Source organism: Dama dama, chromosome 14 (assembly GCF_033118175.1).
Source record: "Dama dama isolate Ldn47 chromosome 14, ASM3311817v1, whole genome shotgun sequence".
NCBI lineage: Eukaryota > Metazoa > Chordata > Mammalia > Artiodactyla > Cervidae > Dama > Dama dama.
Genome location: NC_083694.1, coordinates 11,155,908 through 11,444,265, shown reverse-complemented (window position 1 = coordinate 11,444,265; position 288,358 = coordinate 11,155,908). Strand labels below are relative to the sequence as shown.

The following is a 288,358-nucleotide window of genomic DNA, read 5'->3' as shown; positions in this document are numbered from 1 at the left end:
AGACCCTGATGCTGGGAAAGACTGAAGGCAAGAGGAGAAGAGGATGACAGAGGATGAGATGGTTGGATGGTATCAGTGACTCAGTGGACATAAGTTTGAGCAAGCTCCGGAAAACAGTGAAAGACAGGGAAGCCTGGTATGCTGCAGTTTATGGGGACATGACTTAGCGGCCGAACAACAACAACAACAGTAAATAATAGTTCACTAAGGACATTAACTAATAATAGCAGGAAGCTCTGATCTCTTACGTGAGTTCTGTATCTCTCCCTGGGGAAGTCACACTGTCCTCTTCCAGGTGCTGGAAGCACCAGCACCTTCAGAGGGAACAAGCCGTGGGCCCACATCGCAGGGTCACTTTCCAGTCAGTAGCCTTCACAATGAGCTAGCAGCTAACTCTTTAACACAGAGCACAGTTTGCAAAGAGCTGTCCTCAAACCAGCAAGATCAGCATCACCTGCAAACTTTTTAAACCACACATTCTCGGACTCCAACCCAAACTGAATCAGAAACTGTGTTTAGAAAAACAGCGAGGTCCTGCTATACAGCACAGGGAACTATATCCAATATCTCGTGATAACCTATAATGGAAACTAATCCAAAAGAGAATATGTATCTTCTAAATCACCTGGCTGTGTAACAGAAACAACCGTTAACACTGTAAAGCAAATAGACTTCAATTAAAAACGAATGAAACTCTACATTTGAGGTCTGGTATTCTCCATTTGTTAAAACCCTACAGTTGATTCTGATCATCTTAACATTTGAGAACCACTGAAAACAACTTCATTGTCAATTTTTCATTGTCCAACTTGTGCCACTTTCTTTCCAGCTTCTCGCTCCCACCATAACCCCACTGGTCCAGTATTTTCATTTCAGTGTTTTTGCTAGTACTATTAATTCTTTTCTTTCCCACTCTTCTTCAAGTTGCAATCAAAACCATATTTCTTGCCCACTAGATCTGCTTCTGGATATAAATGTCTAGAGTCACACTGTTCAATATGGCAGCCACCAAACACATATCACTATTGGAATGAAATTAATTAAAATTAAAAATTCAGGCATATTAACCACATTTCAAATGTTCAATAGTCACATGTACCAAATGGCTACCACCAGACCACACAGATTTATCTATTATTGTAAAAAAAAATTATACTGACCAGGAATGAATCAGAACATCACAGATTCATGTTTGTATGTGCATACTTAAGTAAAAAAGGTGCACTAACACCTATTGCTTTTATATGTAAATGTGGAGTCCTTTCAGAATATATTCAGTTGTAGGACAATATTCACCCTCTCCCTTCAGAAGATGATGGTTTTCAATTTTGAAAATATGGCAGGCAAGATATTCTAAAAGTCAGAAGACAACGCTGTTTTTGAAAACACATAAATCCTGGCAAAATATAACAAATATTCTTTGCAGTGAACAGCTGAACTTGCAAAAAGGAGTTAAGGGTGGGAATTTCCAAAGTGCCAACAGATTTCCCGATCTTAGAAACCTAGAGCCTTGGTTTTAAGGGCAGTTCAGTAACACGAGACAAAAGTTTTGATGGGAAGTAGAAATTGAGGTCATTGCATAAATTTTCAACAATGGAACTTTTAACCTTTTCAGTTATTACTCCATAGGATTTAAAGATTCTCTGAACAATAGATTACTGAACTACTGATCACATATTGCATATTTGAATATTTATTATTTTTTAAGAAAAATTCATTAAAAGTCAATTAGCATCTGTGTTTGGGACTTTTAATTTTATAACAGCGATAAAGTATGCCACATGGAATTTTTGGTCTTTCTGTTTTTAATTTCTTTACTTTTTGTCTCACAATATTCCAAATAACTCATCAAATAGCAAGCCTGCAGGCTGGAATTTGGGAATTTCTATCATTCAGTTATATCCTCAGGAGTCATCAGGAAACAAAGAGCTAGACTCTGTGAAGCTGCACATACTGAAAGTCTCATGAGAACTTCCCTGGTGGCTGAGACAGCAAAGAATCTGCCTGCAAATGAATTCTTTTTAACAGCTGAGTAATATTCCATGGTGTATATGTACCACAGCTTCCTTATCCATTTGTCTGCTGATGGGCATCTAGGTTGCTTCCATGTCCTGGCTATTGTAAACAGTGCTGCGATGAACATTGGGGTACACGTGTCTCTTTCAGATCTGGTTTCCTCGGTGTGTATGCCCAGAAGTGGTATTGCTGGGTCATATGGATGAAACTGGAGCCCACTATACAGAGTGAAGTAAGCCAGAAAGATAAAGAACATTACAGCATACTAACACATATATATGGAATTTAGAAAGATGGTAACGGTAACCCTATATGCAAAACAGAAAAAGAGACACAGATGTACAGAACAGACTTTTGGGCTCTATGGGAGAAGGCGAGGGTGGGATGTTTCGAGAGAATAGCATGTATATTATCTATGGTGAAACAGATCACCAGCCCAGGTGGGATGCATGAGACAAGTGCTCGGGCCTGGTGCACTGGGAAGACCCAGAGGAATCGGGTGGAGAGGGAGGTGGGAGGGGGGATCGGGATGGGGAATACGTGTAACTCCATGGCTGATTCATGTCAGTGTATGACAAAACCCACTGCAATGTTGTGAAGTAATTAGCCTCCAACTAATAAAAATAAATGAAAAATAAATAAATAAATAAAAATACTAAACAAAACAAAACAAAAAGAATCTGCCTGCAGTGCGAGAGACCCGAGTTCTATCCCTGGGTCAGGAAGATCCCTTGAAGAAGAGAATGGCTACACACTCCATTATTCTTGCCTGGAGAATTCCATGGACAGAGGAGCCTAGCGGGTTACCATTCATGGGGTTACAAACAGCAGGACGCGACTGAGCAGCTAACACACACACACACACACACACACACACACGTGTGCAAGGAAAACTAGGTCAGTTCTTCATGTAAAACTATATTCTGAGAGTATTTCATCACGAATAAAATACTATACATTTTTAGCACTCTATAGTCTACAAATTACCATCATGTTTTCATCCACATTACATAACTGTAGAATGTACTGCTCTTCTGGTATATTGTCATTTTTTTACTTGTAAGGAAGCTGGCATATGACATTCTAAATGTCATATGAAAGACACATTGTATTGTGTTCTCTGCAAAATATGATTCAACATTTTTATTACATGCATGTACTGCCAAGTTTACAGATTTAGTGAGTTAATTTTTTTTAATCCAAGCAGAACAACATACCACTTAACTAGAGAGACACACAGTCAAAATTTGGGATGGTCCAAACACAATTAACCACTATCCCTTGCTTGTCTGTATATTTCATCAGTTCTAAAACTACGGTCATGTAGTTCCTATCAGGAAATAGCAATCAACGCAGAATTTACAGCATATAAATGTCTCCGGTGAAATTAAATCTTCCAAGAGAGGAGGGAAAAAAGCCCTGGCCCAGTCTTCTATTAGTAATCTTAATATAAACAGACTCGTGAGCTAATTTAACCTTGAAATAATGAGACAGAGACCCTGAGGGGCTGAGAAAGTTTAATGGCATCTGGGAGAGAGAACACAGGACACAGAACAGGGGCGATCTCCCCAGGCCTGTCCAGGACCAAGTCTGACTAACTGCCTGGTTTAAAAGATGGCAGGGCAAGGTTGCAAGACACAAAAGTAAGCAACGTCTGCCAGTTTTGCAGTTTTGTCAAGGACTAATGCTGTTCTCATATCTGGGCATCATCAACTCAAGGGAGACGTGAGTTTGAGCCAACTCCAGAAGACAGTGAAGAAAAGGAAAGCCTGGCATGCTGCAGTCCATGGGGATCACCAAGAGCTGGACATGGCTGAGCAACTGAACAGCAACATATCTGGACAACTAAATCTGCTGAGACAGTATTCTAAGTTAATACAGAGACTTTTATTTATAAGTGCATTTTTAGACCTAAATCTAAGTCTAAAAATGCACTTATCCTTCTTTTGTGTCCTCAAGAAAGACACACTGCTACTTCTCTTTTTAACATTTAATTCTTCTTAATCTGTACTGGATTCAGTCTTATCTTGAAGGATTATCATTATGTTCTTCTGTAAACTACATATTTTTGCCAGCCACAAAAGTTTGAAACATCAGACTCATCTGTGCCTCTTTTTATTGCCCATAAATAATATGCTAAATCCTGTACATTATATTTTTGTATCTATTTTAATTGCCTTATTTCCTAGCTCACCATATTGATTTGATCCCCTCAAAGGCCCCTGTGACGGGCATCTTTACTTGCCTTCCACATCTACCTCATCTCTCATTATCTGATTGCAGAGCTGTCACATTTTCTTTATGAAACACAGTTTTGCTCGTGTCATATCCCCATTCAAAAAACGTGACCAATTTTCTATTGTGCCCCTCAAAAAAATAACTTGCACAACTTCAGGTTTGCATTTGAGGAGCTTTCCAATTGGAGAGCCGTCCTTGCCCACTATGGCTCCTACTGTTTTCCCTTTCACCATGCTCAGGCTTGTTGTTGCTGATCCCTGGAGGCTCAGCAAGAAAGAATCCACTTGCCATTGCAAGAGATGAAGGTTTTGATCCCTGGGTCGGGAAGATCCCCTGGAGGAGAAAACATCAACCCGATCTAGTGTTCTTGCCTGGATAATCCCATGGATGGAGGAGCCTGGCGGGCTACAGTCCATGGGGCCGCGAGAGTACGACACAAGTTAGTGACTAAACCACCACGGCGTGCTCAAGCCAAGCAGAATAATTTTTCTAATTTTTAAAAATTTCATACATCTGCTCATAGGATTCAGTACTCCTGGAAAGTTTCTTGTGGCCTTCTTCTCCTAGTTAATCAGTCCCCATATTTTCAGATCCATCTTTTGTGTTTTCAGATCCATCTATTTATCCTGAGGACCCTGTGGCATTGATACATTCACAAAGCATGCTACAATGACTTGTACCTCTTTTTCCCCAGAAAAAATCAGCTTTGGTGTCCATCATCTAATAATTGTTATTCAGATTGATTTTCCTCTCACACTCCCAAAGTATTTATGTCTACCATCTAAAGAGATTTGCTGTATCTTCCTGAAGTTTGGGTTTTTTTGTTTGTTTGTTTTTTGAGATGTCAATTTGTATGGCAAAGTCATGATACTTCCCTGGTACCATGAAATCCTTCCTCTGAACTCCAAGTTTATACAATATGACACTTTCAGTTTTATATTGTAGCCATTTATACATTTTTATTCCCCATGCATTAGAAAATTCTTTAAGAAAGTATTTTTACTGATTTAACTTTTAAATCCTCCATAATGGCCCCAATGAAATGATGTACTACATAGAAATCAAATAGTGCTTGGTTAAATTTCTAAAATAATCACCTATTACATAACAAATAAATTATCAAAATGATATCCTTGCAAAGCTACATGACAAAAAAATATATGTTTTCTTTCATTCATCTATTTGTTAACTCCTTATGTGGGCTTCCCTGGTGGCTCAGATGGTAAATAACCTGCATAGAGTACAGGAGCCCTGGGTTCAAGCCCTGGGGAGGGAAGATCCCCTGGAGAAGGGAATGGCTACCCACTCCAGTATTCTTGTCTGGAGAATCCCATGAACAGAGGAGCCTGGCAGGCTACAGTCCATGGGATCACAAAGATTCAGACACAACTTAACAACTAACACACATACACACACATGTTTTCAGGGTGGAGCTTTAAACAATACAGATGCTGGCCCCAAGAAGGCCACAGTCCAGAAGGAAAGACGGAAAATAAGTTCAATAAGTTGCAATTTATATTATGATACTGAAAGAAATGAAATGAAATTCTGTCAGAAAGCAAAGCATTTATCCCCTGAGACTGCTCGCAAATATAAAAGTATCTAATCTAAGATACATTTTAAATCAGAAAAAATATAAAATAACTTTTTTCTAAGTAGAATTATTCATCATAATATTCTAATTCAATATTTAGGCAGAGACACTGTTCTTTCTCATCTTTGTCACCCTCTGTGAGATTAACATATTAACCCATTACTCACCTTTTGAAAATGTATTTATGCAAAAATATGATGTCATTTTTCATGTGTTTGCATTTTGTTTATTGATTATATTTTCATTGCATTTACATTAATTAGATTCAATACCCTTTGGGAACTGCTGCAAGTAACGTCAAGAAGTTTTGGTATGTAGATTTTCTTAGAATGTCTAAGTGGCTTGATTTATCATTTTATTTGTTGAATTTTTTTTTCTTTCCAAAAAGAAACTTCAGGCATCCTGCAACATGTATTTCAGTGTGCACCCTCAGTTTCTTAACTCGTTTAGGGGGAGACTAAAAACTAAAGATGACTTTAGAGAGATATCAAGAATGTTACCTGGGCACTTCATAAGTCATCCAGAGCAACTTCCAAAACACCCCAATTTTATACAATGCAATACTCAGTTGATAGGGAAAGCTACCCTAACAAAGACAAACCAAAACTCAATAACTCAACCAACTGAGATATTCACTTATCTCCCACCTAACAAACTGGAGATGGGCAGCCAGTCTAGAATCCTGTCCTATAACATTATCCAGAGATCCTAGTATTTATTATCTTGTTCCATGACCTTATCACACCAACAATCCAGCCAGGAAGAAGGAAAGGGAGAAACTGAAGGACAAGCAACGACCTCATCAAATTATGAGGTAGCATTCAAACTCATTACCTCCAGCTATATGCCCTGACAATTACAAGTCAGGTGGTTGCATCTAGCTGCAAAGAGAGTTGGGAAAAGGACTTAGCAAAAAGTCAGATATTCCATTAATGAAAGGAAGGAAGGGATGGTGGTTTCTGTGAGGCAACACAATGTGCAGACTTTGCCACACAAACTGACATTTCAAAACAAACAAACAAACAAAAAAACCCAAACTGCAGGAAGATAAAGCAAAGCTCTTTAGATGGTAGACCTAAATACTTTGGGAATTTGAGAGGAAAAACAATCTGAATAATAATTATATGATGATGAACGCCAAAGCTACTGATTTTTACTGAGGAAAAAGTACAAGTCACTGTAGCATGCTTTGTGAATGTATCAATGCAGTAGGTCCCTCTGGATAAAAAGATTTATAATACCATGAGTAAAGTAGAAAATCAATTTAATTTTACCCTTAAAAGAAAACATCTTAAACAGAATAATGGAAGTACCAGAAATAGTGATACTCCTTAAAATCTTGAAAGAGAGATAAATAGAGAAGATAAAATCAGTACTTCACAAGAGGGAGAGAAAACTGATAGTACATATTATTCCAAAACTGAAAAAAATAGATTCTATAGTAATTTTTACATAGCAATGGGTGATATGCTTGTAATAGATTATGTTAAAAAAAATTAAGAAATGTGGGAGAATTATAGTTAGCATTTTGTGACTGTCATGAGTGACTTCCACAAAAAGCAGACTAACTTTCAAAATTATTCCCTTTATGTCAGAGACAAACATTGGGTTTAATGAACCAACCATCTGACTTAATTTTTTTAAGATATTGCTAAAGATTATGAATATGTAAACCACAGTCCCCTTGGATTATCACTGGTATTATTAATACCGTTGCAGTCAGTGTTCTGCAGACAAAGTGGGTGTAAGCTGAAGAAACTAGCTGAAAGTCAAATCTGGTTTGTCTTTCATTTTTTTCCTTCATCTAATTGACTCAACTTACTGTTCTATTAGAAATATGTTACCGCAGGACTTCCTTGGTGGTCCAGTGGTTAAGGAGCCACCTGCAGATGCAGCGGACGCAGGTTCGATCCCTGGTCAGGGGAGATTCCACATGCCAGGGAGCAACTAAGTCCATGTGCCACAACTACTGAGCCTGAGATCTAGAGCCCAAGGGCCACAACAATAGAAGTCACTGCAGGGAGAAGCCAGAGCACCACAAAGAAAATAGCCCCTGACTGCCACAACTAGGAAGCCTTCGTGCAGCAACAAAGACTCAGAGCAGCCATAAATAAATCCAGAAATTGGTTAATTTAAGAAAGAAACACATTACTGCTGTATTAAACAATGACGTTTAGGCAGCCAAATTAATATTATCTAGAAATTTCTAAAAACCCATCCTTAAACAGAATGGAGAAAGTGTATGTAAATACAAACAGTACACATTTCAATTCAAAAGTTCTCCAGTGAAGTTCAAGGACAAACATTTTGAATATCTAAGTTGTCTTCCAGTCACTCAGTCATGTCCAACTCTTTGTGACTCAATGGACTGCAGCACGCCAGGCTTCTCAGTCCTTCACCATCTCCCAGAGTTTGCTCAAGTTCATGTTCATTGAGTCAATGGTGCCATACAATTATCTCATCCTCTGTCATGCCTTCTCCTCCTGCCTTCAATCTTTCCCAGCATCAGAGTCTTTTCCAGTGAGTTAGCTCTTCCCATTAGGTGGCCAAAGTACTGCAGCTTCAGCTTCAGCATTAGTCCTTCCAATGAATATTCAGGGCTTATTTTCTTTAGGATTGACTGGTTTGATCTCCTTGCAGTCCAAGGGATTCTCAAGAGTCTTTTGCAACACCACAGTTTGAAAGCATCAGTTCTTCGGGGCTTAGCCTTCTTTATGGTCCAACTCTCACTTTCATATACGACTACTGGAAAAACCATAGCTTTGACTATATGGACCTCTGTCAGCAAAATGATGTCTCTACTCTTTAATACACTATTGTTAACACTGGCTTCCTCAATGGTTCAGCTGGTAAAGAGTCTGCCTGCCAATGTAGGAGATACAATAGAGGCAGGTTGGATCCCTGGGTTGGGAAGATTCCCTGGAGAAGGAATCCACAACCCACTTCAGTATTCTTGCCTGAAAAATCCCTTGGACAGAGGAGCCTGGTGGGTCGAAAATAGTCTAAGCATGCAGCACACATGTTTGACTTCCTTAAGATAAAATATATGATCAATACCCTTTTAAAATAATGATGATTTACTTGGCTTACCATCCACTGGTCTTCTTCTGATTCCCCCAGGAGTTAAAGGCTTCCTCTGAGATGTTCTTACACACACTGGCCTTTTCAAACAGTGGCATGCCTTTCCAGACATTGTGAGTGATCACAACAAAAATCCATAAGCATAGAAGAATTTTCTTTCAACAAAGCTGAGGATCTTGTATCACTGTCCTTATCCCCAGTGATCCTATATTATTATCTTTGACCTCTTAATTATCCTTTTTTAATAAACTAGCCATAATTTGTTTAAAAATAAGGCTGGATAAGGCAGGGAACTAGTCATTTTCAGCACTTAGTGTTAAGGGTTGGCATACTTTACAGATCGTTTTAAATTTCACTACATCTCGCCAAGGTGGATATATTAGTGTTCCTCCTTAACAGTTGAAAAAACCAAAGCTTAGCCTGCCTGAGTTTACACAGAAATTAATTGGTAGAGCTTCAGTTCTTGATACAAATTCATGCAAGTAAAAGAAAAGCAGGAGAGACAACTATATAAATTCAAGTTTTATTTTAACATCTTCTTTATTTCTTGCTGGATTTCTTCAATTCTGCCTCTTTCAACTGTGAGCCCTTCATGAGCAGACCAGAATATTTTTGTGAGTTTTTTTATTGTTTTTCTGTTTTGTTTCCCAGCAGCAACCATTGTCATTCAATAGAACATAAAGATACTTGTTAAGTTAATTTAAATTTCTGATCCTGAAGGTGTTGGTATGTGCAGCATTACTCTGGAACCATAAAGGACTATCCAAATCTTTAATTCCCAACTGTTCCAATGGGTAAATCAAGGTCTGGAAATGATTATTCTCTTCACTGTTGCTCAGCTACAACTGGCAGAACCAGGATTTGAACTTATGTCTTCTAAATCCAGTGACATTCCCACCACATTAAGTTTTCCTATAGAGAGTGGCTTCCATAGAAGCAGTACCATTAAACTGCATGTGGTTTTATAGTTTCTGCCTTCACTGGCTTTAAGAATGTCTTCTTCTATATGGTCTCTGGATCGCCTTTTGCAAGAGACAAGCTCACCAAGTCAAATCTGAGAGAGCTCCAGAAAGAACATATTTTCTGTGACAGGGTCTTGACCATTAAATTACCTTCACTTTTCTTCTGACAAAATTCAAGTTTATTTAGTTTCAGAATGTTGCCCAAGGACTATGGCTAAATATAAGAAAAAGATTTATACTCACAGTTCTTTTTCCTTTATTGTGTAAGAAACCTCAAGAGAAACATCACATAAAGCCAGAAAACAAGAAAAAGAAAATTTAAAGTAAAGTATCAGTTTTGCTAATAATCCTCCCGATTTCTATTTCTTATATATGTGTGTATATAGTATTGTTACTATTGTTCAGTCACCAAGTCGTGTCTGACTCTTTGTGACCCCATAAACTGCAGCACTCCAGACTTCTCTGTCCTTCAATATCTCCCTGAGTTTGCTCAAACTCATGTCCATTGAGTCAGTGATGCCATCCAACCATCTCATCCTCTATCACCCCCCTGTCCTCCTGCCTTCAATATTTCCCAGCATCAGGGTCTTTCCAATGAATCAGCTCTTTGCATCAGGTGGGCAAAGTAGTGGAGCTTCAGCTTCAACCTCAGTCCTTCCAATTAATATTCAGGGTTGATTTCCTTTAGGATTGATTGATTTGATCTCCTTGCTATCCCAAGGGACTCTCAAGAGTTTTCTCCAGTACCACAGTTCAAAAGCATCAATACATATAGTTTATGTAGAAGTATAAATACAAGTCCCTGGAGAAAGAAATGGCAACCCACTCCAGTATTCTTGCCTGGAGAACTGCATGGACAGAAGAGCCTGGTGGGCTGCAGTCCATGGGGTCACAAAAAGTCAGACATAACTGAGTGACTAACACACACAGACACATAAATACATGTATATATTTATATAGAGACTATATATATATAACTTTATGTATGAACATACATAACCCCCTTTCTTACATTATGTCTTTAAATGAAATCATGACCAAAACGTATCACTCTATAATAGCTTGCTCAGCTGTGGAATGAAGAAAACTAAGGAAATGAATGTATGCCAAGTCTGCGATCCCACACCCAGCTGAACTTCAGGAACCAAGAGCCTGAAGCTCACTTCCTTAAGTCCTCAGACCCACAGGTGAAAAATGATTTACATTCAATTTTGAGAACCAAAGAGTGCAGAAGAGATGTGATTTTTGGCTAAACCTAGATTATGTAACTATTTTCTTCCTATTATTTTTTCTAGCTTTATTGAAATACAATTGACCTGCACTGTATAAGTTTAAGATGTATAGCATAACGTTTTGGTTTGCCACATCAAGAAAGGATTATCATGATAAGTTAAGTGAACATCCATCATCTCATATAGATATAAAACTAAAGAAATTTTTAAAAAGTCTTCCTGTGATGAGAACACCTAAGATATGGTCTTTTAACAACATTCAGTGTACATTACATTCTTAATATTTTTTTTTTAATCTTTTAACTGGAAGTTTGTACATTTTGACCATTTTCATCCAATTCCCCTTCTCTTCACCCTCTACCTTTGGTAACCATAAATCTGATCTCTTATCCTATGAATCTGTTTATTTCTGAAGTATAAATGGCCTATAATACTGTTAGTTCCTCGAATACAACATACTGATTTGATATTTGTATACATTTCAAAATGGTCACCATGATTAGTTTAGTTACCAACCAGCATCATACAAATATGTTATAGCATCACTGACTATATTCCCCACACTGTACATTTCACACCTACAACTCATTTATTGTGCAGACAAAAGTTTGCACCTCTTCATCTCCATCATCTACTTCTGTCCTCTCCTCAGCCCCCTCCTCTCTGGCAACCACCTGTCAGGTCTCTGCATCTATGACCCGGCTTCTGTTTTGTTATGTTTGCTCATTTGCTTTGTTTGCTAGATTCCTCACATAAGTGAAATCATACAGTATCTACCTTTCTCTGCCTCTTTTATTGCACTCATTTCCTCCCATCATTTTAAATGCAGAACTTAAGAAAATGATATATTAGAGAAAAGAACCTGACAGATGAGTTGAACCTAAGTGGTGTGTGTTCTACTGCGTAAATGTCAGGCTAGAACAAAATGAGCATGGAAAAAAGGGACCATAAGAACCTCACTCTTTCTCATCGGGAAGGTTCTAGCTTTCATTATTATTTTGTGCACCTATTACACAAAATATAAGTGATCTGTAAGTACCTGTGGAATTAAGTAATAGTTCTTTATGAAATACCATTGAAAAGAGAGAGGGAGTGAAATCTTCCTAAGGTTGCAAAGAGTCAGACACGACTGAGCAACTAACACTATACAACTCCTACACTCCCCTGGAGAAGGAAACCCACTCCAGTATTCTTGCTGCGAAATCCCATGGACAGAGAAGCCTAGTGGGCTACAGTCCACGGAGTTGCCAAGAGTCTGACACAATTGAGTGACTAAGCAACAACTACTACACTGCTATTAAATAAATAGGCAACATAATTCGTGACTTGAATTTTTCTGGTTTATCTGTATACTGTACAAAATAGCTGAAAATCACAGGCATTATGGTGCTTGATGATACTGACATTTTAAACAAAAGAAAAAACATGTAAGGCATTATTTCCTCAACATTAAGAGATAGCAACAACAACAGAAAACTTTGCTTCTTTTGATGTTCTTTATCATATCAGGTAAAAACAAAATAAGATATTCTGTATTTCATTATGTTTCCTTCTGATGGCATCTTCAAGCAATTTTGGAACTAAATTTTGTGCTTTAAATTACTTTACTTGGAGCAGGAGTTCCATTAGATTATTTCACTTCTTCCTCTTCATTCCCTGAGTCTTGTCCTTTTGCCTACAATTACAGTAAGGATGTGACTGAGTGAATGAGGAAAGCCATCTGCATACCTTGAGAAGAGTCTCAAAAAGTCCTTTTTCAAGAAAAAAGTGATTTTTTATGCAATGATAGGTATTATCATTGCATTATTGTAGGTATTATTCTGTTACCAATTATGAAGTGTAATCAGCTCAATTTTCAAGTATTGTGTTGGTGCAGAGCACACAACCTGAAGAATAAAGGAGTCACAATTATTGTACAAAGATGCTCATTCCCACATAAAAGCACCCTGATCAAGAAAGATTACCATCTCTAAGTTTCCATCATGACCCCTTTTAGTCATTACCCATGCTAAAAGCATTGTTGTTTCTGCCTCTATAGATAAGTTTCGACTGCTTGTGAATGAACTTTTACAAATGGAATTAAATCGCACTTTTTTCTTAACTAGTTTCTTTGGCTTACCGTTTGTGAGCTACACCCATGTTGTTGCATGTAGTGATAGTTCACTGTTTTCTACTGCCGTAGAGTATTCCTTGAGTGCACCGTCCACAATTAATTTATCTCTTCTATTCTAGGTTGACATGTGGGTGGCTTCTAGTGCGGCGTTTTTACAAACATTCCCACGCATATCTTTTACTAATATGTGTGTGCCACTACCTTGGAACTACCAAGTAATAGGTTTTGTGGAAGTTCAACTTTAAAAGAGAACTTCTAAACAGCTTTCCAAAATGATTTTTAACAATTTACAGCCCCATCAGAGCCGTGTGAGGGACCCTGTTGCTGCACAGGCTTGCCTATCATTGGTATCATCATTTCTTTTTTAAACTTTTAGACATTGTGGTGGGTGTTTAATAATTTGAACTCTTATTTCTCTGATGACTCAAATTGGTAGGCATCTTTTCTTTAGTATATTAACCATTAGGACAACCTCTATTATGAAATGTGCTTGCTTAACCATTTTGCCTGGTTTTTTTTTTTTCTTTTTTTTTCAGTTGGGCTGAATGTCTTTTTCTTGATTTATTTATAAGAGTTCCTTATATGTTCTGCATGCACATCTTGTGCCAGATTATATACTTCCCATATTGTCTTCCACTCTGTGGCTTGTATTTTCTCTGACTCAAGGGTTTATTTAAAACTAACTTATATATAGGAAGAAGAGAGCAAAAATCTTCTCTACATGGTATCAGAAAACCACAGGTAAGAAAATCATGTTAAGACCCTGATATAACATAGGAGCTCAATAAGTGTGTGCTGAAATAATTAATAAATGATAGCATACATTGCCATTCTGCTCAATAAAATCCTTATCAAAATATCAGCTCAATATTTTATTCAATATAGTAATGGCAGCTTTCTAGGAGAACAATATCATGAGTAAGAAAATTTTGGAAATATCTCAAAGGTTTGTACATTTCCCACGGACCACAGAAGAGAAGCATGAATTACTATTCTTAAAAATTATGAGTAACTGTAATATTTCTTTGAAATTCTTCATCCAAGAAAAGCTACCATATATTGTTTTACTTTAACTTTACATCTAACTCAAAAAGATATATGAAAGAAAGAAACATGGAGAGGATAAAACATTCAGTAATAGAAAAACTAAGTGGATAAACAATTGTATCTCATTGGAAAACTTGAGAATTGGACTATTTCATGTCAAGTGAATATTCACAATCATGTTTACCAGAAATGATGACTCCTCAACTACCATACAACATTTATAATAAAAAAAAAAATAAAGCTTTATTTGGAAACTACCTTAGACAATGTTCCTGGTTTGGTTTTTAAATGTTTCCTGAAATCTCAATAAAAATCTCTGAGCATGAATGTGAATAAAACACTGATACTATGTATATGAACAGCTGCTCTTGTACTTTGAAAATTGCTTGGTTGGAGGAATATACATAAATCTATACAAACAAAGCAAGCATTTAAAAAAGTCATTTTAATTTTGTGAATACTTGCTATAGCTCTTAAATATTTCAAAAGTTGCAATCAATTAGGGAATCTATTAACATTTCCTATTGTCAACTCTATCACATCATAAATACATATTACTTCTCAAGGTGAAATAATAAAAAGACCCATTTACAGAATGATGCATTCCTTTGAAGTCAAGCCTTTGAACAGTGGCATAAAACAAGTGCATCTGCAATCATTTCACTAATATGGTCAACCACTGACATCTATTGGCAAAAATAAGCAGACGATTTTTTTGGTTAACTGGCAAAAAGTGAAAGAAAGTGAAAGTCGCTCAGTCGTGTCCGACTCTTTGTGATCCTATGGACTTTACAGAGTACACAGAATTCTCCAGGCCAGAATACTGAAGTGGATAGCCTTTCCCTTCTCCAGGGGATCTCCCCAACCCAGGGATCGAACTAGATCCTGCATTGCAGGTGGATTCTTTACCAGCTGAGCCACAACTTATGAACCAGATAGAATTTTTTGATGGCTCTAGTTTAAATATTAACAGGTCATTTAGAAATTAATGTTTAGCTTTGCTTTTGGTTAAATTATGTAAAAGCATGACTATTTAAAATATATGGCCCCAAATACTGACGCTGTACAGAAGTGACTGAATTTTTTTTTCCCTCATAATATTACAAAATTAGAACACCAATTTTGTTGTCATAAAAAGATTAAATATGTGTGGATTGAGAACAAATTTCAAGTTTGGAAAACTTTATTTTCTATTATGCTGAAAGTTTAGTTAAGTTCATCAAATACATGGTATTCTTAACTGTTAAGAAAAAGTGTTTTCTTAAATTGTCAAGCAAGTCAGATCATAGTTTCATTTTTCTGCGCATTTCTGTGAGATTTTCCTTGTCTTTATCCCATCCTTCTCTCTAAGCTCCTTCTCCTGCTACATACCACTTCCTTGACTCTTACCCAGCTACCCCTCCCAGTATTTTATAATTCCAAGACAATGGTATTTCATAAAGATGCCATGACATTAGCAAGCATCAGAGACTAACATCATTCACCTCTATACACAACAAAAACAATCTCAACATCTTTACATACTATAAACTGTTTTAGCTTCTGGGATTCAAAAGTAAACAATATAGACACAAAACCATGTTAACCTAGAGTTTTCCATTCAAGTAGTGAGGGAGAGAAAAGCGGGTTACCATTCCCTCCTCCAGGGGACTTTCCTGACCACGGGATTTAACTACATCTCCTGCACTAGCACTCTTTTCCAATGAGCCACCTGGGAAGGCCTCGCTTGACATTTGAGAAATCAGGTGAGGTCATCATAAGTGACAAGAGATGCTGGGAAGGGATGCCCAGGAAGCAGGAGATGAAGCTGGGAAGAAGGAGGCTTGGAAAAGTACAAGAGCAGCAACTAGACTCATGTCACTGGGCTGTGGGGTGGGAGGCTGGAACCAAAGGTTGTATAATAGGAGCTGATATAAGAGAGGTGACCGGTGACCAATTTAGAGGGAAATTTCCACTCACTCTGGCGGGGGGGATTGTACCCCTGAGCAGGATGGGAAGTCATGGGAAGGGCTGGATGGAGAAGCAACATGATTTGACTTATTTGCAGATACTTTAGCGAGTATTTTATTTAAAAAACAGAAATAAACAGTGAAAACTGATGTAAATCCATCTTACAAAATTTTCTCCCACGTGGGCTTCTTACAGAGTGCTTAGTGAGAAATGACAAATTTCAGAAAAAAATGTATATGATTTTGTGCTATAGAGAATTCCAAATCAGAAAGAGTATGTGAAATACAAAAAGGCAAGTTTCTCTTTTTTCAGTAAAAAAATATTTCCTTTAAGAAAATAGTTAAAGCTGTTTCTATGAAACACCATCAGTAAAAAGTGGGGATTAATTTTATGTTTAATTTAGCATTTCTAAAATAAAGCTTACTGTTTTAATCACACACATCTAATTTTTCAGTAAAATCTCACCGCATATCCAAGTATTCCACGAATTTGATCACGCCTCACTACCTCCACTGTTGCCAACTTTGTTCAGGCCACCGTTACTTCTCACCTGAAATGGTTCAGTAGATTTTTACTGCCCTGTATACCCCACCTCCAGCTTTCGATTACATATCATATTAAAACATATTAATAGCTCTGATTTTATCCCTCGTATGTCTTCCCACCTTATCAGGGAATCAGTTCAGTTCAGTTGCTCAGTCAAGTCTGACTCTTTCGACCCCCTAACCACAGCAGGCCATGCCTCCCTGTCCATCGCCAACTCCAGGGGTCCACCCAAACCCATGTCCATTGAGTCAGTGATGCCATCCAACCATCTCATCCTCTGTCATCCCCTTCTCCTCCTGCCCTCAATCTTTCCCAGCACCAGGGTCTTTTCAAATGAGTCAGCTCTTCACATGAGGTGGCCAAAATACTGGAGTTTCAGCTTCAACATCAGTCCTTCCAGTGAACATCCAGGACTGATTTCCTTTAGGATGGACTGGTTGGATCTCCTTGCAGTCCAAGGGATTCTCAAGAGTCTTCTCCAACACCACAGTTCAAAAGCATCAATTCTTCTGCGCTCAGCTTTCTTTATAGTCCAACTCTCACATCCATACATGACCACTGGAAAAACCATAGCCTTGACTAGATGGACCTTTGTTGACAAAGTAATGTCTCTGCTTTTTAATATGCAGTCTAGGTTGCTCATAACTTTCCTTCCAAGGAGTAAGAGTCTTTTAATTTCATGGCTGCAATCACCATCTGCAGTGATTTTGGAGCCCCAAAAAATAAAGTCAGCCACTGTTTCTACTGTTTCCCCATCTAGTTGCCATGAAGTGATCGGACCAGAAAAGGTCAGTTTTCATTCCAATGACAAAGAAAGGCAATGCCAAAGAATGCTCAAACTACCGCACAATTGTACTCATCTCACACGCTAGTAGTGATGCTTAAAATTCTCCAAGCCAGGCTTCAGCAATACCTGAACCGTGAACTTCCAGATGTTCATGCTGGGCTTAGAAAAGCCAGAGGAACCAGAGATCAAATTGCCAACATCCGCTGGATCATCGAAAAAGCAAGAGAGTTCCAGAAAAACACCTATTTCTGCTTTATTGACTACGCCAAAGCCTTTGACTGTGTGGATCACAATAAACTGTGGAAAATTCTTCAAGAGATGGGACTACCAGACCACTTGACCTGCCTCTTGAGAAACCTGTATGCAGGTCAGGAAGCAACAGTTAGAACTGGACATGGAACAACAGACTGGTTCCAAATAGGAAAAGGAGTACGTCAAGGCTGTATATTGTCACCCCGCTTATTTAACTTACATGCAGAGTACATCATGAGAAACGCTGGGCTGGAAGAAGCACAAGCTAGAATCAAGATTGCCAGGAGAAATGTCAATAAGCTCAGATATGCAGATGACACCACCCTTATGGCAGAAAGTGAAGAGGAACTAAAGAGCCTCTTGATGAAAGTGAAAGAGGAGAGTGAAAAAGTTGGCTTAAAACTCAACATTCAGAAAACTAAGATTATGGCATCCAGTCTCATCACTTTATGGCAAATAAATGGGGAAACAGTGGAAACAGTGGCTGACTTTATTTTTCTGGGCTCCAAAATCACTGCAGATGATGATTGCAGCCATGAAATTAAAAGACGCTTACTCCTTGGAAGGAAAGTTATGAGCAACCTAGACTGCATATTAAAAAGCAGAGACATTACTTTGTCAACAAAGGTCCATCTAGTCAAGGCTATGGTTTTTCCAGTGGTCATGTATGGATGTGAGAGTTGGACTATAAAGAAAGCTGAGCGCAGAAGAATTGATGCTTTTGAACTGTGGTGTTGGAGAAGACTCTTGAGAATCCCTTGGACTGCAAGGAGATCCAACCAGTCCATCCTAAAGGAAATCAGTCCTGGATGTTCACTGGAAGGACTGATGTTGAAGCTGAAACTCCAGTATTTTGGCCACCTCATGTGAAGAGCTGACTCATTTGAAAAGACCCTGGTGCTGGGAAAGATTGAGGGCAGGAGGAGAAGGGGATGACAGAGGATGAGATGGTTGGATGGCGTCACCAACTCAATGGATGTGGGTTTGGGTGGACTCCTGGAGTTGGTGATGGACAGCAAGGTCTGGCATGCTGCGGTTGATGGGGTCACAAAGAGTCAGACACGACTGAGTGACTGAACTGAACTGATGGGACAGATGCCATGATCTTAGTTTTCTGAATGTTGAGCTTTAAGCCATCTTTTTCACTCTCCTCTTTCACTTTCATCAAGAGGCTCTTTAGTTCTTCACTTTCTGCCATAAGGGTGGTGTCATCTGCATGTCTGAGATTATTGATATTTCTCCCAGAAATCTTGATTCCAGCTTGTGCTTCTTCCAACCCAGCCTTTCTCATGATGCACTCTGCATATAAGTTAAATAAGCAGGGTGACAATATACAGCCTTGACATACTCCTTTTCCTATTTGGAACCAGCCTGTTGTTCCATGTCCAGTTCTAACTGTTGCTCCCTGACCTGCATACAGATTTCTCAAGAGGCAGGTCGGGTGGTCTGGTATTCCCATCTCTTGAAGAATTTTCCACAGTTTATTTATACCAGGGATGGTAGGGGGGAAAAAAGAAGAGAAAAAGGATCCTAGGTTGCCAGACTGAGAAGAGGCTGCAGGGGTGAAAGAGGCAAGGGGAAGCAGTGGTCATCCAGGGAGGGACAGTTGTAACTTGATCAGTTGGGTGGTGATGGAGCTGACCTAGTAAAAATTGGGGTTAGGGGATGGATACATCTTTAAAGTAGAATCAAAATGATCTGGTACCTAAATGGACGAAGGGTGTGAAAGAAAAAAATACAAGGGGGCTTTCCTGGTGGTTCAGTGGTCAAGAATTTGCTTGCCAATGTAGAAGACACAAGTTTAATCCTTGGGCCAGGAAGATCCCACGTGCCACAGAGCAACTAAGCCCATGTTCCACAACTATTGACCCTGTGCTCTAGAGGCTCCTCACCCTGAAACCTGGGTGCCCTAGAGTCCATGCTCTGCAATAAGAGAAGCCACCACAATGAGAAGCCCTCACACTGCAACCAGAGTAGCCCCTGATCACTGCAACTAGAGAAAAGCCTGAACAGCAATGAAGATGCAGCACAGCCAAAATAAATAAAAGTTTTAAAAAAAAGAATATAAGGAAAAGCCTATAAACAAAGTCAAAATTACTTCTTCTCCACAACACCTGGGAAAAAAAAAAGAAAACTCTGATCAGATAGCTAGAGATTATTCTTTCCTTATTTGCACTTAAATATGTGATAGATTGGTATAATAAAGAATCTGATAACACACAGAAATCAAGGACAGTGAATTACTTCTCTCATAAGATTTATATTAGGTGCAAATGAAAAATCTATTATATCTCTCCAAGTATTTATCAGACATACAACAAAACACAAGATTTCAATGTATAATAACACTATAGTATTGAACTGTTCCCTGGAAGCATTTTACTATATGTTTTCCAAATGCCCCTCTCTCAAGTCCTAAGATATTTACTATCAGAACCCCAGTTCCATTTAACTATAACATTCCCATTAATAATACATTTCAGGAGAAAGCAAATATGGTTGCCTAATTAATCAAAGCAGCAATATCATATCCAGATTCAGATCATGAAGGGAGATGTTTCATGACAACACAATTCAATTCAACAGACTGCAATTTGGACACTTGATTTGTTTCAAAGGCATTCTGTTGGCCAAGCTACCTCATAGCCACCCCTGCACCAATTATAATATCCGGACATGCAATCAGCCACTCCACAGGAGATCCTCTGGGTGGTACAACTCTAATTTCCTTGTATTTCCTCCAACTCATTTTGTATATCTAAAAGTGCACATAAATCCTCTTGCAAGCTTTTACTCTTTCTACCCACTACATGCAGACCTTCTTTTAGGGAAGTTCTATAAAAATTTCATTCTTCAAACCATTTCCCTGAAGTTTTTTGCAAAATAATTTTTACTGAAATGTGTACTTCTTTACTGTTTCTCTTGTACTCTTTCTTTTACAACATTGCTTCCTTTAACATTTATCCCAAATTCACTCTATTTTGATCACTGTATTCATTTTAACTTCATGCACTTAAATTATTCAGTTCTAAACTATCATGGAGATAAAATCCTGTAAAAATACAATCTATTATTGCACAGATATAACTCAAAATGGAGATAGTTCTGTTTAAAACTGTGCTTTGTGTGTGTATGAGTGTGTGTGTGTTCTTCTAAGGAGATTTAAAATGTTCTTCTTCTCTTGAATCTGACCTTCCATTTTCAAAATCTTTTGCTTCTCACTGGATTGTGAATGTGCCCTTTCCCTGTGTCTGAAAATCTTTCAACCTTCACCATTCATTCTAAGAATCAGTAATATGTTATGTTTTTATAGAATCTTTCTTCCAGGGAACAGAGAGTGTTTCATATATATTACCACATTCATCCTTGAAATTTCTCTCACAACACCCATAGCCCTAGCTAAACTATGCCTTGGTTGAAAGCTCAATCTGTATCTTTAGTTCTTCCTTCCTTGACTGCCTTTTGTATAAACTCTGTAAATCACATTTTCAGAATCCTGCATCTGTACAAAATAAGCATAATTCTATCACTCAATGACTTTTCTTTCTACTGTTGTTCTTGGAATTCACCATCTTTATTTCAGAATCTTATCACAATCTACCTGGTCAGCCTTAGGTTATTAAAGTTTAGCTACCTCTCTCTGGAATTTCTCCCACATGAGAGTGAAATAATTTGACTTGATAAAGTTGTACCACTTTTTTCTCAACCATGTCACTTATCTTTGCTCTATATTATAGTCACGTCCCTTTTAAATTTATCTTCCTTTTCTCCTCATGCTTAAAAATCACATTATCAGTTTTATTTGATGTAGCTGAACATGGAAGTAGCCTAAATATATGTTACCCTACATGATCTCATCACAATTATCTTATATTGAATTTTTAAAGCAGTTATTTTGTTTTGAATACTCAGAATTCATCACTTATCTACAAAATTGTAGTTCATCGACCCCCTGGAGAAGGGCATGGCAAGCCACTCCAGTATTCTTGCCTGGAGAATCCCATAGACAGAGGAGCCTGGAGGACTATAGTCCACAGAGTTGCAAAGAGTCTGACATGACTGAAGCGACTTAGCATGTGTGTACGGGTTCAAACTGGTTCAGAAAATCAGTCTGAAATCTGACCATTTACTTAAACAAGATTACAAGTACTCAAATGTGAACGTTTTCTCAGAGTTATTAATAAAATAAGCCATCAGCTATTGTTGTTATTCAGTTGCTAAGTCATGTCTGACGCTTTGTGACCCCATGGATGCAGCATGTCAGGTTCCCCTGTCCTTCATTATCTCCTAGAATTTGCTCAAAATCATGTCCATTGAGTCAGTGATGCTATCTAACCATCTCATTCCCTGCTGACCCTTTCTCCTTTGGCCTTCAATCTTTCCCAGCATCAGGGTCTTTTCCAGTGAGTCAGTTCTTCACGTCAAATGGCCAAAGTACTGGAGCTTCAGCTTCAGCATCAGTCCTTCCAATGAACATTCAGGGTTGATTTCCTTTAGGATTGACTGGCTTGATCTCCCTGCAGTCCAAGGGGTGCTCAAGAGTCTTCTCCAGCACCAAAATTTCAAAACATCAACTCTTCAGCACTCAGTCTTCTTTATGGTCCAACTCTTACATCCACACAAGACTACTGGAAATACCACAGCTTTGACTATATGGACTTTTGCTAGCAAACTGGTATCTCTGCTTTCTAATACATTGTCAGTCAAACAAAAAAACTAACTACCTTCAACGTGCATTTTTAAATAAAACCATTAGCCAGAACTTAATAGGAAAGAGATACTGTACAGAGGATATGTTCCCTATTTTTACACCCTGAGCTGCCCAGTCTCTTGTTCTGTTCTTCTTAATGAAACGGCCTACTTCTATTAGTAGAAACTATCCTGTTACAGACGGCCTACTTCATTATACCACATTATACTGACTTTTCCCTTTAATTTTTGAGTTCAGAGGACTTACTCAGTATTTCTACGTGAACTGATTTCTTCTCAGGAAGCTCATGTCTCTTCAGTCACTTTATATAGCACTCAGGAACAAAAAGCCACATTAAGTGCTAAATAAAAACAAAAATAATCCAATTTTAAGGATTGTTTGGGTAAAGCTAATGATTATGCTAAATATTTACCTTTACAGATTTATCACATTTCAAATACTGTACTCATAAGGTATATTTAACAGAGTAAAGTAAAATACCAAGTGAATTACCAAATAAAGGAACATATTCCCCTACCTAATGTAATACTAAGATGATATTACTAAATTTGAGGGTATGTGTGAGAGAGAACAAGTCCATTATTTGAGCTAAAACCCCAAAAGGATAAGAGTAAAAATGTGACAAACTAATTTATTTAGCTTTTTATATAATGTCAGTGTTACAGCATGGAAGATAAACCATATTCCATAAACTAATCTTTAGTGCCTTCAAATCCTTGAAGAGCATGAGCATTAAAAATGATGCAACAGCTCCATCACTGCAACAGCTGATGTTTCATTGATTACAAGATAGATGCAAAAATCTGGGCAGATGCGGTGGCTAGTTCTTCCTCTCTCAACACTTCATGTATGTCTCCCATTTAGGGCTCATTCCTTTAAAAAACCACTATGTGTGACCATTTCCCTTCAAGTCTTAACTCAATACAGATGGTGTTTATGCATTAAAAGATATTTTCCAATTAGTTGAAATCATAAAAATAGTTATGTAGCTTTTAAGTATTTTAAATGTCCTTCAGATAAGCTTTGAATTATAAAAACTAAAGGCTCTAAGCCATTAAAATAAAAGACAATTTTCCTATGAAAATGTTTATACCATATGAAAGCCATGCAAATGCTGCTTTTGGAAAAATATTTTAAATGTTTATTTTTTTTTCTCAAATGAAGCCCTTTCCTCGGAGCACAGTTGCAAAGCTGAGATTTACATATTTTTGACTGAAAAAATAATTTACATATCACAAGGTAAGTGACTTCACAATGTGAAGATTTTAGGACGCTGACACTACAGGTGCCAGGCTATTGAAAAAAGAGACTCAGATAGTTGAGACTTTTGTAGAACTTGATTTATTATATGCTTAGTAGAAATATCACCCAAATCCTTCAAAGTAAAACTAAAATCTAAATACCTTGAGTATGGAATGGATTCAGTGGTGTTTATATATTAAACTTGACCTCAAAAATAATGCAGTTAGATGAAGACTGCGTAGAAAAAAAAAAATCTATGATAGGGAACATGTCAATATAGAAAAGCTTCCACTTGGAAAAAAATTCCTCTAAAAGCAGCACAGGTTCTCCCATCGATAGTGTCAATAAAGAAAGAATCAAGACAGCAAGAAGACGACGGTTTTCCCTGCACTGCACTTGTGAGTATAGAGACTTAATGTTTGTTATATCAATGAATGTGCTATAAAGATTAAAATGATGACATCTGAAGATACAAATGCCAAATGTTAGATTCTATTCATCAAACTTAGCAAGTTTAGAATCATAAAATGGAAAACTTTTACTAGCTATTCATTTGGTAACATTTACACAAAATAATATATTGTCACAGACTGTCAGAGAACTGACACTCTGCCAAATAGTCTTTGATTCAAGTTTGTAAAAGAGCAAGATGAACTAAGGAGCTGAGCCTCCACTGGGAGGGGAAAAAAGAGACAAAACACAGGCTCACAGAACCCACAGAATTTTGGAACTAGAGGAAAAGTAAAAACAAAAAACATTTCTCATCCTGTTTTTCTATCTTTCTGGCAAAACAACTAGAGCAAGTGATAATAAGACCTTAGTCAAGGGCACAGTTAGTAGGTGGCTAATTACCATCTTATCAAGCAATATAGTATACAAATGCAGAAAATGTGATGGTATATGTAGCAAGCAAAAGCAAATTAAATATAAAATTACCCTTCCTATATCTGCATTTATATAGAATTAAACACTTAGGCAGAACTTAAAAGGATAGAAGTACTACTTTTACAATGTTTAAAGCTTAAGAGATATATTTAAATCAGTATCTTTACTGTTCTTCAAGGTTTTCTTTTCAAAATCATTTTGAAGACTGAATCCTCATACCATTCTAAATAAAAGTATAAGTCCTTTGAAATATTGCATTCTTTAAAAATAGTTTATATACTCAATTTGCAATTTTGTCAGATTCTGGTATTTAGTATGTACATTCCAAATTCAAGTGGTGTTACCATATTTATACATTTACTATTACATGTACCATACTAGTATGTATGTCCATATAGTTATGTATTAGTGATTTGGAGCATGTGATAAAATTTATAACATCAAATGCTGACAGCTCTTCCCTTTTTTAATAATATGTGTATCATAAAATATTAATACACATCAATGTCGTCACCATATATCTGTATTTTAAAGAAATCAAGCCCTTGCTATTTCTAGACACTGTCAAAATAGTGCATTATCTAAAAATCACAGTCATTAAACTTAGAAATGTCAAGTATGCTTTTGGGTTTGTTAAGGGGACACTACAGTTTTCCATTTGATTTGAAAATAATTCAAGCAGCCACAGCATCCTTGAAGTAACACTATTAATTACTTCTGCTAATTACCTCTGAGCCGAGTGAACACTTTGTGGAAAAGAAGCAAAGTGGTCTCCTATGTGGTTCGAGTCAAGGGACATCACTGAATCTCACCCCACCAGCCTGCCTCTGACTTCGCCCCTCCCTGGGGCTGGACTCTAACCTTCCTACAGTGGCAAAGTCTGCCAGAACTCTGTGCTGAGCTCAACTCCTCTGCTCTGGTCCTTCTGCCACACTGTTCTTCCAGGACTGGTCTTCCAGTAGAAATAAGGGGAGAGAGATTTCTAACAGAAGAGAAATCCTGTGCCAAACTTGATTTACTTCTTAATTTTAGCTATGTTAGTTCTGTCTTTACTGATGGGATTTATCATTTGGGTGATACTCTTATTACCTAAACTGATATTGATGCATCACCACACTCATCACCACTCAAGCTTAGGAGAAAAACTATCTCTGAAAAAAAAAGTTTTGTTCAATAATTTTCAGAAATTTTCAAAATGTTCCTTCCAACAACTAACACAAGCCCTTCATAAGTCCTTGTTGTAATCACCATAAAGACCTGCAGGTCACTTTTACTTGGAGGAAAATGTAACAGAAACAATGTTCTAACATCATCTGGGTGTCCATTTGGACACCAATAAACAGAGGAGGGTGAGGTTCAAACCACCTTAAGCATGCAACCGTCTTTGTAATATGAGATCCCATTTCCAACTCTTTAATCAAGTTAGTATTAAAGTGATTGTTTTCCAGGAAAATTCATTTCCCATTCATTTTAAAACACATTTTCTATTCTTGTTGCCTCCTATAGGTTATTTAAAAATAAGAAAATGACAAGTATGTAGACTTTGGTATTTGGAAAGAATTTCACACAAACCTTGGCTAAGGTTGCCTACAATTTGCCAAAATAAGATCAACACTTGGGTCACCAAGCAAACTAGCTTCACTCTTTTTATTTATTTTCTGTAAAAAACAGATGCATTCAAATAAGACCTTGTGGTTCAGTAAGAAAAACAGGAGCTTTGGGGGTCAACCAATATTGACTGAATTCTGACTCTACTGATAACCAATGGTGAAAATTCAGGCTGCTTTTTGGATTTGAGGGAGAAAGTTCATTTTAGCTACTTCACAGGGCAGCTAAGTAGATAAAGTTGATTACTCAACATGAAATTTCTGCTATAATGCCTGACACACAGGGGGCATTTAATAACTGGCAGTTCCCTTTCTACTTCAGTTTTGGCTAGTCATAAAAAATGATATCTTCAGCTCTTCATTACATACTGTGTGCCTCATTATAAATGCTAAAAGAGTTCAGATTCATGGGTGGATCAGTGAATTATTCTGCTTAAGCTAAGTCCAAAGGTCAAACTGAGGCTCATGGAGTCCTTCTAGATATGGCCTTTTGGAATAAATTACACAAGAGTGCTACTCAATCAGAGCAGTGCCCGGGAAGAGCTAAAAGTGCTGCTAGAAACTGCGTGCAGAGTGCCTGCGTTCTAATCCCAGCCATGTAATGCTGGGGGGATGACTCAATTCCCCATGCCTCAGTTTCCTCATCTAGAAAAAAATGGTGATGAAGGTCAGAGGAGGATTTCAGTGGCGCTCAACCCACGGTTGCTGGGAAGTGAAGCATTTGAGTACAGGGCAGATGCGGGGGCAACAGAATGGAGTCTATTACAGCAAAGGACACATAGCAACACGGCTGAATCTTTTTTTAAAAAAAAAGCATAATGCTGCCGAGAGACATTAAGAAATAAAGTGAAATGCACAGCACAGCACCATTTAGCTTTTTAAATTAAAGGACAGGGCAATTCCCTAGCAGTCAACTGGTTAGCACTCTACACTTTCACTGTCTAAGGCATGGATGCAATCCCTGGTCAGGGAACTAAGATCCCACAAGCTGCATGGTGCAGCCAAAAAACCAAAAACAAAAGGACACGCATTCACACAGCAAAACACATTTTGCAAGCATGTATGCACATGAGATGTTTCACAGGACAATGACTGCATGAGAGGTTGAAAATTAAAGAATGGTGACTCTCTGTGGCCCCATGGACTGTAGCCCACAGGCTCCTCTGCCCATGGAATTTTCCAGGCAAGAACACTGGAAAGGGTTGGCATTTCCTACTCCAGGGGATCTTCCCAACCCAGGGATCAAACCTGAGTCTCTTCCAACTCCAGCACTGGCAGGTGAATTCTTTCCCATTAGCATCACTTGGGAAAGTCCCTCAGATAGTAGAAACTTAGTAAATGCTAATTGTGTAGCTCAGAGCATTAAAAAAAGAAACATAAAGGAAAGAGTGTGTGTGAGGAGGTGTTGTAATCATCTCGTCAAGCTTTTCTTGTAAGAAAAACACTGGTCATCTAAAACAGGGCTACAAACAATGGACTTTAAAAATGTCATCAGAATGTGATATTTATGATTTACCGTGTGTGTGCATGTGTGTGTGTGTGTGTGTGTGTGTGTGTGTGTGTGTTAATCGCTTAGTCATGTCCAACTCTTTGCGACCCCTTTGACTGTAGCCCACCAACTCCCTTCTCCAGGGGATTTTCCCAACACAGGGATTGAACCCAGGTCTCCTGCATTGCAGGAAGATTCTTTACCATCTGAGCCATCAGGGAAGCCCTTGTATGATTTACTATATTGTGAATTTAATTTCCTACTGCTACATTAGCAGTTTTAGAAAAAATTTAGAATAGGAAAGAGCATAAGAGAAAACAAAGCTAATTTAGAATAAGCTAAAAATATTGAAAAATTCTTTTTCAGCTTGGTTGGTCCTAAATAAATTATGGATATGCTTTTAAATCTGGCTCACACACACACAAAAAAAGAAACATAAAGGCTAATTACAATGCTTAAGGATTTACAAAGATTTTAATCTCCATGTCTTCTGTAAAGTCCACAATTAGCATATTTTCAAAGAACAGACTCTACAACAGGTAATATTATCATCACTGTTCTTATCTAATTAAATTATCTATCTTAAAAGTCTTATATAATGAATAAAAATTCTAACATTTAAATTCTAAGCTAAGGTTTTACATCTTTAAAATAATTATACTAAAGTTCATTAATAAAATCAAGTCAATATTCATAGCATTTTATTTCCATTAAATTTAGATTTCTATTAAACCCATTTTTATACTAAGCACTTATTTAGAAGAAGAAAGAACAATACACTTTGATTTTGCAAAAGAAATCAACTCTTAAAATGGTTCATCAACTAGTGAAACCACTAGTGTAATTACTTTTCCCATTCTCAAGAATATAAAATGATCTAATTTATAATTAGTGTTGTTATGACAAGTGCCTAATAAACTTTTAGTGATTTGACATTACAGCTGAATTTTCATTGGAAATAGTGGAAAGTTTTATGACTTGAGACTTTTCTAATCTAGAGGCATATTGATAAAATCCAACTCCAATAAAATAACATCCTGATCCTTGCTTTTTTCTAATTATAACTGTAGGTCCTAAACATTAAAAATATAAATAAATAAGAAAGTTATTGACACCTTATCAAAAGGAGTAAATCTTTATTGATTTTATTTTTATGCTTTGTCACTGCTTATTAATTATTTACAATTCATATATAATACACACATGATAAACTGAAATATGTACTATAAAGCTGCACAATTAGTAAATCAAAACAGTTTCACATTAATATAGTAATAAGATATAGTATAGTATAGTATATATATAAATATAGTTTAGAACTCTGATCTGAGAATAATGTGCTTTTTTAATGTTTTTCATTTTCAGTACTTGAACAAATCCTTCACTTTGAATAGCACATTATACTATCTTAAAACGGAAAATCTAACTCCATAGACTAGAACAAGCAGAACACAAACCTACACCCACAAACTCCTTCCCCACCCATGCAGCTTATAGCAGGTAAATCTTCTGTAAAGCCTCATTTGTACAAAAAAGGACTTCAATGCAGGATTTTTCTTATCATGTCCTTGGAACTACACAATATGTTCCCAGGAAATGAGAAGTGGAACAGTGAATCCAATATCCTGCCCCTTGCAGGGGCCACAGCTGACGCTTCCAGGGAGGCTGATAAACACGCAGACATGCCCCTCAGCTTCCAAGGTAGATGAGTCAGCCAGGAAGTTCTATCTGTTCCCTTGAGAACCTGAGAAGATTTGTTTGAATATAGAAATATGACATTCAAATACCTCAGGTCAGTCAAAACTTTTGTAGCAGCTGAAGAAAAGCCCATCATGACAGATGGTAAGTAGTTACTCAGAATATATTTTCTCATCTTCAAACTGGTATCTCCTTTAGACGCCACACAAAGGATCTCTTTAAGAAATCTATAGATCTGCAGTTCTAGCTAATGGTACATATGCTTTTAATTTTTTCTTTAAATATTTTCTCTTTCTGTGTTTGGACTCATAACGATTGGATCATTATCTATCAACAAATATTATTCTAAAACAAATTAGGAATGGAAATGCTTGTTTACAATGATTCATTTTGTTCTTTTATTCACCCCCCTCCACTTTGCGTCCCTAAATCAGGTGTCCCCTGGTTTCCCAGGGTCTCCCCCAATGCCATACATACCCATCTCACTAGGGCCCCACACAAGAGCAGACCTTTCAGACACCCCAAAGTGCTCCCTCCAAATTTTTCAGACTACTGTCCTCCTCTATAGGCTTATTCGTCTAATAAAAAATTTCTTCCTTTGTTTTAAAAAACTGCAATTAATTGTCTCTATCAAAATCAATCCTGTCTAAAGGCACTGTGCATTCTGGAATGGGTCCTGAAACAGAAGAAGGAAATCAGTGGGAACTTAGATGAAATCTGATTAAGTCTTCGAGTTTACTTCACAGTAATGTGCCCACGCTGGTTTCCCAGTTTTGATGAACCTACATTCAGTTCAGTCGCTCAGTCATGTCTGACTCTTTGCAACCCCATGGACTGCAACATGCCAGGCCTCCCTGTCCATCATCAACTCCCGGAATTTACTCAAACTCATGCCCATCGAGTCGGTGATGCCATCCAACCATCTCATCCTCTGTCATCCCCTTGTCCCCCCACCTTCAATCTTCCCCAGCATCAGGGGCTTTTCAAATAAGTCAGTTCTTTGCATCAGGTGGCCAAAGTATTGGAGTTTCAGCTTCAGCATCAGTCCTTCCAAGGAACACCCAGGACTGATCTCCTTCAGGATGGACTGGTTGGACCTCCTTGCAGTCCAAGGGACTCTAAAGTGTCTTCCCCAACACCACAGTTCAAAAGCATCATTTCTTCGGCACTCAGCTTTCTTTATGGCCCAACTCTCACATCCATACAAGACTACTGAAAAAACCAAAACATTTGATTAGATGGACTAGACATTACTAGACAAAGTAATGTCTCTGCTTTTTAATATGCAGTCTAGGTTGCTCATAGCTTTTCTTCCAAGAATAATGTGCCTTTTAATTTCATGGCTGCAATCCCAGATGCAGTGATTTTGGAGCCCCCAAAAATAAAATCTGTCACTGTTTCCCTTATTTCTCCATCTATTTGCCATGAAGTGATGGGACTAGATTCCATGACCTTAGTTTTCTGAATGTTGAGTTTTAAGCCAACTTTTTCACTCTCCTCTTTCACTTTCATCAAGAGGCTCTTTAGTTCCTCTTCACTTTCTGCCATAAGGGTGGTGTCATCTGCATATCTGAGGTTACTGATATTTCTCCCAGCAATTTTGATTCCAGCTTGTGCTTCCTCCAGCCCAGCGTTTCTCATGATGTACTCTGCATATAAGTTAAATAAACAGGGTGACAATATACAGCCTTGATGTACTCCTTTCCCGATTTGGAACCAGTCTGTTGTTCCATGTCCAGTTCTAACTGTTGTTTCTTGACCTGCAAACAGATTTCTCAGGAGGCGGGTCAGGTGGTCTGGTCTTAGAGATTCCCATCTCTAAGAATTTTCCATATTAAGGGAGGAGGGTGGAATAGATGAGGCATCTATACGAACTCCGTATTAGCTTTGCCACTTCTCCGTAAAAATAAAACTAGTGCAAAATAAGTGGTGTATTTAGAAAACCAAGATTGGGTTTTAAAATGAGATTTCAATGTATGAACCCAAAGAAAGAGGAAGATGGAAATTCCAGTTAGTATGATGCTTCTGCAAAGGGAGAAGTTTGAGGTGAAGAAATCTCAGTCACTCCTCCTTTTACCTCATAGAGGCAGCTGCCCCTCTGTGTTCACATAAAGGTTGTCTGTGAAGGAAACTGTGTTCATTTGCATGACATCTGGTCAGACACCAACATGATCACAAGTTTACTCTTCAGGAAGATGAATCATGCTGCATCATGGAGTGTGGCCTTTAGGAAGGCAAAGGAGCACTCCAGGTGAATATGTAGGTACATCACCCAAGAGCTACACTAGATTAGTGAAAGCAAAGAGAACGTGAAATGGCAACTGAAGGGGCAGTAAGAAACGACACAGGACGTGGGGTGGTGTGAGAGAGGAGACTCCTGGATGGCTTCTGCTCAGGTCACAGCGTAAATGACAGAAACACTGACTGAAAGAGAAATTACAAAAGAAAGAGCCATTTATATAAATGGGCAAGATGATAAACATGAACCTGCTGGCAGGTTTGGGGACGTTTTCAGTAGAGATAAAAAGATAAGAAGCTCAGAAGAAGGATTCTGAGCTGCAAAGGAAGATTTGAAAATCAGCCTTAAAGTGGCATGGACGAATTTACTGAATATTATTCAAATAGTTATTGAGATGATGCAAACAGAATGCATATTTAAGACAGAAAAAGTCAGGTACTAAGCTTTAGAATGCACAGCCCAGTGATCGTATTTATTAGATTTATGATATAGAATTTATATCTAAAAAGTAGCTTGTATGGAAAAACTGATTGACAAAACCCATTTCACCTCAAGTCAGTGTTTGTAGCCTATTTCATTATTTGTCCCTGAGAAATACCACAAGTGACAAAGAAAAGCAAATACATAGCTAAAGATAGACAGAAATGATATATACACAATAATTATTATTTCCACAGACACATGTATATGTCTCTAGAGTCATAATATCAAAAAATCAGCATTAGAGAGTTCTTTTTAATATTAAAAGATCAATATGTCTTGCGACCAACTATATTCAATTATATTTAGGCAAAAGCCCTAGGAGGATGACAAACTCCACAAGAATAATTTTATAATTATTCCACTTAAAATAATTTTCTCCCTAGGAGAATTTTCACTTCAGTTTGATACTGGTCTCCATTTGGTATAATTTTCCCCTTGCTTAGGATTTTTTTCTGAAAGACATCTATTTCACAAAAGGATAAGGCATTAGTAGTTTCACTTAACAGTGATTTCATGTTGCACTGGTTGTGAAATTGAACTAAAAGTCAATAACATGATATACTGTTCTCTTTGGAATAGTATTTCACCTGGATATGAATTTCACATTGGAAAAATGGAAATAATGATTATGCTGCACTTGGAAATCTGAACATAAAAAAAACAAAAGTATTCACAGAGGGATATATATTTACAAAATTTTAACTTTTAAGACTCTCCACTCATGGAAAAATATACTGGCTTCATCTACATTTATTAAAAACTACTTATCTCTTTTAACTTTCCTGTTGAAAAATAATGATATCAAATCTCGTGAAAGGCAAGCCTACAAAATCTAACCCATGCCAACAAAAGTCTTAGACTCAGGCTATAATCCAGAAGCTATATTGAAATAATTGGAAACTGATGTTTCTAAGAATAGACTGGAAAAGTAAGATTTCTTAAGCTATGAAAAATCATTTCCCAAGAGAATAGGCAGACAAGTAACAAGTCACAAACTGGGAGAAAACATTTGCAAAATACAATTCTGATAAAAGGACTGTTATTCAAAATATACAAAAAAACTCTCAAAAAATCAATAATTAAACAACAATCTAATAAAATAGCAAAAGATTTCAACAAATATCTTACCAAAGAAGATATACAGATGGCAAATAAGCATATGAAATGATGTTCCACATCACATGTTATCAGAGACATGCAAATTAAAACAAGAAACCACTACACACCTCTCCTAATATCTGGCAAAAATCCAGAACGCTGACAACAAATACTGGCAAGGATGGGGAGCAGCAGGAACACCAATTCATTGTCAGTGGAAATGCAAACCGGTGCAGCATTTTGAAAGCATTTGGTGGTTTCTTGTAAAACTGAACATACCCTTACCATAAAATGCAGCACTTAAGCTCCTTGGCATTTATCCAAGGAAGTTAAAATCCTACTCCCACAAAACCGTGCACATGATGTTTATATCAACTTTCTTCATAATCGCCAAAACCTAGAAGCGACTATGATGTCCTTCGGTAGATGCATGAATACATTCAAACAATGAAATATGATTAGGACTAAAATGAAATGAGCTATCGAACCACAAGAAGACATGGAGGACACTTTTACTTCTGCTTCACTGACCTGCTGCATAAAGTCTTTGACTGTATGGATCACAACAAACAGTGGAAAATTCTTCAAGAGATGGGAATACCAGACCACCTTACCTGCCTCCTGAGAAACCTGTATGCAGGTCAGAAGCAACAGTTAGAACCGGACTTGGAACAACGAACTGGTTCCAAATTGGGAAAGAATTATGTCAAAGCTGTATATTGTCACCCTGCTTATTTAACTTATAAGCAGAGTACATCATTTAAAATGCCTGACTGAATGAAGCACAAGCTGGAATCAAAAATTTAGGGAGAAATATCAATAACCTCAGATATGCAGATGACACCATCCTTTTGGCAGAAAGTGAAGAGGAGCTAAAAAGCCTCTTGATGAGGGTGAAAGAGGAGAGTGAAAAAGGTGGCTTAAAACTCAACATTCAGAAAACTAAGATCTTGGCATCAGGTCCCATCACTTCATGGCATATAGTTGGGGAACAATGGAAACAGTGAAAGACTTTATTTTCTTGGGCTCCAAAAACACTGTGGAGGGTGATTGCAGTCATGAAATTAAAACACACATGTTCCTTGGAAGAAAAGTTATGACCAACCTAGACAGCATATTAAAAAGCAGAAATATTACTTTACCAAAAAAGGTTCATCTAGTCAAAGCTATGATTTTCCAATAGTGATGTATGGATGTGAGAGTTGGACCATAAAGAAAGTTGAGAGCCAAAGAAATGATGCTTTTGAACTGTGGTGTTGGGGAAGACTCTTGAGAGTCCCTTGGACTGCAAACAGATCCAACCAGTCAATTCTGGGAGGACTGATGCTGAAGCTGAAACTCCAATACTTTGGCCACCTGATGCTAAGACCTGACTCATTGGAAAAGGCCCTGATACTAGGAAAGATAGAAGGCAGGAGGAGAAGGGGGTGACAGAAGAAGAGATGGTTGGATAGCATCACCGACTTGATGGACATGGGTATGAGAAAGCTCTGGGAGTTGGTGATGGACAAGAAATGGTGGTGTGCTGCAGTCTATGGAGTCCCAAAGAGTTGGACACGACTGAGTGACTGAAATGAACTGAAATAAAAGATGACATTCTGCAAAAGACTAAACTATGGAGATAGTGAAAAGATCAGTGGCTACCACCATTTGGGTGGGTGAGCGATGAATAGGCAGAGCACAGAAAAAAACTTAAGGCACTGAAAATACTGTATGATACCATAGTAATGGATAGATGTCATTATACACTTATCCAAACCCATAGAATACGCAGTACTAGTAATGAACCCTCAGGTAAACTCTGCACTTTGGATGCTTATGCCTCACTGATGCAGATTTTTCCATTTTCATTCTGGTGGGGGATGTTGATAACTGGAGATGCTATGCATGTGTAGGGCACAGGGTATGTGGGAAATCCCTGTAACCTCCTCTCAGTTTTGCTGTGAACCTAAAACTCCTCTTTAAAAAAAAAAAATCTTAAGGACTTCTCTGGTGGCTCAGTGGTAGAAAATCTGCCTGCCAATGCAGGAGACATGGGTTCAATCCCTGGGCCAGGAAGATCCCACATGCTGTGGAGCAAACACGCCACAACCATTCAGCCTGTGCCTTAGAGCCCATGCATCACAACTACTGGGCCCATGTGTCATATCCACGGAAGCCTACACGCCCAGAGCCTGTGCTTCACAACAAACAAGGCCACCACTGCAGAGTAGCCTCTACCCGCCACAACCAGAAAAAGCCGGTTCAGGAATGGAAACCCAATACAGCCTAAATAAATAAAACTATAAAAAATAAAATAAAATCTTTAAAAAAATATGATAATAGGAATGAAATTTGCCCCTTCTGTATTTAAGTTGCACTCTGCATATGAATAAAGGTGTTCTACCTTGTATATCTTACTATTTTAGTTTTATATTGCCTTGTAATAACAAGAATTTTGCTTTGATTAACTAAAGACAGACCACTGTTGGCCCATGCCTCCACCAGAGTCTCCCAAACATTCACAGGCAAGTCTGACTCATTCTCTCATATGGAGACACTGCTCCTTTTTCCTGGGTCCTGGTGCTCAAAAGGTTTTGTTTGTACCCTGCAAGAATCTCTGTTTCCCCAGTCCTGTGGAAGTTCTGAAATCAAATCCCCGTGACCTTCAAAGTCAGATTCCCTGGGGATTCTCAGTCCCTCTGCCAGAGCCCCAGGTTGGAAAGTCTGTTGTGGGGCTTAGAACTTTTGCAACAGTGAGAGAACTTCCAAAAACTAAGATCATGGCATCTGATCCCATCACTTCATGGAAAAAAGATGGGGAAAAATGGAAAGAGTGGCAGGTTTATTTTCTTGGGCTCCAAAATCACTGTTGACAGTGACTGCAGCCATGAAATTAAAAGATGCTTGCACCTTGGAAGAAAAGCTATGACAAACCTAAACAGCGCATTAAAAAGCAGAGACATGACTTTGCCAGCAAAGGTCCATCTAGTCAAAGCTATGGTTCTTCCAGTAGTCATATATGGATATGAGAGTTGGACCATAAAGAATGCTGAGCACCAAAGAATTGATGCTTTAGAACTGTGGTGTTGGAGAAGACTCTTGAGAGTTCCTTAAACTGCAAGGAGATCAAACCAGTCCATCCTAAAGGAACTCAACCCTAAATGTTCACTAGAAGGATTGATGTTAAAACTGAGGCTCCAATACTTTGGCCACCTGCTGTGAAGAGCTGACTTATTTGAAAAGACCCTGATGTTGGGAAAGGTTGAAGGCATGAGGAGAAGGGGATGACAGAAGATGAGATGGTTGGATGGCATCATTGATTCAATGGACACGAACTTGAGCAAACTCTGGGAGACAGTGAAGGACAGAGAATCCTGTTGTGCTGCAGTCCATGGGGTTGCAAAGAGTTGGACATGACTGAATGAGTGAACCAGACAAACAACTAAGGACAGATGTTATAGGGAGAATATGGATCTTTTTAGGTTTTCTTATGAAAAAGTAATATTCTATATGAAAGATGATAACATAATTATTATATTATAGAAATAAAACATGACTAGTCTATGGTGAATAATTAACACTAAAATGTATATCGGACTTCCCTGGTGGCTCAGTCAGTAAAGAATCTACCTGTAATACAGGAGACTATCTAAAATGCAGGAGACCCAGGTTCAAATCCTAGGTCAGGAAGATTCCTTGTTAGAGGAAATGGCAACCCACTCCAGTATTCTCGCCTCGGAAATCTCACAGACAGAGGAGCCTGGAGGGCTACAGTTCATGGGATCACAAAGAGTCAGACACGCTTTCTGACTAAACCATCACCAAATGGTATATATCCCATTACAACTCTGTAGTACAAAGAATAAAGAACGTTTTGTACAGGGACAGACAAACCTAGATAGACTCTGTGAGACCGGATTAGAAAAATGCTAGGAATTACTTTAAAATGATATTCCTTTTTATCTTGCATCACTTAATAAAACAAACGTTATTTTAAAATACACAGCAAAGAGCTAAACAGTGGTGTTATCATCAGGTTTACTGACCTGGAGGGAGAAAGGAAGAGGCTAAATTAGATTCCTCTAAAATTTTTGGACAAACTTGGGTTCCAATTTTAACATTCCAGGTAGTCAGATTTATGAACTAAGTGAATCATTTTCACACCTTAAAAATACAGCTTTTATCTCAAATGTTAACTTTGAGATAACTATTAGAAGTAATTTCATAAGTAAAAATATATATGTATGTGATTATTTTTGTTGTACTGGCCAATCAAACAAAATTAACCAAGAAGGTTGTCTTCACTTGTATGAGTAAAATCCAAGTAACTGGCAATGTGACCATATCCCATATGAAAAATAAAATATCCTCAATTTTAAAAAATTAATAATACACAAATATTCATGTCTGTTGAAATTAATACTGTGAAACACATACACAATAATGCAGATCAATTGAAATTAACACTAATTTCACATTATACAGTATATACATATTATATTATTTCTTATTATGAACTCCATTCATAAACCTGGAGGTAAAAGAATTGGAAACAAATTTAAACACAGATGCTTATCAATTACCTGAGAAAAGTTGGTTTTATTATTTGTAAGGGCTTAGTAAGTTCCATTAATAATTTGTCTCCATATATTTTTTCTGAATCAAACATATTTACAAGTTGCATGTAAGAGTTTTAACAAAAGAAGCCATTACATGTGCTATGGCATTTCATTGCTTTTTTAAATCAGAATGGCAAAGATTTTGTTAGAAATAATAAAATATAATAATAAATTTTGGGGAAATGCTCTTTGTGTAAATGCAAATTGGTAAAAAGTTTCTAATGGGAAGTTTGACATTAAGTATCAAAATATAAATTGTGCATAGAATTTGATGTAGAAATCTCATTTCTAGGAATTTACACTGATACAACGACATATGTGTAAGACATGTAAGACATATGTGTAAGACATATGTGTAAGACATATGTGTAAGACATGTCCACATGAGAAGGTTCATCACAGCATTATCTTAAATAGTGAAAAAGGAGAAAAAACCCAAACTTTAACAGAGGATTGATTAAATAAATCATGAAATAATTTGCAGACACTGGGTACTATGCTCAAGAAATCTATTGATATGGAAATATTAAAGTTTGATATTAATAGGATCTCAGATTTCACATTATAAATGATTAAATTTATTTTTAAAGCATTATGCAGTTTTATATAATTTCAAATAGATCAATTATTGCAATAATTCCATAAGCCATTTTTGTCTCCTTTTAAACAAAAAGATTCAGAGGAGTTCATCCCAATCAGAATTACACAAGTAACAGTTATATGATACAATAAATCACAAATTTAATATTAACAAATTTTCCATTTGTTACTGGCTTCATATCTTTAGGTCGAATTGGAAATAAATGATAGCACCTCACTAAATTCAGTGAAAAAAGTAATGGGCAAGTAAAATATACAGGACTGATCCCATTAGTGTGAGCACAAAATCCAATTACCAAGCCTCTTTTTCCCTTTGGATATATGTCAGCTTCATGAAGAAAATAAGCTATATATTACTCCATTGTTAATTTTGCCTCTCAAGGCCATTACCCTGAAATTAACCAGGCCTCCTGTTTATCAAAGCAACATTTTGACTGTTTCTGACTCTGAGGTGTCTATTTCTGAAAAGAGTGGAAAGTGAAAATGTCTTTTAATTTATCTGCTGGCTATTGTTAAGGGGAAAAAAGGTATCCATGCAAACTGCAGCTTTTACATAAGAAAAATTAAACTATGTTGCCACCTGTTACTCTGCTATGAAGAAAACATTTCTGAGGAATTAAAATTTTTAGGCAATTCATAGACTCTATAAAGCAGAGGGATGTTTATCAAATGAGGTGTATCATGCAATTAATGTAAAACTGTAGCCAAATCTTTGTGCTATAATTTTGTTTGCCTGAGGCCATAATACAAATGAGAAAAGGTGGTCAGTAGAGACAGGAAACAGTCCAAACATTGACTCTTGCCCCAAACTCCAAAAATCTACGTATTCAGGATAGACGTTCTTTGCCTTTTCACATTATGAGCAGGGATAGATATGGGAGCTTATTTATTTAAACAACACTATTCTATTTAATGATGAATTCCATCTTGCAGATATATCCATGGCAAGTTAAAGCCATGTTGCTATGGAAGTCTCCCTAGCTGATGAGAGAGGAATGAAAATGCTCAAGTTGTTTATTCTATTGAATTATACTTTTACATTTAATGCTATTAATATTACACGGTAAACAATTTTATTGTTATGTATCAAGTAGTATGCTAAGTTCTGAGAAGAAATTAAAAGATGAATAAAAAACAAACTTCACAGGTTAAAAAAAGAAAGATCTAGAAGGAGAGACATTAAAAGTTCCCAATTTAGAAGTGATTAGACATTTTGCAGAGGCTATGAAAGTTCATAGGAACACGATAGCTTCCAGTTCTGTGGATCAGAAAGGAGAAAGTGTACAAGCCAAACTTTGACTTATGGTCAAAATTTAGAATTTAAAACTTTAAAGATGGTGCAGTTTAAGCAATTCCAGAGGGGGTTCAAAGTATGAACAAAGGTACACAATGAGTAAATTAAATGGGAAAAAGACAGTTTTCCTAGGGTACAATCTACTTGAAACAACACACTCTGGAAGAAAATCTAGCAAATCAGACTGAAACCAGATTGTGGAAGATGCTGAAAGTCATCCAAAGAAGTTTACATAAAATTTAGAAAGAAACAGAGACATATAAGGTCCCAGGACAGAAACTAATGAGATTATATCTGTTTTCAGTAAGACTCTTCTAAGATATACGGGATGAGTTGGAAGAAAAAAGAATCTGGAGACAGCACAGTCAGTAAAGACAAATGTGTTAGTTTAGTTGGATACTTGGGTAATGCTGGCTGATTTGTGCCATTCTTGTTGTTCAGTCACTCAGCCATGTCCGACTCTTTGCAACCCCATGGGCTGCAGCACACCAGGCTTCCCTGTCCTTCACCATCTCCTGCAGCTTGCTCAAACTCATGTCCAGCAGTGACTCCGTCCAACCATCTCATCCTCTGTCCTCCCCTTCTCTTCCTGCCTTGTTTTTCCCAGCATCAGGGTCTTTTCCAATGAGTTGGCTCCTCGCATCAGGTGGCCAAAGTACTGGAGTTTCAGCTTCAGCATCAGTTCTTCCAATGAATATTCAGGAAATATTGATTTCCTATAGGATTAACTGGTTTGATCTCCTTGCAGTTCGAGGGACTCTCAAGAGCCTTCTCCAACACCACAGTTCAAAAGTGTCAGTTCCTCAGGGTTCAGCCTTCTTTATGGTCCAACTCTCACATCCATATATGACTACTGGAAAATGTATAACTTTGACTAGATGGACCTTTGTCAGCAGAGTAATGTCTCTGCTTTTTAATATGCTATCTAGGTTGGTCATAGATTTTCCTCCAAGGAGCAAATGTTTCTCAATTTCATGGCTTCAGTCACCGTTTCCAGTGATTTTGGAGCCCAGGAAAATAAAGTCTTTCATGGTTTCCAGTTTCCCATCTATAGGCCAAGAAGTGATGGGACCAGATGCCATGATCTTAGTTTTCTGAATATTGAGTTTTAAGCCAGCCTTTTCACTCTCCTCTTTAACTTTCATCAAGAGGCTCTTTAGTTCTTCTTCACTTTCTGCCATAAGGGTGGTATCATCTGCATATCTGAGGTTATCGATATTTCTCCCAGCAATCTTGATTCCAGCCTATGATTCATCCAGCCCGGCATTTCACATGATGTACTTTGTATATAAATTAAATTAACAGTGTGACAATATACAGCCTTGATGTACTCATTTCCCAATTTTAAACCAGTTTGTTGTTCCATGTCTGGTTTTAACTGTTGCTTCTTGACCTACATACACGTTTCTCAGGAGGCAGGAAGGTGGTCTGGTATTCCAATCTCTTTAAGAATTTTCCACAGTTTGCTGTGATATATATACATGACTTGTGAGCTATATACATATGTGAGGGATATCTAAATGAGACCTGATAATACATTATCTTCATGCATGTATGCATGCTAAGTCAGTTCAATTGTGTCTGACTCTTTGAACCCAATGGATTGTAAGCCTGCCAGGCTTCTCTGTCCATGGGATACTCCAGGCAAGAATACTGGAGCAGGTTGCCATTCCCTTCTCCACAGAATCTTCCCAACCCAGGGATTGAAACTGCATCTCTTGAGTCTCCTGCATAGGCAAGTGGGTTCTTTACCACTAGTGCCACCTGAGTAACATAGTGCCCATGTTAATTTACATTTATATCATTAATAATACCAACTATAACATTTACATATGACAGACTGAGGGTATAGTAATGGTCACAAGCAAAAACTGAAGCATCAATGATAGAAGATGGAATGTGAGAAATTCATTTTTTGACACAATGGATTTGATGATTTTGAGGGATAATCAGCAAGGAGGTATGCAACAATTGGCAATATGGCAATGAGACTGATTTTGGTAATTAATTAGGTGGCTATAACATAGCAGATTGTATTGATTTATATATATATATATGAATATATGTATATATATGTACACACACACACATATATATAGGCTTCCCAGGTGGCCTAGTGGTAAAGAATTCACCTGCCAATGAGGGAGATACAGGTTTAATCCCAGGGTCAGGAAGCTCCCTTGGAGAAGGACATGTAAACCCACTCCAGTATTCTTGCCTGGGAATCCCCATGGACAGAGAAGCATGGTGGGCTACAGTCCATGGGGTCACAAAGAGTCAGACATGACTGAGCATGCAGGCATGGAAATATATATATATATATATGGTGGTGGTTTACTCCCTAAATCGTGTCCAAATCTTGTAACCCAATGGACTGTAGCTCATGCCCATCAGGCTCCTCTGTCATGGGATTTCCCAGGCAAGAATACTGGAGTGGGTTGCCATTTCCTTCTCCAGGGGATCTTCCCAGCCCAGGGATCAAACCTGGGTCTCCTGAATTGCGGGCAGATTCTTTTTTTTTTTTTTTCCATTTACTAATTACTTTACAATATTGTAGTGGTTTTTGTCATACATTGACATGAGTCAGCCATGGATTTACATGTGTTCCCCATCCTGATCCCCTCTCCCACCTCCCTCTCCACCCAATCCTTCTGGGTCTTTACTGACTGAGCTACGAAGGAAGTCCAGGAGATTGTACTGATTCCTATATCCATATACAGTAATATCAAATACAGGTAGCTATAACTGGATGTACAGAGTTTAGCCACGCCACCAAGGCCACTTAAAGCAGAGAATATGGAACCCTGGGTAAATAGGAATTCTGCATTCTTGTTTAATCTGACTGCATGTAGCAGTGCAAACTCTTCACCATTTACTTTCTCCCTTGCTCCTGGATCAAAGAGCTATAGGTAATCTGATAAAAATTGTATTATTTTAAAATAAATATAGATGTGTTTAAACTGATTTTTTCAGCTTTACAGAGTTATAATAAACAAATGACAACTTTATACAGTTAAAACATATAACTTTGTGTTTTGATATAGGTAGACAATGTGAAATAATCATTTCCTTCACATCCTCATCAACACTTGTTATCTTTTGGGTTTTATAATAGCTATCCTAAGAGATGTGAGGTGATAGCTCACTGTGGTTTTGATTTTCATTTCCCTGTTGATTAGCGATGTTGAGCACCCATTTGTTTACCTGTTGACCATTTATATGTCTTCCTTTAAGAAATGTCAACTCATGCCCTTTGCTCATGTTTTAGATCAGGTTAGTTTATCTGTTATTGAGTGGTATGAGTTTTATTTAGTTATTTATTTTGACCATGTCACATGATACGTGGGGCCTTAGTTCTTGGACCAGGGATCAAACTTAAGATCCCTTCAATGGCAGCTCAGAGTCTTGACCACTGAACTGCCAGGGATATCTCTGTATGAGTTTGTAATATATTTTGTATATTAACCTCATTAACCCCTATTAGATATATGAATTGTAAATATTTTCTCCTATCCTGTAGGTTGCCTTTAATTATGTTAATTGTTTTCTCTGCTGTCCAGAAGCTTTTCCTTTTCATGCAATTCCATTTGTCTATTTTTTCTTTTATTGCCTGTGCTTTTGGTGTCATATCCCAGAAAACACTGCCAATACCAATGTCAAGAAGCTTTTCTTTTGTTTCCCTGTTAGTTTTATAATTTTAGGATGTGTGTAAGTCTTTAATCCATTGAGTTGATACTTGTACATCTGGTGTAGATAATGGTCCAATTTTTTTTGTATGCTAATATATACTGTTCAGATAATCAGACATACCTAAATACCTAATAAGTGGCATAGTGAGAATAATGGTTAAAAATTAAGCAACAGATACTTAATACCTGAACCATTAAACTGATAGGTTAATCGTTGCTTAGTTGCTAAATTTTGTCTGACTTTTTTGCGACCCCATAGACTGTAGCCCTCCAGGGTCCTCCATCCATGGAATTTCCCAGGCAAGAATACTGGAGGGGGTTGCCATTTTCTTCTCCAGGGGATCTTCCCAACCCAGGTTTGGAACTTGTATAGCCTGTATTGGCAGGCGGATTCTTTACCACTGAGCCACCATGGAAGTCCCAGGATAATCATTAAATTCCATGAAATCATTACACTCATAGGCTAGAAAATTATAATGCTATAGGAAAGAATGAAAATTATGAAATAATAATGAAATAATGAAAAATAATTTTCACTATGATATAATGAAAAATATTTACTAGGGACTTTAAAAATGGATATAAAATTATTTCTACTTTTTGTTAAAAAAGTAACATTGAAAATATATTTATTGCTTCTCGTTCAAGAGAAGGAATACCATTGTGAAATTATATTAAAAGAATAAATACTGTATATATCCAAAATAAAAAAGATACTTGGCGAAGAGTCTTGAGTAAAAAAGATATTTTTAATTTGAAAAAGTTAAATGCTGTAAAAAAGAAAAAAAGATCGTGCATCAGGGCAGATGAAGCAGAATCTTAGACTAAATGTTCACAATGGCTGAAAAAGACCAAAAATATAAATATAAATCTCAAGATGTTCACAATCTACTTGGTAAATTGGAGATTCAGAAAAAGAAAACAAACCTTAAGAGAAGAAATTATTGGAAAATAATGAAAGAAGAACTTTCAGATCTAAAGAGCATAAAGCTCTATGTCATAATGCTCAATCATGTGTCCAGTTTATTAGGTGAATGAAATAGAACCACACTAAGTAATAGTATTAAACTATTTCATGAATCCAGCAACAAAAAAATATAAAGATTGAGAATCATATGGTATCAGTCATCAGCAATGTTGGATGGGGGAGGATTGGGCAGCTATACTATCAAAATTACAAGGGAAAATGGTTTTAAACCTAAATTCTATGCCACTCAAAATATCAGTAGTATATCCATAGGCCAAAAAAAAAAAAGAAATCCCCATACAAAAGAAACTCAACATCTAAATTTCCACCTTATATAAACATGAAATCTAAATGGAGCATAGAATTAAACATAAAACATACAACTCTAAATTCTTTAGAATAGGAGAAAATGTTTAAAACCTAGGACTTGGGGGGAATGTCTCAGAAACAGCCACAAAAGCATGTCCATAAAAGAAAAAAAATTAATAAATTGGACTCCTAAAATCAAAAACCTTGCTCTGTGAAAGATCCTGGTAAGAGGATGACATACTATTAGGAAAGAATATCTGGAAGCTACATATCTGATATATATGTATATTTATCAAAACTCTGATATATAATTAGTTATCAAAATTCAATAGTTTTAAAAAATAAATAGAGGTCCAATTAGGAAATGGGCAAAACATATGAAGAGGTACTTTACTGAGAAGGATATACAGATTGTAGATAAGCATGTGAAAATGTGCACAATATTATTAGCTATTAGAGAATTAAAATTAAGACCAAGAATTAGTTATCATTACATGCCTATTAGAAGAGATAAAATTAAAAATAGTGACAAAACTAAAGCAGACAAGGAAAATTAAAGCTATCTTAAAATACTTTGGTTATTTTTAAACATAAATTTATGTATATACATATATGTAAATGAATACATACATACATATATATATATATATATATACATGTATATACATAGCTATCTGAAAACATTTTGGCTATTCTTTTTTACACGCATATATATTTAGATGTACACATATGTATGGGCTTCCCAGGTGGCGCTAGTGGTAAAGAACCCGCCTACCAATGCAGAAGATGTTAGAGATGCATGTTTGATCCCTGGGTTGGGAAGATCCCCTGGAGGAGGAAACAGCATCCCACTCCAGTATTCTTGCCTGGAAAATCCCATGGACAGAGGAAACTGGCGGACTACAGTCCGTAAGGTCACAAAGATTTGGACATGCCTGAAGCAACTTAGCACGTATACATATATACACACATGTATACACACATGCACTTATCCTATGACCCAGCAATTGCAATCCTCAGCATTTATTCCAAATAAATGAAAACTCTGTTGTTGTTTAGTGGCTAAGTGGGTTGCCATTTCCTCCTCTAGAGGACTTACGTCTGCACGAATGTTCATACCAGTTTTATTTATCATAGACCAACAACTCTGAACAATTAATATGTTCCTCAGTAGGTGAATGGTTAAGCAAACAGTGCTACATCCATACTATGGAACGCTATTCATCAATAAAATGGAACAACTTGGGTTACAAAACAACTTGGGTGGATCTCAAGGACATTTTCTAAGTAAAAACAATCAGTCTACAAAGGCCACATGATATTCGATTTCATACATGTATGATAACGTAACAAGATCAAAAGACAAGAAAGAGAGATGGAAACAGACTATTAATTCCCAGGGGTTAGAGATGAGGCAGAGGGATGACTGTAAACGAGAAGATTGGGGAGGTCAATGAGGTTCTGTATCTCTATTGCAATGGTGGATGCATGCATCCAGATGTGGCAAATGACAGAAATAAACACACATGCACAAATGTCAGCCTGCTGGTTCTGACATGGTGCTGTAATTCTGGATGACACAAGCACTGGGGAAGACTGAGTGGGGGGTATACATATGGTTCCCCTCTGTCCATCTTTATAATTTCCTGAGAATCTATAATTATGTCAAAATAAAAAGCTTATAAAAAAGTAAAATAAAACATATTGTGTGGCTTAAAATATAACTCAGAATTATACCATTAGTCTCATTGAAAGAGTGAACTACTTTAACATATGGCTCCCTAAACACATGCTGGTTATAAAAAGATGGACTTCCTATATACATCTTTGAGTCTGCATGCCCTTTGCTAATCTAGGCTCCGTGTTAAAACAGAACTTCTCATCAGAAGTGCGGGGGAAAACAGATTAAAACTGAGAGAGATGTGAGCATCAATCTAAGATCCAGTGTGTATTAATTTAAGAAGCTTACCACTTGTGTGTGTGTGTTGTGTGTTAATCACTCGGTTGGGTCTTACTCTGTAACTCCAAGGACTACAGCCCGGCAGGCTCCTCTGTCCATGGGATTCTCCAGGCAATACTGGAGTTCCCTTCCCTTCTCCAGGGGGTCTTCCTGACCCAGAGATCGAATCTGGGTCTCCCACACTGCAGGCAGATTCTTTACCATCTGAGACACCAGGGAAGCCCCACTACTTGCGCAGTCATACGTAAGAACCTTACTGTATTTTCTAAGGTTCAGCTTATAAATTTTAAAGTACAGATAATAAATAGTGAATACTTAGTTTTGTGGTCCAGAAAAAAAACCATGATTTATGAAGTGATCTCTACCAACTTCCTTCCATTTTAAGAACAGAATTATTGGTCTATGCTGGGAAGAACTTACATTCTTTCACATAACAATGAGTATAACCTACTTTTATGATTGCATCATGAAAGGTCAGCTAACGTTGGCTTTTCTCTAGTTGAGAAACTTTATAAAATAGAGAGAACAAGTGATGTCTAATGTATGAGCTGATGTCTAATTTATGCTAGGATATATGTTGGAAACTTAGGATGGCCACCGCCAAAAAATACCAGAAAAATGCTGAAAAGGGCAGAGATGGTGGAATAAAGAATGATCTACAAAATTAGGAGGAGACATGAGGAGATAATACATAGTGCTTATGAGTGTGCGTGTGTCGTTTAAAAAAGTCCATGCAACAAAGGCGTTAAGTATGTTAAATCGTATTGCTAAAACTGCAAAAGTAAACATGCCCTGAATCTACCCCTTTCACTTTCTTTCCCTTGTCCCACCAAATTTAGGCTGACACTAGTGTAGTGCTTCTTTTAAAGTAAATCATAATCCATACACCACTTATGTTACTGCAAAACTTGAAAGCCTACCCAATGAGTTTGCATAAGTTCTATTTTCATGTTTTATTTCATATACTCTTCCAATTAAATATTTATTACCATATCTAGATCTACAAATAAGAGTATTCAGATACGATCCTGAATAAATACATTCATTATATTATTCCCCAGACATATCTTCCATAAAATAATAACTTCATAGGTCGTTAGAAAAATGCTTGATACCTTTGTTCCTTTAAAGCTACTACAAATACCTTTACAGCAAAGGCTTAATGTAATTTGAGATTTTAAATTATATGCAAGGAAAGAACATAGGTTCTGGGATCTGGGAAGCCCATATTTAAATCCTTACAAAATCACTTAAACCAAATAACTTCTGGAAAGAAAAAACTGACTTTTTTAGCTTGTTTTCTCACACATGGAAAGAGAACCTTAGAGCCTGTATAAGAATGAACTGGAACACACTGTATAAAGCTATATACACATCTGGCATACAGTAGAGGCTTACTAATGGGAATCACTATCATTAATTGTTAATTATCATTATCAATAATTGTATCATTAATTCATTTACCCTCCTCATTGTTACTTGTGGGTTCTTTAATACTTCCAATGTCTCCTAGATTTATATATGGTTTCCTACCATATCTGTCTCACTTTATTCTTTTTACAAATATTCAGAGGGCATTCTTAGAGGGCAAGGTACTATGCCATGTGCTGTGAGATGAACAAAACTTTATCTCGGCCTCAGAAAAGAAAAGAAAATTGAGAGACAGAGTGTGACAAATAGAACACAAATCCTAAGAGCGTTGCAGCATTACCCTGAAGGTGAACGACAGAACGGTCCTCCGGAGAACACCAAAGGCTTCTAAGTAAAGGCAACTTGAAGAAAAATTATCGATTTACAACTGACTGTGCAGGGTCTTCATTGCTGTGGGAGGGCTTTCTCTACTTTGGGGAGCAGGGGTTGCTCTCTAGTTGTGGCGAGCAGGATTCAGCAGTTGTGGCCCACGGGCTTAGCTGCTCTGTGGCGTGTGCTCTCCTCCTGGACCAGGGATCAAACCTGTGTCCCCTGCAGTAGCAGCTGGATTCTTAACCACTGGACCAGCCAGGAACTCCCCATAAAGGCAACTTTTAGGCTATGCTTTTAGAGATATTTCAAAAGACAAAAAAAGAAAAGAAAAGAAAGAAAGAAAGAAAATGGATAGAATAGTAAAAAGTCCAAGAATGGAATGGTTAGATTGCAGAGGCACCCTCAGGAAATGCAGGCACTCCGTTTGTCTAAAGGTAAAAAAAAAATCTGAGTCTTAGAGAAATGATTTACATGCTGCCATGCTAAGGACTGTGGGCTTACTGGACAAGCAATGGGAAACTAAAGCTCAGGAAAGCACACTCATTCTAACAGTATAGGCTAACAACTCATATAATATCCTTCTGTGTAAAGTGCACTGTCTAAAAATCAATTGATTGAAAATTAATGTGCATGTGACATTTCTGAATTTCCTGTAGCCAGTCTATAAGTCAAGCCTAAGCACCAATGATCAGAAGATTAAAAGGCTCAAGTAGTCAAAGTGATAAATTCAATGGGAGACGTTGCTACTGTCTGATTCCCAGCAGTGCACATATTTGATGACTTCCTGCCTACTTCATAATATTGCAAAGAGAGTTCCTCCAGCAGTAATCTGCAAATTAAGGGAAACCCATTCAGCCTGTCAAAAATTAAATGGTTTAAAATCTTGACGTATCTAGTCAGATATTTTACTAATACTTGCTACAAAGAGTGAAAAGCTGTTCATTGCCTTTTCCCCTTCTCCATTCTAGGAAAAGATATTTCACATTTAAAAGGTGAAATATATATGGATATATACACATACACAGACAGATATACATATATATATATATATACATATATATATATATATATATATATATATATATAAAATACACGACAGCAAATTATTTGCTAAGGGGAAATACATGGCTAAGAAGAAAAGAAGTAATCTTGCTATGTGTTGAGGAAAAAGTTGATTGCCTTGGTGAGATTTTTATTTGCCTTTTTCCTTTTTGATTCTGGGTAACTTATAAGAGGGTGTGTCAAGTTATCACTAGTAGGAATTTGAATCTAGATGTAACAGCAGAATTAAATAAACTTTAATTTGTATCATGGCTTAAGTATCTGATTTAGTAATACCTTGTAAAAGGAATGGAATCACTGGTCTTTAAAATAGTACAGGGCACTGTACACTATGTTTGCAATGTATTTGGATGTAACAGAGTTTTGATTCAGGCATATATAGCCTGAATTTGTGTTTTATTCTTTCTTTTTAGGAATCAGTGCCCTCAAATACAAGGAGCACGTAAGCATCTTCTTTCTTTTGTGTGTTTTAAGATTACACTGTAATCTTAATAAGAAGACTCATTCTTCTCATTATATCAAAATTGCACTACTCAGACTGTGCTAGTCCCCACTAACGTATCTTCAATATTCTGTTGGTCCACATAAAGTGAACAGAATATTTTTAGGCAAAGTTGTACATAGATTCCAGTTGAAATATTGTTTTAAAAACCATAGAACTTACTGGTATTGCTGTCTCCCATGACTGCTATCCTGCCCCACATGCTTTTGTACAGGACTGAATACTGAACTCTATCAGATGGTGAGGAAAGGGAAGGCTAGCTCAGGAAAAAGTCAGATACATACATACAAGATGGCAACACAGAAATTTGAAACATGAGGGGGGAAAAGTCAATTCAATGGTCATTTTCCTCTATGTTAAAATGTTCAGCTAAAGTAAAGAAAAACCACAAGGAGTCAATTAATAACAGATATTATAAAGACTATGAGATTATACTGGTGTCAGTCTTTTCCAAAGGAAAAAGAGAAGCTGATCTTCTGATTTGGCTGATACATTTAGCTTTACTCATTTCTATTACATAAACAAGTTTAATTTTAATTAATTAAGGTATATGAATGCATTAAAATTTTAAGTATTTTTTAACTTTTAAAACATAAAAGGGCATTTTGCTTGCTTCCGAAGCTTGGTAAACTTTGAAAATTTCACTTTATCAAGGCAAATCAGTGTCCTGGTATGCTACAACAACAAAAAAGTACATTTAAGACATACAGTCGTGAGATGTGACTAGCAAGTAATGTGGCTGATTTGTCAACCAGCATACTAAACTAAACATTCAAACGAGCGTTACATTTCTAAGCAGCCACTATGGGAGATCAGACACATTTCAATGGCGCTGCCACTGCTCAACACATTTCCAACTTTTCCTTCAGAAGGCTCTCAGAAATAATTTATGAACCACACAATGCTCAGGCTCACTGCTTTATAAATTACACTTTCATGCAGCAGCAACTTGAGGCAAAGCAGAAATGAAATATGCAATTTTTTCTTTGTTTACAAAAAGAAACAAATGTTAAATTATTAAGCCCCCCAATAAACTGCTTTTATAAGCTTATTATTTAAATCTAAAAAGACAATTGCAAAAATAATAAACATAATCATCGTCATTCTTCTTTTCCCCTTCGAATCTGCCTGGGGACAGAATATGAACCCATAATCAGCGCAGCTGTGTTGTAAGCTGCCTCACTCTCCTAACTTCAAGCTTGATGGCCCTGTTTGTTCTTCCAGTGACCACCCTGGCAAATTCCAGTATTTTATTTCCCCTCATTCTTCACAACCTCTTAGTCATCTGACATTCTTGATCATCCTTTCTCCCATCCAAAATGCTATGAACACCATTCTTAAAAGGAAATTCCACACCACCAACCACATCCTTAAGTCTTTCTCTGACTTATTGTGCCATGTCTTCTTCCCCAGTTCATGTAAGTGTTGCTGTTCATACAGAGTTACAAAAGCATTTAAATATTTCTTGAATAAATAGTCAAAACCTTTGTTCTTGGCTCTGCTTTCTGTGCTGTTTCCCTTGTTAAACTAAATATTACACATTTAACTATCACTGCTACTCAAATATTAGGTGCGACTACTCAGCCTCAGTCCATTCATACCACTTTCTGGTTATGCAACCTTGAACAAGTTCTCAGACCTTCTGAGTCTCACTTTCCTCATGTGTAAAATGAGGATAAAGGAACTGTCTATCTCATAGAGTAATGACCAAGGAAATCATCCTTAGGAATTTTTTGTTATATTTTAAGTGTTCAATTATTTCAACTATTATGATCCTCCCCACACCAATACTTCATGACATCCTCACTTGGATGTCAGACAATCCATTCAGCATAATTTTTCTACAGATATAAACACTGTCAAGAAGTTGCATCAAAATAAAATGTTATGCTTTCACAAAACATGGATCTATTAATTTAATAGATTAAATTTTATAAGAGAATTAAATTCTTTTAAAATGACTTTTCTCCTACCTAAAGGTAGTGAAGGGTAGACAGAAATAGCCTTTTAAAATTAACAGAGAGGCTTCATATAGATGTAAAAGCTCTGTGTTGTCTTGGGGTATGCTGTCAAAAATGTTGTGACCTCTGACTGACAGGAAATTTAATCAAACTCTGGCAATGTACTATGTATCCCTAAACTTTCTTTTACCTACTGATTTCCCTAAATTGGCTTCTCTTTTGCTATTACCATGGTCACTAGGGAACACCATTCCTTCAGGCTATCAGGTTTGGAATCTGGTCCTCTGACCTTCTCTCTTCCATCCCTTCTACACAGCCACCAGAATACTGATGGCTACCCTTCCATTCTTCTACAATTGTCCTTATCCAAACCCTTGGCATCTCATATGTGGAGCACTTTATTATCACATTCTTTCAATTCTTTCCACACACAAGTTCATCATGCTAATTTTCCAGAATCGTCAATTTCAGATTGCCTGATTAAAGTTTTATATTCCTATCATGCACGTGATTTTGTATACCTATCATAACTCATTATACAAAGTAAACATTCAAAAATTCATAGAATAAATCTCAACTCCTTACACAGAAACCCCCACTGATTGCATGATGGTAGCATAGGTCATACAAGCCCCATGCTACATCTTAACCACCAGTATTTGACATTCACCACTCTGTGAATGCCAAATAAGGGAAAAGAATAAGAAACAAACATACAAATACTATATGTAAGGTGCCTTGGCTTAGCATATTTTCATTTGGTTTCATACAATAACCCATGAATCTCCATTTCAGTAGCAAAGAGGCTCAGAGATGTCAAGATTACTGTTTGGTAGGAAGGATCCACATTTTATGTGAACTCAGTACTCTGGCCTCAAAATTCATGCCCATTTTTTTTCATTCCTATCTTCTTTTAAGCAGCATTTTAGAGATTAGAGTTCTGCAGATGCATTAGTTTCCTACTGCTTCTGTAACAAACGGTCACAAATTGAGAAGTTCAGAACAATACAAATATGTTATTTGTTATCTTAGAGTCCAGGAGGTCAGAAATCCAAAATTAGCTTTACTGGACAAAAATCAAAGTGCTGGCAATGTTGGTTGCTTCTGCAGGCTCTGAGAGGAAAACCTGTTTTTCTGCCTTTTTCAGCTTCTAGAGGCCACCTGCATCCCTTGGCCCTTCCATACGCCACAGCAGCCTCTGGCTTCTGTCCTCACGTATCTTATGATGGGTTTGAACCCTCCTGGCCCTCTCTTGCAAGGACCCTTATAATTACACCAGGCCCATCTCGCTAACCTAGAATCATCGACCTCCCTTTGCCATGTAGGTAATACACCCATAGGGTCCAGGCTAGAGGGACAGGAGCATCTTTGGTGGCCATCATTCAGCCTGCCGACTGAGCATGAGCTCTGATGACAGAGTCTGAGTCCCCTGAAACTAACAGGTGTGGATAATTAGATGTCTTAGCAACAACAACACAACAATCTTCTCTCAAGGCATACTGAACACAATCAAGAATCATTTAGCTTAAGAAGACAAGTTTATTTACTCACCTGCTCATTTTATTATGAACTTTCAGGCTGGCAAATAAAATCTAATTCTGTTCTTCCTGAACAATTAAAAGAAGCTTGAGAAGCATAGGAAGTACACATTAAATAACAATTTATGTGTGTGGGAGGAGTTATGAGAAGGAACATACTTGCAATTGCACTGATCTCAAAACAGAAATTTCATTTTTTTAAGTTTTAATGTAAAATTAGTCTACTCCTGGCTCTTATTTCTTGTAGACTTAGCCTGGTTTTTACCATGAGGATCTTTAAGTTTGGACGGCTTCTTTTTCTAAAATGTGCTACATTCAAGGCATATGTTATAAAGTTAGTACTTCACTATCCCCCTTCAGCAAAACAACAAGCCTAAATATGTTTAATGATTCTGTTTTTGCATCTCATAAGAACATTACTTAATGGTGCTTGAATTAACCAAATGAATGGAGCTAACTGATGGCTTCCTTTCTTAATGATACTGACTTTTTAGGTCATCGCTTCTGCTTTTCTCGGTCTCATTAGCCCAGGGCCACTTGCCTAAGGAGTGTCCTCTGGCATTTCTGTAGATCAGTGAAATGGGGATGCTTCCATGCTAACTCAGGGACAAGCAGTTTTTCTGCTGCCTTTCTGGCTCCTATTTCTTCCACCCTGAAAATCGTCAATCTTTCAGGAGTGTTTAATTTACATTAAGGGTCATAAATATACACTGGTAGAATTTTACTACCAAAGAACTCTGTCATATTGGTATAAAAGCTTGATGAAACATGGGGTTATAGGTACAAAATTTCAACTACAAATAAAAATTCCAATATAAGTCCTTTACCTTGATAAATTTATTCAGCTACTATTATCTCAAACATCAGCACTGCATAAAGAAATATTGGCACAGAATGCCTTAAGTTTCATGGTAAAATAAATTGAGAAATGTATGTTATTAAATTATAACATCAAAATGAATTTAAAGAATAAACTATAACAAATGCACAATTTTTTCAAAAGTATGATGCCCTGTGCTAGAATATTTTAGTTCATGAATAAGATTGGAAAAATCCTTAAACACATATACTTAAAGAGTATTTAAAACAAAATCTTTCTCAGACTTTGAGAATCGAAGAAAAGAAACAAAATGACTTTTTAGTCAGATTAAAGACCTACAGGTCTACAGAACTATACCTATATGTTTTTTCCTGAGTTGATTTAACCTCATGTGAAAAACAGTTGTCTTGGAAATGGATGTATATGAACTTTAGAAACCAAACGGAATTTGTTCCAGTTATGCTACAGATTGGAGAAAATGCCACACTTACTCAAAGAGTTATTTGTTTCTTAGAAGTTTAAGCGTTCTGACCAGTGAAAAGTTAACAACAAATGAAAAAAAGCTGAGGACAGCATGATTTAAAGAATGCCAATTTGTGACCCAGGGGATAGCTATTTGCATACTAATTATACTGTTCCTGCTGTCACATTCCCTTCAGCTGGAAGATCAGTCAGAAAGAGAAATTTGGCATCATCTGTGACAGTCAGACAGTGGGACGAAAAATGCCGGTGAAGTGAGTTGCTGTTTAAAGTTCTTTTTATCTCAGAAGATGTACAAATGAAAACACTTGAGTCTCCATGAGTCTTGATGTTGCGTTTCTTTCATTTATGATAAATATGTTAATTGCTGTCTTCCCTCCTGATTTGTACTTTTTCTCCTTTCTCAACTGATTTTTCCTTCTTTTCTAAAATCTGTCCATAATGCATGTGTTTACAGTTAATTCTTTATATTTACTAAGCTAAGGCAAGGTTACAAAGTGGAGAAAACCCACTCTCTTAATGTGAGGCTCTCCCAAATTATTAGATGCCCAGGTTAAAGACCTAAGTTATACATGATCCTAGCAAAAATTATTCCCTGTTGCAACATGGACTGAGAAACTTGAACACAGATACTATCTGTTGATAAGGCAGCAGCTGTCATTTCCTGAAGCACTGGGCTCCTTGTGTGAATCTCCTGCTTGCTAATTGAGTGTGGAGAGTTCAGTTGCTGGAGCCCACATCTTTTTAATGGAATACAACAGGTTCGAGCGGGCACCATTAGCAAGATAACTGGTAGCTTTCACACAGTTCCCATCTGGCCTGACTCTACTTTGGACACATAATATGAGGACTGCTGGCCTTGATGGCACTCACATTAGGAAGGAAATCAGCCCAAACCCCATGAAATGCTGTGTGATTCTGGTTCCAGATACACAAGTGAAATTTTCATGGCAAGTCATACACACACAAGTCACCCTGACCATGCATCACAATTTTACAGGAAATATATGCACACACACAAAGGAGAAGAGCTGGACAAAAGCTTTGTAAAGTTGCGACTAAAACACAAATAAAAGAGAAAAAAAAGAAAAGCAAAAGAGACAGAAAGGAAAGAGGGAGGGAGGGAAATGTACAAAGTCCATTTATTTACAGTACCGCATGTCAAGTAAGTTCAGCCCAGTCATTATGTTCTAAAGCCAGCCATGTTCTTTATCCCCCAATTTTAATTCAATAGATTTTTCTTAACATTCATAAAGTTACATTTCTAAAAATTTAAAACCTATGTGTCAGTCACATCTAAAATAAGAAAGGTCCTATTTTGGTTTGAAAGCACACAAAACTGAAGAATCACTGTCTTCTGAAAAACTTTCTATTGAGTAGAGATTAAAATTTAACTGCTTTGTAGAGGAAATATTTGCTGTGACAGGTAATAAATCCTATTACAGGAAAAGCACTCTAAAATTTATTTGACACATTATATATGTTCCAAAATGTGAACAAAGTATATAAGCATATGTATATTGACTCACCCATGCCAAGAAGAATTGTGAAGAGTTTGTGTATTTGAAACTCAAAATACACCTGTGTTTGAACTCTAACTGCCCATTAATATATGTGTGATATTACACCAGTTATTAACATCCCTTCTTCTTACTCATCAGTAACATGGGATTAAAACAGACTGTCATTTTCAAGATTAAATAAGGTAAAGTATGTGACATGTTTAGCACAATATGATATAGACTGTAAACATCTGGTACATTGTTATGCATTTTCGTGCTATTATAAAAATCGTCTTTCAGTTTATTCACATATAGCAATAAATTACTCTTCCAAAGAATTACATATAATCAACCCCCAATTTTTTATTTGGACAGCAAATTAACATTGTTTCTTAAAATAATGAATCTGAAAAGCATTGCCTTACAACCAACCCTTCCATTCTATCAGGCTTGAAACTGAACCTTTAAGTCAAATTTGAAATCTATTAGAAAATAGTGAGCTGAGGGCATTCCAGGCACAATCACACACAGCAGCGGTTATTTATTCAGAGGGCTGAAGGACAACTTTTTTCCTTTGTAACATCCTAGTATCTCTAATTCTATTATCACTAATATTCTATACCTATGGAATACCTATAATATTTTAGTATTATCTCTCCAATTCAAAACATAAGAAATTTTCTTTATTCTTGGTTCTGCACCAGCTCCAAGACTTTGCTCTCTTTTTTCTGTTTTTACTGTTTCCCTACCTTTATGATGATAATAAGAATAGCTGCCACTCATTTGAATAATTCCATTCTAAAAAGACTCTTTTACATTCCAACCAGCACTTTGCTGACTATTCTTTTTGCTTTTGGCTTAAGAAAACTGGCTCTCCTTAAAGGATATGGTTTGCTTTGATGCCTTCAAAATGCATGTTGTCCATTTCCTATAGTTTCAGTCACTTGGGGTTGACAGAGAGGTCCCTGGTTTGCTGCTGCCCAGTGATGCAAAAGCATCTCCTCTTTCCTCACCCAAAACACACTTTGATGCTAATAAAATTCAGCTACACATTCACTAACCTTCTCACCACTGTTATCTACTAGCATCTTAAAAGTCACTGCACTTCTTCCACTGAAGGCTTTAATGCCTGCCACTGTTTGGGGTTTGGCCATTCAATCATTTTTTGTTTATACATCCAAGAAATATTTCTCGAACCAGACACAGTGCTCTCCCTGCTGGACAATAATATTTTTCCCTGTCATCATACAACTTACAAACAAATGGGTGAGTACATATTCATCCCTGAATGATTCTGCCTAGAGTCTACTTCTCAGGGTTTTCTTTGATGGCTGTACCTTATTCAAAATGAATGTACTCTGCAGCCAGACTGGAGATCAAAACTCTCTGCCCTCTTCATTAACACACACTCCACAGGCACTAAGGAGAAATCTGAGTACCACGCTAACCACCAAATTTCAATCTACAAATACAGACAACATTTTAAACATGTGCATTTTAAGTGATCATATGATAATTTTAACACTAGGGAAGCCTGGAGTGCTGCAGTCCATGGGGTCACAAAGAGCTGGACACGACTGAGAGAATGAACTGAACTGACAGAATTCCTAAAATTTGATAGAAGAACTAATGCTGGCCTCATATGAAATATAACAGGAGCATTTCAGAGTAACAGTTTTCATAGTGCACACAAGCTCTTCTACGTAAAATTAGATCTATCAGATCCCATTCTCCATTTACGAAAGATGAGAACTGAAACTGCCCATTTGAATGAAAGGACACCATTTCAAAACGGCTTCACAGGAAACCTTGTGTCCCCGAGATTTAGTAGATCAAGGGAGAAAGGAAAATCAGTTGCCTGTCATTGAGGAAAAAGTAAAAGAAATGGGAGAATAGGACATCCAAGTATCGGGAGATAGCAGCAAGTGTTCCCTGTCACCCAGCCTCCCTGTGTGGCCTCTGAGTACAGACATTACCGTCTGAAAATATAACTGCATAGCAGTAGAGAGAAGAGCAGTGAAAACTGGGGCAAATCACACAAAGTAATAGAATGTAAAAGCACAGGGGCTGCCTCACACTAGCATATTTAAGATTGGTCTCCTTGATATGCAAATATAAATTTTATAAGAATGACTGGATGTGAGACTATCAATCTTTTTAATAGAAACCTTCAATTAGATCATTCCTTTCCACAGCTAATAAGTCATTTGCACATCACAGCTACATCATCCAAGATTTTTCTTCTGGGTAGCAGATGTTTTCTATGGATAGGGACTTATTTCATTAGGATCTTTGCTTATTAAGGGGAATAATGCATGATATATTTACATCTCAGAAAGTTTATATCAGAAAACTGGTTTATTATTTCTACATCACATCTCCCAAAGTATACCTTCTTCAGAAGACTTAAGTCAATACATTTTTTGACTACTTTGGAAAAGATATTACTCTGTCCTGAGAGATACCTAGATTTAAATAAATCAACCCAGATGGAAGCATACCTTTAAAGAGAAATGAAAGCTGTCTCAAAATGGGGTAAAGACTCCTTAAAATACTATAAATAAACATTTTCAAGATCATCCCATGTTAAAAATCTTTAAAACTGTAAAGAAACTTAAGATGCATAATTATGAAATGGACAATTTTGTATACTGTGAAAACTTAGAAAATAGTTCATTCATCACTATTGCTATCATGATAACTCTTCAGGAACAGACTAGTGTAACCCACATAAATTAACAATTAATATAGTTGAGATTAAATTCACTATTCTCCACAGGGCAATGAACAATCTCTCTTGTACCTTCATTAGAAATCAAGAATTTGCAAGTATGATCAATACTGTTGGTTAGAATAGTAAGTAACTTGCTGGTGTCAAATCACATTCCCCTTTCTTTGCTATTGCTGTCCACTGTGGAACTTTTGTAGTTTAATTAGTGATGCAAAGCTCATTTAAATGATATAATTCAACAAATACACATAACTCAAATATTACTATACATTACAGAAGAAAAAGATCACAATGCTATTGTCAAGGGTAGATGTTGTTTCCACAGGTCACCAACTGCAGAAACAATGGCTTGGTCTGAAAATATGGACACACTTTTAACCAATCAAGGTAAGATCCAAATGATAACAGGTCTAAAAATGCAAGGATTAAAACTAAATCAACAAGTTCTGAAAGTTGTAGACATGTTATAAACAATGAGTTTGATCAATACATGAAGTATACAATTCCCCAAAGTCTCACAAACTTACACAGGCCCAAAGTTTAAATGGAATTAGGTTTGGCCTAAATGAAGACAAGATTATAGAAATGACAGACATTAAAAGAACAAGAAAATTCCAAATAGAAAGGAAGTGATAAAGTTGTCTTAGTCTCATCATCATTTGATGTATATCAAATACCGGAGTGCATAACTACCCCCTTCTCCAGGGAATCTTTCCAACCCAGGGATCGAACCCAGGTCTCCCACATTGCAGGTGGATTCTTTACCATCTGAGCCACCACAGAAGCCCAAGAATACTGGAGTGGGTAGCCTATCCCTTCTCCAGGGGATCTTCCCAAAGCAGGAGTAGAATCAGGGTCTCCTGCAATGTAGGCAGATTGTTTACCAGCTGAGCTACCAGGGAAGCCAGTCTCATTATCATTTGATATATATCATGACTATTATTGTTGCAAATTAAAACATACAAACTACTGAAAAGTTGAAAATTTAAATAAACTGTTTGCTTCTTCAGGTTAAAATAAAGTTTCTTAAGTATTTATTTCAACTGAGTTATTCTTACTTTAGAGAATACAAAAACATATTTGAATATATTTGTATATATATATGTATATTGTGGGTATATAATTGTAATTAAAATGATGGCTTAATAAAGTAAGTTTGGTGAATTATAAATAAAACATCCCAGAATACAAAACAGTCATATACAAAGATATCTAGAATTCTGCTTAAGCTGTACATAAACCTGCTTTACACCATTTCTGTCTCATACAGGATAGAAATGATGCTACAAGAGACATAGAAAATATTTAAATGTAGTGTTTGTTCTAATCAAATGGCATTTCCACTTTAAATTTATAAAGTAAATATCAGAAGATTAGAAATGCTTAAAACATGATAAATCTGAATATGTTCTTCATGGCTGTTTTTTTTTTTTTCATAAAAACAATTTGATTTAGATGAAATTACACTACCATTTTATGATTCTTAAATAACTAATTCCTAAAGTATAGACAGAAGATCTTGATGGGCTACAGTCCATGGGGCTGCAGAGTCTGACATGACCAAGCACACATGCACACATACTTTGGGCTTCCCAGGTGACACAGTGGTACGGAATCTGTCTGCCAAGGCAAGAGATGCAAGAGTCTCAGGTTCGATTCCTGGATAGGGAAGATCCCCTGGAGTAAGAAATGACAAATTCTGTGGACAGGGGAACCTGGCAGGCTACAGTCCATGGGGTTGCAAAGAGTCGGACACAACATACACACACACAAAGCATAGACATAAAATAACCCATCAGAGCCCTAGAATCCAACTAAGAACATATATTAAAGCTACACGGAATTTCACTTCTGTAAGTTTCAAGCACATGTTTTTTTCCTTAAATACATGACAAGCGGGACAGATCAGGTTTGCTCACACCCTAGGGAAGGTGTCTCTGCAGGTGGGGGATTGGCCGAGGCAGTAGTGCAGACAGAGGCACGAAGGTTATAGATGAATGCAGATGCCGCCCCCTGCAGATCTCCTGGGGTTTGGTACCTCAGGCCCACAGAAAGTACAAAAGTCATAGATTCATCTGCAAAGCTGTTTGGATTTTGCTTTTCTAAAACCAGAAAAATAGCTCCAATGCTTTTCAATGCTTTAAACAGATGACCCACCATATTACCTACTTGTTTTGTGACTTGATGTTACATCTTGCACATACTGAGCAGAGATATTAGTGTGGCTTCTGCCACCTGCTCCTGACATATTCCACTCCTCAGCCCCCATCACACCTACCCATAAGTATTCCCTCATACAGAGGGACCCTCGATAATATATGGTTGTGACTGTGGTGGTACATTATTCTAAAGTCACTTGACAACCTATGAACTTTCAAATTGTATGTATATAGTAGACGAATGATTCAACAATAGTCTATCCAAGAAAGAGATAACTAGCCCCAGTGTTGCCTGTTTATTCTGTTCCTATGTGTCCAAACAGAGCAACAGGAGAAAAGAAGGAGTAACTGTTAGTTCAATGTCAGTCTTCATGAATATGGCATGAGGGGAGAGAATAATAATATTTTTTTAGATCTCTAACTTCCCATCTCTCTGGGATGTATTTAGATAACCCATATTGCAAAATACTTTTGTTTGCCTTAATGACACACATGTAAAATAGTGCCAGACATGCTTCTACAGTATTCTTTCAGTATTATTAAAGTATACACTTTATTATATAAAATAGATTTTTTTAGTATAAATTCTATTTAGACCTCTCAAATTCATCGTTTGCATAAAACTCACAGAAAATTGTTAGTTGTGTTACTAAGAGGATTTTTATAACCCAAATTTGTGTCAAGAAGCTTCTCGAATGTATTTTCTAACCAGAAGAAATGTGCAATTGAATTTTTATAGTGCTCACATATTAACAACATTCACACTCTGCAATATTTCTGCTGAGAATTTTAATTGGTATCTGATAATCTTTTGCAATGACCTGTTATTTCAACTCTACTTCGAATCATTAAAAAAAAAAAAATTGTTATGTTTAGTTTTAATCCAGGGCTTCTAGATAATCACCTCGTTCCATGAAGACCTTTTCTATTTTCTATACTAACCTTCACTTTCCTTCCAACCTGCAGCAACCAACAAACAACTAACTTAGGCCCCTTTCTATACATGTTTGATGCTTACTTTTTTGCTAGTCAATTTCTCCCTCCTTTGCAACCAGAGGAGTCAGCCCTCCAGCACATAGTTGGTGAGGAGCAGCTTTGAGCCAGGCTGAGGGGCCCCCTTGGCAGGTGGAGGAGAAAACCACCAATGTATTGGAAGGCGAATCCTCTGAACACCAGTCTCAGTGATGAGCAGACACTGCCAGAGGAAGGTACCGACTGAAACTGACAAACTGCAAGGACTGCTTAGTTCAGGCAACTGCAGGAATTTGATAATAATCTTTCTAACCCGGTACCTCAGTAGAGGCCCACTCTTAACCATCCTTGGCTGTAAAAGATTTAGAAACATTGCCTTCTCAAAGGAGTTCTTGGTGTGCCAAAGAAGATTCTGGGGCACATTTTAATGAGGAAACTAGAGAAAAGAGTCTAAACAGGTGGTCAGAAACTTAAACATTTATGAACAGGAATAATAAAAGTTTAAATGTGACTGAAAATAAGACAGTGAGAAGAGCTGGAACGTATGGGAATCCTAGCATTTCTGGTTGTTATTCAATTTTTTAAAGTGCTACTATTAGAAAAATAGACTGAATATTTTACGTTGATGACTACTGATCCAAAATCAAGCTTTCTAAAGTTAAAAACTAAAATATATAAATGCTATATTTAGAGGGATGATAAATATTTGCCACTGAATCCTCAAATGCTTTCACTAAACAATGAATACAATTGGTCACGTGACTGCACTGTGTGATGCACGAATGTTTTCCTCATGTATTTTATAGCTGGTCTAGATGCTTTTCGAACATTCCTAAAATCAGAGTTTAGTGAAGAAAATGTTGAGTTCTGGCTTGCCTGTGAAGACTTTAAGAAAACAGAAAGTGCAGAAAAAATTGCTTCCAAAGCCAGGATGATTTATTCTGAATTCATTGAAGCCGATGCCCCCAAAGAGGTGAGTGAAATATTCCACAACAGAGAATATTTATCCACTTATCCACTAACACATCTGCTCCCAGTTGAAAGACACCAGGTCCACCTCAAGGGAAATTAAATTGTCGCCATGTCTTCAAACAGAAGATATCCGTAAATCTGAACAGAAGTTCCTTATGGTGATCCTCTGGCACTGATTCAGTAAATAGTTTCTAGCACTCTCTATGTGCTTCAGTGTTTCTATTTTCTGAGCACAACAAGCAGGCGCTTAAAAACTAGTCTAATGTCCCAAATTAAACAGCTCTACAGAAATCCTATTTAAGCATGCTTCTGGATTTATTTCCAATTCAGTTTCATTTTTCCTTTTGTAAGCACAGGGGTCAATTTGGAATAGAACTCTTGAATACAATTTTTAAAATAAAAGAAGATACATACGGGAAGGTAAAACCTACTAACCAAAGTACAAATTCGTAATATTTAATATTCTGGAGGCCCACAGTACGGCATATAATAATGCCTTACCTTCTCAAAGAGGGGGTTGCTTGACTTTATTTCCTTGATGGCTGTGGGGGCGCACCCCGCAGGCTTGCAGAGACATCCATGGTTCAGTGAACCGGGGAGCTTACACGTGTGAAGTAGGGCCCTGGAGCCACACCCCGTGGCTCGCGGTGGACGGTGGAGGGAACAGGGCGGCAGACTTTGCCGCGGGGGATGGGGGGGAATGGGAAGGCTACTAGTTAACCGGGAAATGACTGACTTCGGATTGGCTCATAGGTTACCAGGGATACCAGCAGAGGGTCAGGGCCCTCCAAGCGCCTTCTTGGAGCAGAGGTCTTCCCTTATTAAACTATCAAAGGGAGTCATTCTGTCCTAAAGATTAAGGCAATTACTAACTGGGGCTGAGGGGCAAACATACAGATGTTTACTGGCTAAGGTCCATCCTGTGAGTGGGCCGTAGGGAACCAGGACTGCTGGAGCAGGGGCTGGACAGGGAGTGAGCAAACAGCCGTCCTGCGTGGTCAGATCACCGTGGTGCAAATGAGCCACAGGTGTGCGGGTGGCCTGGTCCTACAACAGTAAAAATGAGCCACAGGTATGTCTCAAGTGGTCAGATTCCACCTGTGCTGCATTAAGATCAGGAAAATAGAAAAGGCCTTACAGGAAAACCTGGAAGGACTTTGAGAAGAGCCCCTCAAAAATGTTTTATGTGTATACCATCTCATTTATAATTGACTTAATTTCCAGAACCAAATGATGATCATCTCTGCTGCATCCCCTTAATGTTTAACTTTAAAGTTTAAACTATTTACATTTTAAAACTGCTGTAATCCCTCACTGATTATAACATCTAAGCAGAGAGTTTTAATGCCTAAGCAGCAGATGGGACTCTACCTTAAGCCACTAGGACCAAACATAAACCACATACGTCATCTGTCCCTCCAGAGTTGAAATACTGATACCCTCCCAAGTGACAGCTACTATATGTTCTAATCCAAAATTAAAATTCATGTTATGAGAAGTTATTGTACTACTGAGGACAGAGGACAGCAAAGATGAAATGCAAACATTTTTTTTAAATCTAGGGCATAAAGTTGCTGTATCAATAGTTCAAGTTTTAGATGGACATTAATTACCGAAGCATATATTGGTATAGTAAAATTTTGCTGACATATGAACCACTGAAGCTTAGCCTGGAATTCAAAGGGGGGAAGAAAAAGTAACTTAACTCCTGTGGAGCTATTTCAACATTCATTTCCCAGTCACTATCTAAGAATCAATAAATGAATCCAGAAAAATTTAAATGTAGTGTATAAGATTTGTCAAGTTGATTAATGTGTCATTCCCTAAAAGGCTTTGAAATCAACTTTAAAGGTAATCTATTTATTGTGATATTGGTTTGAAAGCCAGATTGATTTTTCTTCATGAATCTGTCTGATTAATGATTATTTTAAGTTTTTCAAATATTATATATGAAAAATCTTACATTAATACTAAAGAAATGTAATCTTTTAATTACAGCTGAACTCAAAGTTATAATATATAATAAATTATCAATTTGGATAAAATAGTTTTATTTTCCTAATCTTTCCTGCCAAAATAAATTAATATGGTAATAATTTTAAAAAATTGTACAGTTACTGTTTTAGAATACAAAACTCTCATACTTATTTTATAATTTGTCCATCTAGTTAATTTTATAGCTGCTTTACAAATCATGGATTATATTGTCTCGAAGTATCTAAAAATATTATTAATGGATATGACAAAATTCTCATTGAAGATGAAGTGTATATATACAATTGAAACAGCCATCATCTTTCCTATTATTTGCCATTAATTATTTCCAATTCAAATTAACTAAAGGGCATATGTCTCTTACATACATGGGCTATAGCCCATCAATTATATATTATATAATACAAGTGTTAGTATGAGTCATTAAATGGAATTTTTTTGAGAGTCTGTTCCCACAATGAAGAATCTGTTCCCACAGTGAAGTCACACAGTAGAAGGGGAGATTGACATGTGATAAAACCAGTCAAATACACAATAGGCAACTAATAAGTTGAATCATTTAAAGCTTGTTATTAACAGTGTGCGGAAGAGCAATGAAGTCTATCCAGAGATTTACAGGATGGATTTGTAGGGTGGCTAACACATGAAAACTATGTCATATTTATCAAGAGAGCAAATGAAGAAAGTATTTCAGATTGAGGGCACAGTGTACAGCGTAGATGTACAGAACTCCCTAGAGTTTTCCAGAAATCACAAGCATTTTGATATCACTAATGAGAAGCAGTGGGATGAGGCTGGACAGGCAGTGATAAAGATAAAGAGAGGGTGGGAAGTAACCTAGATTTATCTAGTAGGCAGACTTCACAAGACAACGTGATATATCTGATAAGGAGGTTGGAAAATACCATTTTCATAAGTAGAAAATTAACGCAAGAATGAGATTCATATGAAAGCATTCTTCATTTTTCAATATTCAATTACAGTTGTAAAACTGTCTCGCATAAAGAAATCAAAATTATAACCAATTTCCTTGGTAGAAAACCCTAAAATAGAGAACAATGACAAGGTCACATCATCCAGATGTCTATTAAATCCCATTTACTTTCTTTTCAACTTTTCATGTCTTTATTTCTTCATCTGTAAAACTGCTAGCATGACAATAATTTTTAATTGACGCAATTAGACAATTTACCCTCAGACTATTTACTAACAATCCCTGTCTATAAATGGATGTTACTAATGGTTCTTCGTTTCCTTTTCTAATAGGCAAAACTGCACAGAAAAACTGAACTTTCAGGTCTCTATGAGAGATTATAATTGCAGGAAACTTTATGCCCTCTCCCTTAAGAGTTTTACCATCTCTCTGGTTTCTACACTAATTGTGTGATGTAGTAGAAAATCTAAAGGTTAGAGATACAGACTCAAATCCTGTAATCTTGTGTTGACCTATTTTATCCCTCTGAGCCTCAGTTTCCTCATCTAAAAATGTAGCTGTGAAAAAGGACACAGCAACCACACAGGATAGATGAAAATGGTGAATGAGATCGAATTTCTAGGGTTTGCCTCAGGCAGAACAGTCTTTAAGAAGTTTTAATTCCTGTTTTTCTTTACACAAGTCACTATAAGTGCTACTGACTCTACCCCAAAACATTCATTAACTAACTTCTAAGACCATCTGAGGACAAGCCACTTTGAATGATTTGATAAATGTATACATGAAAGTGAAACCGTTAGTCACTCAGTCATATCTGACTCTTTGCAACCCCAGGAGCTATAGCCTGCCAGGCTTCTCTGTCCATGGAATTCTGCAGGCAAGAATACTGGAGTGGGTAGCCATCCCCTTCCAGGGGATCTTCCTGACTCAGGGATTGAACCTGGGTCTCCTACACTAAAGGCAGATTCTTTATTGTCTGAGCCACCAAGGAAGCCCCTAAATGTATATATATATGAACACAAATTAGAAAAACATATTAGCAAATCACACGTTTCAGGTAGAAATATCTACTAATTGAATGGATTATACCTAGATATTTTCAGAAGATATTGCAAGGGGAAATAAAAGTGTGAGTCAGATATTTCTGACTAAGTAGTCTAAAAATGAGAAAATTATTAGATAAGCAATATGTATTTTAAAGTGTCCTTACCGCACACAGTAAGAACTGGAATGTGGCAAAGAAAAAAAATTCTTAACCTTGTATTTATTCTTCCTTCAATTTGGACCATTAATTTCATAATATTTAAAAAATTTCAAAACAATATTATTTGGTTTCAGAAGAATGTAAGTCTTAAAATTAAAATAGTATGAGCCATCAGGGAAACCCAAGATACTGACATATTTTAAATATTTATGTTTTATATCTGTCATTTATGAATTATGTTTGAATCATCTCTTATATTAACAAGAAAATTAGTCAGGAGGGAAAATATGTGATTAAAGAGAAAACTGTTTATGTTGACTGTCATTCTGTGAGATTAGAAAATGTTCCAAATCATACCACATGGTAATGTTTAAAAATTATATAAATTCAAATTCAAATTATGACCAATCCAGGAGCAAATACATTGGGAGTGTTTTAAGTAAAAAAAAAAAAAAAAAAAAAAAGTACAAAAAATTTAATTCTTTAATGTATTTATTAGCTGTGAAGACATCATAACCCGTAAAACAGAAGAAACTATCATCATAAAGGAAAAGACATCTTAATGCGTTACAGAGGACACTTTTAAAATATCTGTGTCTGGATGTTTTGCTTTTAATTTTTATTGTAGCACAGTGATATTTGGTGACTCTTATTTCATATCAATAAATGCTTATTCTGTGCCTACGATTAACCACAATAAGATAAATTCCTTCCATGGAAGGGAAGTTGGGTCTAAGCAAGAGAACAGGTACATTGTACCTGTGTACATTGTACACAGAAGTACAATGCAATGTGTTGTGTAAATGAGGTAACTTGATAAGGAAATGCAAGACAATAGAGTAGATTGAAACTATGGTTTGGCTCAAAAGAAACAGTCTAGTTGAGTTAAAAAATGAGATTTCTAGAACCAGGAAAAAACAGCAAAGCAACAAATGATTAAGTGGAAAAATTTTAAAAACAGATGAAATTGTTTCCATTGTATCTTTTTTTAGCATTTTTATTTTTCTTTCCTGTTTCTTTTGGTGTGGGGCACATAAAGCAGCATGCAGGATCTTCGTTCCCCGACCAGGTATCAAATCTGTGCCCCCTGCTCTGGGTGTGTAGAGACTTAACCACTGGACCACCAGGGAAGTCTTTGCTGTTCAGTGCTCAGTCATGTCCCAATTTTTGCAACCCAATGGACTGCAGCATGTCAGGCTTCCCTGTCCTTCATTATCTCCTGGAGTTTGCTAAAACTCATGTCCGTTGAGTCAGTGATGCCATCCAACCATCTCATTCTCTGTCATCCCCTTCTCCTCCTGCCTTCAATCTTTCCCACCATCAGGGACTTTTCCAATGAGTCAGCTCATTGCAATTGGTGGCCAAAGGATTGGAACTTCAGCTTCAGCATCAGAACTTCCAATGAATATTCAGGGTTGATTTCTTTCAGGATTGACTGGTCCAATCTCCTTGCTGTCTAAGGGACTCTCAAGAGTTTTCTCTAACACCACAATTCAAAAGCATCAATTCTTTGGTGCTCAGTCTTCTTTATGGTCCAACTCTCACATCCATACATGACTGCTGGAAAAACCATAGCTTTGACTAGATGGGCCTTTGTCAGCAAATTGATGTCTCTGCTTTTTAATATTCTGTCTAGGTTTATTATAGCTTTTCTTCCAAGGAGCATCTTTTAATGTTATGGCTGAAGTCACCATCTGCAGTGATTTTGGAGCCCAAGAAAATAAAGTCTGTCATTGTTTCCAGTTTCTCCCCATCTATTTGCCATGAAGTGATGGGATCAGATGCCATGATCTTCATTTTTGGAATGTTGAGTTTAAGCCAGCTTTTTCACTCTCCTCTTTCACTCTCATCAAGAGGCTCTTCAGTTCCTCTTCGCTTTCTGCCGTGAGGGTGGTATCATCTGCATATCTGAGGTTACTGATATTTCTCCCAGCAATCTTGATTCCAGTTTGTGCTTGATCCAGCCTGGCATTTCGCATGATGTACTGTGCACATAAGTTAAATAAGCAGGGTGACAGTAAAAAGCCTTGATGTACTCCTTTCCCAATTTTGAACCAGTCCATTGTTCCATGTCTGGTTCTAAAGGGACATTGTTGTAAAGGTTCTAAATGGTCAGGGAAGTCCTTGTATTATAGCTAAAAGATGATAATGATTGAATAGTACTGAGGCAGGATACTGAGATAAGGCCTTTATTTTTTATTTTATTTCTTCATTTATTTTTGGCTCTGCTGGGTCTTCACTTCTGCAGAGACTTCTCTAGTTTTGGCGTGATGGGGACTACTCTCTAGCTGTGGTGTGTGGGCTTCTCCCTGCAGTGGCTTCTCTTGCTACAGAGCACAGGCTCAAGGAGAGGTGGGTTTCAGTACCTGTGGTGCAGGGACTTAGTTTCTCTGAGGCATGAAGGATCTTCCCAGATTATGGATCGAACCTGTCTCCTGCATTGGCAGGAGGATTATTTACGTCCGAACCACGAGGGAAGCCATGCCTCTATTTTAAATAAGGTTAATTTTGAGAATTCCTTGGCGGTCTTCCAGTGGTTAGGACTCTGCACTCTCACTGCCGAGGGCTTGGGATTGGAGCTCTGATCAGGGAACTAAAATCCCACAAGCCACATGGTACACCCCTCCTCTCCCACACAAAAATAAGGTTAGTTTTATAATTCTGAGGGAAAAGATAGACCTCTGAATTCTTGGCAGAGAAAACCCCATGGCACTATAGGCATTTCTTGATATTCTCAAAATGCCAGTTTTGTATCCTCCATTTTATATTCGTATTTTCTCAAAATGGTAAAGAATCTGCCTGCAATGTGGGAAACCTCGGTTCAATCCCTGGGTTGGAAAGATCCCCTGGAGAAGGGACAGGCAAGCCACTCCAGTATTCTTGCCCAGAGAATCCCATGGACAGAGGAGCCTGGTGAGTTACAGTCTGTGGGGTTGCAAGGAGCTGGGCATGACTGAGCAACTAACACTTTCCTCTTTGCGTTTTTAAGTGTTACTTTCCCAATGAGCTGATGTTATTTTGAGTCTTGGTCCTGACCCACAAGCTGCTGCTTGTCAACAGCATCCCCGAACTATAAAATCACCACCAGATAAAATGTTTGCTTATTTATTAATTTACTAAGTTTTTGTACACTTATCAATAGTTAGCGGTCTGTTACATACAAAGCACCATGCTGATGCAGCTAAAGAGTCTCTGAATAAATAAAGCTAACCATCTTGGTGGGAAGACTCTAGTTTAAAAAAAAAAATTAGAATGAACGTTCATGGATGTTGTGATAGGGAAATACAGGTAGTATGGTCACTCTAACTGAAAAAATCCAAGTCTAAGGGATCAGGAAATGTATCTCAAAGGAAGTAATTGGTGAGCTTTGACCAGAGATGTGAGTATAGAAGGAAATAAGACAAAACAGAAGGATGGAAGGATGATAGGAGAGGAAAGGGAAGAAGAGTCTAGCAGGGCACCAGCGGGTGCCTAGAAGGCTGGCCCAGTAGAGGAAGAAGCCTAGTTCTGGGTGCCTCAGAGCGTACGTGGAGCCAAGAGCATCTTCTGAATCCTAGTGATTTCCGCATCTCTGTTTATTTCCTCTTCAGCTCAAGGGATCTCTTAAAAAGGAAGAGAGAGAGAGACAGAGAAAGAAGAGGATGGGGAGGGGGAGGAAGAAAGGAAGAAAAGCAGAGATAAAGAAACCCTAAGCTGCACACTTGCCCAGGGCTTTTATGTGAACTATCTGACTTGATCACCATGCTCTCTCTTAGGCACTACAATCATCCACCTTGTAAAGGTGAAAAATGAACTGAGGCTTAGAGAGGAAAATAATGAGTCCTGCAGTCATTACGATACACAGATCCTGAGGAGGGAGGTCTTCTGCCCCTGCTTTTATGTTTTAATTTCCTTCCTCTAGATCTACTACATATTTTCAATGTTCATGACACAGCCTGGGTGTTTACACTAAAGGTGAAAGCAGAAAACTATCTCGTCACATAGAGTCTATCTTCCTTTCTGTCAGAAGCTGTATTTCTCTTCTCATATTCTCTCTATTTTGTATAACTTCTTAAACTGTAAAGCAAGAAAAGTGGCAGGAGTATCTCATTTAGTAGCCTGCAGTATCATTTTGGCCCTCTGAAAAATTGACTGCTGCCTTTCAACTCTAAAAATAAAATGCTCTTTGAATTTGCACACATCCCTGTGCCACTTAATCTTGGATCACCACATCGGGGTTTGTCAAGGAAACCTGTCCCTCCTATTCTCTGTTGCCTGCTCCAGATAGCACTTGCTCCTTCCATCTATTTTTAGCAATCCGTATCCTTCAAGCTTTTATACATTGATTGCATATGTTTGATTTTTTTTTTTTTCATTTCTCTTGTCCAATTTAAGGTGTCAGTGCTGCCTCCCAACTCATGTCACTTATTTCTGTCTTTAAAACCAACTGTGACAAAGGATACACTCCTGTGCAGAATGGATTCCCTCTCAATGTTATAAACTTGGCTATTCTCAACTTTCACAGTAACCCTTGAGAATATACCTCAGGATATTTGTGTGCCTTTAATGATGCCAAAAACGAAGTAATACTAGAGGTGTTAGTGGTGATTAAACAGAATTATGTAGCCAAAAAACATGATTATAGGCAACTTTAATTTGAATAGTAATTTTTCAGCGCTGCGGTGAATAAGGTTGAGGTGGCTGCCTGCCCCATTTGAGTAAGGTGCTTTCCATATGCATGCACACACTCTTTGCATAATGACCATCTCCTGCTACACCATACATTCTAAATGAGGGAAAGGCAATCTCATTTGAATGTGAGAGCTCGACTGAGAACTTTTCATTCAAATTATGTAAAAATATATAAAGCACAGTTTAGGGTCACAGGAAAGCCAAAAGGTACAGTTTCAAATGCATTCTTCCTGCTACAATAATTTGTTGGAAGCCAAAAGAACTTAAAACTGCTGTCATAGAAAAGAGGAATTGGCTTGCATAACTTGCAGTTATCAAAATCACCTGAGCATTAAAATATCCCTGGCTCATTATAATAAAATCGCTTTTTAAACAACAATGCAAACACCAGTCAGAGGCACTCATTTTAATGCAATGGATTGCTGTCAATGTCAGCTGTGTCAAGGCCTTTTCAAAAATGACAGGATTTAAAAGTCGCTAAACACTTGCGATGACATCTCAGCTGTCATTCTGTGAGAATCACAAGCCTCTGTCTTGTTTTCCGAGATTGGCAGTGCAGCAGTCTCAGAGAGCTAAGATAATCCGTGACCTTTGGAAAAATAAGCAAATTAAATGTATTTCTCAGCATCCTTGAAACTTAAGTGTATCCATAGAAACATAAATGCAAGTGACTATTCCCATGAGTAAATAATATAGATATAACTCTGTTTATTTCATCAATCGATATGCCATTCAGCTCCTGCTCTGGACCTACTAATCTGAGCTGCTCGGCTGAGTCTAAGCTTCTCCCAAGGCCCAAGCAGCTCAGGAGGGCCTCAGGTCCACACAGTCGGGAGGCCTGCATCTCTATAGGGTTACCTGCTGATAGGGTGCCTGCTTTCAATCTACTCCAAGATCAGTATCTCCTCTGTGCTTACTTTTTGAAATAGCAATTGATACAACAACTTAGCCAAACATCAAACTTGAGATGAGAGCATAATTGGAGGTGTAGTTGGCAGACATGAACCTCAAAGTGATCATGTTAAAGGAATGTATGTATCAGAATATATGCTAGGCTGAATATTTTCACTTTTGTCTTGATACTAAAATTTCAGGGGACTCAAGAAGAGAAGATAGGGCACTGTGGGTAGACTACACTCAAACCTTATTTTTCTTTTCTTTTCTTTTTTTTTTTTTAATCTTATTTAGACCGACTCCTTGGGACCGTTTAACGACACGTACCACCCTCTCTTAACCGAAATATTAACTTCAGTTGGCGTCCTGTACTTAATTTCTTCCTCTCTTACTGACAATTCTTTACCAATTTCTTTTGCATTCCTACCCATAGCCCAGCACACACTATCTTGAGGGGAGGTGGTCGTCATTTATTTTCTGCCTGCATTTACTCCCCAGGGGATCTCTTCCAGTCTCAGCTCTAAAAGGACATCTCAACCTTCACTACAAATCTGAGTCCTTATTTTCGCCTCAAACTTTTCTTCTGAGTCTCTGTGTCTCAGTGAATGGCAACTCCATTCTTTTTGCTCTGGCTGAATAATTGATACTCATCCTTGGTTCTTCTCTTCAGTGCCATATCCAATCCATTGACACTTTGTCATCTCATTCTTCAGAATATTTCTAAAATCCATTCATTCTTAAAAATGTTCCTTATCCCACTTCATAAATATTCAGTTGTAGGCTTCATCTATTCTACATTCTAAGTATCTCTGAAATCTATACATTTCCCTCCATTCTCTGTGAAATGACCCAGCCTAATCCACCATGACTAACGACCTGAATTTCTGGTATGACCTACTAATTTTTCTCCCCTTTATCCACAACTAGTCATTATATCACATAGCAGCCAGTAACATGTTTTTTCAAGTACATGTGTTTACCTTAGTACCTTACTTAAAATTCTTCTTGTTGCTTTCAAGTTAATTAAAAATTATTTAAGAAGACCTGTAAAAGTCTGTGTGATATGGACCTTTATGCCTTTTCAGGCTGTTGCCCTTTTCCACCTGAAAACCTGATGAGCTTTTTCCAGTTTCCCCTCCCAGGTCCATTCCATAATCTTCTATACTCATAATAATACCTTGATGATCAGCTTACAACCTCATTTCTTTCAGAAAGATTTTTTTTTTTAAGAAAGTAGCTTCTTCCCTTTGAATTCCTTTCCCAAAATCTGTCTTCTTGATTGACTTTCAACTTAATTATTTTTATATGGTCAGATCTTAACACAATTCTTAAGTACCCATTCAATGAAATAATTTAAATGAATAAATTATAGAAATTTACTATAAAACAACCACTTTTTCAGATGAGGTCTTTTTTTATTAAAGAAAAACAGGGATAATAATACTATCCATCTTATGGGTATGTGTGTGTGACATATAGTAGCCATATAAAGACTCAGCACAACAGTAGTAATATTTGATGAATATTAACTGTTATTATTTACAGTTAAAGTAAACTTCTTTAAATATCCTAAAGATTATTTTAGAGATAATGTCATTGCTTAAATTTTTTGAAACAGGAGAAGACAAAATTAACAAGGAAAATAATCCAGGGAGAGAAGACTTGGCACGGAACTTAGGTGATGCATGACTCCTCTGCTTGTATGTTGAGGGACATGTAGAGAAAAAAGAATCAGTGAAAGAAACAGGGAAAGATAGCAGATAAAAGACAAGTTAATTCCATGACACAAACTACTGAATTCCCTTTGTAGTAACAAATTTTCTTCTGTGATTATCAGACTGAATACTTATCATTAACAGAAGCCACTGTGTCCAAATCTATTTAAGCAAGAAAGCAAATTTCTTAGGATTTTTAAATCAAAATAATGTATGATGATAAGGAAATTATAGTGACATTCTTTATGTAATCAAGAAAGGGTTCTTGGAGGATATTCAACTTCAGCTAAATTATAAAGGATTGAGGAAAATCTGTACAGAATAAAGTTGTGGAGGAGAAAGGGATTTTAGATGGTAAAACAGCATAAACAAGAGCTTTAGAGAGAAAATTCACTCCGGGAACAGAAAGTATATGAACTTCTGTTCATCTCTGGATGTCACCAAAGATAAGTAGGAGGTAATTTCAAAACAACATTTGAAGTCCAGGTATGAGGAAGCTCAAATGCAAGGGTAACATGTTTAAATTTTATATTATAGAAACTAATGGTTGTTGACTGAACATTCATACAATGAAAGTGATATTTTGGTGAAGTTGGCATAGTAATGCTGTCCACTGTGTGTACAAGGGGAGGTATCAAGTAAGAGAAAAATTCCATGGTTTAAGAAAGACATTATGTTATACAAGATTAAAATGGAAAGATAGGCATGAGAAAGATAAACTAGATAAAAAAAAATAAATAAACTGGAGAGATAGGAGTGGATTTCATAAAGGCAGAGGGAACCTGAGATCAAACTGTCAACATCCATTGGGTCATAGAAAAAACAAGAGAGTTCCAGAAAAACATCTACTTCTGCTTTATTGAAAATGCCAAAGCCTTTGACTATGTGGATCACAACAAACTGTGGAAAATTCTTAAAGAGATGGGAATACCAGACCACCTTACCTGCCTCTTGAGAAATTTGTACACAGTTCAAGAAGCAATAGTTAGAAATGGACATGGAACAACGGACTGGTTCCAAATTGGAAAGGAGTACGTCAAGGCTGTACATTGTCACCCTGCTTATTTAATTTAGATGCAGAGTACATCATGTGAAATGCTGGGCTCAATGAAGCACAAGCTGGAATCAAGATTGCAGGGAGAAATATCAATAACTTCAGATATGCAGATGACACCACCCTTATGGCAGAAAGCAAAGAACTAAAGAGCCTCTTGGTGAAACTGAAGGAAGACAGCGAAAAAGTTGGCTTAAAGCTCAACATTCAAAAAACTAAGATCATGGCATCCAGTCCCATCACTTCATGGCAAATAGATGGGGAAACAATGGAAACAGTGACAGACTTTATTTTCTTGGGCTCCAAAACCACTACAGATGGTGACTGAAACCATGAAATTAAAAGATGCTTGCTCCTTGGAAGAAAAGCTATGACCAATCTAGACAGCATATTAAAAAGCAGAGACATTACTTTGCCAGTAAAGGTCTGTCTAGTCAAAACTATGGTTTTTCCAGTAGTCACGTATGGATGTAAGAGTTGGACTATGAAGAAAGCTGAGCACCAAAGAATTGATGCTTTTGAACTGTGGTGTTGGAGAAGACTCTTGAGAGTCCCTTGGACTACAAGCAGATCCAACCAGTCAATCCTAAAGGAAGTCAGTCCTGAGTATTGGAAGTCCAATGAGTATTGGAAGGACTGATGCTAAAGCTGAAGCTCCAATATTTTGGCTACCTGATGCAAAGAACTGACTCATTGAAAAAGATCCTAATGCTGAGAAAGATTGAAGGCAGGAGGAGAAGGGGACGACAGAGGATGAGATGGTTGAATGGCATCACTGACTCAATGGACTAGAGTTTGAGCGAGCTCTGGGAGTTGGTGAAGGACAGGGAAGCCTGGGGTGCTGCAGTCCATGAGGTCACAAAGAGCTGGACATGACTAACGACTGAACTGAAGGAGTGAGAAATAAAAGGAGCATAATTACAAAAGAAAAAGTGAGTAAGGAAAGTTCTATATATATAGATAGATAGAGAGATCAGAGGGAAAAAAGAGTTGTCAGAGATGATTCTTAAGTTTCCAGCTTGAACAACTTGGAGAAAAATAATGACATTTATAAAAACATGTGGGTGTGCTATTTTGTCACTGACATTAAAATGAATTGCCAAGACACATCTTCCTAAGACTACTGATTATCTCCTGGGAACACTGTCTCTGCCCATCACTTAGATATCTATAGCTGATGTTGGCAGCTTATTGGTAGGAAAACAGGCAAATCAGAAAAGTGAGAGGGGAAGTCAGAAGTACAAATTTAGTATATTTGAACAAATAATGTTAATTATCAGTAATATATTGAAATGAATAGTTCTGCTTAAAATTTACCATGATTTTTAACAAATGTAGAAGCTGCTTACAAAACACACGTGTATTGAATCCTCACACTACGCAAGGCATAGTGAAGGATAGGCAAAATTAAATATAATTTAAAAAACACAAAGTCCCTTCACAGATCAGAAAAGGTAAACCTTACAAAGCAGATGTTATTCGAATATAACTTTAAGGACATAAGAGCTTTCCTGGTAGCTCAGATGATAAAGAGTCTTCTTGTAATGCAGGAAACACAGGTTTGATCCTTCAGTTGGGAAGATCCCCTGGAGAAGAGAATGGCTACCCACTCCAGTATTCTTGCCTGGAGAATTCCATGGACAGAGGTTACAGTCCACAGGGTCACAAAGAATTGGACACAACAGAGTGACTTTCACTTTAAGGACATAAAAGACTGTGAAAGACTTAGATGAGAAGTGGGTTTCAGCTAGCCTGGGATGGTGAGGGAAAATATTCACTGGTAACAAGGTACATGAATTTGAGCAAACTCTGGGAGATAGAAGACAGAGAAGCCTGGCATACTGCAGTCCAAGGAGTTACAAAGATTCGGATACCACTTAGCAACTGAACAACAAGAGCAACAAAATATAAGAAATTTGAGGGTCAGCGTGACACAGGGCACAGAGAGGAGAAAAAGTATCTAGGCTTGGACAATATTGTCTTGGTCATGAATGCCAAGATCAGGGCTTTGGGCATTTTAAATAGGGAATATGGAGCTATTGCAGATGTTCAGTTCTGAATAAAATAATAAGACAGTACTCTGCACGCACTGTCCCTGCTATCAGCGAAAACTCACCCAATGAATGAATGCCTAAAGGAGTTACCTTGGTATATTTACCATTAAGGGGGATATAAAGTTAAATAAATTGCAGACGACACCATTGAAGAATTAACAGCACATGTATAATCTCATACCCTAGCAACACAAGATAGGATATGAAAAAGATTTCACTATACGTTGAGAAAGCCCTACAGAATCTTGATAATACCCACTATTCTTTATTCCCACTATGGGAATCAGGAACTATACCAGGTTCATTACATGATATCATGTCATCTCCCTGTTCAAAAACACTTCTGCGTCTTCCCACTGCTTCTAGTAGAAAGATAGGAACCCTTTACCACAGCAGATAAATCCTACAAGACTTGACCTGTGTGCCTCCTCTCCCAATCTCCCTCCCCACGGGAACTTTATCACCCCCCGCGCCCCCACCACGCAGACACAGAGGCTCTTCAGAACATCACCAATTCGTTCCTGCCTTGAGGACTCTGAATTTTTTTTTTTTTTTTTTGCCAGAAACATTCTTCCTCAGATTCTTAAAGAACTGGCTCCTTCTCATTCTTTCTAATGTAAATCTAAAATTACACTGTATAGAAAATATATAGTACATTCTCCAAATATAGAAAGCATCTGGCACATAACAAACTCACAAATATTTGTGTAAACAATGATTATATGGATCATCTCACTTTAATTCTTATAACAACTCAGTCAAGAATGACTGGGCTTAAAGATGAAAAATAGCTTGGTCACCCAGGTCACCAAGATCATAAGCATTAGAACATAGATTGGAAAACTATCCTATAACCTTACCACTACTCCACATCATCTTTCTGTGTAAAGAAGCAGAAATTGATTGCAGATTTTGAGGCCTTGGAGGACTTTGCATAATTTCATCTGGAACTTTGATGCAGGACCTGAGAAGATAATCAAAGAAATAAAAACACAATGTAATCTGAATCCCCAAGTAGCCGAAATCCCTAAGAAAGAAAATATCAGTGAGCAAACAGTGGCCTTTGATGATTCTTTTCAAAATAAAATTTTTTCTTTTGTTCTTTTTATGAGAATAATAATATTGAAATAATTTGATATTGCTTGTCTCATTTAGCCCTTAAAAGACTTCAAGACGTTATTATTATCCTTTTTTACCCCATGGAAATAGAGAGTTGAAGGAAACTGTAAAACTTGCTTTACTCATATGAACAGCAAGTAAGTAGCTAAGAAATTTGATTGAAGGTCTGTCTGCCTATCTTTTAACTTCAATTCAACGAACATAAATTGTCATTTCTAGTTTTTTACCAGACCCCCAATTTCTAGCATTTTGGTCTCCCTCATTTTGCCAAGAGACATAATTCTAATTGACAAATATTTATCAACTGCCTATTATAGCAGCAGCAGAACCTGCCTTTGGTGAGCTTTGAGTTTTAAGATTCACATCTCTTTGATAATTCACGAATATTTTCAGTTTAAGTGAAAAAACTTGGATGTGAAATTTTCTGCTTCTCAGAAAGCATCCTGGAAATGGGTAGAACTGGACAAGAATTTCCATGAGGTTTGGGGCATTTATGTATTTGCAGGTGTGATGTGTCCCAATATATTAGATCTCTATTAGACCTTGCTGAGAATGCTTACTTGTGGTAGTGCTAAGGGGGCAAGAAAATACATACACACATCTGCACGTGTGTATGTACATTCCTTGGGAGGCATGGTGTTCTGTGAACAAGGGTAGAGTGTTAGTTGGTCCATTTTGGCAAACAAAAGAAACACAACTTAGGATGAAAAGCAAGATTATGAGAAACAACACTGGGAACTATGGAGAATGGGAATGTGCTGGTGAAGGCCAGCTTAGTAAATTCTAATTACTGCTCTGCCTATAGAAGAACATTTCAGAAATTAAGGCCAAAGTACTAGAAAGAAATAAAAGATGGTAAGCAAAAAGAACGTAAAGTCACAAAAAATCTTATATGCATCTCCTTTGTCATTTTTCATAATCTCAAAATAAGGTTGACCTCTGTCTTCTGTCAATGCCAACCCTCTCAACCTAGGTAAAGTAATTAAACCAAGCATGTGTTCTGCATCTCAGAAAATGAACGTGTGACCTTTCCGCTGTTTTGTATAAGATTAACTTTATGCTTAAAAAATTTCAAATCATATGTGCATCTCCCATCTGCATAGACCATGCAGTCTTTATTAAACTAGTCTAATGTGATGCAATTTATTTCCACAGATTAACATTGACTTCAGTACCAGGGACCTCATCTCAAAGAATATTGCAGAACCAACTATCAAATGTTTTGATGAAGCTCAGAAGTTAATCTATAGTCTGATGGCCAAGGATTCTTTTCCTCGATTTCTAAAGTCAGAGATTTATAAGAAACTGGTAAATAGCAAAGAGATTGGAAATCATAAAAAATGGCTCCCTTTCTTGTAAAGAGGGTAAATGACAAACTAACAATCAGATTATAATTGCGGGGAAAGAAGTGATAGGATAGATCAGCTCGATCGATAAACTTCAAGGCTAGAATGTTTTAAATATACAAACACAATGTAAGTTTTTTTAGGATTTAGAAAACAAGCTTTACTTCAATAGAAAAATAATATGTTATACCTGAAGCCTGAATGTTTAAGTCACTGGTTTAGAATGTGTTTCTTTTATCAGGTACTTAAAAAATCTCTTACTGGGAGAGTACAAAGGAAGTTTATGGAGATATAATACACTCTTAAACCATAAGTGGATATTCTCATGACATTATAAATTCAGGAAACTATATATCTTCATGTTGCTGCATGGGAGACTGTTTAGCATCATACAGATGATTTTAAATACCATTTGCATTATTCAAAACTTCACTTTTGTAAAAAGAGAAATTCTGAACCAAAGCACTTCATTTAGTATATCAACTATTTCTTTGCAACCAGCATCTCCTACATAATGATGCAGTGGTTATCTAAACTGCTATGGCCCTCAGATTAATGACAAAGAAAAAATGGCACATATATACATATATGCCATTGATTAAACTGTCAAAATAGATCACTTAGTTTAATTCTGTGGCATCACACAGTCATGTATGAAATGGGCCTTGTGGGTGGGAAGGATTGACTTTCTTAGCTCAATAAAAATATAAAGGAAAGAGGAGGAATAAAGAGGATGGATAAGTGCATATATGATGAGCTGCGCGGCAGTACCTATCCCATAAAGTAAAAGATTACTGCAACGTTATCTACTCAAATAAGTATGGAGTTAAGCATTCACTCCTTCAGCACTGTAACTTGTTTATAGAACTCAAAGAGATTTCAAAATGCATTTCTTTTGAGATATTCCTACATCGCACTCTTTCTACATGTAAATGTCCTCAGTTTTGACCAACTCTGCAACCCATGGACTGTGATCCATCAGGCTCCTCTGTCCATGGGATTTTCCAGGCAAGAGTGCTGGAGTGGATTGCCATTTCCTACTCCACTATGTGTAAATATTCCATGATAATTTTGATTAATTTAATGTCAGTATGAGAAGCTATAAAGATTCAATAGATCTTCCATGTTTCCATTTTATTTTCACAGATTTACTTAACTTTGTTGATAGGTCTATTTTGCAGATTATTTGAACATTAGAAAATGGAGGAAAAATAGTAGGATTAGTTTTATGTTTCCACAGGCTATTCATTTGATAAACAAAATTCTATCTCCTCTTTGCCTTGAAAAATAAACATTTAAACACATGCAAATGGAGTGTTCCCTGGATACTTGCAAATTCTTTAAAGGAAAACATAATGAACACTGATTGTGAATATTCAGTGTTCCTTAAGCGGCACTTAATGAAAAAGAGCTATATATACTCTGCAACATTTATCTGGAAGGACCCAACCTTCATTTAGCCTGTATTTAAAGAGGAAATTTAAAAATTACTCCTAGAGACAGAAAAAGAAAACTTTAAAGTAGAAATTAAAATCACATCCATCCTTTTAGACATGAAAAACCATGACCATGGTTATTTCCTAGGCCACATGCTGCTAAGAGGCAGAGCTGGTAGGAAGAGTGCTTTCCTCATGGGCCACAACCAGCGCCTTGCTCCCACAAGAGCAGAGCAGCGTCCTTCCCATTAGGACTTTGCCGATGCCAGAAATCTACTATCCTGCTCAACCTCAAATACTGAGGCACCCTTTCCTTTCGTTGAACATGCAAACTGTCCTTTTACAGTCAGTTTGCAAATTCCTTCCTGTTCAGTGACGGCCTCAGGCTTTCTCTAAGAATGCACAGGCAGTCACAAGTCAGACTTTCCGCACCCAGAAGCAGACGGTAGGTGGTGGGTAAAAATGCAGTAGGTGTCAATAAGATCTGTTAAAAAACTGGGTGTTGAATCACCTCTCACAGACTCCAGTCAAAGGCCCTCAATAGCAATCCTTTCCCCTTACCTCCTCAACTATAATTAAAGGTTTTCTGACTTAGAAAAGAAAATTGCCAGTTTGGGGAATAAAATCAATCAGTTTTCAGGTATTTGTAACACTTAGTAGTGATGAATTTTGGTAAAATATCAGACCTTTATCCTTGATACATTGTTCTCTGTAGGTCTCTTTTACTCCATATGCTACTTTATTCATCAGTTATCGCTGATGAGTGATTTTATGGATGGGATTTTTAGATAAAAGGTTAATTTGCCAAAAAATGAATAACATCATTAACATTCCCAGTAACATCTTTAAATATTCAACCATTGTTTAATGCCATTTTCTAAAAATATTTACATCAGCTTTAAGAAAAGAATTACTTATATTAAAAACTAAACTAAGCAATTAATCAGTAATAGAATAGAGTAGTGACATAGATATGATCTTCAAATTATAAGAAGAGTTTTCCTAAGTCTAGTGTTTTCCATTTTCTGAGAGTTTTTACTATGTGTGTGAAAGTTGCTCAGTTATGTCCAACTCTTTGCAAGCCCCATGGACTGTGACCCACCAGCTCCTGTGTCCATGGAATTATCCAGGCAAGAACACTGGAGTGAGTAGCCATTCCCTTCTCCAGGGGCTCTTCACAACATAGAGATCAAACCCACGCCTCTTGAGTTTCCTGCATTGGCAGGCAGATTCTTTACCACTGCACCAGCTGGGAAGACTGTAAGTTTATGCAAAGTATCTCTTTCAACCTCAAAATATAATCAACATTTTTTTATACTAATACTATGTTATAAACAACTGAAATCTTTTGGGCATTACAAACATGAGCTACTGTCAAATTTCTTTCCCCAAACTTTCTTTTCATTCTGTGTTTATATAGAACTCATTCTATTCACCTTCATTGTTTTACTTTTTTATATAGTGTTTCAAATTTTGTGTGGTGTAGTTATTATGTATGTATTCATAATATTCCCAATGAGCATACATATCGATATAATAAAAGCAAAGAAAAATGTTTTTTTGTTTCCTTTCCAATATCTTTCTAATGAGCTTAATATCATCTTGGCTTCTAAACAAACAGTAGCATCCTGGCCCATAATTTTGGAGACTAGTCTAGATTTATTTTCCAATATTTCAAGAAACATTCAAATCTATTATCTAGGACTTGAAGTTTAGATTAAATGGACCTTTCCTTTCATTTAAATGGAAGCTGATCAGCTAAGCTGCTGAATTATACAAGCCATGTCCTAAAATAAGTAATCAATAATAATAATCATTGTTAGATAACTAAGTGAAAGTCGCTCAGTCATGTCCGACTCTTTGTGATCCCATGGACTATACAGTCCAAAGAGATTCATTTTTTAAAGAGAGGAAATTCTCTTTAAAAACAAAAACAATCTGGTCTCAGTATCATAGCCTTCATACATTTATTTCTTATGCAAAAACTCCATTTCTAACATTCGCCCACACAATCCTTGTATCAGTATCACCCAATTATATCTTATGCGGGCCTGATTTTCTTCCCAACCACACAGTTTTATAATTTATTTCATGGTGATGCCAATTAATTTAAAATGAACTCTTTTCACAACTATGTGAAAAAGGTGGGATGTTGTCACAGCAGTAATCAATTATTATATGAATAAAGGGTACTCACTCTGTGTTCCTCTGAATGTTTTGTCAGATTTGTCTTTGCATGTTAATGGGGAAGCATGGGGAATGAATTTTAAAGAAAAACTACTTACTTTAGCTATGCCACTTCAGAGGAATTTTATGTTTTATTAAAATTACTATTTATAGTGTACATTTGAATGTAAAATATATATGCATAATTAATTATAATAATATGTGGATAGATATTAGTGTGTTTTCAAGTATAACAAATAGAAGGTGGGAAAATAACATTTCTAACAATAACCTCATTTCTCCAAGAAACATAATTTTTCTCTCCTTATTTAAGATACAAAAATAGGGTTGGATGCCTAATAGAAAAAAAAAGTTTAATTGGGTTATTGTTTAGCCATTGAATATTTATGCCTTGTGTTATATCCAGATTGAAGTCAGCAATGGATATTTCTGAACAAAGAAACCTGTCTTCTTGAGTTTACATTTTTCCCTGAGGTGATGATTGTTTAGTTATTCCTGGATATCTCACATAAGATATTTCATCAACTTACATTTTTACAAATAAGAATTTTGAAGTAGTAAATTTTTAACTAATATGGTATAGTTTCCTTAGTCTGATACTTTTACTCATTTTGTGCATTAGGGAAAATACATTGTAAATTAATTTTATAAATGATGTGCTGTGCTGTGCTTAGTCGCTCAGTCATGTCTGACTCTTTGCGACCCCATGGGCTGCAGCCCGCCGGGCTCCTCTGTCCATGGGCATTCTCCAGGCAAGAATTCTGGAGAGGGTTGCCATGCCCTCCTCAAGAGTTGGCTTGGATATAAAATATTATAAATATCTGGTGCTTTTTAAAAACTGATAAGAAAAAATTAAGTGTTTCATAATATAGGTTATATTAAATATTCTTATAATTGTTTCATCTATTTTAATTAAACTATCTTATTTTTAAAATATCAGTTTAGGTTTTAAAAAGTCAATTTTTTTTTAAAAAGTAAATATTTTTGTGAGTGATGCCTTTGAATTATTATTTTGTTCTACTTCCCAAGTACATTGTATTTACCACAAAGAGATAATCAGGAATCAAAACCACAAAACTGGTTTTCATTACTGTTTATAAACATAAAAGACAGAGGAAATTCCTATTATGTACTAGAGAAAAATATATTTTGAAATTCATCTTTCAAAGCAGTATTTGTTTAATACCTGAACATGAATCTTTTTGGGGATCATACCAAAATCCATTATTAAAAACCAATAGCATATTGAGGGAGATTTAAATGTTGAGTTTATGATTGAAATATTAAAAATTTGCTTTAAAAGCATGTTTATTGTCAAAAATTCTATAAACTCTTTTATAGGATTTTATTTTTTGCTAGAAGTGGTCTTTTATAAAGAGTAAATAAGCCCCAACAACAGAAGGTTAAAGATTGATTGAAAACTCAATATGTTTTAAGCCAGATAAAAGCCATTCTCCCAAATGTAGTTTTTATATTAAGTGGTAGAAGTCAATGAAGAGTAAAATGTATCATTGCACAATGGCTTGAAGTAAATTTAGAACTTCATTGAAAACTCTAAGGTTATATGTATCTACAAACACATACATATACCTGCTTATAAACTCTGCTTCTACCTTTTGAAAGAATTCATTACTTATTTCAGTTGGTTATTTTTAAGCTCAAATAAACTGTATTTCATAATACCTCCATTTGCCTCAAAAAAATGCAAGTAAATATTAATAGAATTATATATATTTTCTAAATTAATAACGGAAAAAAGAGGCCAACTATAAGCAAAATATATTTATTTTCTCATTCTGTAATTAAAATGGAATCATTTGCCCTGAAACATAAATGAACATTTCTTAAGTCAATGCTGAAAGACCACAACAGTATATTTGTGAGTCTAAAATTAAGGAGTCATTTTGGCATTTTTCTTTTGATCTCAGACCCAATTACTCGATAAGTGCTACCTATTAATTTATTTTCATCAGCACTGTCATTGCTATAAATCAGAGCCACATCATTTTTTCTGCCTTTCCAACAGCCACCTAACTGGCACCCACTTTGCCAGTCTTACTTCACTGTGACTCACTTTTGTGTTCTGCAGAGAGTCTTCTGAACGAAAAATCCTATCAAGTCACTCTCTTGCCTAAACCTTTAATGGACACTCACACATAGGATAATCTCCAAACTTTTTGGTCTGGCATATAAGTGTCTTCATAGTTCCTGATTTTTGAGCCTAATCTCTGATGTACTATCTACCCCTCTTCTCTATACTATCCTACATCCAGGTAATACTAAATCATTACAATTGATTACACCATGTTCAGGTATTTATATCCATTGCTCCCTTGGTCAGAAATATCACCTCCTGGACAACCTGATTAAATGCTCTGGTCTTTTGACTCCGTTCCGAGAGGCCTTTTGTGACGCTTGATGCCACTCTATCCTTTTAACCTGAATCCAGACTCACTAGATGAACCTAATCTGTACCTTTATTAGGATATGAGTCATGTATTATAATTTATATCCATATTCATATTAAAAAACATCCACCAGTGTATCCAGCTTTTGTGAGCAAGACACTGATACCTAGAGGGCACATGATGGTTTTAGGTTTGTTGAATAACAGTATATTGATATCTTGTTAAATATTCCATGAGAGTTGATAATAGTCCAAAATCTCCCATAAAGGCAGAAGCTATGTAATTTTCATAAACTCAGATCTTTTTTTTTTTTTATCTCAGAGATTATCAAAATACCTGCTCAGATATCTTTATGCTTTTTAAGCTCCTTATTTGACTGCTAGTCATCTTGTTCAACAAGATCAAAACCAGTTAAAGTGGGGAGACATAAACATAAATAAGTAGATAAGTAATATCTAAAACATTTTTCTCTGAGGATGAATCTATGATTTTTAACTTCAGCTTATCACCTCTGTCTTTTGAATTCATATCCACCATAAAAGTTCTTCAAATTACAGTTCTAGTTTCTTGAAAGTGAATGAGAACTTAAATAGTCCAAGTATAGGAATTCTTGCTGATTTTTAACTTTCCGAGTGTGGGAGCCCAGTCTAGTGCAGTCATCACTCAGAATATTTACGGTGGTTCCCTACATTTTCTGACCTCGGGTACAGACGAGGCCAGCTATTTAGAGCAACAGGCGCAGCGGCTTCCCTCTGCTGCCGCCTTGCCAATGCCTTCCCAGTGACTCTGCATCTGTGGGCTGTGAGTTAAGAGAGGGCCAGCTGTTTAGAGCAACAGGCGCACCGGCTTCCCTCTGCTGCCGCCTTGCCAATGCCTTCCCAGTGACTCTGCATCTGTGGGCTGTGAGTTAAGAGAGGGCCAGCTATTTAGAGCAACAGGCGCAGCGGCTTCCCTCTGCTGCCGCCTTGCCAATGCCTTCCCAGTGACTCTGCATCTGTGGGCTGTGAGTTAAGAGAGAATAGCTTCCTTGTGCCTGAGCTGTAACCCCAACTGACTCCTGTTAGCCCAAACCTACACCTCAGAAGAAAATGTCACTGTGCAAAAGGTAATAAGCTTTCTAGTCACTATGAACCAGAAAACATGAAGTTGTCCACATTTAACAGAGATGATTGACAAGCAGCACCGGTGCTTTCAGAACTGGGTAATTCTAAGCAGAGGCCTGGGACAGCCAAGCATGCCAGCCTCTGGCTACTGCTTCAGCCAGACTTAACTGCACAGCAATTAACTAGCAACTCATTTTTATTGCGTCTTCTCAAAGTTTTCAGTGTCAGCGTCAGCTGAGTCGCTTATTGTGACCTCATGGAGTGCAGCATGCCAGACTTCCTTGTCCATCACCAACTCACAGAGCTTACTCAAACTCATGTCCATCGAGTCAGTGATGCCATCCAACCATCTCATCCTCAGTCATCCACTTCTCCTCCTGCCTTCAATCTTTCCCAACACCAAGGTATTTTCCAATGAGACAGTTTTTTGCATCACGTGGAAAAAGTATTGGAGCTTCAGCTTCAGCATCAGTCCTTCCAATGAATATGCAGGACTGATTTCCTTAAGGATTGACTGGTTTGATCTCCTTGCAGTCCAAGGGACTCTCAAGAGTCTTCTCCAGCACCACAGTTCAAAAACATCCATTCTTCAGGGCTCAGCCTTGTTTATGATTCAACTCTCACATCCAAACATGACTACTGGAAAAACCATAGTTTGCCACACAGGCCTTTGTTGGCAAAGTAATGTCTCAGCTTTTTAATATACTGTCTAGGTTGGTCATAGTTTTTCTTCCAAGGAGCAAGTGTCTTTTAATTTCATGGCTGCACTCACCATCCTCTGACAGACAGAAATTAAAGTCTGTCACTGTTTCCACTGTTTCCTCATCTATTTGCCATGAAGTGATGGGACCAGATGCCATGATCTTAGTTTTTTGAATGTTGAGCTTTAAGCCAACTTTTTCACTCTCCTCTTTCACTTTCATCCAGAGGCTCTTTAGTTCCTCTTTGATTTCTGCCTTAAGAGTGGTGTCATCTATATATCTAAGCTTATTGATATTTCTCCCAGCAATCTTAATTCCAGCTTGTGCTATATTCATCTTGGCATTTCACATGATGTACTCTACATATAAGTTAAATAAACAGGGTGACAATATACAGCCTTGATGTACTCCTTTCACAATTTGGAACCAGTCTTCTTGTTCCATGTCTGGTTCTAACTGTTGCTTCTTGACCTGCATACAGATTTCTCAGGAGGCAGGTAAGGTGGTCTAGTATTCCCATCTCTTTAAGGACTTTCCACAGATTGTTGTGATCCACAAAGGCTTTGGCGTAGTCAAAAAAAGCAGAAGTAGATGTTTTTCTGGTCTTTTCTTGCTTTTTTTTATGATCCAGAAGATGTTGGCAATTTCATCTTTGGTTCCTGTGCCTTTTCTAATTTCAGCTTGAACATCTTGAATTTCTTGGTAAATGAACTGTTGAAGCCTCGCTTGGAGAATTTTGAGCATTACTTTGCTAGCCTGTGAAATGAGTGCAATTGTGTGTAATTTAAACATTCTTTGACATTGCCTTTCTTTGGGATTGGAATGAAAACTGACCTTTTCCAGTCCTGGGGCCACTGCTGAGTTTTCCAAATCTGCTGGTATATTAAGTGCAGCACTTTCACAGCATCATCTTTTAAGATTTGAAATAGCTCAACTGGAATTCCATCACCTCCACTAGCTTTGTTCTTAGTGATGCTTCCTGAGGCCCACTTGATTTCACATTCCAGGATGTCTGGCTCTAGGTAAGTCATCACACCATCATGGTTTTCGGGGTCATGAAGATCTTTTTTGTATAGTACTTCTGTGTACTCTTGCCACCTCTTCTTAATATCTTGTTTCTGCTAGATCCATACTATTTCTGCCCTTTATTGTGTCCATCTTTGCATGAAATGTTCCCTTGGTATCTCTAATTTTCTTGAAGAGATCTCTAGTCTTTCCCATTCTATTGTTTTCCTCTATTTCTTTGCATTGATCACTTAGGAAGGCTTTCTTATCTCTCCTTGCTGTTCTTTGGAATTCTGCATTCAGATGAGTATATCTTTCCTTTTCTCCTTTGCCTTTCACTTCCCTTTTTTTCTCAACTATTTATAATGGCTCCTCAGACAACCATTTTGCCTTTTTACATTTGTTTTTCTTGGGAATGATCTTGATCACCTCCTCCTGTACAATGTCACGAACCTTTTGGTGTGGTCTCCATTAAGTCAACTCTGTCTTCCTGCACCAATTTTGTTTGTGTATTATTTAATCAAATAATGCATTAACAATAATAAGTAAAACTTACATTAAAAAACAAACAAACAAACAAAAATCACTGTCTCTTGATAAGGTCTACCCTAGTGGCTCAGACGGTGACCTGGGTTTGATACCCTGGAGAAGAGAATGGCTACTCACTCCAGTATTCCTGCCTGGAGAATCCCAAAGAGTCGAACATATCTGAGCAAGGACATGAGCACTAGCAACTATGATTCAATACTGTGGAAGTCAGGCGGTGCATTAAAAAAAATAGAGAAAGTGGAACAATTCAGAGAGGACTTCATAGGATTTTTGTTAAGAGAACACCCAGACTGAGTTTTAAGATGGAGAAAATCCACACATAGTTGTCCAACATCAAGTTGTATTATGCCAAATACTTTGTGTGGATCACAAGAAACTGGGAGAAATTCTTAAAGAGATGAGAATACCAGATCATCTTATCTGCCTCCTGAGAAATCTGTATGCAGGTCAAGAAGCAATGGTTAGAACCAGACATGGAACAATGTTCTGGTTCTAAATTGGGAAAGAAGTACGTCAAGGCTGTGTCACCCTACTATTTAATTTAAATGCAGAGTACATCAGATGGAATGCTGGGCTGGATGAATCAAGACTGCAGGGAGAAATATCAGTAACCTCAGATATGCAGATGACACCACCCTTATGGCAAAAAGCGAAGAGGAACTAAGGAGCCTCTTAATGAAAGTGAAAGAGGAGAGTGAAAAAGCTGGCTTAAAAGTCAACATTCAAAGAACAGAGACCATGGCATCTAGTCCCATCATTTCATGGCAAATAGATGGGGAAACAGTGAGAATAGTTACAGACTATATTTTCTTGGGCTCCAAAATCATGGCAGATGGTGACTGCAGCCATGAAATTAAAAAACGCTTGCTCCTTGGAAGAAAAGCTATGACCAACCTAGACAGCATATTAAAAAGCAGAGACATTACTTTACCGGCAAAGGTCCGTCTGGTCAAAGCTATGGTTTTTCCAGTAGTCATGCATGGATGCAAGAGTTGGACCATAAAGAAAGCTGAGTGCCAAAGAATTGATGCTTTTGAACTGTGGTGTTGGAGAAGACTCTGGACAGTCCCTTAGACTTCAAGAAGATCAAACCAGTCAATCCTAAAGGAAGTCAGTCCTAAATATTCATTGGAAGAATTGATGTTAAAGCTGAGATTCCCGTACTTTGGCCACCAATGCAAAGAATGGACTCATTAGAAAAGACCCTGAAGCTGGGAAAGATTGAAGGTAGAAGGAGAAGGGGACGACAGAGGATGAGATGGTTAGATGGCTTCAGCAACTTAATGACATGAGTTTGAGCAAGCTCTGGGAGTTGGTGATAGATAGGGAAGCCTGGCATGCTGCAGTCCATGGGCTCGCAAAGAGTCGATATGACTGAGACACTAAACTGACAGACTTACTGAAGTATTAAAATTCTGAAAGAACTGAGAGCCAAATAGGAAAGATGGAGGTGGCCCATTTATCATCAAAGCATAACTTTCTAAGAGTTGAAAATATCATTTAAATGCACATATAAAATAAATACATACTGACAAGATCATTTGACTTCTTAATAAGGGAACATGGAGGATAGTTAAGTCTTCTCAAATGAGAGATCTTAAACTACTCACAATCAATTGGAGATGCTAAAAGGTAATTACAAAGCTGTATGTGAAACTAATTGAGGTCCTATAGCCATAATCTTTTCTACCAGACACAAATCCATTGCTTCTCCAATGGACAAAATTCATTGCCAACTTATCCATGTTATCATGTACCCATATTGAGTCTAAATTCTGATTAATAGTAAGTAGTAAATCAAAAATAGCTCATTCTCCCAGAGCAGGGACTGGCATACGTTTTCTGTAAAGTATGGATCTTCCCAATTCAGGGATCGAACACAGGTCTCCCACATTGTAGGCAGACGCTTTACCGTCTGAGCCACCAGGGAAGTCCTATCTATATATACAGAGACATATAAATATCTATATACATAGAGATATAAATACCTTTATAGGCCTGATAGTAAATATTTTAGTATTTGCATGCCATATAAAATCTGTCTCATATTGGTTTTCTTTTTTAACTTTATATAAATGTAAAAACTCCATACTTAGCTCAGGGGCTGAAAAAACAGGCCTTGGTCTGAACCTTACTTGTGGGCTGAACAAACAGGCCTTAGGCTGGATCTTACTGGGTTGTAATTCACTAAATCCCTTACTTAGACAATAAAATAATCCTTGAATAAGCCTGTTGCACAAGCTCTAGTGTGACACTGAAAAAAAACCTTGCGTCTTCCCTTGCCTTTCTTCCAAGATCTGGGTAATTTGCTCATCACAGAAAGGAGGCAGCAGAGGTATGAAGACTTGATTAGCACATAGCTCTAAAGCAGAATTCACAACTGGGACTGGAACGTGACCTCAGTGTCCTGCTCTCTCATCTCTCTTAATCACATATATGCATATAATACACACACACGCACAAAGACACATGCAAATGAGTTTTGATAAACTATTTTTTAAAGACTATTTCACTTGCTCACTCAATAATGTATGCTGCTGCTGCTGCTGCTGCTAAATCGCTTCAGTCATGTCCCACTCTCTGCGACCTCATAGACGGCAGCCCACCAGGTTCTCCCGTCCCTGGGATTCTCCAGGCAAGAACACTGGAGTGGGTTTCCATTTCCTTCTCTAATGCGTGAAAGTGAAAAGTGAAAGTGAAGTCGCTCAGTCGTGTCCAACCCCTAGCGACCCCATGGACACATAAGATATTTAATAAGAAATTCAGTTGGAATTGTTTTCCATATTTCTATATTAGGTGGTTGTAATCATCATCTATTCTACATGCACAAAAAGTCAAAGCCAGTTGAAGAGTCAAGAGCTAAAAGAGAAGAGAGAAGAACCTAGAAGGAGGAATAAAAGGAAAGGAAGAAGATCTGACTAGGATGAGCAATAAAGATATTTTATCCCTTCAAGGGAGTTGTCGGAGTCCAAGAAGGCAAATGGAAACCATTCTGGGTATGTTAAAAAGAGGAAATTTAATATACAAATTAGTTATAAAAGTGAGGGTAAGCTGAAAAGCTAAGCAAAGGACAGTGATGAAACACAGAGATTAACCTCATCAGGAAGCAATATTGTCTTAGGGCTAGAAGCACACAAGAGGAGGAGGTGTTAACAGACCTCAAGAGTCAGAGGGGGTCTGCTGGGGTTGGAACACCATATGAGGGTTGCCTGGCAGAAGCTGGAACCACAGAAGAAAGGCTAAGTTGGAGACATGGAGAAGGCACAGTCCCTGATGGAGACACCACTCAAGGCAGAGAGACAGGGAAACACTCTGGAGTCTCCCCACTTGTCCCAGCCCATCCCTGTCTGCAGCTCCCACTAGCCAACCCTCTGCTGCTGCTGCTGCTGCTGAAGTCACTTCAGTCGTCTTCAACTCTGTGCGACCCCATAGATGGCAGCCCACCAGGCTCCCCAGTCCCTGGGATTCTCCAGGCAAGAACACTGGAGTGGGTTGCCATTTCCTTCTCCAATGCATGAAAGTGAAAAGTGAAAGTGAAGTCGCTCAGTCATGTCCGACTCTTAGCGACCCCATGGACTGCAGCCCACCAGGCTCCTCCGCCCATGGGATTATCCAGGCAAGAGTACGGGAGTGGGTTGCCATTGCCTTCTCCTGCCAACCCTCTAAGTGTATTAAAAAAAAAAAAAGGAGGAAGGAAGGTATAGAATTAGGGAAAAAACAAGAAATTAAGAGAAATTAAGAGAGAAAAAAGCAGGGTGCACAATTAAACATGCTTCTCGAAGCTAAGCTTTTATTTCTGCACAACAGAAGTTGCCAGTGGCTAATGTACAATTGCACACATTTCACTTGCTAGCAAGGTAATGTTCAAAGTCCTTCAAGCTAGGCTTCAACAGTATGTAAATCAAGAACTTTCAGATATACAAGCTGGATTTAGAAAAGGCAGAGGAACCAGAGATTAAATCACTAACATCTGCTGGATCATTGAAAAACCAAGGAAATTTCAAAAACATCTAATCTGCTTCATTGACTATGCTAACACCTTTGACTGTGTGGATCACAACAAACTGGAAAATTCTTAAAGAAATGGGAATACCCAATGATCTTACCTGTCTCCTGAGAAACCTGTATGCAGGTCAAGAAGCAACAGTTAAAAACTGGACATTGAACAATGGACTGGTTCAAAATCAGGAAGGGAGTATGTCAAGGCTGTATATTGTCACCCTGCTTATTTAACTCATATGCAGAGTTCACCATGCAAAATGCTGGGCTGGATGAATCACAAACTGGAATCAAGACTGATGGGAGAAATATCAACAACCTCAGATATGTAGATGATACCACTCTAATGGCAGAAAGTAAAGAGGAACTAAAGAGCCTCTTGATGGCTCTCTTGATGAGGGTTAAAGAGGAAAGTGAAATAGTTGACTTAAAAAAATCAACATTCAAAAACTTAGATCATGGCATCTGGTCCCATCACTTCATGGGAAATAGATAGGGAAAATGTGGAAACAATGACAGATTTTATTTTTGGGGGGCCTCAAACTCACTACGGATGGTGACTGCAGCCATGAAATTAAAAGACTCTTGCTCCTTGGAAAAAATGTTATGACAAACCTAGAGAGTGTATTGAAAAGCAGAGACATCACTTTGCCAACAAAGGTCCATATAGTCAAAGCTATGATTTTTCTAATAGTTATGTACTGATGTGAGAGTTGGACATAAAGAAGGCTGAGCACCAAAGAATTGATGCTTTCAAATTATGGTGTTGGAGAAGACTATTGAGAGTCCCTTGGACAGCAAGGAGATCAAACCAGTCAATCCTAAAGGAAATCAACCTGAATATTCATTGGAAGAACTGATGCTGAAGCTGAGCTCTGATATTTGGCCACCTGATGTGAAGAGCCAACTCATTGGAAAAGATGCTGGGAAAGACTGAGGTCAAGAGAAGAGGATGACAGAGGATGAGATGGTTGGATGGCATCACTGACTCAATGGACATGAGTTTGAGTAAACTTCGGTAGATAGTGAAGGATAGAAAAGCCTGGCATGCTGCACTTCACGGGGTCACAAAGAGTCAAACACAACTTAGTGACTGAACAGCAAATAAACCACCCAAATTAATCTATGAAAGACAGTGTGTTAACAAAAAAGATATAAAACTGTAAAATATTACATAACCAACTAATGTCAAGCGTATCTATCACTATTAATATAACTATCAGGCACTATTAAAAATCTAGATTTACATAATGAAAAAGAATACCATTATATATCCCTGAATTTGCATTTTCAAGTAATTCTAAATCAGAAATATAATAAATTATTAGGCTGAGTTACTTTTATTAAACCTACAATATGAAATTAAAAGTTATTTAAATTCAAGTAACGTGCTTAATGAAAATTCTTATTTTATGAAATGCAACTATTATGAAACTATATTTGAGTTATTTAAAACTGTTGTTTAAATTAGGCTTCTTAAATATTTTAAGAGAATGCTCCCAAACCTATAAACATGTAATCATAATGTTTCATAAATTCAAAATAATGTTTAGCAGTAATTAAACTCTATGAGTTTTAAAGTATAACCATATTTGAAAGTGAACAAACATAGTGAGTTTTATTACCCAGGCATATTTCAGAAACATGACTTAGAAAAAAATAGAAATTAGGGGGGACATCAAATGTAAGAAAATAATTGAGGAACTTTATGGTAGAAAGTACCTGAAAATGTTTAATTGCACAACTCTTTTAATTTAAGGTTACTTTTCTCTCAAGTTTAAAATGTTAAGCTTAGGAAAGTAGCAACATTTCAACAAAACATGCAAAGTGCTGGCTGTGAAGAGCTATGCTATACATATGTAAATTTAATTTTACCCTCACTGTAACACTGAATAAATGCACATACTGTGTCACAATGAAGCATATCTTCTTAGTACTATTTTAAACTTACCATACAGCTCAGCCATCAGTAAAACATTATTTAATATAAGTACAAGTACTTGTTAAAACCAATAGTTTCATTAATTAATTCTATATCAGAATGCTGAAAATAACATATCTTACCTCCCTGTTCTCCCTTACTGGAAGAATATGAGATGTTATCCTATTTTCAAGCTAACAAGTTGGCCTACTGTAATCCCACAGATGCTAGCAGAAGACACAAGACTCCTGAATCTGAAACTAATGATGTTATTACTCAGAGTAAAAGCAGTAGCCAAAGTTTCAGGATCTTTGAGATCCCCCTCATACAATGTAATGAGCAGAGAGCTGGGTGACACCTGCATACCCAATGGTTTGTGTTATGAAAGGTTGCTGCTGAGCCGTGAACGACACCAGGATTCTTGACCTCCAGAGCAGAGGAACTCCATCTGGGGCCAGGGACTTGGCTCCATCCTTGGCTCTGGAGAGAAACACACTATTTTCCAAGGCTGTTTGCAAAAGTAGTGTCACTGCTTGCACGATGGGCAGAAATGTGAGAGGTTCATGGAGAATGGTCTCTGAACAACTACCCAAAGCCTATAAAATAAGTAGTCTTATTACAGGGAACACAGGGAAAATGCTCAGACATCTTTGCTCTGTGGACTATGAATGCAGACCTGCACTGAACTTGCAGGAAGTCATGCCCTGAGAGCAGGAGGTAGTAATCAACAGTGAAAAAAAAAAAGACATAAACAAGCCTCAGTAAAAAAAAAAAAAAAAGATAACAGTCATTTTTCATTAGAGAAGAGACTCTCCACAAAAATGTCAAAGTATACTACTTTGCATGAGATGGGATTTTTCTCTTTGGATGCTCTTCAACAAGCTGCCTACAAATGGATATGAGAAGTGCCCTGGAAAAGAGGCCTATATTTTCCAAACATGGTAAAACTTGGAGTTAAACAGATTGCATGCAAAGTAAGTGTCTCAAATGAGATGACTCTACTGAAACTTCGCTGCTCCTGGATCTGCTGTTTGCTGTCATCTAAAAAGAAGTCATCCTTTCAGATTTTAAGTGTACCAGATCTGGTTTCAGTTGTATCACATTCCTTGTGGCTCCATATTTCAGTTATGCAATATTGCAGTGGAACAATTTTGCCCACTTGGACGACAGCTTCATTTACTGTGTTGCTATAGTTCTGAGACCCCTCTAAGTAGACAGCAAAGCAATTGCTCCATTTCTACTTAAATCAATGTGTGTCTATCGGGAATAATACCAAATAGTGGTGCTATACAAATTTTTTAAATAAATATGTTTTCCACTATAAGAGGCATAGGACACCTCCTTATATCCACTAATTCATCAAGCACAAAGATATAATTTATGCACACACTAAATAAATGGTATAGTAAGAAGTTTTAAGGAAAACCATAATCAAAATAATGAACTAAAATCAGTGATTTTTTTTAGTCTCATTTAAAAAAATGTGTGCTATCTCCACTCTAAACCTAACAAAAATCTCCACAAAATAGGAAAATATCTTAAGTAACTTGATATATGTTGTATAATATAAATGTTTAAGACTGTGCATGAGACTACTTGCAATAGATTGTTTTATTTTACTTATTATTTTGCTATTAATTCCTTCCTACAGAGGTTTTACTCTCATCTATTAATACCTAATATTGTTGGAGTATAAGAATTATCCCAGGTGACAAGATAATGTAAAAAAGAAGTTACTGCTCCATTTCATCCACCATCCATCAATTCCGTCACCATCCTTCCATCCATTCACCATCCATCCATTCATTCATTCATCCACCCACCCATTTCCCCAGTTATCTATATAATCCTTTCAACCATTAATTAATCCAGCAAATAATTAACTGTTGAGTTGCTTCATAACTGTGGTTCATAGAAAAGTGAGTAGGGTCCTCTCTTGATGGGTTAAATAACATGTTACTTTCACTGATCACACAATAGAGAAATTGTTACAGGAATGCATTATAGAAGGCCTTGTATAAGTCAGCTGCGATGGAGCAGAGAGTTTAAGAAAATGAGAAAGATTGTGTGTGTGTGTGTGTGTGTGTGTGTGTGTGTGTGTTTGGAACATAATAGACTCAAAAGAAAAAGTACTGAAGGAATAAGTTAGGCATAAACCAATCGTAAAACCCTCGCAGACAGGGTGAGAGGATATTAAGGGTGTTGGGGAAAGAGAGAGAGTGAGGGCACTATGAGGTTAGAAAACCTCAGTGCCCAGCCAGCTCCACGCTTGAGCGAGTGGTTTACTGTCTCATCCTATCTCTGTTCACATTCGCTGGTCTCCTCATTTCTGAGCCTGAATCTGACAGTGGAGACATACATGGCACCCTAGCAATTCCACCACTCCTCTCCCCAGCCAATGCCTATTAAGCCAAGGCTGCAGAGGCCCGCACAGAAGAGCACTTCTCCTTCCGACTTTGCTTTGTTGCCTGCTGAAGTACCACAAGTTAGAGATGTTAATATTCACACGTTCCAGTCATTTCTGGAGTACTGAATACTCGCTATGAAGTATTCAAGGCCCTAGTTTCTAGGGAGACAAAAATAAACAGGGAGGACAGATCACCTGCCTCTTTGGAAAGCACAGCTCAGCGGTGGAGAGAGGACTAAACAAGGCCAAGGATACTTTCTACCAAAGGGAAAGGATGGGGTTCATAGAAGGATATGGTGGAGAGCTCAAAGTGGGGAGGAAGCTCCTGGAAGGTTTAAGCAACAAAGTAACAAAATTAAAATTTTCCTTTAGAAAGATGTCTGAAGTGTTGAAATACCTTGGAAATGAACAAAACTTCCACTTTTAAAGGTCCTTTATGTATGATCGGATAAATGTAGGAATGTTCACCCAAATATTCTATATCATCTATCTCCTTTCCACATATAAGTTATAAGCATCTTTAGGGCAAGAAAGTTTCCTTTCACAGAGTAGTGGGACATACACAGTAAACTTATTTTAAATGCTTGTAATGTCTAATCCAAATCCAGAAAATACAATACACAGAAGATGTGTCTGCGTGCCTTCTGTAAGCAATAAGTAATTTCATCATAAACCCTAAAAGCGGCTACAAATATGATTGACATGATTATAAGCACACTGATTTTGTAAGACTTTCATGTTTCATATGCCATGAAATTTAAAAATTATGTCAAAGTTTCACTAAAAATCTGTAGTCAGTTCTTTAAAAATATCACCCAACCTCCCTCTCGCCTATTCCCTTGGTCTGCACCAGAGGAGGGTGGGTTCGTGGATAGGAAATCAACTAACACTCTTCTCATAGATTAAACTTACAATAACCTCTCCTGCTCATCGTCAAGTGGGACTCCCTGTGGGACCCACATATGTATTTTAGAATGAGAGCAACTTCCTCCCTAGCTCTCCATATTAAAATTCATATCATTGGGGGGGATTTTTACCTCTAAAATTTCACTGTAAATGTCTAAATATGGGAAGAAGTGAAACAGCACCTGGTGGAAAAATCAAGGCTTTCTGCTAATTAGCGTCTCCACAATCCCCTCAGGGAAGGGGGGTGGCCAATTAAGTTTAATTGCTGAGCACCAGGCGTGGAGTCTGGCTCCTCCGGAGTTCACAGTTGTAGCTGAAGGGACATCTATCTCCCAGAGCAGTGTTTCAGCCCCAAACTGACCTCCGTGACACTTTACCCTTACACACTCAAGCCGAAAAAGGGCAGACCCATCTTTAGAATGTGGCTGTATTATTTAGGATTGATTTTCAATTAAATTTCTTTTCTAAATGTTAAGTATTCCCTGGTCTTTGCTACTTATTTGGTTCACGATAAGATTAATGCTGGAGAAAAACACACCTGTAGGTAAAAGTGAGTGCAAAACTTTCATTAAAAAACTCAAAACACACAATTCCATAAAGTTCAGAATGCACTACATATATAGAGAGAGATTTAAATTTTATAGAAAAGTTACTCCCTGCCTCTAATTCAGAAAATATTTCAAAAGCTGTCAACTATAGCAATCTCGAATAACCTGAAGATGAGTGTATTTTATATCCTCGTCTTTGTAGGGTTGGGTTTTCTGCTACTATTCCTTCTCTAATGCTTTTTTCTGGGATCCCGGTAACTACGATTTTCAACGTATATTCTCCATCTGACATTGACAGGAGTGAAATTGAAAATCCATGCCTGATACACTCTCTTTTCAGATTTATTTTTATAATTGAGTGAGTTGCTATGCCACCTAGTCACCTTGACAGTTTTCTGCAGTGCCGAGAACACACCCTTTCCCTCTGACACTCCTGTCCTAACTCAGATGCCATGATCTGCGTAGAAAATGAACGAATCCTGAATGACATTCCAGGCCTTCTGCAAGCATCTCGGCATCCACGTTGCTGCTGGAGTGTTAGTAATTTCCACTCTGCATTCATTAGTCAGAGAAAAAGCAAAGAGGATTTATGGGAAATGATGGAATCTGGAGACTATTTTCTTTTTCTCTCAGGTCATTTCTTGATACCCTTTTTCTTTAGCTCTAGGAACACAAATAGTAGGCAAGAAATTCTCTAAAACATAATTAAATAATTATCATCTTGTAAGAAAAATATTGCACATGAATTGAGACAAGAATATGTAATATGTAATCTAGATATATGTAATCAAGAGAAATACAGAAAAAGACAAGCAGTAATGCCCAGACAGGCAGGAAGAATGAAAAAGGGAAGAGGTCAGAAAAGTGAAGGGCAATTATGTAAGTATTAAATACTATACCAGTGATGACTATAAAGAATGCAATGGAGTTTACTGTGCGTTCTTTTGATACAAGCGCCATCACCATCTAGTCACATGTCACTTTCACATATGCTGTACCTTGGCAGTTTTCTCGATGATGGTCAATTGGTCCTAGGGTTTCTGACTCTCCAAAACTGTGTGAGTGTGTAAAAAAAGAAAGGTCAGCAAAAAAGGAAGTGACATCATGGAAACTATTTTAAAACAAATCTTTTAAGCTTCAGTTTAATTGAATAAATAATATTATAAGTAAATTCAAGGGACAATTGGGAAAAGAGGTTTAAAAACAGATATATATATATATATCTATATAGATATATATATATAATTTTTGCCGAAATGAGTCATGTGAGACAGCTTCAAGAATATTGAGCAAATTTACAGAGAAGAAAGCTAAGTATTTTTCAGAACCTCAGTCAGATGTGTTCATTTGCTAGGGTTGCTATAACAAAGTATAGCAAATTATAGTTGCTATAACAAAGCCATTCACAAAATGGATGGCTTAAATGATACAAATTTATTGTCTTATAGGTCTGGAGCCTAGAATTTTGAAATCAAGACATGGGACTGTTAGTTCTTTTTAGATCCAAGAGGAACACTGTTCCAGGTATCTGTCACTGAAGATGGCCATCTTCATGTTCTTGAGGCATTCTTCCTGGATATGTGCATGCTAAGTTGCTTTAATTGTGTACGACTCTTTGAACTCTAAGGACTGTAGCCCACCAGGCTTCTCTGTCCATGGGATTCTCCAGGCAAGACTACTGGAGTGGGTTGCCATTTTCTTCCTCCAGAGAATCTTCCCAACGTGGGGATCGAACCCAAGTCTCTTATGTCTCCTGAAATGGCAGGTGGGCTCCTTACCACTAGCGCCACTTGGGAAGCCCTCCTGCATATGTGGCATGTATCTAAATTTCCGCTTGTTATAAAGACATAAGTCTCTTAGATCAGGAACCCACTCTACTCCATCATGACTTTATCTTAACTAATCATATCTGCAATGATCCTATTTCCAAAAAAGTTCACATTCTGAGGTATTTGGGGTTAGGACTTCAACCCAGGAAATTTGGGCAGCACATAATACAACTTGTAATGGGTAGGAACCTCTTTGAAAGAGAAAAATATGCTAGCAGATAGCCCACATTGACTATTTTTATTTTGATGTTACCTGGTTGAGTAACAAAAGGCACATATTTATTATACCTCACATAACACTAAGCAAACAAAATTTAAAATTATATACAAACAATATAAATTTAAATTAACATTTTTTGTTATTTATTCACTTTTTTAAATTATTGTGACATAAATGTCATTCTGTTGAATTCAAATCATATTTAGAATGTGAATGTGCTTTTGGCAGCTACAGTATTAGTTTTTTTGGATTTCAATATGGGTTACAAGTGATTCCATCCCCCCCCCCCCCTCGTTTTCTCTGTTCAGTGCTCTGTGGTAACCTAAGTGGGAAGGAAATCCAAAAAACAGGACGTATATGTACATATGGCTGTTTCACTTTGCCGTGCCTCAGGAATAGCACATTGAGTAAACTCCAGGAGTTGGTGATGGGCAGGGAGACCTGGCGTGCTGCGATTCATGGGGTCGCAAAGAGTCGGACTCGACTGAGCGACTGAACTGAACTGAACTGATGAAAGCCACTCTACTCCAATAAAAATTAAAAAACAACAGCAACACGGAAACCCAGCAAATCTTGGATATTTGGGGGCCATGGAGAACAGCAGCACGTGTAGTGCCACAGAGAAACACCAGAGGGAGCAAGATATCACAAACTCCTGAAAAGGAAACCATCACATACCTCTCCCTGGGAAAAGGACACACACAATTCCAGAGATGACCCATACCGATAAAAGGTTTGAGAGGTCCCCAGAGGCTTTACCCAAACTAATTGGTGAAGGCCTTCCCCTATATGAGGCCAGGCTGTATAATGACTGGTGAAAGTGTCTATGTTTTTTTCCAATCATGACAAATAATAATAAGGTATATGAAGAAATAGGGAAACTTGGCCCAACTAAAGGAACAAATTCTCCAGAAAATGACACTAAAGAGATGGAGATCTATGAATTGCCTGACAAAGAATTCAAAATAATCATCTTATGGAAGTCAAGTACTTCAAGACAACACAGATAGACAACTGGATGAAATCAGTAAAATAGTGCATGTAAAAAATGAGAACATTAGGCGATAAGACACTCTTAAAGAGAACTAAACAGACATACCAGAGCTTAAGAATTCAGTAAGTGGATTGAAAAATTCACTAAAAAGAATTAACAGGAGAGTCAATCAAGCAGATGAATCCGTGAACTTGAAGGCAAGTCCACATGCTACATCATGGATGAAGCATGAGGATATGAGAAGTCAAAAATGGTCAAATACTCAGAGACAGAAAGTAGATGGTGGCTTCTAGGAGCTGGGGGGAGGTGGAGAAGGGGAGTGGTCAATGAACAGTTTCAATTGTATAAGATAAAGAAGTGCTAGAGATATGTAACACAAAAATGCACATTTGGTTAATCTGCACACTTAAAAATGGTTAAGATGGCAAATTTTATGTGTTTCTGATAATAATAATAAAGCAGAGAGGAGCCCTGGAATGGCCTAACTGTACTCAGTTATAGCACAGTTATTCAGATGATTTAGACACAACTTAGTGACTAAACAACAATTCAGGTGATCCAGAAGGTGTTCACATTATTTTTTAGGTGTCTTTGTAAATGAAATTTTAAAAAAGTAAACTTTCCTTATGAGGAGACAGAGTCTTTCCTAGGATATGTCCAGAATGGGGCAGCTGGGATGGGGGAGTGTGGAGGACACAGAAGGGGACATTTTCATACCATAATTTGAGAAACCCAGTATGTGTGATTAATTCGGACCTCATACATGAAAGAGTGGGCTCCCTTGGTGGTTCAGACAGTAAAGAATCTGCCCACGATGCAGGAGACCCAGGTTCAATCCCTGGGTTGGGGAGATCCCCTGGTGAAGGGAACAGCTACCCACTCCAATATACTTGCGTGGAGAATACATGGACAGAGTAGCCTGGTAGGCTACAGTCCACGGGGTTGCAAAGAGTTGGACACAACCTAGTGACTTACACACACACACACACACACACACATATGAAAGAGTACGGCTTTCGACACCACTTAGCTGTCCTTTCAGATGCCAAATTGCCAGGAAGAGGAGAAACACAGGGTGCTAGCACCCATAGTCAACCCTTACCCTGACTGTAGCCTTCGGTGAATTCTAACACGTTTCTGAAAAATAATAAGAAATTTAAATTTTAATGAACTTTGTTGTAAATGGGAACTACAAAGAACAAAACAATAAATTGGATTGCTCTCAGATTAAATCTTCACCAAGATCTAAAACTTTCTAAACATTAAGCTGGTAATAGTTTCTGAGTTTCACTTTCTTTCGTTTCTGCTCATTATTTTGAACTATACTAAATGTCAGTACACTTGCTTCCTAATTTCCGTAATTATGGAATTTTATATTCTATAATTTCATGTTAATTGAAATTAAAAGTGTGAAGCAATCTTCTCTTTATCACAAAAAAAAAATAAACCACCACATCCATTCCATACAGTTATCATAGCACTATCATTTCACCACCAAACTGTGCAGAGCAGACATTGTTCACTTCCTTTATGTACATCTTATCAAGTCCAAGGCCCTATTCTTTACTGTAACTGCTATTATAGAAAAGTATAGTATCAAATATTATTCCTGTGCTGAGGAGATCTGATTGATCAGTTCAACAATGCAGAAATCATTCAAGTCAGATATTCACTAAATATTAGCCATGCAACAAGATACCTTGTAACTGTAATTCAATAATTTAATTAAAATAACCGTATGAAATGAAATAGTGGTCACAGACTTGGAAATAATTGAACATTAAAGATTTAATAGCCATCTAAAGGATAAGCGTCTTTATTGCACATTTGGCAGGTAAGTGAAGACAATAACATTCCCAGCTAATGCTCAAATATGAGCATTATTAGCGCTTGGATATTTGCAAAGATGGCTCAGATAATTGCCGTAAACCATTGAGAGGACATACTGTTGAGCATTCACGTACTTGACCCCAAGCATTTAGAAACAAGTTCTGCTCTTTGAAAGTGTAACTGGCTAGGATTGAGGCCATCTGTAAGTAAAGTACAAGTGTGCCACTTGAAGATTAAAGTACAGGTCTATGCACTGTTGTAGATTAATACTGGTAACCCGTTTCATGAGAAAGCTTAATATAATAGAACTTTGAATAATTTTAAGGTTCAATTAGTACTGACAAAACTGCAAAGTTGGCAAAATTACAAATAATGCAAATTTACAGTTGACCCTTGAACAGCATTGGTTTGAACTGCCCCCGTCCACTTATATGTGGACTTTTAAAAATAAACATAGAGTCCACCCAAGGCAGGAGATAGAAGGGCCCAGGGTTAGCACACAGGGTACCTGTGGACTGATACTCCAATGTGAAGAAAGCAGGAGCAAGATAGAAGCTGAGCCTTGCCGTGATTAAAGATAAGCGACATATTTCTCATTCTTGAGATGGAGGAGACCTTCCTGACCATAAAGTACATTGGAGGTAGGAAGAAGGGTGGTATCGAGTTACACACAGACCTCTTCACTGGAGTCTATCTTGGCTAAGAGACAGCCATGCACACAGGGGAGTACCCCGAGATTAACCAAATACAAAAAAAAAACAGGAAGAAAAAAAAAAAACAAATACAGATTCAGAAGCAGGCAAAGCAAGATGACTGGCCAAAGGAAACCCAGAAGAAATGCCCCATGAAAGGAATTTAAACTACCAGGAGGTAGTGAATATTGGATGTTTCTTAATTTATCTTCTATATATAGAATTAATAAGATATGATTATGTGATACTTTGGCCACCTGATGCGAACAGCCAACTTACTGGAAAAGACCCTGATGCTGGGAAAGGTTGAAGGCAGGAGGAGAAGGGGATGACAGAGGACGAGATGGTTGGATGGCATCACCGACTCAAAGGACATCAGTCTGAGCAAGCTCTGGGAGATGGTGGAGGACAGGGAAGCCTGGCATGCTGCAGTCCATGGGGTTGCAAAGAGTCGGACACAACTTATCGACTGAACTACAGCAGCAATATACAGAATTAATAAGATATGATTATTTGAATCAGATGTTCTTGGAAGTCAAAGAGTTGAAATTTTAGAGAATAAAGAAAGACACTCATTCCAGGTAAACAGCTCTCCTCAAGCCTTGTTCCATTTCAGGACCCCAGCAGATTTCCACTGGACTTCCAGAAACTGTCAGTGAGTGTCTTGGGCCCCATGAGGGGCCTATAGCTTCCCTGGGCAGCTTCCATGTGTCTTTCGGAAAAGAAAGAGGTCATCACACTATTATTCTCTTTTTATCCAGCAGTACTGTCTTCTCAGTGGACAGGAGGCAATTTATAGCTCCACACTTTCATTAAGAGCCCTATTCAGAAACCTGAATTCACAAGTATCATGTTCTTAATTTGCTCTTTATTGACTGTAACTTCCAGCTGCTTTCATTCCACACTGACTGCTCCTTATCGAGGAAAACTTAAATTGGGTCTCTGGACAGGCTAAGGCAAACTGAGCCAGAGGGAGGAGGAGGAGGAGGAGCAAAAGAAGGAACAGAAGACAAAGAAGGAGGACAAAGTGAAGGAGGAGGAACAGGAAGAGGAAGAAAAGGAGAAGCAGTAAGCAGTCGTTAACCCGCATCTGAGAGAAAAAGACCTCAGAATACCCTGAGGAAATCAGAACCACCTGCACCCAGGAGGGGCTTCCCCACACGTAGAAAATGCAAACGTAACCCCCAATCCATCTTGCGCTACACGCATATTCATCCAACGAATATTTACTGAGCACCTTTATTTAAGCACCAGAGTAGGTAGAGGAGACACAGAACCGATTAACCAAACTCTGCTCACAAGCAGTTTGCATTCTAGTGGGGCAAAAACAGTCCATCGATAAATACAAGAAAATATAAGACAGTAATACTGGCTAGGGGAAAGTGAAGTAGGGTGGTTGGAAAAATTTTATATAATTTTTATATAAACTTTTTTTAATTTTTATTTTCAGATTTTTAAAAATAATTTTCTTAGCAGATTTGATGCTCAGAGAAGACCTAACAGAGGTGGAGATATTTAAGCTAAGACCACAAGAAACAGGCACACATTTATTTGAAGATCAAGAGAGCATCTATGATGAAAACCCCTAAGGCAAAGGATCTGACTGTAGGAGGAATGAACACACCTGTGGGCTAATGTGCCAGGGATGAAGCAGGGAGCAGAAGATCGGGGTGAGGGGGGCGGGGGCATGGAAGGGCTTCAGGGATGGAAGGGGTCTTGGCGCAAGGGTTACTGGGGAGCAGGTCTGGACAGCCAGCTCCTGGGGTGCTGGGTCCTTGGGAGACCCAGAGAAATAATGGTAACCACAGCCATTAATTGGTCAGGTGAACTTCGTGCTGTATAATACAAGTGATTCTGCCAAACCTGCAATGACCCAGCAATCTACACCGACTCCCATTTTACAGTGTGAACATGGAAACTGGGAGAGGGCTCACCAACACCTCATACCAAGTCACTGGCAGACTTGGGATCTGCGATATTTTGCGACTTTCCTAGGCGGATTCCGTGGTGCACGGCTGAGCTGGGCCGCGGCGGTGTGTCCTGCTTCCCTAGTTCTCTCTGCTCCTTCTCTCCACGACCCGGAGAGGAGCCCCCACCCGGGCTCGCCTCTGCCCTCCTCTCTGACCCAGCTCTGTCCCAGGATGTCCTCGTCACACGTGGACTTGACACTCGGTGGGTGTTGTCTGCACCTCCAGTTGTTGGAGCAGATCCCGCCCCAGAGAGCCGTCCTCAGAGAGGCCATTGTTGACCAGCTTACTCTTTGAAATTCACTCCCTAACCATTAATCATTCATGGATCACAGCCTTGTCCTGACAGAGGAATTTACATAACTCAAAGAAGCTGTGGACCACGCTAGGCAGGGCCACCCAAGACGGATGGGTCGTAGTGAAGTTCTGACAAATCGTGGCCCGCTGGAGGAGGACACTGGGAACCCACTCCAGTATTCTTGCTGTGAGAACCCCATGAACAGTATGAGAAGGCAAAAAGCTATGACACTGGAAGATGACCCACCCAGGTCAGAAGGTGTCCAATATGCAGCTGAGATGAGGTGGTTAGATAGCATCACTGACTCAATGGACATACATTTGAGCCAACACCAGGGGATCATGGAGGACAGAGGAGCCTGGCGTGCTGTAGTCCAAAGGGTTTCAAAGAGTCAGACCTGACTTAGTGACTGAACAACATCATTAATCTACAGCTATCAAAGGGAGTAGGAGCTTGGAATATAGGTGCATTTTTAGTGTCACCTAAATGTAGAGCATTTAAGATTTCTTATATAGATATAGTAAAAATATATATATACATGAACCAGGACATTTAACTAATTAAAACCTCCCAACTCCCTAGTTTACTGGAAAGCCTTTCAGTTGCATTAACTTATCCTGCCCATTAGTCCACTTAACCAACTCACAACTGCCTTACTGAATAAACACAGAAAATGTAGCTTAGTTAAGTGCCACAGGGGCACAGGGTAAGTATCACAGGATGCTACAGTCCATGGGGTCACAAAAAGTCGGACACAACTGAGCGACTGAAGTGCCACAGGACACAATAAAGGCAAGACTGTAACTTGTCACATTAGAGTTCAAAAACACTGCAGTGTAACTTTCAAACTGCGAGAGTTTCTTTAAAAGCCGAAGCAAGTTTATTAAAGTGAACTCATACTTGTGATGAGTCTGTAAAAGAAAAAATAAATTGCTCTATTCTCCTCTGAACAGGAAAAACTCATTTTATATAAGGAACATTCCACGGATTTTTATTTAACCACACGCGTTTGACTGTGTCTGAAGTACTTCAGCACCTCTTGGTATGTCATCATTCTGCACTCATTTAGAATTCAGTGAAACATCACAGAGCATAATATATTCATTTGGTAACCATTTGGATGTCACATTTATTTCTATAGGTGTTCAATTGTAATTCGATATTACTGGGCACTCAGGAAAAGTGTTAGCCTTAATTTCTAGATTTGCCCACTGTTAGAATTCATCCTCTGCATCTAAATCAGCATATTTGCATGTACAATATATTCTTGATCTGAGCTTTATGTTTTAAAAAACCTCTTTTTCCTGATTATCACGTTTAAATGCAAATTGTTTGACACACGGCAAGTCTACACAGTTGTGAAACAATCTTATAAAGCATGAGAGTCCAGAGGTTAGCTATACCTGCCAAAGTTATATGAGGCTGTGTTATTTTCTTATTAAAAAGGCACACTGCGACAAAATATCAGAAGCATATTTTGTCAAATTTTCCCCCAAAGCAAAACCCAACCAGGCCATGTTAAAATAGAAATGTTGCTGTTGTTGTTCCGTCGCTAAGTTGTGTCCTACTCTTTGGGACCCCATGGACTGCAGCACACCTGGCTTCCCTGTTATTCACAATCTCCCAGAGTTTGCTCAAATTCATGTCCGCTGAGTTGGTGATGCCATCCAACCATTTGACCTTCTGTCATCCCCTTCTCCTCCTGCCCTCAACCTTTCCCAGCATCAGGGGCTTTTCCAATAAGTCAGCTCTTCACATCATGTGGCCAAAGTATTGGAGCTTCAGCTTCAGCATCAGTCCCAGGGTTGATTTCCTTTAGGATTGACTGGTATGATCTCCTCGCTGTCCAAGGGACTCTCCAGAGTCTTCTCCAACACCACAGTTCTAAAGCATCAATTCTTTGGTGTTCAGCCTTCTTTATGGTTCGATTCTCACATCCATACATGACTACTGGAAAAACTATAGTTTTGACTATATTGACATTTGTTGGCAATCTCTGTCTCTGCTTTTTAATACGTTGTCTAGATTTGTCATAGCTTTCCTTCCAAGGAGAAAGCATCTTTTAATCTAATGGCTGCAGCCACCATTTGTGGTGATTTTGGAGCCCCAGAAAACAAAATCTGCCACTGATTCCACTCTTTCTCCTTCTGTTTGTCATGAAGTGATGGGACCAGATGCCATGATCTTATTTTTTTTGAATGTTGAGTTTTAAGCCAGCATTTTCACTCTCCTCTTTCATCCTCATCAAGAGTCTCTTTAATTCCTCTTCACTTTCTGTCATTAGAGTGGTAACATCTGCATACCTGAGGTTGTTGATGTTTCTCCCAGCAATCTTGATTCTGGGCTTCCCTTGTGGTTCAGCTGGTAAAGAATCCACGTGGAATGTGGGAGACCTGGGTTCGATCCTTGGGTTGGGAAGATCCCCTGGAGAAGGGAAGGGTCACCCACTCCATTATTCTGGCCTGGAGAATTCCATGGACTGTATAGTCCATGGGGTCACAAAGAGTTGGACGTGACTGAGCAACTTTCACTTTCAGTCTTGATTCCAGTTTGTAATTCATCCAGCCTGGCATTTCAGACTTCATATAAGTTAAATAAGCAGGGTGACAACATACAGCCTTGACATACTCCTTTTCCAATTTTCAATCAGTACATTCCTCCAGGTCTAGTTCTGTTGTTTCTTGACCTGCATACAGGTTTCTCAGGAGGCAGGTAAGGTGGTCTGGTATTTCCATTTCTTTAAGAATTGTCCACAGTTTGTTGTAATCCAGACAGTCAAAGGCTTTAGCATAGTCAATGAAGCAGAAGTAGATGTTTTTTGGGAATTCACCTTACATATCATGGGTTTTGAGGAAAGTTATCCCATGCATGGGGCTTCCCAGGTGGCTCAGTGGTAAAGGATTTGCTGCCAAACAGAAGACAGGGGTTTGATCTCTGGGTCAGGGAAATTCCCTGGAGAAGGAAATGGCAACCCATTCCAAAATTCTTGCCTGAGAAATCCCATGGTCAGAGGAGCCTATTGGGCTAGAGTCCTTAGGGTCGCAAAGAGTCAGACACGACTTAGGACTAAACAACAACAACAGTCCCTCAGAGTGTGACCTCCTCACGTTTGAGCAAAGGGAGCTGAATCATAACACAGGGGTCAGGACATCATTTTGGAAGTGGTTGGATGCTTCTGAGGTTTAACTGCCAGCACGAGAACTGAAAAGTGGGAGTGAGAAAGTTATGGATGGAAAATGTTCCAGCTCTAAGGACAGATATAAAGATAAAGATACTAAATTACAGTTATGATCTGCTGAACTAAGTCTCCAGGGTCACTATAAAATACAAATATGTGTGCATGTGATAATTTTCCATTATTCATCATGTAGCAATACTAAATCATAATAATACATCTTATTGAAAACTAAAACCATTTACATGAGCTAAACTCAATATATTTATAAAAATGAGAATATAAATGTGTGTATTTTATATAGGCTAGAATTGTTTATTATTGGTTATGTAGCAGGATTATTCTTAATTATAGCATTATTAAATATAACTAAGATCTAAAATACATTTAAAAATAAGATCTCCTTCCTTAAAAAACTGGAAATAGAACTGCCATATGACCCAGCAATCCCACTCCTGGGCATACACACCGAGGAAACCAGATCTGAAAGAGACACGTGCACCCCAATGTTCATCGCAGCACTGTTTATAATAGCCAGGACATGGAAGCAACCTAGATGCCCATCAGCAGACGAATGGATAAGGAAGCTGTGGTACATATACACCACGGAATAATACTCAGCCATTAAAAAGAATTCATTTGAATCAGTTCTAATGAGATGGATGAAACTGGAGCCCATTATACAGAGTAAAGTAAGCCAGAAAGAAAAACACCAATACAGTATACGAACGCATATATATGGAATTTTTTAAAGATGGTAATGATAACCCTATATGCAAAACAGAAAAAGAGACACAGATGTACAGAACAGACTTTTGGACTCTGTGGTAGAAGGCGAGGGTGGGATGTTCAAAGAGAACAGCATTGAAACAAATATACTATCAAGGGTGAAACAGATCACCAGCCCAGGTTGGATGCATGAGACAAGTGCTCAGGGCTGGTGCACTGGGAAGACCCAGAGGGATGGGATGGAGAGGGAGGCGGGAGCGGGGATCGGGAAGGGGAACACATGTAAATCCATGGCTGATTCATGTCAATGTATGGCAAAAACCACTACAATATTGTAAAGTAATTAGCCTCCAACTAATAAAAATAAATGGAAAAAAAAATAAGATCTCCAAAATGATACCTCTTCACAGATATATAAGAGAATTTAAACACCATTTTACAGAAGACAAAGTAGAGATAGATTTTTGAATTTGTAATTTAGTGAGCTAATCATGAATAAAAAAGAGCTGACTCTTCTCCCACATTCTCCTGTGGATTTTAAATATATTTAAGTTGTCTACAATTCTCAAAGCCAATATATTCTCTACTGAGAAAACCCACTGGGAAGTAGAAAACTGTTGCCAAATTAATTTAATTGTTATTATCCTTGGCCTTGTAAAAGCTGAATCATCAATGAATGAATGAAAGAATGAACTGTAAACAAATATATGGATAAGTTATTACTTAGGTCCAGTTTGAGGTTCTGGTGGAGTCATCAACGCACACATAGAAGCACCCACGGTGTCCTGGGTCACCTTAGCTATTCCCCTTGAGGGACTGAGGGGGGAGTGACACCACGTTCTCTTAAGCGACTCGCATCTTAAAAATGAGAAGTGCTACTCCTGAGAATGGGTCTTAACCACAAAGAACTGAAGCGGCACAGCATCCATTTTAAATAGCATATGTCATATAGAAAAAAAGTGTGTGATAGTTTAGCATGTATAATTATATCAGCTGAGACAAAATATTTTTAAAAAGAAAATTTGATTTAACAGGGGTGGGAAGAGCGGACTTTTAAATAATCATGGATTCTTTTTTTCTGACTACTATTCCTAGCCCAAATGTCTGTTTTACCATATGTTTGCAGATCTTAATTTTAACTTTTTTAGACTGTAAATTCACCAAATGGTATACAGTTATCACAAGTTCACATCTTTTAATACATGAAAGAAAATTTTCATTTAAAAAGAGTACTTTCTGTTTCAAATTTTCCAATCAGAGACAGTCAAGATTCTACAACGCAGTTTTTCATTGGTTTTTCTTTTTTCTTTTTTTTTTTTTTGACAAACACCATCAATCCAAATTCTGAAGTTAAAGGAGAAAAAAATGGAATTTTTATGTCATAAAAAAGCTAGAGTTTGTTATTTAAGACATTTAAGTACCTCTGAATAACTAAATAAATGACCTATATGAAATAAAACATCCATTCTTATCTTTCAAACTGAATTTTTTTTTGTTTGACCCTGAGGTGGCAGTCATAACATATCAAATTTTCTAACTTTATCGAGTAGAATGCTGTTGGTCTTAGACGCTATTTAAAACCACAAAAACTTTCCTTCAGGTGATAGGAGAAATAGCATTTCTAGTATTAACTAGATATTAACCCTTTGCCTAATAAGATTAATTTGTTTTCCTTGGGTTTCATATCTATCCAGAATGATATCTTTTCGGAGGATTTCTGCTTTATCAGAGGTGGCAGACAAACATTTAATCACCCCCTCATCTCTGTTTCTTTCTCCTGACCTGTTTCCTAAGAGGGAAGACCTGGCTGCCGAGCAACAGACTACTCTGCCGAGCACACAGCACTCCACCTCCTTCACTTAGTAAAAGGCGGGCAGGGCAAAGCTAAGCTAACCAAGGCGTGGACTCCAGGAGGGGCTTGGCTTGGGGCTCCCTTCCCCAGCAAGGACAGCATTGTAGACAGTTGTGGAGTCCAGCAGCCATATAATTGCACAGCTACAAAATGTCAAATTCCTTTGTAAGAAGTTACTAAACTAGAGTGAACTAAATGTTTAAGTACTAAAAATAACCAGCCTAAGTCTCAGAACATGTAATAAATCAAAAAATACTGTTTAGTTTCAAGACAATAACTTCTGTTTTCTCATGGGGGTTAGATCAGAAAGCAGAGCAATATCTTTTTTGTGCAATTTATTTATTTATTAATCTATCTATATGTCTGTCTATATACTTATTTGTGTTGGATGGAATATTTTGACATATTAATAAATATACGTAATGAGTTTCACCTAAAGGCTATTCATTAGATTTTCCCTGGCTTCAACTGTACTGTCCTGTATTACATAGTAAATTTTAAATTGAAAATTGACTTAGTGTTCCAGAAATTAAGATATTTCTTGTTGCTTTCTGTGAACAAGAGTGGCCAATTCTGCATAACCTCTAAATTGTTTAAAATTTCAGCATATTTTTGTCATCAGATGTGAGTTCCCAACTCTTCAGTAAATTTGCTGCTCTGTCCAAACTTTTAAGCAAATCAATAAGAGTCAATAAACTTGTTTTTGCTCTATTTCAGGACTAAAATGAGGCACAATTTCATAAAAGATATGTTTAGTCTCTTTACTGAAAGTAAAAACTCTGAGGAAAACCTTAAATCAGCTAAACATTAATGATTTTTTTTAAAGTTATGAGAACCTTGCAAAGGTTATACATTTCCCCCAAATAATGCCCTTTGCAGCAACGTGGATGGACCTAGAAATTATCATGCTAAGTGAAGTGAATCGAAGACAGGTAACTATCATATGATGTATCACTTATACGTGGAATCCAAAAAAATGATCCAAATTCACTTACTTACAAAAATAGAAACAGACTCAGAGACATACAAAACAAATTATGGTTAACAAAGGGGTGGAGGGATATAGTAGGAGTTTGGTATTTACAGATATATCCTACTATATATAAAACTGAAAAATAACAAAGACCTGCTCCAGAGCACAGGGAACTAATGCTATTCAGCATTCTGGATAACCTATAATGGAAAGAATGTGAAAAATAATAGATGTATATATAACTGAGTCACTTTGCTGCACACCGGAAACTCATACAACACTGTAAATGAACTACACTCCAATAAAAATACAAATAAATAAAAAAAAAAAAATCAAAACTAAAAGTGCTGTATTAAAGTAAAAGGATGAATTATTTCCGCTAATATTTACTGAAGCGCAAAGCAATCCTCTAAATCACTGGATTCAACTTTGTTAGAAGCAGCCACAGTCTGGCACATACAGTCTAGTAAAGCTGGTGGACACACATTTCTTTCTTAAAAGCTTGTGTACCTAGTATGCTTCCTGCACTGTTTAGGTGCTGAGGATATAGCAGTAGACAGATGTTATCTTAACTCTCGGGAACTCACAACTGCAGCTGGACGATGCAAACAATGAGTGAAGACACTCATCTGTCAGCTGGTGAGCAGTTCCATGAACATAAGGAAGGAAGGAAGCAAAGTAAAAGGTGATGGTGACAGCAGGTGACAGTGCAGGTGGAGGAGAGGGACTGGTTTGCAAAGGTGATGCTCACTGCTATTAAGTAAAAGGCTTGACTCCACCTTTGATGATTGATCATGGATGGCGTTTAGGCCCCGGTTCTCCCCCTCTTCCCCCTACCCCACATCTGGGCAACCAATAAAAAGCCTGTGCTCTCCACCATTTAGGTCTCCACCAGTTTAGAGTCCAAACTTGCGAGCCCCCACCCTGCCTGGGAACTCTCACCTCACCTGCCCTCTAACCTCAAGAAAAATCAAAGCCATGTGCCTCCCCCAGCACCCAAGCCACTGGCAGCCCGCCCTGCATCCCGCAGAGATCCTCTTTCTACGAGTGGCACACCTCTTCACACCCTTGCAGTGTATGTGCGGTCCCATCAGTCTCAACACTCAGACCAGATTTTGGGGGGGAGGTGAATCCCACCCTCCTCAGGGCAACAGGACAGCAGTGACATGGAGTTTCCCGTGAGATCCAGGAACTGACAACCTTCAGAGAAACGACTGGACCACTGTACATGAATGATCCCATCAGTAACTGTTTAGTAGTTACTAGTGACACCTTCTGAAAAGCGAAACTATTAGTCATGTCCGAATCTTTGCGACCCCACAGGTTGGAGCCCACCAGGCTCCCCTGATCCGTGGAATTCTCCAAGCAAGAATACTGAAGTGGGGTGCCATTGCCTTCTCCAGGGGATCTTCCTGACCCAGGGATCAAATAGTTACCGAAACAGTACCATTAAACAAAAAGGACACAGATAGAAAGGTCTAGAATCTCAATTGAGAACAGATAGTGTGTCATAAACTCTACCTACATCTTCACATTTGTTGTAATTTCTTGTAAGCCCATTAAAGTTTTTGTAAAATAATACAAAGTAAATAAACAAATATACTGGCTTATTCGAGCAAAACATGCATATGAATATTCACCCCAGTGACAAGAGATTCCTGAGACAAGAGCACAAAATTGCAAACATTTATTCCAGATGCAAAACATCTTGCTCTAATCTAGGTGCTAATCTACCTTTAGGGCTTCCACAGGCTTGATCCCAGGGTCAGGAAGATCCTCTGGAGAAGGGCACAGCAACCCACTCCAGTATTCTTGCCTGGAGAATCCCATGGACAGAGGAGACTGGCAGACTACAATCCATGGGGTGGTAAAGAGTCAGACACTACCGAAGCAACCCAGCATGCACACAATTTACCTTTAGCTTTGCTCTATGAAGGGTGTAAATCTCCACATTACTGAGAAGGCCTGATGCCCCTTCCACTCCAAGTGCAGAGCGCTGTGCAGGTGCAGCGGGCCTGAGATTTCAGGAGGAAGATGGGAACCGGAGATGGGAGAGGGTGAGCTGGGGACCCAGGAGCATCGCGGCTCCAGCAACAGGTGGCCGTTCCATCCATGGGCACTCTTGGGGACAGAGCAAATATTGGAAACCTCAGTTCCCAAGTCTAAACATCAAGAGTATTTCCTGAGTAATTTCGCATTATATAAAACAAATTGACCTCTTTATCTCTAGAAGCTGCAAATTGCAGTTATTTCAAGAGAAGACACATAGGTGAATAGTTTGGCCTGAGGTAAGCATTTCAGGCATTTTGTTAAAGCAAAATCAAAGTTCTAAAACAAGAAATAATAGGAGAGAAAAGTGTGGCAGAGCCACTGGGAATTGCCCCTGATCCCTCATGTAATTGAACAGCCTGGATAAAAACCCAACCGCATATTACCTATCCTGCCACAACTGTCTAGGCACCCTTCAAAACAAAATGAATATTCCCTAATATTACTTCACCTTTTCCTGCCAGTGTTATTCTGATTTAACACTTTCAGTAATTTTCAGGCATCTTATCTGTATCCAGAGCTTTCTTAACTTCAAAACAAACTCTCAGCATTATGGTGTTCTAAAGAGGTTTGAATACTGAAAAGAATTATACCCTAAACCGTAACTATTTTCACATACAATAATTGCAAAAACAGGAATTCAGTAAAAAAAAAAAAAAAATTATGTTTACCTGCTTGATTTCACAAGATAAGTGTGAATTCATTTGTTTTTTCCTCCCATATTCAGAGTAAAAAGTACTCCCCAATTCTATCAATTCCAAAATAGTCTTAAAGAACCTAGAGACAGGACTTCCCTGGTGGGCCAGCGGTTCAGAAGCAGCCTGCCAATGCAGGGGACATGGGTTGATCCCTGGTTGGGAAAGATTCCACACGCCATGTGCAACCACTGCTGACGCCTGAGTGCCTGCAGCCCATGCTCTGCAACGAGAGAAGCCACTGCAATGAGAAGCCTGCACAAGCGTAACTAGGGAGTAGCCCCCACTTGCCGCAACTAGAGAAAAGGCACACAGCAATGAATATCCTGCAGAGCCAAAAATAAGTAAACAAATGAATATTTAAAAAAAAAAAAACCTAGAGACAGAGCATGCTTTGGGTTTCAGTTTTTTACTCTGTGACCTGAAAATAAGAAAAAGTTTCAGACTATGAACTCAGAATTTCTTATTTGAATCAAGACAGGCTGTTCCTATATCACTTCAAACTCCATTCATTTTGTTCTTTTTTTTTTTTTTTTTTTTTGGTCCAAGCAAGAAGAAAACAGCACAGTTAAAAACAATTAGTTTAAAATATGAAGTCGCATCAAGGAAAAACTACATGAAATCTCCCTCTTTCCTTTATCAGACTTGCTTAAATAACTGGAAGTACAAGGCAATTAAAAATCTAATTTGGAATGTTGACATCATGGGGAATTATCTCCTCCGCAGTGAAGCTGCTAAGATGCTTTGTCTTATTGTTCCATTTTAAAATCTGAAAATCCTGATGTGGGCTCTTATTTTTCACAATGCCTTTTTTATTGAATATTACTGTGCCTTTCAAAGAAATAATTAGAATATGGTGTTAAAACTTCAGTATGTCACTGTTATTTTGACCTTATGGAAGAGCTTGAATTTTTTTGCTTTCTTTGTTTCATATAAATATTATTCTCAACAGTGTGTAGTCTATTACTATATTATATAATCTCTCAAGAAATTTGGGGGGAAATTTTTAATTTGGGGAGAAATAAAAGATATGAATAAGAAAATTAAAGTAGGCAAGTACTTTCAGAGTTAAGAGTGGAAATTAGCCTCATGGTCGTTTTCAATTACAACTCCCTAGTCTTCTGAGCTTCATCTCCAGCTGAGCACCTGAGTCATCAGTAAACATGGAATAAATTATCATGAAGTTAGTCATGTCTGTGAAGTGATACATATAAATGTTTCTATAAAACTGTGAATACAAATATAAGAACAATAATCATTACTCTGACTTCTACTACTACTGCTATTATTACAAACTCAGTTATCTAATAATTTACACATCAGATGAGTTCTGGTCTGTTTGTATAAGACTGTCAAATACCAGTCTGAACAGAGTCTTTACAACAGAAAGCTCCCATAGTACCTACATGATACAGATACACCTAGAGTGAGAGCTCCACTTGGTGTTCAGTAATCATCTCAAGCAACTCTTACACACATTACATTATGACAAGAACACAAACAATGATCACAAATGACACCAAGAGGAAGATGTAGCACAAACAAGCACTCGTATCTGGGTGACCACCTCTTTCCAGCCAGGATGAACTCCTGACAGCAAGGGTCAATGAGTGAAGAATAGAAAACTCAGTCAATGGGGAGCTTAGGCCAACAAGTCTTCAAGGACTAGATCCTGCTCCTGTGGTTAGTCAGCGTGCTGAATTCCCACAAATTTCCTTTACCTCACATTTCATTAGAATGTATTCTAAGAATAAAGTGAGATCATTACATTAAGTTGTGAGACTTGTTAAATAACAACGTTTTGAGACACACACGTTCTTCACACGATCAGGCGTTACTACTAAGGAAGCTGACTAAGTAGAATGCTGCAATGTTAAGACCATGAGCTGCAAGCAAATTGAGATCGAGGTTTTTCCTATTATATAAAAATCTTTCAAGGAGAAATTCAGAATTATATTTTAAAAATTCTCTCTCTCTTCCTTTAAGCTAAAGAAACATAACAACAAATCTGAATTTGAAAGAAAATAAACTTTTCAGTAGCAGTTTATTAATGTAAGGCTTCATCACAGCATGTAGGCACAGAGCATCCATGATCATCCATGATCCATGTACACACTGCTTATTTAAAACAGATAACCAACAAGGACCCACTTTACAGCACAGGGAATTCTGCTCAGTATTCTATAGTAATCTGAATGTGAAAAAGAATGTATACATGAGTAGGTATAACTGAATCACTTTGCTGTAGGCCTGCAACTAACACATCGCAGTTAATCAACTCCAATATAAAATTAAAAAAACTTTTTAAAGTTGTCATCTTCCACAGATGGCCAAAGACACATGGAAAAGATGCTCAACATGCTAATCATCGGGGAAATGCAAATCAAAACCACAATGAGTTATCACCTCACACTTGTCAGAATGGCTATTATCAGAAACAATACAAATAAACAAATGTCGATGAGGATGTGGTGAAAAGGGAACATTCATATGCTGTTGGTGGGAATGTAAATCAGTGCAGTCACTCTGGAAAACAGCATGGGGATTTTTCAAAAGACTAAGAATAAGAACTACCATATGACCAGCAATTCTATTTCTGGGTATATAAAAAAAAGAAAAATCCACTAACTCAAAAAGATACAATGTTAATAGCAGCATTATTTATAATTGCTAAGATATGGAAGCAACCTAAGTATCCAGCAACAGATGAACAGATAAACAAGGTGTAGGATATATATATACAATGGAATACTACTCCGCCATAAAAAATAATGATATTTTGCCAATTGTGGCAACTTGGATGGACTTGAAGAGCATTATGCTAACTGCAATAAGTTGACAGAGAAATACTAATACTACATAATATCACTTACAAGTAGAATCTAAAAAAACACAACAGATTAGTGAATAAAACAAAAAAGAAACAGACTCACAGATACAGAGAACAAACTAGTGGTTACCAGTGGGGAGAAGGAAGAGGTAGAGACAAAAAAGAGGTTGTTAACGAGATTATGTGAATCATGCGTGTGATGGTTTTGAAAATTGTAAAGCACTACAGAATTTAAATAATCTTTCACACAATTAAAAAATAAAAAGATACATCAAAAAAGGTACTTGTATTTCAAGCATGATCACATTCAGCATTCAACTTATTAAGCAATCATTTAAAACTAATTTTGGAAATTAAAGTAGCATGTAACTTCCCAAGTCATCATATCTTTCATTCTAATACCTATTTTATTTTAAACAGTTTAGAATATTACTGTCTCTTAGCCTTCAGAGTTTGAGTAGCATATGATAGAAAATGAGCCATCTATAAATGTATTCAACTCTAGCAAGTCATACCAATTCCCCCTCAGACACACCAACATTTTTCATACCTGCTTATACAAAAAAGAAACAGGATGTCACTAATGAAATATCTATCTACCACTCTTAAGTTATTTTTCACGCTACCCTCCAAACACACACACACAAATACACAAATTAGGATGTCAGAAAACACAATATTTTCTAATGTGAAAAACCAACATCCTTGTTAATACCAAAACCATTTTCCCAGACCTTTTAGAATTCCTCCAGGACAATTTTGACAGAGATTTAATCTTAATGACATAAACAAAGTTGTTGCTCAATAGTTCATTTCACAAAACCAGAGGGAAAAACAGAGCAACCGCACAACACTAAATCACTCCTCGGAATAAATAAATAAATAAATAAATCACTCCTCGGAGCTTAAGTACTCCTCTTGGTAACCAACCAGGCCATTCTTCAAGAGTGTGTAGTTTCCTTGCAGAGACACTAATTTTAATTTTACTAGCTTAGCTATGCTTTCTTTATAAGTCTGCAGGTTTCTCAGAAAGATACAAATTTTAATTGCAGATATATGGAGAAAGAAAAAATGTGAATATTTATTCAGATTCCCGAAAGACTTATAAAACCTTTTCAACACAAGGCTCTGTTAATTCAAAATCTATGGAAACCTAGATAGAGAATGAAGTGAAATTCATCCTTAATCTGGGAAGAAGAAAACATTAATGAAATGTGAATAAAAGAAATTTTAGCCAGTTGATGGATTCAAATTTTTTTCACAGCTGTTTTATATCTTATATTCAATGCATTTCATGTGATATTAATAGCAATACTAATTCACATGTGAATACCACACCTAGAAATTAATAACTGTTCTTCACATACCAAGACTGTGATGTCTTTGAGTTATAAAGTAATCATGAAATAATATTCCTGTCTCATTGCTTATAGCATACATATCACAATAATCATGCATCACTGTGGCATTGTTAAAATTTTCTAACAAAATTTTCTGTTGTTTCTTGACATTTTGTTTATTACTTCTTGAGGTAGAAACTAATTCTTTGTGCATACATTCCACAACACCTACAATGAGTAAATGCTCGTTGATTTAAACTTTTCCTTAAATTTTATTAAAATACGTAACTATGTGATAATTATAATGTATTTTTAGAATTATTATTTAATTTTAATTATATTCATAGTTGCAATGTTATGGCTTTAGAGTAATTCCCAGTTTTTTTCTATGTGTGTTAAGTCACTTCAGTCGTGTCTGACTCTTTGTGACACTATGGACCGTAGTCCACCAAATTCCTCTGTCCACATGGTTTTTCAGACAAGAATACTGGAGTGGGTTGCCATTTCCTACTCCAGAGGATCTTCCTGACTCAGGGATCCAACCTGAGTCTCCGACATCTCCTGCATTGGCAGGCAGATTCTTTACCACTGCACCATGTGGGAAGCCTATTGTTAGCTAAGAATGACTAATAGAGTCAGATGTTCGTATGTAAATAAATCCTGCAAAAAATATTTGAAGGTTTCTATAAACTAAAATATATATTTCTACATAGCTATATGCTTCTATAATAAATAAATATTACAACATTTGATCAATTATTATATATGATATTAAAACAAATTAATGGGGTGAACAAATTTTAACAACAATATTTTGACATTGGAATTATTTAACTTATGGTGAACACATATAATGTTATATGTGGCTTTTTGATAAAAGAAGAAATCTTTAATCCTTTTAATTAAACTATGTTCTCTCTGTTAACCTTTAGATTTCTTAAATTCTATTATTCATTATATTAAGTAAATTTTTTTACTTTTATTCATTGTTAAGATTTTGAAGTGTGTACATTTATTCTAGCACTTGAAGGTTTTTATAGAAAAACTATTTGCCTCATTAAAGTCATTCCTGATATTATATATTTAGATTTAATTCCTATTTAGTCTATTTTTTAGACTTTTAAGCCTAAAAGTTTATATCCACTTCTATCATGCAGCTTTAGATTTTGAAAAAAAAAAAATTCTGGTGTAAATTTTTATTGTTAATTTCACTAGCTGGAACATTGTAAAAGCAAGAGAGTTCCAGAAAAACATCTTTTTCTGCTTTATTGACTATGCCAAAGCCTTTGACTGTGTGGATCACAATCAACTGTGGAAAATTCTGAAAGAGATGGGAATACCAGACCACCTGACCTGCCTCTTAAGAAACCTATATGCAGGTCAGGAAGCAACAGTTAGAACTGGACATGGAACAACAGACTGGTTCCAAATAGGAAAAGTAGTATTCCAAGGCTGTATATTGTCACCCTGCTTATTTAACTTCTATGCAGAGTATATCATGAGAAATACTGGGCTGGATGAAGCACAAGCTGGAATCAGGATTGCCGGGAGAAATATCAATAACTTCAGATATGCAGATGACACCACCCTTATGGCAGAAAGTCAAGAACTAAAGTGAAGAAAGTGAAAGAGGGGAGTGAAAACGTTGGCTTAAAGCTCAACATTCAGAAAACTAAGATCATGGCATTCAGTCCCATCACTCATGGCAAATAGATGGGGAAACAATGGAAACAGTGGCTGACTTTTTTTTTCTGGGCTCCAAAATCACTGCAGATGGTGACTGCAGCCATGAAATTAAAAGATGCTTACTCCTTGGAAGGAAAGTTATGACCAACCTAGACTGCACATTAAAAAGCAGAGACATTACTTTCTCAACAAAGGTCTGTCTAGTCAAGGCTATGGTTTTTCCAGTGGTCATGTATGGATGTGAGAGTTGGACTATAAAGAAAGCTGAATGCAGAAGAATTGATGCTTTTGAACTGTGGTATTGGGGAAAACTCTTGAGAGCCCCTTGGACTGCAAGGAGATCCAACCAGTCCATCCTAAAGGAAATCAGTCCTGGGTGTTCATTGGAAGGACTGATGTTGAAGCTGAAACTCCAATACTTTGGCCACCTGATGTGAAGAGCTGACTAATTTGAAAAGATCATGATGCTGAGAAAGATTGAGGGCAGGAGGAGAAGGGGACGGCAGAGGATGAGATGGTTGGATGGCATCACCGACTCAATGGACATGGGTTTGGGTGGACTCCGGGTGTTGGTGATGGACAGGGAGGCCTGGCGTGCTGCAGTTCATGGGGTTGAAAAGAGTTGGACACGACTGAGCGACTGAACCGACTGAACAGAACACTAGCTTTGGTTGGTTGCTGCATTGCCATAAATTAATACCTTAGGATACCATCTCTGAAACTAAGATGCATTTCTGCTACCCATGCCAATAACTATTAAATATTATCTGATTGAAATACTCTGTAGTTTTACTCTTTAATAAATATAAAACTAATCTGATAACCTTCTACTGATGCAAATGTTGGCACATCTCTAGCACAGAAATAACCATGCCTTTGCCCTTTATTTTCTAGCCCTAAGTCGTTTTCTTGGAAAAATAACTATGTTACACTGATGTAATATATTAAACCCTAGTTCTTTGTGGAACCCCAATGATACTGTTTAGAAATTCAAGTGGATTGTATAAAGTGGGTCCTTCTTTAATAGTATAACCTGAATTAGCACAATTTGCCACTGGAAGAGTGAAAAAAAAATCAATCTATTTTTTTCTAATTTGTCATTTTGTTAAGTATTCAGAGTCTTTTTATTCTTCTCCTGTTTGTAAATATCTGTAGTTTATCCATTGTGGAGGTGAGACTAACTCAACATACTTCCTTATATTGAATTAAATTGAGAAATAAGTTAGAAATATGTCATTAAACCTTTTTGTATGTAAATTTTGTCTTATAAAAATCCCAATTGTCTCTTTGGATTCCTTTAAGTTTATCAAACATAAATTCTCTGGATATGTCACTGTCTGTTTTGATTGTTAGACTGGCTTAAAAACTTCATGTGAACTGGTCACATCAATCCAATTCAAGAAATAATTTTGGAGAGAGACTCTATCTGCTCTATGCAGCAAATACAGCTATATTCCAGGTAATTGCAGATACAGGCCTATTCTTTCTTCCAGGATGTTAGCTTTATTTGCATTTATAATTCCAGTTTTATCTCAGTTATTATAATGAAGATTTCTTCTCTCATCTCAAGATCTCTGAAGAAGAGGGTAATAAAACCAGGTTTAAGTAATATTCTTGCACAAAATGACTGATTTAAAGTCTATAATAATGCAACGCCTGGGATGACTTTAAACTAGTACACAATCATCTTCCAATCATGTTTAATTTAAAATTCCACTGCTTCTTTAGATGAAAATGTTCCTTCCAATCTTCTTCAGAGCTTCGGGTTTTTCATCTAAACATTTCAGGTTCTGCCAACACAGCCTCTGTAATTAGTGGCTCCAGGCCAGTAAATTCATCCTGCATGTCAGTTGCTCCATTTCTAACTTCAGCCCATGATGTGGAAGCAAATCACTACAACTGGCTTCTCAGACTTGAAATTGAACTTGACAAACACTCTTTGGGAGTTACACAGAATAAGAACGCAAGCTACAGACAACAATTGACACCTGTTACAAAGGCCGTGTCTAACCACATTGGGTGTATTGAGTTACTGCTGACTTCAAGGAGTGATGAGCATATAAGAAAAAATATATTTTATCCCTGGATTCCTAACACACCTCTAAAGGCTTACAGGAACTATCATGCTTCTCGCTGAACGTGGGACTTCCAGGTTCCATGTGATATAAATATGTGTTATTTACTATTTAAATAATGTCCATTTTGATATATTATCCCAGTGGATCTCATGACTATCCACATTGACACTAGAGTGTAGTCTCAACAGCAGAGTTATGAAAGATAAAAATCATCATACATTTGTGATAAGTGCTGAGAAAGTCAGAAGTCAACAAAAAAATCATAAAGCAATTTCAAAAGATGTTAGAATAAAGGAAATTAAGAACCTTTTAACACCATGTCTTCATTTTCCTTGAAAGAAAACACAGATTCAGGGAAGAAATCAAGAGCCCAGGGCCAAAGAGCTAGTCGGTGACAGAACTAAGAACAAAAACCAAGACTCCTTACTTTCATTCTGATATTTTCAATCTTCTATTAGTGAATTTCCAGGGAAACAAATATATAATTTAAACTAAAAATTCCAAATAATAAAAAAAAATGAATAAAAGAGACTGAAGGAACAAGAAGAAGTTTGGTCAACCACTTGTAAAAGAATGAAACTAGAACACTTTCTAACACCATACACAAAAATAAACTCAAAATGGATTAAAGATCTAAATGTAAGACCAGAAACTATAAAACTCCTAGAGGAGAACATAGGCAAAACATTCTCCAACATAAATCACAGCAAGATCCTCTATGACCCACCTCCCAGAATACTGGAAATAAAAGCAAAACTAAACAAATGGGACCTAATGAAACTTAAAAGCTTTTGCACTACAAAGGAAACTATAAGTAAGGTGAAAAGACAGCCCTCAGATTGGGAGAAAATAATAGCAAATGAAGAAACAGACAAAGGATTAATCTCAAAAATATACAAGCAACTCCTGCAGCTCAATTCCAGAAAAGTAAATGACCCAATCAAAAAATGGGCCAAAGAACTAAACAGACATTTCTCCAAAGAAGACATACAGATGGCTAACAAACACAAGAAAAGATGCTCAACATCACTCATTATTAGAGAAATGCAAATCAAAACCACAATGAGGTACCATTACACGCCAGTCAGGATGGCTGCTATCCAAAAGACTAGAAGCAATAAATGCTGGAGAGGGTGTGGAGAAAAGGGAACCCTATTACACTGTTGGTGGGAATGCAAACTAGTACAGCCGCTATGGAGAACAGTGTGGAGATTTCTTAAAAAACTGGAAATAGAACTGCCATATGACCCAGCAATCCCACTTCTGGGCATACACACTGAGGAAACCAGATCTGAAAGAGACACGTGCACCCCCCAATGTTCATCGCAGCACTGTTTATAATAGCCAGGACATGGAAGCAACCTAGATGCCCATCAGCAGATGAATGGATAAGGAAGCGGTGGTACATATACACCATGGAATATTACTCAGCCGTTAAAAAGAATTCATTTGAACCAGTCCTAATGAGATGGATGAAGCTGGAGCCCCTTATACAGAGTGAAGTAAGCCAGAAAGATAAAGACCATTACAGCATACTAACACATATATATGGAATTTAGAAAGATGGTAACGATAACCCTATATGCAAAACAGAAAAAGAGACACAGAAATACAGAACAGACTTTCGAACTCTGTGGGAGAATGTGAGGGTGGGATATTTCAAAAGAACAGCATGTGTACTATCTATGGTGAAACAGATCACCAGCCCGGGTGGGATGCATGAGACAAGTGCTCTGGCCTGGTGCACTGGGAAGACCCAGAGGAATCGGGTGGAGAGCGAGGTGGGAGCGGGGATTGGGATGGGGAATACGTGTAAATCCATGGCTGATTCATATCAATGTATGACAAAACCCACTGAAATGTTGTGAAGTAATTAGCCTCCAATTAATTTAAAAAAAAAAAAAAGAGTTAAGTACAATTAAAAAAAAAAAGTATAATATTTATTGTTCTATTTCTTAGTGGAATTTGGCTTACAATGTGTTTTCCCATCAGAAGAATTTATCTTGCCAGTTTACAATAATACAGTCCTTTCCAAAGTAAAGCTAAATCAAATCAAGTCCTATTTCTATTGCTGTCCCCCGCCCTTTCTTTTTTCTTCCCTCCCCAAAGTTATGTGATTTCCAGTGGACTTACATGTTTTCCTGGAACTGGATCTAGGGCAGTTTGCCCATGTAATGGTGTGTACCATCTCTGGCCTCCCCTGAGCCCAGCTGATCCTGCCTTGTCTAGGGATCATCTTCTCTCTATCACATCTGCTGTTCTTTTCTGTGATCCTCCAAGACATTCAGTGATGGGTCCACACTCTATATATCCCTTCTTCCAGTGGTAAAGCAGTCACATGTATCTCCATGCCTTTCTTGTAAACACAGTAAATTTATAAATCTTCCCTCAACATGCCTGGCCTGGATGTGCAAAACTCCATAACAATGCTATGACTCAGGCTGGTCCACAAGGGACTGTACTCAACCACTGACAATCACAACTCCTGTATTCCAAGACATTAGCCATCTTGTTAAGCTGTGCCCTGAGACATGTTAAGTCATGGAGATAGCTCAGATAGTATATTCAGCTCTGAAATATCTCCAAACTTATCGAGTATCTCCAGAGTCATGCCTTCTCCCTGGACTCAGCTGAGAAGACTATAGCAAAGATTGAAATACTTTGCAAAGACCCAGCAACCATTAAACTACATGCATTTTCCTCCAATCTCTTTTCTGCCCTGTGGATGAACTCCCCCCTCACTCTATCTTCTTCAAGAATGGCTCCTGAGATGAAAATCATTAAGCAGAATGTCTACAGTTCACAATCTCTCTTGTAGCAGGAGGGAGATGGGGAGACACCCTTGGAAACAAAGAAGCTAATTTACCAAATCTCCTTACAGTCAAGCAGACAACAGGTCTCCTGGTACACACACTAATCACCGCTCTCTCAAGAGGGTCCTCATCTATGAAAATATTTTAGCAGAATATACTTCATTTGTCGACAACTGTTTGTACTAAACAAATCTGGAATCTACAAATTTATAGTGCATGGCGGCTTCCTGGAAAATGTCACATAAGCTATACAACCACCTGGAAATGAAATGATAATGTGTCACAGCAAAATGGCCCTCGTTTGTGTCATTTATGCAGACACAAATATCACACAGAGGCTCTTTGCATAACCTGAGCCAAGTACATCCTGCCTGGCAAGAAGTAACCTGAGTAACTGCACTGAAGGGCCAATTCCCTCCCTGTTTCACCTGTGCCTCCTGGTTGTATGTCTTCTTGACATTGGCTAAGCTTGTTATCGGGAAAGATTTCTCATGGGAGTCAGTCTGCTTTGACAACCCAGTCCTTTGTGCTGTCTCTGCTGCTGCTGCTGCAAGTCCATCAGTCGTGTCCGACTCTGTGCGACCCCATAGACGGCAGCCCACCAGGCTCCCCCGTCCCTAGGATTCTCCAGGCAAGAACACTGGAGTGGGTTGCCCTTTCCTTCTCCAATGCATGAAAGCAAAAAGTGAAAGTGAAGTCACTCAGTCGCTGTCTCTGCTGCTACTGCTGCTAAGTCACGTCAGTCGTGTCTGACTCTGTGTGACCCCATAGACGGCAGCCCACCAGGCTCCCCCGTCCCTGGGATTCTCAGGGCAAGAACACTGGGGTGGGTTGCCATTTCCTTCTCCAATGCATGAGAGTGAAAAGTGAAAGTGAAGTTGCTCAGTCATGTCTGACTCTTAACGACCCCATGGACTGCAGCTTACTAGGCTCCTCTGTCCATGGGATTTTCCAGGCAAGAGTACTGCAGTGGGGTGCAGTCGCTGTCTCTGCTTATCTCCAATTCTCTCTCACTGGTTTAAGCCCTGTTCTGAGTCATCAAAAGTTGAGCTGCTGATATTTAAAAATAAGATTATAAAATTCACTAAATGCTTTTTTCTTTAAAGTATTTGCTCTTTACCAATAAAATGAGGGATATTTCTGACTATTGCATACTTAACTCAGTGTATATTCAAGCTGATGCTTGAATGATGAGAAGAGTAAGGATGTCAACAATAGTAAAAACACATAATCCAATACAGTTAAGTTCCCTACACATGAATAAGTTCTGTCCCAAGAGTGTGTTTGTAAGTCCAGCTTGTTTGTAAGTCCAACAAAGCTAGCCTAGTATAACACTAACACAACTAGCTATATAGTCCTGTACTGTAAGCAGTTTATAAGACTTCTCACACAAATAATACATAAAAAACTAACAAACACAAAAAATGAAGAAAATATTTTTAACTTACAGTACAGTACCTTGAAAAGTACAGTAGCACAAGAGCTGGCATACAGGAGCACATCTGCATCTTTGAAAGTTGGTTTGTACATAAGGAACTTACTATATTAAAATATAAACTAGTAGTTTTATTTCAGAAGTTTACTGTGGCAGTATCACTGCATCATCTTTAAAATACATTAGAGTCACATTTTTACTACCTTATCTTCCTAACAGGATGAGTATTTAACTATTTTAGCTAGATGCAAATAGTTATTAACATAATTTTTGTTAATATTATAAGTTGATAAATTCCTACATCATTATATATTTTCAAGTATTGTTTAAAAACAAACATGGACTATTAGTGACCTCTGTGATCTTGCCTAGGACATGAATAGAAATACTGAGTGCAAAATTCAAGTCTAGCAATAAAATTGTGAGAATTAGATTTATTGAATTCTTACAAAGATGCTTCTATATAAGTTTATCCTACATTATTCAATTATTTAAAAAGTCACATACATAGAAATAAGGCTAAACATGACATAAAATGACCATTTCATGAACAAAGTATCATATTCAATAATAAAAACCCAATAGATGAGTCTCCAATCTATTTAAAACAAATTTAATACAAAACCTCTAATCTATAGAAATTAGCCATTTGCTGTATGATATGAATTTTATTTTTAACTTTAATTGAAACTAACTGCAAATGAATAAAAATTATTATTACAAAAGAAAAAAAGTAACATTCTAGGTTTTCCAAGTGATCTACCATTATATACCAAACTGTATCACACATACTTGAGAATTTAATTATGTCCTATTAAAATTAAGTATATTTCAACTAGTAACTATTAAGTAGTCTATTTTTCATACTTATGTTTGGTATCTTTTCTTGTTAATGATATAAAAGAGCTAAAAACTTTTTTAAATGTAGAAAGGGAAAATAAGTACAGACTTTAAAGAAGAAAGTTTAAAACCTCATTTAGACCATTTCTTTTAAAGCAAATAGGAATGAAAATAGTTCTAATAATATTTCCTAGTACCACAAATTTTCCAGTTTAAAAATTAGAATTCGTATGAGGTTCTGCAAATGTTATTCCTTATGAGAAACTAGGCTTTTTTTATTATTGGAAGGAAATATCAGGGTATAATTACAATATAAAATATTAAAATCCAACATTTCTACAGGATCTTAAGGAGACACATTATGCCAGTGTTCTTTAAGGGAAAATATTATAATAAACAGATGTGACAACATGGCTCTAGGGTAAATCTATACATTTAAATAAAAAGTACAGTAATGCCGTTCACATACAAACTATTTCTTGTATCAATGATATATTATTATGTGGTGCCAAAAGGACCCAGATAATGTGTCTACATATCCTGGAACTAAATGTAATAAAACCAGACCAGCATCTGTTTAAATTTCTATTATTTTGTGCACATTACTATAGAAAGAAGAGTTTTTCAAGCAACATTCAATAAGATGCCTCACTAGATACAAACTGTCCTACCTTTAACAGAGAACTGCCCAGGTGAAATCAAGCTGCTCATGTGAAATAATAAACCAAAAATGTGTGTTACTAGAATGGTATTTTGTGGGAGTATATCATCACACAATGCAGTTTATATTTTAGAAGAAATGGAGAAGAAATTTAGTATGTCTTCATTCATTATAATATGGTATATATTAGACTATGAGCTCTTTTATACATAAATTTTTACCCTGAGTCTTCTATATAGTATGTATGACTACAAATTATTCATAAAACTTTCTACTCTTTTATACATTTGGATATACAGCCCTAATGTGGCCTACCCAGGCTGTAGCACAGAAAACTTACCTTATTGTTTCAGTATAAAAGGAAGGAAGGAGAGGAGGAAGGGAATAAAACACTGCTGGAAATTAAAAAGAAAAGTGATTTCCATATTAAAATAATGCCAATCCCAAAAGAACGACCTATTTTTCAGCTTGTGGACACCCTTGGATGGAAAACTCTCCTGTGTATTTGTCAGCAAGTAAGAGTCATATACTGACTAATCTCTGTCAACTCAATGTAGAAAGTCAAAATACAAAGCGGTAAACTATTCTGAATTAACTATTGAGACCATATAACATAATACTTAATAGTTCACAACTTTTTAAATAAACAATGAGAATATTTTTTATAAATGCTTGCTTGACTAATTTTTCTCTCTCTCAATTAAAATTCAACTTAATGAGTTTAATGAGGTTAGACCAGTGGTTTTCAATCCAGAGCCCTGGACTCTAGGGTTCACACCAAATGGACTCTAAAATAAAAATAATGATGCTAATGATAATATGGATAAAATAATAACAGACATTTATTATGTGCCTACTGTATTCAGAAATTCCACATATGCTACATGCACAAAATTTTTAATCCTTTATAATAAAGCTATGGGCTTTGGGATTCTTCATTCTATAATGAGGAGGAGATAAATGCAGAGAGAGATGAGGAAGCTTTATCAGGGCCATTCCGTTAGTAAATGGCTGATTGATTTGAACCCAAGCAACCTAGATATTTTAATCACTAAACATGCCATCTTCCAAGATAGTCATGGGAAGTCTATGAACTATTTTCAATCCCCAAATGTCTTATAGACTTTGCCCATTTATCTATATTGGATGAACTAAATAAAACACTGTTCTTTTGAAGTCAGTCAAAATTATGTCAATTCAGAGTGGTAACACTAATTGATAACAAATTTTGATCCAAAGTCTGTAGGCATCTTGAGACGCAAGGAAGATCATGACTTATCCAGCCTTTTAGAACCAGTTGGTAGAAAACTTAGCTTTTTTGGTTTCTTGCCAGTATGTTCCTGAACTTCCATCTACTTTCTTTAATGTAATAGTACATCAGAATCGCCTTCACACAGTGTTTTAGGTTTTTCACTGCACTTGCTCACCTTAGCACATTTAAAACATCTGGAGCTAATGTTTTAAAGACTTGCAAACTTTTAAAGTGGCTTCTATGCTCAGAAAAAAATGAAACAAGGTAAAACCTACTTTTTATCCAGTCAGCACATCCTCCGGTAACATACTCTGTTCCTTCCATCTAATTTTAAGGTGCCCAGTTGCAATGGTGTATAACAACCTGATAAGGATTCATTGCAAAATTCAGTCACGGGGTAGGTCAACCTGAAAAAAAAAAAAATAATGTTCACATAAATCCGACCTGGATCAAAATTTTTATTGCAGACATGAAAGTAAGCTAGGGTTGGGGAAAAAAATGAAAGAGCTATAGAAATGTAGCATACTCATAATCTTTCATTTCTGCCCTGGAGAGGCTTGAAATGTTGAAGCCAGAAAATAGAATATGATCAAACAGCCCCACTTGTATGTGACTAAATTGATAAAAACCGTGGAAACCTAAATCTAAATTATAAAGTACATTTATGAAGTCCTATCAAACTGAATTGTTATCTTTAGCTTCTTTAAACAGAAATTCTGAACACTGAATAATGGCCCAATAAATGCTTAATGAGGGAATGAATATATGGTTCTACCAATCCACACTTTATCTTTTGAGATGGTTTCTTTCACATCTCGAAAATCCACATGAAGCCCAAGACTTGCATCCTATTCCAGGTGTTTTGTGGGAGAAGGAGAAGGTGCTGTTATTACACAGAGAAGAAATTCTATGCATTTTGAATACTGAGAAGTTACTTTAAAATATGAGTAGAAATACAATACATATCATAACATTATTTGTTTGCAGTAATGAATGGTCACAGCACCCACAAACTTTCTGCTAATCACAACAGTAAAACAAAAAAATGTAAGATGGTGATAGACTTGACACGTAAGCCATTTAGTTAATATTAAACTGCCAATTGGTAGGTTAGAAAAATTGGAGACAATTATTCAAAATTGAATGTCCAATGTATATAACCATTTTAAAGCTTTAAGTGTTTAATTTGAGAAAGGTTACACAGTACAGAAAAACATCGAATAGTTCAAATTTTGAGAAAGGGGAAATTTCATCATGTATAGATAAGGATGAAGAAGGAAAGAACATAATCTCCTAATTTCACACACTTAAAATTGTATGTCTTGTATTTTCTGAAGACTGGGCAAACTGCAAATACATCTACAATATCAGTCTTCAATTGTAAGTGCTGGGTTTCAAAGTCAAGCAAATATTATATATCCATTCCTCAACCACCACCACCCCCCCCCCACGTAAAAATGAAGGGAAACACTTTCTTGAATATTTACCACGGCAATGTAGCATAACATTTATCTCTATGCTTTTGATATGGATAAACAAATCAGTTGGTAAATGTGCATAGGATTTCTCCAAATATCATTCCTGTTACTACTATTTGACATAAAAAGTTATAAGTAATGCACATACAATGTAATAATACGCAGCCTTAAAAAAGAATTAAATAATGCCATTTGCAGCAACATGGGTGGGTCTAGAGATTATCACACTAAGTAAGTCAGAGAGGCAAAGACAAATACCATATGATATCACTTACATATGGGATCTAAATTACAGCACAAATGAACCTATCTGCTAAACAGAAACAGACTCACAAACTTAGAGAACAGATTTGTCATTGCCAAGGGGGCAGGGGTATGTGGGAAGGCTGGATTGGGAGTTTGGGATTAGCAGATGTAAACTATTACACACAGGATGGATAAACAACAAGATCTTACTATATAACACAGGGAACTAAATTCAGTATACTATAATAAATAATAAAACATAATGGAAAAGAATATGGAAAAGAATGTATATATAGTAAATCAAGTACATTTCAATAAAATACCTTTTAAATTAAAAATTTTTTATCACCCCCGAATATGTCCTTTAATGAAGAATCTACTATAAAAATTCTGTTGTCCTTAAAGACGAAATTCATGAATATTTCTTGAATCAAGGAGATTGTTCATCAGTGCTGATGAGGTAATTCACAACTGCTAGAGAAAGTGATCTTCAACACAATTTCTGTTTTTTGACTTATTTGAGCTGTATTTCCAACAACAACAACAAAATAAGTAGCAGGAAAAAATATTCTCTATGTTGGAAAAAAATAGATGTAATCTAATTACAAATTGCAAAGTTTTCAGGGACTGATATAGAGGAGGACTATCCAAGTCTAAGAGTTACTATAAAGCTACAGCAATCAAGACAGTGTGGTACTGGCAAAAGAACAGACAAAGAGATCAAGAGGATAGAATGCAAAGCCCAGTAATAGACCCATAAGTACATTCAACTGACATTTGACAAGGGGCAAAGGCAATACAATGGAGCAAAGATAGTCTTTTCAACAGATGGTGCTGGGACAGCTAGACATCCACGTTAAAAAAAAAAACAACAACTAGACACATCCTTCACAAAACTGAGCTCAAAATGGATTACAAACTTAAGTGTAAAATGCAAAATTATAAAGTCCTAGAAGATAACAGAGGAGAAAATCTAAATAGATATTGTGCACAGCATTTTAGATACAACACACAAAGCACAAATCATGAAAGAAATAATTGACAAGCTGGACTTCATCAAAATTAAAATTTTCTTTTCTGCCCAAAATTTTGTCAAAAGAATGAAAAGACAAGCCTTAGACTAGGAGTAAATACTTGTAAAAGACATAATTTATGAAGAATTATTGTCCAAAATACACCCAAAAACCTATTAAAACTCAACAATAAGAAAACAAACAACCCTCTTACAAAATGGCCCAAATACTTTAACAGACACCTCACAAAAGAGGATAAATAAATGGCAAATAAACGTAGGGAAAGATACTCCACATCATACATCATCAAGGAAACCCATATTAAAACAAGATCCCACGACATACCCATTAAAATAGCCCAGATACAGAACTGTGACAACACCAAGTGCTGATGAGCATGTGGAGAAGCAGGAAAGCTCATTCATCGCTGGTGAGGATGCAGAATGGTACAAACACTTGGGAAGGCAGTTCCTTAGTTTCTTATAAAACTATTCTTACCATAGGATCCAGCAACAGCTTTCCTTGGCCTTTACCCAAAGAAGTTCAAAGCTTATGTCCACACAAAAAGCCTACACATGCATGTTTATAGCATCTTGACTCATAACTACCAAAACTTGGAAGCAAACAAGTGGTCCTTCAGGAGGGGGATGGATAAACCATGCTACATCTGGCAAAGGTAATATTATTCAGCTATGAAAACCTTAAAACAATTGGTAGTTGCCAGAGACTGGAAGGAGAGAGAGATGAATAGATGGAGTACAAAAGATTTTTAGAGCAGTGAAACTATTCTAGATGATACTAGAATGACATGTGTGTGTGTGTGTGTGTGTGTGTGTGTGCACACATGTGCACGCTCAGTTGCTCAGTTGTGTCAACTCTTGGCAACCCCATGGACTGTAGCCTGTCAGGCTCCTCTGTCCATGGGATTCGCCAGGCAAGAATACTGGACTGGGTTGCCATGCCCTCCTCCAGGGTATCTTCCCGACCCAAGGATTGAACTCGCGTCTCTTAAATCTTTGTGTTGGCAGGCGAGTTCTTTACCCCTTGTGCCACCTGGAAGTCCATCTGTATCATTAAATATTTCCAAATCCAGAGCCTGCACATCAGCAGGAGTGAACTCTCATGTTAACTAAGGACTTTGGGTGAAAATAACATATCAATTTAAGCCCAGAGATTTAACAAATACACCACTCTGATGCCAGACATGGATAACAGACAAGGGTATGTGTGTGAGAATGCAGGATGCATGGGGAAAATCTCTGCACCTTCTTACTTTTGTCGTGAATCTAAAACTGTTCTAAAATAGTCTGTTTTAAAAATACACAGGCCATTAGAAACCCTGAGTCAATGCTATGAAATGAAAATGCAATTGACAAGCTAAAGACTTTTTCTTTCAAATCACCAAAAGAAGTATCCAGAGGAGGGTATGACTCAGTAATCAATAATTAAAAAGAAAAATGTTCTACTTTGTTTTACAGCTTCCTCTCAAATATTAAGAGTGATCCTTCTATTGCGAGGAAAGATCAATTTGCACTCAAACAAGGTGGGGTCAAAGGACAAGGAGCCCTTGTCACCTCCCACCTCCCCCCTTGACGACCCTTGCCTAAAGCTGCAGAGTAATACAGACCCTGCCATCCACACTGCCTCACTTCTGACTACAATCCTTCCCAGATGGTTGGACAAGCAAGTACATGAATATAAACAAGGCCCATCCTGTAGAGGAAGTTGTGTCAAAGTCAGCCTCTAGCCAGAGAGAACTGGAAGATGGAAGTTATGTATTAACATGGAAGGGATCTGTGATATATTCTGGAAAGAAAATAATAGCTTGCTGAATAGTGCACTAGTGAGAATATATCTTCTACACTCTTGCTCTCTGACATCTGGAAATACATAACCCAAAATGCTAACAGTTCCTACTCATGGAAATAAAAGCAGGGGGACAATAGAGGCTTCTGCTATTTATATTCTTCAGTGCTGTTGGAAATATATCTATTTTTTACAAACGCTACTTGTGTAATTTGTGTGTATTAATCCTCAAGTTGTGTTCTACTCTTCACAGCCCCATGGGCTGCAGCTCTCCAGGCTCCTCTGTCCATGGGATTCTCCAGGTAAGAATACTGGAGTGGGTTGCCATTCACTTCTCCAGGGGATCTTCCCAACCCAGGGATGGAACCCAGGTCTTCCACATTGCAGGCAAATTCTTTACCATCTAAACCACCCAGGCAAGCCCTTACATAATTTAACAATAAACTAAAATATGAGGAAGGCTTAGAATTGTATATTTCTACTGAGGAAAAATGAGAGGCCTGTTCACAAATTCTTAGTATGCCCCAACCTTTAAGACCTGGTTATAACCTCCAGCAACTTCTTTTATCCAGTTGACAGGCAGACCACTGGGGACTGGAAAAATGGAAAATACACTGGTCTAATTATAAGCAGTAATGAATTCATGACTTCATCTTGATTTCACTGAGAATCAATTTTCTAATCAAGGTGAATAATCTATGATAATATGGTTCTCAAGGGGAATTAATGACATATGTCAAGAATTACTAATTATATATGTCAAGAATTCTTAAAAGAATGAAGAAAATCAATGTTTAAAATATTGGGTTGGCCAGAAAGTTCATTTGGGTTTTTCTATAAGATGGTGCAGAAAAACCCAAACTTTTTGGCCAACCCTTATTTATGCGAACATCTTCAATTTTCACTTGGGTCTGAGGGTTAGTCTCTGAGCATGCGTGGTGGCTTTACAGATTTCTCTGTAAACTAGAGTGGCTTGTTCTCATGTGATGCATCAGGAGCGGCCTTGCCCTGACCTGCCTCCAGCAAAGCCTCTGGTCCTGGGAGGGAGAGCAGATTTGACCTTTAGTCTGCTGGAGGTGACTCAAAATCTAAGTGACTCAAAGTGGCTAAAATCTCTGCTCAGTTCCTTAGACTGATGGCTAACAATCAGGTGGTATTTAGAAATTGTGCTATATATACTTTTCATAAGCTGGTTTGTGAAAATACTGGATGAGTCACGTGCTTGGGTGCCTGGGGACCGACCACGTGTGCACAGACCCAGTGCAGGGAGGGCAGCTCATCTTAGATTCGGATAAGATGAAAACCCAAGCACAGACCACAAAGGGGAAGTTGTCTTGGCCAGGCTAAACCAGGCTTTTCTCTGCCCAAATACGACTTTCTTTCCCCCATTGAACGCGATGGATATGTAATTGATTCCATCTTTGCTCACTGACTAAACATTGCTGAGATAATAAGAAGTGGTGGAAATTTTTCCAAAAATTAAATTAAGTGAAGTTCCTGACTTTAAGGAAATTATGCTCTAGAAGGGAATACATGGTAACAAAGTAAAATGCAAAATGTACATCATTTTACATTTTTGGATAAGCAGCAAAGATTAGACTAGCCCAGAAGCAGCACAGCAGAGACTTGGAAGAAAGACAGCCAAGGCACAGCAGTCTGTGCCCTGGACTTCAGATCAGAATTTTCTGCACCACAGTTCTGCCCCTTAAAAAGCAGCAGGCTTTAGGTCAATGATTTAAATTCTCTAACTTCAGTCTGCTCATCTGCAAAACTTGTACTATTACCAGAATTAAAGAATATAAAAATTAAAGAAATTTTTAAGAATTAAAGAATGTAAAAATACATAAAGTATTTGTGAACTATTAAAAAACTCTACAATATAAAAGTATTGTCAATAACTAGGAAACTCAAGAAATATTTAATTAGAAAAGACAGCACTGAAGCTACATGAAAGGTCAGGGGCAGTCAGAAGGCAGGCAGAGCCTTTTTGGGGAGGGAAGAAGTAAGACAGACACGCAGAAGACAGATTACCAGAAATGCTTGGAGAACGGATCTCCCCGTAAACTCATTAATAAAGCATGGGAGGCAGACAGTTCTGCGTGAGGCTGGACATCTCAGAAAATTCAAAAGCAGCTGCGAATGCCCAACTAAGAAGCTGAGACTTTATTTCTTAGGCTATAAGGAAACACTGAAAGGTTTAAGGTTTTTTGTTGCGTGATCAGAGACATGATAGTAACACACTAAAAGTTTGAGGGACGGAGGAGTGAGGAAGACAAGGAGGCAACATGATCTCCTAATAAATGATTGAAACAGCTCAGGTAAGAAAAACTGGTAGAACTCTAACATGCACCATTTATATTCTAGCAATTCCATTTTTAGGATCTATTATACACAAATATATTTACGTGAATAAGTCTACATGAAGGTGTATGTAAAGAGGAATTGTATGACTTAAATAACAGTGATATTGTTTAAAAATGGAAAAACCTAAATGTTATCAAGGGAATATTAACTAAACAGCAATGCATTTATACTATGTGATGGGTGATGGTTTAGTCACTAAGTTGTGTCCTATTCTCAAAACCCCGTGGACTTTGCCCACCAGGCTCCTCTGGCCATGGGATTTTCCAGGCAACAATATTGGAGTGAATAGCCATTTCCTTCACCAGGGGATCTTCCTGACCCAGGGATCAAACCTGCGTTTCCTCTGCAGGCTGATTCTTTACTAACTGAGCCATCAAGGAAGCATACTATGTGATCCTATGCAGTAATTAAAAGAGAATTAAACTAATGGGAAGTCATAATGGAGCTATTTCTGAAATGCTAACTGGAAAAAGCAAGTCAAAGAAGGAAACATAAAGTAAAATCACTTTAGAGTGCTTTAATGCACATATTTGCATATGTGTATACATGATTGAATACAATTGGAACTGGAAGGTGGTAACAGAAATGAACTCCGGGGAAAGGAGTTAGGGCAGAGAGAGTTAGGAAGGAGAATGCCCATGTGTCTTTCCACAAGTGTGGAAAGACAGGCCCCTCAACCCTGCTCTACACACTGGAAACAAAACTATAAGACAAACAAGAATTTCTCTCCAGGTCACTTTCGTTCTGGTGATGGAAAATAGATAACACGTACATCATGAAATATTGCACAGCTTGAAGTACAATGGAGAGATACGATGGGGAATAACTCAGGGTAGACTTTAGATGGCATGATTGCTTTGGGTTTTTACTGCCACTAATTTAGTGACTTTAAACAACATCTACCTATTATCTCAGTCTCCATGAGTCAGATTTTTGGGTCCTCTCACGGGTCTCACAAGGCTGCAGTCAATGTGGTGGCCAGGCTGTCTTCTTTCTGGAGGTCTGGCCCTGCTCCAAGCTCACTAGGTGAGCTGGCAAGACTCCTTTTCTCAGGGCTATCCCACTGGGAGACCTGCTTCTTACTGGTTATCAGCTGGAAGCAGCCCCAGGTCCATGTTCTACGTGTGGTGACCGTCTCCACAGACAGCTCACAGCAAGGCAGTGAGACTCTCTCTCGGTCCCATCTGCCAGGATGGAACCATGTACATACCACAACTGTGGGCGTGACGTCCCATCCTCTGAGCTATGTTCCATCATGAGACGCGAGTCACAGATGACACCCACATTCTGGGAGAGGATGAAGCAAGAGTGACTCACTGGGGTTGCCCTGGGGTGCATCTGCCACAGTGACCAAGGAAGCCCCTCTATATGGGTGGACATTCAGGCTGAGATCGGACTCATCAGAAAGAGGCAGCTGGTCTGTACCCAGGGGTGGACTACCCAGAGTTCCCCAAGCACTGCCAGGTACTCCCCGAGCACTGATGAGTATACCTCCCGCACTGACACGGTATTCTCCCAGCACTGACAGGTATTTCGGGAGCCCTGGCAGGTATTCCTTGAGCACTGGTGGGTATTCCCCAGCTGCCGGAATGCTGGCGCCCTGGGAGTGTCCAGTTGAGTGAAATTAATTAAACGAGTTGGCCATCAGATGGAGGCGGCTCTAAGGTGGTGGCGGTCTAAGAAAGCAAACCAAAATCTAAGCCTGTAAATGCCTCAGGGTTCCAAAACTGAAACCTGAGGACAACCAACCACAGACAGGCAACTAGGACTGAGGCTGTAGCCAATCAATCATTTCCTCACTTTGCTGTGGCTGTTCATCTACAGAGGCCTCTCCCCAGTTCCCGTGGGTGGAACACGGCTAACCTCTTCAGGTTTGGCACTGCCAGGTTCAATTTATTATAGCTTTCCTTCAACTTGTTGTTCAGTAGCTAAGTCATGTCTGACCCTTTGCACCCTCATGGACTGCAGCACGCCAGGCTCCTCTGTCTTCCACTGTCTCTCGGAGTTTGCTCAAATTCATGTCCATTGATTTTTGCCTTTCCATACTGTCCATGGGGTTCTCCAGGCAAGAATGCTGAAGTGGTTTTCCGTTCTCTCCTCCAATGGACCACGCTTTGTCAGAACTCTCTACTATGACCCATCCGTCTTGGGTGGGCCTGCACTGCATGGCTCTTTGCATCATTGAGGTATGCAAGCCCCTTCACCATGACAAGGCTGTGATCCTTGAAGGGGTTTCCTTCAATAACTCCCGGTAGAGATGAAGAGCGAAGGCCTGGCCCCTCAACTCAACCCTGGACAATTGTGAGGGGCCAACCCAGCCTCAAGTCCTCTCGGGGTCAGCTGTGGATTTAATAAAGCAGAGCCCCCTTTCTCTGCCTGCACACTTGCTTCCCTCCCTTGCACAATGTTGACCCCAAGAACATTCCCTAATAAAGTTCTCATATCCTAATTTCTACTGCAGAGTCTGTTTCCTGGGAAACTGAACCTGCAGCAGTAGAAATAGAATGATTAGAGTGATAAGCATTCCAGAAAGAGGAGACTGCTAGTGCTAAGGCTTTTCAAGTAGGAAGGACAGGCCAAAAAAAAAAAAAATTGATTGAGGTTAGAGTTTAACTGTTCAAAAGAATGGCTCAACTTGAGGTCAGAAAATTAGGTCAGTGTTAGATCACACAAGGCTGTGTAAGCCAGGATACAGAGGTTTGATTTTTCAGTGTGATGGAAAGCCATTTATATTGTACTTAAAAATGAAAAGTTTTTAGATCAATAAAAACCAATTCAGCGTCAAGATAAAATATGCAAATAATAAGAGAATAGATAAATAGATACATTTGATAACAGATGAAACCCTGGGAAGGGAAAAGATGCAAGTTTCTCTGACCAATGCAATGGACAAACAAGAGGTAGAATTAAGTTATTTATCATCAGTTATCATCTCTGATTTGGTTTTAATAGAAAACAATGGAGCCTGTGGTTGTGATAGACCTGTATTTGAGAAATGCTTATTGATGTCTCCACATACTTTTGAATTCAGCTCTTTCGAATGGGCATATCCTTTGCAAACAATACCAAGACAGCTGACCCACTAAATATGGCACCCTAACAGGAAATAATGCATACATAGAGCCTGAAATCTTTACTGTTCAATTCTCTCAAGCGGTGCAATGTATTCCTGCAAAGAAGCAGTCTTTTCTCTGTCACTCCCAAGATGAAGAGCGCTCAGGGATACAGGGCTCAGAGAGCTTTACCAACAATGGTTCCTTTCAAAAGCAGAGGAAGCTGACAGCAAAGATGTTTGAGAAGTGGGATTTGAAGAATTTCATAAATTCCTCTTTCTACTTCTTTCCACTTAAAGACAATACAAATCACTTGCTTCTACCCTATAAGACAAGCTAGCATTAAGCTTTTAACCTTGACAGAGAGGAAAACTGCAGTATCATTGTGTAGGAGGCTGCCTGCTGAGCGCCACGAGCAACCTAACATTCTTTCTCAAGTGGAAAGATGAAAGTTCTCGGCACATTTCATCAGGGAGAGTCAAACATTAGATCTCTGGGACTTAAAAGTAGAATGATGTTAAAATTTCGATAAATTCTCTACACGCACTACTAACATTAAGATTTTAGTCATTCAACTGATGCAAAAATGTAACTCAAATGGATACTAATTATTTTCGACCCATGTATCTAATGAACCTTAGAGTTTAAGCAGATGAAAAATACTTTACCTTATTTATTTATCAGCTCAGCTTTAGACCTTTGGTAAAAAGGAGTTCTCTGAAGACAGAGTTGGTCTCAACCTTATTAATGATGACAAGGAGAAAACTAACCTATGTGTTGCTATTGTTATTTAGTGGAGAAGTCGTATCTGACTTTTGTGACCCCATGAACTGTATCCTGCCCGGCTCCTCTCTCCATGGAATTTCCCAGGCAAGAATACTGGAGTGGGTTGCCATTTCCTACTCCAGGGGATCTTCCCCACCCAGGGATTGAACCCATGTCTCTGGCATATGCAGCCATCAAAGAAAAATAAATATTATTCCCCACTTTATAAAAGAGAAAACAAGTCCAGTGACATCAGTTTATCCACTCTCACAAAGTCACTAATGGCAAAGACAGGGATACACCCAGAGCCATGATGCTCTCTCAGCACCCCGCTATGGTATTCTTACTAGGTGGGTTGCTTACTCCCCAGCACCACATGTGCCTTAGAATACGATCTTAGGCAGAGAAGCAGAGAGCTAAAGGCACCTGTCAGATTTCATCAGAATAAAACAGACTTCAGATATTTGTAGCTGTAGTGCTATGCGAACACTTAAAAAGTGTAAGTAGTCACTGTGCTACCTGATTTCAGCTTCTTTGGTTAATAATAACTTATTCTCCCAATATCTCTTCTTTAATAGCTGAAACTTTATTAAGACCGAAAATAAATGCAATTATCTCTGAAGGATGCTATATATGTGCTTGAGTGTACATTGCAGAGTGAAAACAGGAATTAACTGCAAACAGGCACAAGGGGGCTTCTGGGAGAAATGGAAATGCTTTAAAACTCGATTTTGATCAAGGTTGAACAATTCTATAAATTTACTAAAATATTGGATCACACATTTACAATGTGAATTTCATAGTATGTAAATTATATCTCAATAAAGCTATTTTTAAAGGATAGGAAAGAATGGGGTGCATATTACTGCTAAATATGAACACTATGAATATATTAATATAAAATCATTGATAATGTACTTGAAGGAAAGGGAATAGAGTCACCGAGCATGTGGATTTGAGAGAATGAGCAGGAAGGGGCTAAGGAAAAACCAGGAAGCGGACATGATGCCAGCCTTTCCTGTTGTTCCGCACCTGGCAAAATGATCATCCTGCAGGGTCATCACAAAACCTCCACTTAACAACTCCCTGAGGAAAATTCAGCATGGAGCGGAGAGGTGACTCCTCCAAGACCACAGAACCAGTCTCAGAGCTCAGTTCAGACTGAGCCCCTAGGACAGAAACCCGCATTCTAAAGAAGTGAAATCTGTCTGGAGCATTACAGTTATGCTTAAATATTTATCCATTCAGTGAACTTTTGTTGAACAACTGATATGCCAGACGTGGCCAGCCATCGAATCCTCATGTGTATTCCCATGATGCGGAAGTGTCATTGTGATTTTAATGTCACACAAGTCTCCTTAGGCCTGACTGACCTACGAGGACACACAGGGTCATGTGAACAACATTGACCCAAACTCTCCCGGCTCTTGCTACGTTTCCCTCAGAGGACCCCAAATGCTGGCAAAGGCCAACTATTCAGACAACTTCCGAGAGTCCCGAGGACATTGCTCCAGGAGCAGCTCTGAGATGCTGCTCTGCACGTCGTCACGGGACAGCACTATCTCATCTGGGGCCTCCAGATGACGCCACGCAGAAAAGTGCGGTTCTGTCTGGGGAGGGCTCAACAGCTCTTGTTTTCTTTTGATTAGGGAATGCTAAGGAGCAATGCCTGTCCATCCACACTTGAAAATACTTTAGCACAAATGGTTCAGTCTTTGCTTACCCTTCTTTCAGCCCAGACACGAGCCACTGACCCTGCGTGGAGGCATGTGCCAACCCTCAGGCTGAACTCAGGACCGCCACTTGCCTACGCTCATCAAGGCCTTGTTGCTGAGTGCAGCCCACCATGTCTAGCTTTACCTTTGCTTGTTGCGGGCCAGGTCCCAGGGGCCTTCCCAATCCTGCTCAGGGAGACCTCTAGGGAACCATCAGCCTCATCCCTCTTCCAAGTATGTTTACACAATCCAAACTCAGTTTTTAGACTGTGTGAGTCTGACAATATCAGGGATTCCGTTACGAGCCCCTCATCTGCCAGAGGACACCACTCCCACAGGCACAATCCCTTCTGAATTAGGGTTCGGTCACCTGCATTCACTCTATTAAATATATCTCACTAAGAAACCTTCCTAACATCACAGAACATTACTTATACTATATAAATATACATGCAAGCATATTCTATAATGCGAGCTTTGTAATGACAAATAAACCAGCCCATAAACATTGACTCACTTCTCAATATTCCTAATTTTTTAACCAATCATGTCTAACAACTCAAATTTAAATTTAGATTTTTCAAATAATATATCACCAAATTAACAACTGAACTGAAGGTTAAAGAAAAGAGATAGTATGAAATAGATGTCTTTTAAATATAGCAAAAGAGTTCACCTTTAAAATAAAACACATGGGTTTGGTTTTTCATTTTCTTTTTTTTCTCATATTTTCTCTGGCTTTGGAGAGGAATCTACAGAGATAAAATAAGTCATCTGTAGGAGAGCTCAGTAAACAACAGCAGTGTTTACACAGTTCTTCATATAAGCTTTGAAAAAACGGAGCACATGGCCAGATTACACACCTAAATTTTATGATGGCCATAATTCACTGCTACCATCCTAGGTTTTGAATATTTCTAAATTATATCCTTGATCTTACATGTATATAAGAAGAATCAATTTACACCTGGCTATGTAGTCATGCACTACACATATTTGTAAGACCATAACATTTATAATTTGATAATATTGACTAAAGCTTTGACCTGACAATCTGCATTTAGCTTACAATTGAAATCTCTACATGTACCCATACTTGCTAAAAATAATTTACAAAACAGTGTTTTAAAAATTCATGGTAATATCTCCCAAAATGATACAGGGAATTTTTATTTTTAATGATATATTTAAAATTGAATATACAAATTGAGTCAGGTTCTCCTAGCATCTAAAATGACTCCTAATGTATAAGCTATTTCACTAAAGCAACTTCACCAATGTGCACAGAACAGTTAATAAAGGACCTGCTGCCCATTGAGGCTCTTAGAGAAACAAAATAACCTGAAATAAACTTAGGATACTCAGAAAGACCAACTGATAAATAAAATACAGACATATATTGAGTGTTTTGGATGGGTATTATTTTTGATAAATATATGATAGATGGTAAATTATTTTATTTCATTTGAATATGAACATATTATAATATTTTATACATTAATTGATTGATTGATTGATTCAACAAATATTTCCTGAGTGTCTAGGAGAGGCACAGTGACTGAAGTTGTGAGAAAATAAGGTAAATATCAGACAAAAATTCTTGCCCTCATAGCACTGGCTTTCCAGTGAAGGAATAAACAATAAACAAAATAAGTGGATAAATCATATGTCAGGTGGGGAAAGTGCTGGGGGAGGAATAAAGCAGAGCAGGATGCTGGGGACATATGGAGCGGTTATGATGGAAACAGGATGGAAGACCTCAGAAACAAGTGACATGTGTCCAACAGCCTGGAGATGAGTGAGCCGGTCTTGTAGCTTTCTAGAGAAAGAGAAATCTAGGACAAAAGGACAACGATTGCAAAGGCCCCGATGTCGGTATGCTTGGTCGGAGAACAGCATAGATATGGTGACAAGAAACTGGGGAGAAACTGGAGAGGAGGCAAGGTGGGAGTGTGTGTGTGTGTGTGTGTGTGTGTGTGTGTGTGTGTTTATAGGGCCTCTTAGGCCACGATAAGAACTTTACTCTTGTCCAAGTAAGATAGGAAATAGACTGAGATAACAAGGTTGTGAACAAATAAGTAAAAAGAACTAGTTTATATTTTTTAAAACTTGTTCTGATAGTTTCGTTGAAAATCGACTAGAAGGCAACAAACGCATAAAGCACCAAGATCAGGGAGGCGGCTCGGAGACTCTCACGCAGGAGAGAGGCAAGGATGGGACCCAGGGCCATAGCCACGGAGGTGAGGGACAGTGACAATATGAGGGCAGAGCCGAGAGAATTACCTTCCGTATCGGATTAGATGATGGCAGGAAGGGAGGAGACAAACGTGATACAATCATTTTTAATCCAAGCAACTGAAAAAATGCTGAAGACAGAAGGAGAAGGTGCTTTCCAGGTGCAGATTGGCAGGTCAGAAGGTGATATGATTCAGCAATTCAGTTTTGAACATGTTAAGTTTGAAATTATTATCGGTCAGCCAAGTGGAGGTGAACAGTAGGTGACCTGAGCCAGAAATTATGTGTATGTGAAAGGTTTTGATAGAGATGAATATATAGATACATAGATGGATGGATAGATAAATAGTTCAGTTCTGTTCAGTTGCTCAGTCGTGTCTGACTCTTTGTGACCCCATGGACTGCAGCACGCCAGGCCTCCCTGTCCATCACCAACTCCCAGAGTTTACTCAAACTCATGTCCATTGAGTTGGTGATAAATAGTAGATAGGTTTTTAAGGCCATGGAACTGGATGGCCTCACAAAGTCAGGGAGTTTGGGTAGAAAATAAAATAGGTGCAAGGACTGAGTCCTGGAACATTCCAGTTAGAAGTTAAGCAGACAAGGGGCCAGCAAAGGAGAACAAGATAATTTCATCACACATGTATATTAAAAACTTGTGTAAACCTGGACATTCCATCCTTCCCAGATCCAAGAGGCTGAAGCATACACATAATGTTGCCAGGTGAAGGGGAGACACAGCCTGGAACTGCCCACCATTCACAATCACACAGAACCATAAATCTACAGGGTCAACTGGTAGCTCCCTCCAGGAAAAGAGGTCAGGTAGTATCGGAGATCAAGAACCCAAAATAGTGATCAAGAGACAGAACTAGCTCAGTCACCAAAGCATTTACATTCATTCAGCCAATAGTAAGCAGAGCCAGCTGAGTGAGCCGCTGTTCCAGGCGGGGACAATGAATTCAGAGCCTACTGCTAATCGTACAAATGCAGAAACACACACATATATATATACATTTTAATGTACATCACCATTTACAGTAACGGGAACATGTTTTTCTTTTCAGTCAGTATTGCCAAGTTCTGTGTAGACGGAGTGCATTAAGCAAAGATGACAGCGATAACATTCTCCATCTGTGGGCCTCCCAGCAGTGTGACCTTGCCCATTCCTAGGCAGAGTCTAGTCCCCCTTTCCTTAGGATCTAGGCTGGACTTAGGGACCAGTGTGTAACCAAGAGAACATAAAGGAAGTGACTCTGTGTGACAGCTGAGGCTAGGTCAGAAACGCTGCACCATTTCCACCTGGTTCTCATGAAACACTTGCTTTCCAGACACCACTCTTGGGACTGGAGCTTCTGGAAGCCCGTCACCACACTGTCAGAAGCACAAACAAGATAGAGAGGCTACAGAGCACTGCCATGGGGGTGCCTGCCCGCTTAAGTCACCACCCATCAGGCATTACTAGCCTTTCTTAAGATTCTGCCCCAGCATTTGATGCACCCTCATTGTAGTGCTGGAGAAGCCTCTCGAGAGTCCCTGGGACTGCAAGGAGATCAAACCAGTCAATCCTAAAGGGAATCAACCCTGAATATTCATTGGAAGGATGGACGCTGAAGCTCCAACACTTTGACCACCTGATGCAAAGAGCTGAATCATTAGTAAAGACCCTGATGATAGGAAAGATTGAAGGCAAGAGGAGAAGGGTATGACAGAGGATGAGATGATTGGATGGCATCACTGACTCAATGGACATGAGTTTGAGCAAACTCCAGGAGATGGTGAAGGAAGCCTGGTGTGCTTCAGTCCACGGGGTCACAAAGAGTCAGACAGAACAGAGCAACTGAACAACAACAGCAATTAACAGCTATCTGAGTCTTCCAGGCTGAGATCCAGATTCCAATGATCCCTATCTGAGTTTCTGCGCAAAACACAATAGTTCCCGTTTTGTACCACTAAGATTTGGGGGTGGACTATTAAGCAGCAACGGATGATGGTACCAATTATGTTCTCATCATTTAACTCATTTAATCTTCAAAAGGAATCTATTAACTGGGTATTATTCTCTGCATTTTACAATGGGAACTGAGCTTTAAGAATGGTTAACATGGCTAATAAATGGTAGAACCAAGATACAAACAGAGTTACAGACCCAGAAATGGTAAAGAATGTTTTGATACACAGTGTGGGCAAAAAACTATGCTAGGCACTGGGAAAATAAGAAATAAATATATGAAATAACTCATCTTTGATATTTAAATAAACAAAATAAGGAATCAAGATATTCATATGTGGCAATCACTTTCTTCTCAAATTCTTTAACTCAATGGCCTTGCAAACGGTGCATTCACTCATTAATCACGCATTCAGTAAGTGGTCACTGGGTGCTAACATGATATTGATCAGGAGGCAGCCAATGGACTAGGCAGAGAGAGAAAATGAAGGAGAGGGTGCCTTTATAAATCAACCATGTGTGTTCTATTCTAGGAGTAAGATTTCTAAAACATCTTGCTAATAAAGGGAAAAACAGTAGGATTGAAGGTTGAGAAAATGGTTCATCAAAGTGGTACATGACTCACACACAGAGAAACAGATTCTGAAAGATTACATAAAGCATGGAAGAAATGACTAAAATAGGCACATATGTTTCAATGGAAAGTGGAGGTGGGGAGGCACTGGGATGGAGAGCTTGCATAGGATTGTTTCTGGGAAGAATAAATTGAGATTGACATGAAATATGTGGCATTCAGAGTTATTCACAATTAGGGGAATGATTTACATACACTGTCTTAAGATTCTGCTGTATATTTTTCAAATTTCATTTACAAGCTCTACATAAAGTGTTCTGAGGAATAAAAAGGAGTTTTATCCATACTGCCAGGAGAAGCAAGGATGGCTGTGTAAGCAACAGAAAATGTCTCTGTCTCTTCTAGATTTCCTGTGTCACGTAAATCATATTTATTCTTTTTACTCTGAGGAAACCTAAGAAAAATCTAAGGAAATACAGGGTTAGTGCACAAAGACAGATTCTACACTCAGATTCTACTCTCAGTTTGCCCAGCGAATGCCAGGAGGGATGTCTGGGTTTGGTAGAAATGCATGATCATCACCTGCCTACAATCTCAGGTCACTAAAGACCTTTATTAGTGGAGACAAAACAGAGGATATGTGTATTGTGTGTGTGTGTGTGTGTGTGTGTGTGTTTCGTGTGTGTATCATGTGTGTATCCTGTGTGTGTGTGTGTTGTGTATGCATGTGTGTGCGTGTGTGTGTATCGTGTGTGGGGGGGGGGTTTCTCCAATGCAATGGTTTGTAGCAGAAATGAGATCTTGGTCAACTCCATCTTCCACCTTTAAAAAGGAAAATTAACATACTGTGATTGTATTGGGTATAAAATAGGCCACAAGAATGTATTTTACAACATGGGAAGTACGGCCAATATTTTATAATAACTGTAAATGGAGTGTAACCTTTAAAAATTGTAAAAAAAAAATTTAAGAAAATGCTGGTTTTTTACAATATTGCCATTGAAAATACTATTGCAATTTTAAATAATGCAAACAATTATTTTAAACACTTTTCTTCAAAGAAACTAAACTACTCACAAAGGTATTCATTAGTCCACATCTCCAAGAGACTGCACCTCTAGCTGAACATTTGGTTCTTGAAAATTGAGTCTTATTGGCTCAGAGTTTTAGCATTGGTGCATTATTTGAAAATAAGCAGAAGGTTTATAAACAGGGGGGTTAAAAAAAACTAGAGATCTAAACTCCTAGCTGATGAAGGAGTAGCAACCAGCATATGGAAGGACCAATGCTGAGTCTAGTTTTAATTGATCTGCTTTGCTTCAGAGATGTAGTGAATGGGGAGGTGGGATAGTTATACAGTACAAGTTAATGTGCAAAATGGCAATGACAACAGTTATCTATGTATTTTTCATATCTATTAAAAATTAGTTTCTTCCACCCCACACTCTAAGAAATAGAAAGGATAGCAACCATTTAATGATAATTTTCAAATTAATAATATTAGCAAAATACCATAATGAATTCATAAATTCAAGAACATTATTATCAATTACATGTGATTGATATCAACACTGGTCAGAAAACACTGACATTTTGGACCACAGTCTAAGTACATTCTCTGTTTTTTAGCCATTTTTTCCCCATAGTGTTCTCTCAGCATGGAAGGCTTAATATTCATCCACAAAGCATTTCATAGGCTCCTGTTATGCGCCAGCTCTGGGAGTCAAACCCAAGTAAGATACAACTCCTTTAACAAAGAACTCACAGTTAAGCAAAAGAGGGCAGCTAGGAAAGTAAGGAAGTGCATTGAACAGGCCTCGAGACTGAGAGAAACTCCTGTGAGGAAATAATGGGCCGCGGGAAACCAAGCAAACAGCAAGGCTTTTACCTGGAGAGATATCAGGAAGGGCTTCACAAAGAGAGGGGTTTCTGAGTGGAGTCTGGAGAGAAATGTGAGACAGGGCTGTTCCAGAAGCTCGAAGGCACAGGACAGTCCAGCCTGCTTCCTTTGAAGAATATGCTCAGATTTAATAGACAGTAAAGACGAATAGATACAGAGAAAAGGAGAGATATGTTCTACGTTATATAATTATATAAAATATATGCAAGATAGGTATTTGTATATAATACATGAATATGTAATAAGTGTGTATACATGTACATATGTAAATAGATACATATATGTATTTTGCTTTCTTTTGAGAATAGGAGTTATTTTGACCAGCCTGTGGAATGCTCTTTTCTACCCATCCCGTCTTTGACCCTCCATTTCTGACTAGATCCACAGTTTTATTTTTAAAAATGCTTACTCAGTGAGCACTCACATTTGAGAGCAAAACAGTACCCAGAAAAATACTTAAAATTCAAATTTTCAATCATATTTTTATTAAGTCGTCTACATATATATCTAAAAATATTTTTAGAAGCATTCCATCCAATCATTTTGCAGTAAGCAGAGCTATATTTACTTCAAGTACTCTGTTGCCACCTTGTGGTCTATTTCCATATGACATCCCACAAATAATCACTTTTATTTTGTTATAGAAAAAACACTGGCTTAAAACTCATTCAAAAAACTAAGATCATGGCATCTGGCCCAACTACTTCAAGACAAATAGATGGGGTAACAGTAATGGACTTTATTTTCTTGGGCTCCAAAATCACTGCAGATGGTGACTGCAGACATGAAATTAAAAGACACCCCTCTGAAGGAAAGCTATGACAAGCCTAGACAGCACATTAAAAAGCAGAGACATCACTTTGCTGACTAAGGTGTACATACGTGCATGCTGGGGCTTCCCGGGTAGCTCAGCTAGTAAAGAATCCACCTGCAATGCAGGAGACCCGGTTCAATTCCTGGGTCAGGAAGTTCCCCTGGAGAAGGGATAGGCTACCCACTCCAATATTCTTGGGCTTCACTAGAGGCTCAAATGGTAAAGAATCCACGTGCAATGTGGGAGACCTGGGTTCAATCCCTGATTGGGAAGATCCCCTGGAGGAGGGCATGGCAACCCACTCTAGTATTCTTACCTGGAGAAACCCCATGGACAGAGGGGCTTGGTGGGCTACAGTCCATGGGGTCACAAAGAATCGGACATGATTCAGTGACTAATCACACACAGCATGTGCATGTTACGTCATTTCAGTCATGTCCAACACTTTTTGACCCTATGAACTGCAGCCCTCCAGGCTCCTCTGTCCATGAGATTCTCCAAGCAAGAATACTGGTCTGGGTGGCCATTTCCTTCTCCAGGGGATTTTCCTGACCCAGAGATTGTCTTTTATGTCTTCTGCATTGGTGGGCAAGTTCTTTACCAATAGCACCAACAAAGGTCTGTATAGTCAAAACTATGGTTTTTCCAGCAGTCATCACAAAGAAGGCTGAGTGCCGAAGTATTGATGCTTTTGAATTGTGGTGCTGGAGAAGACCCTTGAGAGTCCCTTGGACTCCAAGGAGATCAAACAAGTTGACCCTAAAGGAAATCAACCCTGAATATTCACTGGAAGGACTGATGCTGAAACTGAAGCTCCAATATTTTGGCCACCTGATATGAAGAGCTTTCACTGGAGAAGACCCTGATGCTGGGAAAGACTGAAGGCACAAGAAGAGGGCAGCAGAGGATGAGATGGTTCAATAGCATCACTGACTCAATGGACATGAATTTGGCAAACCCTGGGAGATACTGAAGGACAGGGTAGCCTGGTGCGCTGCAGTCCATGGGGTCGCAAAGAGCCAGGCACAACTTAGCGACTGAGCAACAACAAACCTCATCAGTAGGCCTTTTCATTTCCCATTCTGCAGATAAAGAATCTGAGATTTAGAGATTAAATAACTTGGCCACATTTTTTCACTTGTAGTAAATGATAGAGTCAGAATTTGATATACGAAGTTAATTCTAATTCTTAATGCCACGCTATACTTCTAATCTTCTCCTCCACCTCTTCCTCCCTCACTCCCCCTGCTCTGTTTCTCTTTCTGTTTTTCTCCATCTTTATTCATCCCTCTCTAGTCTCTGAAATGAATGTTAATACATGTCCTAAAATGCCTCCATTTATTTTCCATCAGAATTCAGCCCATCTGTGAAGTTCTGCTCAGAGTCCACTCTCTCCATGACCCCACTCCCCATCAGCCTAAGTCACAGTCACCTCTCCCTCCCACCAAGCCAGTGGCTTCCGACTTGGCTCCTCATCAGAACCACCGAGGGAGACTCCATATAATTGGTCTGGGGAGTTCCTGAGTATCACGATTTGTAGATCTCTCGAGGTGACTTCAGTGTACAGCCGAGTTTGGAAAATGGCTCCAGGATCTTAACACTTTTTTGGACTAATGCTATAGTTCTTTTGGGAAGTAGAATCACAGACTAGTGTGACTTTGGAGCAGATTTTTAAGTGTAAGTGAAGATGTTGAATATGATCAGTAATATTCAAAAATGCTTGGCAGAATATTTTGAAACTATTTGCAGACACACCAAAAAATATGTACAAAAGAAAGTTGAACTTCTTTTATGGAAGTTGAGGAGTAGAATGTCAGATCCCACTAAGTTGCTGCTTTCCCTCATTACAACTCTAGGGTCCCCCAGGGAATGACAAGCACCTGTAAAGCACCAAGATCAATATGCCCTGAATATACTGTGCCACATCGGCCCCTTCTGTCTGTAACAGTCTGAGAGTCCGTGGTACCATGGCTAAGTTAAAGACGAATTATCCATACGTTAGCTCTATTATCGCAGCACTTCTCTCCCAGCAAAGTGTCATTTAGCTGACAGAATGTCTGTTTCCTAGGTAATCCTATCTACCCAATAAAAAATAGCATTTTCAAGTGACCTAGAAAAGGGACCGTGTACCAAACAGCTGGTATTAATATTTCAAACTCGCAACCACCTCTGAGTACTAACACCAGCAAGCTCTGCATGAAGCACCTGAGGGTCGAGGGGTTAAGTGACTCACCTCGAATTGTGGTGCAATTTAGCACCGGATTCCTCACTCCTAATCCAGCTTATTCTGTTTTTTATAAATATTTTATGGGCCTCTCCTTTACCTGCCACCATGGGCTTAAAAACATTTCCACTAATGAGCAGCAGAGAGCTGTCTCTAAGCTAACTTGGAACCAAGGTTCAGCCAGAATTTAGTATAATAGACCAAGCCCAACACATTTCCAGAGAGCAGCAGAGGGGAAAAAGACACAATACAGATTTGAATTCACATAAGTTAAAATGTACTAGAGACAGTCTTTTTTTTTTTTTTTTCCTCAATGACAAATACAAAGTAAAATTCTTTGGAACAAAAAAAAAAAAGTATCATTTGAGCTTGAATTCCACAACTATCAAGGAAAGATTAAAGAAGAAATAAATCAATAAGGAAAATCTGTTATTTCAAAACAGATCAAACTGTAACAAAAGGAAGAACACTTTAAAAATATTCTGGAATGGGTGTCTCAGTTTTCTGAGAAAGCTCTGCTCACCAAAACTCATTTTTAGTCCCACTTTTTTTTTTTTTTCCACGAGACCATTTTCCTTACTATATGAGGATGAGCACAGAGGTCTCCATATTAAACTGTCACAAGAACACAGGGGATAAAAGATTCCCCACAGTGAGCAAAGCTCAGGTGGACAATCCATCAGGGGTGCCGCCACTCAGGCAGCGTAATAATACACTCAGGAGGACACACATCCATCCACAGGGATGGAGCCTTTCAGGTTAATATATCTTATTGCTTGTGCCAACCATCTTTAAAGTTTGAAAGGCACATCATGCCCTAGAAATTACGGAGTAATTGCTTTTTTTATTAACAGCCAAATAGAAAGAAACCAATAGCAATAGAACTGAATAATTGAAGTCTTATTTAAAAGAATGTAGTTTGATATTAAACTTGGAGTTCTTCATTTAAAGACACATCTCTCAGTTCTTAAATCTTTGTAAGAAAAGACATGCAAGGATTTGGAAGATGGACTTCCTAGGAGGCGCTAGTGGTTAAAAAAAAAAATAAAAAATTCCTCCCGCCAATGCAGGAGATACAAGAGATTCTGGTCGGATTCCTGGGTCGGGAAGATCCCCTGGAGAAGGAAGTGGCTACCCACTCCAGTATTCTTGCCTGGGAAATCCCGTGGACAGAGGAGTCTGGTGGGCTACAGTCCACAGGGGCAAAGAGTTGGACGCAACTGAGCACACACACACACACACCTGTGTATTTAAACATATTATCTAACATGCATTCCAATATTTAGATAACACTTTTCCCTTAATTATGTATTTAGAAAATACTGCTTTCTTCACTTTAAATAAGAAACTCATGGACAATAACTGCTATCTAGCTTAGCTCAGGGAAGTTTGTAGGCCGACTGGCATTTAGATAGTTTACGGGGACATACGTGGAGGCAGGATTTGGACACAGTGTCTGAGTGTCCTCAGCTCTCTTCTGAGGGAAGAGGAGACTTTCAGGGGCACAGGGTGTCGGTCCTGGGCACAGCTGCCCGGAGCAGGGTGGCTGTCGCGCCCAAGGCAGCCGCCTGCAGGTGACTGTCAGGTACCCGTGCCCACAAGGAATGCCCTTACGCTGGGTGACGACAACTCGGACAAAACAAATTCTCTCTCTTGGGGAAACGTGTGAAGACAGAGTCAGTTAACAGCAGCAAAAGCAGGTGAGACAGAGATGGGCTGGGGTCTAAAACAGCCAGACTCCGCAGTAAAGAAGATGGGCCCATGTCTCTGCAGGCGGCACAGGGAACCAGGTTAGGGCTGGAGCAACGCTGAGTGAATGGCAAGCAAAGCTCCGTGTTGCCCTGAGGCATGACCCATACTGAATTACAGTTTTATTCTCAGCGTGGGGCCTGAAAGTGTACCCGTTCAGGCTATTTCCTGCTCTTCCTTAATCAAAAGCCCTATTATCTCCCGTAACCAAACACATCTCTGTTCCCTGCAGCCTCAAAAATCCATAAGGCTATGTGCCTTAAACACCTTTAATTGAGCATGATCAATAAGGGGGAAAAAAAAAAATCTATGGATTTCAGGGCTAATTGCTCTTTTTTGCAATGACATGAGTAGAGTTCACATTTTCCTCTATATTATTAATACCAAATAGTTGACCAGGAGCACTAAATAACTCTGACTTGTGCTATAAATTTTTAAAAGGTAGTATAGCACCATGGGGAAGTTCAATCTCAACTCTGCTACCTAACAACTCTGTGACCTTGGGTATGTCTCTAAACTCCTCTGGGCCTTGGTCTCCTCCTCTGTAAAACAGATATTAATTGTATTCAGCTCATGTAGTCTTTGTGAAAACTAAATGGATTATACAGGTGAAGTTCCAATACTTTGGCCACCTGATGTGAAGAGCCGACTCATTGGAAAAGACCCTGATGCTGGGGAAGGTTGAAGGCAAAAGGAGAAGGGGGCAGTCGAAGATGAGATGGTTGGACGGTATCATGGACTCAATAGACATGAGTTTGAACAAACTCTGGGAGACAGTGAAGGACAGAGAAGCCTGACGTGCTGCAATCCATGGGGTCGCAGCAGCAGTCCATGGGGTTGCAAAGAACTGGACATGACATAGCGATTGAAAAACAAAACAACAGGTAGAGGATCTAGAATTTCTGCTGATAATATGCACTGTATGAGCATGAGCTGTTAAATATTATTATTATTACTAAATGAGAAAATAATTTGAACACTAGAAGACTGTATTTGAGTTTTAAAACAGCCTCCTCTGCATTTAAAAGGATGATAATGTCAGAGAAGCTGGTGGCCTCCGTGACCCTCAGGGTGCTCTCGCTGGTATCACTTCACTAGAATATAAAAGTGAAAATGAAAGCAACTCTCAAAAGACGCCAAGTGGGCACATCACTTCTTCATTACACTTAACTTCGGACACAAGATGTGGCAAGAAAAACATGCTCAACTGAAATATTCTTAATTCTTCTATTATACAGACAAGTACCCTATGTGATTCATAAAAATCCCAGGCCCCAGGATATTCACTGGAGCTATTCATCAAATGATTCAAACAGCTGATAAAGAGTTGACCGAAACAAAAATGATTGAATTCCTCTCTAAGGAACCAGAGTGTGTCTCTGGCAAAAACAAGAAGCTATTATGTCTTGTCCAATTTATTTGGTCTAGTGATTCAGAGAACACTGCTGCATCCATTACCATCATTTCCCTTCTCGAGTTTCTAATATTCATTAGGAAATGTCCTTAGCGACCCTAAAGAGTTCATGTTCATTACCTACATTAGGTTGGATAAACTGGACGTGGTCGAGCAGAGTGATAAAACAGCAGGGGCCAGCAGATGCTGGACATTAGTGCCTGGAAGTGGTTTTCAGGGATGGGTTTACGGGCCGGGCCCTCCCCACCAGAGACTGCCAGCCAGGCACTCTGCCGCCCTCTCTACCCACATCCTTTGCTGTTTGTGCTTAGGGCTGGAAAGTTTTTATAAGCAAGAGGATTAATAGGCCCAGGAGCAGATGCTTTTTTACAGTAAGTACGATCACAGTCTCCAATCCTGCTTTCTGTGTGGCTGATGGTAATCCCTCCCCAAAGAGACATTTCTTAGACACCTATTTTAAGATCCACATTTTGGTAATTTTATTAAGTTAGAAATTAAACACTTGCTGGCTAAAGTGCATGACTGACTATGAACAAAACGGTGCTTAGAGACCCTTTCAAAGTACATCGTCTCTGCCTTGTTCAACACTACCCTTGCCCAACTACGCACAGACCAAAACAGGGAATGCCTGAGACATGCCTGTGCTGCCAGTCACAGAAATGATAAAGGGTCAGAGACAGGTATCTGAAAGACTTGCAGAATTCCAGTGTCACATTGTAGGCCCTCAAATTGTGTCCTGTGAAAGTTACCAGTAAATGTTTCATGATAAAAATGTTGGATTTTTCTCTGGCCTTTTTAACAAAGACTATAATCTCACTATTTTATGTATCAGGCTTCCCTGCTGGCTCAGACGGTAAAGAACCTGCCTGCCATGCAGGAGGCCCAGGTTTGATCCCTGGGTTGGGAAGATACCCTGGAAAAGGGAATGGTTATCCACTCCAGTATAAGCATTAAATCTAGAAATGACATTACAGCTAACTTGTTTTATCCCTGACTCAGTTCTGAAGTGATATACATGCTCTTGGTGAGAGATAGAAAGACATCAATGAAATTAATTATTTAGGCTTAGTTCATTCATTGTTAATATTGGCATGGCCATTTACTGATACTCATCTTGGTAAAAGCAAATCAAGAAGAGAAATCAAGAAAATAAAAAGAATAAGAAATGAAATTATATGGACAGTTGATTTCATCCTATCTTTCAGGTGCTTTGACCTTCCTGCAAACCACCTCTTTCTTTCCCCAAGTAATTTATCAGCCTAGTGACCTCTGCATAAATATATTATGATCTATGTCTCCTTACGAGAAAAATGTTCAAAGCATTCAAGCGTTTTTCTTTTTGTAAAACCTTTGGTCATTTTAAAATGTCAACAAGTTGATGTGTTGGTAGGTATTATACGTATGCGTGCATAAATAAGCACATGTATGTTTATGTGTGGGCTTCCCAGGTGGCACTAGTGGTAAAGAACATGCCTGCCAATGCAGGAGACGTGACTTTGATTCCTAGGTTGGGAAGCTCTCCCAGAGAAGAGCACGGCAACTCACTCCAGTATTATTGCCTGGAAAATCCCATGGACAGAGGAGCCTGGCAGGCTACAGTCCATAGGGTCACACAGAGTCGGACACGACTGAAGCGGCTTAGCATGCACGCATGCATGTTTATGTGTATTTTTATGCATTCACACATGTATACATGCATATATATAGTCATATATACTGTATGTAATACCTATTTGAGGGGTCTTTATCCATATCTTTATCTGTAGCTGCAAATATTTTACATAGATAAACAAATCTTATTTCTTTCCAGGTCTTGAATTCCTTGGGATCGCCCAAGGAAAATGCAACTGTATATAGACACAAAAAACAATGTTACCAGCAGGGTACACATTCACCTCCACATCACCAGTTAAGAACCTTGGCTATCCTTTATATTGGTCAGCAAAAGCATTCATTTTAGAAAAATATTAGGGAAGTATTACAGTTCCGTTCAGTTCAGTCACTCAGTTGTGTCCAACTCTTTGCGACCCCATGGACTGCAACACGCCAGACTTCCCTGTCCATCACCAACTCCCAGGGTTTACTCAAACTCATATCCATCGAGTCAGTGGTACCATCCAGCCATCTCATCCTCTGTCATCCCCTTCTCCTTCCACCTTCAATCTTTCCCAGCATCAGGGTCTTTTCCAATGAGTCAGTTCTTCGCATCAGGTGGCCAAAGTATTGGCGTTTCAGCTTCAGCATCAGTACAACATATCATCATTTTCTCTATTGTAATAAACAGAATAAGAAACATTAATCTTCCTTTGTCTTTATCTTCAAGTCAGGCCAGAGGAAGTGCCTTAAGACAATGGGTCTAGACAAAAAGCCCAGCCTGGTCATTGTTTTTCTTCAGTTCGGTTGTTTTGCATGTTTTTCCTCTGCGACCTTCACACACAGCACAGTGAAGGGAATCACATCTCTCTCTTCCTTCAGTTATTCTCAAGAGGAGAGAGAGAAAGGACCTGTAGTCCTGGAGATGGATCCTGGTATTATCGGGGTATGCGGTGGGCATGGAGGTTGAGATGACATTGGCATGTGGATCACTGAATTGTAAATTACCCACTTGAGTAAGAAGGCATTTTATGGGTATTGATCAAGCTATGTAGCATTTCTGTCTTTTCTAATGTGTATACTTCAATACTACTTCCTGGGAAGAGGGGCTTTCCTTGACCTTGAGGTTGCTGAAGATTTATACGATGGAAAAGTCTTCATAATTAAGGTCCAGTCCCAGGAATAAAAGCAAGGAGAGCTCTTTTTTGTGGCTACATATACTGATCAACCCCACCACTTTTTTTATTGTAGTCATCACAGTCCTTTGTGACTGGTATAATTTCCAAAAGGAAGCAGAGACCATGACTGAAAGGATGTTAAAATATTTTATTAACCATAGGGCATCTCTGTGCCCTAGGAGTCAGGCAATACAATTTAACTCAGAGAGCACAGATTTCATAAAATCTCATGAGCCAAAATAGTCTCCTCTCTTCCCTGGATGCTCCTGTATGCTAGCCCTTCTCATTGCCATGATAAAACAAAAGGAAGGAGAGAATTTGACATCTTATCTAAGAATCTATTGCCTCCTTCAGTGGTCTAAAATTTGTAACACCTTCAATATATCGCATCTCATGCTCAGAACATCCCTAGGCCACTTTTAAGTAAGGCTTGCTTCATTTGGGGTGTGTGTGCGGGGGGAGGGGAGGTTCAAGAATACTATTTGTGAATTAAAAAGAGAAAGAAAAGGAAAGCCTTTCCACAAATTTCTGACCTTTCACCATTATTACCCCTGGGAGAAATTAAGTCTGACTGCAGACAGAGAATGGGAAAGCAATTTAGCAAGTTCAAAAGAGCACTGACCATTTAATTACTCTTAAATTATATTCTACATAAGGATTAACATTAAGCCTCCACAGCATCCAATCTCTACTTTGTTAACTGTTCACATATATCTTGCAACTTGTAACAGAGCTACAGGAGAATATATAAGCCAGTGAGTAGTCAGGACAACGATTTTAAAATACCTCTAACATTTTCAACTTCTCTTGTTATTCTTCCTTAAGCTTTATCTGTTTCCCTTGATTAAAGTAATAAATGGCTATTGAATTCCTACTACATGCCAAGCACTTTGCACAGTATGAAAGATATGATAGTAAATAATATAAATACAGGTTTTGTATCCTGAAAGAGCTCGCAATAATTTGGGGAGGCACCAAAAAGCCATGGGCATTTCCAGTATGATATGTGCTTTGACAGGGAGGGGGCAGTTTTTTAACGGATGACATTTTAAAAAGGCATCTAATATGAAGGGGGGAAGGGGGCTGAGAGGAATTGGGATATTGGGATTGACATATGTACACTATTTATACTATGTATAAAATAGATGACTAATAACCTACTGTAAACTCAGGAAACTCAGTGCTCCATGGTGACCTAAAGGGGAAGGAAATTCAAAAAAAGAGGGGAAATAGGTGTGTCTATAGCTGATCACTTTGCCATTCAGCAGAAACTAACAAAACATTGTAAAGCAACTATATCCCAATAAAAATTAATTAAAATAAATGAAAAATTAAAAGCAAAACCCAAAATTCACCTAGACAAAACTGTAGGAATTATGAACAGTTTTATAGATGAAGTGACATCCAAGTTGGGTCTTGAGTGGTGAGCCTTTAACCAGATGCAGGAAGGTGATGGTTTGAAAAAAAGGAGCAAGATAGAGCAATAATGAAAGAAGCAATGCTTTACTTCAAAATATCAGAGAAGCCAGTCTTGGTCTAAAGATTAGGCAGGATCCACTGTGGAGAAAGATGAAGTGTTTATAACTGATGGAAGAAGGACCTCATGAAGGTCTAATGGGGGTATAGTGCAGCTGAGGAATGGATTTGAAGAAGGACCATTACATTTTAATGGGAGGAAAGAATAAAGAAGAATACAAACAAATTTAAAGGTGCAGTGGCAACAAGTTGAAAGAATTCCCATGAAGTGGTTTCAATCTCTATATGAACAAATATTATAATCAATATTTATTGATTACATTTTATATCTCAATCACAGTGTTAGAAGTCATCTAATACTCAGAGCTTCCTGCAATACTATATTCCCAGTGTGTAGATGAAAAAAAGAAAAGCTCAAAGAAGATAGTTTGTCCAAGATCACACAATCAGAATGTGTCAGAGTCAAAGATACGAATTCAGATTCACTAAACTACATGTTTCTTTCCAGTTTCCTCCAACAAAGTAGAAGACACAATTCTCTGCTGTGAGAGTGAGAGGGAAATTGAGATAGAACTTGGAAGAGAGTAGAAAAGGATCAAAATTCTCACTACTTTTTCCCATTCTAACTGCAAGGTCTCCCAGATAGGGCAGCAAATAGAAACAGACTGTGTCACCAATCATCTGGAAATCTCAAGATTTGCTCAATTGCTCAATCAAGTGTGGATATGAAAAAAGTAGGCAGTTGAATTGATCTAGGATAGAAATTCTTCCAGATAAATGGTTTCTTAGCTCAGGCTGCCATAATAAAATATTGTAGACCAAGTGGCTTGAATAACAGAATGAAAAAGCTGGTTTAAAAGTCAACATTCAAAAACAAAGATTATGGCATCCAGTCCCATCACTTCATGACAAACTTTATTTTCTTGGTCTTCAAAATCACTGCAGATGGTGACTGTAGAATTGAAACTGTAGCCATGAAATTAAAAGACGGTTGCTCCTTGGAAGAAAAGCTATGACAAACCTAGACAACTTATTAATAAGCAGAGGCATTACTTCGCTGACAAAGGTTCATCTAGTCAAAGCTATGGTTTTTCCAGTAGTCATGTACGGATGTGAGAGTTGCACTATAGAGAAAGCTGAGCACCAAAGAATTGATGCTTTTGAACTGTGGTGTTAGAGAAGACTCTTGAGAGTCCCTTGGATTGCAAGGAGATCAAACAAGTTAATCCTAAAGGAGATCAACCCTGAATATTCACTGGAAGGACTGATGCTGAAACTGAAGCTCCAATACTTTTGGCCACCTGATGCGAAGAGCCGACTCATTGGAAAAGACCCTGATGCTGGGAAAGATTGAAGGCAAGAGGAGAAGGGGACAACAGAGGATGAGATGGTGGGATGGCATCACTGACTCAATGGACATGCATTTGAACATGCTCCAGGAGATGGTGAAGGACAGGGAATCCTGGCATGCTGCAGTTCATGGGGCTGCAAAGAGTTGGATGTGACTGAGCAACTGAACCACAACAACAACAAACATTTCTCAGAGTTCTGGGAGGCTGGGAAATCCAAGATCCAGGGGGCTAGCCAATCCAACTCCCCAGCGAAGGCTCTCTTTCTGGACTACAGATGGCCATCTTCTCACTGCATCCTCACGGGGCAGAAAGAGAGAGAGCATTGGGTAACTCTTCCTCATCCAGCAAGGACACCAAACCTTCATGTGACCTTACATAGCGACCTCATCTAGGCCTCATTATCTCCCAAATGCCCCATCTCCTAATACCACCACACTGGGTGTTACGGTGCCAACACAGGCATTCGGAGGTGACACAATTCAGTACACAGTAGATAAAGAAGAAATATAATTAAACATGTGATTTAAAAAATGTTCAAAAGCTAGACCATGAAAACCTACAATGAAAGAGAAATGAAGTGAAGACCAGAGGGTTTATTGTAAGGGAGAACAATGGACTGACAGCATATTATAATGGGAGCCGCTCAGCTTAAATAAAACAGATGGAAGATTGGATGATTGAATTGACTTTTTAATTTTTAATATCTTCCATACTGATTTTTAGTCAATATCTAAAAACAAATAAGGGTCTGCATGCATATTTTCTATTGGTAAAGAGGAAAAAAAAACCAAACAAATGTTTGGAGTGTGCTCTGCAAACATATGAGGGGAGAGAAAACTCAGGATCTGAAAGAAGCTGGCAACTTTGAAGGAGAATGAATGGCACGTGGAGTTTCCAGGAGAGAAGATGAACAACAGGAGCTGAAAGAGATCCCCGCGGGCTCCCCAGTAAAATCGTACCTTGTGGCCAGTGCCGGAGAAACTCAGGTGACTGTGGAGACAAAAATAAAATCCCTACCATCTGTAAGATACACTCACTGTATGGAAACGTATAATACGTCTCACTGGATAATGCAGTTAACAATTTCAATGAACGAGTGAAAGATGTTTTTAAAAAGAATAAAGAGGCCAGTAATCATTGAAGAAAATGTGATAAATATGAAGCCATAATTTAAAACAGCATGCTAAATTCACAGGTTTTTTTGATTCCATCACCCTTCACTAAGATGTCACCTTCTGTCTCCTGCTTCGCAAATTATATTCTCTAAGGAAAGGGATTAGCAGGGAAGGGAAAAGTATTCAATCATTTTAATCGCTATTGGACATTTTTAAATTGTCAAATATAATTTTGTCCAATAAACTACTTATTTAATTGAAATTAAGAATACAAAAATTATTAATTTCTGTGGTGTTCAGAAATAGCACTGAACGCTAAAATCTAGTGGATTTATTCTGAGTTATATTGAAATACAACACTGGATAATTTAGTTCAGCAGTTCTCAAAATGTGGTCTGCAGAGGGCCACCCAAACCCTCTTGTGGTGAGCAAGGTCAGAGCCATCTTAATCAAAGACTAAGACTGTCATTTTCATTGTGTTGACCTTTGCACTGAACGTGCAGAACAAAGATGGGCTAAACAACTGTCACTTTGGAATGAATGAACAGTGGTTGTTGTCTTCATGCCAACACATCCACTTCTACCTAAGGATGTCCTTGATGAAGCAGAAACATTATTAAGTCTGGACCCTTTTTAACGTTCTGTGTGGCAAGTTGGGAAGCACACACAAGGCCCTTCTGCTGTATGTAAAAGTACGATCGTTGTCATGAGCAAAAACATTTGTGCAATTGTTTAGTTGTGAGCTGAACCTTCTACTATTTTCATGAAACAGCACGTTGACTGCAAAGAACAACTGGCAGACAAATGTTATTCAGACAAGAATATCTGTCAGACATTTTCTCAAAAATGAACAAAGTAAGCCTGTCACTTAAGGATAACCACTGACAATATTTATAGCCAATAACACAAGTTAAGCTTAAAGTAAAAGCTTCCACTAGCTTGACAACTTTCCAGTACCTCCATACTTCTCTGGTAAATTTGGTAGCAATATGAATGAAACGTCTTGTATAATAAAGTTCATAAGTATTTGGAAGACTGCAAAGCCCAACATAACAATATTTCCTGCAGCTGGACTCACCCAGCTGTGGTCCCCAGCAGGTCTGCCTGCCCTTCCTGCAGGATTTCATGTTTCCACAGCAGAAACACAGGTACTGGTTTCCTTGTGAGAACACACCCTCACCTTCTCTCTCAAAAAAAGGAATCCTGATTTTCAGCTAGACGGCTTGCAGGCAACCAGAAGTCTTGGTCTCACTGCCTCGCTTGTCTCTAAGTACTGGTGAGTGAGATGCATACTGAGGTCTGCTGACGTGGAGGATGGAGGGGATCTGGGGAATTAGCAGGAAGCTTCATCAGAGAAGAGGAGACTACCTGTTACTACCCCCTCAGGCGCAGGTCTGAGACCTGCGGCAGTGACCACAGGGAACGCTGGTTGAGAGACACTCCCTTGGGGTGGCTGACCTGAGAACAGGAAAGACCACGGTGCCTGATGGCCGTGCGACCAGAACTCCTGCCCTGGAAGGTCCCCTCCTACAATTCTTTACACAAGAAATAAAAACTTTTCATTATATTGAGGTTTTCTGCCATACAGAGCCATGCCCAGTCCTAACAGAAACACTTGTTTTTCCCCAAATGATAATAACACAAGGCTATTTTGAGCCACAAAACTTGGAATGGAAACTTGATGGTAACCGTATAAAAGTATAAAATGGAAAGGAATTACTTCAGATTCAGTGGGGGACATCCCTGTTTCCAGATTTGCCATCACTCCTCTGCTGCAGAAATATTCTTCACCGTCCATATTCACCCGCAAGTCCCCTACCTTCCACCACGTCTGCAAAGCTCTCTTTCCTCCTTGTCTGGCTCTTCACTTAGATGATCTCCTCTGGCTGACTCCCTGTAACTCAAAATTCTTTTCACTTTTGTCTTGTCCAATAGTTCACACCGGTCTTCCTCCCACTCACTCAGACCCACGGCATCCTGATTCTCATGCAAAAATGCCTAGTACTTTCATCCACAAAATTACCCCAGAGGTAATTTAAGCAATTCCATTAAAAAGAGTCAGCAGCTACCATACACTGAAAATAGTATTTCTCTTTCTGCTCTGTATTAATCAAGAAGGAGGGAAAATACAACTGTGAAAATTTAATGAAATCAGAAAATCCTGCAGATTTAGCAGAGTTTCATGAAAAATGTCCAGAAAGGGATGAGCCCCGACACTGGCGAAGGTCTAGAAGCCATCTCTCCTAACACAGAGCGCTACCTCCAGCAAGCCAGCACTCCCAAATCCTGCACTTCTAGCTCTGACTGATGCCCACGGACACTGCCCCTCAGGCCTGCCCTTGCTTCCTGTGCTTTTTTATTTTTCTCTTATTAAACTGTCACGGGGTGCAGCTTCTTTCATTTAAGAAGCAACATAAAAAGTCTGCATTTTTACTGTCTCACCCATAGCTTTCAATTGACGCACATTCTCTGAGAACTTTGCTATGGTATCCACAGCCTCCTCTTTAACCCCAATTACTGCAATTATCCATCAGTTTTCACACGGATGATGGAATTGAGAGCCCAGCCTGACAGCTTCTTACCTCATCTTCATTATTTTTCATCTCCATTCAACCATGGATACTTAGAGCCTATTTGAACACATCATCATCGAACACTTCACCTCTCAAGTCTTAAACTCTGATTTTCTATCACCAACAACTTTTAGCCTTACATCTTTATCTTTTTCACTCCGACTGCAACCACCTTTTAAGCCTTTTGAGAGAATTCTAGGAAAAGAAGGCAGAACGAAAGATCTTCTGTTCCTCTCTTCCTTAAAAATAATCCAAAACATAATAAGGAGAAAAACAGAAAAGACCATCTCCTCTTCAATAAAAATTCCTGAAAGTCCATAACTATGGGTGGAAACATATACATAGAGAAGAGTTTCAATGGGCAATGATAATTATATGAGGGCATCGCAAGTTCACACAAGGTCTCAGCAGGCCCCAGGCAGGGTGTGCAGTGCGCTGAGTGTGCTGAGCCGCATCCCGAGGTGTCCACATGGTGTGCCGGAGGCATCTGCCTCTGTGTTGCTAGGAAGTGGCCAGGAAAGTAGAATTGAAAGAGGAAATATATTAAAAAGCTCTCTGCCACGGGAATGACAGCACAGAGAATAAAATATGGGGGCAGGTAGCCGGCAACTGCTGATCATTCCCACTGGAGAAGGAAAAAAGATCTCAGTATGCCTATGTGTGCATGTGTAGACAGGCCTGTGTGTGCATATGTGGACAAATACAGGCTCGTGCATGTGTACACATATGTATGCACACCCACCTACAGGCTCGTGCATGTGCACACATAAGCATGCACACCCACCACCCCCACCAAGTCAGAAATGTTCCAGACTTCACAGAGCCCTGATGGACACCTGTGACCCCAGAACACAGGAGGCCGAGAGGGAACTTAGGACAAGGCTGGCTGAATTCCAAAACCTGCAAGCCCACCCTTTTTTCCAATACCTGGTCCAACTCTTCACGGTTCTCTTCTTCTGCCCACCTTTCCAAGAGGAACAACATTAATAGAAAAACACTTAGAAAAGGAGGCAGATGCAGAAAGGAATACACCACGCAGAAGGAAGATTATTCGTCAAAAAATAAAGACAATAAAACAGGTGATGCTCTTTGCATGCCTGACTCTCTGCACAAGATTGTGGACTGGAGCTCCCAGCACCCAGAAGTGTGGCTGGTACCTACTAGGTGTCTCATCCAGACTTGAGGAGTAAAGAAGTCTTTTGTCTTTCTAAAGAATGAATGGAAAAAGATGTGGTACATATATATAGTGGAATATTACTCAACTCTGGAGAAGAAAATAGCAACCCACTCCAGTAATCTTGCCTGGAAAATCCCATGGACAGAGGAACCTGGTAGGCTACAGCCTGTGGGTTTGCAAAGAGTCGGACATGACTCAGTGACTTTACTTTCACTTTCATAAAAAGAATGAAATAATGCCATTTGTAGCAACATGGATGGACCGAGAGATTTTCATATTAAATCAAGCATATTAAATGAAATAAATCAGAAAGAGAAAGACAAAACTTTAGATTTTCTAAAGTGGCATTTCACATTCTATTGGTCTCTTTCTGAAAATGATTTATGGTGATTGGGCCCTCCTGGATTTCCTGAAGTGAAGCAAACATGTGAGGTTTTCTGTGCTAAATTTAATTAAGAAAGGTCTTTTCGGAAGTCTAATTAAATATGGGACTTCCCTGGTGGGCCAGAGGTTAAGACTCCGTGCTCCCAACGCAGCGGCACCGGCTCAGTCCTTGATCAGGAATAAGATCCTGCATGCCACACAGCTCGGCCAAAGTAAATAAATAAGATAAAGAGATGCTATAAAAGAAGTCAGCAAATATTTGTTGAGTCCTTACTATGCAGATCACTCTGCTGGGTCTATCATGGATATAAAAGTAAGATCTCATTCTAATTTGAAAAGATACACACACCACAGCGTTCATAGCAGCAGTATTCACAATAGCCAAGACAGGAAAGTAACCTAAATGTCCATCAACAGAAGAATAAATGGATAAATAAGATGTGATACATACATATAATGGAATATTACTCAGCTATAAAAAGAATGAAATAATGCCATTTGCAGCAACATGGATGGGCCTAGAGATGTTCATATTAAATGAAGTAAGTCAGAAAGAGAAAGACAAATATCATATAATATCATTTATATGTGGAATCTAAACTAATATACAAATGAACTTACAAAACAGAAACAGACTCACTGTTAAAGAAAACAAACTTATGGTTCAGTTCAGTTCAGTTCAGTCGCTCAGTCGTATCCGACTCTTTGCGACCCCATGAATTGCAGCACGCCTGTCCTCCCTGTCCATCACCAACTCCCAGAGTTTACCCAAACTCATGCCCATCGAGTCGGTGATGTCATCCAGCCATCTCATCCTCTGTCATCCCCTTCTCCTCCTGCCCCCAATCCCTCCCAGCATCAGTCGTTTGCAATGAGTCAACTCTTCGAATGAGGTGGCCAAAGTACTGGAGTTTCAGCTTCAGCATCAGTCCTTCCAATGAACACCCAGGACTGATCTCCTTTAGGATGAACTGGTTGGATCTCCTTGCAGTCCAAGGGACTCTCAAGACCACAGTTCAAAAGCATCAATTTTTTGGCGCTCAGCTTTCTTCACAGTCCAACTCTCACATCCATACATGACCACTGGAAAAACCATAGCCTTGACTAGATGGACCTTTGTTGGCAAAGTAATGTCTCTGCTTTTTAATAAGCTATTATCAAAGGGTAAAGGGACTGGGGGAGGGATAAACTAGGAGTTTTAGCAGATACAGACAACTAGGTCCTACTAGATAGCACAGGGAACTGTACTCAATCCCTGTAAGAAACCATAATAGAAAAGAATATGGAGAAGAATACAGATATGTATAACTGAATCATTTTGCTTGCACAGAAACTAAATGCAACATTGTAAACCAACTATATTTCAATATATATAAACAAGACCTCATGTAATTGAATATTCACTCTTTAACTAAATTCTTAACTTTAAATAGTTTCTTAATTGGTCTAGGGAAGGGCAAATGCTATTTCCTACTCACCACTGCATTTCAGAATCTATTCTAACAGTGAAACTATTTCTACCACCCCAAATATAATAGTAGACAGAACCAGTAGATAATTCAAACTCTTTTAAATAGTACAAGTGAGCTGAATTTCTTTTAAATTTAATAATAAATGAACATTGTAATGAGTTTGTATGGAGACAGATGATTACTAGACTTATTGTGATGATAATTTCATCATATATGCAAATGTTAAATCACTATGCAGTACACCAAAAATTAATGTAATAGTGTATGTCAACTGTATTTCAATTAAAACAGTTTTTAAAAGATACTTAATTCCTCATTTCAGAATAAATAATAAATGGTCACAGTAAATGGAAGTTCATTCATTTATCTCTTCATTCAGTAAGTACTTGTAAAATGCCTTCTATTTGGAACATTTTATATTATATTAGACAGTTTGGAAGATTCTAACTATGGCACTCAAAGTATAGGTGATATTTGACTGTGCTATATTTTAAATTTCTCTTTGTAAATGAATGCAGTTTTATCCACAGTTTAATATTAGAGGAAAGGGGAGATTCCTGGTTTCTGGTTCCACACGTAAGGAGTTTGGAAGTTGCCACTCCCTCCCAAGAACAAGTGAAAAACTGAATAGACTGAAAAATCAACAGCTCTTCTTGGAACTATGAGAGAGATGAAGACACAGGGAAAAATGCTGCCCCAAGACCAGAAAGACAGTCTGGCACATACAGGGAGACATGGTTTACTGAAGCAGAAAGCATGAGCAGAATAGCCATGGGACCCATGCTGGGTGGGAACTCCACAGGGTCGCTAATAAACTGCTGGAGACTCTGTGGGGACAATGCCGAAAGTTAAACATTCCAGGTAAACAGAGTCACAGGTATTTCCTACAGTTTTGTGACATTACCTCCAGGACCTCAACAAGGCTTCCACAGTAAATGGCAGAGAAAAATCTCCTTGGGCTCCAGCAGTGAGAAGGGAAAAGTAACCATCTGGAACACACCAGAGCACTCTGTTCTTAACAGGGCTGCCCTGGGGGAAACCAGTTAACCCGAGCCTGTCCTGCTGGGGCATCTGGAGCGAAACTGACCTGGCAAGAGAAATACCCAACTCCAGCCCACTCTAGCCATCCTGTCCCACCTAAGAGGGGAGAGAAAACTCAGGGTCACTTGCGAGGCTCACACACAGCCCAGAGGCATTAGCTCACTAAATTCTGGGACGAAATCATAGGGCTACAGGACACTTCCCCTCCCACCTCACCACATGTTACTAAGACTGACTTAGCCCAGGTCTTTTTACCTGATGCATTACGTCTCAAGATAAAAACAATGCATACCAAAAGGCAAAAAAAAAAAAAAAAACACCCTACAGTTTGAAGAGAAGGAGAAAACATCAGAACCAGACATGGCAAGGATGTTGGAATTATGAGACTGGGAATTTAAAACAACCATGACTAATATGCTAACGGCTCTAATGGGCAATTCTGAAAGAGATGGGAATACCAGACTACGTTACCTGTCTCCTGAGAAATCTGTATGCAGGTCAGGAAGCAACAGTTAGAACTGGACATGGAACAACAGACTGGTTCCAAATAGAAAAAGGAGTACGTCAAGGCTGTATACTGTCACCCTGCTTATTTAACTTATATGCCCAGTACATCATGAGAAACGCTGGGCTGGAGGAAGCACAAGCTGGAATCAAGATTGCCGGGAGAAATATCAATAATCTCAGATATGCAGATGACACCACCCTTATGGCAGAGAGTGAAGAGGAACTAAAAAGCCTCTTGATGAAAGTGAAAGAGGAGAGTGAAAAAGTTGGCTTAAAGCTCAACATTCAGAAAACTAAGATCATGACATCGGTCCCATCACTTTATGGCAAATAGATGGGGAAACAGTGGAGACAGTGGCTGACTGGGCTCCAAAATCACTGCAGATGGTGACTGCAGCCATGAAATTAAAAGATGCTTACTCCTTGGAAGGAAAGTTATGACCAACCTAGACATCACATTAAAAAGCAGAGACATTACTTTATCCACAAAGGTCCATCTAGTCAAAACTATGGTTTTTCCAGTGGTCATGTATGGATGTGAGAGTTGGATGATAAAGAAAGCTGAGCACTGAAGAATTGATGCTTTTGAACTATGGTGTTGGAGAAGACTCTCTCAAGAGTCCCTTGGACTGCAAGGAGATCCAACCAGTCCATCCTAAAAGAGATCAGTCCTGGGTTTCATTGGAAGGACTGATATTGAAGCTGAAACTCCAATACTTTGGCCACCTGATGTGAAGAGCTGACTCATTTGAAAAGACCCTGATGCTGGGAAAGATTGAGGGCAGGAGGAGAAGGGGATGACAGAGGGTGAGATGGTTGAATGGCATCACCGACTCAATAGCCATGGGTTTGGGTGGACTCCCGGAGTTGGTGATGGACAGGGAGGCCTGGCGTGCTGCGGTTCATGGGGTCGCAAAGAGTCGGACATGACTGAACTGAACTGAACTGAAACCCGTCTTACAGGAAATGTCAAAAAAAAAAGTCTTCAGAGGGCAGGAAAATAACATAGGTCAGAAACTGGGATCTACAAAAGAAAGGAAGAACATTGGAGAAGGTATCAGTGGAGATAAATTTTATTCCTCATATTCTTAATTGATCCTACAGCTAACAGTATGTTTAAAATAACAGCAACAATGTATTTGATTACATATGCTGGTGTATATATTTTATGTACATGTGTGCTTATGGACGGCTTATATACAAATGAAATGAAAGTAAGAAATGCTACAAAGGACTGGAGGGAGGAAATAGGGTTATTTTGTTACTATGAGGCACTCACACTGTCTGTGAAGTGGTGTGGTGCTTTTCCAACATGGACTTGGATGAATTATAAATGTACATTGAGAATTCTAGGGCAACCACTAAAAAAGTTAAAAATGAAGTATAACTGATATGCTAGGAAAGGAGAGAAAAATGGGATCTCATAGAATGCTCAATTAAAACCAAAATGGCAGTAAAATAGTGGAAGACAAAAACAGGAACAAAGAACAAAAACAGCAAATAGAAAAGAGTAACAAATGTGCTAGAGATTAATCCAACTATGTCAATATTCAATACGTAGCAGTACTTACATTATTAGTGTTCAGTTTATTAAGAAGTCAGGAACTGGCTAAAAATAGCATTTTTACCATGTTTACCATATTGCTCACATATTTACTATATAATTTTTCTTCATTTTACGTGACCATTAGAAAAATGGGATTTATGAGAAGCAAAATAAAGAAAAATGCCTTTTAAAAATCAATTTTAATAAAGAAACTCTAGTTCTTTTGATTATTCAGAATCTCCCAAGGTATGTTCCTTGAAAACCTTCTTCCAACATACAAAGGATAGTTCAGGAGAAAATATTTATGTGGTTAAATGGGTTTAGAGACTGTTGCATTCTATAAATTCTCTTCTAGAAATTTACAAATTTACAAATGAGCAAATCAAAGAATCTGAAGAGTCACAGAGTAAAGAAAGTTTTTTTTTTTTAGCCATATGTTATGCAAATTTGTAAAGCATAAATAAATTTTGGGAAAAAATGTGATCTTATAGCTCAAAAGCACAAGATCTTAAGATGGTCAAGTGGCCTTAGCTAAAGATGAACACAGTCTGTGCCTGCACCCATGGGTTCTGTCTCTACTGCCCATGTAAAGGTGCCCCTTCCTATTTAAGGACTGGCCCATCCATATACAGCTAGTTACCATCCCGTGCTATTTTCTCAAAGACTTCATTACTATGTCATCAATTTTCTATTGCTGTCTTTCTCAAATGATCCAGTAAGTATGAAAACATCCTTTTGGAATCCCATTTGGGGAAAGAAATTAGTTGAAGAATGTCAAGTTGCCACCCATTTCTTTGCTCCCCTGTTACAGCACAATTCTCAGAAGTTTCTATTTGACATCTCTTCTTGATGATGTTGCATAATCATTTTTCAACCTGTTTAAACCTGGCTTCCTCTCACATTGTTCTTGCTGAATTGTTGTTGTCAAGCTCTCAAAAAAGTCCATGTTGCAAAAATTCTGTAGACGTTTTTAAAATTCTTTTCTTACTTTACACTTGACAGCATTTCACCTACATTGCCACTCACGCCTTGAAACACTCCTCTTTATTCCCTGCTCTTTTGCTTTTCTCCGTGTCTCACCTCAGCCAGCTCTGATGACTTCATGCAGCCACCTGACCTTAGAAAGTTAAGACTTCCCCAGGTTCAGTTCACCTTCTGTTTCTCTAACCCCTTACTTGATAATTTCATTCATTTCCATGGCTTTAAATAATGCCTATGACTAGATTTGGGCTATTTCGGGGGCTCCAAAATCACTGCAGATGGTGACTGCAGCCATGAAATTAAAAGACACTTACTCCTTGGAAGGAAAGTTATGACCAACCTAGGCAGCATATTAAAAAGCAGAGACATTACTTTGCCAACATAGGTCTGTCTAGTCAAGGCTATGGTTTTTCCAGTAGTCATGTATTGATGTGAGAGTTGGACTATAAAGAAAGCTGACCACCGAAGAGTTGATGCTTTTGAACTGTGGTGTTGGAGAAGACTCTTGAGAGTCCCTTGGACTGCAAGGAGATCCAACCAATCCACCCTAAAGGAGATCAGTCCTGTGTGTTCATTGGAAGCACTGATGCTGAAGTTGAAACTCCAATACTTTGGCCACCTGATGCAAAGAGCTGACTCATTTGGAAAGACCCTGATGCTGGGAAAGATTGAAGGTGGGAGGAGAAGGGGATGACAGAGGATGAGATGGTTGGATGGCATCATCAATTCAATGGACGTAGGTTAAGGTAAACTCTGGGAGTTGGTGATGGACAGGGAAGACTGGCATGCTGCAGTCCATGGGGTTGCAAAGAGTCATACACATTTGAGCCTCTGAACTGAACTGAATGACTAGAATATGAGTGCCAGATGCACAGCCCCAGTTCCTAATCTTGTCCAGAGCTCTGAATTCTTAGAGACAGATGCATATTGTTCAATTCAGTCGCTCAGTCATGTCTGACTCTTTGCGACCCCATGAATCACAGCATACCCGACCTCCCTGTCCATCACCAACTCCCAGAGTTTACCCAAACTCATGTCCATTGAGTCGGTGATGCCCTCCAACCATCTCGTCTTCTGTCATCCCCTTCTCCTCCTGCCCTCAATCTTTCCCAGCTCAGGGCCTTTTTAAATGAGTCAGCTCTTCACATAAGGTGGCCAAAGTATTGGAGTTTCAGCTTCAACATCAGTCCTTCCAATGAACACCCAGGACTGATCTCCTTTAGGATGGATTGGTTGGATCTCCTTGCAGTCCAAGGGACTCTCAAGAGTCTTCTCCAACACCACAGTTCAAAAGCATCAATTCTTCAGTGCTCCGCTTTTAGTCCAACTCTCACATCCATACATGACTACCAGAAAAACCATAGCTGCCTATTGACACGCTAGCAAATATGCCACGTGCATCTCAAAGGTCACTAGCCCAAAAGGAGCTTTCCCACTTCATCCCAACTTCTGCTTCTGGGTTAGGTATCGCAATAAACTATGCTTCCTTCCACCCAGTGACTCTAGACAGATACTCCAGAATCGTCCTCTGTCCTCCTTCCCTCAGCCCTCACATCTAAGTCATTAACAAGACCTGCCCATTTTCCATCCACCCCCAAAACTCATGTGCACTTGAACCTGCCCGCTTTTCTGCATCTGCATGCCTACCACCTGAGTTCAAACAGTCTCTTGCCTGGGCTCTTGCTATTGCTTCTGAGCTGATCAGTTTTTCCTCTTGCCTCATTCAATCAGTACTCCCCACAGCACAGGACTGACTTCTGCAATTCCAACTGACTCACTCTGCGTCTCGCTCATTAAAACCTTCAATGGTCGGCTCCTTAGCTTGGAACAAGCACTGCGGACAAGGCCGGGTTGGCAGCCGCCTCCTCTTGTTCCATTCGCCCCATTCCTCACTGTGTGTAGGCTTTTCTGCTTTCTGTCCTCTCCCTGGAAACACACTCAGCGCTTCCCTTTCTGCTCTTTCCCTATGGGTTGTTCTTTCCCTATTTTCCACTCAGCTGACTTCCTTCATAGCTCCCCTCCAATGGCACCTCAGCCTCTCTGATCATCCTGCTGCCGGCCTGTCCACCAGATCCTAAAGCACCCCCACATTTATGCCCCTCAAAGCACATCAGATGGTCTGCACAGACGGCATTTACTATCGAGGGATGATCATGAGCTGGGCGGGGTGTGACTTGGGTCTTGTTGGTCTTCTCTCCACACACACCTCACACACATCCCTGAGGACAGAGGCTCTTCCATCTAGTGGACCACTGGAATCCCAAGGCCCAGAGCAGCGCTGGCACAAAAGAGCTCTTGGATTAGCATTTGTTGGCTAAATTAGTGCATGATCCTCATTATCAACAAATAAAGACTTACAAAAATATGTGACTATTCTTTTGTGTCAGCCCAGAAGATATAATCCTGGTGCCTTTCAGTGGGAAGTGAGTCTAAGGAGGCCAGCCCAGATTACAATAAGTGAAACATGGACCTCCAGAGGTGAGACACACCCCTAGTGCACCTGAAGTTTGGGAGTGGAAATGATTTAACACCAATTTTGGCAGGAAATTTCAGATATAAGACACATCTCATGGCATCCACATCTTTTCAAATCACAGCTTCTAATGTTGTGAATTTAAAACCCTGGGCTCCAAAGAATTCTTTCCCCTCTACTCGCCTTTTTCACGTAAATCTTTTCACGAATATGTAATTTAGAGTTTAGCCACTGGAGGGCACCTTAGCTCTTTAATAGGCACGCCCTTTTAAAAAATGGCAGGTATCTATCAAAGGAATAATTTCCCTACAAATATTACATCCTTGATTTTGACACTTTTAAATCTCCAGGTCCTAAAATCCAAATGAGCTATTTCTAATTCAGGAAACTGACTTCACTAACTCATGACTTAATCTTATTTGAGTTGTCATTACAACTCCGAGTCTGACTTCAGTTCCTCATGAAGATTCCACAGCACTACCCATTTTAGGCTGATGATTCGCAGTGAGGGTGAGCTTAGACTCATGCCAGAGAATTTTCAAAATGCGCATTTTTGAGTCCCACTCTGGCTTCCCTGGTGACTCAGAGGGTAGAGAGTCTGCCTGCCAGTGGGGTTCCATCTCTGGGTCGGGAATATCCCCTGGAGAAGGAAATGGCAACCCACTCCAGTATTCTTGCCTGGAGAATCCCCATGTACAGAGGAGCCTGGTAGGCTACAGTCCACAGGGTCGCAAAGAGTTGGACATGACTGAGCAACTTCACTTTCTTTTCTTTCTGTCTATTATGATTCATTAAATTACAGCCACCACGGGTGTAGCATTAGTTTATGAAGCTTTTAGAAGCTCCCAAATTGCTTCCAGTGTACTCTTGGATGAGGACAAAGGCCAATGCTTTCAACCAGCCTTGCAAAAATATATGTATATACATACATATATATATATACATACATACATATATATATATATATATACACACACAGTACAGACATTTATATATATATATATGTGTGTGTGTGTGTGTGTGTGTGTGCGCACACACACACACACACACACACACAAGCAACTGTGCCTCAGAAGAGCCAAGAATCAGGATCCCCCACCCCTCACCCACTGCCCAGGAATGTCAATAAGAGTCCAGGGCATTTTCTTAAGGCACAGTCAAGAAATGACTGCCTCAAAGCTTGCCACAAAATACTGCAGTTTTGTTTTCAGGCCTGATGGGTCCTCTGTAAGGGTGCTTATTCCAGAGGTGAGAGGTCACACTGGCCGGGTATGGATCCACACCGCCCTGTGAAGCTGAGCGCCACGTCCGCTGAGCACAAGGAGTGCAGATGTGCCCAGGTGAACCCGGCTGGACCGAGGGGAGCGGTATCTGCCGCTCTGCCACTTCCCTCACCAGCACCCACCACCTGTGATTCCCTCTAGATGACACCCCTAGATTCCTACAAAAATGCCAACTGAGCCAGCAACACCACGCGCTCCATCTGCCTGGCAAGCCTGCAAGTGAACATACTTGCTCTTCCTGCAAGACCACAAGCAGAAGAGCTGCGTTTGTTTTTTCTGTCTGTTTATCCCAAGCCTGGCAGCCAACTCCCCCAAGGAGGGAACAGGAGAGCAGCATCTTCAGGGCACTTCTCTGAATCTGTGGGCTTCTTCCTGAGAAAACTGTGAAGAAAAACATGTCCACTGGGGGGCACCCTTCCCACATTATTCTAACCTAGAACGCACGCTGACTCACAGGGTCACATCAGGAGGAGTGGGACAGGCCCGTGCTTGGGAAGAAAGGAGGGACCGCTTCCTCTCCGGACCCTCCAGGCTATCATTTCACCTGCGGGGGCCTCTCCCCTTCATCTACAAAATACAGAAGCACAAATAACAGAGCTCTGCGGGGCCTGGACAGACAGGATATTGTGTGATGTGGCCGGTTCCCCGCATCCACCCCACCTGTTCCGTCTGCTCCTTGCTGGTCCACTGAGGCCGGGAAGCGGACCTCCCCTCTCCCCCGACCGCTCCCCTGGCACGTAGGGCTCTGGCATGAATCCTCTTCTGCCCACCAGAGGCAGAAACCGGACCAGGAGCAAAACACCCTGTTCCTGCAGCTCGGCCGCCTCTGCTGAGAGGCGGTGTCGGAACTGGAGGTCTCCTGCAGCAGACTGAGCCCGCTGTCCTGACTTTGCACCCTGTGAGGCTAGTGGTCTGACATCAGGGTGGACCTCGGAGGTGGGAGCCCCTCCTGGGTCAGCGCAGTCTCTTCCGCCGAATACAGACCTACTAAGCGCTTAACAGGGTTTGGGGCACTTAAACGTTACTTTAAAGATGTTAGCTATTCAGTTCAGTTCAGTTCATTCCAGTCGCTCAGTTGTGTCCGACTCTTTGCAACCCCCGTGGACCGCAGCACGCCAGGCCTCCCTGTCCATCACCAACTCCCGGAGTTTACTCAAACTCATGTCCATTGAATCGGTGATGCCATCCAACCATCTCATCCCTTCTGTCTTCCCCTTCTCCTCCCGCCTTCAATCTTTCCCAGCCTCAGGGTCTTTTGCAATGAGTCAGTTCGTATCATCAGGTGGCCAAAGTATTGGAGTTTCAGCTTCAACATCAGTCCTTCCAATGAATATTCAGGACTTATTTGCTTAAGGAAGGATGGACTGGTGGGATCTCCTTGCAGTCCAAGGGACTCTAAGGAGTCTTGTTAGCTATTATTATTATTTATATTTGACCTCTTTTAACTTTTAAAATTGAGATATAGTTCATAGACAATATTACAAATTACAGGTGTACAGCATAATTCATAATTTTAAAGGGTATATTCCATTTATAGTTCTAAAACACTGCCTATATTCCCTGTATTGTACAATATATCCTTGTTATTTATTTTATACATAGCAGTTTGTGCCTCTTAACCACCTATCCCTGTCTTGCCCCATCCCCTTCCCCTCACCTGTGAGTCTGCATCCTTTTTGTTATATTCACCAGCTGGTTTTATTTTTTATATTCCAAGTATAAGTGATATCACATACGTGATCTTAGTCACAGTAAGCCCAAGTTTTCCTCTGTAGAATGGTGACCTGCTACTTGACTGCTTTGCAGATAAAATCAGATAATATACACAAGGCACTTAGCTCAATGTGTAAGAGCTGAAACATTTTCTCTATAATTATCGTTTTGATTTGGTTCCATTTTCATTTTTATTATTTTTGTCAATGTACAAATTATTTGACATGAGTCTTTTAGGATTTAGCTAAAAGGTAGCTCAGTGGTAAAGAATCCATCTGCCAATCTGCAGGAGACATGGGTTTGATCCCTGGGTTGGGAAGATCCCCTGGAGAAGAAAATGGAAACCCACTCCAGTATTCTTGCCTGGGAAATCCCATAGACAGAGAGGCCTGGTGGGCTATAATCCACCGGGTCGCAAAAGAGTTGGGGTCACAAAAGAGTGGAACATGACTTAGAGACTAAACAATAATAAAAATCTTGTGGCCCTGACAACACTGTCTTTGACAGCCCTGCACAAGTGTGTGCCAATGTCGAGATTATTGACCTGTCCCATGTATTCTAGATGTAGTAATATATTACACAGAAAGTCAGGCTAAATTAAAATAATAATAATAATTTGCTCAAAAATTAATCACCTGATTCTGACCTGCAGAACTTTTCTTTGGACTTTGCTCTACAACCACGAGAGGGCAGACAGATACAGTAGAAAATCAGTACCTACCAGACAGAGCAGTAGATTCTTGGTCTGTCTGCTTCTTGAACGTGGGTAGAAGCCATATTTTTCAGTTTTTCCTGGGGCAGCCACCAACGAAAAGAGTAGAATAATGACTCTTAGTATGTAAATATGATGCATTTGTTTTAGCTTATTAGTTTCATAAAATTAAGAAGCACAATTTTCCACCATAGACCTATATAAATTTTAAAGGAAAACTATTCAACAACACATGCATGGATTTTGTTTTAATTTGGAAAAGAATTAAACCATCCATGAATCATTAGAACAAGGCAGAAGTGCAGCTTGGCACCATCGTGACAGCATCTAGCGCCTGGGCACACAGATGCCTGGGAACACATGGATGGGCCCTATGACCCACCCGGCGCTGCTGATGCAGGGCTTGGGATTGAAAAATTGTTCAAGATACCAGGCGATCATACATGAGACTTGTAAGGAAACTGGCTACCAACTTTGAAATGAAACTGCTTTTTCGATGTACACACACACACACTAACAAACCAAACCCCCAAAACAACAAACATCTACTGGGATTTTGACTGAAGGGTATTAATCAATTTTCTTAAAACTGCCACCTTTACAAGGATGAACTGTCTTACAATCCATGAATTCAATATATTGAATTTTTTTGAACATGTTTTACAGTGTTTTACATAGAGTTCTTGTAGAACATGTTTTAAAATGTTCTATGTAGAGTTCTTGCACCTAGAATTAGGAATTTGGAATTTTTATATTGCCTTAAATAGTACCTTGTTCTTAAAGGTTAATTTCTAACTGTGTTACCGGTGTATGCAAATACAACAATTTCTGTACACTGGCTATAATCAGCAAACTTGCTAAATTCTCTATTTTGTTGATACTATTTATGTGTAAAACCTTATTATATCTTGGACTTCTCTGTTGGCTTAGTTGGTAAAGAATCCTCCTGGAATGCAGGAGACTCAGGTTTGATCCCTGGTCAGGAAGATCCCCTGGAGAAGGGAATGGCAACCCACTCCAGTATCCTTGCCTGGAGAATCCCATGGACAGAGGAGCCTGGTGGGCTCCGAAGAGTCAGAAATGACGGAGAGACTAACACTTTCACTTTCATTTCATCATTGTATCTTATGAAGAGAATGTCAATTAAAGTGTTTTCTTTTTCTTAACGAGTTGCTTGGGGCCTCCACTGTACCAGGAGACAAGATAGTGACACCATGCTAGCCTTATTTCTGATATGAAGGAAGATTTTCAAACTCTCAGGATTACACACATTTGCTAAGGGTTCAGCAATTTTATTAATCTTTTTAATTTAGCAAGTTTGACTTTACTAACAATCTTTTTATTAACTGTGTGTTCCCTCTCTTTCATTAACCTTCTATGGTATCATATCATTTTCCTCCCTTTATATCTTTGGATTTAATTCACTGTTCCTTTTCCAAAATCTAACATTGAAATGGAGCCTTGGTTTCTAGAATGTCTTTTAAAATATATGCATATACCTTTCATTATAAATTTCCAATAAGTATGGGAAGTGAGTTGAAAATAATCAATTTTAATTATTCAACCTGAAGTTCCCAGTATCTTCATTCCAAAATTAAATTCTTTAATAATTTTATAAATATTGTGTAGATTAAAATCATTTTCCTAAATCCTTAGACTTTGCCCTTCCTAACTTTCCACGTCTATTCTCCACTTTGGTGTGTGATATCCGATAAAAAGGGCTTCCCTGGTGGGTCAGAAGTAAAGAATCTGCCTGCCCATTCAGAGACACAGGTTCGATCCCTGGGTCAGGAAGATCCCCTGAAGTAGGAAATGGCAACCCACTCTGGTATTCTTGCCTGGGAAATCCCGTTGACAGAGGAGCTTGGTGGGCTACCGTCTATGGGGTCACAAGAGTCAGACATGACTTAGAGACTAAACCACCACCATCATATCTCAAAACACACTGGATGCCTTCGCTAACAGTTCTAGTTTTGGGGACACTCCACAGCATGCCCAGGCGATGTCGGTTCACCCCATGCTTTGCAATCAACAGAACACTTGATCCACCTCTAAGCTCCTGAAATCCCATTCTATGAAAATTTTCCTCACAATTGTGGTTTTCTGGCTTGCTTATTTTACCATTTTGTTTTGTATTTCTCTGCATCCTAATTTAGAGGATATCAGGGGTCTGAATGTTTTAAAGAGATGAAGTCTGTATCCACCTGCTGATCAAATCTCTTTGGTTTTTGGGTTTACACAGTTAGGTGAAATGTGATTTGAGTTTACAACAGTGCCAATGTTTCTTGGGCTTCCCAGGTGGCTCGGTGGTAAAGAATACACCTGCCAATGCAGGATACTCGGGTTCGATCCCTGGGTTGGGAAGATACCCTGGAGAAGGAAATAGCAACCTACTCCAGTATTCTTGCCATGGACAGAGGAGCCCAGAGGGCTTCAGTCCTTGGGATCACAAAGGAGTCAGATACAACTTAGTAACTGAACAATGTAACACAAAAAAGTAACACAACAATGTGGCTTTTGTAATTTGGGGGCTGCATCATTTGGACCCTATGAAATGGAGAGATGAATTTTCTTAACCCTAAAACTACCCCCCACCAGGGAAGGTAAAACCGGGTGAAATGAACGGATAACTCTCATAGAAGGGGTGAATTATCAGGCTTGTGGCACTTCCTCAGCCAAGTTTGTAGGTTATGCCACATTTAACTTGGCTGTGTTCTATGGGTATAGCTCGGCACTCACCTGATCAGTCCTCCAACATTTGTTCCAGATCACCACGGGGACACAGGTGAGAGGGTGCATGAGTCAGCACATGCCCACAAACCCCACTAGGAAAACATCTCTAGCCATATGAGTAAGTACCATTAATCATCTTAGTAGATGGAAAGCTTCTTAAAAAGTGACTCCTTCCAGATGCCAGCAGAGACCAGGTTACCAAAGAACTAGCATGGCCCATGCTTTTCAGATGGAATGACTAAAGGGAAAGGCACTTCACGCAACCCTAAATAAGGAGAATTATCCATTGTTGGCAGTTTCTGGAAGAAGTAATTTCTTGGAAACAGTTCGGATCTTTAACTGGAAAACAATTCATCCAAGTATGTTGCTCCATATCTCACTGTTATCAGAGAATCACACCACCTTTCTCAACGTTCCCGGTGCAGATGAAGATCACCAATCTCTCATTGCCTGATGTATCCTGGAGATAACTGGCCAGGCATATAGGATTGGTTACTGTGTATGCTCCCTGAAGGCAAGAGCTGCTCTTGGCCAAGTTATAATCATCCAGTACATCTATAATAAATGTGCTATGCTTAGTTGCTCAGTCATGTCCGACTCCTTGTGATCCGGTGGTCGGTAGCCCACCAGGCTCCTGTGTCCTCGGGGATTCTCCAGGCAAGAATACTGCAGTGGGTTGCCATGCACTCCTCCAGTGGATCTTCCCAACCCAGGGATCAAACCCAGGTCTCCCACATTGCAAGCAGATTCTTTACCAGCTGAGCTACCAGAGAAGCTCTATATAATAAATAGATACTGATTATATTGAATTATTTGGGCTTCCCAGGTGGTGCTAGTGGTAAAGAATCCACCTGTCAATGCAGGAGACTTAAAAAGCAGGTTCGACCACTGGGTAAGGAAGATGCCCTAGAGAAGGGAATGGCAACCCACTCCAGTGTTCTTGCTGGGAGAATCCCATGGACAGAGGAGCCTAGCGGGCAACAGTCCATGGAGTTGCAAAGAGTCGGATATGACTGAGTGTCTGAGCACACATCGAATTATTTATTTCACAATGAATCAATCTGCACTATTTTGTGAACTCTTAAAGTGAAATGCTTATGAGAAGGTGTTTTATAATGTTTCATAATGGAGGATTAGGACCATTTCTAAAGTCTGTTTTGTCACACGGGCTACAACTCAAGGGGAAAAGAAATGGCACATATTTTCCAGTCATTTTCAGGACAGCAATACAATCACACTACGTTAAAAAATGTTAATGATGATCATAAAGCAAATGCTTCCACAAGAATAGTCACCACAAACTCAGTGATATAGCCCTGAGGTCATTTACTAACAAATGATCAGTGAGTATCAAGTGAATAGTTATGAACATCCAAATATTCACAGAAAATCTATTTTCCTCTCCCTTTTTATTTTGAAAATTTTGAAATCTACAGAAAAGTTGCAAAAATAGTAAGAGGAAACACCCATATGCTCTTTGTCTGGATTCCTCAGTGTTAAGATTTTGTTGTCTTTGTTTCTCGTGTGTGTGTGTGTGTGTGTGTGTGTGTATGAATGCGCACACATTTACTGGCCCATTTGAGAATTTAGTTGCAGATAGCGTAAGACTTCATCCCTAAGAATGAAGGCATTCTCTTGTATAATAATACAATTATCTCACTCAGGAAATACAACATTAATAAAACGCCATTATCTAATGCATGGTTCATTTTCAAATTTTCCCAATTATACCAATAATGTCCTTTGATTTTTTAATTTACTTCTCCTCTCAGGGCTACAACCTAAGGTCACGCATTAAAGTAACAGGTCACATCTCTCCAGTCACCTTTAACCTGGGACAGTTTCTTAGCCTTCTTTGAAGTTCATGATGTTGGCATCTATAAAGAGTCCAGGCCAACGGTTTTCCAGAAAGTGCTATACTTTGGATTGTCAGGCTCAGCTTAAACATTCGGAGCATGAGTACTACACAGAGGAAATGTGTCCTTCTTGGTGCATCAACAAGTACACAGTTTTCTCCATAGCACTTCCCTCCGGGCGCCCTACACGCAAACTCTGTTATTCCTCATCTCCTGGATCACGCACAGTCTACCTTCCCCTGCCTCTGCTAAAACTGCCCACCTGCACAGAAAGCGCCCTCTCTTCTCCTGGGCCCCAAGGGTTCCTTGTTCACTGCTCAACTCAAATATCACACGTATCACAAAAACTGTCTATACTCTACTCCTCCAAGTGTGTATCACTCTCTCGAAAATCCCTACAGTTGTCCAAAATCTACCTAGGGCTCCATCACAGTGAATAAATCCATAGCCCCTCCTGTATTAATACTAATCTTATCACAGTTGTGTGCCTTGTCATCCCACTAGAATGCCACCCAACTGACATCAGAGATCATAAACCTTGAATTCTCTACATGTGGATTTCATATCCCACAGAGTCTATTAGAATCCAGAGTATTTAATAGGCAGTTATTTTGTGCTCCTTGATGAATGAGTGAATTAGCATTACCTTAGGGGAAAACAATTCATCCTGCAATTAATTCCCCACTGTGTTTAAGAATTCATGCAGGAAAGCAATGATTTCAGTTTATTCCCCAGAGATTTTTCGATACTTAAAAAAAAAAAACTTAATAATTCAAATTCTCAAAGAAATTTTTCAGAAATTAAGAATGGAAAAAAAATCCAATTTTTAAAATGCCTCTTCAATTTTCAAAATAGCATTCTCTCTATTCTTAAAAAGCAGGTAAGTTGACCAGAAATAATCATAATAAAAATAATAAAAAATTTGAGACAATAAAGAATACCCTGTTATCTCAAAGGAGCTGTAGTTCAGTTCACTCACTCAGTCGTGTCTGACTCTTTACAACCCCGTGGACTGAAGCATGCCAGGTTTCCCTGTCCATCACCAACTTCCGGAGCTTATTCAAACTCATGTCCATCCATCAAGTCAATGATGTCATCCATCCATTTCATCCTCTGTTGTCCCCTTCTCCTGCCTTCAATCTTTCCCAGCATCAGGGTCTTTGCAAATGAGTCAGCTCTTCGCATCACGTGGCCAAAGTATTGGAGTTTCAGCTTCAGCATCAGTCGTTCCAATGAACAGTCAGGACTGATTTCCTTTAGGATTGACTGGTTGGATCTCCTTGCAGTCCAAGGGACTCTCAAGAGTCTTCTCCAACACCACAGTTCAAAAGCATCAATTCTCCAGCGCTCAGCTTTCTTTATAGTCCAACTCTCACATCCATACCTGACTACTGGAAAAACCATATCTTTGACTAGATGGACTTTTGTTGGCAAAGTAATGTCTCTGTTTTCAAAATGCTGTCTAGGGTTGCCATAGCATTTCTTCCAAGGAGCAAGCATCTTTTAATTTCATGGCTGCACTCACCAACTGCAGTGATTTTGGAGCCCCCAAAAATAAAGTCTCTGACTGTTTCCATTGTTCCCCCATCTTTTTGCCATGAAGTGATAGGACTCAATGCCATGATCTTAGTTTTCTGAACGTTGAGTTTTAAGCCAACTTTATCACTCCTCTTTCACTTCCATCAAGAGGCTTTTTAGTTCTTCTTTACTTTCTGTGATAAGTGTTGTGTTGTCTGCATATCTGAGGTTATTGATATTTCTCCCAGCAATCTTGATTCCAGCTTGTGCTTCTTCCAGCCTGGCATTTCTTATGATGTACTCTGCATATAAGTTAAATAAGCAGGGTGACAATATACAGACTTGATGTACTCCTTTCCAGATTTGGAACCACTCTGTTGTTCCATGTCCAGTTCTAACTGTTGCTTCTTGAATTGCACACAGATTTCTCAGGAGGCAGGTCAGGTGGTCTGGTATTCCCATCTCTTGAAGAATTTTCCACAGTTTGTTGTGATCATCACAGTCAAAGGCTTTGGCGTAGTCAATAAAGCAGAAGTAGATGTTTTTCTGGAATTCTCTTGCTTTTTCAATGATGCAAAAGATGTTGGCAATTTGATCTCTGGTTCCTCTGCCTTTTCTAAAACCAGCTTGAACATCTGGAAGTTCTCGGTTCACGTATTGCTGAAGCCTGGCTTGGAGAATTTTGAGCATTACTTTGCTAGCGTGTGAGATGAGTGCAATTGTGCGGTAGTTTGAGCATTCTTTGGCATTGAGTTTCCTTGGGATTTGAGTGACAACTGACCTTCTCCAGTCCTGTGGCCACTGCTGAGTTTTCCAAATTTGCTGGCATATTGAGTGCAGCACTTTCACAGCATCATGTTTTAGGATTTGAAATGGCTCTACTGGAATTCCATCACCTGCACTAGCTTTGTTCCTAGTGATGCTTCTTAAGGCCCACTTGACTTCACATTCCAGGATGTCTGACTCTAGGTGAGTGATCACACCATCGTGGTTATCTGGGTCATGAAGATCTTTTTTTGTATAGTTCTTCTGTTTATTCTTGCCACTTCTTCCTGATATCTCCTGCTTTTTTTATACCAATATCATTTCTGTCCTTTATTGTGCCTATCTTTGCATGAAATGTTCCCCTGGTATCTCTAATTTTCTTAAAGAGGCCTTTCCCTCTGTTGTTCTCCTCTATTTCTTTGCATTGATCATTGAGGAAGCCTTTCTTATCTCTCCTTGCTATTCTTTGGAACTCTGAATTCAAATGGGTATATCTTTCCTTTTCTCCTTTGCCTTTAGCTTCTCTTTTTTTCTCAGCTATTTGTAAGGCCTCCTCAGAAAACCATTTTGCCTTTTTGCCTTTCTTTTTCTTGGGGATGGTCTTGATCACTGCCTCCTGTACAATGTCACGAACCTCCGTCCATTTTTCTTCAGGCACTCTGTCTATCAGATCTAATCCTTTGAATCTATTTGTCACTCCCACTCTATAACTGAAAGGGATTTGATTTAGGTCATACCTGAATGGTTTAGTGGTTTTCTCTCCTTTCTTCAACTGAAGTCTGAATTTGGCAATAAGTTCATGATCTGAGCTGCAGTCAGCTCCCAGTCTTGTTTTTGCTGACTGTATAGAGCTTCTCCATCCTTGGCTGAAAAGAATATGATCAATCTGATTTCAGTATTGACCATCTAGTGATGTCCATGTGTAGAGTCTTCTCTTGTGTTTTTGGAAGAGGGTGTTTTCTATGACCAGTGTGTTCTCTTGGCAAAACTGTTAGCCTTTGACCTGCTTCGTTTTGTACTCCAAGGCCAAATTTCCCTGTTACTCCAGGTGTTTCTTGACTTCCTACTTTTGTATTCCAGTCCCCTATAATAAAAATGATATCTTTTTGGGGTGTTAGTTCTAGAAGGTCTTGTAGGTCTCATAGAACCATTCAACTTCAGCTTCTTCAGCATTACCGGTTGGGGTATAAACTTGGATTACTTTGATATTGAATGGTTTGCCTTGGAAACGAACAGAGATCATTCTGTTGTTTTTGAGACTGCATCCAAGTACTGCATTTCAAACTCTTTTGTTGACTATGATGACTACTCCATTTCTTCTAAGGGATTTTTGTCCACAGTAGTAGATATAATGGTCATCTGAGTTAAATTCACCCATTCCAGTCCATTTTAGTTCACTGATTCCTAAAATGTTGATGTTCACTCTTGCTATCTCCTGTTTGACCACTTTCAATTTGCCTTGATTCATGGACCTAACATTCCAGGTTCCTATGCAGTATGGTTCTTTACAGCATTAGATTTACTTCCAGCACCAGTCATATCCACAACTGAGTGTTGTTTTTGCTTTGGCTCCATCTCTTCATTCTTTCTGGAGTTATTTCTCCACTGATCTCTAGGAGCATATTGGGCACCTACTGACCTGGGGAGTTCATCTTTCAGTGTCATATCTTTTTGCCTTTTCATACTGCTCATGGGGTTCTAAAGGCAAGAATATTGAGTGGTTTGCCATCCCTTCTCCAGTGGACCACATTTTGTCATAAATCTCCACCATGATCCATCCGTCTTGGTTGGCCCTACAAGGCATGGCTCATAGTTTCTTTGAGTTAGGCAAGGCTGTGCTTCCTGTGATCAGTTTGATTAGTTTTTTGTGATTATGGTTTTTGTTCTGTTGGCCCGCTTAAGGATAAGCATAAGAAGCTTATGGAAGCTTCCTGATTCAGAGACTGACTGAGGGGGAAACTGGGTCTTATTCCGATGGGAGGGGCCATGCTCAGTAAATCTTTAATCCGATTCTCTCTTGATGTGCACAAATTTTATTGTACACACTAGGACCCAGGAGAGAGGAGCAGTGACCACAAAAGAGACTGACCCAGACTTGCCTGTGAGTATCCAGGAGTCTCCATCAGAGTCGTGGGTTGGCAGTGACCTGCTGCAGGGTTGGGGGCACTCAGTGCAGCAGTGCATCCATGGGACCTTTTGAAGAAGGTCCCCATTATCTTCATTACCTCTACTATAGTTTGGCCTCCGGTCAAACAACCAGGAGGGAACACAGCCCCGCCCATCAACAGAAAATTGGATTAAAGGAACTGTAGTATTCATTCATTATTACTCTGTACATAAATTTTCTGAAAACCCAAGAGTTTCTATTTCCATGTGTTCTGTTCTACTTACATCTACACTTACCACTGTTTTAGTGCAGAGCGTATTTTCCAGGGGTAACTCCTTCTTTATATCTCAGACTCATTAATCTCCAAGATCAACTTACCTCATTACAGATGAGAAAATGCAGACAGCTCCTGCTGAGGTCCCGCTGTGTCATGGTTTCCCCGTTGCTAGGAACACACAGAAGCACCTCTAAGCTGCTGTAGATCCTCCTGTTAGTCTGTTAACTAAATATGGGTGAAGTTTTCTATGAGAAAAACATTACCAGTAAATGTCTTTAAAAAAAGAATGGGGCCTGATTAAGTTGCTAAAGGATTGAATGGATCAAATTACAACACAGTTGATGTTCCAAATTTGGCTTCTGACATGACACATCATAGACGTCCATCTAAACCAAATATAATTCTCAAGCATGGTCTATGTCAAAAAAATAGCTGCTTATTGAAGTTGCCATGAAGTTCATTCACCCACACTTTAACAGTCTTACAGTTTTGACACCTTTTCAGACTTAGTCCAGAGTCAGGGGGCTTGGGGGATGTTCTATGGTCTATAAAATGGGGAAACATTTTAAAATACAGCATTACAAAGATTTTAAAAAGTGCAGAAATTTTCAAAGACTTGATTTAATGTTATTTTGTACTATGAATCTTCAAAAAGGGAGTAGAAATTTTCCTACTTCAAAAATTTACTTGGACTGATGTAAACAACTCCAGAAGACACAGCTTAAGACACAAGGGTTCCATGTGTATTTGCAAGTAATTTAAGAAGCAGTGTCATTACAACGTGGAGCTGGAGGCAGATAGCTTGAATTCCTCCCTAATCTCCATCAGTAATGATCTGACAAGTAACTGCAAGTCCTCAAACAAAGCATTCCTGTCCCTAGGCTTCAATTTCTGATTTGTAAAATGGAGATAAAGTCATAAAATTATTGTGAAAATCAATTAATTAATTCATAGTGAAATTGCTATATATTCTGTAAAGCTCTGTATGAATGAGTTCATATTCTATTTTTATTGTAATATTCCAGTATGTCTCCTTGAAGATTTGTAATAATTGATTTTTCTAACTAGAAGTCCTATCTGAGTCTCTACTAGCACAAAAGGAAGCAATCGCCTGTATGGTACAGCTGTCTCACTACAGAACTAGGACATGCAACTACATGACTGTGTGTGAAAGTCCTTCTACTTTTCAAATATAAAAAAATGCTTTCCAATATTCTGGGAGGTGGTTCATACAGGATCTTGCTGTGATTTATGTCAGAGAGTGTTTTGCCTATGTTCTCCTCTAGGAGTTTTATAGTTTCTGGTCTTACATTTAGATCTTTAATCCATTTTGAATTTATTTTTGTGTATGGTGTTAGAAAGTGTTCTAGTTTCATTCTTTTACAAGTGGTTGACCAGTTTTCCCAGCACCACTTGTTAAAGAGGTTGTCTTTTTTCCATTGTATATTCTTGCCTCCTTTGCCAAAGATAAGGTGTCCACAGATACGTGGGTTTATCTCTGGGCTTTCTATTTTGTTCCACTGATCTATATTTCTGTCTTTGTGCCAGTACCATACTGTCTTGATGACTGTGACTTTGTAGTAGAGTCTGAAGTCAGGCAGGTTGATTCCTCCAGCTCCATTCTTCTTTCTCAAGATTACTTTGGCTAGTCGAGGTTTTTTGTACTTCTATACAAATTGTGAAATTATTTGTTCTAGTTCTGTGAAGAATACCATTGGTAGCTTGATAGGGATCGCATTGAATCTATAGATTGCTTTGGGTAGTATAGTCATTTTCACAATATTGATTCTTCCAATCCATGAACACGGTATATTTCTCCATCTATTTGTGTCCTCTTTGATTTCTTTCATCAGTGTTTTATAGTTTTCTATGTATGCTTCTTAAGGCCCACTTGACTTCACATTCCAGGATGTCTGGTTCTAGGTGAGTGATCATGCCATCGTGGTTATCTGGGTCATGAAGATCCTTTTTGTATAGTTCTTCTGTGTATTCTTGCTACCTCTTCCTAATATCTTCTGCTTTTTTATATATCTGTATCATTTCTGTTCTTTATTGTGCCTATCTTTGCATGAAATGGTCCCTTGGTAACTCTAATTTTCTTGAAGAGACTTCTAGTCTTTCCCATTCTATTGTTTTCCTCTATTTCTTTTCATTGATCACTGAGAAAGGCTTTCTTATCTCTCTTTGCTATTCTTTGGAAATCTGCATTCAGGTGGGTGTATCTTTCCTTTTCTCCTTTGCCTTTCACTTTTCTTCTTTTCTCAGCTATTTGTAAGCCCTCCTCAGACAACCATTTTGCCTTTTTGCATTTCTTTTTCTTGGGGATGGTCTTGATCACTGCCTCCTGTACAATGTCAGCAACCTCCGTCCATAGTGCTTCAGGCACTCTATCAGGTCTATTCCCTTGAATCTATTTGTCACTTCCACTGTATCTTACATAAGCCATATATATAATTATTTCAGAAATATAAAGCTAAGTACTTTCTAAAAATGAAAAAAAAAGAATCTAATTCTGTAACGAATTGTTGACATAAACACACAGAGAATTACTTCAAGTAACTTTAATATGCAGTATGTTTACTGTCTGTCGCTAGGGAAATACATCTTAAGGATTAAAACCACCACAAGCAAATTTCCAGCCACAATCAATAGCTTTATTGTTAATGATATTGCCATTGTTATTTTGAAATTACTGCCCGTGTATGTTATAGGATAACCAAATAAGCAATATGTACACATCAAATCACCAAGATTTTCAATATAAGAAAATATGGGAAGAAAAGTATAAAAACAAATAAATTAACACACTGTAACCAACATTTGAAATAGAAGAATCATTTTGGATATGCAATTTTGTGTGTGTGTGTGCTAAAAAACACACTTCAATTATGGATGGAATATTTGTTATCCACCCCCCCCCACCCCAAATTCATGTTGAAACTCTAATCTCCAGTGTGTTATATTTAAAGGTGAAGCTCTGGGGAAGTCAGCAGATCCTAAGAGGGAGCCCTCATAAGAAGAGACAGGGAAGAAACAACATCTTCGCCTTTCATGTGATGATGAAACATGGTGGCCACTGACAAGCCAGGAGGTGGGCTCGCACCAGACACAAGAGCTGCTGGCACCTTGATCCTGGGCTTCCCATTCTCCAGAACTGAGAAATAGATGTTGTTTAAACCATCTAGCCTGTGCTATTTGTTACTGCAGCCTGAGCTGACAACGACACCTACCTACATTTATTTACCTTTTTAAAATGTACATATTATGTAAGTACCTGTCCACTGAGAACTTCCAGAAGCAGCAAGAAATGAGTAGCAATGACCACCTCTGGGGCTTCGATTCTGGTCTTGGAACTTTATGTTGCTCCTTGGAAAACACTGATTCCAGGCCTGAGTGGGAAAAAAAATATGTTGAATAAAGCTATGACATCTTGTGCCTAAAAGCAGGAAAGGTGTCAAAGATCATAGAGGTCAAAGCAAAGAGACAGTGGAAACAATTAGAGCAGTTCTCATGGGCTAATTTGTGGAACAGTTTAAGCTTCGCTAGAAATGACTGGAAAGGTCTGAAAGGGATCTTATATATATATGAAATCATGAATTAGTAATTATACAAAAAATAGCACACTCTCACTTGTTACCTTTGATGGTTACAAGAAGGTTCAAAAAAATGGTTTAAAAAAGGGAAAGGATTATGCATGATGTACCCTGTTGTTTCTGTGTAGTTTATTTCATGCTATTTTTCAGGGTACCTGTTGCTTCAACTTAGGACAGTTCACTCGGTCATCAGGGAGCCATAGTCACCATGGAAATAAAACCACCATGGGAGGTACTGTTGATTCTGAGCCAGGTCAGCGTCTGCCCCATCACCCCGATCCCTCTTCTCCCCAGAGCTCTACATAACAAATATTCTGCATGCTAAGCTTCATCACAGAATTTGCTCTCAAGAGACCTAACTTATTGTAGGCAATGTTGCATGTATGGTCTAAGAAAGCAAATGCTAAGACAGGATTTTAGAACTGAATCTCTTGTTGCCAGTTGGCAATGAGAACCCCTTCACTTCACTGACGGCAGGTGGAGCTCAGACAAATCCTGGTATGGGACGCAGTGTCATTGCTAACAAGTGTCCCCATTGTGGTATCTGGGTGGAAGGAAATGCATAGCTAGTGCAGGCTATAAGACATCTGAGAAACATGGGACAAACCACTACCATAGGGAACAGAGTTGGGTGAGCTTAAGTGATATTCTGGAAAAAAATAAAGTGAAAATGGATGATTTCAATTTTGCTTAATGTACTATAGTTAGGAATGCTTTCTGGAGAAAATAATTGGGTAGGAAAATGCATAATGGAGTGACATTCTCTCCATGTATGTCAACTAAAACACACTGTGTTGTATAATTGTTAATGTAATTTCTTTTTTCCCCTTGGTAATGCTTCTTTTTTAAAAATTTTATTTATTTAATTGGCAGATAATTACTTTACATATTGTGGTGGTTTTTGTGACACATTGACATGAATCCACCATGAGTGTACATGTCTCCCACCATCCTGAAGCCCCTCCCAGCTCCCTCCCCACCCCATCCCTCTGGGTTGTCCCAGAGCACCAGCTTTGGGTGCCCTGCTTCATGCATCGAATTTGCACTGGTCATCTATTTTACATATGGTAATATACACGTTTTGATGTTATTCTCTCATATTGTCCCACACTTGCCTTCTCTGACATAGCCAAAAGTCTATTCTTTACATCTGTGTCTCTTTTCTGTCTTGCATATAGGGTCGTCATTACCATCTTTCTAAATTCCATATATATGTGTTAAGATACTGTATCGGTGTTTCTCTTTCTGGCTTACTTCACTCTGTATAATAGGCTCCAGTTTCATCTACCTCATTAGAAATGACTCAAATGTGCTGTTTTTTTTATAGCTGAGTGATATTTCACTGTGCAACCCACTCCAGTACTCTTGCCTGGAAAATCCCATGGATGGATGAGCCTGGTAGCCTGCAGTCCGTGGGGTTGCTAAGAGTCGGATACAACTGAGCGACTTCACTTTCACTTTTCACTTTCATACATTGGAGAAGGAAATGGCAACCCACTCCAGTGTTCTTGCCTGAAGAATCCCAGGGATGGCGGAGCCTGGTGGGCTGCCGTCTATGGGGTCGCAGAGTCGGACACAGCTGAAGTGACTTAGCAGCAGCAGCAGCATATGTACTGCAACTTTCTTATCCATTCGTCTGCCGATGACATCTAGTTTGCTTCCACGTCCTAGCTACTGTAAACAGTGCTGTTATGAACACTGGGGTACATGTGTCTCTTTCAATTCTGGTTTCCTCAGTGTGTATGCCCATCAGTGGGTCATATGGCAGTTCTATTTAAACAGGTTTTTAAGGAATCTCCACACTGTTCCCCATAGTGGCTGTACTAGTTTGCATTCCCATCAACAGTGTAAGACGGTTCCCTTTTCTCCACACTCTCTCCAGCATTTATTGTTTGTAGGCTTTTTGATGGCACCCATTCTGACTGGCGTGTAATGGTACCTCATTGTGGTTTTGATTTGCATTTCTCTGATAATGAGTGATGCTTAGCATATTTTCAAGTGTTTGTTAGCCATCTGTATGTCTTCTTCAGAGAAATGTCTGTTTAGTTCTTTGGCCCATTTTTTGATTGGGTCGTTTATTTTTCTGGTTTGAGCCACATGAGTTGCCTGTATATTTGGGAGATTAATTCTTTGTTATTTCAATTTTGCTTAATGCACCACAGTTAGGGATGCTTTCTGGAGAAAATAATTGGTTAGGAAAGAATTTAATGGAATGACATTCTGTCCATGTATGTTAACTAAAACACCGTGTTGTACAACTACTAATGTAATTTCTATTCTTAAAAAAGGTCTAGATAGTTCTGTGTATTGCATGCTAAGTCACTTCAGTCATGTCCAACTCTGCAATCCCATAGCCTGCCAGGCTCCTCTATCCATGGAATTCTCCAGCAAGAATGAAGTGGGTTGGCCAAGCCCTCTCCAGGGGATCTTCCCTCACCCAGGGATCAAACCTGTGTCTCCTACATTGGCAGGCAGGTTCTTTACCACTAGCACCACCTGGGAAGCCCCTATAGATAATTCAAAAGTAGGGGCCAAAAAAAAAAAAAAAAAAAAATATATATATATATATATATATACACACACACAAAAAAAGTTCACAGTGATCATCTTTAAAGAGCAAAGGAAATACTATTTTACATATTTCTATGCCTTTTAATTTTTTAATAATGAGTGTGTATTAATGTTAAGTGGGATGAAGTATAAAATTCCTTCTTAAAGAGTTTAATATATATGTATAAATGTATATGTATATACATGTATGTCTGTTTTAACATATATTCTTACTTAATGAGATAAAGTATAAATATTTCTTTTAAAAAAGAATATCATTGTCTGTTTTACAAGATTTAGTAATCTGTTCTTATCATCTCTTTCTCTCACTCTATCAAAATAAATTTTTAATTCTGTATGAGGCCATGAATTTCTCAAAGATAGGTTCCCTGACCATAAAGAATTTCTGTAAAATTGACCTTCATCTTTTATGGATTTGAAACAATCTTTACCCTAACTCCATTCAAGTAAGAGCATTTATTAAATTATTTGGTCTCCCGCGTTGCAGGCAGACGCTTTAACCTCTGAGCCACCAGGGAAGCCCTAAATTATTTTGTAATGGACATTAAATTGAACTGGGACTTGTGCTGCAAAGAAACATGTAAAAAATCACAGGAGACCAGCCCCAATGAGAATACATGGCATAAACTCCATAGTTTAAAATCTTCAGAAAGTTGAGGATGGAAAGAAACCTAAAGGAACAAAAGCCAAAATGTGTTGAGCCCTTCCTGGTAGAGATTTGAGCCAAACTGCTTTCCTCTGTGAGGGAATGGAGTAGAAAGAGGAGAAAACCACCACAGACTAGAGTAAGAAGAAACTGTCCAAACTCAGTTCTCTCAGTGACCAAGCGAGGGCTGGTGCGATGAATTAGAATCGTCAGGAGCCCTGGTCTCAGAGCAAGTCACTCCAGCCCGCCATTTCCTCATAGAGTTCCTGCAAGTGAACATACAGCTGGGGACAGGGCGAGGCATGCAGGGCCTTCCCTACAAGAAGCACCCGTGTGGAGGACTGGGGACCCGGCAAGTCCATCTGAAGCACTTAAGGCTCTCGGTGGATGCCAGCAATTGCTGCTGAAGTTTGGTGGTGAGACAGGAAGATGAAGAGAGATCTCCCAAAGGTGAGAGCACTAAGAGCATGAATAAATAACCAGGAGTACTCTGAGCAATTAAAAAGTCTAGCAGCCAGGGTACAGAAAGTAATTTGGCTTTAAAGTATGAGGAGAGCTTTGAGATCTTGCCAGAGCTCAGATTCGAGTCCTCGTGAAGGGAAAGTCCTGATCCAGCCCTCAAAATGTTTGAAGCCAGTAGTGAGTGATCTAAATCTTAGTAAAACTTTAGCAAAGCAGAGACAGCTGAAATTAACCAGGTTATACTGATTTAGTTGTCAGTCCTCGAGGCTTGACAGAAAAATGTCTTGATTCAGGGGCAGAGGGTAGTAAATAATATTACTTCAGTCTTTACTGTCCTTTAAATCTCAATCCCCATTATAAAGTCCAGAATTTTGAAACATCCAAAGTGAGAAGTGATCTGTTTAAAATTATAAATAGTCAATAGAAACAAGCCCACAGATGGCACGTTGGAATTATCACAGGCACTTCAAAATATTATAATAAATATTATAAAGAATCTAGTGGGAATGGCATTCAACACATGGAAACAGTTGATGAAATACAACAAAAAGATGGAAACTATTTAAAAAACACAAATACAAGTAAATGCTAGAAATAAAAAAAAAAATGTAGTATCAGAAATAAAAAGTTTCAGTTCAGTTCAGTCGCTCAGTCATGTCCAACTCTTTGTGACCCCAAGAACTGCAGCACGCCAGGCCTCCCTGTCCATCACCAACTCCCAGAGTTCACCCAAACTCATGTTCATCGAGTCAGTGATGCCATCCCATTGTCTCATCCTCTGTAGTCCCCTTCTCCTCCTGCCCTCAATCTTTCCCAGCATCGGGGTCTTTTCCAATGAGTCAGCTCTTTGCATGAGGTGGTGAAAGTATCGGAGTTTCAGCTTCAGCATCAGTCCTTCCAATGAACACCCAGGATTGATCCGCTTTAGGATGGACCCCCTTGCAGTCCAAAGGACTCTCAAGAGTCTTCTCCAATACCACAGTTTCAGTGGCTAATCAGGAAACTGGACACAGTGGATTTTCAAAAGTCATTTTCTTGAATACAGATCAACTAAAATGATCAAAACTGATGTACAAAAAGAAAAAGAAGAGAATATTCAAGGTCTATGTGGTGATACCAAACTTTCTGACATACATTAATGGAAGTTTCACAAGAAGAGAAAAGAGAGAATTAATTAATACAACAACAAGAAAAAACAGAAAAGTAAATCATTAAGAAGAGATAATGACCAGAAATGTTCAAAAATTGATGAAAGACATTGACCTATATCAGTTAAACATCTTAGCAAACACTAATTCTAAAAACTCACACCTAGTCATGTCTTAGTGAAACTGTTGAAGACTAAACATAAAGAGTATACCTTAAAAAAAGAGAAAAGTTCCAATTCTGAAAACCTGATGGTAGAGTGACCTGTGTGGGAATGATCCTCCTATAGGTAACAATCATAAACTCAAAACAGACATTTTAATAAAAACAGTGTGAAGGCATTTGTTGTAACTGTTGTTCAGTTGCCAAATCCTGTCTGACTCTTTGTGACCCCATGGACTGCAGCATACCAGACTCCTCTGTCTTCATCTGTCTCCCAGTTTCCTCAAATTCATGTCCATTGAATTGGTGATGCTCTCTAATCACCTCATCCTGTTGCCCCTTTCTCCTTTGGCCCTCAATCTTTCCCAGCATCAGAGTCTTTTTCAATGAGTCCTGTCTTTGCAACAGGCGGCCAAAGTATTGAAGTTTCAGCTTCAGCATCAGTCCTTCCAATGAATATTCAGGGTTGATTTTCTTTAGGATTGACTGGTTTGATCCCCTTTCAGTCCAAGGAACTCTCAAAAGAGTCTTCTCCAGCACCACAATTCAATTATTTGGTGCTCAGCCTTCTTTATGGGCCAATTATCACATCTAAAAATGACTACTGGGAAAACCATTGCTTTGACTATATGACATTTGTCTTCAAAGTGATGTCTCTGCCTTTTAGTACATTTTCTAGATTTGTCATAGCTTTCCTTCCAAGGAGAAAGTGTCTTTTCATTTCATAGCTAGAGTCACTGTCCACATTGACTTTGGAGCACAAGAAAATAAAGTCTTTCACTGTTTCTATTGTTTCCTCATCTATATGCCATGAAGTGATGTGACCGGCTGCCATGATCTTGGTTTTTTGAATGGTGAGTTTTAAACCAGCTTTTTCACACTCCTCTTTCACCCTCATCAAGAGCCTACTTAGTTCCTCTTCACTTTCTGCCATTAGTGTGGTATTATCTGCATATCTGAGGTTGCTGACATTTCTCCTGGAAATCTTGATTCCAGGTTGTGATTCACCGAGCCTGGCATTTCACAGTGTTAGACAACAACAAGAACAACAACAACAACAACAAAAAAAAAAAACAGAAAACTGGTGAGGAGTCTATCTTTGAGAAAAGGGAATTGCACTGGGTGATATGCATGCTTATGGGCATTCTGCAATACAGCACTTTCTGGAATGTTTATTGCAGAGTGGTTAGAACTCAAGCAAAAGGCCAATTCTTTTGTTTTTTTTCCTTTTCAAGTATAAAATTTTATATCTATAAGCAGTTATGTATCATATTATATACTTTATTTTTTCCCATTACTATCCTATAAATAAGTTCTTCAGTACCATTTTTATACATTCTGCATACATGCATTAGAATACAATATTTATCTTTCTCTTTCTGACTTACTTCACTCTGTATAATAGGCTCTAGGTTCATCCACTTCATTAGAACTGACTCAAAATGCATTCCTTTTAATGCTTGAGTAGTATTCCATTGTGTATATGTACCTCTACTTCCTTATCTATTCATCTGTCAATGGACATCTAGGTTGCTTCCATGTTCTAGCTATTATAAATAGTGTTGCAATGAACAATGGTATACATGTGTCTTTTTCAATTTTGGTTTCCTCAGGGTACATGCCTAGGAGTGGGGTTGCTGGGTCATATGGTGGTTTTATTTCTAGTGTTTTAAGGTTTCTCCATACTGTCTTCCATAGTGGCTGTATCAATTTACATTCCCACCAACAGTGCAAAACTGTTCCCTTTTCTCCACACCCTCTCCAGCATTCATTGCTTGTAGACTTTTTTATGATGGCCATTCTAACCAGTATGAGGTGATATCTCATTGTAGTTTTGATTTGCATTTCTCTAATAATGAGCGATGTTGAACATCTTTTCCTGTGTTTGTTAGCCATCTGTATGTCTTCTTTGGAGAAATGTCTGTTTAGGTCTTCTTCCCACTTTTTGATTGGGTTGTTTGTTTTTCTGGCATTGAGTTGTATGAGCTGCTTGTATATTTTTGAAATTAATCCTTTGTCAGTTGTATTATTAGCTATTATTTTCTCCCATTCTGAAGGTTGTCTTTTCACCTTGCTTATAGTTTCCTTTGCTGTGCAAAAGTTTTAGGTTTAATCAGGTCCCACTTGTTTACTTTTGTTTTTATTTCCATTACTCTAGGAGGTGGGTCATAGAGGATCTTGCTTTCATTTATGTCATCAAGTGTTCTGCCTATGTTTTCCTCTAAGAGGAAATAGGTAAGAGCTTATGGAAAAACCCAAACAAATTTTTGGCCAACTTAACAGCTATAGACACAGATACAGTCATACAATGGAAAGCTACTCAGTCATAAAAGGTAACAAGCTATTCATACACACAGCATGGATACATCTCAGAAACATTATATGGAGTGAAAAAAGCCAGACACTCAAGCAGAAAACTAAGGTCTCATTGGGTTGAGATGTCAGCAATTATGATTCAGAACTTCCAAAGAAGTAGAAATTAAGGAGGGCAATACCAGAAAGGGGGGAGCCAAAGAGCAAGTAGCCTCAAAATCTGAGTAAAAGTCCCCTCAAACCCTTGACTGAGCCCTGATCTGTGGTCCATGTGGTTTGCCCCAAGAAGCACAGTGGAAATCAAAAGTAGGCCAGCTCAAAGGATTGACCAGAGATATTTTTTTTTAACTTTTTATGTATTGGGGTATAGCTGATTAACAATGTTACGATAGTTTCAGGTGAACATCAAAGGGACTCAGCCATACACACACACGTATCCATTTTCCCCTAAACTCCCCTCCCATCCAGGCTGCCACATAATATTGAGTAGGGTCTCATGTGCTGTATAAAAGGTCCTTGTTGGTTATCCATTTGTACACAGCAGTTATGTACATGTCCATCCCAACTGTCCCTTCCCTCCTTCCCCCTGGCAACCATAAGTTCATTCTCTAAGTCTGTGAGCCTCTTTCTCTTCTGTAAGTTCATTTGTATCATTTCTTTTTAGACTCCACTTATAAAGCATGTCATACAATTTTTCTCCTTCTCTGTCTGACTTACTTCACTCACTATGACAATCTCTAGGTCGTCCATGTGGCTACAAACGGCATTATTTAAGGAACCTCTATATTGTTCTTCATAGTGGCTGTACCAACTTACATTCACACCACCAGTATAGGAGGGTTCCCTTCTGTCCACATCCTCTCCAGGATTCATTGTTTGTGGATTTTTTGATGATAGCCATTCTGGCTGGTGTGAAGCGATATCTCATTGTAGTTTTGATTTGCATTTTTCTAATGATTAGCAATGTTGAACATCTTTTCATGCACCTCTTGGCCATCTGTATGTCTTCTTTGGAGAAATATCTGTTTAGATCTTCTGTCCATTTTTTTGATTGTGTTGTCTACTTTGATGATGATAAGCATCATGAGCTGTTTATAAATTATGGAGACTAATCTCTTGTTGGCCACATCATTTGCAAATATTTTATGCCAACTGTGGGTTGCCTTTTTGTTTTGTTGTTTCCTTTGCTGTGCAAAAGTGTTTGAATTTAGGTAGTTTCCATTTGTTTATTTTTGTTTTTATTTCCATTATTCTGGGAGACAGAAAAAGATATTGTTGACTGGAGATTTAAACTGCTGTCTACAAAACAGGAGACAGAGTATACAGTGACAATTCATACAAAGAGCAGACTGTAATAACCTCAGGCTTTCCAGGGCTTCACAAAGTGCCATGTCTTAGGAGTAAAAACAATATCCCAAGACCAGGAAACTTATCCCGGAAGAAGGAAAAACCAAAATGTACTTTCCCTAACAAAGCCTAAAATCAAGCCTCCATAAGTTCAAAATTCTCAGCCAGTAGTTGAACTGCCTGCTAAAGAATAATTAATATTCTTCAGAAGAAGATAGTAAAATACAATCTCTACAGAATTTTGTCCATAATATACTGTACACAATAAACATTTACTGGGCATTGAAAGGAAAAACTGATAGACTACATTCTCCACAATCACATGAGTCATTTCTTTAAAATAAATCTCTTTATACATATTGATTCTATTGTCTGGAAGATAGACACAGATATAGATATCAATAGTTTATCTATTTATTTCAGTGACTAATATAGTCATGCAATGGAAAACCACTCAGTCATAAAAAGGAATAAACTAGTCATACATTCAATAGGTATAAATCTCATAAACACTGTATTGATTTTTAAAAGCCAGGTACAAAATAATGCATATTTTGTCATTTCATTTATATGAAGTTGAAAGACAGATAAAACTAATCTAGGACAATAGAAATAAGAAAATGGGGAAGGTCTGGGGAAGGTGGGTGTAGTTGTGCATTGGTTGGAAATAGACAGGAGACACACCCTCTGGAGTGAGGGATGAGTGCCCCATCTTGCTTTGGCAAGTGCCACATGGTATGTACCTTTGTCAAAACCCAGAGAACTGAACGGTTAAGATCCATGCATTTCATTTAAATATTAGCATGTGAAAAATTACCTATTACTTCAAATTTTCAACTATGTGTCTATGCATAAATTTATTTCAAGTATGAAGCTTCAAAAACCAATTAAGTTTTTGAATTTTTGTGGCTCAATATGTTCATGATTGATTTAGCATCAGCTGTAATATCCAAACCAGTGTTTGCATTTCTTTTCCTGACAAGAGCTGAAATATCTGTAGGCCCAAATTCCAGGACCAATTCTGACCTAGAGTTTCTCTCTAACAACATAAATACCATTGGCAGCCTTCCTGAAGTTCCACAAATCAAGTTCCACCATTTCGTAACTTTTGTGCTTTTATATCCCACACGTTCCTTTCTCTACACCTAACACACACACTCATACACACACACACACACACACACACACACACACACACCCATCTTGAACCATCCTTCCTTAACTACCAACAGAAGACATTTCATGCAAATCCCTCTGGACACTGAGTTTTACCACCAAAATGAACTCTGTTTTCTGTATCTAAAGGAAATCAGTTTTCCTCTGGGCTGTTTTCCTCACAGCTTATTGACTCTTTGGCTATGATGTAAGAGGGCTAATTTCAAGATCATTCTGGAGAAAGAATCAGAGTAACTGCCAACAGTGATGCCACTCTGTCAGAAGGAGAAAAGCAAAAAGGATGAACGATTTGAAGGGAAAACTGAAAAGAGAATCCACTTCCCTTTCTCAGACTCTCCAAAACTTTTTCATTTGATTATATTTCCATGAGATACTTCAAGCAAGGCGGAAATTTCTGCTACCATAACCTCCTGTGACAGGTAAGATGTGAGGATGCTAGTATTCCCATAAAAAGCGTGCAATTTAACAAGGCAAAGCCTTATTTTAAGGACACTAATGTGAACAATGGAACTTAAGGCACAATGGAGAAGAGGCAGGTGGTAGCGAATTTTCCTTGGTGATCCTGAAATCCCATCACATAGACGTTTGTTCACTATATCTACCCACTGGAAGCTCACAGCTGCTTGTCCATATAGATATAAGGACCCAAGTCCCTACAGTACCTGATGCTGCTGCTCAATTTAGAATAAGACTCGCCCATATCTGTTTGTGAGTCAATACTCAATATATCTGTAGACCAAAGCTCCAAAGGAGTATGAAGGACACAGGATTTGCTAGTTATATAACTTTAAAAAGCCATTGTTCTAGGATCGTAGAGGAGATGGGACTAGCAGGATTGGGCACAGGGCCAGAGGAGTTCCTGTTTCTGTTCTTAAGAAGCCCCATTTGAGCTTCGGGGAACTGTGCAACCATTAGGGGGACCCCTCTGGTCATGCAGGCAAGGTGAGACTATGCTTAGACACCCAACTTCACTGCAGTGATGATCACTGCAGCCTGAGCAGGTTCCTGAAGTCAATATTTAGATCAAACAGGAAACTTCCACTTGAGTGAAAGTTATAATTAATTGCATTATTTTAATACCAATTGCAGTTTAACACATCAATTATATCCATATATTATTAACTCCTTACAGACTAAGAGCATGTTTTAATATTTTTCAGTGTCTCCCAGAATACTTGAGCATCTCAGGTGGCTCCATGGTTAAAGAACCTGCCTGCCAATGCAGGAGATGCAAGAGACATGTGTTTGATCCCTGGGTTGGGAAGATCCCCTGGAGGAGGAAGTGGCATCCCTCTCCAGTATCCATGCCTGGGAAATTCCAGGGACAGAGAAGCCTGGCAAGCTACAGTCCACGGGGCTGCAAAGAGTTGGACATGACTTCGGGATTGAGCACCAAAAGACTTAAGACAGTATGAATATATATATTTGGTAATTGGATTAATGAATAATCAGCTATTTTGTTTTGGTTTTGCCCAGGACAAAAGTTAATTCCCTCCATCCACCCAGGGTCATCCCATCCTCTACCACTGAACAGATCCATCAGTTTGATCTCAACTCTCTAGAGACATTTAATTCATTCTGAAATTTTTTTCCAGGGGAGAAAGTATTTGTTTTTAATTTCTTTTTTATTTATTTTCACAGTCTCAGTTTTACTTTCATTTAATTATACATGCTTTAAAAAACATACACACACTAGTAAAACACCTCATCATCAGGAATTAGAAGGACGTAAAACTAGTATTTTAAAAAGCAAAGTAAAATAAGAAATCTATGGAGCAGGAGGAAAACAGAGATGGTAAAGGAGGAAGACAAGGAAAACAAAGAGAAAACAGATGAGGAGTACAAGAAGAAGGAAGAAGAAATGTAGACGTGGCAAGTACAGAAAACCAGGTATTCAAAAAAGGCTTCAGTTTTACACTCTAAATCTTAGGCATAAATGTTTATCTTTCTGAAAGACTTTAAAAATCAGGATACATCTTGATTCTATACAATACTGATTCTAATGTTAATTACTCCTAAGATTTCTGCTTTGAATTTCTAAACAAAGATACAAATTACAATTTTTAAAGTATTTGTACTATTTCATCCTCAATCCAATAGAGCCCATTCCCTATATTCAGCAAATTTCAATAACATAAATATCTATAACATTCTTGCAAACATTTGAGGATCAAATGAAATAACATGAATATACATAAAAGTTTTAAACACCCAATAATATGGGAAGTGAAAATGGGACAGGTTAGTAGAAGCAAAAAACTCAATATGTTTTTATACACAAAGAGACACTACAACCAATATAAATATCTGTAGATTTCTAGTCCTATACTTACTGATGTAAGATTTTTTCCTTAAGTATTATAGAAACATTTATTAAATGCTTATGGATTGTCTTATCTGTCCTAGCAGTAAAAAATATATATGTATAATGTAGACTATATGGAGACAGACAATAAATAAAATATAAAATATATTTAATATGGTATATGTCGAAAAACACTAAAGAGAAGCATAAGGAGGAGGAAGTAACTAGAAATAATGGGTAGGGAGTCATTACTGTACATTAGGTGGCCAGGGAGAGCTTCACTAAAGAGGTGGTATGTGAGCAGAGCCCTGGGGGATGAGAAAGGAAGCCATGTAAATATCTGGGGGAACAGCATTGCAGGAGGAGGAAGAGCATGGCCGGTGGCTCTGAGGCAGGAGATACCTCGTGGGTTGGAGAAAAGGCCAGGTGAGCAGTGTGTCTGGGGAAGAAGGCAAAAGGAGAGCAATCAGAGACAAAGCCACAGGGGGAAAGAGGGGCAGGGTGAGAGTCTCGCAAGTCCCGTGGCACTGTCTTGACTCTCAGTGAGGTGAGAAACCGCTGAGAGCGTGAGAACAGACAGGAAAAATTACCTGTTTACCAAGTGTTTCCTTCTCTCTGCACACAAAGTGTTAGTCACTCAGCTGTGATTGACTCTCTGTGACCCCACAGACCGTAGCTCACCAGGCTCCTCTGTCCCTAGAATTCTCCAGGCAAGAATTCTGGAATGGGTAGCCATTCCCTTCTCCAGAGGATTTTTCCCAACCCAGGGATAGAACCTGGGTCTTCTGCATTGCAGGCAGATTCCTTACCCTCTGAGCCACCAGAGGAGTCCCATTTATCTGTTATCCATTTACAGTGGAGGATTTATTCTGGCTGGTGAGTTCCAGGGTCAGTGTTGAAGCAGAGACCAGGGAGGGAGCGCTACTCATTACATGCCAGGGACCAGGTGAAGCCCTTCGTGTGCATCATCTCCACCTATCTAATCTCCATCACACACCTGTGAATAAGTGCCCCTTTCCTACATGAAGAAACCAAATGAAGTCTGAAAAGTTTACACTGTCCAAAGTCTGTAGCTAAGAGTTCATTATGATCCGTCTTGTAGAGCTCATGCTCTAAGCCAACACTCTCTTCGGATTCCCTGTATGATGGAGCGATGGCAGTGCATGTGTTCTCAGCTGTGTCCAGCTCTTTGTGACCCCATGGACTGTAGCCCACCAGGCTCCTCTGTCCATGGGATTCTCCAGGCAAGGATACTGGAGTGGGTTGCCATTTCCTCCTCTAGGGCATCTTTCCAACCCAGGGATGGAACCCTCATCTCCTGTGTCTCCTGCTTTGGCAGATGGATTCTTTACCATTTAAGCCACAGGGAGAGTCCCCAGGGAGGGGAAGAACCTTCTAAATTGGTGAATCCATGATAATGAAGATGAGGAATTCACAATGGCTGATGTCTGGGTGTTATTGTCTGGTCTGGAGCTGAAGGTTCCTAGTGGGGAACAGTAAGAGCAATAGTGGATACTGGGCAGAAAAGCTGCAGTTACATTCAAGAGAGTGAGGATCTATGATGAACACGAGAGAAACGAGTACTTTACTAGGAACAGGATAAGTCAGAGGTAGCAGAGATCTGGCAATCAGAATAGCAAAAAAGAAATGTGATAAATTCATACAAGTGAATAAGAGCTGGTGCAAGTAGGAATGGAAAGGAAAGAATGTATCTAAGCAACATTTCTCAGAAAAGGTGTCTTCCCCCAAAAAATCTAGCACAGAATTGTGTTCTGAATTGTTTACAAAAAATATAGAATTTAGAATCCAGGCCATGTCCACAAGTTGTATGAACTGGGACAAGTTATTTATCTGGAATATGTCTTCATCCATAAATGAAGGTGTCATAGATTAGCTCTCATTTTTCTTCCTTTTCTATAATACTGTGGTGAGTATTGGTTTACCTGTTTTTAAGCTCCAGCTTAGAACAATTGTGAGAACCTTTAGCATTTATTTCTTTAAAGGCATTAAAATTGAATTTCATCCATAGTGCATGGTATCATGTCCAAAACGGAGGAGACACTCAAAATTATATCCTGAATCGAACTGAATTGAATCAAGAAATCATCAAAGAAAAAGAATGAATTGTAGTCTCATGCTCATAGCTGAAAAAGCTTGAATGCCAAAAAGAAAATATTCAGAACTTCTTCCAGTTCTTTACTGTCCTGCTCACTTTCTCAGCCAGACCTGTTCCAAGCATGGTCCCTGCATCAGAGTGTGAGAAAGTTCTTGCTATGCATGCAAATCTTGGATGCCACTGCAGACGACCTGACCCCACAAACTCGGAGGTGGTCCAAAAATTTGTGTTGTGACAATCCCACAGGTAGAATGCTGAAGTGTGAGAAGAATTGCTCTACACTACCCTCAAAATCTATTTATTTAGTTATGGCCCAGAATGGGACCACAGACTTGGAGCCAGAGTTTTTGATTAAGATATTCTAAAGTCCAAAGGTTACTAAATGACTTACATGTAATATAGTTGTGTGACATAGACATGGCTATATGCCTCCGTATTACCATCCCAGGCATTCTTCCAAACTGGAAGTCAGCTCACAGGCCCAGGTGGCAAAACTATTTCTATGATAATAGTTATCTTCCACATCTCCCCAGACACACTTTAAGAATGTCTCCAAGAAGCAAAAGACAGAAGCAGCTTTATTTGGAAGGCCTTGCTCCAGACCTCTTTCTAAGCAAGCCATTATACAAAGTGAAACAACATAAACAAGATCTGTTTGTTTGCTTGCTTGATTTTTCAACCAGGAAAGATGATGAGCATTTAGAATGGTTTTGCCTTTCAGTTCTTTCTGTATCCTGCTGTTCAGCGTAATGAAGTAGAGAGAGTGTGAGCTTTGGGAGCTGACAGATTGCTTCTGCTTGTTTTAGCTGTGTAACTTCAGACAAGTTCCCTAATCTCTCTGAGACTCAGTCCTCCTCTGAGAACTGGATAAGACACTGAGAGGCCAGCACAGAGTTCGATACAAACGAAGCTGGAAACCCGTTTGCATTCCCTTCTTCCCTCTCTAGTTCGTCCATAGTTTTTATTTCCAGATCCTTTTCCCAAACCCCAGAACTGACACAGAGACCAGAACTGACACAGAGAATAAGCTCCCATTGCCCCACCCACAATGGGACACTTTCAGGAAATACTGGTTTAGGGAAGCACAAATGTCTCTAATTCTGATTTCTGGATGCTCAGACCTCACTGCCACCCACACGGAGAAGGAAGAGAAACCACTTCCCACAGCAGAGCTTTCCTCATTTCCGACACTACAGAAGAGTGATCACAGTTCCCAGAGGAAGACTGCCAGTCTCTTCACTACCAAGAAAGCATCTAACAGCCCCGTCAACATGACGAGCCTTCAGCCTCATCCCCTCCTGTGCACGCATGCATGCTCAGTCGCTTCAGTCAGGTCCGACTCTTTGTGACCCTATGGAGTGTGTAACCCACCAAACTCCTCTGTTAATGGGATTCTCCAGGCATGCATACTGGAGAGGGTAGCCACTTCCTTCTCCAGGGTATCTTCACGACCCAGGGATTGAACCCGCATCCCTTGTGTTTCCTGCATACCATTAGCACCACCTGGCAAGCCTTCAATCCCTGTTACTTGTCTGTAGCCTGCCACTTTATTGGAAGTAAAATTGTATCTTTTACAAAGGAAAGAAGAATTATCGTAAACATTCTACAGTCCTACTTTCTCAGCTTCCATTCTGTCTGAATGATAATAAAGGAGGTACAAGAACAACTCTACTTCTTATTGGTTAGTCAACAACCATTTCCAGGAACACTCACTCTAAACAGAACTCATGCACATACTGTCTTGGGTAAGGATCCACTCTCTTCTTTTTTCAGACTTTTTATTCTGTACTGGGGTATAGCCGATTAAAAATGTTGTGATAGATTCAGGTGAGCAGCAAAGGGACTCAGCCATACATACACAGATCCATTCTCCCCCAAACTCCTGCCCCATCCAGGCTGCCACGCAACACTGAGCAGAGCTCCCTGCCGTACGGACAGTCCTTGTCGGTTACCCATTTTATATACAGCAGTGTGTGCACGTCCACTTTCTTACTTGAACTTGAGAAATATGTTTTGGCGGCTCTTGTCTCAGCACGCTTGCCAGTGCATAGGATGAACAATTAGCCGCTGAAATCCTATCATCTTCTGTCTCTTTGTCACTGTTTACATCAATCTTCTAATTCTAAAGTTCACTTTTAGAGCTTAAAGTTCTCCCTCATTACGCTTATAAAGGAATAAATTATAGAAATTTAATGCGTAAAAGAATTAATTCAAAGGCCTTGTGATAGCCATATCTTATGTGAGAAATACTCTTGTTTGAATAGTAAAACACTTAATCGATCTTTAGTTCAGTTAACACATACCTTTCCAAAAAGAGGAAGAGCGGTGTGTAGGGGCGGGGGAGTGTGTGCGGGATGGTTTGAGATTTTGCATTTCTTATGGGGTCTCCAAGAGTTTAAAAAAAAAAAAGCTCATTTCCTTTTAGTTTCAAGTTAAATGAAATACAAAAAATAAGACCACATGCAGTTCTCCTTAGGCATTCCAGGCTGATCTGGAAAGTATTATCAAATTGGATACTTTCTAACTGTAAATTATTTCAAGCGACAGAAAAATTCTAAATTCTGGATGTTCATCCCTTCTGAATCTTAACGATTCTTCCTGCTGATTATAGGACCAAAAAGTAGAAACAGGCAATGAAGAGGCCTTTTGTTTCTGAATGTGCTCTGCCCGGGCAGAGAGTGCGGGGTGAGGTACCCCACTCTGCAAGTGTGTGAAGGGGCTGCTCCTAGCTCACAGTGCTTTCCTGTGTGTAAGACACTGCCTTACCTGCAGGTGGGCAGCGAGCGAGCTGGCCCCCAAGCTACCACACACCCTCCTCAGTGTGGAAGCAGGACCACCCACTCACATCCAACCAGTTAACACCTTCTCTACAGGCCCTTTCCTGATGTCATCCAGTAACCCGCCATCAGCTCAAGTTACACTACATTATCACTCAACAGGAGGTCTCTTTTGTTGCTGAGAATTTTTCTTAATCACTAATGATTAATTCACTTTGGCTACAGACTTACCAGCACAAAGCAGAGTGTCTGTCTCGTGATAGCGAAAAATGGACTAAATGGTACATTTGCGGCCCGTGTTACTTGAGCTAGTTCTACCGGGTAGCAGTTTGGGCTTGATCAGCTTCCAGACATTTTGTTTTCTGCTCCAGGATTCCCAAAGACATTCCTGGTTTCCAAGAACAGAACCGTTTATTATTTAAATTTGTGTTAGTGCCTTGGAGACCAAAGAGACCTGTAAGTGTTCTCTTTGTTATGGTGATTCCTGCTGATACACAAGGAGGAGTTACGCTGATTCCGGTCACTATGAAAAAGCAACTATGTCACTTGACTTAAATAAGCTGTGCCCCCAGGTCAACTCTTAAAACTCAAAGGGGTATATGTCCTTACATAAATACATGGATAGCTACTTATGGATATCAGATATATAGGTACTTGCCTTTGCAATGGAAAGAACTCATTTTTCCTTACTAATTCTTTAAGTCATTAAGTATCTAAGGTTGGGAATTCATTAAGTCAAATTTGCAAGTGTAATGACTTTAAGGCTGTCGAAAGGGATTGGGATTTATATTTATTAAGCAACTATTATGTACTTGGTTTCATGCCAGGTGTTTTATATTTGTTCTATCATTTAAAATTTCACAGTATTCTAAATTTCATTCTATAATTCACAGCTGATGGATCACCAATCCAATTTCATGGGGAGTTGTTGTTGCTCAGTCATTAAGTTGTGTCCAACTCTTTGTGATCCCATGGACTGCAGCACGCCAGGCTCCTCTGCCTTTCATTATCCCCCAGAGTTTGCTCAGATTCAAGTCCTCTCACTTGATGATGCTGTCTCACCATCTCCTCCTCTGCCGCCCTCTTCTCCTTTTGCCTTCAATCTTTCCCAGCATCAGGGTGTTTTCCAATGAACTGGCTCTTTGCATCAGGTGGCCAAAACATTGGAGCTTCAGCTTCAGCATCAGTCCTTCCAATGAATATTCAGGACTGATTTCCTTTAGGATGGACTGGTTTGATTTCCTTCATGGAAAGAAAGGCACTCAAATCAACCCAGATGGTTAGAAGCATCTTAAGTTTAGGATCAAAGAGATCAGGACACGGACATTCGTCTTTCTGCCTCTGTGACATGTTCCTGGACTTTAAATCCTCGTTTTTTATTTATAAACTGGGGATAATAAAATTACCTCATGATGCATTTGTAAACATTAAAGGAAACAAGGCAAACAAAAGCAACTGGTAAGGACGGCCTCTATTCAGCTTGCTTCTTCTGAGTCCTGCCTCTTCCTCTCCTTCCTCTCTCTCTGCCCTCATACCCCACTTTTGTTTGGGTGTTTGCGAAAAAATCAGAAAGCAGCCTTAATGACCATCAAGTGACCTCATTTAACATATGATGAGAATAAGGTCCAAAGTATTTGGAGACATAAACACAGCTAAGAGGCAGCAAACTTGGTAAAACAAACAAACAAACAAAAAAACTAAAAAGCCCCCAATTCAATGCCGCTTATGTCATACATGTCTGTGCTCTAAGGTACATGCCTAAATGAAAAATTACTGCTACTCACCCTCCATGGCTTCCCAGGTGGCGTTGTGGTAAAGAACCCGCCTGCCAGTGCAGGAGACTTAAGAGACGCAGGTTTATTACCTGGGTCAGGAAGATCCCCTGGAGAAGGAAATGGCAATCTCCTCCAGTATTCTTGCCAGGAGAATCCCATGGACAGAGGAGCCTGGTGGGCTACAGTCCATGGGGTCACAAAAAGTTGGACATGTCTGAAGCGACAGAGCACACACACGCACACACCCTCCATACTCCCTCTCATTCCAAACTTAATTAAGGATTCTTAACCCTCCTATGGGGCTTCCCAGGTGGCTCATTGGAAAGAATCCACATGTCAGTGTAGGAGACGCAGAGGTGTTCAGTCCCTGGGTTGGGAAGCTCCCCTGGAGGAGGAAATGGCAACTCGCTCCAGTATTCTTGCTTGGAAAATCCCATGGACAAAGGAGCCTGGTGGGCTATAGTCCATGGGATCCCAAAGAGTCAGACATGACTGAACAACTGAGCATGCAAGCAACCCTTCTACACTACTGGTGGGAATGTAAATTGGTGCAGCCACTGTGGCAAGCAGTATGAAGTCTCCTCGAAAAGCTAAAATTAGAGGTGTCATGTAATCCAGCAATCTCACTCCACACAAAGCTATAATTCACAAAGATACATGCAGCCCTATGTTCACAGTAGCACTATTCACAATAACCAAGATATGAAAGCACCTTAAATGTCCATCAAGAGATGAATGGATAAAGGAGATATGGGATATATGTGTGTGTGTGTGTGAATATTACTCAGCCATCAAAAAGAACGAAATATTGTTATTTGCAACAACATGAGTGGACCTAGAGATTATCATACTAAATGAAGAAAGTCAGCCAGAGAAAGAAAAATAGCAAATTTATATCAGTTATATGTGGAATCTAAAATATGACACAAGTGAACTTATTTATGAAACAGAAATAGACTCACAGACGTAAAGAACAGCCTTGTGGTTGCCCAGGGGGAGGAGGTGTGTGGGGAGGGATGGAGCGGGAGTTTTGGATTATCAGATGCAAAATGATTGCATACAGAATGCGTAAACAATGAGGTTCTACTGTATAGCACAGGGAACTATATTCAATATCCTATGGTAAACCATAGTGGAAAAGAACATGAAAAAGAATATATATGTATATACACACATATACGTATAACTGAATCACTTTGTTATACAGTAGAAATTAACACAACATTGTAAAGCAACTAGACTTCAATAAAATAAATTTTAAAAACTGAATTCTTAAACCCCTGTGTGCAGAGCAAACTGTGATTGTATAGTCCCATGTACCTCAAAGGAGAAGGAAATGGCAGTCCACTCCAGTATTCTTGCCTGGGGAAAACCCAAGGACAGAGGGGCCTGGTGAGCTATAGTCCACAGGGTTGCAAAGAGTTGGACACAACTTAGCAGCTAAGTGACAATAAACAACATGTGCCTCAAAATGTATATGTTGACCACCTGCAAATATTATCCACACGCCCTATTTAGCAACTGCAGCTCCTGTTCAGACGTCACGGCTTTGCAGAATGACCCACTGTTGCTGGGGATTTTTCCAGAACAGACAGACACCCGCATACTGATGTAAACTTTTTCTATTTTTCTAAACAGTAAGAAGGCCAAACAAACCACCAACTTTGCCTTCTAGAACAATGGATAAAGTGAAGAAATGAGCATTCCACAACCTAAGACCATTCGTACGAGGTCAACACTGAGTAAAAGGAATGAGAGGAGAATAGATGGTTCTTCCTCTCCTCATTCTCCTTTCCACTGGCTTTCATTTTAAACTGGACAAACAGTGAGCTTTCACAAGTTTGTCCTATTCACACTTCCTCCGCATTCTCTGAAGCGCACAGCTCATGAATAAGCCCTTAGCACAAAGTTGTTGGACACGACTGAGTGACTGAACTGAACTGAACTGAACTGAACTGAAGAATTGTCAATAGCCTTACTGGTTGTGGGACTGGTACTAATCCCCTTCACCTCTCATACACACTTCCTTGATTGCTTTATTCTTTCTCCAAACATTCATCCAATAAATATTTGCTGAGCTCCTGGACCCTTTCAGGCCCTGTACTGGAGATAGTGAAGAAATAGATAAAAAACAGCTCCTGCCTTCAAAGAACTCCAGGTCTAGAGGAGGACATGGATATGGAATCAAGTAACTCTTTTTGATGGTGTATAAAATGTTATATAGGGGATGATTCCCTTTCAAGTGGCATTCACTTCACTTACTTTCTACCACATCTCACACGGCCACAGAAGAGCTCAGAAGCTTAAAAAAAAAGTGCAGCTGTCAGTTATGATTAACACAACGGCGAGACGTGGGGTATGAGAACGGATATAGGTGGTTTTATAAGGACCATGCGGTTGTGTGGGACACGCATGTTGAGCAGAGACTACAGACACTTAGCCCCAAACTTCCTTTTGCAGCCTGCGCTGTCAGTGAGCCGTGCGTGGAAGGCTTTGCTTCCGGAATAGGAAGGCTGACTAACTCATGAAGCTCTGTATTACTCATTTCAGCAATCATTTGCTTTTCCCAATGCAACATACAAAACTTGTACAAGACACAGCAAAAGAACTTAGGTCACCCACATTAATTTAGGACATGTTGCTGTTGACTAGTTGTGGGGACTGTCTCTGTTAAAATTTATAACAAAGCCAAAAGATGCTGGGCTCAAACAAACAGCATCTCTGAGAATCTCAGATCAAAACTGATATGACAGTTTGGGGGGAAACAATTCAGCAACTTTTATTCAAATTAAACTACCCAAACTATTCTAGATGAAATTATATTTTGGATACCTATTATTTGCATAGATTTCTCTGGTGGCTCAGTGGTAAAAAATCTGCCTGCGAATGCAGGAGCCACAGGAGACCAAGGTTTGATCTCTGGGTCAGGAAGATCCCCTGGAGGAGGAAATGGTAGCCCACTCCAATATTCTTGCCTGGGAAATCACAGAGGAGCCTGGCAGGCTATAATCCATGGGATCGCAAAAAGAGTCAGACACGACTTAGCAACTAAGCAACAATGATAACAATTATTTGCATAGTACTACTCTTACAGATCCTGTAGAGAAGTATATAAAATACGCTTCTGCTCCTCAAGGAATTTGCAATCTGGTTAGGGGAGGAAGTTTCAGGCATGTGAAAAAAAGAAGTAGCAAAGCCAGGCACATGCAATACATTGCTAAATGACTGATGTTGATAATCAGAGATATGTGTACAGTTAAATAACCATAATCACGAGTCAGAGCAATCTATAAAGAAATCGCACTTGATGTAAGCTCTGAAGAAGAGAACCACTTGGATAAAACAGAAGAATAAGAGAAATAGGAATAAGAACAGGGGGGCAGAAGAGTGGAGCAAAAGGCAGAGGAGTGGGGAAGTGGGAAAGCTTTAGGGAAGTTAAGGAGACAAGGGCTGGACTTGGGGGCAGCAGAGGAACCCGGGAAAACAGAAGAAACGAGGGCTGAGAATCAGATGGAAGTCAGACTAGCAAGAATATGAATGCAAAGTCAAGGAGTTCAGACCTCCTTCCACAGGTAATGTTGAGCCACTGCACACTTTGCATCAGTGGAATGACAGGATAAAACTGGAGATTATGTAGGAGAAAGAACAGGAGTCAGGGGTAGGGCCAAGTATGTGGGGAGAGATGTAAGAGCCCCAAGAGGCTAGTTATTTGGCATTTCTTCAAATTAATATATTCTTTAAATAGCCTGTTCAATATCTACTTAGTAAGTATAAAGGAATATCCTATGAGCCTAGACTATATGCCATTTTGTATTAAAAATAGATATATTATGGTCACTGACTATAACATTACTACTCTTTTGGAACTTCCTGGTTTTCAAGTTAAAAATTGTCTCCCACTTTTCAGACCTCAGGTGTTTCCTCTTTCCCCCTGTGATTCCTTGTCACATTCAAATTCTGGGCTTGGGTTTAAAATCATGAGGCCCACCACTTGCCCCAGTAAATAGTGCTATATGGTGCATTAAACATTTTCAGAATTTCAGGGCACTGAACCACCTACCCTGAGGGACTCTCAGCTTGCTGGTTTCAGACTTGATGTAGCCTTTTTCACACTGTACAACTTCCTACGTATGTGTCATCAAAATAAACCCAGGTAGGTCAGTATCAGTGAGGACGAGTCTGTTCAATTTTTATTCTTGGGTGGGCATTGCGTGTCCTGGCAGAGTAAGACCAAAATTCACCTTGCCAATTATGAAACAGACATAACTGGAGAACCGAGTGACAATGCCCTTCATTTCGATGTAACGTGATGGTGGTTTAGTAGCTAATTCGTGTCTGGCTCTTGCGACCCCATGGACTGTAGCCTGCCAGGCTCCTCTCTCCATGGGATTCTCCAGGTAAGAATACTGGAGTGGGTTACCATGTTCTTCTCCAGGAGATCTTCCTGACCCAGGAATTGAATCTGGGTCTCCTGCATTGCAGGCAGATTCTTTACTGACTAAGCCACCAAGGAAGTCCACTGAGCTACAAGGAATGGAGCGTATAGATATTATAACATCACTCAGACAGGGCTTACCAGATGGCTCAGTGGTAAAGAATCTGCCTGCCAGTGCAGGAGCTGCAGGGGACATGGGTTCCATCCCTAGGTCAGGAAGATCCCCTCGAGGAGGAAATGGCAACCCTCTCCAGGGTTCTTGCCTGGGAAATGCCATGGACAGAGGAGACGGGCAGGCTACAAAGCATGGGGTCACAGAGAGTCATGCGTGACTAAGCGACTGAGAACCAGCATACAGATATTATAACATCACTCAGACAGGTCGCCCAGATAGCTTCCTGGCCAGTGCACCTCATTCCCTGCACATGACTAGGACCAATAAAGCCTTCCCTCTTAACCACCCAGTTTGACAAAGGCAGTTGACAACTCTAGGGTGGCTGCCACCGACGTAGTCAGAAACCAGGTGAGGCCACGCACTAAGGTGCAGATGTGCATGATCAGAGATCCTAGGTCACCCAAGGGTAAAGTTAAATTTGACTATGTTTCATATTCTCTGATCTGGTCCTGAACTTGTCACATTGGCCCTGGGGTTACCTCTTCAGTTCTTACTCATATCTGCTAAGAAAGCAGTAGGCAGCAGAATAGTCTTTCTGGATTCAGTATTAAATCACATGACTTTATCTATCATATAACCTTACTGGACTGTAAAATGCTTTAACATTGAACCATCTGAAGGAAATGAAATCCATAAGTGATGAGGCGCCATACTTTTTTAGTATTGATTTGCAATCTTTTTAAATGTAGATGACTTTAGTAGATCAAAGACCCTACTCACTTCCTCATGCCCATGCCAAATAAAATATTCCACCCCAGAAACAAAATTTATGGAACAAAACTCTACACAGAAAGATTAATACAGACTTTAATAACATTGCATTTTATTAACTATTTCAATCATTATGTGAGGCCAAAAATATACAGAAATTATCATAATTAGAAACTATAGATCTCTAAGAGACCTTTATAAATGATAGACAAAATTACTCTGTTTTAAAATTGATTCTACTGTATAAGTAGTATATTGTGATAAACAAGTCAACAGTTAACCATTTTGTCTCAGTGAGGTTGTATCAGTTGTGGAGAACGAATTGGCGGTTCTGTTCACACACACACACCAAAGATGACTATAAGAAAACCCACACCATTACTGAAAGTGTAGACCTAGCCGAGAGAAATATGAATTCTCTCTGAACATGCCCTGTCATCCTGCAATATGTTTCAATCCACACCTTGAATTCTGTCCACATAATCCTGAGGATATAAGAGAAGGGAAGCCATTTCTCCCTACAAACAACTTTCCTCAACAGGGCCTATGTGAGGATCAACAGAAGACCACAAGCAAAGCTCAGCAGCAGCAGAACCAAAATAGAGTCTTAAAAAAACAAGAAAAATATACCCATTATGAACTATTTCCAAGACATAGTTCTGAAAATGTGGAGTCTGTGACTTCCTAACCATGAGAACCTCTCCTTAATTCTAGAGACACAGACAAAGCTGTGATGGCAGGTTGATCACCCCATGTATACAGGGTCCTACAGGAGAACACAGACTAGACCTGGGGTGAGAAGGTGGGCAGACACTGCCCCTTGACTACCCAAGGCCTCTTGAAACAGACAATTGTCTAGATCTCAGTTTTTCCATCTGCACATCAAGGGTAATTTGTGGATGAGTATTTATAAAAAATGACAACTGAAATAGATGTTAAAACAGAATAAGGTCTGTGTGGGGGAAAGGTGTGTACAAAGAGCTTGAAGAAGTCAGGGAGCGTCTCTGAGGAAGTGACACTTAAGTCACCATTTGAAAGACAGGAAAGAATGAATCAAGCCAGTGGAGGTGGCAGTAGGGAGATCATTGACTGTGAAACGGTGACTTTGCATGAAGGAACATTTTGAACTTTACCACCAAAGGGGCAACACTCAGTGGCACACCAACCAACAGAACCAGTGCTTATTACAGAAAACAACATCAAATCACTCCTCTCGATTTTCTTCATTTTTTCCACCACTTATTCCCTGTGCATCAATACTCAGTCCATATATGTTATTTGAACTCTTACTACTGACTCAAGTATTTTTCAAAGTACAATCATGATCCCCAGATAACTGGCTTAGAAAAAGTATGTTCTGGGCCTCCACCCTAGAATGACTAAGTCATCAAAGTATCTAAAGGAGGGATCTGGAATCCCTCTGTAACAACCATGTTAGGCAACTTCAGTGGATGGAGCACTAAATGAGGTGTTGCACACAATATCAAAGCAGACACATGTGTTCCCTGACCACAAGGACCCCACAATAGTCTAGGTGATAAGACACATGTACCTGAAAATGTTTAAGTAACACATCTTGTGAGGACACAGGTATAACCCATAAATTGCTGGGGAAGAAGTACCGGGGTCAGAGGTCAGGGAAATACCAGCTTCTCAGTTGCAGGAACTAGACGCCTGTCCATATCACACCCTGTGGAGTAGAAGTGAGGCTGGTAGCCTGTGAGTTATATGGGCTTCTTGAAGGAACATCAGTCAGGACACTTAGTGCAGACCAGGCCACATTACAGATGGAATCAGTATCAGGGGAACATCTGTGCAGTAGAGCCCTGCCTAACATCTTCAGCAACAGAAAACCTAGGAGATGTAGAAGCAGAGCAAATGCAAATGAACAGAGCACATGGGTTCTGGGACTAGACCCCAAACCCCATTAGAAAAACCATTCCAGGAAAAGTGATCTGAGTCACTAGGAACTCTACCCATCTCTTCAGGTCTTGTTCTTCTTCACTTATAAAATCAGAACTGCCAAGCCTGGAGGTAGTTCTAGCCTTGGAAAGAAGCAATGCTACATCCTGCACCAGAAAGGTTTTTGACTTAGGCTCAAACTATATCCATACGTAAACTACAGTTGCCCATCCCTTTCCAGAACTGATCCCTAGATTGAGATACTCTACTGAGAAGATTATTTACCTGGGTGCTGCATCTTTCTTTCTTGTGTTAAACTCCAAGGTCAGTGTGGACTTGGTTTGGACTGGACATTCTGATCACCTAGACCAGAAATGGCCTTCACTCTTTCCTACATTAATTAATCTCACTGGACTTGACTTCAGGCTTTCAAATAATATCATCTTCTGATGTCATACCATCAGGACGAGCAGTCCTAGCAAAAGAGATGTTTCCAAGCCCGTGCAGAAATGACGGGGGAGCAACCTGTCCCACAGCTTCCCCTTTTCTGCATATCTCTCCTCTCTGTCCTCCGAGAATCTTGTGACCCAGGATTCTGAGGCACTTCCCTAGGGCATGTCTCCACGTATCCCTGTAATGGTGGTCGGTTAAGCAAGCTTCTGGATATGTGTACCACTAGCAACTCCCATTACTAGCAGCACATGGCCAATCCTGAAGAGCGTGGATGGATAACTGAATACAGAGAGACTTGACATTCCACCCTGGAAAGGTTTGCAACAATGGGTTTATTAGTCCCCAGAGGTGTATTGCATGTAGTCATAAAAGACATCACTTCTGTGATTTATGCCTCTGCTTACCCCTCTCCAAAAGTCAGGAATGTCAAGATTCTCCATCCTAATCTGTTAAGGCCCCACAGATAACCTACCTTTGTGGCTTTTTCAAAAGACCATGACCTGCTTCTGTCACTGACTCTCAACAGCGTGTTCAGAACCATGCATATAGGACTACGCTGACTGGCTGTATCTGGTCTATCCAGCACCTAGATGGTCAACATGTTAGATGTGGGCTTTGGATTCTGAAAGTCAGGGCTCTGTCGTGTACTTCTGTGTGCCTTTAATACAATAATTTAAACATGCTTGGTATTAGAATCTTTTTTCTATATAATATCATTAGTAATATCTATGTAATAGTTTGGTTGGGAAAACTAAGTGAGGGAATTAATAAAGAGGGTCTTACAGTACTATGTACATGTTACATGTTCAAAGTGTCAGCTGAGTTGATTAAATCGGAATGACCAGTGTGCTGGTGCCCACAGAGGTGGCTGCTTTTTTTTTTTTATCATATACTGAAAAGAGTTTTCATTTCTCAAAAATTCTAGTCCAGAAAACTGCGAGCAGTTTTGTTCTGCCTTCATTGCCCTAAAAGTTCCCAGATAGAAAGATAACATGAGCTATAAACCCCCACATCCACAAAGTTCTACCAGCTGCCAACTAAAATAGAGAATTTTCCCAATTCTTCCTCTTTTGGTGTGCCAGGCAGCTAATGAGAAGGTGCTGGTAAAAACAGTGGTTTCCCCTAAAACAAACTCATTGACCTTTTGCCCTTTCTAAGGTGTTTCCCTCTTCAGCATCTGAAGAACTGTAATGCTGCATTTTTCCCACTGAATAACCAGTGACCACAAAAGCAAGCTGTTGACCGACACACTGGGGAAGAAGCTGAACGTAAGTGAACCTTCCCTGGGAACTACTATTTACATCACCAGCTTACCTGGGACACTTCGGATACGCTTAGAGACAAACCTACCCCTGCTGGGGAAACTGGTGCTTCTCAAACATTAAGATACCAAGTATAAGTGTGTAATCGGATTAACACTGGCAAGTAATCATAATAGAAAATTTGAAATAGAACACTATTTGGACATTAGTAGGGAAAGATGAATTGAATTTGGTTTTCAAACATGACCTTACAATTTCTAACACAGAGACCCCAGAGGGTGGGCAGTAAAATATGTTTGAATATGTGACCGTAGATAAATAGTCTAAACTCCAAACTCTGAGCACCAGCGTGAGAGCAAGAAGCCGTCACATTTAGTTTAAAAAGCAAAAAATGAAAGTCTTTCTCTGAAGAATTAATCATTGCCGCTTAGGTGACCATAGGATTTTGACTACTGAGTAAGACAGGAAAATATTAGCAAACAATGGACTATTGGGATGAAAAAAGAAAAGGATCTTTTAGAAACTGAAACATTTGACAAGTCTAACACTGAAGGAAAAAAAAAAAAAAAGAAACTGAAACATATCCTTTACCATACCTTATTAATGATTAATAGCATCTTGAATTATTGAATAAATATCTTCTAAGCACCTTCATATTTAAAATTCCAGGGGTTAATTATCATTCCTCTTTTACTTGTTCTATCAGCTGCATTTAACACAAACAGACCCTATATTTTAAAAATATCGTCTTGCTTCACTTTGTTCAAAGAGGTATCCGCGTTTGGTGAGTTATGTTCACAAAGCCCACTCCTGTTGCCTGCTTCTTGGCCGGACCACCCTCTGCTCCTTCCTCTCAACTTCTCGACACTGCGGTTCTTTTCTCGTTGCACAGATGTTCTCACCACGCCCCATCTGTGCGCTGGGGTCCTCCAACTTTCTATCTCCAGGCCTCACCCCTCTCCTAAAAGCCAGACCCCTGTGTCCAGCTGTGTTCAACATCTCCTAAGGGGCTTTGCGAATATAACTAACCACACTGATCTCTTGCTCCCTACCCCCATCCCACCCGAGCCCTCTTCCCGAGTCTCCCCCACGTCACCTGGTGCTGTCACTGCTCACTGCTGAGCCCCCAAGCCTGAAGGTTTCCTCGACGCCTCTTTCTCTCCTACTCTACATCAGGTCCTTCGAGTGGATCCTGGCCACTCTTTGTCCAGATTTTATTATAAATCTGGATGCTTCCTATGACCTCCCCATCATCTAGTCCTAGACCAAGCACACCGAGTGATTTCCTACATCACTGAGAATAAAACCCAAACTCTGGGTTGGTCTATAAGGTCCCCATTTTCTACTAACAGTGACAGTTTAACCCGGCCATTGCTCCCGTCACCGCCCATGACTTCATCATCTCCCACCACAGAGCCCAGACCTCCTGTTGCTTTCTGTCCAGCTGCACGTCCCTGAGGCAGCCCCATGACTTGTAACGACTTCTTTAAGGTCTCTGTTCAACCACAACATCCCTCTGAAGATTCTCTGTGACACCTGTTCCTTACTCTCCACCATCATCCTCTACTTCTCTTTCTCTCCTGGCTCATAAATCCCTTCCAGGCCTGGCATCATTTATCAGCTATTCACTTACTGTCCACCCCATCACTACCTTAGAAGATAAGCCCCAGAGGCACAGGGCTGTATCTCTTTTGTTCTCTGCTCTACTTCCACTGTCTAGAACAATTCCCCAAACATCATGAGAACTAATAAATTGTTTTTAAATAAAATTAAATATTAATTGAACATATGTAAGTTATTTATTTAGTAAGCTACAAGAGGCTCATGTTATAGGTATGGGCAATGAATTCCCTTGGCTTTAGTTGAATCCCTGTGGGGTGGCTGGTGATAACATACACAGTTCTGCCATCCATTTCTATCTGTACATGCAAGATGTCATTTATACACACATGCAAGTCTTACTTGCATCAACAGCAACCAAACCTGGACACTACCTAGTTCCTTGTGAACTAGAAAAATAATAAAATATTATCAATAAATCTGAAGGCATGTAGAGTCAAGAAGCTTAAGACACCACACATATACAAAGAAACCACACACAGAAAAAGCAAATGATTAGTAGTCACACATGTGGTAATCAAACTGTGATCACAAAACCAGGGGAGGAGAAGATCAAGGCCAAATCATTTGATTCACCTCCAACACTATCAACCTACACAGTTTCCACAGAAAACCTTCTGGGCTATTTATTATTGGCTGTCCTCTAGAGTTTTTAGAACAGAGTATGAAGTCTACCCACAGAAACGTTCTTTGAATAGGTCCAAGAAGAAACATCTTGGGGGACTCACTGAATAATGATATAATGAACCCAGGCTTTCACACACACCTAATGGAGTACGGGTCTCCTAATGTACTTATTCATGAATATCAAGTTAAACCTTCTTGGAGATTCCAGGAACTAAAAGACTTTCACCATTAGTCATTTTGACAAGGGCTCTATGCCATTTATTTCTGGCCAAGGATCAGGAGAGTCACGAGGGAAACCATATGCTCAGCTTTCATGACAAAATCCTGGGGATTTCTCAAGGACAGTCCCCTTCTCTTGAGCAGCCTCAAATGCATCCAAAAACCAGGCATGTGCAGAGATATGCATACACAACACACACACACACACACACACACACGTTACCTGGGATATATCATAAGAGATTACAGGAGAGATATGGAGCATTCATATGTTCTTTTAGCTTTTTTTTCTTTTTTTTTTTTTTTAACTATTTTATCATTTTCATGTTTTGGAAAGGATAATTAGACTAATACATCTGAGAATTAGGGTATTTGCACATTCGGGAAAGATTCAGTCATGGAAAAACAGGTTGTTAAGTAACATCAAGCATTTCTATCTCCTGTCTAATCTTTCATTCATAGTCCACATGCTGAGTGAGTGCAGAGTCAGAATGGCCTCCTCTTCAGCATGGGTCTCAGGAGCGGCCAGTATCAAAGAGCAGCAGCCCACTCTTGAGATGAAAATAACTATTATGAAATAAGTATTGAAGATGACACTTGATATGATTGTGGAACACGCCTTCTCATCCCAAGGAGAAACTAGGAAATGACAAGAACGGAGTTAGATAGGAAAGTAATAGGTAAACACTAGACAGGACTGAATACATGTTTTACATATTCTAAAATAGTATCTCATAGCAACAAAAAAAACTAAAAATAATTTTATCTCACTTTGTTCTGATCTGGTGACTCTAAGTGGCCCAAAATAAGATTTGTAACTTTTTCCTTTACTGATCAAATGTTGTATATGTATACAATCAAATATATATATATATGTGTGTGTGTATATATGTATAGAATCAAATAGGCACAAAATATATTCATTTACTTATTAAACAAATATGTACAGAGCACTTACTCTGTGACAAACACTGCTCAGACACCAGGGAAATAACAGTGGACAAAAAGACAAAAATACCTGCTCTTGTGGGAATTACATTATAGCGTAAGGAGACAGATGATAAAAAAAAGTAACAAGTAAATATGTAGAATGTTAGATGGTTGTAACTGCTATGGATGAGAATCAATCAGGGAGGAAGGATAAAGTGTTCTGATTTGCTGTGATGTAAATGTGGTAGTCAAGGAAGACTTTACTGAGAAGTGAAGACTAAAGTGAAATCTGAAAGAATTAATGGAGCAAGTCATCCAGATATAGAGGAATATTCTTATCAGTGGGAGTGACAACTGGTGCAAAGGGAAGGTGCCTGGCATGGTCAAGCAAGGTGTGTGGGTGGAGAGAAGCACCGAAAAGGAGATGGAGTTAGATTAGAGAAGATCAGACTCCTGAGAGTCTGGTAGTGACTTTGATTTTTGTTCTGAGCAAAATGGAGAGTCAACAGAGGATTCTGAGCAGAGGAGTGAATAATCAACTTTTTTAAAACGGATCACTCTGGTTGCTATTTTAAGAACAGACTAAAGGTGAGAGATGGAATGGAAGATAAAAAGGAAGACTAGACAAGAGGTTATTACTATGATCTTAGCAAAGGATAATGATGTCTCATACCAGGGTAGTGGCAGTGATAAGAAGGAAACAGATTCTGAATATTTTGAAGACAAAGCCAACAGGATGTACCACAGACAAGATGTGAGAGGCATTGAGATTGACTCTGAAGACTGTGGCCTGAGCACCTAGAAAAATGAAGTTTCTACAATACATGTCCATGCATGAGGATCAGAAAAAAAATTGGCAAGAGCAAGTTAAGCATGATGGGAAATATAGACATCCTAATTTTGAGAGAACAAGTAAGCATTCAAGGTGAGATACTTCAATTTCAAGTTTAAAGGAGAGATCCAGAGAGTTATATAAATTCAGGGGCTTTTCAGCATATGGATAGTATTAAAATCACAAGAATGAATGAGATTTCACAGGAAGTACAGTGAGAATGGAAGAGAGGTTTGAGGACCGAGCCTTGGGTCACTTCAAAACTGAGAAGTCAGGCGATGAAGAGGAATAACAATGGAAAATTAAAAGAAATGGCCAGTGAAGTAAAAGGAAAATATGGCTTATCCGGGAAGGCAAGTGAAAAATATGTCAAGAAGTAATCAGCTGTGTCTGGTTTTACTCATACTTTGGGTAAGAGGTGATCTGGGCACAGATCTTTAATGACACCAGATCTTAGTGATGTAGATAAGAGCAGTCTCTGTGAAATACTGAAAGTACAAGCTTGATGCAGGATGAAATGGGGAACTTAAGATAGTGAGCACAGTTGCCTCTTACATGGAGATTTACCACTTAAAATAGAGGGAGAATGGGGCAGTAGTTGATCAAGAAATCTTATGTTTTTCTTAAATAGGAAACGGACAGTGAGGACTTGATCCCATCTATGTGCTGATGGAAAAGATTATGCTAGCCAGGGGGAAATTCCAAAGAGAGGAGAATGGCTGGAGCAGTATCTTGTCTGGAAGGGGAGGAGCCGACCCCGGACTCCTCCTGGGTGATAGGAGAGAAAACAGAATTGCGGGCACAGAGGCCAGAAGTCAGGTAGAAATTCTCCTCTATTCACCTCTGTCTTCTCCATAAAAGGAGAAACAAAATCACCAGATAGCAAAGGTTCAAAGAACAAAGCTAACAACACAATTCCAGTGGGAAAACAGAAACACTGTCCCGAGAGATGGGCTGGGACTCACTGGTACCCTGCCAACTCTTCAGAGACAAACACCTTCACGAGGGTTTCAGGACAGGACAAGACGTGCTGGTACACACTGCGTCTTGGCCCGGCACACGCCGTGCAGGGCGAGAAGAGCCACGCGCTCAGAGAAGTGCTTAAAGGAAGTGAAACAGCACAGTCAAGTCAGATCTGCCTGTTACTTCCGCCTCTACTTCTGTCCAGACTCGGCCATCACCACTGATCGGTTTCAGTTTTACAAGCCAAGAAGTACTTTATGTACTTTAACTTGGTTGTTTTCTGGCGGGGGAGGAGACGATGTGCGGAACATAGAGGTATGTATTTTGTTTGCTTGTCTTAAATTGGGAGAAATCCCAATTTACTAGGTTTTCATAGTTCTGTTGCAAAGTCATCAATGCCCCTTTCCACAAAATAGCTTCTATTTCAAAATTGGCCTAAAGTTGACTACTTTTATATAGGCTGGAATTCTCTCATATTTCAGTGTAATTTAAGTCTCAATACATTATTTTTTTGAATTAGAGTGAAACAAGTAGTGTGTGAAAACAACACGAAGGCTTGCTCTGAATGAAATGAGTCAAGATTCAGTGAAAACTATATATAGCTTTTCATTCCATGTTAAATATAGTTAACTACAGAGGTTATATCTGGGACTCTGTTCTCGGTTGCCAATGCTTATTCATACCCTCAACAACCACTTTGTAAGTACCTATTATGTACCAGGCACACAGTATACAGCAGTTAAAAAAAAAATACAACAGATCAAGATCCTTGCCTTCATGAATCATATTATATTCAAATGGGAGATATATAGATAATGGACTATTAATAAATAAGAAGACATTATTATGTAAGAAGGTCATAAGGACAATGAAAAAAAAATACAGCCGAGCCAATAGATCAGGTAACCAGTTTGCAACATAAATGGTGCAGTCAAAGCAAGTCTTGCTGAAAGTTAACATCAGGACACATTTGAAGGAGATGAGCTGTGAGTCAGGCCAGCTCCCTGGGGAAAAGAGAGGCCTACAGAGGTAACAGCAAGTACAAAGACCTGGAGGGAAGGGGTTGCGGGAGTGTTTACAGAAGTTATGAAGGGTCAGCGTGAGGTTGGTGGGTGACGAGAGGAACAGTCGAGACGGAACTGGCTTCGTAAATTGTGGGGCTCAGCGTAACCTGAAAATGTGGGGTCCCTTGCTCAAAATTATTAAAAATGTCAAGGTAGCTCTGGCAGATCCTTTAACCATTGGCCAGGACCTAGAAGCCAGCTGTGGCAGGAGATGAGGTCAGATCAAACAGATACGAAAGTGAGGGCACACATTTGAAGGGCTTTCTAGGCCCCTTGTTAGAACTTTTGACTTATTCTCTGAGCAAAATGACACATCATTGGAGAGTTTTAACCAATCTAACTTGCAGCATCTTTGCTGAAATAAGTCTAAGGGGCCCAAAGAAGAAATGAGAGACTAGACAAGAGACTGTTGCAATAATCCAGGTAAGAGATGATAGCGGCTTGGTACAAAGATAGTATTGGCAGAGGTAGTGAGAAGTTTCAGACTCTGCATACATCTTGAAGATGAAACTCACAGCTTAGAGATGGGTTTTGTGTAGGGAGGAAGAAAAATTTCAAGAAGAATGAAGAATGACCCCCAAGGTTTTTGGCCTGAGGAACAGAAAAATGGGAGGTGCCCTGAGCTTAGAGAAGGAAGTCTAGACAGATTTGGAGGTGGTGGAGGGGAATGATGAGAAGTTTGGTTCACACCCAGACGTCTGAGATGCCTCTTAGACATTTGGGCAGTGAAGACAGGGAGTTGGCAGTAGGATTCATGAGGGTGGGGTCCAGGAGGGTGGTTGGGCTGGAGATACAAATGTGAAAATAATCAGAAAAGCTATAATTCTGTAGTGCATCTAAACGTAAAGTTCTCAAGGGATCTAGGTTCTCAAAAGTTCTAGACTAATCAAAATTCTTCCTGTGTCACATGGATTTTGACTAATGACATCTGTATTGTAATATTTACTTTTTACTTCATTTCCCTTTGATTAAAGCCTTTTTTTTTTTTCCTTTCATTTGACAGCTGAAACTGAATACCAAGGAATTTAAAATGTGACTAAGAAGAAATTGGGGGAAATTGTTTCCAAATATCACAATCAGTTTTCTGTACCAGCAGCAGACCTTCATTTTGGAACAGATTGTTTATTTTCTAATCTCCAGAATGATTGTTCTGTTACATAAATGTAAAGAAATATTCATTTATTACATCTGTGCTGCCATCTTAAGCTAAATGTAGATAATAAATTTTTTGGAATGTGTGTGTGTTAGTCATTCAGTTGCGTCCAGTTCTTTGCAACCCCATGGACTGTAGCCTGCCTGGCTCCTCTGTCCATGGAATTCTCCAGGCAAGAATACTGGAGTAGGTTGCCATTCCCTTCTCCAGGGGATCTTCCTGACCCAGAGATTGAACCTGGGTGTCCTGCAATGCAGGCAGGTTTCTTTACCATTTGAGCTATCCAGGAAGCCTGATAATTTTCTGGAATAAATAAAATAAATATTTGGGAAACTTAACCAGTAGATTGAGCAGAGGTTGTTATGTTATTTATGTCTGTCACGGGCAAAAAGAACTGTCCAGCGATGGGAAAGACCGGTAGTGGACCATGTCTGGACTTTTGCTTGTAGCTGGTAAGGGTTTTTCTGCTAGTTTTAGGAGTTGCTTGTGGGACAGAAGGGACTGCCTTTACACAGACCCTATGAATCATTAATCAATCAATACTGTGGGAGGAGAGGGGCCCAAAAGGAAGCAAGAAATTGGAAAGAGGGGTATTTTCCCTAGATCTATTCAGAACCAAATCCACAGCTCCGGCATCTCCCCAGGAAGACAGGGAGCAGCAGTTTTAAGGGAATCTGGAGACAGCTGAGTTAGGAACCCCTGTCACCTCTGGAGAGCTGGGGAGTATAATTTCAGGAAAGACCGGCAGGTGGGCAGGGCAGGATGGGGTGGGGGCACGCGGTGACCATATGTGAGACAGCCCTTCCAGGAGTTCAGAAATAATTTGAAAATGTCTAACAGAAGCGGAGTGATATTCAGTAGTTACAGCAGAAGACAGTCAGGGTCACTGTGGTCGAGCTCACTGTTTACCCACACCATCTTTACGCCCAGCTTGGTAAAAGATGCATACAGATACACATCCTAACTCCAAACAGGGCCTGAGGGACTGACTTCTCTGAAATGAGCTTTCCTCTCATATGATCTGCTGGCCACAGCAAAGTCAGGTAGAACCACGGCATTTCTCTAAGCTGAGTGAGGTACATTCTTGTTCTTTCCAGTCTCTCCCTGACTTCCTGTTCCCTCTCAGTGGGAGAGATGAGTGGGAAGTGGAATCCTGAGTTAGGAGTTTGGGATTAACACATACATACTACTGTATACAGAAAATAGATAACTAATAAGGACCTATTGTAGAGCATAGGGAACTCCATTCAACATTCTGTAATAACCTTTATAGGAAAAGAATCTGAGAAAGAATAGATATTTGTATAGGCACAACTGAATCAGTTTGCTGTATACTTGAAACTAACAAAGCATTGTAAATCAACTGTACTCCATTATAAAATAAAAGTCAAATTAAATTTTAAAAAGCTGAGTTCAGATTCCCAGTGCTTTTTATAATTAGAATTGCACTGATCCTTACTGTGCAATGAGTAAGTCTTCCTCAGTGGCTCAGATGGTAAAGAATCTTCCTGCCAGGCAGGAGACCAGGTTTGATCCCTGGTTTGGGAAGATCCCCTGGAAAAAGTGGGCATGGCAGCCCACTTCAGTATTCTTGCCTGGAGAATTCCATGAGCAGAGGAGCCTGGTGGGGTTGCCAAGAGTCAGACACGGCTGAGCGACTAACACTTTCACTTTCACTTCACTGTGTAGTGATATTCTATCCTCATTCTGTTCTTATACTTCAACGAGATGAGATAAGCTTAAAGATGTTACTACTGAATAGCTCAGTATAATATGGGTTACAATAATGTTTGTAGTGCTTATAAATTCAACATGAAATAGAACATTTCCTCCTGCAGTTTACATTCGGTTTATTTTCAGGTTTGAAAATGGCTTCTATTTGGGGGTGCATGAACAGGTAGGAGATGGTGAATGGACCCTAATACACACATAAAAGGAGGAAATATGTCTCCTTTTCATGTCTTAAAAAATATAATTATGTCTTGCAGTTTCAAACCGGATATAACGCAACTAGTTGTTTTATTTGACAATGAACCTCTAAAAATATATATGAAAAAAAATGTTTAGCTTTGTAACCCGAAAAGACCAAAACAATTTTAGGATTATGTCATGTATGTTAAGTAATTTTTTCATCCTGGTAAGTCACATAAAACAGTTTTTCAAACCTGGGGCTGAAAGTTGCTTCATGGAGGGAGGCCGTCCTATGCGTTGGACCACATGGACCACCACCTCTGGCCTCTGACCAACCATGACAGGCCTTTAGCCCCCAGCCCAGAGCCATGACAATGAAAAGTGTGTCTTGAGGTTGCTAATGATCCCCTGGGTGGCAACATCACCCCTGGCTGAGAAGCACTGACACAGAATCTACTGCTTTATGACTACAATAGAGACTGAAATTAATTTTTATAATATATTTTGTAATTCTTTCATTCTGAGCAACCGTTTTGAAGTCATCAACCAAGAGAACACAGCCAAGCTTTGCCAAAAGGATAAAGACACCGTCTCTTCCAAAGCCATCAAATGACACCCTGTACACTGTCATTTGATGAAGCACACCAATGATCCGTTATCTCTATGTCAGTCCTGCTCCTCACAGATGCCACAGTTGACTAATCTACTTCCTTCTTCAGAAATGCAACAGCCTAGAAACAGCAAGTGTCAGGCGATTTTTGTCCACTCAGTAGGATTTATGTCTCACTAAGCTGGGCAACAGGCAGGAAGACCACAGAGTTGCATTGCAAAAGCCTGTTGGTTTTTCATCTGCTTACTGATAAGGGCTTGACTTTGAGCACACTTTGTCAGGGATATCTTTTAAACAATTCATTTTTTAAGAAGCTTTACGATAACTGCTTAGATTTCCACTGCAGAGGGGAGAGACAGTGGTAAGACACTTTGAAATGACTGGATGATAAATAAACCCACGCAATTTTTTTTTTTCATATTTATCTATTACTTTCTTGTTTGCTCTTTGATGAAAAGCTAAAGTTGTCCAGAGCTCTTGTGTACACCGTTTCTAATGAGGAACATAACGAGAATCTCTGCAGCAAAGCTTATCTTCGAGACTGGGTGAACGAGCCACTTATTTCAAACAGTATTTGGTTCAAGACTGTACCAACAATGTCACTGAATTTGATTAAGTTCTTAATTTATAATGTTTACGCTTGATTGTGATTAAACTTTGATCCTGTTTTGCTGACTTTCTTCCACTGTGTATCAAAGGCCTCAAGAAGGAGAAAGAAAAACTGAGTAGTTTGATGTTTGAAAAAAATTCTGAGACATGGTTTCATTCAACAGATAGTTTTGAACTTCCTCTACTTACTATACTTTTTTCTAGACCTCCCACACTTTAAAAGGAGTTTTCCAGACGAGGATATCCAGGTGGTGCCATGTCTAAAGACATTGCTGAAAAGAGGTAAAATCTTTGTTAAAATTTACTCCCATGCTTTTAGTGGGGAACCAACAAGAAAAGAGGGAACAACAGGTTCTTCATCTCACCCTTGGCAGGGCAGATGAGAAACCAAAAAAGCAGAGTGAAGTGGGAACTTTCTGCTGTTAAGGAAACTGATCCAGATAATGACATGGACGCATTTTTCTGCATTTTGCAAAGTAAATGTCATTCTTTCGAAAGTTTCCAGTTTTTTAATTTGAATTTCTTGGCATAGGTAAAAAGATTTTTGAGAATTGTTTTTCCCTCTTTAATTAAAAAAAACTAATAATATTCAATAGCAATTATCTGAAGAAGGGGAGAAAAAAAGGAAAGAAAACAAGAGAAGCCACAAAGCCCCAGCAGCTGTTAGTTCCTGTTCACTCAGGCTGGCTCGTGACGTAGGTGTGCTGTGTTTTGAATTCACATATTAGAAACATTCATTCAGAGAGGAAACTGGCTTTGGCATAATCAACAGAAGAAAATAGCATTCATAGAACTGTTATTCAAAAAGAAGCACAGAGCTGTACTTCTTGTTCTAATGAACCTTACCTTGGCTTAGCTATATCAGCAAGGAAAAACAGGTGTTCTTTACGGTGGGTAACTTATGACCCTGCTGCTGGGAAAGATTGCAGGCAGGAGGAGAAGCGGACGACAGAGGACGAGATGGTTGGATGGCATCACCAGCTCAATGGACATGAGTTTGAGCAAGTTCTGGGAGATGGTGGAGAATAGGAAGTCTGGTGCAGTCCATGGGGTCACAAAGAGACAGACACAACTCGAGTGACTAAACAACAACCACTTCTGACATGAAAATTTGAACAAAGTTTCATAAACAATTATTGGAATCTGAGAAAGAATCAGACCTTGCAGTTTGGGTAGCTGAGAGCTTGGGGTCTCAACTGCTCAAAACAGGGGAGTTGGAAGAGGAAGGCATGCCTTGCTTTGGAGACTTCGCAGGGCCCAGAATTCAGTTATCTGGTTTCCTCCACCCACAGTTCTGGGCTGCACTTTAAAGCAACTCTGTTTGTAGCATCAGTGCCACAGTTGAGGGCCCCAGGCTACAAGTCCTGTCCTCAGGCCGGCCCCTCAACTAGGCCCTGTCCTGTTTCTTTGTTGGGTCTGCAAGACCCTCCCTGGACCAAAGCTGCTTTGAACTGACACCTCATATCTCTATGATATGGATCTAATTTAGTGCAGTGAAGAATACTTCACTTATTAAAGACATTCATGCCCATCTTTCACGCTAGAAGCCTACATCTCAGAACTATGGTTTCCAGCTGCCATGGTTTCGTGGCATCAGGCTGCTGTATGTCATATACCACTGCTCTGTTCATAATATTTAGACAGTGCCATAGCAACACATAAAATACGACCTCCAGAGGTCTGCATTCCTCCAGCTCTGTGTCAAGTATTAGAGAAATTCCTGAGGAAGGGAGCCATACTACAGCGCGTCCGAACTGCTCCCTTTATGGTAGCAACTGCAGAAACCTGGAGCAGAAACACATCCTAGGATTCTATATTCGGTTCTAGAAATGTCCCCACGTACTTGAAGTTTTCTGGTTTTATTTATAAGGCATCAAGAAATCCTCTTATTTAATTCTATAAAGAGCTACTAAAACCTTACCACTTCATAGTTAATCTTCTTTCTCTTTCCACAGAAGAAAAAATAGACTATCATCTTTTATTATCTAAGCGTTTTATATAGAAGTATTAGTGGAGGTGGGCTTCCCAGGTAGCTCAGTGGTGAAGAACCCACCTGCCAATGCAGGAGACCCACGAGACACAGCTTCGATCCCTGGGTCAGGAAGATCCCCTGGAGTAGGAAATGGCAACCCACTGCAGCATTGTTGCCTGGGAAATTCCATGAACAGAGGAGCCTGGCAGGCTACTGCCAGAGGGGGTAGTAAAGGGGTCACAAAGAGTCGGACTTGACTGAGTGACTGAACACACACATATTAGTGGAGATGACAGAGATGCAAATATCTAAGACCTGGTTCTGTTTCCATATGCTTCTTGATATTTGGAAGTCAATTTCTCATTTTGGCTTGCTTTTCACCCAGAAAACAAAAATTTACTTCACATTAAAATAGGTTTTCTACAGTGTCAGCACAGAGGTTTTCTTTTGTTTGCTTTTCAGCAGCATAAAATGAGAAACATTTCTTTTCTCAGAGTTTCTCCAGAAGTAGCTCAGCTGGTGGTTCTGGCCCAGGGTCTCTCATGAGATTGTTTGTGGTCAAGCTGTTTGCCCGGGCAGCACTCATTGGTTTTCATATTCTTGGATCTGTTCAACAGATTCTCTCTCTCCTCTCTTTTTAAGTTTAAATTCTCTGTACCCTTTGTCATTAACGCATCATCAACATTCCTTTGACTGGAGTGTTTTGCCTTCACCTGATTTCCTTGGAAAGCAAAACCACTAGTTGAAATAATTCCCGTAGTGTCTTGATCAGGAAAGAGCCCTGAGTGAGGTCCGGTTGTCAGGCTAGGGCCCAGAGGGCACTTAAAGGCCCCAGGCTGCTCGGAGCATCAGTTGGGCAGACCCAGCTTTGATGGAACACGGCACTCAGTTCTGATATTTTCTAGGAGACGGGACACAAAAGTGCACACGAATCACTCGGGCCTCTTGTTATGATGCAGATTCGAATCCCTTGGTTCTGGGATGAGCCCTAGCTCCTGCATCCAGCGCAGGGATTTTAAGCAAATACCGTTAACTACCTGCCCTGTCATCCCCGTCACTGTGAGCACTCTCCTCTCCTCTGCCTCTTCCCCATCAACCTTCTGGGGCAGGTCACTATTTCCTATCTGCATTTTGTTCAAAATATCTCCCTCAGTGCTATTCTCTATTTGCAAAGGCACTGCTTACACTCAGATTATGTTTCCTCTCACAGGGTTAGCAAAGTAGCCTGTTACTTCACTTAGTTTCAAACGTTTCCTGTAGCATATTACAGAACACACAGTATTTTACATATTCATCACATCTGACCCTCAAAACAACTCATGTGGTAGGCCAGGCAAACATTATCCAGCTTGGAAATAAGGAAACAGGCTCAGGAAGACTGAACTACTTTCTCAAGCTCACGAAGCTACCAAGTTGCCGAGCTGAAACTTTAGGTCTAAGTCCCAGTTCCCCAAATTCAATCTGGCTTCTTAAAGCCAAATAACTGTGCATGCGCTTCCTGCGAAGTCACTTCAGTGGTGTCTGACTCTTTGCTATCCCACGGACTGTAGCCCACCAGGCTCCTCTGCCCATGGGATTCTCCAGGCAAGAATGCTAGAATGGGTTGCCATGCCCTCCTCCAGGAGACCTTCCTGATCCAGGGATCAAATTTGCATTTCTTATGTCTCCTGCATTAGCAGGTGGTTCCTTACCACAACTGAATCTGCCTTCTTAAGGTTATATAACAGTATCACCACAACAAAACCCACTAAAGATTTCACCACATCTTGAAGACAATTGAGAACTGGAAATGGGGTACAGATTATGAAATGTAACAGCCCTAACTCTATACCTGGTAGCTCCAGGAACTCACCGACTCTGGAAGGTGTCCAACATCACAGAACTAACTATAGATTCAAATCTACAGTTACTATAGTCACCTATAGCTATCTATACAACTAACAATAGGCTCGAATCTACTGACTTCTTCTGCTATGCTTTTCCATCTCACTCCCTTAAAGGCCCCTGGCGCTGTGAGCTTTCCGTGACATGTGCGGATAACCCATCCAAAGTTAGTTTCTGCCAGTCTCAGAGACGTGCCTCTGCCACGGGTGGGTTTTGTCTCCCGCTTTGCTACCGCACTTGTATCACCTCTGGATGGCACCTCTGCTATCAGAACCTGCAGCCATGCCCCTGCATTCTTTCCAAATCCAAGCCTTAGTCAGGTTCTCCAGCCCACCCACAAGCCCTCTCTGATGCCCCAGGCCCTCAGGAAGCCTTTCCTCTCTAGTCCTCAAACACCTGCAGCTTCTGCTAGCCAGTCTTGGACTTGGCACCTTCTCAAGCACCCATCCTGGGTCCTGTATGTCCTCACGGCGCCATCCCAGTCATGTCACCCTTTCCCCCAACATTCAGGGTTCTCCTCGCCAAGGACTACTGATCCATGAAAGGCTACTTCTTCTCCCTGGAACATCCTTCCACATATTAAACCATCTCGAAAATTCCCGTCTAGCCTTTACTTGTCAGTTAAGACACTGCTTCTCTTGTGAAGTCCCTGCTGATGTTTCCAGGTGACATAGGAGAGACCTCTTCAGGGTTCTGAGCGCATTCTGGATGATGTCCCCTTGGATCAACTGTGTGATCACACTGCTAGTATCTGCATGTCTGTTTCCCCACCGAAGATTCCTCATCACGGACACAGTCATCTGCCTCTCCTCTGCACTGAGTACATGGCCCAGCACAACCAGAGCTTAAGATGTGATAAATGAATCAAAAAACGAAATGCATGTGCCCATAAAAATGAAGACGTTCTGTGTTCTATTAAGCTTAAGAAGTAACAGTGCTTAGTCGCTCAGTCGTGTCTGACTCTTTGTGAGTCCTCTGGACTATAGCCCTCCAGGCTCCTCTGTCCATGGGATTCTCCAGGCAAAAATACTGGAGTGGGTTGCCATGCCCTCCTCCAGGGGATCTTCCCAACCCAGGGATTGAACCCAGGTCTCCAGCATTGCAGGTGGAGCCTTTACCATCTGAGCCATCAGGGAAGCCCTGAGAAGTAAATACAGTTAGAAGTTTAGAGGGGAAATACTCATCGGGAGGCAGGTCTTGGGTATCCTAGGCCTGGGCCTAATTCCTCCAGCAACTACAAAGCCAGGCTAAAGAAAGACCAAGAAGCATCTTGTTGAGATACTACTCTTCTTTTGGGAGTCAGAGCTCCTTCTTACAGACAAGCTCTCACCTCCAAAGACACTTTTCTAGAGTTACAGCCACTACCCTTGCATCACAACTGCACTGAACTGCTATTCTTTAGCTCCCTAGGCGTTCTGAAATCTACATTTTTAAACTTTTTGTTCTAAGAAGACCCTCTACCTACTCCCCAGTGGACAACCTTGTAGTCGACCTTTCCATAGACAGCAGTTAGCTTATTTTTTGTGACAACTGCTCTGCTTCCATATAGAGTTAACCTCCTTTGTTTCTAAAACCCCGCAGGCATAAATCTATTTAAGCACTCTGTGTCTACCTGTCTGTTAGACCATGAACTACACAAAAGCATGGTATTCACCTATTTCATGTTTAGTTTTCAAAGCTCATCAATGTTTAGCCCTTTTCAAGTATATACTAATCCACTTATAAGATGGGGGAGGGGAGGAAAGCAGGAGGAAAGTAGAAGGACACCAAGACATCCTTGTGGCCAGTGTTCTGGATGCAAACTAGCTTCTGTTGACTTAAAAATTTGGAAGTACAGCAGACTCAAACTGATCTTCCTTCTGCTAGTGAGCAAGGCTGTGGAAACCGGAGGTGTCCCCGCAGCAAATTTCCAGGCCCTGTTCTCCTGCTCCCTGGGTGACGAGTCAGTGCCGAGCTTGTAGCTATGGGAGTCCACTTTCCAGCACCCCGAGTGTTGGAAGTCAGCCACAGCAGCTGCAGCGATAGCTACTTAATTCCCAGGGATTAACACCTGCATTTGGAGAAGGAAATGGCAACCCACTCCAGTATTCTTGTCTGGAGAATCCCACGGACTGAGAAGCCTGGCAGGCTACAATCTATGGGGTCACAAAGAGTCGGACACGACTGAGGGGCTAACACACACACACACACACACACACACACACACACACACAACACCTGCATTAGGGCTCTGGGAATTGTTCTACAACCTACAGCTCTAGTAAAGGCCTCAGATGTAGCAGCCTCCCAGTAGGGTCATTCTGGGATCAGTCCTGGGGGCCCAGCCCAGACTCCTCTCCCATCACTTCTAATATTTCTGAATTAAAACTCTTCATGTTTAAAATACTTAGAGTGATAATTTCTCTCTTGGAGTTCATCTTATCAGATCCAGGAAGAGGGAATAAGAGGAGGGGGATGTGGGGGTAAGGCAGAGGGAAAGCAGAGGGAGGGGGTGTTCCTGCCTGGAAAAGCTCAGGACTGTCAAAAGAATTTACCATTTGTTCTAGGCAACACCTGATGAGAGTCCTCTGACCTCCCTTTCTTAGAGTATTTACTAAAAAGTGTTTCGAACTGAGAATCCTTCCTCTGTCTCTTTCAGAGGTATTTGTACTTCCCACAACTCAGGACTGCCCTTTCTCAAGGACCCACAAGCAGTTCCTTTGAAAGGTGACCTTGAGGAAGGACGGGCCTGCCTCCCAGGCTCTGTTGAGGATAGAGGGCTAACTTCCACGCCTGCTACTAGCAGACACAGCAGCAGAGCCTTCTGCACTGACCCACTCCTTATAGTTTCACTTCCCTGACTCCACTGGAGACCCAGTCACCCCCCCACTCCTCCGTTCTGCCTTTAACATGCCCCACATCGCTGTGCAAATATGGATGGAGTTCAGCATTTTCTCGCAGTCAGTAGTTACTGAATTAAATCTGTTTTCACCACTTTCACTAATGTCCAGCTGTGTTTGACAAGAGAAAGTCTTAACCGTTCTTTTTCTTCTACTCTTGTTACATCCACTTTTTATCCAATGAATTAAGAACATAATTTATTTTTTCTATAAAAATGTTATATTGGTTTACTTTATAAAGATTATGAAAGGCCACAATGATTTGCTAAGGGTGGCTATAAAAGCACATTTTCTCTATATATTTTAACAAGGGAGATGTTTTTCAGAATTCCAGATGAATTCCAGAGATTCTCTCCAGAATAGTTTTTCCCTGTGATTTTTTATCTGAAGTCTGACAGACAAGGTAAATACCTCAAGTACCCAATAAATATTAGAAATTTCTAGCCTACTTAGAATTTCAGGCTAAGTACTAATGATCAAAGACCCTTCAAATTTCACCTGCACAACTTTGATTTAGTACAGGAACTATAAATTATGAAATAAACTCATACTAATAGAGTCATTTTTGCCAACTGACAGCAAAAAGAAATTCCCATTGGTGATTTAAAAAGGAAACTTTCCAGATTAGAGACAGAAGTCCACTCTTTCTCTGACCCTGAATTCTTTGAAATTTCTAATACACATTTATAAGACACAACTAGTTGTGATCCTCATTTCATGTAACTGTTAGGTTTTGCATTTGCAGGAAATGAGTAATTATTTAAACATGCAGAGTCCCATTATGTTTAGTTCTCTTGAGAGGATGAAGACAATTGTTTAAGAGAGAGCTGTAGATTCTTAGCATTTTAAGTTATACTCACTAAATGTTTCTGACCTGGAAGACAAACACTGCTGACAGGTACAGTTCTGGTTAGGTTTTTAGAATGTTTCAGAAATTCCCCCGTTGACTAAGAATTCACTGTAGTCCCAGAGAGTTAGTCTCTGGACATCCCCTTTGAACTTTTTTTTTCCTTAATAGGGGTTCATGCAAGGAACCATGATTCACTGAATATTCTTTCCTAAAAAGAAAGCACCTCTATGGACAACTTGAAAATTTCCAGTAGTAATAACCTTATTATAATTTTCTCATAATTCCTAGTCATTTATAATGAGGAACCCATGAAAAATGTGAACAACTTGTGACCTATGGCCTGAGAATCAGCAGGTCTCAATTAATCCCCACCTCATTAACTTCCACTGAAGTCTGAAAAATCTTTCCATTTCCCAAAAGAAAATTACTTTTTCCCACATCTAACCTCATAAGAATTCCAAAAAGATGAAAAAAGAGAAAGTAAAGAGAACCTGTACCAAACTATGTGAAATCTTTAAGGGAGATTAATATTTGTGGCCTCAATATTGGGATTATAACAGCAATTACTAGGAATAATAATATAATAAAAACTTTATCATCTTCATAATAGAGGAAGGTAACCTCTTGAAACTATTAATATAAATATTATTTCCAATTGGGCAACTTTTTCTTGACATAAACATTCTTGCATTGCTATGCAATACCAAGTTAGTGGGGTTTTTTTTTTTTTAAAAAGAACCAGGCAGTAGTTAAAGCAGTAAAAACATTTCAATCAGATAATTGTAAGAGGAGAAAAGAGATCTCAGGATAGATCTGGACTCAATTCTGAATACAGCATGGGAGACTTGGGAATTTATAGCCAAGGAGCAGTGTAGGGATCAGTGGATGGAAAATTACTAATAGGAAATATCAGGGGTAAGGGAGTATTCTGGCTGCAGTGACATAATAGGAGTCTTGCTGAAGACAGGCCAGATGATCAGATATCACCTGGGGGTGCTGGGGGATGTGGGAACCAATCAGATACTCACAGCGATTGGTTAAGATGATGGGGGAGTCTCGCTAAACTGACTTAGCAGGAGTCTTGCTAAAATTGGATTTTTTTAAGAAAGTGCATAGATGGGCCTAAAAGAAGGTGCAGAAGCACTGAAGTTTGGTCAAGCAGAGAATCTTTGTTGGTAGAATCTCCGTTGCTTAGGAAATTTTCTGTATCAAGAGATTTAGCTAAAATGACAAATGGCATGTCCCCACTTTTTAAGAATATGTTACTAAGAATACTAACTCTATTTCACCCTATCACTTCTTTGTTACAAATTAATAGCAGTTGGAGAAAACACGCATATACAAAGACTACATGACTGTCAAAAGCAGGAAGGCACAGAAGGTGGGATGAGCCTTCCTGGATATAATTCTAATCTAAAACATTGTTTTATGTTTCCATCAAAATCCCAACCTGCGATGGCAGCCAAGGCAACACTGTGAACATAACAGAGGCAGATGGCAGACCGAGGAAGGACCTGTATCTGAGGACAACTTGAAGAGCTCAGAGTATCTGGGTTACTGAGTAAGTCCATTAGAGGAACTTTGAACCACCCTCCAGTAATACTGCAAGGTGGCTCCTGGTAGATGGAGCCATTTATGGTTGCCAGGACCCATTTAACAACGATCACTAATGTCACTCTGGAGCTGACTGTGGCTCAGATCATGAATTTCTTATTGCCAAATTCAGACTTCAACTGAAGAAAGTAGGGAAAACCACTAGGCCATTCAGATATGACCTAAATCAAATCCCTTATGATTATACAGTGGAAGTGACAAATAAATTCAAGGAATTAGATCTGACAGAGTGCCTGAAGAACTACGAAGAGACGAAGAGACGTTTGTAACATTGTACAGGAAGCCATGATCAAAGCCATCCCTAAAAAAAGAAATGCAAAAAGGCAAAATAGTTGTCTGAGGAGGCCTTACAAGTAGCTGAGAAAAAAAGGGATGTGAAAGGCAAAGGAGAAAAGGAAAGATAAGTCCATTTGAATGCGGAGTTCCAGAAAATAGCAAGGAGAGATAAGAAAGCCTTCATAAATTAGCAATGCAAAGAAATAGAGGAAAACAATAGAATGGGAAAGACTAGAGATCTCTTCAAGAAAATTAGAGATACCAAGGGAACATTTCATGCAAAGATGGGCACAATAAAGGACAGAAACAGTATGGACCTAACAGAAGCATAAGATATTAAGAAGAGGTGGCAAGAATACACAGAAGAACTATACAAAAAAAAAAAAAAAGATCTTAATGACCCAGATAACCATGATGGTGTGATCACTCACCTAGAGTCAGATATCTTGGAGTGTGAAATGAAGTGGGCCTTAGGAAGCATCACTATGAACAAAGCCAGTGGAAGTGATGGAATTCCAGCTTCAAATTAGCTCCTCTAGCTGTTGTGGTTGTCTCATTGCTTCTGAAAAGTTGCAGGAAAATGAGGGATGGGTTAGCACTCACTACTTTTCAGAATTTAACCATGTATTGAAATGATTCACAAATTATTAGATAAGATCATGACCAAGCTGGAAATAGAACTAAAAGGTCACAAAGTCTATTTTATCTTTTAAATTTTATTTATTTATTTTTGCCTATGCTGGGTCTTCATTGCTGCGTGAGCTTTTCTCTAGTTGCAGCCAGCAGGGCCTTCTCATTGCGGTGGTTTCTCTCGTTGTGGAGCACAGGCTCTAGGGCACGTGGGCTCAGGAGTTGTGGCTCCAAGGCTCGAGAGCACAGGCTTAATAGCTGTGGTGCATGAACTCAGTTGCTCCATGGCATGTGAGATCTTCTCAGATCCGGGATGGAACCCAAGTCTCCTACACTGGCAGGCAGATTCTTTACTACTGAGCCCCCAGGGAGGCCCCTGTTTTATTTTATTCTATTTTTATACAGCAATTTATAAGAGCATTTCATTAAAACATGAAAAATCTGGGATATATTTGGATATAAACATAAATATGAACAATAAACAGAGCCATTTAATTAAATCAGTAATGAATGTGGAAAAAATATCAGAGAATTGATATAGGCATAAAATCACAGATGAAGTAATATAAAATCAGGCAGTTAATACTCTAATTTTACTTTTTCTGCAAAATATACTTTATTTCTTAGAGCAGTTTTAGGTTCACAGCAAGACTGAGGGGAAGAAAAAGGGATTTCCCACTCACACCCTCCCCGTCCTCCATTATCAACATTCCCCACCAGATGGTTCATCTGCTACAAATGATGAACCTACATTGACACACCATAATCACCTGGAGTCCATAGTTTATGGTTCACTCTTGGTGTTAAACCTTCTATGGGTTTGGACAAATCTGTAATGACATATATTGACCATTATGGTATCATACAAACTAGTTCACTGCCCTAAAAATCCTCTGTGTTCCAACTATTCACGCTTCACTCCCCACTAACGTCCAGCAACCACTGATCTTTACACCATCTCCATAGTTCTGCTTTTTCCAAAATGTCATGTAGTTGTAATCATACAGTATGTTAGATTGGCTTCTTTCTGCTCAGATTGGCTTCTTCCGCATAGTAAGATGCATTAAAGTTTCCTCCATTTCTGTTCCTGGCTTGATAGCTCATTTCTTTTTTTTAAACTGAGTATAGTTGACTTACAATGTTGTGACAATCTGCATTGTGCAGCAGAATGACTCCATTATACACACATATATACATTCTTTTTATTTTTTTTTATTTTTCTTCATTTATTTTTATTAGTTGGAGGCTAATTACTTTACAATATTGTAGTGGTTTTTGTCATACACTGACATGAATCAGCCATGGATTTACATGTGTTCCCCATCCCGATCCCCCCTCCCACCTCCCTCTCCACCCAATTCCTCTGGGTCTTCCCAGTGCACCGGGCCCGAGCACTTGTCTCATGCATCCAGCCTGGGCTGGTGATCTGTTTCACCCTAGATAATATACATGTTTCGATGCTGTTCTCTCGAAACATCCCACCATCGCCTTCTCCCACAGAGTCCAAAATTCTGTTCTGTACATCTGTGTCTCTTTTTCTGTTTTGCATATAGGGTTATTGTTACCATCTTTCTAAATTCCATATATATGCATTAGTATACTGTATTGGTCGTTATCTTTCTGGCTTACTTCACTCTGTATAATGGCCTCCAGTTTCATCCATCTCATTAGAACTGATTCAAATGAATTCTTTTTAATGGCTGAGTAATATTCCATGGTGTATATGTACCACAGCTTCCTTATCCATTCGTCTGCTGATGGGCATCTAGGTTGCTTCCATGTCCTGGCTATTATAAACAGTGCTGCAATGAACGCTGGGGTGCACGTGTCTCTTTCAGATCTGGTTTCCTCGGTGTGTATGCCCAGAAGTGGGATTGCTGGGTCATATGGCAGTTCTATTTCCAGTTTTTTAAGAAATCTCCATACTGTCTTTTCAACTATGGTTTATCCCAGGATATTGGAGATAGTTCCTTGTGCTATACAGTAGGACCTTGTTGTTGACAGCTCATTTCTTTTTGGTGCTGAATAATATCCCATGTCTAGATGAACCACAGCTCACGTCTACTTTTTAAAACACTTTATCTTTAAGAGATACTAAGATATTTCAAACATATAGAAAAATTTGAATTACAACAAACAGCCATATATTTACCATCCCAACATACTCAATGGTAATTTTCCCCCCATTTACAGCAGAAAAAAAAATGAAAGAAAAAAATTTGGATACTAAACATTTACTTTCCTCTAGCTCTGATAGAAATATTACATTGCTGTGTGCTTTATCAGTTAGCTATTGCAATGAAAATCTACTCCCAAACTCAGTGGCTTAAAACTGTAATGTTTTATTCTCATGGGTCCAAGGAAGAGTTGAGGATTCAGCTAACCTGGGCTGGGCTCTGGTGGCCGGCTGGGCGGAGCTCCCATGAGGCCATCCACACCCGTGAGTGTTAGCCTGGAGACAGCCGAGGAGGCCTGCCTCTCCTCCCTGTGTCTGCCCCCGGGACTGGCAGCTGCCTCGGAGTGCTCTTTTCCTAGCAACTCAGGGGCACAAGAAAGCAAGGAAAATGCCACACCCCTTGCAGCCTAATCTTGAAACTGTCATACCATCACATGAACCACACACTTTAGCCAAAGTTAGACACATGACCAAACTCAAGTCAAGAGAGGTTTGAAAGTGCAGCTCACACATAAGGAGAGGGAACAGGTCCAGAGGGCAGTGGATACTGAGGGGCGAAAAGCTGGTGGTGGTTTAGTCACTAATTTGTGTCCGATCCTTGTCACCCCATGGACTGTAGCCTGCCAGGCTCCTCTGTCCTTGGGATTTCCCAGGCAAGAATACCAGAGTGGGTTGACATTTCTTCTCCAGGGGATCTTCTCAACCTGAGAATCGAACCTGGGTCTTCTGCATTGCAGACAGATTCTTTACTGACTCAGCCACCAGAGAAGCTTGAGGGATGAAAAACTGGGGTCAGTTTTCATTCCAATCCCAAAGAAAGGCAGTGCCAAAGAATGTTCAAACTACCACACAATTGCACTCATTTCACATGCTAGCAAAGTAATGCTCAAAATTCTCCAAAAGCTTAGGCTTCAACAGTACATGAACCAAGAACTTCCAGATGTTCAAGGTGGATTTAGAAAAGGCAGAGGAACTAGAGATCAAATTGCCACACCTGCTGGATCATCAAAAAAGCAAGAGAGTTCCATAAAAACATCTATTTCTGCTTTATTGACTATGCTAAAGCCGTTGACTGTGTTGATCACAACAAACTGGAAAATTCTGAAAGAGATGGGAATACCAGACCATCTGACCTGCCTCCTGAGGAACCTGTATGCAGGTCAGGAAGCAACAGTTAGAACCAGAACTGGAACAACAGACTGGTTCAAAAATTGGGAAAGGAGTATGTCAAGGCTGTATATTTTCACCTTGCTTATTTAACTTATATGCAGAGCATATCATGCAAAATGCTGGGTAAAGCACAAGTTGGAATCAAGATTGCATGGAGAAATATCAGTAACCTCAGATATGCAGATGACACTACCTTAATGGCAGAAAGTGAAGAGGAACTGAAGAGCCTCTTGATGAAAGTGAAAGAGGAGAGTGAAAAACTTGGCTTAGAACTCAACATTTAAAACACTAAGATCATGGTATCTGGTCCCATCACTTCATGGCAAACAGATGGGGAAACAATGGAAACAGTGAGAGGCTTTATTTTCTTGGGCTCCAAAATCACTGCATATGGTGAGTGCAGCCATGAAATTAAAAGATGCTTGCACCTTGGAAGAAAAGCTATGACCAACCTAGGCAGCATATTAAAAGGCAGAGACATTACTTTGCTGACAAATTTCCCGTCTAGTCAAAGCTATGGTTTTTCCAGTAGTCATGTATGGATGTGAGAGTTGGACTATAAAGAAAGCTGAGCAATGAAGAATTGATGCTTTTGAACTGTGGTGCTGGAGAAGACACTTGAGAGTCCCTTGGACTGCAAGGAGATCCAACCAGTCCATCCTAAAGGAGATCAGTCCTGAATATTAATTGGAAGGACTGATGCTGAAGCTGAAACTCCAATACTTTGGCCACCTGATGTGAAGAGCTGACTCATAGAAAAGAGCCTGATGCTGCGAAAGATTGAGGGCAGGAGGAGAAGGGGATGACAGAGGATGAGATGGTTGGATGGCATCACCGACTCAATGGATGTGAGTTTGAGCAAGCTCTAGGAGTTGGTGAAGGACAGGGCAGCCTGGCAAGCTGCAGTCCATGGGGTCGCAAAGAGTCAGACACAACTGAGCAACTGAACAATAGCAACAACAAACTGTGCCAATGTTAATTTCCTAGCTTTACTAACTGTAAAGAGGTTGCATAAGATGTTAAAACTAAGGAAACTGTGTAAAAATTATACATGAACTCTGCAGTAAGTTTCTAAGCCTTAAGTCTCAAAGTATATCAAAATAGAAAGTTTTAAAAATCATCCCTCAGGGCTTTCTTGGTGGCTCAGTGGTGAAGAATCTGCCTGCCAATGCAGGAGACACTGGTTCCATCCCTGATCCAGGAAGACCCCACATGCCACAAAACAACTTAGAACATGAGCCACAGCTACTGAGCCTGTGCTCCAGAGCCTGGGATCCACAGCTACTGAAGCCTGTGCGCCCCAGAGCCTGCAGCCAGAGAAGCCACCGCAGTGAGAGGCCCCGCGCACCAGGACTGGGGAAGCGTCTCCGCTCACCGCAACTACAGAGAAGCCCACGCTGCAATGAAGACCCAGCACAGCCGAAACTAAATAAATACAATTATACAGAAATCACCCCTTAATTGATTTGAATTTCATTTTTTCCTACAGATCCCCAGGTATACCCCTTAAGCCTTCTAAAGTTTTTGATATGCTAATTGACAGTGTTGTTGTTGGGTTTTTTTTTTTCTTTTTTTAAAATCTAACTTCAACAGTAGATGGAAGAGTTTAAGATCCCACTCTCAGGTCACTCCATCTGTAGATACCATGGGCCAGACCATCAGGTGTCCATGGAGTCCTCTGGGAATGGAACCCATTCGACCCCGTGGACTGTAGCCCTCCAGACTCTTCTGTTCATGGGATTATCCAGGTAAGAACACTGGATGAGTTCTATACCTTCTAATCTCATGCCACTTTGTTGTCCTTCTCTAATAACATTGATTTTTTTCTGCCATGTATTAAACAATGGGTAATGAGCAAGGGATACTTTCTCCACTGGTTTAATTAAAAAAAAAAAAAAAAAAAAGCTCTTTTTGAGTATTGTATTCCTTTGAATAGTGTGCAATACCCACTAACTAATGTCTTCACTTGAACAGAGGACAGAGGATGTGATGATAGCAGCATGTCAATCCTGAACATAAGTTAGAAGTTAAGGTACCACACACTCTCCTTTCACTAGAAATTATCTTTAACCATAAATGCTGTCTTTCCACCACAGTGTTCCTCAGAAGTCTTCAAAAGTGCCTCCTAATAATTAAAGGTTTTAACCAATAAGGAAAAAAGAAAGAAAGAAAGAAGATGCTCCTAGCTGTGGCCTGCTCCTGCCCTACTTAAAGTTATTTGGAAACTGTGAGCCTCCTGTGAGGCGCTGGGCGCAGCTGTGAGGACAAGGTCTGTGAGGAAGTTGTGGTTTTTTCTCGAGCTTTCTGGGCGCGGATCCCGCTTCTGGGCCACTTTCAGACCTGAGTTTCACCCTCAGGGCACAGAAAGCTGCTTTCCCCTTGGGCTTTCCCAGCCTCCTAAGCTGGCCTTGAACCTGTACATACAGTTCATAGGATGATTTGGCTTCTGCTTAGAAAGCACTCAATTAGAACTCACTTTGAAAATGAACAGCCAAGCAAATCACCTTTGAAGATGATGAGCTTCGAAGGTCCAAGGACTCTTCAGAGTAAGCATTATGTGGGGCTAATGAAGCCAAGTGAGCCCTGAGCTATGATCCCTTTGCTTCCGTCACCACACGAACTGCTGAAAATACACTAGGAATAGACATTTTTGTGGTGAAGCCTCCCTGGAGCTCCCTGAAGACACCCCGTGAGGAGCGCTGGAAAAGGAAGTCCAGAAAGTGATGCAGGGGTCTCACACATGGATCCCATTCAGCTCTGAATTGTATCTGTGACCCACGTTGGATTTTTCAGCCAGAATCTTCAAGGTCAAGGTTTTCAGTCACACTTCTTCCCTAGCTACGGAGGTAACCCCCAGGCTTCGCTCACAGATGTGTCTGCAGCCACATCTTCATTCTCAGGAGCTGTGTGAGTGCCCTGAGTGAGTGCCCTGAGTGAGGCTTCCCGCCTGAGCCTCCAGGCGGGGTTCCTGCCCTGAGCCCCACACGGAGCGAAGGTGTTCAAGTGGAAGTCAAGGGCCTCTTTTGGTCCCTGCAGCCCGTGAGATACTGTGGCGGCTGCTTTCACACGGGCATTTTCTGAAGTTTTGGAGCCATTTGTTCAGTCAGATATAGAATGCCCTCTGCTGCCGCCGTCCTCAAAGAGAACCTGACCGAGCGGCAGCTGGAACACTTCCCACACATCAGATGTCACGGGGGAAGTTGAAGAGCCAGACTGAAACCGCAAAGAGACTGGACCTCTGAGGATAGGGTGGGGAGGTGACTAACACACATGTTCTACGTGCAGCTTTGAAGCTGATCGCCGGGGAATTCGACCTCAGTTTACAGGATGGGAAGTTCAGGGATATCGCTCCAGAATGACCCATCGCCACTTGTCTAGATGGGTTCTCTTGGCTGAATCAAAGCCCAGGCTTTGTAAAGGACGCAGGGTACATGTTTCAAAGAGTTATGGGAAGTATCTTGGAGAGATTTGATTCTGATTGCGTGTTATCTGTATTTATGATCATCGTGGCAACCAGTCACTCTCAAGTGCACCGGTTTAGATAAGAGGTTATTCCGAACATTCGCTGCTGAGCCACTGAAGCAACTTCTGTCACTTCCAGCCAAGGGTGACCAGGCGGATGTGTTTACAGTTGTGCTCTCATGAGTAATGCACCATGTAAAAAATAATTCCTGTTGTGGGGACACTTGCTAACCCTAACCATCACATCTGTTGAAACTTCCACATCAATCAAATTCTTATATTTATAAAACTGACACTTCTCAAGTGTATACTCCGTGGTCAATGAAGTTGGAGGCCCTGGGTGTGAGTTCTTACCCTGCCCTGCTCCAAGGACCAGGGAAAGAAAATATGTGAAGCGGACAGCCACTGGGGATCAAATCAGACACCCAGCACTAAGAACTCTAGCCCTAAACTGGGCTAATTTTAACTCAGATTCATTAATTAACCTCTCAGAGCTACAGTGCCTCATCGTCAAATGAGGATTGATGAATACACATAAAACACAGCACAGAGTAAGTTGCCAATATATATATTTCTTATTCTATTTGTGATCTTAAGCAGGTTTTAAAAAAAATCTCTGAGCCTAGATTTGCCACCATAAATAATGTAGAATAACGTAGTAATGTAATAAAGACAAACTGATATATGGGGGGAAATGGTTCTTGTGCTGTGAAAATCTATGAGCTAATCTTTGTAGTTTCTTAAACCAGTGTGCTCTCCTAGTAAAAATCTTTTGAGATTCTTTAGAAGCATAATATATCAGAAGTGAATTATCTTAAAATGTGTCTTGAATGATACATAAAAACAGGAACATGAGAAATCATATATAACACTCAGATGCATGTGTCTACATGTCAGCGTTAGTGGTAAGTATAAGAACACGTGACTACATGAGCTAAGACACTTGAGAATCTGACTGAATGTGGATATTCTCCCATCACTGTATTTTAAATATATCACGTGAAAAATAATCAGCCACTGATTCCTGGAAATGGCCGCATTAGTATGAACCAGTATGCAGGGCATCCTGCAGTTATATATCTTTCTCATCTTTTCTTAAACCTATTTCCTGCACTGCAGAGAAACTGACACAGGATGCTTATGAAATGAGATTTAAATTTTCAGTCCAAATGTGTTACAGCTTAACATCAGAAAGCCCCTAGATTTCACAGAACTAAATTTTAATGTTTTGCTAATGGAAACCCCCACGGTTTGCAGGGTTCTCACAAAGCATTTTGGAAGCATATTATTAAAGTCGGTCTCATACTTCTTTCTGAGCTGATAACACACTTTGTAAAGAACTCCCCTATACTAAAATTTACAAAATACAACTCAAAGCTATAATGCAATTGACGAATTTGACATGCAAAACAAGAGGGAGTTTTGATCAGGGATGAGGCATGCAACTCACAAGCCAAAAAACTGCATAGGAGGATACATTATCATTCTAATCTTGAACTGAAAGGGCTAAGGCTTCTAAATCATACTTGAAAACTAGGTAAAGTTTCTAACACAGTGTTAAAAACTACAGTCTTTATACACTGATGAGGATTTCCCTGAGGAGAACTACCTAGGACAAGAAAGCAGCTGATGCAAGTGATGGGGCGGTGGCGGCGGGGTGGGGGACACCTTTCAGCCACGGGGGGCAGGTTGCATGAAAGAGCTTTAATTCTGAGCTGTGGGTGCCACACAAGTAAGATAACCCCCCAAACCAGATTCCAACTTGGAAAAGACAGAGATGCAAAAAGAAGTACAAGGGGAGTCCTCAGGGCTACCCCAGGAAGGGAAACCTGATCCAGGTGGCAAAGGTCTTGTGCTGGGCGAGCCTTCAGGGCCACTGGGCTCAGGCACCAAGGGAAGCGGCGCCTTGAAGTGCTGTCGACTTCAGTCACACAAAGCAGTGATTTTGAGCATCAGCTGAAAACCATGGAACAAACACAAACTTCTGAGTCAGACTTCAGTCCTACTCCAAGTTTTGACACATCATTCAGTTAGAATGCTAATCTCTTTGAAACTCAGTTGTCTACTTTGTTAAATAGACAAATGGGGATAATGACGTTTGTCTCGAAGGAGAATTAAGGACTAGATCTAAATGGGATCTAAAATGTCTGAGGTCATTTTACATCTATTATCTCATGTTATTATCAGCCACCATTGTTACTTTTATGAGTTGTGTGAGATGATTTCTATACTGAATTTGAAGGGAAAAAACCAGCACGTGTGGCTTAGGGCAGTATGTCTTTGGAATCACTGGTCTACATAAATGTACAAAAATTGACACAGAGAGCTGTGCCCCTCAGAGCATCTCCTTATAACCAGCTTCTTCCAGGTCACTTTCCTCCCCTGAGTTTATCGCTTTCCAGATCACAACACCAAAGGACCCACAACCTGCAATTAGTCTTGAATGTGATTTATTTTCAGGTACCTGTATCATGGCAAGGTTTCTTTTATGGTCAAAGTATTGCAAATATAATGTGCTATTTCCTGCAGTGATAAGAAGGGGAAACTGGTGTATGCTATTATACAAATGAATTTCTAGACCCACCTGTGACACAGCCAGACTTGGGAGTTACTGTTTGACCTAAGTACACAAACAAGACGAGCAGTTCTTCCTTAACTGTGAGTGGGGTTATGAAGGATGGAAAGTGTGGTCTGGAGGTTAGGACAAGTGGTTGGAAGTCCTGCTCCCCGGAGCCCTCATCCTCTGACAATGACGCGCTGGCTGACTTCAGACTGGTCATTTGACCTGCATGAGCCAATTTGTTCATCTGCCCTGCTTCCTTTAAACCTCAAATGCATCATGCCAAAGAAAAAATCTAACACTTCCACTTTAAAAACTGTGCAAATCCCAATCCTTGATAATCAGTACAATTATTTGACTGTATTATAAATAATACATTATATTATATGCATCATTAAATGCAATAAGATCAGCACAGTAGTTCTCTGAAGGTCAAAACAGCAATCAGATGAATTTATGAAGAATACAGTTTTGATATGAATGGGTTGTTGTCAACATGTAACGTCATAGTAAGGAGTTCGGACTAGGTAACATTTATATCCACATAAAAATGACACAAAACCTATGGTCAGTGGGTTTAAGGATGTCACCAAGCTGGGGATTTCTTTATCCAAAGGCCCACCTACTATTCCAGGACTCTTAAGACATCAGACTATAAAGAGCAGCAACCCCTGGAGTTAGGGGATGAGGTGCCTCATAAAGGCACAGGGGCTGCTGGGATGAGGGCCCGGATTGGCTGGAGGGGCCTGGGCAGGGCTCATCCATCTCCCCAAGTGGAGGAGGCAATGCTGGGAGCTCAGGGAGACCAGAGAGGTTAGGGTCAGCAGGGAAAAGCCAGAAAAGAATGAGCCGAACACAAAAATGACTCTCAAGCTTGCTAAGGGTTCTATGTCAGTTGAATACTGATAATTGCTAATCTGTGATGGAACTACCAGAGGCCAAGGAAAGAACCACTTAGAAGGATAAGTGTATTGTTAACAATACTCAAGGGGGCTTCTCAGGTGCTGCTGCTGCTAAGTCACTTCAGTCGTGTCCAACTCTGTGCTACCCCATAGACAGCAGCCCACCAGGCTCCCCCGTCCCTGGGATGCTCCAGGCAAGAACACTGGAGTGGGTTGCCATTTCCTTCTCCAATGCATGAAAGTGAAAAGTGAAAGTGAAGTCGCTCAGTCGTGTCCGACTCTTCGTGACCCCATGGACTGTAGCCTACTAGGCTCCTCCGTCTATGGGATTTTCCAGGCAAGAGTACTGGAGTGAGTTGCCATTGCCTTTTCCACTTCTCAGGTGGCGCAGTGGTAAACAAATCTGTCTGCCATTGCAGGAGACATGTCTTAAACCCCTGGGTCAGGATGATCCCCTGGAGGAGGAAATGGCAACCCACTCCAGTATTCTTGTTTGGAGAATCCCATGCACAAGAGGATTATCTGATGGGCTACAGTCCATGGCGTCACAGAGAGTCAGACATGACCAAGCCACTGAGCATGCACAACAATAGTCAGAGATCACATGGGGACACAAATAGTCCCAAGAGCCAGAGCAGAAGTCTTAAAACTCAAAGAATATTTGGTAGAGTACCACAAAAGGCCTCATCTTAGAAGCAGGAAAAAAATAAACCTGTGACAAGTCATTGCTTTGACCCCACCTAAGAAGCCTGACCTGGAAAAATAAAAATGTTTTCAAGTAACTTAACTGTTACTAAGAATATTTATGGGGCTTCCCGGATGGCTCAGTGGTAAAGAATCTGCCTGCCAAGCAGGAAAAGCTGGCTCGATCCCTGGGTCAGAAAGATCCCTTGGAGAAGGAAATGGCAACCCTCTGCAGTGTTCTTGCCTGGGAAATCCTATGGACAGAGGAGCCAGGCAGGCTACAGTCCATGGGGTCACAAAAGAGTCAGACACAACTTAGCAACTACAACAACAATAAGTAGAATATTTATAAGAATGAAAAATATGTGGCACCAAAAGAGGTAAATAACTCTGGCATCCTATCAAAAACTACCAGGTAAGCAAGAAGCCTGGAAGACACAATCCATCATTATGAAAAAACTCAGTCAGCTGCAACTTCTCCAGAAATTATACAAATAACACAACCAATATACAAGAACACTGAAACGGTCATCGTAACTGCATCTCATACGGTCCAGAAGAAGACTGAAGATGTTAAGGAAAGATACAGGTTTTAAAAGACACAAATTAAACTTTTCGAGATGAAAACTACAATATCCAAAATGAAAAACACAATCGTGATAATGTCATATTATACCATTAAGATTAAACCTCAAGGGAGAAAATAGAGTATGTGTGTCTGTGAGTCCCAGTCATCACAATTCCTGAGAAGAAAATTACAGGCGGAGTCTCAAAGTTTAGAAGCTTAAAATTTTATAGATCAGCAGAGAAACTTGAACTGGGATGTAAAATACCCTCCCACTGAGACCAAAAAGGAGAAGGAAAAAAAAGAAAGAGGGAGAAATGACTTTAGATGGGAGATTTTTATTTTCTTCTTTTAGAAGCATTAATGGTGTGTGTGCATGGATGTGTGGGTGTGTGTGACTTTCCTTCAGAAGGGGAAGGAACAGAAATGAAAGCAAGGCAGAGGGAGCAAGGAGGTTTTCCCCAGTGAGGGCAGGTCTGCAGAGGAGGGCCGGGCCCAGCCTGCAGAGATCCCAGGGACGAAGTGAGAGGCAGAGGGCCAGGGGCAGACACCACAGAACAGACCACCACCAAAGGCGGGCAAGATGGGTCTCCAGACCAGCAAGATGGCTGGTCCTTAGCACAGAGAACAGGAACAGGCCAGGCATGTGCAGTGGGTGGAGAAGGATTCTCTTCCTTCTCATGGTCTTAACCACGTGGATTGGCTGTGTGATCGTGGGAGGGTTATTTAATCTCCCCGAGCCCCCTTCTTCTTATCTAAAATGGAAATAATTATGTAGACCCCATGAATTGCTTTAAAGACTAAGTGATAAAACCTCCTAATCAGAGTGCTCAGTAGCATCTATGCTCTTGGGAGCTGGGATACAAGTGGGGAGGTGTCTAAGTAAAAGCGAGCTGCAGCAACCAGACCCACAGACTCGGGTCCTTAGCACCTGGACAGAAGAGTAAGCTCGGCGTGATGCCTGCGTTGACCTCTCTAGAATCTTTGTTTGCTTCTTTTTTTACCATGTGTTCAGTTAATCTCGAAAAGTTATTATTTTCACATTTAAAAAGACACTGCAAATGATATGATTGCAAGTATCAGTTCAGTCACTCAGTCGTGTCTGACTCTTTGTGACTCCATGGACTGCAGCACGCCAGGCCTCCCTGTCCATCACCAACTCCTGGAGTTCACCCAAACTCACGTCCATTGAGTTGGTGATGCCATCCAACCATCTCATCCTCTGTCTTCCCCTTCTCCTCCCACTTTCAATCTTTCCCAGCATCAGGGTCTTTTCCAATGAGTCAGCTCTTCGCATCAGGTGGCCAAAGTATTGGAGTTTCAGCTTCAACATCAGTTCTTCCAATGAACACCCAGGACTGATCTCCTTTAGGATGGACTGGTTGGATCTCCTTGCAGTCCAAGGGACTCTCAAGAGTCTTCTCCAACATCACAGCCCAAAAGCATCAATTCTTCTGCGCTCAGCTTTCTTTATAGTTCAACTCTCACATCTATATATGACTACTGGAAATATCTTTTAAAATAACCTGATGGGAAAGGTGCTCTGGCTTCGGAAAGCTGTGAAGCAATAGCAGCACCCCATGAGCTTCTGCCTGAGGCTCCAGAGAAAGGCCTGTTCAGCTGGGAATCCCACTCACACCCACAAATTCACTAAAGCCTTAGAGCTCAGAAGACTGCCTTGGAACAGAGTATCACAGGGAGTGCTAGGATACAGCTCCTGAGGCAACAACTAGGAAAACACAAACAGAAAAATACCCAAAACATAATATTTTTGTGTAAGTACTTCCTTAAAGTTTTACTAATGAAATGTTTAGTTTCTCCCTGCCCTGCGTACTGAAATAGAATTGGCATATAAGCCTGAACCAGTTGTAGGTGGGCACCATAGTGATTCAACATGTGCATATATGGCCAAGTGGTCACCACAATAAGCTCAGTCAACAGCCATCACCTCACACAGTTAAAGAAATTTTTCTTGTGCTAAGACCTTTTAAGATCTAGTCTCTAAGCAACTTCAAATATACAATAGAGTACTGCTAACTGCAGTCACTATGCTGAGCCTCGGATCCCCGGGGACTTACCACCTGGGAGTTTATACCTTTGACCTCCTTCACCCATTTCCTCCACACACACCACCCCCCAACTCTGTCAACCACCAATCTGTCCTCTATCTAAGAGTTGTGTGTTTTTTTAGATTCTACTTATAAGAGACTGCATGCATGCTCAGTTGCTTCCATCATGTCCGATTCTGTGTGACCCCATGGGCTATAGCCCGCCAGCCTCCTCTGTCCATGGGATTCTCCAGGCAAGAATACTGGAGTGGGTTGCCACGCCCTCCTCCAGGGGATCTTCTGGAGCCAGGGAGTGAACCCACGTCTCTTATGTCTCCTGCACTGGCAGGTGGGTTTTTTACCGCTAGTGTCACCTGGGAAGCCCAGCATGAACATGGCGGGGGTGCAGATATCATTTCAATATAGTAATTTCAAAGAATGTCATATTTTTATGTTTATTTTGGCTGCACCACAAGGCTTGTGGGATCTTAATTCCCCAACCATAGATCAAACCGGGCCCCCCTGCACTGGAAGCACAGATTCCTAAGCCCTGGACCACCAGGCAATTCCTTGCCATATTTTTGTAGATGCTGGATGATTGTAGAAGCAAGAGGACTGGATGAATGAAAATGTAGAGAGAGACGAGCCTTCATAGGTGGGCTGAGATGACTGGCCATTTTCTCTGCCACAGCCAGGTACAGGCAGAGGAGAGGGTCTTAGACCAAGCAGAGGAAAACCCCAGAGTGGAGAAGATTTTAGCAGAGCATCTATATGGGCTGACATAGTGAATTAGAACCTAGAGGAGGCCCAAGCATATGACCAGTCTCCCACGTAGGACACCTGCTTTGTGCTTCTGCTGCCCAGGGGGTTGGGCATGTGGTCTTGAAAAGCCGAATGAAACCTCCAGCGCTCAGCTGTGTGACTCTGGCCCTAAGGCTCTGTGATAAGAAGCCTACAGCGCACAATTGCTGATGAAAGCAATCAGGAAGAAATGGGGGAGTCTTTTCATTGCCTCATCTCTCTGGAGCACGAACTCCCTCCAGAAAGCCTGGAGCCACATGACTTCACCCTTCCCTCACATCTCCATCACCCAGGGACTGAGGCTCCAACTAACAAACGTTGGAAAGGGTGAAGGCAAGTGGAGACATGCTGATTTTCTTCTCTTTCACTGCTGGGTGTCAAATGATAACTCAAAGATAAGTTGTTACACTGGTAAAAAATATTTGAAAGTATTAAGAGTGAATATGAGAAAATACCATATGTCAACACTGCATTGTAGAGAGAAAGGAAAGGGGTGGTGCAAATAGAATTTACTAACGGGGAGATAATTTATAGTAACAGACTCCATTTCAAGCAGTAACGGTTAAGGTTTGTAATATAAAGTCATAGTTATAAAGACAACCAGTTGGACCAAAAAAAGAAAACCTTCAAATGAATCAGGAGGAATATAAAAGCAAACTAAAACAACAGTAGCAACAAAAATCACACAGACTATATACTTTAAAATGATAAGAACAGAGAACATAATATAAGGTGGTGAGACAAGCAAGTCTGGTCATTTTCCTTTTCTCTTGTACAAGAGACGTGGAGGGTTGTTACCCAGGCTGGCACTGTGGCTTGTGGCTACATCAGAGCCCCAGGACCCTCTGCGTTTCTGCCCCGCCATCCTCACCATCCTCACCACTGGCTTTCACCCTTTGAAAGCTCTTGGTGGCAAGATGGCAGAAGGACAGGGACAAAGGACAAAGAATCTGGCCTCTCTCAAAAGTGCTTGGAACAGTAAGTGGCACATGATAAGTGTTATTTGTTGACTGATCACATGTATCATGACCCTGCTGATACTGGGTTAGGTGCCACTTTACATGCATCCGCAGGCTGTGCTTAACCCTACACTGTACACAAGTTTTGAAATTTCCCACTTATTTGTCTCTCTCCAGAATAAGATTCACCCCTGTGTTGCTTAATACTGACCAGAGCAATGAGCATGTAATAAGCACTCAGTAAGTATTTGTTGAATAGTGGAAGAAATGAGCGCAAATCTCAGCCCTTTACACCCTAATCAGCAAGCTTTTTTCCGTGCCTCGTGTGTGCCAGGCATTGTTCTGGACATTTGAGCAAAACAGATTCATTCTTATTTGTTATCCCTGGTGCCTCAGGTGGTAAAGAATCTGCCTGCAATGCAGGAGACCCAGATTTCATCCCTGGGTCAGACAATCCCCTGGAGTAAGAAATGGCAACCCACTCCAGTATTCTTGCCTGAGGGGCTACAGTCTATGGGGTCACAAAGAGCCAGACACGACTGAGTGACTAACACAACACACACAAGAAAAAAGAAGTTTGCTTAGAAGAAATTTGTATTGTTTATAGACTATGACTGCAAAACTATAGATTCTATGGGAGTTTTGGAGACTGAGCCCAAATAAGCCCTAAATTTCCAATTAACCAATGACACATTCTGTCTTCTCTTATAATTTCACAGAGAAAATGAATAAAGGTAAAGGTCTCACAGTGAAATCAGGTAGCCATATTTCATCTGCACATTCAGAAGCCAATGAACTTGGGAAGATAAGGAGGGGAGAATAGAAAAGGGGAGAGAAGAGTGTTTGAGAACAAAAATGCAAGGGTTTTTAGGGGAAAAAGGCAAACTAAACAAGTAGAAAAGGGGGAGTGAACAGGGTTTCTGAGAAAGAATAAACAAATCTGGATAACGGCCTGTTTACTACATAACGTTTGGCACAGTTTAATCATTAGCTAATACCAATTACTGCCAGAGTTAGGCTGTGGCTAAAATAGACTCTAATTTGATGTAATCATGGACACTTGATGTTGTAGGTGAGATCACAGACACGAGTGTCAGTGTCCTCATCCTATAGCAGCTCTGCAGTCAGATGTCCCTCTGGTTTCAGACACATTCTCGGTTGCCCAGACATGCTCTCTGTGGACTGACTCACATTTGATTTGATTCTTGGCTATGGTTTCTGCCAGGAAAAGAATAAAAAAAAAAAATCCCTCAACACTGCAAATCTCTTTCACTGTTAGTTCTGAAGTGATCTACTGTGTAAAACAACTCTGCTTATAAAAAGAGAACTGAAAGGTAGTCTTTCTCTCTGGTATTCCTGGCATTAATCCATTGTCTTTTTCCCACATCACGGGGAAATCTGTATAAAGGGGGGGAAGTCTCACTTTCAGGTCTTCTCAGAATTTTTCATTGTCTATGCAAGGTGAAGAACGAGTCATTGAAAGATGTAAAGGATGAATTCTAACATGTAACCACCTGTAAGATAGCTGTTTTATTAAAGACTGTGGCTCCCAGGATTGAACAGGATCATGTAATTTCATGATGCAGCCGCTATGCTCTGAAGAGGTTTCAGGTTCCTGAGGAATCAGTTGTTGTGTCATGGTGAGCAAGCCAGTCAGGAGACGGACAGGTGAGTCCGGAGATCACCACCGATGCCTCCAGCCCCGCCGGGACATCTGAATTCTTATCCCACTCTGCCCCAGCTTCCCTGCCTTCTTGCATGCATCCACCCTCTTGCAGTAATTGTGTGTAAGCATTACTAATCACTTCACTCTTTATATTGCCCGCTCACTCTTTCATGTGGGGGAGGCAAATATACCTCAACCTTGCTTAAACAGAATGTGAGAAAAGAAACCCCGGGCTAGGAAAATAGAACAAACTCCCACACGAACCAGGCTGCTTATAATAGTTCTGTGCACTGTCTTTGGTGTGTTAAGATCTCACTGCCTCAACCAAGAGCCTGGGCAAAACAGAATTGCAAGAGGAACCAGCTAGGGAGTCATAAACAAGATACCAGATCAAGATGAGACAGAATTTAAAACCTGACAGTGATAAAGAAAAAAGGCAAATGTTTCTCTAAGTAAAAATTACCTGATTTTCACAACGAAAATAACAAAAGTGTAGAGCAGGTTGTAAATTCATGTATCCTAATCTTCCATATCACCTGAGACAATGGACAAAATAAGATTATGTGCCTGGTCTAATTTTGAGTTCCCATCAAATATATTGTCCTGGCTTTCTGCTTCTAAAAATCCATTTGAAAGCAAAACACATAGGAGGAGAAAACAGAGACAGGAAGAAACTAGAAGAGGGGCCACACTTGGAATTATTGAATAGAAACTGCCCAGTCGGTGGCAGCCATTGCCTCAATTTGGCGGGATTCCTGGTCTAAAGCAAATTCATACTTTACAAACATTCTGAGGCCTGGCTTAAGCTTAGTTGGCCTTCAAAGGGTTAAATTGCTCAGCATTTCCTTTTATCACTTGAGGTACTCCCAGGATACTTCAATTATCATCCTGTTTGCCTGAACTACTTCATCCTCAAAACGGGGTCCCTGACACTTGCAGCCATGAAAATTCCATCTTAACAACAGACTTCACAACAGAAACTTTCCACCACTCCTAACTCAAAATGAAAGAACTTAGCGCTTTCCAACCTCATCACAGACTGGCTCAGAAACCAGAGCTGGAAAAAGGTCTGCAGTTGGGAGTGATCAATATTCCCAGCTATGAGTATTTGTAAAAAGCAGATGGTGAGAAAATTAGATTGGGGTTGGCAGAAATAGTCTGTGATATTTCCACATCGTTAACATCTGAACATACATATCTCTAGCATATTAGTTTACAAAAACACACTAGCTAAAAGCAAAGAAGACCGATGACAAATGAATATTGATAGAGAAAGGAATGGTGTGGAAGACTGGCCCAGTGAATGCAGAGCTGCCACGCCAGGAGTCCTGCCTTTGGAGCGGTTGGTATGCCAAATTTACTGAGTTTTAAGAAGTCTAGGCAAAGGGCCCTTGCCTAGGAATACAAGTGTAAAATACGTTACCTATAACACATTACATCTAAACCCTAATTTTTCTGGGTCTAGTCTTGATCACCATAGAATCTCAAAGGGAGCAAAAATCTCCTTTTACCACTATCATGGGGGAAACTGCGTAAGACTCTCTTTTGACTTCTACTCAGAGGAAACTGGTAAGTAGCTAGCTGATACAATCGAACTCACAAATCAGGCCAAAGTTAGAGCTTGGTACTGAAACCACAACCCTTTGAAATGCAGCAAGATTAGCACATTACTAGGATTTAAGGGACACAAGACCTTTCATTTAATTTTTTTTTAGGAAAGGAAAAAGGGGATAATGAATCAAGACTACTAGAAAAGTATAGGCACAGGAAACTGAGGACCACAGACCATCTGACCCATGAGAGTTGTAGACTGGGTCACCACTGACTTCAAGCTGTTCACCTAAGAAGGAAGATTCTGACTTATTTTAAGAGTATGACATTTATGATGAAGTAAGTCTCCAGTGGGTCCAACATCACTACTTGGTAAAAAAAAAAAAAAGTAAATAAACATGAAAGCAAAACATTAGAAAAGACATGAAAAAATGCAGTTAGGATAATCACAAGGAATGAGTGGAAAGGATAGAACATGTCAGGCAAGATAGACTCTTTCAGGAAAATCACATAATCAATGGAGAAAAACAAAGGATATAAGTCACTGTTGTTAAGCATTTAAATGTGTGGTAAAAGCAAAGGCAAATCGCTGGAATCAAGTTGTTAGAAACTTGAAAAATTAACATAGCCATTTATTGAAGCTATTCTCTGATAACTAAAATATACTTTCCATTACAAATGGCCTCTCCAATCTGACCTTTGAGCATCGTTGCCTTTGCGCTTATGCCCTGTGTCATGAAACAGAACGTTCCAGTCCAACTGCAAATGTGTCAACGTTCTTGTAGCACAGTTTCCATTTAGCTGAACTTGTGAATAATGCTTGCTTTAGCACTGGCCCAATTTTATTTGCAAAGCATAATCAAATAGAGTCTGACAAGACTACTCTCTCTTGTTGAAATGATTATAAATCATGGGTGAAAATAAATGAAAATGAATCCAATGTGCAGGAAGGGTATCAGAGATAATAACATTAAAGGTGGGTCTATCGATAAGAATGTTATTGGTAAGATGAGATCCAGGGTGAGTGAGGTGAATCACATGAGCCCAGTTCACTGAAGGTCATTTTCTTATAATCTCTTAAATTATAGAAAGGAGGTGTTAGGTGTTTACTATAAGTAGATTAGAACGGGGTGAGAAAAAGAAACTAGATTCTTATCTTGCTCAGTTTGCTATTACTGAGATCACTGAAATTTCCCAAGTTGCAAAGATCTTCTCTTATAAAACCTATCAGTTGATTTCTTCATTTAGAAAATAAAACTGTAAACATGTCTAAAATATTTGATCTTTTTCTTCATCAGTGATATCAAGTAAGTAACAATGACCCCATCAATGTTCTACTTAGAGAAAACTCTTTCCAATTTACCTTTGTTGAAGCTTTTCAAATAAATTCTATGACATGTAGCTGAAACACTGTCAGTGGCCTTCCCCACAAGCCTGGAGAGTGAAGGAGACAAAACAGACCCAGGTAGTGACCTTAACTTAAATCCCTAACCAGTGAGACTTTATGCAAATTCAACAAAGTTTTTCATAGACTCTTTTAAACTCTGCAAATTATATGGGCCTACATGGACAAAGAATCTTAAAAGAAAAAAGTAAGAGGGGATATATGTATACATACAGCTGAGTCACTTTGTTGTGGTGAAGTGAATACCATTTTGTAAGCCAACTATAGTAAAAAAAAAAAAAAACTCTGCAAAGTTTTGTATCTTCAGATCTATTCTTCCATGGTCTTCATGTATGTAAGAGGTATCTACTTGCTGAAGACCATTTTCTTCACTAGAGTTATTTGTACTTTCCAGGGGGTGATGCTCTTGCATGCAGAGACAAGCAGAATAGCACACATTGACTTTGTAGTAAATGGCAATAGGACGTTTTTAGAAAAATGAAGTACAGTTGTTTACAATATTGTGTTAGTTTCAGGTATATACAGCAAAATGACTCTGTTATGTGTGTATATATACACACACATATATACTTATATTTCCATTCTTTTCTTATGGATTATTATAAGATATTGAATATAGTGCCCTACAGTAAATCCTGTTTCTCTGTCTTATGTATGGTAGTGATTATTTGTTAATCCCACACTCCTAATTTATCCTTCCACCTGCTTTCCTCTTTGGTAACCATAAGCTTGTTTTCCATGTCTGTGAGTCTGTTTCTGTTTTGTGAATATTAACAGATTTATCTGACTATTTTTTAGATTCCACATATAGGTGGGATATTTGTCTTGTTTGACAATTCATTTGTATGATGATCTCCAAGTCTCTCCAGGTTGCTGCAAACGGCAGTGCGCCATTCTTTCTTATGGCTGAGTAGTATTCCACTGTGTATTTGTACCACATCTTCTTTACCCGTTCATCTGTTAATGGACATTTAGATTGCTTCCATGTCTTGGTTATTGCAAAATGTGCTGCTATGAACATTGGGCTACGACTGTAGCTTTTAAAATCGGAGTTTTTGTCTTTTCCAGATATATACCCAAGAGTGGGATTGCTGGGTCATGTGGTAACTCTATTTTTAGCTTTTTAAGGAACCACCATACTGCTCTCCATAGCGGCTGCCACAGTTTCCATCCCCACCAGTAGTGAAGGTGTATTCCTTCTTCTCCGCTTCTTTTCCAACATTTATTATCTGTAGATTTTTTAATGTTGGCCATTCTTACTGGTGTGAAGTGAGACTTCATTGTAGTTTTGATTTGCATTTTTTAAAATAATGAACAATATTGAGCATCTCTTTATGTTCCTGTTGGCCATCTGTATGTCTACTCTGGAGAAATATCTGTTTAAGTCTTCTGCCCATTTTTTGATTGAGTTGTTTAGTTTTTCTTTTATATTGATGAGCTGTTTGTTTGCATATTTTGGAAATTAAACCTCTGTCAGTTGCATCATTTGCAAATATTTTCTCCCAGTTCATAGGTTCTCTTTTCATGTTGTTTATGGTTTCCTTTGCTGTGCAAAAGCTCACAAGTTTGATTAGGTCCCATTTGTTTATTTTTGCTTTCATTTCTTTTGCCTTAGGAGAGTGATCTGAGAAAATACTGCTATAATTTATGGCAGAGAGTGTTTTGTTTAGGTTCTCTTCTAGGTGTTTCATGGTGTCATATCTTATCTTTAAGCATTCTTGAGTTTATTTTTGTGTTTGGTGTGAGGGTGTGTTCTAATGTCGTTGATTTACATGCAGCTGTCCAGCTTTCCCACTACCACTTGCTGAAGAGACTGTCTTTTCTCCATTATATAATCTTGCCTCCTTTTTAGAAGATTGATTGACCAAAGGTGTGTGGGTTTATTTCTGGGCTCTCTATTAACAGCGCTTTTCTTCTGTCCCACAATTTCAGAATTAGTCCCTTCTCAGTACATTCCTCTGTGATGGCACTTTCCACTCTGATGACCTGCTTAAGTATCTGTCTGCCCGACTATACTCTACCCCTCTTTGGACGGATATTTATTCACCTTTGTATCTGCAGTACTTTGGGTCTGATACATTGTAGGACTACCATTAAAGTTTATTAAGTCAAAATATTTGGTTTAAATGGATCAAAATTTCTGTTCATGTCACAGAATCTCACCACACAGATGTATTTCTTCTTTTAAAATACACTCTTATACTCATTATTTTCTCCCGTGATTCCTAATGCCCACAGTAAAATGTCAGCAGTGCTCAACATCAGTTTAATCTATATCAAGATTGGAAAAGTCATTCAACAAAGCACTCCCTACAAGGATTCAGGCAGTTGGAGTGGAAACTAAATGTACAATCAAGTCAGCAAAGATGAAAATTTATCCCCATTGAAACTGATAGCCATAATCTTAAATGTTTTATTGAACCAATTTCCTAGACATTTTAAAATGCAACACTGGAATTTTTAATGCATAATGTCTCTCTTCTTATGACACCATAATGGTAGATGTATATCATATACATTTGTCAAAACGCAAAGAATGTTCAACACCGAGAGTGAACCGCAACGTAAACTAAGGATTTGGGGCAACAGTGATGTGTCAATGTGTGCTTATCATTGATTGTGTAACAAATACACCACTCTGATGTGAGATATTGATGGCGGGGAAGACTGCGGGGGAGGTGGGGGCGGAAGGACTATGTGGGAACTCTGTACTTTCAGCTCTATTTTACTGTAAAGCTCCAAAAATAAAGCATTAATTTTTTTTTTTTAAAAAGATAACATGAAGTATTCCTTTTCTTAGGACTGCAATCTGGTTACTTAAGCACAGTTTCACAGAGGAAATATACAGACAAGATCATGTTTGTGAGACCCCTGTTTATCCTATTGACTTTTGTTAAATCCTCTACAATTTCAGCCAAAGTTATTGATTAAGTAAAGATGCTATTTGATCATTTGTCATTTCTTAATAGATTTCACAAAAAGGAGCCAGACAGCAACACGTGGTATGACTGATAGGAGACTTCAGTGCCATGCCATGGACCATCAGCCCTGCTGACAACAGTTCCTCTGGATCTGCCCAGCTCTGGTACCCACAGGCTCTGCATGTGCTGCCAAGCAGCCTTTGAAACCACAGCTACATTTGTGTGCCACTGAAGAGGCTTCAACAGCCCACTGTGAATTTCAGAGGGATTTCCCCCCTCCCCCCTCCAATCAGGAGTTTAGTTCTCCATTTGGGCTTCAAAGCACACAACTGTAACTGCATGAAAATGCTTGAGCTTGAAAGTCTGTATCAAGGTAGCAAAAGGTTGGTTGTTTAAGGAATTACTAATATGCAAGTAAGAAAGACAAATATTTATTTTCTCTCTCACACCAGAGCTTCCTAACATGCTGTCAAGAGAACATTATTTGTGCAAACTCTTTCCATACTTACTGAGAGTTCAGTTCTCAAAAATGTTAGGACCCTGCTGCACACCACCCATTTAGACTGACAAATGTGCATTAACATACTGAAGGATCCCAGAAGCTCAGCGGTGGTCAATTTCGAAAGTTTACTGAGCTTTAACTCAACATTTCCCAAACTTCTGTGCTTCCAGAACCACTGCTACAGCTGGTGTCATAGTTCTAATAACACTTACTAACACCCAAAGGAATTACTGCTACTGAAACATGCTTTGCAAATTATTAGTATATTTTGATAGCAATAATAGTGGCCTTTAAAAATAAACTTTCAATCACTGTTCTCTAACATACCGTGTCCACAATTATCTAGAGGAATGAGAGGTTATTAAATAAATAAACATGAGCAATGCTGAAGATTTTAACTGAAAAGTAACTATGGACTGAACTACAAGAAGTACACAAATGAATGCCTTTATGTCACCCATCTCTGAACTTCATCATTTTTGTCTGGGTAACTTCCAAAGAAGCCCCCTTATTTTACTAGGTCTCTTCCTAAATGTATCACATTATCTTTCGAACATCAAATGTTAAGTAAAGTTTTAAATATAAATGTGATTCCTTCAAATATTTTTTATCCTAATGACAGAACTAACATGGGAAGATTAATACTCAATTCCCTTTTGTCAACTATACCTAATACCTTCAGAAGCTTCTCTAAGTAAAATTCATTGTCATTTCAGGGGTAAAATATAAACTGGACACTCCATAAATAAATAGCACTATATATACAAACTCTGTAAGAGCTTATACTGAACCAACCCCTCTTCCCTAATTAGTCATTAGTCATCTGGTTTCAGGAGACCCCAGTTCGATTCCTGGGTTGGGAAGATCCGCTAGAGAAGGAATAGGCTACCCACTCCAGTATTCTTGGGCTTCCCTTGTGGTTCAGCTGCTAAAGAATCTGCCTACTTGATCTCTGGGTTGGGAAGATCCCCTGGAGAAGGAGAAGGCTACCCACTCCAGTATTCTGGCCTGGAGAATTCCATGGACTATATAGTCCATGGGGTCACAAAGAGTTGGACACAACTGAGCGAGTTTCATTTTCTTGGGGTTTTATTTTAATTCTTGATTTTTATTAAAGCTAGACTATACCTCTCCAGAGATACTGCCAAAATTCAGAAGATCATCATCTAAAAATTATATTATTGACCTGACCGAATATATTCTTATTTTTATCATGAGCAGCTTTTATCCTGATACTGTGCAATTCTTTTGTATCAGTGTATTTGCATATTATGTCACATTTTATGTTAATGATTCTTTTGTTTGCAGTTTTTTTTTTAATTTTGCTTTATTCTTATCCAAAGCAGTAGTATACAAAAAACTCAGTTTGATATATTATTTATTTTTTTAATTAAATATTAAAATCCATGTGCTCCTTAAGATCATTCTGTATGTCACAAGTAGAATGTCTAGCACACACCTTGGAAAACACAGAATGGAAATTTCTTGCCACGGAAATAAGGAATGAGATGTGAAGTAGGGAAAAGTTAGGATAACTTCTCATAGCTCTCCTTCCTACCAGATCTATGCACTGCACAAATAAACTAAAAAGTATTTCTATACACTGCTTTCTGAAAGAAAAAAAAAAAGTCTTTTAAAATATTGTGATCAAATGAATTTATAGACAAGGACTATCCCAATCATGGAGGGGACCCATCTCTAGTCTCCATGATACAGTAAATCCACCAAAGGAAAAGTTTCATTGAAACATGCAGTCTTTATGAAAAAACAAGCATCCTCTAGAACCAAAGAGTGATTTAACATGTGGTGTGTGTGTGTGCGCCTCTGCAGGTCTAATTTTCTTTCTTTCTGTTTAATCAAGTGACCTAGTCTCATTTGGTTAGGTTTCAACCGCAAACATCACTGTATGCTCATTTTTTTTTCAAGATACACGTCACAACACACCAAGAAAGGGGGAACTTCCAGCGTCTGTGGCAACATCACTTGATAAACAGACTTGTCTGCACAGCGAGGGCCTGTGAGCCGTCACTATATAAAGCGGCAGAGACGCGGACTCACAGACATTTGCCTCTGGAGACGATGCGAGCAGCAGCCATCTCCACATCAAGGTTAGACAAAATGCCAGGCATGTTCCTCTCTGCTAACCCAAAGGAACTGAAAGGAACTGATCATTCACTTCTAGACGACAAAACGCAGAAAAAGAGACCCAAGACTTTGTAAGTTCCTTCACTTTGTGAATTTGGACTTAGGTGATCTTTAATGGCAGAACGATTGAAAATGAATGGAAGAAAATATGAGCCTTTAGTTTAGCTACATCAGAGCAAGGACCTCTGTGAATTTGGTTGTATATTTGTTTGTATTTAAATGTGAATCATGCTAGGCTATTAAATGAGATGGGAATTCTTCCAGACTTTGGCTCATAAAAAGTGGCTCACTCTTTAACATAGTAATATGTTGTATCAGCTTTTTTTATTATGACCTGATTTCTTAGAGAAGTTTACTTCATGTTCTTTTCTTTTTAATAAAAAGTATTGTACTGAAGAAACTTGAATATTTACTTTTGTGTCTTTTGTAGTGGAATGGATGTGAAAGCATACCTGAGATCTATGATCCCACATCTGGAATCTGGAATGAAGTCTTCCAAGTCCAAGGACCTGTAAGTATACTAATACATGGAACTGTCACTATATAAGCAGCCTATGCATTAGCTCTATATTCTAACACGACAGTAATAGTAATATAATGGACTTTATTTCTTTTAAGTAACAAGCCTAATAAGATTAAGCTACATTAGTACCAATGTAAATTAAATACAAATGTGCATGCATATATTTGCTATTTATTATACTGTTGGAGTATATTTGGATATTTTTCACATTTTACTGGCAGATACTTTCATAACAATGGTAATTCTAAGTGAATTATTGTTTTCTTATAGATAAATTTTAATAAAATTTATTAGTCTTAGAGTCTTGGTTTAGGAAATTATCAAAATGCAGCAGCATTCTGATTTCATTTGTGCTTACACACAAAAATACTAATGGATGTAAATATTGCCGCCTTGCAGACTCTCTGCTGATGAGGTGAAGCAGTGGTCTGAATCCCTGGAAAAACTTCTTGCCAACCAAAGTAAGTGCAGATTAACTGTCGGATGTCTCTGGCTTTATCTCAGTGTGCAGACAGATTGGACAGACTCATTAAAACAGAGTGCTGTGGGTGGAGGTGTGTGGAAAGCTGTCCTCTGGGAGTGGAGCAGCACTGGCAACTTCGGCATGCTATGCCTCCTTGAGGTGTCACGTCATCTCCGCGCTCAGCGCTGCTGCCACCCTTCAGAAAAATGTGCCAAGGCAGCTAGTTACTTCCAGGGGTCGTTATAGGAGCAAAATTTATAATCAGGCTGGGTCTCTGGAGTTTAAAGTTTTAAAAAGTCAATTAAACATCTCAACCACTATTTTCAAAGCTACCCAAAGGATGTATTTTTGTACCATGGGATATAAGGAGCAGGATTCACTCGGTCCAATAATTATATTCTCCATTCATACATGCATTAAATCATTCATTCAGCCCACTTTTATGTGCGGGCATTTTTAGAAGCAACAAGGATTCAAAAGCAAAAGCAGTGTCTTGCTGCCTTGAAGGTGGTTGAGACACATGGCATATAATTGCATTATATAAAACATGACACATTATAACATAGATATGATAATAAAAGACTCTTTAAACCACAGTCTTGTGGGGAGTTTCTGATGAAGAAGGTGAATGAAATCTGCTTGCCTTAACCCTCATCATAGACACTGGGATCCTGTTGAAATAGGACCTCAGTCAGGGATATAGATGGGTAGCTTGTCCCTATCCACAGAGCTGATCCTCTTCTCCCAAACACCCTCATATGGGGATCAAGTAGTTCAGTCTGGTTCATCTGCTTATTATCTGCCTTAGTTTATAATTCAGAAAAACAAACAATGCTACAGAAATGGCCCATTGAAAGGCCTCAGTAATATGATCAGTACAGCATACATATGTAACATACAGGGCTCACATCTTCTGACTTATGTGAGTTGGATGGAGAAATTATATTTGTTAATGATTAGCATGCAATCAATGCCTTTTGTCAATATTTTATTCCCTAAAATACTCTGCATTCTGGCTGGGTTGGTAGCATAAGAGATTGTTTTTTAATCTGCAGAGCAGAATTTTAATTTAATTAGCAGATGGAAGTAAAGCACAGTTTTATAGCCACCACTAAGCAGTTGTGTGACTATGACAAGTGAATCTGACCACAGATAAACTATAAATGAAGGGATCTCTAAGGCTCTCTACAGATAGTAATTTCAGCAAGAACCAACTCTCTCCTTTGTACACAGAAAATATGCTAGTATTTTTCTTGTAAAATTTCTCCAACTTATTCATTTATTGGCTCAATTAATTTATCTCACCCCCTCTCCCTGTCTTTTTAGCTGGTCAAGATGTCTTTGGAAATTTCCTGAAGTCTGAGTTCAGTGAGGAGAATATTGAGTTCTGGCTGGCTTGTGAAGACTATAAAAAAACAAAGTCTGATCTTTTGCATTGCAAAGCCGAGAAAATCTATAAGGCATTTGTGCAGTCAGATGCTGCCAAACAAGTGAGTATTTAGTTTACTTTCATCAGCTTATATGTAAAGGAATTTCGATACAGGATAACATTCAACATAGTTGCAAGATGAAATCCTTTCTGAGCATCATGATTTTCACTGTTGTATATCTAAGTGTATTTCCATAGTTCAGTGCAATGATAATCTAATTTTCTATATCTATGAAAAGACTAAATGAAAGATTGGTTTTGTAAAACAAGCTAACTTGATAGGGTGGGGTAAGGAGTACTGGTGACACTTACCAGAACTGTGTGTCAGGGGGTCCTGGATGAGCTGGCTAGGAAAAGAAGGGATTAGTGCAATACATGGGTTACAGCAAAAGAAGTATTTCCACTTAGAAGTAATGCCCACTTCCTGCTAAATATTTCTGGTTCAAGCATCCTCTGCTCCTGTAAATGTGCACATCACTTTTTTTTGATGCATGTGTCACCTTATATAAATATTTAAGACAGACCATAAGTTAAATTGGAACAAAGATATCTCTGCCTCTTTGTGATATTTCTTTTTAACTCCTCCAAACCTAGCATAAGGTATGTTTAGAATAGGCATGTAAGAGATATTCCAGCTGATTTAAATAAGAGTTTAGAGTCACCATTCCCAAATAGTTTGAAAGCAACAGTAACATCATAAAATATGCAACAAATGGGAAGTGTATATGAATTCATGCGGATTTCTTTTTTAGATCAATATTGACTTCCGCACTCGAGAATCTACAGCCAAGAAGATTAAAGCACCAACACCCACGTCTTTTGATGAGGCCCAAAAAATCATATATACTCTTATGGAAAAGGACTCGTATCCCAGGTTCCTCAAATCAAATATATACTTAAATCTTCTGAATGACCTTCAGGCTAATAGTCTAAAGTGACTGGTTCCTGGCTGGAGGGAATTAGTGATGGTATCAAGTACAGAAGGAAGGCAAGAGGATGGCTCCCTGGGGGAACACTTTGGCCTTTTTGGATGACTCACAGGCCCAAGGGAAGAACCCATGACTCAAAACAGATTAACGTGGAAGCTATCCAGGCTCAGGGCTGAAGAAGTGTGAGGTGAAAATTTAGTGATGGTAGAAGGAAGGAGAGGCTGTGGTACTGTCTTAAAATAAAGTGGACCTGCGTATTAGAACATCCCTCAGCACCGAGAAGGCCTGGTAACACTCGCCACACAGAAACTGTGAATAAAGGTTTTGAAACTGATTAAAACATGCTGTAAGCTTCAAGGTCAAGTGGTATTTATGCTGCATAGTGTTATACAAAGACTGGATTGAGCTGCTGAAATTTCTTTTACTTGGATGACTATTTGAAAAGTCTGTGTTTCAGAATCTCCATTGCTGTTGTAGACAAAGTTTTTCAGTGTTGTTTGTTTGATTGTTTTGGGGGTCTTGAAAGAGATGAAGAAGAGAACAACGTATTTAACTTAAGCTATTGCCTTAAAGCTGGAAAGTCAGGGTATATTTGTAAATTAAATTATCACAGTGTCAATAATAAATGTGAGTTTTATATTAAAAATATAGAAACAACTTCTGTTTATATTTCCTTGCCATCTTTAAAATCTGGCATTTACTTTTCAGATTTAACAAAAATTTAAGAGTCTTCTACTTCCTTTCACCTCTTCAACATCAAAAACTATCGTCCAATTAATTCATATTATATGTATTATGTGCATGTATTGGACAGAGTTCATTAGTCTTCTCTCTTATATCACAATGTATAAAGATCAAACAAATATAATATGCTCTCATACAGTCAAGCTTCAAACCGATGAGAAATTGAAGTCTTTTAAAATGGGATGGGAATTTTATTTCAAGAAGTCACCTAATTAACAACTAGTAGTTTATTATGTTTTAAAGCTTATAAAAATCAGATGTATTTTCTCATTTAATGTTTATAGCAATCCTATGAAAGCAGTGACTAGTAAGATTAAATTGCTATTTCCCAAATTTAACTATTAAAATTACCTAGGATGTTAAAAAACAAAACACCAATTTCAGGACCCTACTCCAGACTGACTGAATCAGAATCCCCAAGGTAGAGAATTTATATTTTAAGAGGAAATTCCAGGTGATTCTGAAGATGCTCTGGTTATCCAGGGTCAGGAATCCTGGGGTTAAGAGAGAGTCCTAAAGCCAGGAATTATACATAAACCTTCTGACCACACCATTTGTGCTCCTTCTACTCCACAACACTGCCCCCCACTGGCCAGAAGACATTTCCTAAATCCTCAAGTCTTCAGCAGTCCTAGGTGTTACCTAAGTAGGAACATGAAACTGCTCTGTAGGAACACCTACATAAAGATAATAAAGATGATGCATAGCCCAGCGCATCCTGTAAAGTTGTATCTTCCCATGCACCCATGTCCCATGTATTACTGAATCATCAGCCATCCACACAGCACAATGTAACACTCTGGACAATCTCAGTACACAGTAGGTTGTCATTAGGCACATAGCAACGGTGCAATATGTAGATGGCTTTTAAAAGTACTATTCCTGAATTTCCATGGAACAATCCAAATTGTCTCTACCTTAACTTAATTCCATGATTTAGAAGCTAGAACTATTATAAAAGAGGTTTAGGAGAGAAGTCCAGTTTCATCACCACCATCAGGTATTTTCTTTCCCTCACTCATTCCATCACCAAGTTCCCTCAGTTATCCTTCTATAATCTATGTGAGCAGTTGGTATGTCACTTGCTCTTTTTCTGTGCCCCCTGTGTTAACATGGGATCTCACTGCTTGCTCATTCATGTGATTGGTTTCCTTTCTTCCAGACTCTTCTTTTCAATCCATCCTCTGAACAGCCACAGACATCACTTTCTGAGACTCCGATCTTGCCATGTCATTTCCCATGACATACAATATAGAGTATAAATTTCACTTTCTAGACTTAAAAACATTCCCAGTGAGATCTTCAAGGTATAATCTGCATGGCTCCCCTCTAGGTATACTTCCTACTTGACATCACTCTGCATTAATTGTCTTTTTTGAAGAAGCCTTCACCTTCACTTTCTTTGGTTAGTCTACTATCTCTACAAATGCTTTTTCCTACCTCCTTCTAGTTTTCAAAATCCAGTGGATTCTTCAAGGCACAGGTAGAATTACTCTTCCATAAAGGCTTTCTAACACTTCATATCACTATATAGTTATTTTCAATGTCTACTGGAGGTGACCTGAGTCTATATAGACACGAAACACTCTGCACCTATTTCTAGCACTACTGTCATGTTAAATAGTTCAGGCCCTTCAAACTGAGAGGAATTAGAAGTACCACTGCCTAATACACACACTGGTCATAAAACATCTGGTTCTGGTCTTTCTCTTCATAAGGTGTCAGGTTAAAGAGCCATCCGATTTTTGGACAGATAATCAAAACAAACATGTAAGACATTTCTTCATTTTCAAAATGACAAAAAAATGTCACCATGGCTGCAGAGATTCAAGATACTGCAAAAAACTTGAAAAGACTTCTTTTCATTGGCATTGCTTATTACGGTGTGGATGTTTTATGAGATCATTTACAGAAATATGATTAGAGAAATCTGATCCACTCACTCCATCTGAGATGCTCAGCTCATACGCTGTGTTCTATTGTGATAGTAAAGCAGTGGCAGTGAACAATATGTATGATTTGTATGTATGAAAATCAATTCACCTAAAAATTAAAACCGAATATACTTTTCTCAGACATATTTTACATTAATCCTAATATGTATATTTTAGAAAAGTAGGAATCTGTGAAGGTAGACATCAGACCCACTGAAGCGCAATAAAAAGTACACATTTAGCTCACATCAGTTCAGTTCAGTTCAGTTCAGTCGCTCAGTCGTGTCCGACTCTTTGCGACCCCATGAATCGCAGCATGCCAGGCCTCCCTGTCCATCAATAACTCCCGGAGTTTACTCAAACTCATGCCCATCAAGACGGTGATGCCATCCAGCCGTCTCATCCTCTGTCATCCCCTTCTCCTCCTGCCCCCAATCCCTCCCAGCGTCAGGGTCTTTTCCAATGAGTCAACTCTTCGCATCAGGTGGCCAAAGTCTTGGAGTTTCAGCTTCAGCATCAGTCCTTCCAATGAACACCCAGGACTGATTTCCTTTAGAATGGACTGGTTGGATCTCCTTGCAGTCCAAGGGACTCTCAAGAGTCTTCTCCAACACCACAGTTCAAAAGCATCAATTTTTCAGCGCTCAGCTTTCTTCACAGTCCAACTCTCACATCCACACATGACCACTGGAAAAACCATAGCCTTGACCAGACGGACCTTCGTTGGCAAAGTAATGTCTCTGCTTTTTAATATGCTGTCTAGCGTGGTCATAACTTTCCTTCCAAGGAGTAAGTGTCTTTTAATTTCATGACTGCACATAGGATAAAACTAAAGTTCAAATTTCTTTTACTTTGTGTGCAAACACAGGCTATACTGGCTATATTAATAGGAGTCTCTTGATGATTTGTCATTAAAAGTAAGAAATTCTGACATATGTGAAGGGAAAAATAGAGTAAAAGCTGATTTAAACTACCACAGATATAAATAAAGGTTGTTAGTACACAGAATTAGAGAATTTCCTCAAGACTGCATGAAATCCAGTCTTCAGAACAACAACAACAAAATATACTGCCCAACTGCAGAAATACCATTACCTGTCTTGTTGAGACCAGTATCTTAAAAGTGTTACTGAAGCAAACTAGGATCCATTCACCCAACACACATCAAAACGAATCTACTGACAGTAGGCTGTAATGAATCTACTGACGGTAGGCTGTGGTGAATCTACTGACACCAGGTTGTGGTGAATCTACTGGCAGCAGGTTGTGGTTTATATCCAGGCACCCAACATGGGACCAAGCAAGGAGAATAGGCTGAAGAGACTCAAATTCCACAGTGGCTTTCAGGGAAGGGTCTTGAAGTCAGTGTTAGGGTGAGGATTGCAGGGTGTCTGACCAGCTCATGGACATTCTTCTGATTGGCTGGTGGTGAGGTAACAGGTCGTAGTTTGGGAGTCAATGTCTCAACTTTCTGGTTCCAATCAGTCTGGGGTCTACCTGCTTGTGAGCAGCATGCAGTTAATTTCTTGTACCTGGTGGGGGTTTTAGTATTTGCAAAACAACTTGAGGACATGGCGGCTCATAATATTATCTACAGCCCCTAAGGAGAAAAATAAAGGTTCATGACTCTGTTTTATGGCTAAAATACCATTATTTTATCTTGCTTGACTGTTTCCCTTTCTCTATTTTCTCACTTCTCTGATTAAATGTGCTCTTTGGAACTCAAGGAAGACCTAGGAGGCTAAAGGTTTTCTACAAACAAGAGACTGGGGACATAAGGGAGGGGGGGTCTACTTCAGGAAACCCTGAAAGGTCCTGCTCAGTTTCAAAAGCTAAAAATGTGTCATTCCAATGGCAAAATTTTGCATCTTACTCAGTCCCTAATCTAAGTGAAACTTGTCTACAAATAAGTCAGTAGCAAAATATAGAACCTTCTATGCATGGCTCTATATAGTCAGTATTTAACTGGGTATGTACCTCTCAGTGGTTCATTTCACTTGAAATTTGAAAACAGTGCAAAAGGAAAATGAAAGAGAGGGAGGAAGAGACAGATGGAGAGAGGAAATGAATTGGCTGAGTGTCTTAAATGTTTATATTACCTTACATCTCATTTGAAAACCTGACTGCCCTGAAATGCCACACATATTTTATCTTCTCAAATTGAAATTTAAGGCCAGAAGTGATTGTGCTACAGTTTAGAATTGTCTATATTATTTTAAAACTGCCATAATTGATGAAAGATTAGGTTAAGAATTCCAATCCAATCCCCAAAGAACCAAATTTATAAACCCATGTGGATCTTGCCTTAATCTGGAATGTTGCCATTTGGGGAAGATCTGTGGCAGGAGTCTTGATGATTGAAAAAGAAGTCAAGTTCCCAGGATTAGGGAGCTGTTTGTTTTACATAAGAAGGCACGGCGCACTGTAAGCACGTGTCTTAGACATGGAACACTGTTGGCCGTGTCATTACACTTCAGAATTAAATGTCCTTACCATCCTTCCTCCCTCTCCTATCGATCTCCAAGCAGAGTCAGAGGTCCAGGATCCATGTAGCTGACTATGCATAATTTCTAAGAGTTTAGGGACCCTCCACACAGACACTCTCCATGTCTCTCAGAGAAAAACCAGGCTCCTAGTTCTCACGTGAAAAGCATAAGCCTTCTAAAAATTTCTTTAACTGCACATTTTCTTAGCAAAAAATAGTTACTCAAATAGTAATACTTTAAAATAGACATCAGATTGGTTCATCCAGGAAAAGATTTTGGTTTGTTCTGTATTTAACATGCACTTTTACTCGTTATGATATTAGCTGGCTCATTTCTCCATCTTTTTCAGAGGAAAGGGATAATTGGGTTGGATCTTGAAGTATAAATAAACCCCATCCAGGGAAGAAAGAAGGTGAGGACATTTCAGGAAATAGTCTGTGAAAAGGTCAGGAAATAAGAAAAAATAATACTCTGAATTCAGCAACAGTGATTTATTTAGTGTGGCTGGAATATATGCGGGCAGCAAGAGGATAAAAGGAAGAGCAGAGAAGGTAGTTTAGGGCATATTCTGAAAAGAAACATAGTCATTCCAGAGTGTGAGTTTTATCCTTTATATGATAGGTCACCAATGAAGTTTGAGGAAATGAGCAAAAGACGGAACTATTTGCATTGACTTACAAGTTACTTGCTGAGCCCACATCAGAACTCTCTGGGATAACCACTCTTAACCTCATTTATTGATCAACAAATGTAGAACCAAAAAGGTGAACAAATTTATCTAAGGGCACAGAACCAGTGAGTAGCAGACCCAGGGTTTGAATCCAAGTAGGTGTGACTTAGGAACAACACAACAACAACAAAAAATGCGTGTTTCCAAAGACTCTGCACTGTGTCATGCTCCTCCTGCAAGTGACATGATTACTTTGTGTTTTAAAAGCAAATTCCGGATTTAGTGTGGAAGACAATTACAAGGGAAGACATAACTCAGGAAGAAAAGCCACATAGGAAACAGCTTTGTAGCCCAGCAAGGGAGAATCAGGGCAGAAATCAAGGCAATGGGAAGAAGAGGGAGAAAGGACAAGATTCGGGGAGTGATTTGCTGTGAGAATAATATAAGAGAAGAACACGGGTGATACCTCTGTGGTGTCTAGCGGGGCCCTTAAAATCACAACAAAGCTCTTTCCAGCTCATTTTTAAATAGATCACCTTTGAGGTCTTTCAGCTGCAAATGTGTGTCAGACAACTCAGAAACAGAAGAGGGGCGCCCTGGAGGAAGATTAAGGCATATGCTTGTAAGAGGCTCCACATGCAAAATAAATTATGTAGAGCTTTCAACAGATAACAGCTTATTCACAACGAACCGACATACGAAGCATTCCACATTTTTCCTCTCACAGATCTCTTGGACAAAAGCAGAGTCTTGAAAGCTCTCATCCAGACTGAGAATAAAAACCAAGGACAAAGATACTCAACATATTTGCAGCAAGCAATTGCTCTGAGATTGAAAGCACCTTTTAAAGACAGAAAACAAAACTGGAGTGTAGGATCCAGATGAGAGAGACAGGGCTGTCAGACAGAAACAGAAAGTGCCCCAATGATGAGCAGCAGCAGACAGCATGAAGGGGCATGATGATTGTGGCTCTGTGATGGGAATTCTGTCTCCTCAGAGGGCAGGCTTGGCCCCTAGCTTGACAGTGAGTCCATGTGACCAGTGGAATGTTCTAGTGCTCACTTCCTGTCCACGGAGACAAGAAAGAAGACGAGAAACCTGAAGGTAGCCAGTCATTCTCCTGGCACACTTCTTACCTTAATTCCTCAAATAGGTGAGGAGCTTGCCCTTCATTTCTGGAAAGAGATGGAAAAAGGACAGGATTGGAGCAGATTTCAGATATTATCCTATCTTCTCCCCAAACTACCTGTTGCTATTTTAGTCAAACCCAGAAGGTAAAAATTCAGTTTTGTTTTGTTTTTTAGTTCAGGCTAGGTTTAAATCAGTAAAATTGGCATTCTTTCCACTGGTCTTACCTTTCATACTCTGCCTTGAAACCCTCAGCTTGAATTATCCATAGAAACAGATTGTGTCCTAGTCTATTGATTTTTTTTCCTCTTAAATCTGTCAGTTAATTCAGTGCTTACAAATGACCCACTGCGAACAAGTCATGGGTAGAACACATTCCCATATTAAGAACTGAACAAGATACTTCCTAGGATGTTTATTTGGCATGGTTTTGACTAGAATGATCATAATTCATACTATCTAAGGAGGTGATTAGAAGTCTCAAAGTTGAGGGGGGAAATAAGCCCAAAATATTCCTTGCTGAGGGGTTTCTTAATTCATATTCAGAATTCTAGGCTCCACTGTGTGCCTTTAGAACTGAACTAGATGATGGCTTCCTTGATAGACTCACCGATCAGTGATACCTGCTTCATGCCAAAAGCTTTGCTGGATGCCAGGGAAACAGAGACGACTAAGATACGGCGCCAGCTAGTGAGAGGCTCTTGGTGCTCTTGGACAGAAAACAGCAGAAAGACAGGCAGGCAGATAGACTAACATTTTGAGAGAGATAAGGAAGAGGGGCAAGCAAGACTGTCTAAGAGACACCCTCCCCTGAGCTTTCTCTGGGTCCCTGATGGAAATCCACACGGGACTGGTGCTCCCTCTTCCCCCTGATGGGAGAGACCGTGTGGTCCCAACCTGCCAAAAGGCCTCCAGGTGCCGTCAGCTCCACATGCAACGTCCATGGGCGTCCAGTCACACCAAGTGTGCCTCCTTCAGCAAGCCCTCCCCCTCCACGGTCACAAGCTTGGCTGGATGGTGCATGCCCCTTTCCAGAGTGCCTGTTACAGAGTGAAAGCATCCCAGACCTCCTCTCCCCAGATTCTGGGAGGCTAAGGAACCACATACATCCTGCCCTTCTGCTCCTGTGGACTTCCTGGGGTCTATCCCAGTCTCCTCTCCGCAGACAGGAACAATGGGCCATGTGAGCTCAGAGAAGGGACTAGGGATTTTGTCCCGGAGGAAGGATGTGGCTTCAGAGAATTGGCAGGTACACAGCAAAGTGGGGGTTAAACTCAAACTTTTTGAACTATTATTGGATTAACGGCAATCTCTGAAACTCAAATAAATGAAAATTCTGGCATTACGGAGCTATGCCATTAAAGGGCTAGAACAAGTCTGTCCTACTACTTACTAATATTACTTGGGTCACATCGATATCTTTTTGCTTTCACCATTATTATTGTCCTCAAATAACGATTTCTTTTCCTCTTTCCTTGTATGAGGGTATGGTAGAGACTGCTTAGATGATCACCAGTTTGAGGCTTTCTCCATGGACGCCAGGAAAACCACATTTCCTAGCCCCCTTAAAGTGAAAGGCAAATATAGAACCTTCTATGCAGGCTTCCCAGGTGGTGCAGTGGTAAAGAATCCGCCTGCAATGCAGGAGACACAGGAGATGTGGGATGTGATCCCTAGGTCGGGACGATCCCCTGAAGGAGGAGATGACAACCGACTCCAGTATTCTTGCCTGGAAAATCCCATGGACAGAGGAGCCTGACGGGCTAAAATCCATGGAGGTCACAAAGAGTTGGACATGGCTTAGCAACTAAACCATCACCACCATGAATATCTCTATATAGTCAGTATTTGGATATATACTTCTTAGTAGCTCTTTTATTTGAATTTGGCCTTTTTTTTCCTCTTCAACTGCAATTTGATATTTTATCATGAATTATTAGGGCCAAAAAACTGAATTCTGTGGGGTGAGCAGAAGGGATAGATACCATTTCCAGAGCTGTCAAGAAGACACGCAGGTTGTCTCTTTCTTCCCCACATCTACTGCCAGAAGCGAGGGGTGCTGATCTTGCAAAGTCACATGGAGGAACTGTCACACTTGAAACAGTCAAGCACACTGCTTTGGCATTTGTGTGAGTGAAAACTAAAAGCCTCTTAAGACCTGGCAGTGATTTGTTAGAGTAACTAGAGAGTTTTATCCTGATAAATATAAAGACACTGATATATGTTTAAGTGTAAGCAATTTCTTTTTCATTTAGAAAGCTATACGGCACCATCCTGGGAAAAACCAGGGCGACGCTTCCCCCACAGTGCAGTGTTTCTCAGTTCCCACACGAGGCAAAGATTATCTCTCTGACCCTGTGATGTTCTTCAAGATAGAGCTGCCTGGAAGAGAGGATGTAAGCCGTGGATGAGAACAATATGTGAAAAGCTTACTTCGGACGCAACCGAGAACAGAAAATGCCAAAAACAACACAAAAAAACGGGAGGTGACGACTAAGAAGCAGGAAAAGGATTAGTGATGGAAATTTCTGCAGCTGATAAAAACATGAAGTGGAAACAAGTTGGCCAGGCTGCGTGTACTTTCAGTTCACTCACTCTGACTCCATTCAGGGCTACATATGATGGATGTAAATCCTCTGAGGTTTATAATCAGAGCTGATCACCAGGAAAAGTCAGGATTCCAAGCAAACGTAGTCTGAGGCTCTGGAAAACAGAGCTGTAGTTAAGCGGGGCATCAGGTAGGAAGTGTGAATCCCATGGAAACGAGGAGGACTAGGGCAGTGAACGCACCAGGCCAGTTTCCCTGAGAGACCAGAGAACCACCTATGAAGCTGTTCACCCTAAAAGGAGAGAGTTTCATGATGCACAAATCTGGCTTAAAAACAGTGGGACAGAACAAGATAGAAAGCCCAGAAATAAACCCATGCACCTATGGATACCTTATTTTTGACAAAGGAGGCAAGAATATACAATGGGGCAAAGACAGCCTGTTCAACAAATGGTGCTGGGAAACCTGCACAGCTACATGTAAAAGAATGAAATTGGAACATTTCCTAACACCACACACAAAGATAAACTCAAAATGGATTAAAGACCTAAATGTAAGACCAGAAACTATAAAACTCTTAGAGGACAACATCGCCAGAATATTTGATGACATAAATCAAAGCAAGATCCTCTATGATTCACCTCCTAGAGTAGTGGAAATAAAAACAGAAGTAAACAAGTGGAACCTGATTAAACTTAAAAGCTTTTGCACAGCAAAGGAAACTATAAGCAAGGTGAAAAGACAACCCTCGGAACAGGAGAAAATAATAGCAAATGAAACAACTGACAAAGGATAAATTTCCAAAATATACATTAGCCCATACAACTCAATACCAGGAAAACAAACAACCCAATCAAAAAGTGGGGAAAAGACCTAAGCAGACATTTCTCCAAAGAAGACATACAGATGGCTAACAAACACATGAAAAGATGCTCAATACTCATTATTCAGTTCAGTTCAGTTCCGTTCAGTTCAGTTGCTCAATCGTGTCCGACTCTTTGCGACCCCATGAATTGCAGCAAGCCAGGCCTCCCTGTCCATCAATAACTCCCGGAATTTACTCAAACTCATGTCCATCAAATCGGTGATGCCATCCAGCCATCTCATCCTCTGTCGTCCTCCTCTCCTCCTGCCCCAACCCCTCCCAGCATCAGGGTCTTTTTCAATGAGTCAACTCTTTGCATGAGGTGGCCAAAGTATTGGAGTTTCAGCTTCAGCATCAGTTCTTCCAGTGAACACCCAGGACTGATCTCCTTTAGGATGGACTGGTTGGATCTCCTTGCAGACCAAGGGACTCTCAAGAGTCTTCTCCAACACCACAGTTCAAAAGCATCAATTTTTCGGCACTCAGCTTTCTTCACAGTTCAACTCTCACATCCATACACGACCACTGGAAAAACCATAGCCTTGACTAGATGGACCTTTGTTGGCAAAGTAATATCTCTGCTTTTTAAAATGCTATCTAGGTTGATCATAACTTTCCTTCCAAGGAGTAAGCTTCTTTTAATTTCATGGCTGCAATCACCATCCGCAATTTTTTGGAGCCCCCAAAAATAAAGTCTGACACTGTTTCCACTGTTTCCCATTAGAGAAATGCAAATCAAAACCACAATGAGATATCACCTCACACCAGTCAGAATGGCCATCATCAGAAAGTCTACAAGCAATAAATGCTGGAGAGGGTATGGAAAAAAGGGAATGCTCTTGCACTGTTGGTGGGAATGTCAACTGATACAGTCACTATGGAAGATGGTATGGAGATTCCTTAGGAAACTAGGAATAAAACCACCACATGACCCAGCAATCCCACTCCTAGGCATATACCCTGAGGAAACCAGGGTTGAAAAAGACACATGTATCCCATTGTTCATTGCAGCACTACTTACAATAGCTAGAACACAGAAGCAACCTAGATGTCCATCGACAGATGAATGGATAAAGAAGTAGTGGTACATATACACAATGGAATACTACTCAGCCATAAAAAGGAATGCATTTGAGTCAGTTCTGATGAGATAGATGAAACTAGAACCTATTATACAGAGTGAAGTGAGTCAGAAAGAGAAAGATAAATACCATATTCTAAGGCACATATACGGAATCTAGAAAAATGGTACTGAAGAATTTATTTACAGGGCAGCAGTGGAGAAACCTACATATGTAGGTGCTAGCCGAAAATGGACTGATTCTGCAATATAGTTCTGCTAAGCGGTAGACTCAAAAGGGAGCAGCAAGCGGAAACCCTCCCCAGGCGCAGAATCAGGGACAACACAGCTGCTCATCCACTTCATATGAAAAGAAAAGTGACCTGAGGTTAGGATCAATATTGACTCATGGGCAGGGGTGAACGGCTTGGCTGGTGAACTGGGGCCTGGAAGGAGAGTGATTAGATAGTTGGGAATAAAAAGGTCTTGAGAAGTTGCACGTGGGTGGACCTATCAAAGAATTCAAAAGTAGGGCAGTCTTTATATTACCCGGCAGCATCCACCACACGAAAGACAAGAAGAACCAAGTAGACAGAAGAACCAGGCCAGCTGACCCCAGACAGCCTCGGTCATCAGCCAGCCCTTTGGGGTTCATGAACAGAACAGCCACGGTGGTAGAGATGGCTGGCCCAAGAGAATGGCTCTGAAAGCCACTCTGGCTACTGCCCTTGCCAAAGTTCAACCCTCAAGAAAAATAAATCAAGACTTCCCTGGTAGCTCAGCAGTTGAGAATCCACCTGCCAGTGCAAGGGAAAAAGTTTCAACCCCTGCTCCAAGAAGACACATATCACGGGAAAGCTAAAGCCATGGGCCACAACTACTGAAGCCTGCGGGCCCAGAGCCCATGCTCTGCAACAAGAGACACCACTGTAACGAGAAGCCCAGGCACCATAGCCGGAGAGTATAGCCCCCTCTCGCCACAACTAGAGAAAGCCCGCCCAAAAACGAAAACCCAGAACAGCCAAAAATAATTTTTTTTTTAAATGAGAGCATATCCCAAATAGTTTTTCAAAAAAGGAAGAGAAATCAATGCTCAACAAATGAAACCTCAAAGAGAACAGCTGACTACTTCGTGGCAAGTTGATTACACTGGATCCTTCCCACCCTTAAGAAGCAATGTGACTCATCTTGACCTGAATCAACATATATTGGGGTACAGGCCTGCCTTTCCCGCCAGAAGGTCTCATGGAATGGTCTTACTATGGCACAGCTGAGGCTCCACTGTGAGATGATAGCCTTCAAGGAAGGTGTGTCATCCCCTAGAATAAAAAATTACACCCTTCCTCATGACCTAAATTACATGGTGCTGTGGACTCCATGGGTCTGGGAACCAAAGGGCCAGAATAGGAGTGTCCACATTTGCTACCAGTGCAGCAGGCAGGCCTGGGAGAGGTGTGGTGACATGGAAATCAGACCCCTGGACACCTCACCACCAACACCAGCAGACGATCTGACCCAAGATGAGAGGAATCGAGGAATCTAGGATGAGTAATAGAAGAGAAAGGAACAAGTGTGGTCTCTAGACCAAGTGCAGTGATGGTGTCGGTGAAGCTATCCATTCCACTGATTTGCCTCTGAGAAGTCTTCCCCAAGAAAACTTCCAGAACCTGGGCAGCCATTCCTGGATGGGGGTGAACACTCCATGTGAAGCAATTATAAGTGGGTGGTGCAAGGGGCAGATGGTAGAGGATACCGTAAGGGCAAAATCCCTTCAGACCTGAGGCGCTCTCTCCCAGTGCTGGGAGTTAGGGTGGCTGCCAGCTCACTGATGCTTCCTCTCCAGGAACTGCCCTCATCCACCAGAGGCAGCCTGGCCAGATTTATGGCCGCTTTTGGACGCAACCTGCAGTCAAGGACTGGTCAGTGCAGGATCCAAATGTCTTGCTTCAACTGGGTCACCCAGGAAGGGCTACTCTACCTCCAAAACTCCTGCAAGGATCATCTGAGATCTCTTTTGCATCTATATCAAACATTTAAGATTATAATCCATCTCCTTTTAAAAAGGAACTGAATCGAGTTATACAATTCACATGTTATGTAATTGTATTAAATTCCAAATTAAATTGGAAATTTAATATAAATTCCAAATTAATTGGAAATTCCAAATTGAAATAAGGCCGAACTATTTAAAAGGAATATCATTTCATCATTTATAGCAAATATTTATTAAGGCTATTCTGCAAATAAGGTACTGGGGGAGGCTCTGTGCCCAGCAGGTGCATGCTGTGCCATCAAGTATGTTCACAGCTTGATCTAGAGATGGCATCTTCATGAAAGAGTGCAAGACAGGCAAACAAGGACCTTTCAGTATTCCCAGCCCTAACACGCACCGTTTCTTTGGCTCTAGAACAGCACCATGAGAAAGAGCTGATACTGTTCTTACTTTGTAGACTGCAAACCAAAGTTTAGCAGGGAAAGTGATATCCCCAAGATGACAGAATTACTTTTCACTTTAAATCCAATTGTCCTTTCACCACATTATGATAAATGTTTGTGTAGATGATGGTAGTATCCAAAAAGATAATGCATTTTCTCAGTCATCATTGAAAAGCCTCAAAAAGACATCCATTTTACAATTTTAACCATCTTGAGAATTTGTTTCATCTTGCTTAGTATCCTGTATTCTTTTTTAAAGTATTTTAAAAAATATTCAATGGCACAACTTTGGGTACTATCTGCTAAGTGAATCTTTCGAGCTTCATAAGATTAGAAAGATGGCTTGGCTGTTTGCTGATTGACTCCCTAGGTATTTCCACTATTATGAAATTGCTACTTCACGGAAGGGTGCTTGCATAATACTAATAGAAACTGTAAAATAAAGAGTACAGATTTTATTTTCAAAAGATTAGATTCTAAGGTTAGGCTTTTAGCCAAGGACCCTGCGGAGAAAGATGAATCATCAAATGGGAAAGGCTGGCCTGACTTCGTAAGACAAGGAAACAGAGTAGAAAACGACAAGGAAGGAAAAAAAAAGAGAAAAACGACAAGGAAGAAAAGGAACAGCAAGAGGCCTGTTTCCTCTGGACTGGGCAGTGGAGAAGTGTAACTGAGGCCGACGTGAGGCGAGGAGAGACACAGGGAGAGCTGACCAGAGGGTCCTTGTTGGCCAGAAGCTGAGGTGCCTTCCCTTGAATGACTGAAAGTCGCTCAGTCGTGTCCGACTCTTTGCAACCCCATGGAGTGTACAGTCCATGGAATTCTCCAGGCTACCCACCTTTTCCTTCTCCAGGGGATCTTCCCAACCCAGGAATTCAACCAGGGTCTCCTGCATTGCAGGTGGATTCCTTACCACCTGAGCCACAAGGGAAGCCCAAGAATAACGCAGTGAGTAGCCTATCCCTTTTCCAGCAGATCTTCCCAACCCAGGAATTGAACCAGGGTCTCCTGCATTGAATGACTGAGGGTGCTCACTAGCAAAACCAGCTAAGCATCTGGAACAGGAGAGACAATGCAATGAGGCAAAAGAGAGGCGCTGTTAACACAACTGCTGAACAGGACAGAGAACTGGGCAGGATGGTGAGAAACCCCAGAGAGAGGACACGTGATGACTTTTGTGAAGTGCACTTTCCACGGAGGTGCCACCCTGAGATGTAAAGCCGCAAACACAGAAAACCTAGAGCATCATTTTGCCTTACTGGTCAAAGCTTTGTGGTCAGGTTTGTCGAATTCTATAACTGCCTTATCTCAAAGCTGATGAGAACCTTCTGGTTCTGACCTAGGAGCCAGGAAAGAGGATAGAAACTGAGTAAGGGAATCAAATAAGGCAGGAAAATGCAGACCAAAAACAAGAAAAGAGAAAGTCCAATGACCGACCTTCCCTCTGCCCACCCCCCACATCATGAACGGACAAAAGGTGGACCAACATGGACCAAACAGCATGTGCAGACGATTTTCCTTTTTCTCTGCTTTCTTCTATTTCTCTGAATGCCTAGGCCCCAGGACTTAGAAACCACTTGTAAGTGGGTGTGTGTTTAAAGTAACTTGATTTTTATTGTTATTTCCTTTTGTTAACTTGCTATATTTGTATTTATCACACACACACAAAAATCTTGTTTTACCTGAAATAATAAGAAAGCCTCAAAATGGATTCTTGACATTTTCTTTTGAAGACCTCCTCAGTGCAATCCTTCCACAAGAAATTATTAAACACGTGTCATAAGCAGGGCAATTTATTAAGCATATTAAAAGAAAATCATAGGACAAATGTTTCTGGAATCAAAAATATCTTTAGGTGAGGTAAATTCTACCTGCATTATCAGAGGGAAAAGACAAGATCTCAGGGGGGTTAACATTATAGAATTTCATTTCTCAGCCATGAAAAGTCCACTTTTGTTTGTTTAGGGTGGGGCCAAAAAGCAGTATGAGAATTTTAGTCCAGATTCTGTTGACTAAACTAATCACACAGCCTCAGAACGGGGTTAGGAAACACAGTCCCTGGAAGGACAGCCATTTCCGAGTGATAAATGTATTCTATTAAAAGTGAAACATGAATATATAGCAGACAGCCAACTGTTTCAGCCTTAAAAATTTTAAAGTATAGAGAGGCATGTGACCCACAAACAGACATTTCAATACAGAATCCTACCTATGGGCAAAGTCTCCAAGAGGCCCTTCCATGTAAGAAATAAAAGTGTACTTATATCTATGCCACTATTTTCAGTAACTGCTGCTAATAACAGCAACAGTTTAACTCAGTTTACCCAATATTTTTCTTATAAAAAGCCATTCTATTTGCAACATACCCCATCTGCAAGTCACCTAAGTACTTAAAACATTTCATTCCAATCCAAGAAGGCAACTAAATATCTCATCAATAAGGCGGAAAATAAAAGTGAAAGTTAGTCACTCAGTTGTGTCCAACTCTGTAACCCCATGGACTGTAGCCCACTAGGCTCTTCTGTCCATGGAATTCTCCAGGCAAGAATACTGGAGTGAGTTGCTGTTTCTGTCTCCAGGGGATCCTCCCAACCCAAGGATCAAACCTGGGTCTCCAGGACTGCAAGCAGATTCTTTACCTTCTGAGCCACCAAGTGCTTTCATTCCTTCAATATACTTTATTAATGAGCCAAATTCCATATATTATAAGGGGATTGATGGTAGCCTTACCCCTTTATAGAATAATTTCACTTTTTTTTGCCACCAAGATCTCACCATTCCTTCAAAATCCAGCTCATTTCATTCTTTCCATCAAGCCCTTTTGAAACGAACATGATTTCAGTCAATTTGTTGTATTCTGAATTTCTATACTACTTTCTATCTCCATCCTGTCATAGGCAATAGGGACTTTGTGTCCCTTCTATTTTAGCTTAAATCGGTGTTTTTTTTTTTTTTCTGAGTTTCTATCTCCTATGGAAGGTCCCAAAGAGAAGGGTCCATGTGTTAAATTATGTTTTTAATCTTTTAAGCATGTACCATAGAGTTTTCAATATTAACTTCTTATAAATATATTATACTTCAAAAATTTTTGTGAGGAACTCTAGTAATTTGATTGGTATACCCAACCAATACTTTGGCCACTTGATATGAAGAGCTGATTCATTTGAAAAGACCGTGATGCTGGAAAGATTGAAGGTGGGAGGAGAAGGGGACAACAGAGATGAGATGATTGGATGGCATCATCAATTCAATGGACATGAGTTTGAGCAAGTTCAGGACGTTGGCCGGAGAAGGCAATGGCAACCCACTCCAGTACTGTTGCCTGGAAAATCCCATGGACAGAGGAGCCTGGTGAGCTGCAGCCCATGAGGTCGCACAGAGTCGGACACGACTGAAGTGACTTAGCAGCAGCAGCAGCATACACAACCTTGTGGGGTAAAAATAAGGAATACTATATGAAAAGTGCTCTGTAGACCCTAAACTTCTCTAAGCCAGGATGGAATGAGGCTCACGGTAGAGAACGCTGGCTGTTTGGCAGAACCTGTCTTCCCTTCCTCATGTGCAGGCACTGCTGTGAAGTCCAGCTCTCTGCAGTGGGCTGTGAGTGAGCTGACATGCCCCCCGACACCCAGGCCACAGAGCAGAGATGCTCCTGCTTCATCACGCCACTCCTGCTGGCTGGGACCCACACCTGCACCCACCCAGCTTTCAGTCTGCAGATGGTGACCATGTCCCAGAGGAGGCCACAGTACTTCCAGCCTGGGTCCCTGGATGACACTGAGAGGTAGCCGAGATCCACCTGCCCTGATTCTTGAGGGAGACATTTTGTTACCTAGTCCAAGCCCACTCTACTGGCCACACGACAGGCCAATGAATCCCAGAGACGAGGTGTTGAGGCAAGGAACATGACTTTATTCAGAAAGCTGGCTGACCAAGAAAAGGGCAGACTAATGTCATGAAATAACCATCTTATGTGGGTCTGGATGCCAGGTCCTTTTATAGATCAGAGATGGGGGGTGGTAAGGAACCAAAGTAAAAAGGCCATGAATCTGACAAACATCTCCTAGAATGCCAAGCCTCCTGCAGGGGATGTGTTCATTTCTTCCTTTCTGCTATCTACAGGTGGACAGGGTTCTGAACAAAAGCACTTTAGTTTAACAGTCAGACAGATGGAGAGAGGCAGGCTTCTCTGAAGCAGGCCATCATGCATGAGTGTAACAAAAGCAATGAAAATCAAATCAAAGAAAGTTTCCAACATGGAATCAGAACTGGCTTCTCCTCTGCAAGTTTCACCATTGCCTTTGGAGTCTCTTTGTTTGTAACTGGTACCCTAGCTAACACACTAATATATTTATTATTACTATGTCAGTTTCAGCAGAACAAATATATTCACCTCCTTGGCCCTCGGGTCTGGTTAGGTTGGGCCTGGAGTGGCCAAAGTCCCAGAGCTGGTCTCTCACCTCAGCAGCTGAAGTCTTCAAGCAGTAACCACAGTGGTATGGACACATCTTATCATTTCCGAACAGGTATGCCACTATGTGAAAAGATTAGGAAAGTATTAATTTAGTTTTCTAAACATGTCCCCTCAGTTCTTAAGCTGTTTCTTTAAAATGACTGTTTCCCTTTTTACACTTTATATTCTTATATCATTTATCCTCCTCACTGACATGCCTGTGGCCTCATGCCAGACGTTGTACATTAAAACCCCAGAGTTAGCAGAAGGAAAGAAATCTTAAAAATCAGGGCAGAAATAAATGCAAAAGAAACTAAAAAGACCATAGCAAAAATCAACAAAGCTAAAAGCTGGTTTTTTGAAAAAATAAACAAAATTGACAAACCATTAGCAAGACTCATTAAGAAACAACGAGAGAAAAACCAAATTAACAAAATTAGAAATGAAAATGGAGAGATCACAACAGACAACACTGAAATACAAAGGATCATAAGAGACTACTACCAGCAGCTCTATGCCAATAAAATGGACAACTTGGATGAAA

The 288,358-nt window shown here is 39.4% G+C and overlaps 2 protein-coding genes, 1 long non-coding RNA gene and 1 other non-coding gene across 4 annotated transcripts; 3 read left to right on the top strand and 1 right to left on the bottom strand.

The window, feature by feature from the left end:
- Positions 1-55,039: 55,039 nt before the first annotated feature.
- Positions 55,040-80,131, top strand: RGS21 (regulator of G protein signaling 21). The gene is made up of 4 exons (XM_061160028.1): positions 55,040-55,050; positions 59,340-59,416; positions 62,967-63,133; positions 79,928-80,131. Exons 1-4 carry the CDS (start codon positions 55,040-55,042, stop codon positions 80,129-80,131), a joined length of 459 nt encoding a protein of 152 aa, XP_061016011.1.
- LOC133069007 (uncharacterized) lies at positions 72,390-260,601 on the bottom strand. The gene is made up of 10 exons (XR_009695752.1): positions 260,537-260,601; positions 240,431-240,561; positions 191,934-192,048; positions 188,761-188,884; positions 179,413-179,483; positions 131,802-131,933; positions 103,434-103,468; positions 100,287-100,342; positions 78,514-78,617; positions 72,390-72,525 (listed from the first exon to the last, which is right to left on the bottom strand). It is a non-coding gene; the product is annotated as an uncharacterized LOC133069007 (long non-coding RNA).
- On the top strand, positions 157,663-157,734 carry TRNAG-GCC (transfer RNA glycine (anticodon GCC)). Its single transcript has one exon. It is a non-coding gene; the product is annotated as a tRNA-Gly (tRNA).
- A 5,409-nt stretch (positions 260,602-266,010) lies between the features above and the next one.
- On the top strand, positions 266,011-270,147 carry RGS1 (regulator of G protein signaling 1). Its single transcript, XM_061160021.1, has 5 exons — positions 266,011-266,217; positions 266,577-266,657; positions 267,069-267,130; positions 268,459-268,622; positions 269,314-270,147. The coding sequence occupies exons 1-5, from the start codon at positions 266,081-266,083 to the stop codon at positions 269,497-269,499; spliced, it is 630 nt and encodes a 209-aa protein (XP_061016004.1). The 5' UTR covers positions 266,011-266,080; the 3' UTR covers positions 269,500-270,147.
- The last annotated feature ends 18,211 nt before the right edge of the window (positions 270,148-288,358 follow it).

Coding starts and splice junctions, on each gene's coding strand:
- RGS21 (XM_061160028.1), top strand. Junction 59,417..62,966: donor CACACTTTTAACCAATCAAG/GTAAGATCCAAA, acceptor TGTATTTTATAG/CTGGTCTAGATGCTTTTCGA. Junction 63,134..79,927: donor AAGCCGATGCCCCCAAAGAG/GTGAGTGAAATA, acceptor TTATTTCCACAG/ATTAACATTGACTTCAGTAC.
- RGS1 (XM_061160021.1), top strand. CDS start 266,081: ATGCGAGCAGCAGCCATCTCCACATCAAGGTTAGACAAAATGCCAGGC. Junction 266,658..267,068: donor TCTTCCAAGTCCAAGGACCT/GTAAGTATACTA, acceptor GCCGCCTTGCAG/ACTCTCTGCTGATGAGGTGA. Junction 267,131..268,458: donor AAAACTTCTTGCCAACCAAA/GTAAGTGCAGAT, acceptor CTGTCTTTTTAG/CTGGTCAAGATGTCTTTGGA.